Source organism: Pteronotus mesoamericanus, unplaced genomic scaffold (genome assembly GCF_021234165.1).
Source record: "Pteronotus mesoamericanus isolate MK-2021 breed Mesoamerican mustached bat unplaced genomic scaffold, CSHL_Meso_final scaffold_167, whole genome shotgun sequence".
NCBI classification, from domain to species: Eukaryota; Metazoa; Chordata; class Mammalia; order Chiroptera; family Mormoopidae; genus Pteronotus; species Pteronotus mesoamericanus.
In genome coordinates, this window is record NW_026555308.1 from 2,907,233 (window position 1) to 3,195,590 (window position 288,358).

General features: G+C 42.3%; 3 protein-coding genes, 1 non-coding gene and 5 pseudogenes across 5 annotated transcripts; 5 read left to right on the forward strand and 4 right to left on the reverse strand.

The window, feature by feature from the left end:
* The first annotated feature begins 10,554 nt into the window (after positions 1-10,554).
* LOC129083384 (tubulin beta chain-like) lies at positions 10,555-11,551 on the forward strand (annotated as a pseudogene).
* A 14,616-nt stretch (positions 11,552-26,167) lies between these two features.
* On the reverse strand, positions 26,168-27,301 carry LOC129083385 (cell division cycle-associated protein 7-like). The gene is given in 1 exon segment (XM_054589220.1): positions 26,168-27,301. A coding segment is annotated over 1 exon segment (1,119 nt). The 3' UTR covers positions 26,168-26,182.
* Positions 27,302-34,074: 6,773 nt separating this feature from the next.
* On the reverse strand, positions 34,075-34,189 carry LOC129083963 (uncharacterized; annotated as a pseudogene).
* A 7,540-nt stretch (positions 34,190-41,729) lies between these two features.
* Positions 41,730-191,340, reverse strand: ADCY9 (adenylate cyclase 9). Its single transcript, XM_054589513.1, has 10 exons — positions 189,607-191,340; positions 83,798-83,988; positions 70,826-70,930; positions 69,610-69,827; positions 65,435-65,537; positions 64,374-64,582; positions 60,448-60,607; positions 59,392-59,540; positions 50,802-50,843; positions 41,730-45,524 (listed from the first exon to the last, which is right to left on the reverse strand). The coding sequence occupies exons 1-10, from the start codon at positions 191,297-191,299 to the stop codon at positions 44,333-44,335; spliced, it is 4,062 nt and encodes a 1,353-aa protein (XP_054445488.1). The 5' UTR covers positions 191,300-191,340; the 3' UTR covers positions 41,730-44,332.
* LOC129083255 (neo-calmodulin-like) lies at positions 93,065-94,748 on the forward strand (annotated as a pseudogene).
* A 6,992-nt stretch (positions 191,341-198,332) lies between the features above and the next one.
* On the forward strand, positions 198,333-198,436 carry LOC129083988 (U6 spliceosomal RNA). The gene has a single exon (XR_008530551.1). It is a non-coding gene; the product is annotated as a U6 spliceosomal RNA (small nuclear RNA).
* Positions 198,437-240,086: 41,650 nt separating this feature from the next.
* Positions 240,087-240,648, forward strand: LOC129083288 (ADP-ribosylation factor-like protein 2; annotated as a pseudogene).
* An 816-nt stretch (positions 240,649-241,464) lies between these two features.
* On the reverse strand, positions 241,465-279,927 carry SRL (sarcalumenin). 2 transcript variants are annotated; one of them, XM_054589514.1, is made up of 7 exons: positions 279,664-279,927; positions 253,512-254,480; positions 251,537-251,638; positions 250,424-250,519; positions 247,243-247,359; positions 246,286-246,519; positions 241,465-244,748 (listed from the first exon to the last, which is right to left on the reverse strand). In XM_054589514.1, the coding sequence occupies exons 1-7, from the start codon at positions 279,722-279,724 to the stop codon at positions 243,937-243,939; spliced, it is 2,391 nt and encodes a 796-aa protein (XP_054445489.1). In that variant the 5' UTR covers positions 279,725-279,927; the 3' UTR covers positions 241,465-243,936. The 2 variants fall into 2 exon arrangements, with proteins under 2 accessions (XP_054445489.1, XP_054445490.1); XM_054589515.1 differs by lacking the exon at positions 253,512-254,480 and having other exon boundaries at positions 279,664-279,924.
* A 3,638-nt stretch (positions 279,928-283,565) lies between these two features.
* On the forward strand, positions 283,566-284,150 carry LOC129083289 (transmembrane emp24 domain-containing protein 9-like; annotated as a pseudogene).
* The last annotated feature ends 4,208 nt before the right edge of the window (positions 284,151-288,358 follow it).

Sequence of the window (288,358 nt, forward strand, 5' to 3'; positions counted from 1 at the left end):
GCAAGGGTGATGGAAAGAAGCCAGAACATTCTGAGGTCCCAGAAGTTGGAAGATGGAAAAGAGAAAGTAGCAAGTAGGACCCAGCGTGGGGCTGAGTGGGAGGGGAGCTCAGTCCGAGGGGCAGACTACAGGGCCAGCAGTGAGGGCCAGCAGGTGAAGTGGCCACGGCCTCCAGGGCCCATGGCAGAGGACTCTGCTTTTTTCTGCCTTTGGGACCTGGGAGCTGCACCAAGTGGCTCTTTGCTTTTCTTGGTGCTTGAACATCAACACAGTCATATTTCCTCTGCTTGAGGTCCTCCCCCTCTACAGACCCATCTCTACACTAAAACACAGACCCATCTCTACACTAAATCCCACCTCCTCCAGCCCCAGTCCCTGCTGCTCAGTGCATCACTCTCTTTCCGATCTTGGCCTTCTCTTTGTTCCCTCATCTGTGAGGCTGTTCTTGCCATGTCATCTCCTGAGGGACTGACCATATAGGCCTTCCTGGCCAGTCTAGTCTATCTCTCCCTGTCCTGTGGGGACACAACACCACCACGCTCTCAGTTCTGAAGTGTGTGCTTGATTATTGCCTGTCTCTCTCGCTGCAATGGACTCCCTCGAGAATAGGAACATTGCCTCTTCTACCTACCACTGCACCCAGGGGAGACACCTAGGGGAGTCCCTGACACTCTGCAGATCTCCGGAACATACTTCTGAGTAAAAGTAAGAATAGGAAGCTCTAAGGCTCAGGGTCAATGAGGTATCATTGGAAATACAATGAAAATGATGATTGGAGCTGGATACTTGGGTGAAGGGAACTCAGGCAAGTGTTGGGCTGTCTCTTGATGGGCAGATGTGTGCAGAAAGATGCAAATGGAGCAGGTTGTGTCCAGGTGTGTTCTGCTGGGTGGTGCTATGCATGCACCGGCTGGGGAAGCCAGGGGCTTGGTGCCAGGCTGAGACCCTTCCCCCAACTCCTTATCCTCTCTTCATGCAGACAGTGAGCAGGAAGGGAAGGACACACTTGGATGTGGAAGGAGTAAGAGCAATACAGTGTGGGGGAGTTCATGGCACTTTGATGTCACCCAGCTTAGCCTGGGGGAAGGGAAGAGCTTAGGAGAACTGAGGGAACAAAGGGGTCAGGAGAAAGTACTGTGACTCAGCAGGTGCCCCAGGAAAGTAGATAAATAAAGCTGCTTGGACGACCAGCTTTCTGGTAGCATTTCTTGCGGCTGAGCCCAGGGCATGCTGTGTATCCCGCTTCTGTGTGTAGAGCCCGGGCGGGAGCAGCAGCTTCAGGCTGGGATCACTGTCACAGCAGGGAGAGCTTTGGGGCCAGTCCAAGGAGAGCCAGATGCTTGGGGCCAACAGCACCTTATGCGAGGGAACAGGTGGGACCTAGGAAGGTACAGCATGGGCATAACCAACCAGAAGGAACCCTGCAGCAGTGGAGCAGGGTTTTGGAGGCTCCCTCTGAGCCAGGCAGACCCTTTGCTTGCTGGATTTAGGAAGATCCAAAGGTCCTTCTGGAGGGGTAGGGTGACAGGGAAGCATTCAGGTTTCAATGTTTGGACCAGCAGTACCAGTGCGTGCCAGCTGAAGTCAGCTGCAGTGTCCTACCTGGCCAGCAGCCTTCTATTAATCTCTGGAAAACACTGTGCTTCCTGGGGCTTTTTTTTCCCTTAAATTTTATTTACTGATGAGAGGGAGAGAGAAAGAGATATCAATTTGTTATTCCTCTTATCTATGCATTCATTGGTTGATTCTTATGTGTCCTCATGGGATCAAATGTGCAAACTTAGTGTATAGTGACAACGCTCCAACCACCTGAGCTCCCCTGCCAGGGTTTCCTGGGGCTTTGGTGTCCAGGGAAATTCCCTAGGAGTTCCATGACCCCAAACACCCCTCATCCTTCCAAAGTCAGCTTACTTATGCCATCTTCAGGGGGCTTTCCTTACCGCAAGGCTGGTCCAAGTCCCTTGGTCCCCAGCAAGAACTCATCCTCCTGAGGGCCTGACTTTGCTGCCACATGTCTCAGCTCATAATTGCACAAGGACAAGTTTCCCACTAAACTCAGTCCGAAACTACTATTTTTCCACCACTTTATTATCAACATCTCATTAAATATCTGCTAATGGATGAGCCACGGAATAAGCAGACTAAAAACAACCATCCTGTTATGAATCCCGTGACCTTCTCCTTTTGCTGTGAATTCGGGTAGGGGCACCACTCCTGCAGTCAGGAAAACATGGGCTCTGTGAGAACGCTGGAATGCTAGATAAGTAACAAACAGAGGACACATGGGCTGGCTGTGAGGAACACAAGATCCTGCTAGAGATTATTAAGGGCAAAGTTTTAATTTCTAGGGGCTAGAACTTTGAAGTCTGGGCCTAGCACAGTGGAAAGTGGCCCAGGACGTGCGCTGCTGTGTTGATAGGATTCAGGACAGACATCCTCTCCCATAGTCACTGGCAAAGAGGATTTTCCCCTTCCTCAAGATAAAAATCAAGAGTGGAGGAAAAATAGACTCAAAAGAAGGGGTTTACTGAAAACAAAGTGGAGGGAAAGGAGAACGGGAGAGAGCTTGATGCATCAAGGGAACATACACTAATGAAGAATATGGCTCCCCAAACTACTGCTGGGATCTGGCTTATATAGGGCTCAGTTGTTCATGCAGATGCACAGTAGATTTCTTTGCTTTCCAGGTTCTAGCCTTGAGCTGGTGTTGACCTGTGCCTCTGCAGGGCGGAGCTCTTTGCTTTCATGGGCAGGTGTCAACTAGTGCATTCACAAAGCAGAGCTCTCTGGGGAGTGTCCACAGAGAAATTGTAAACTTATCTAGGAGAGGCTCAAAAAGAAAAATTGAAAAGCATTCTCATCCATTTAAGAGATGCTCTTCCTGTCTCACCATGGCTCACCTCTTAGCCCTTGTCTCATAGCACATGGACAAGATCCATGTTTTTGAAACATTGTTGGCATTGCCAAAGGACTGAAAAACAAACCGCTATTAGATTTCTCTGTCCATTCTCTTTGACTTTTCTATGGGGATATTCCCCTCACCCCCCACTAGAAATATTTAATCTTTCCTGATTGGCTGGAAATGTGGTAAAACAAACAAAATAGGGTGAGAAAAAGAGATTTAATTAAAGGGCATGGGCTAAAATAAAAAGTTTGACATTTCAACCTTTCCTTAGCACCACATAAAGGGTAGATGAGAAGGAGATGAGAGATCTTCCCTTACTCAATTCTTTGGTTGCTTAAACTGGGAAGGTTTCAGCCAGATATTTCCCAGGACAGAAGCTGAAAGCAACTCTGTTGGGGGGGCACAATGCATATGTTCTAGTGTTCCCTCCCCTGAGCTGTTGGCAGTGGGACGATCCTCACCTGCTTGTGATGAGACTGCTGCCATGCACAGCCCTGGGCAGAGCCACCAAGTTCACACACTGTCAATCAGCACACAGGAAGTCAACTTGCTGGCTGGACCCCTGTATACGTGTTCAGGAAGCAGGCCAGAGCCCAGACGTGGAGAGGAAGCCAGCTCACAGAACTAGGAAAACCTGCCCTGGTGCGAGAGGGGCTGTGTGCACAGGGAGCCTAATCAAGGAGGTGAGTCTGCAGGAGATGTCAGTGGAGGACCTACAAGGTGTTTGCTAATCTCCAATGCATCCCTGGCAGGGAGATTTTTTTTTCTTAAATCTTATATAAATCTTAAATCCATTGGGCTTGTTTAATGGAAAAAAGGGGGAAGAGATGAGGTGAGTGACTCTGAGCATTAAAGAACAACTTGTGAAACCTGCCCCTAATGGAAAAGCTGAAATAGAGGGAAAATTCTAACAAAGATGGAATTAAGCATTTGCCAGCCTTGCTGAAAAAGATTTGAAAATGTCTTTCTTTCTGCAGAAGAAGCTCAGAAGTTCACCTCCATCTGGTGAATTAAGGTGATGCAGGGAAGCGAAGAGCAGAACCAGAAGTAAAAGCAAAAGGCAGCATTGCACTTTCAGGCAGGCCAAGATGTGGTGGCTTTATCATACCATCACCAGGAAACTGCAAGTCAAAGCCATACTAACATACCACTTTTACCCACTAGGATGGCCATAATAAAAAACACAAGTAATAGCAAGTGTTGGTGAGGATATGAAGGAATTGGGACCTTTATACACTGCTGGTGGGAATGTAAAATGGCACAGCTGCTTTGAAAAACAATGTGGCAGTTCCTCAAAAGTTTAAACAGAGTTGTCATATGATCCAGCAATTCCACTCCTGGGTGAACAGAATTGAAAACTTGTATTCACACAAAAACTTGTACACAAATGTTTATAGCAGCATTATTCATCATAGCCCAAAGTGGAAAATTCAAATGTCCATACAATGGTGAATGAATAAACAAAATGTGGTCTGTGTCCGTACAAGGGAATAGCATTCAGTCATAAAAAGGGTTGAAAAACTGACACATGCATCAAGATGGATAAACCTTGAAAATATGATGCTCAGTGAAAGAAGCCAGGCAGGCACAAAAGGACAAATATTGTATGACTCTATTTACATGAAATGTCCAGAACTGACAAACCCATAGAGACAGAAAGTAGATTAGTGGTTGCCTAGAGTGGGTATTGAGGGATGGGAGGATTAGAGAAATTATGATTAAGGGGTCTGATGTTTCTTTTTGGGGTGATAAAAATGTCCTAAGTTAATCGTGGTAATGGATGCACAACTTTGTGAATACACTAAAAGCCACTGAACTGTACATTATCAACGTAGGTGAATTGTATGGTACATGAACATATCTTAATAAGCTGTTTAAAGGAAAAGGATTTTGGCAGGCCAACAAGTTTCTTCTCAGCCTGGGGTAGGAGGGATCCCCTATAATCAATCCCACTAGCCACCACTGGATCTGTGAAATGACTGGCCTGAGCCAGGCAGGGCAAACTGTAAAGGATTTTTTTTTATTATTATAACTGCATAGATAAAGGGTTATTATAATAACGGCAAAGATTCCTCTCTGAGCCACTCATAGAATATGAGAATTAGAAAAGAAAAGGCACACTGAAAATTCAGAACTAACAATAATCAACGTGTAATGAATGAGTGCAGCAATCTACAGAAATGTGAGTGCTGGTTTGCTCTCCAAGACTCTATCCAGTGGACTGGGCCTTCCCAGGAGCCCTCTATGTTCTTATGTTCCCCGCATTACAGCATCAATGCATGTCCCAGTCTCTAGCTCGTGGATAAGCTGAATGCCAGGTATCTTCCCAAGGAGGCTCTAAGCTCCTTTAGGACAGAGATCTGTTTATTTCTCTTTGAATATTTGATGTCTCAAAAGTAGTAACTTACTTATAGTAGGCACACACAAAAAATATTGCTTTTTTTTTTAAAGTGAGATGGATACGTCTACTTCCAGTAATGATGGTATAGATAATTAGTACCAACCTAGCCAATGGAACAACTAAAAATTTGGACAAAATATAAAAAACAGCAAAGAGTGACCAAGATCATGAGACCTACTGGGTCAATATCCAAGCAGGGCAGAAATCTCCAGCAGTGAGCTCACATTATGGATGCTTTCTATTCAACAGTATCAGGACTGTGTGCTAATCTGAAGAGAGAGCCAAGAAGCTGAGCTGCATGTTTTGTAAATTCATTGGGCTATGAAAAAAAAATGTTGCTGCATGACTGTAGTCCAGCTACAAATCATCAAGTAGCCCAGACAACACCCAGTCCTGAAATAGGATTAAGGGGGGGTCCCACACAAATAATGTCCCCAGGCACTTCACAAAAGAAAAAAAATTCCGTGGCATAAGACAATATCATCCCAGGCCCCCAGATCATCCTACAAATAATTTTTCTAATACAATGGCCAGCACAGATATAATCAGACTCATGAGGTGACTCAATAGTAACAACAAGAACCAACAGGAAAACAGACCACAAAAATAGCTCCACAGGGCTGCCCGATATTAGAATCAGACACAGACTATAAAAATAATTCTTCTTGCTGTAGTCAAGAAGATAAAAATCAAACTCCAACATTTTGGCAGGAAAGTGGGATATTTTGAAAAGTTATGGAAAAGAAATAGGAATTTTAGAACTAATAGATTATATCATGATCAAAATTAAAAACTCAGTACAAGGGTGTAACAGGAAATTAAACACAGCTAAAGAGAGAATTAGTAAAATTGAAGTTCTGTGTGTTGTGTATCATACAAAAACATGTGAAGGATGTTTTATTTCTCCCCAAAAGTAAACATCTCTTGGTATGTGTTTTCATGTCACTTTGTTAAACTGTAAATACCTTGTCTTACAAAAGGTCATAAACATGTTTATGTAAAACTTATTTTCCAAAATGCTGTTCTTGAGAAAACTCTCTTGTAAAAAAGTAGTTTGCATTTGAGACAAAGCCAAGGAAGGGAAAAAATTATGCTAATACTCCTGGTTAATATAACCTCTAATCCTGGTAGAAATTTTAGCATAAAACCTTAGTCTACTCTAATGCCACTGGGCTCTGAGGAACCAGTTCCCTGCATCTCTCTAGAGAATATTCATTGGGGTATTTTGTAGGCCACAACACAGGGACTCTGAATATACTCTAACCTCATGTCTAGAAGAAGGAAGTATTGCTAGAAGAGGCCACTGATGCACCAGCCAAGAGTCAGTAGTGGCTGAAGGAAAAGACTGAGTCATTCTGATAAGATTGTGTGTGCCTGCCTGTTACCCCCTTATGATCCCCACTGACTTGCTCCCTTCTTTGGTGAAAGTGTGAGTGTGTGGGGGGGTATGTGTATGTATGATCAGTAACTTCCTCTGTATTGTATAACCTTTGACCTACAGAGCTTAAGTTTTATGATTAACCTTGAGTTAATACTCAGAAAAAGCAATTGAGAGTGAAGTATGAAAGGACTAAAGAACAGAAAATGTAGTAAAAGAGCTAAGATAAATTATTTGGGAAGAATATCTAACATATGTTTAATTGGAGTTTCAGGGAAGAGAGGAGAAAAAGAATGAGGTAAAAGCAACATTTGAATAAGCAAGATGAGAATTTTTCAGACTTGATAAGACATCAATCTACAAACTGAAGAAGCCAAATAAATCTCAAACAGGATAAATAAAAAGAAACCCATACCTAGTATTAGGAAATTCCCCATCTGGTTTCAGGAACTGTAGCCTTTCTGACAGGCGAGAGGGCCCCAAGGCTGGAGCTGAGCAAGGAGACCTGGGGAAAACAGGCCACTAAGAGACAAAACCTGTCCTCCCAGCAGGGGCTCAGCCCCTGCCTCCCTCAAATCACCCTGCTTGTCCCTGGAAGATGGCTAGTTAGTCAGTGATGGGTAAGACCCCTCAATGGAAGGGGCAACCTAAGACAGGCACAGCCACATGGGCATCTTGGAAGAACTTGGGGGACACGGAGAAAGGGCAAAAGACACTCACCCCCTGGATTTGATATGGCCAGAGTCCTCATTCTATCTGAAACAGAAATTAGCGGCTCTGCCCCACCCACCTGGCTCAGGCTTGAAACAGTATTAAAGGCGGGTACAGCCCTAAACTGGATCAGGTGGTTCCCGAGAGCAATTAGGCCTAGAAGTAAGTTCCTTGAAGCATGCTTTGTTCTTCCCTCAAAAGCTATGATAACTAGCTCATACTGGGAAGTAAATTTACATTATTCACAGACCCTGACCTGAGGCAGATCTCTTGTGTTCCTTCAATTGTTATCTATGACCTCTATCTGTTTTCTGTAAACATAGCCCTTTGACATTGATTGATGAGCTTTGCTGTATACCCCTGTGCGTATGGTTCTCAATAAAAGCCACTTCAAGAGAAGGGCTTGGAGCCTTCTCCACTAGAGGGAAGAGCCATCCCTCTCATGGCAGACTGAGAGAAAAGTGTCTGGAATGACTCCTTTTATTTCCCCCCATCGGTGATGAACCCAGGACAGGCTCTGCAGGATCAGTCCACACTCCCACTCAACCTAGTAACGAAACCCACAAAACAGGGGTTCCAGCCAAGATGGAGGTGTAGGTAGAAATACTTCACTTCCTTGTGCAACCAAAAGAAGGATAACAACCAATTTTAAAAAAATAAACAAGCAGAAATACCAGAAAATGAAACTGCATGGAACTCTGACAACCAAGGAGTTAAAGAAACATTAACCCAGACCAGTAGGAGGGGTGGAGACGGGCAACCAGGTAGAGAGGACCCAAAGCAAGGCTGCAGATGGCTTGGGCAACGAGGGGTCTAGCTGACCAGGAAACTAAAGACTCAAAAACCTTTGGCTATAAAATCCTGTGGGGGTTGCAGCAGCAGGAGAAACTCTCAGACTCACAGGAGAGTTTGTTGGAAAGACCCATGGGATCCTAGAATGTACACAAACCCACCCACCTTAGAATCAGCACCTGAAAGGGCACAATCCACTTGTGGGAAGCGAGGGTAGTGATAAAATTGAGCAAGAGCTGAGAAAGTGGCATTGTTCCCTCTCTGACCGCTGCCCCACAGACAGTGCTACAGCACCAAAGAGGGTTGCCTCTCCCTAGAGAATACCTAAGGCTCTCACCCCTTACAACACAACAGGTGCACCAAGACAAAGAAATATGGCCCAAATGAAAGAACAGATCAAAACTCCAGAAAAAGAACTAAGCAATGAGGAGATAGACAACCTATTTGATGCAGGGTTCAAAACACTGGTAATCAGGATGCTCGCAGAATTGATTGAGCTCAGTCACAAAATGAAGGAAGAAATGAAGACTATACAAAGTGAAATAAAGGAAAATATACAGGGAACCAACAGTAAAGGGAAGGAAACTGGGACTCAGGTCAATGACTTGGAACAAGGGGTAGAAATAAACATCCCACCAGAACACAATGAAGAAAAAAGAACTAAAAAAAAAAAAAAATGAGGAGAGGCATAGGAACCTCTGGGACAACTTTCCACTTTCCAACATTAGAATCATAGTGGTGCAAGAAGGAGAATACAAAGAGCAAGAAATTGAAAACTTCTTTGAAAAAATAATGAAGGAGAATGCCCCCAATCTGGCAAAGGAAATAGACTTCCAGGAAGTCCAGGAAGCTCAGGGAGTCCCAAAGAAGTTGGACCCAAGGAAGAACACACCAGAGCATATCATAATTACATTACCCAAGATTAAAGATAAAGAGAATCTTCAAAGCAGAAAGAGAAAAGGAGACAGTTACCTACAAAGGAGTTCCCATAAGACTATCAGCTAATTTCTCAAAAGAAACCTTACAGACAAGAAGGGGCTGGAAAGAAGTATTCAAAATCATGAAAAGCAAGGACCTACATCCAAGATTACTTTATCAGCAAAGCTCTCATTTAGAATGGAAGGGCAGATAAAGTGCTTCCCAGTTAAGATAAAGTTAAAGGAGTTCATCATTACCAAGCCTTTATTATAGGAAATGTTAAAGGGACTTATCTAAGAAAAAAAAAAGAAGATCAAAAACTATGAACAGTAAAATGACAACAAACTCACAACTGTCAACAAATGAACCTTAAAAACAAAAACAAAAACTATGCAAACAACTAGAACAGGAACAGAATCACAGAAATGGAGATCACATGTAAGGTTATCAGTGGGGAAGGGGAGGGGGAGAATGGGGAGAAGGGAATACAGGGAATAAGAAGCATAATTGGTAAGCATAAAATAAACAGGGAGAGGTTAAGAATAGTATAGGAAATAGAGAAACCAAAGAAATTAGATGTACAACCCGTGAATATGAACTAAGGGTGTGGGGATGCTGGAGGGTGGGAGGGCGCAGGACAGAGGGGGGATAAAGGGGAGAAAAAATTGAGACAACTGTAATAGCATAATCAATAAAATATATTTAGAAAAAAAGAAACCCACAAAACAAAGAATTTTAAAAGTGGCCAAAGTAAAACAAAATGTGACTTTCAAAACTGCAAGATTTTCTGACTTTCCATCTCCAACAGTTGGAACCAAAAGTAGTAGAGTTATATCTTTGATGCGCTGGAAGAAAAACTAAACATGACAACAGTGAACTTGCCAACCTAGACTTCTATCCAGTGAAAAATTGTGCATTAAAAGGTATTTTAGGATGTTCTTCAAGGAGAAGAAAAATTGTCCCAGAGAGGAGATTGAGGTAGAAGAAGAAATGAAATGTCAAATGCAAGGGTAAATCCAAATGAACATTGACTTTATAAAATAATGGCTTGTTGGGTTTATGATATATAGAGAAAGAAAATTCAAAACAATAAAAGTAACTAATATGGAAGAAATGTAAATATTCTAAATTCTTTGATTTTCCTAGGAGAGGTGTAAGGGTAATAATTCCTATTTAATAACAATAAGTCAAGGTTGCATATTGTAATTTCTAGAATACATTCACTGAAAACAATGGTAAAAGCCTGACTATCAAACTAACAGAGGAACAAAATGAAATACAAGAAACTCAAACTTGAACCTTCCCATTGCCATGTTCAGATCTCATTGCTCCAGCCTCCAGGTCACATCCCATTCTACCAGTCTGAGGGCATCAGCAGAGGGAAAAAAAATTACCTATTTTCTTGCCCTGTACACACTTTGAGGTGAGCAAAAATGTTTAATCTGAACCATGAGGGAAATCATGCACACCCAGGTTGACCAGTGTGGCAACCAGACTGGTGTTAAGTTCTGGGAGGTGATCAGTGATAAACATGGCATTGACCCTACTGGCACTTACCACAGGAACAGCAACCTGCAGCTGGACCTCATCTCCAAGTATTACAATGAAGCCAAAGGTGAAAAATATGTTTCTCATGCTACCTTGTTAGATGTAGAATCCAGGACCATGAACTCTGTTTTCTCAGGTCCTTTGGCCAGATTTTCAGATCAGACAACTTTTTTTTGGTCAGTCAGCAGCAGTCTATAACTGGGCCAAGGACCACTATATAGAGAGGGTTGAGTTGTTTCACTCAGTCATGGATGTGGTGCAGAAGGAGGTTGAGTGCTGTGACTGCCTGCGGGGCTTCCAGCTCACCCATTCGCTGGGCAGGGGGCACAGGCTCTGGAATGAGCACCTTGCTCATTAGCAAGATTCGTAAAGAGTATCCTTACCACATCATGAACACCTTCAGTGTGGTACCTTCACCCAAAGTGTTTGACATTGTGGCTGAACCCTACAAAGCCACCCTTTCTGTCCATTAGTTGGTAGAGCATATTGATGGGACATATTGCTTTGATAACAAGGCCCTTTACTACATTCCACATCCTCAAGCTGATCACACAAACCTACAGGGACCTGAACCACCTCATCACAGCCACCACGAGCAATGTCACCACTTGCTTCTGCTTCCCTAGTCGTTTTAGTGCTGATATCTGCAAGCTGTAAGTCAACAGGGTGCCCTTCGCATGCCTGGCTTTGTCCCCTAACCAGCCATGGAAGCCAGCAGTATCAGGCTCTCACTGTACCTGAATTCACTTAGCATGCATTTAATGCCAAGGACATGATGACTGCCTGGGACCCCCACCATGACTGGTACTTCGCCATGGCTGCTATCTTCCATGGGTGGATGTTCATGAAGCAGGTGGATGAGCAGATGCTCAACATGCAAAATAAGAATCGTGGCTATTTTCTTTCACCACTCTTATTCAACATAGTACTGGAAGTTCTAGCCACAGTGATCAGACAAGAAAAAGAAATGAAGGTCATCTCACATTGGAAAGGAGGAAGTAAACCTTTCATTATTCACAGATGACATGATAATGTACATAGAAAACCCTACAGCCTCCACCAAAAAACTACCTGACCTAATAAGTGAATTTGGCAAAATAATGGGATACAAAGTCAATATTCAGAAATCAATGGCATTTTTGTGCACCAACAATGGCATACTAGAAAGAGGAACTATTAAAAAAATCCCTTTTACTATAGCAATAAGAAAAATAAAGTACCTAAGAATAAATGTAACCAAGGAGGTAAAAGACCTGAACTCAGAAAACTACACAACACTGAAGAAAGAAATTAAGGAAGATACAAATAAATGGAAGCATATGCCATGTTCATGGGCTGGAAGAATTAACATCATTAAAATGTCCATACTACCCAAAGTGATTTATAGATTCAGTGCAATCTATATTGAAATACCAATGACATATTTCACAGATACTGAATAAACATTTCAAAAATTTATAGGGAACCATAAACCACCCCAAATAGAGGCAGCAATTTTGAGAAAGAACAACAAAGTAGGAGGGATCACAATACCTGACATCAAACTATATTACAAGGCCACTGTAATCAAAACAGTCTGGTACTGGCATAAGAACAGACACATAGATCAATGGAACAGAATAGAGAGCCCAGAAATAAACCCATCTCTCTATGGTCAATTAATATTTGACAAAGGGGCATGAGAACACAATGGAGTAAAGAAAGCCTCTTCAATAAATGATGTTGGGAGAAGTGGACTGTTATATGCAAAAAAAAAATTAAGCTAGACCACCAACTTATACCATACACAAAAATAAACTCAAGATGGACAAAAGACTTAAATATAAGTCATGATACCATAAACACTCTCGATGAAAACATAGGCAGGAAAATTTCAGATATCCCACAGAGCAATATTTTTGCCAATGTATCTCCTAGGACAAGGGAAATAAAGGAATAAATAAACAAATGGGACTACATCAAACTAAAAACTTCTGCATGGCTAAGAAACCATCATCAAAATGAAAAGGGAACCAACAGTATGGGAGAACATATTTGCCAATGATACCCCAGACAATGGTTTAATCTCCAAAACATATGAAGAACTAATACAACTCAACACCAGGAAGACAAACAATCCAATTAAAAAATGAGCAAAGGACCTAAACAGACACTTCTCCAAGGAGGACATACACAGGACCCAGAGACATGAAAGGATGCTCAGCATCACTAGCTATCAGAGAAATGCAAATTAAAACCATAATGAGATATCACTTCACACCTGTCAGAATGGCCATCATTAACAGATCAACAAACAGCAAGTGCTGGCGAGGTTGTGGAGAAAAGGGAACCCTAGTGCACTGTTGGTGGGAATGCAGACTGGTGCAGCCACATACTGTGGAAAACAATATGGAATTTCCTCAAAAAACTAAAAATGGAACTGCCTTTTGACCCAGATATTCTACTGCTGGGAATATACCCTAAGAATCCCAAATCACCAATTCAAAAGAACTTATGTACCCCTATGTTCATAGCAGCACTATTTATAATAACTAACTGCTGGAAGCAACCTAAGTGCCCATCAATAAATGAATGGATCAGAAAACTAAGGTACATTTACACAATGGAATACTATACAGCAGAAAGAAAGAGCTACTACCCTTCACAACAGTATGGATGGAACTGGAAAATAATATGCTAAGTGAAATAATCTAGGTGGTGAAAGACAAACACCATATGATCTCACCTGTAAGTGGAACCCTAATCAACAAAACAAATAAGCAAGGAAAAATATACCTGCAACATTGAAAGAAAAAATAAACCAACAGTAACGAGAGGGGAGGAGGAGGGGGAGAAAGAGGAAAAAGAAGGGGAAGTACCAAGTCAAGGAACATGTATAAAGGACCCATGGACAAAGCCAAAGTGAGGAAGGATTGAGGGTGGGGGTGGGGGAGGCAGGGGAAAGTGGTGGCGGGAAAATGGAGATGAATGTATGTGAACAACAAAAGAAAAAGAAAAAAATGCAATTTAGGCTATAAATTTTCCTTCAAGTACTACTTTAGTTTTATTCAATAAATTTTGATGTGTTATATTTTTCATTATATATTATTCAGTTCAAAATAATTTCTAATTTCCATTTTTATTTCTTCTAGGACTATGCATTATTTATTTACTTATTTATTGGCTACATTTCTTATTTCCTTATTATGAATTTTTAAAGCTATTTTTTATTTTTAACTTACAGTTCATGTAGAATATTATATTAGTTTCAGGTGTAATCAAACATTTATACAGGTTGGCTGTAGGTTTTTCATACATGGCCTTTATTATGTTGAGGTGTGCCCCCTTTCTTCCCACTTTGCTGAATGTTTTTGTCTCAAATTGGTGCTGTACCTTATCGAATGCTTTTTCTGCATCTATTGATATGATCATGTGGTTTTTGTCTTTCCTTTTGTTTATGTGATGTATTACGTTTATTGATTTGCAAATATTGAACCATCCCTGTATCCCTGGGATGAATCCCACTTGATCATGGTGTATGATCTTCTTAATGTATTGCTAGATGCGGTTTGCCAATATTTTGTTGAAGATTTTAGCGTCTATGTTCATTGGCGATATTAGCCTGTAGTGTTCTTTCTTTGTTGTGTCTTTATCTGGCTTTGGGATTAGGATGATGCTGGCCTTATATAAAAAGTTTGGAGTCTTCCCTCCTCTTGGATTTTTTGTAATAGTCTGAGAAGAACAGGGTTTAGCTCTTCTTTAAATGTTTTGTAAAATCCTCCTGTGAAACTGTCTGTCCCAGGGCTTTTGTGTGCTGAGAGTTTTTTGATTACTGCTTCAATTTCACCGGCTGTTATCAGTCTGTTCAGGCTTTCTGCTTCTTCATTCAGTGTTGGAAGGTTATAATTTTTCTAGAAATTTGTCCATTTCACTCAGGTTTTCAAATTTCTTGGCATATAATTGTTCATAGTAATTTCTTAGAATCCTTTGTATTTCTGTGGTACCAGTTGCAATTTCTCCTCTTTCATTTCTGATGTTATTTATTTGGGTTCTCTCCCTTTGTTTCTTGATGAATCTGCTTACAGGTTTGTCGATTTTGTTTCTCTCTTCAAAGAATGAGCTCCTGGATTTATTGATCCTTTGAACTGTTCTTTTAGTCTCTGTGCCATTCAGTTCTGCTTTGATCTTGATTATTTCCTTCCTTCTACTTATTCTGGGCTTTGTTTGTTATTCTTTCTCCAGTTCTTGAAGATGTAGGGTTAGGTTGTGTATTTGAAATGTTTCTATCTTTTTTAGGTAGGTCTGCCTTGCTATGATATTCCCTCTCAGAGCTGCCTTCACTGTGTCCCATAGGTTTTGGACTGTTTTATGTTCATTTTCATATGTTTCCAGACACTTTTTGATTTCTTCTTTGATCTCATTATTGACCCATTCATTGTTTAATAGATTGCTATTCAGTATCCATGAGTTTGAATGTTTTTGAGCTTTTTCCTTGAGGTTGGTTTCTAGTTCCAAGCCCTTGTGGTCCAAGAAAATGCTTGTTATGATTTCAATTTTCTTGAATTTGTTGAGGCTTGTTTTGTGTCCTATCACGTGGTCTATCTTTGAAAATATTCTATCTACATTTGAAAAGAATGTGTATTTTGCTTCTCTGGGATGAAAGGTTCTATATATGTTAGTTAAGTCCATTTGATCTGATGAATCATTCAGTTCTACAATATCCTTCTTAGTATTTTGTTTGGAAGACCGGTCCATTGTTGACAGTGGGGTGTTAAAATACCTTACTATGATTGTGTTGCTATCTATAGCTTTCTTGAATTCCTCCAAGATTTTCCTTAAATATTTGAGTGCTCCTATGTTGGGTGCTTGTACGTTTATAATGTTTATGTCTTCTTGATGGATTCTCCCTTGAATATTATTAAGTGTCCTTCTGGGTTTCTTTTTATGGCCTTTGTTATGAAATCTATTTTTGTCTGATATAAGTATTGTTACCTTGGCTTTTGTTTTTCCTGTCCATTTTCTTGGAATATTTTTTTCCCAACACTTCACTTTCAGCCTGTGTAGATCCTTTGTTCTGAGGTGGGTCTCTTGTAGGCAGCATATGTGTGGGTCATGTTTTCTAATTCATTCAGCTACCCTATGTCTTTTTGTTGTTCTTTTTTAATGTTCAAGTACATTACCCTATGTCTTTTGATTGGAGCATTTAATTCATTTATATTTAAAGTTATTATTAATAGGTACTTATTCATTTTTCCCCTTTGTACCTGTGTTCCTCTTTTTCTCACTCTTTTTCTTCATCTTCTTAAAGCAGTCCCTTTAGCATATCTTGCAGTGCTAGTTTGGTGGAGGTGTATTCTTTTAGCCTTCTTTTGTTTGGGAAACTCCTTATTTTGCCTTTCATTTGAATTGAGAGCCTTGCTGGGTAGAGTAATCTTGGTTGCAGGCCTTTGTTTTTCATTACTTGGAATATTTCTTGCTACTCCTTTCTGGCTGGTAGTGTTTCTGTTGAGAAGTTAGCTGCTAGCCATATTGGGGTTCCCTTGTATGTTATGACTTGTTTCTCCCTTGCTGCCTTTAAGATTCTCTGTTTGTCTTTGATATTTGCCATTTTAATGATGATGTGTCTTGGATTGGGCCTCATTGGGTTCCTCTTGAATGGGACCCTCTATGCTTCCTGGACTTATGTGACTTTTTCTCCCCTCAAATTAGATACATTTTCCATCGTTACTTTTTCAAACAGGTTTTTTATCCCTTGCTCCTTTTCTCCTTGTATCCTTATATCCAGATATTATTATATTTCAAGTTGTCCTGCATTTCCCTAAATGCATCTTCATTCTTTTTTAGTCTTTTTTAATTTTCTTGTTATTTCTGGGAGCAAAAACCAGTGGGGATGAATTGGTGGAAAAGCTGCTGGAGCCCCAAGCAGCTCCCCTTAAAGAACCCACGCACAGACTGACCTGATCGGACTTTCTCCCTATAGGCTCCTGAGATGTGTGGTGGCTTGAGGGGTACCAGTGGCATGCAGGAGGCTGAGGTGTCTGGCATCAAAGCAAGCAGAAGCCATTGTCCCTTTTCTCTGCCCTCTTCACACAGAGCTGGTGGACTCGTGCCTACCTAAGATTTAATCAACCTGGCTAACACTGTTTGACTTGCCTAGAAACCCCAGGGACTCTGCCCCATCCAACTTATGGGTCCACCAAAGCTGTTTTTCCATTTGAATGACTGGTCTTGGCTCTTGTTCACAACTCCTTAAATCCTATCAACAAGCAATGGCTGCCCTCAGTGAGCCCCAGGCAGGGAACTAGGAGCCTAGATTCAAAGCTTGGCTTCACCTGGAAATCTCCAAGCTCAGCATAGGTAGCAGCCATCTCAGATTGCTTTATAACTCAGGCAGGGTGGCTTAGGCAAAACACAGTGGCAGGGTGTTGATCTTGGCCTGCACCACCAATGAAACCCCAGGGCCAATGTACGTAGTGGACAGGACAGCTACAGACCATGTTCGAGCACCACCACTGTGCCTCTGCACAGCTGATCCTCCACAGAGGGTGGAGGTTGGTGGTCAGTGGTCACAGCCAGTCCTTGCAGCTGACCAGCTTGGATGATAGGAGAGACTGTGCCGCTGGACCCTACAGGACACCTACTACATTAGACCACATTGCCAAGGCATGGAGTCAAAGAGACAAATACAGGGAGGCTGTCAAAATGAGAAGACAAAGAAGCATGGCTGAAACGAAAGAACAGATTAAAACTCCATAACAAAGGCTAAATGAAATGGAGATAGGCAATCTATCAGACGCAGAGTTTGAAACACTGGTTATAAGGATGCTCAAGGAACTTAGTAAGGATGTCAGCATCATAAAAATGATCCAGTCAGAAAATAAAGATACACTAATTGAAATAAAGAACAATTTACAGGGAAATAACAGTAGTGTGGATGAAGCTGAGAATCAAATCAACAATTTGGAACATAAGTGAGCAAAAAGCAACCAACAGAACAACAACAAGAAGAGAAGAGAATCCAGAAAAATGAGGATAGTGTAAACAGCTTGTGAGACAACTTTAAGCAACCCAAAACTTGCATGATAGGGGTGCCAGAAGGAGAAGAGAAAGAGCAAGAATTTGGAAATCCATTTGAAAAAAATGAAAGAAAACTTCCTAAATTTGGTGAAGGAAATAGACGTGCAAGTCCAGGAAGCACAGAGGGTCCCAAACAAGATAGACGCAAAGAGGTCCAACCCAAGGCACATCATAATTAAAATGCCAAAGATTAAAGATAAAGAGATAGGATGGGAGTGTGGTAGAATGGGTAAGGATTGAGGGGATCAATAAATACAAATAGGTAGTTACAGAACAGCCATGGGGATGTAAAGTACAGTATAGAAAAGGGAGTAGCCAAAGACCTGGTGACATGAACAAGAGTGGGGGGACTGCCTGAGGGAGGATACTGAGTGGAGGGGGGCAAAAGGGAGAATATCAGGACAACTGTAACAGCATAATCAATAAAATATAATTAACAATTACAAAAAAGATAAATTTATCCTGGGAATACACATTAATTTAACATTAGGAAATCAATTAATAGAATTTACTTCATTGATAAATTAAAAGAAAATTCATCATCATCTCAAGTGTTGCAGAAAACTTGTTTGCTAAAACTTGACATTCATATACAATAAAAACTCACAGGAAAGAATGAAACTTTCTGAATCTATTAAGGGATTTCAATAAAAAACCTACAGTAGCTCTGGCTGGTAGGGCTCAGTTGGTTGGAGCGTCATCCTGCAGCCAAAACATTGCAGGTGTCATTCCCAGTCAGGGCACAAGCCTGGGTTGTGGTTGGATCCCCAGTCTGGGTACATGCAATCTGGGGATGTGTCAGAAGCTACCAATCAATGCTTCACTCTTGTATCGATGTTTCTCTCTCCCTCTTCCTCTCTCTAAAAGCCATGAAAAAATGTCCTCAGGTGGGGATAAAAAAAAAAACTACAGTAAATATTATACTGGGTAAAAAGTTTAAAGCTTTCAGCTTGAGACTGTGGATGAGAAGAGGAAGCTCACTACTATCATTTCTATTTAGCACTTAGCCAGCGTAGTAAGTAAGGAAATAATATGAATAGTATAAGGGCTGGAAGAGGGACAAAACCTAAGACAGTCATTATACTTAGATAAGGATTCTATATAAAGACAACCCAAAAGACTCTACTGATAAATGTTAGAATTAATAAAAGATTTTAACAATGTTGCTGGATATAGAATCAATATACAAAAATCAAGAGAGTACCAGTATTGGACCTCCAGTCAAGGTAGAGGTATAGGTAAACAACTTGCACAACCATAAGAAGAATCACAACTAACCTCAACACTAAAAACATCCAAACTGCCAGGAAATTTAATGTATGGAAGTCCTACAACCAAGAATTGAAAGAAACCATATTCATCCAGATGGATAGGAGGGCCAGAGACAGGGAGCTAGGGCAGAAAGGACCTGGTGTGACAGTGGCAGCAGTGGGTGGAAAGGGTGGTCCCACAGTCACATGTGGTGGATAAAAATCAGGACGAATACCTGGGAAGCAAGCAATCCCAGCCCCAGGCCAAAAAGCACAGCCCAGGTTTCCCGCACCAGGAATATAAAGTCTCATAACTTCTGACTGTATAAACCAGTGGGGGTTAGGAAGAAACTGCCAATCTGTTAGGAGAGTATGTTTAAAGGGCACACACAGTCCTAGAATGTGCAAAATCCAGTGACTCTGGGAACCAAACCAGGGTAACAGCTAGAGGGGCGTCAGTCACATACTGGAGTTGGGTGAAGTGACTGGAAGCAGGGTGAGTGCTGAGCAAGCCCCCAGCAGCCAGGCAGTGGCATTGATCCCCTGTCTGGCCCATCCTCCACATACAGAGTCACAAAGCGGTGAAGCAGGTTGCCCTGTCCTGGCGAATACTTAGGACTCCACCCCATACAACTTAACAGGTGCACTAAGCCAGGGAGTCAAAGCAGCTCTACCTAACACACAGAAACAAACACAAGGAGGCTGCTAAATTGAGGAGACAAAGATATATGGCCCAATGAAAGAACACAACAAAACCCCAGAAAAAGAACTAAATGAAATGGAGATAGCCAACCTATCAGAGGCAGAGTTCAAAACACTGGTGATAAGGATGCTCAGAGAACTCACTGAGTACAGCAAAAGCATAGGGGAAGAAATAAAGGCTACAACTAAGTGAAATAAAGAAAAATCCACAGGGAACCAACAATGAAGGGAAGGAAGCTAGGATTCAAATAAACAATTTGGACATAAGGGATAAATAAACAGTCAGCTAGAGCAGAATGAAGAAACAAGAGTTCAAAACAAATGAGGAGAGAATAAAAGGACTCTGGGACATCTCCAAACGTACCAACATCCGAATCATAGGGGTTCCAGAAGGAGAAGAGGAAGATCAAGAAATTGAAAGCTTATTTGAAAAAATAATGAAAGAAAACTTCCCTAATTTGGCAAAGGAAATAGACATACAAGTCCAGGAAGCACAGAGAGTCTCAAACAAGTTGAACCCAAAGAGGACCACACCAAGACACACCATAATTAAAATGCCAAAGGTTAAAGATAAAGAATCTTAAAAGCAGAGAGCTACCTACAAAGGAGTTCCCATAAGACTATCAGCTGATTTCTCAAAAGGAACTTTGTAGGCAGGAAGGGACTGGCAAGAAGTATGCAAAGTGATGAAAAGCAAGGACCTACAACCTAGATTACTCTATCCAGCAAGGCTATCACTTAGAATGGAAGGGCAGATAAAGTACTTCCCAGATGAGGTAAAGCTAAAGGAGTTTGTCACCACCAAGCCCTTAGTATATAAAATGTTAAAGGGACTTATTTAAGAGAAAAAAGATAAAAGAAATAACCTATATCAGTACACAACATCTACACTAGAAAAAAATCAAATTCAAAAGAGTCAACAAAATAACCAATAAAAAAAAGTATAAAAAACATTAAACTCACAACTATCAACAACTGAACCTAAAAAAACAAAAAACAAACTAAGCAAACAACTAGAACAGGAACAGAATCATAGATACGGAGATCATTTAGAGGGTTATCAGCAGGAGGGGGAAGGGGGAAAATGGGGAAAAAGGCACAGGGACTAAGAAGTACAAATTGGTAGGTACAAAATAGACAGGGAGGTGTTAAGAACGGTATAGGAAATGGAGAAGCCAAAGAACTTACATGCATGACCTGAGGACATGACCTAAGGGGGAGGGAAATGCTGCAAGTAATGGGGGTACCAGGTGGACAGGGACAAAGAGGGAAAATTGGGACAATTGTAATAGCAAAATCAATGCAATATATTTTTAAAAAAACACAATCAAAGAAAGATCAGATCAGTTGTATGTTTTGCTATTTTATAGCGGCAGGGCCCTGGGTGTGGCACTAACACTAAATCTGACCACATTAAAAAGGAATATGGTCTTATCTCACAGGAAGGGCACATGGATGGACACTATTAACATGGGATTAACTAGATTAGGCCATGTCTGTGCCATAGAACAACACAGCTGTGGAAATGATGGGTTAATTATTCAAAATAGAAAGTTTAAAAGAATGATAGCAGACCTGTATATCTGTATATAAAGCAGCTCCATGATACATAACTGAATTAGCAAAGCAAACACCAGTACACTATCAGTGGGCCTCAGAATCACTGTGGATTCTCACTAAATTGTTCTAGAGAGAGACCTAGGTGCTGGTATTTAAAAACAAACTAACAACAAACAAAAGTTTTTCTCATCTACATCCCAGGGCTAAGGACAATTGATACTAATAAGAGCTGACTGCAGTATTGTTTTGTCCTTACTGTAGCAGACACTAAGCAGTTTGTATATTAACTCACCGAACCCTCACAACTACCCCATTTCAAAGATGAGAAAAGTGAGTCACAGAAAGGTTAATAAGCTTGTTCATAATCACACAGCCAATGGACAGTGGAGGTGGGATTTGAACCCAAATTGGTTCCAAAAATTTATTAGAATTTTATGGAGTAGGGAAAGGAGAAGAGCAATATTTTAAAAATTTCAATTTAAGTCTGTAGGGGAGGGGACCAGAAATCTAATGATTAGCCAGGTTTGAAAACTTAGAACCACTGTTCCCAACCACATGATAAAAACCTCCCAGGGAACTCTTTAAATGTAGAGATTCCTGAATAACTTACCTGGAGATTCTGATTCCTGGGTCTGGGGCAGGACCCCGGGAATCTATATATTTAGCCAGGCTTCCAGGCAGGGCCAGCACCTTGGGCGTGGCCACGCCTCCGCAGCCACATAGAACCGGAGTTTGTTTCAAAGCTCTGCTGTTGACGGGTTGAAATTCTTCATAACTGTATCCTTGAACCCATGTTTTGTAAGTGATGGGGCACTGTGATGTGTACTGGGGGCTCGGGGGCTCAGAGGCTCAGGACACCTATGGTCTCGCCTCTCACCACTTCTCTGCCTCTCTGAAGCCGTGCGTCTACAGCCAGTGCCCTACTCGCTGGTGCCCTGGGCTACCCCTGCCCCACAAACACTGCTCTTCTCTGCCCTCCACCCTCTAGTCCTGATTCCGCCTGTTGTTTGGTCTGTGCAAATGCAGTAACTGCTTCTCAGGCCTCCCTCCTGCGCTGCCAGAGTCCAAGGTGACAGGAAAGCACAGAAGGGGACACCACCAGAGTTAGACACCAAGTCTATGCTTTTCAGGGTAAGTTAGTTCAAAGAGGTAAAATTTTGGAGAAAGGTGGTAAGTGGTTGTGACACAAAAAGCAACTGAGGTGGTTGCAGGTGCAAATGGGAACTGGGGCTTCCTGGAAGTGCAAGATTGTGCTCTTAACCTGTAGTCCTACCATAGTATTTATAGAATGATCTGGTAAAAGTGGAAAATACTGATTCCCACTCTCCCATCCAATCCCCCCCCCCCCCCCGCCCCCTTCAGTTGGTCTGGAGTGGGACGCACAAATATTTGTCTTTAAGAAATTCCCCTGTGATCTAATCACCCACCAAGGTTAAGGGACTTGCAGGAGCACCCAGGCAGTTTCCACGAGTGGATTAGGGGCTGCAGGTACTCTGTGCTCTGGATTCCGAACTTTCAGAGCTGGAATTCTCTCCATCTCCGCACCCCTTATGTCCTCAGGGCCATTTCTGGCTGCTTTCCGGGATGCCGGAAAAAGAGTTGAGGCGGGACTAGGACCCTGTCCCCGCGACCAGTCCAGCCCTTCCCGCCCCAGGCACCGCGACGCCAGAAACTCCAGAGGAACTGTGCCTCGATGCCTGCAGGACTCCGTGCGAAAGGGGAGCTAGGGCCCCCGGTTGGCAGTGAAATCCAGATGTTCGGCTTTATTTTGTCGAGGGACCCTGATTGCAGAGGATGGGCCCGACTCCGGGCGCAGCCCACGCTAGGTGGCGCCCGAGAGCTGGGCCTGCTGCGCTCCCTGGAGCCCTGGCGGCTGGGGGCATTCTGGGGGTCCTGCTGATCTAGGGAGCAAAGGAACGGCCCTTGTATGGCCCCATTTCCTAGCCTATTTCACAGGACGGTCGGGCGGGTTAGTGCAATAACTTCTCAAGACCTAGGACTTGCTCGGCCCCTAGAAAGTGTGTAATCAAAGGTACTTAACTTTCTTCTTTCCTTCCCTCATTAGGTAAGCCTGTTTTTTAAGATGAGTTGCACTTCTTTGTTAGCAAATGTGACAGATTATTCAAAGATTTCTTGCTCAGTGCGTGTCTCAGAGGACAATCTATTGGCAAGAAAATCACATTTTTTAAAAACAGGGCATTTATCAGAATAGGGTCAAAGAACATTTTCTACAATAATGTGATGGGTAAGGATAGTCGCAATGAGGACCCTGAGTCATTATGAAATCCTGAAGTTAAAAGGATCCAGTTTTGTTTAGCGTTATTTCATGCGGAGTGCTTCAAATATTTTATAACAATTTTAGAACCAGAGATCCATCACTGATGGGTTGCTACCCATATTAGCCCTCCTAATGCACGGAATGTCACAGAAAACCCGATGGCCACATGCATCTTTGAATTAAAGTGTCATCTTGCAGTTTTGAGTACTTAAAATAATTCCCTTTGAGAAACTTGAGTTAGCTTTTGCAAAATAGTCTTTCCCATTGTTACAAATTATTTCTTTTCCTCTCTCTCCATTTTATTTGAAAGATTTTTGTCAACATTTATTTGCCAATCTCTGAGTCAGACCCTAGAAATACAATAATAATAGTAATAATAATAACAACAGCAATAATAACAACAGGAAACTGGCTCCTACCCCTACAAAACTCACCATCTACTGGGGAGAGAGGAAGGTATGTACATAACACCAACCCTGTGTGCTCAGGGATTTTATGAAAACCTGTGTGTCCTTGGGAATCATAAAGGAACAATTCATTAATTTTTTTAAACTTTGCATCATGAAAATTTCAAACATAAACAAGAGTAAAAGATATAGTATAATCAATCTACTCTACCTGTCACCCAACTTACAAAATTATCAACACTTTGCCAATCTTGCTTCATCTATGCCTTACCATCTTGCTGGTTACATTTTTTAGAGTGTTATTAAGGTATAATTATATACCATAAAATTCAACCACTATATATATATATATATGTATAACTCAATGATTTTAGGGGGTTGATAGTTGTGCAACCATCATCGCAATCCAATTTTTGAACATTTCTACTATCCCCCAAATTTTGCCCATGCCTATTTGCAATAAATCCTCATTCTCATCCTTAGCTTTATGCAACCATTGATTTTCTTTCTGTCTCTATTGATTTCTCTTTTCTGGAGTTTTCATATTAATGGAAATTAATAATAAATATGTAGTCTTTTGTGTCTGGTTTCTTTCACTGAGCATGTTTTTCCAGGTTCATCCATGTTGTAACATGTATCAGAACTTTATTCCTTTTTATTGCTAAATAATATTCCACTGTATGAATATACCACATTTGATTTGTTATTAATTGATGACATATGTGGGTTATTTCCACTTTTTGGCTATTATGAATAACATGTCTAAATATTCACTTTCATGTCTCTTTGGTAGTATATCAGAGTGCAATTACTGGATATTTGTGGTAAGTTTATGCTTAACATTTTACAAAACTGCCAATTTCCCCACCCCCCAAAGTAGCCATTCCATTTTAAGGTTCCATCAGTAAAAGGATTCTAATTGCTCCACATCCTTGCCCACATTTATTTCTTTTTTATTATAGTGGCATCTAAATGTAGTTTTATTCTTTTTTAGAACAAAATGTTTTATTATCAAAATAAAAACTTTGTATAAGAGCATTACGGATCAAAAGTTCTATTTACATTTCTTGATCCAAGGTCCCATTATGCATCTAACACTGAATGGAAACAGCAACAGGCTGCACATGCAAAGTAAAATGGACAAACACTTAGATTCCAGCTCTATCATTAACCGTTTTATGATTAATGCAAATGGGGGAGGGGGAGATGACACACGACATCTGCCCAGAAACTGAAGTGGCAGAGATGTCAAGCTAACAAACTGGAAAATCACTCATCTCCAAAGGGCACTTCTCATTGTTCTAAAAGTGCTTAAAACCTGAACATGAACTTTTGCCTAGCTTATTGTTTCTTCAAGAAAGCAAAAACTGCAAATTTTAGGCTAATATTAGCATCAATTTTCCATGGAAAATGATCAAGAACTTATTTTAAATACCTTACATTTATGAATGGAAATGAACTTGGCAAACGGCCATTATACTGAGGTTTTACACCATGAATCCAGACCAGCCTACTTCTGAAGCCTCACCATCCGGGCTCCCTAGGGTGTCTTTTCTACAATGACTTGCCAGGCAGAGCGCTGCCCACAATCCTTTGGGTTGTGACGGTGGGAGCCCAATGCACCACCCAACCTCAGAGTGGAAAAAAATCAACAACTTAATCTCAGCGAGGACAACTTGTGAAATAAACACAATATATAGAATATTCTCATGAGAGGTGTCCAAAGTAACACACCCCACTTTCCAACAATCACCTCATCACTCCACATGGTTTTCAGAACTTTTCACCTTGACTCTGTTAAAAATGCCAACTAGTGTGACAATCATACCCACTGTCTTGTATAGACAAGTTAGAGGGCTGGTATCAAGAGATGTATTTAGTTAATGCCACTACTGTGTTTCTAAGTGCTTGGTTTTATATGTGAATTCCAGGGCTATTTCATCACCAGTTAAATCCAACATGCTTTCACAAGACTGTCACTTAAAAAGAATTCAAAAACTAGATGGAGAGAGAGACCCACTTGTAAAAAGGGGGAGCTAATGTGGAGCGAGGAGCAGGGAAAAGCAGAGGAGAAATGGCAAGAGGGCGAAGCACAGCTAGCAACAGGCCTCTGCGATGCTCGGAAACACTTCTAATGAGAGTAACTTGATCTGTGTTTCCTATAGGGCAGACTGATCATCAGAATTCTTAACTCAGGTTTCCACCACAGGACAAAACTGCAAACTTCAACAAGGAAGACTGGTACAGTGGAAGGCAGGTAGTAGATCTTCCAAATACTATGCTTGCATCTCAAACTCATGCTTCAAACTTTTCAAGTAAGCATGCACATTTCCAAAGCCATGATATTTGGCTAAGTACACAAGGACCCCAGACACACACCGCCCATCTCGCTGACGGCAGAAACTGCAATTGCAGGTCCCTCGACAAGGTGGGCAATGCCAGTTTGGATCCAGTAGAGCATCCTCGACCTCTTCTCCATAACGGTTTCAAAGGCAGGGACCGCAGAACTGGCCTCAGAAGCCCCAGCACTCTGGGTTTCTGCAGTTTGTTTTGGTATCAATGGTTTTCTGGCGGCACTGATGACAAGTAGATCCCAATGAACGGCTATATATCTTCTCTCGAGAATTGTTGCAGATGTTGTCCAACTCCTCCTCTGTAATTTCTTCCACTGGGCAAATTACATGTGGAAGGGTCATGGATCCGGGACGGCGACCCCTGCGCCCATCATCTTCGTTCATGTAGCCGTCCATGGTCTTCCTCTTTCTCACCAACGTATACTTATCCTCCTCTTCTTCCTCCTCCTCCTCTGTGGGTAGAGCGCTAAGGGACCCAAGGATCCGGGACCTTGACCTGGTAAGAGGATGTACTCTCCGGTCAGGGTTTCTCCTAGAAGTAACACCTGGGAAGGTGCGCCTTCGGGGCGTCTTCGATTGGGAACTGCGGCGTGGAAGGGAATGCCGTCCAGGGAACGAGCCCGGAAAACTTTCTAATTCCGACAGGAGCTTTGCAAGCATTGCTTTGTTTTGCTTTATATTTAAAGCCCTTTTCTCCAAAAAATTTATGCCATTTTCATCTTCTGAATCAGAATTGGGATCAGGCACCGCTTTCTCTGCGGGTTCAGTGGCTGCTACTCTTTTGCTGGCTGCACCCCTGGTCCTTCGAGTCGGAAACGCCGTGGCCACCCGGAGCGGCCCAGACTGCCCGCACTGGCTGCGCGTCCTGCAGGCCGCGCGGTCTGACTGTAACCTCGTGTTTGCAAAATTATCAGAAGTGAAGCTGTCACAACTGTCCTCAGAGGATGACGAGGTTTCCATGGAAATCAACTTCACATAGCTGAATTTCTTGAAGTTCTTCTTTACTCTGCGACCCTTCTGCCACACGCAGCGAGTATCCATGCTGGCAGCAGGGCCCAGGCCGAAGGCTGGAGAGGCGAGACCAGAGTAGCCGCGCACACCGTCCCACCAAGCTGCCTAATTGTAGTTTTAATCTACATTTCCCTAATGAATGATAACGTTGAGCATCTTTTCATGTGCTTATTGGCTATTTGTATATCGTTACTGAAATGTCCATTCAAACATTTGTTAATTTTTAAAAATAAGCTTAAATTTTATTATAGCTTTAGATTTACAGAAAAATTGTGAAGAGAATACAGACTCTCCATACCCCTCACACTCAGTTTTCCCTATTATTGACATCTGACAAGAATGTGGTATGTTTGTCACAATGAACTGAAGCCCACACTTTGTTCAGATTTCCTCAGTTTTTACTCAATGCCCTTTTTCTGTTCCAGGATCCCAACTAGAACATCACATTACAGTTAATTGTCATGTCTCCTTAAGCTCCTCTTGGTTGTGAGAGTTTCTCAGACTTCTTTTTCTTTACTCTGACCTTTAAAAACCTTAGCAGCTTCAAGGAGGACTGGTCGTGTATTTTGTAGAATGCCTGTTAGTTGGAATTTGTTAGATGTTTTTCTCATGATTGGAATGGAGTCATGGGTTTCTGAGAGGAAGATCTGAGAGGTGAAGTGCCTATGTTAGTCTGCTTGGGGCTGCCATAACAAATACCACAGACTGGGCAGCTTAAACAACAACAACAATGCTGGAGTTCTGGAGGCTGGAAGTCGAGGATCAAGGCATCAGCAGGGTTGGCCCCTTCTAAGGCCTCTCTCCTTGGTTTGCGGATGCCTGTCTTCTCTCTGTGGCCTCACATGGCTTCCCCTGTGCCTGCCTGTATCTTACTGTCCTCACATAAGGACACCCGTCATATTGGATTAAGACTCACCCCGGTGACCTCATTTACTCGATTACCTCTTTAAATATCCTATCTTCAAATGCAATCACGTTCTGAGGTGTTGAGAGTTAAGACTCAACATAAATCTTGGGGTGTGGTGCCACAATTCAGCCCCTAAGAGCGCCATTCTCATCACATCAAGGGTCCATGCGACCAATGTAGCTTACCCCCAATGATGTTGACCTTGATCATTTGGCTGAGGTTTGTTTGCCATGTTTCTCCATTGCCAAGTTATTCTTGTCTTTCCCTTTTCTATACTGTGCTCTTTGGAGAGAAATCATTATGTGCAACCCATGGTTGAGGAGTAGAGATTACGTACCATAAAACTCTTAGAAGAAATATAGGATAAATCTTCATGACTTTGGTTTTGGCAATAGAATCTTAGATGTGACACTAAAAACATAAGCAACGAAAGTAGATAAGTTGGACTTCATAAAAATGAAAAACTTCTGTTATCAAATGGTATTCTCAAGAAAGTGAAAACACAGCCTACAGAATGGGAGAAAATATTTGTAAATTATGTATCTGAGAAGGGCCTAGTGTCCAGAATATATAAAGATCGCTGACAACTCAACAACAAAATGGCAACATTTTAGCTTTTACAAATAAATGCTGTAAGGAAGAACCCTGCGCAGAAGACATTTTGCATATTTGAGCAGATCTGTATAATAAATTCTCAGAAGGGCATGTGTTTTTCTAACTTTGACACCTATTGCCAAATTGCCCTCCATGGAGGGTATACCAGTTCAGATTCCTGCCAGGATTTATTTCCAGACCTACCCTGAAATGTGCCAGCACGGACCATGCTGCTCATTGCAGCATTAATAGTTCTGAACTAGAAACAACCCAATAATACTCAACAGGAGAATGGATGAATAAATCATGGTCTCATCATACAATGGAATACTACAAAGTAATGAAAAAGAACAAAGTTCTGCTACCCACAACATGGAGGAACCTCGCAGGCATGTGAGTGAGTGAAAGAAGCCAGAACCAAAATGGGATTTACTGTGGGTTTCCAGTCAGATGAATCAATTACGAAGTGACGAGGAAGAAGTGTGTGGTGGCAGAGATCAGAACAGTGGTTAGCCCTGGATGGTGGGCACAAGAGTCCCCTGAAGTTCTCAAAATGTACCTTGATCTAGGTAATAATTGCACAGGTGTATGAGTATGTAAATACTTATCTAGCTGTATGTGCTTCGCTCATGTAAGTTATGGCTCAATAAAAAGAGGAAATGTGCTTTGTTTTGTTTTGTTTTTTTAAGCAAACACTAATGTGCTAACAACATGGCCACGGCAGCAGGCAGTCTCCATAGCTACAAAGGGTCATATGGTGGACCCTGTGTCTCTTTCATCTTCTTAAACCAGTTGTGGGGTTCCAGTTGTAAGAAGGAGGCCCACAGCTCCCTCCAGGGATGTCTAGGGCTCCTCCTGCACACCCAAACGTGCACCAAGTTGGGTGCTCTCTTACTGCATTCCTTCCCTGCCCAGACCATTCTCTGCACCAGCTGTTGAGCAGCTGCCTGGCTATTTATAGACCTGGGGCTCTGCATGAAAGAAGCCTCATTCAGCGCTCTTTCTTCCTGCCATCGACCTTGGTCCTGAGCCCTTCTCTCCCCACCAATCCCAAGCTTTCATGTTTCTGGAACATTCCAGGTCCTACTGCTGGGTTATGTGTTTCTGTGGTGAGGGGCTTGCCCTGCAGAGCTGATTCCTGGGGTTCATCTCTAGCAATCTCCTCCAAGTGACCTCAACTCTCCGAACGGCTTTTGGACCACGCGGGAGAGCTCACTTCTCATCAGACTCAGGCCAGGCTCCAGGGCCTTGGGCACTCAGCCACCATGCCATCTCCCTGGGTGAAGTAACACCCACTCAGAGGCTCAGGAGGAGGGTTGAGTCCCTTCTTGGGAAGCATGACAGTGGCCGTGGCTTCACTTCCTCAGAATCTCCTGGGCCTTCCTAGCGAAAGAGGCCAGCCAGATTGTGCCCATCATGCTCCTCCTATGTCTGGTGCAGACTTCCCAGAGGCTGGGCGCACCCCTGCCTGCCACCTCCCGTGGGAGCTCTGGTTCTGGGGCCAACCCCTTTCAGGACAGTTTAGCAAGGGGCTAAGCTCTCCCCCCTCTCCCCCCTTCCTACCACCTCTTCCAGTGGGGCCTGACGGCAGCATCCCTCGGGAACCTTGAATCTTTTCTTTAAGCTCCCTTTGGCACAAAGTTAGTCTTGTCTCTCATTTCAGAAAACCAGGACACTCCCATCTCTACCCCAAACTGAAAGGGTGGGCTGCTGGCCACCTTGCCAGCCACGGAGGGAATGAGCCAAACTTCGTGTTTTCAGTGGTTCAGCTGAAAACTGAGAAGGCCCACACCCTGGGAATAAGGTATAGAACTTCAGCTTTTCCGTGTTACTAGAGGAAGGGTGCTTCCTGTAGGTGGCATGTTCTGAAAACATGACCCCGAAATGGATTGACAAATCAAATCCATTTAAAAAGTAGTAAAGGCTTTGCTTGCCGGCTTGCTTTTTCCTTCCTTCCTCTCTCCCTTGTTTCCTTTCTATCTTCCTCCTTCCCCTCTTCTCTCCTCTCTTTATCCCTTACTTCTCTCTGCTTCTCTCTTCCCTCCCTGCTCCCTTCCCACCTTCCCTCCCTTCCTTGGTAAAGTGAAGTGTCCCTCTAACAAGGAAGGAAGGTCAGTGAACCAGATTTAAAAGGATTTCATTCCACTGGCATAATGCATAAGGTCCACATTCTCTGTGTAACAGACAAGCTGGGTTGACTGCCCCCGGAACAGTGGGAGCGCCTCATCTCTGTGGGCTGAGAGGTGAGGCTATGAGGCTAAACAACATTCAGGAGCAGAGAAGTTCATTTTGCTACCACCTATCACCTTTCCCATGGGCCAAGGGTTTTCAGCGGCCTGTGTGCAGCTGACCCATCAGGATCCCCCCTGGGGCTGTGGAGTATGGTGGGGGCCAAGGACTTACTGGCAGAAAAACAAGAGCAAAATTAGTTTGCGTCCTTTGAGCCTGTGGCTGCCTGCCAATGTTTCCTTCAAATATGCACATTCTCATTTTCATTCTGGAAGTTTTTGTCAGATTTATTGCAATAAAATGGTGAGCAGACAGAAATAAAATGATATTTGCTGGGCTGGAAAGACTGTTTCTAACTCTATTCTCAAGAGCACACCAATGTTGGTGTGCTTTTCTGGGGGACTTTCTTTCACGGAGATTTAGTTTACCGCCAGTCTTGGGTCTAGATCATTAATTTTCAATTGATGCGCTGCAAGAATTTTTAAAACATGCAATACCTGACTATTTAGTCAGGGGCACTAACCTCTTTTCCCTTCGACTATCAAATTAAAAAATGACAACCGTCAACATGACATTAGCTGTCTGGTGTGAATGAATCAAAATTACCTGTTTTTTGTCATATCAGCAAAAAAAATTGTTTTTGGTGTGCTACGGAATTTTAGTAATTAGTTTTTGTGTGCCACGAGACCAGAAAGGTTGAAAAATCACTGGTCTAGATGCATGCGTGTTTCCATGTGTGCACAGTAAATAGGCATGTGGCCAATATGTGGCAAGGACCATTGTAAGCCAGCACTGGAAACATATGCAAGGTGGGCAGTAAAGCCACAAGACAATGAAGAATTCTAATGAATTTCATTGGCATCAAATTTTTATGTTTCTGTAAAATTATGAAAGCCATGAAATTAAATGGTTGCCTCACAACAGTACCAGAGTGACTAATTTAATTGGGGGAAAAAAGGTCTCTAGAATAACCAACTGGTAAATCAAAACTAAAACTAATGCTCTTTTAAAAATGGAGAATGACATCTCCAAGTTTTAATGTTTGATCCCTTTAGCTGTTAAGAGTATGTTATACAAGATACTTTCTTGTTTTTCAAAAGACCATGATAGCTGGTTCTGTCAATGGGAGTCTCTCCAGATGATAATGAATAACAACTGCCTTGTCTCCAATCACACAGGGCAAGTCCAAGGAGCTACCTGGGATGACTATTTCAATCCCAGGAGAGCCATCAGGTTGCAAAGAGATCCCTTCCAGAGCATGAGTTTATTTAAAGAGATGCTTTCTTATTTCCACACAAGCTTGACTACTGGAAAAAAGAGAAGGTCAACAATGTTCCCTTCATGGACAAAAAAACCTGTGGCCACCAGGCATTTGTTCATATGCACATCTAACAACCTTTCTCCTCCCCAGTCCTGTGCATTGCTCAGTGGCCAGGAGAGCAAAAATCTCTTCTTTCTAGATACTTGGGCTGAATTTAAAAACAAAAACAAAAAGCCCAATCTCCTCCCAAGAGGAGCAGAGCTTCTCTTCATATTGTGTTTGCTAACCAGCTTTGCATATCTGTTTACCTAACACCTGCTAAAAAAAGTCAAACTCAGAGCGAAGAACTACACCCGGAACAGTCCATACAGGAAATCTCACCCAGCCATGTGGAGTGTTCTCTGACCCCTGGTGCTTAAGCTTTTCGGTTCAGTTTCAGCATATTCTCACAGTCCAGAGAACTGGCAGTCACACGTCTATCTTAAAAGATCGGGAAACTGGGCCAGTGAATAAATACTTTGGATCTGTACTATTGGATCCTCCCCTCTCAAAATCTTTGGAAAAAATGAGCCCCTTTTCTTCTGTTTTTGTTCAAAGCAGTCCAAAGAAAACAAGTTTTGGTTTGCTCTTGTCTGTGAACTCAGCTCAGTGTTGAACAAACTCCAGTGAAATCACAGTGAAAGCTGGGACCAGACATGCTGTATAATAATGCAGCCCATACACATTCTTTAATGTAGAGGCTTCGTTATCCCTTTCTACCCTGGGAGAGAGACCCCCAGGGAGAGGGTGCTTCCTTGGTCTCTTTCTATATTTTCCCGTCTGCATACCTTCCTGCTTGAGGAAGTGGGCCACTGAGCCTTCCAATCCCAAGAGTGGCATTCAATGCCCTGAAACTTGCAGCTACAGTATGGGTTCCAGGCATTTGCACTCAAGCTGAGGGGAGCTGATGGTGGCCCAGCAGAAGGCGGGCTAGATTTAGGGCAGCTGCTCCTTCTCCCTGAAGCACCTACATCTGATTAAAATACAATGACCAAGTTTGCTATCCTCTAGCACTGCACAGCGCATATACACGGGATAGGCTCTATGAATTGGTGTTGTGTTAAAAAGAGATTTCTGGGGTCTTGCAGATAAATTAATTTTCTTGTTGATAATTTATATGGAGCACAATTTTTACTTGAGATTGTGCTGAACCCAGAAAAAATAACATTTGAATTAAATATACTGTATTTTGAATTTTTTCCTCAGTTTTTCTTGGTCTATATAACAAAGTTTTTCTTGAAAGAGTAAAACATTTTAATATACAATAGATTACGAGGTCTGTAGAGATGAATGAAAGTTCATGTGCTTTTATCTAGAGAGATATATATTTCACAGATACAATTCTTCCTGTTTTGGGTTGTTAACCAAGCATAAGCAATTTCTTATTTTTTATTTACAATTAGGCTTCTTCCCTTTATTTATTTTTTACCCTCACCTGAGGGTACGTTTATTGATTTTGAGAGAAAGATGAAGGGGCAGGGGGAGAGAAAGAGAAACATCGATCGGTTGCCTTCTATGTATGACCTGACCGGGGATCAAACCTGCAACCTAGGTATGTGCCCTGACCAGTGATCAATCCCACAACCTTTTGATGCACGGAAGGGTGTTCCAACCAACTGAGCGACCTGGCCAGGGCTGGGCTTCTTCCCTTTAACTGCAAGGAAACTATGAGTTCCTCTCTCAGCAATGTTTTTATCTTCTGGAAAAGAGAAGATGGGAAAATGCAGATGAAAAGTTTGGAGGGGAGGAAAGAGAGAACCATAAGCAAGGTCTAGGAACTACCATGATTCAAAAAGAAAACTATCTGTACTTTTGGAGGACGTATCAGATATTAAACTGATAAGAACAGATACTACACTTAATCTTAGCCAAAAGGCCAAGAAGCAATGGAACAGAAAGATTATTAAAATGTTCTGTGATTTCCTTCTATATTTCAAGATAAGCAGGGTTCAATGCCCATGCGAAGGAAGCCTCAGTCAGCCTGTGTGAAGGAATGTCAGTTTTAAGATAAAACATACAACCACCCACAAGACAAAAGGCTGCTTGAACAAACCACATTACCTGTTCAGTTATACAACACCATAAACAAAGAGAACTTGCTCTGGTCACCTGCCAGGACAAGGCTGGGTGGGGCGATGTGATTGTGTCATGTTACACCAGCTCTCATGTTCCTCACAGAGTCAGTTTTGGTATGAGGATAACTGCCTGGACTGAGATAGTGGAAGTTGCTTTTAGTAATTGGACCATCTCAGGGACAGGTAAATCCTAGAATGCCATCTGTCACACATCATGCAACTGACCCAGGATTTCCAAGAGGATGTTAAGGCTCTGGGTTTTTTCCCTAAGTGCTCATTTGTGTGTTATTGGTGCTTCAGTTTAATGCTGTAGTGTGATGGGAGTGCACCCAGAGGCCCTGCTGGCACACCCCATCTGGTGGCTTATGGTGCGCCTGCAGCTGTGGCACTTGAGGGGTGCAGAGGTGGCTGAGGGCTGCTTGGGAGCCAAGCCCTGCTGTGCTGAATGTTGGTGAACTGCACTTCCTTGACATCCACCTTTCCAGGCATTCACAGCTGGTCCTCTGCTCTGTCCCTGCCCTCTCCCAAGCCCAGAGATGGCTTTGGAGGCCCCGGGACCGTTGGTGGGATTGGCTGCGGGTTCCACGCTGGCCTGAGAATTTGGGGTCTCTGCTGCTGGGCCAGCCTAGGAGCGGAGGGGTGAAGATCCTCTTTGTAAGTCTGAACCAGATCCAGAACACCCAACTCACCACTCTTGCAGTGTTTGGGGCTGAAACCAGAAGGGGCTTGCAGAGGATTTTCTGAAGGGGAATGGGTGCCACAGGCTTGCCCAGGACCTGGTGGCAGTTTAGGGTGCGGGGCTTGGAGCACCTCAAACTGGGCCAGTGAATGAAGTGCAGACCAGGAAAAGTGTTACAAGCAGAAGATAAGGGCACCACAGTTCACCAAGCCGCCAGAGAGGTAGAAGCAGGTTGGTGCCCTGTAGTGTCTTAAAGGCTGCTTTCCAGCCCTTTGGAGGAACTGGAGAAAGAGCCAGTCTCCTCTGCACCGCCAGACAGTCTCTGGGCACATTGGACACCCAAGCTGGCACCGGCAGAGCTCCTGCTCCAAGTCATCCATGGGGCTGATGCTATGGCCCAGATACTGGAGGCCTGTGTTCGTGGTGGTGACAGAAGCCACCAGTCAGGAACACAGAAAAACTCTTGGAGTTATGGTAGCTATTGAATGGCTAGTTCACTAGATCACACTAGGTTTTCTCTTAAAGTATGCCGGTCTAAGCCTATTGTAATTCTGCCAACAAAATGGACGATTGAAGGAGATGAGGAAATTTGGAAATAAGATTCTGAAAGGATCAAAGTGGCCCATTGTATTGGCTACATAAGAAAAATGAATCGAAGAATTTGAATCACTACCCATGTGACTCATGCAATAAATTCTTTCAAAAAACTTTGTCCCATTTGAAATATTTTAGAAAAAAGGATGCTTTTACTTTAAATTATCTGGGTAATTGCTTCAAATTTCTTTTTAAAATAGTTTTACCTTATCTTTTAAGCATTATTGTATGTTTTCTGAAAGTTCCTATAAATGACATTCTTCAACATTAAAAAACATACAAATAAACCTGAAAGTTCTCCCAGTATCATGGTAGATTAGGATCTTGAGAAGTGTATGGAAGTCCTTGACTGAAATTTTTGGAAAGTATAACCTGTCATGTGAGTCGGCTAACCAGGAGACCAAGGGCCGCAGTTAGCCACACCCTCCTGGGCTCGCGTTCTAACTGTGGCTGTGGTGCCACAGGGGTCTTTATTTTTGAGGAAGAAGGGATATCACTCTGGCAAACCAAAATTACCAAAGAAAACATTTTGTTATAAAACTTGCTTCTAAAAAGTAAACTCTTGGTTTCCTCAGTCCTCAGTAAATAATCAACAGTCCATTTTTTTTTACCCAAGATCCCAAAATCGATGTGGAAATTGCAAACTATGTTCTATGCTACTTCAAGTTAAATGGTCAAGTGATACTTAGGTTTTTTTCCCCCTCTAATATGCCCCTGAAATACTAGAGATGTGCAGATATATGATAAGGGTATTTTTAAAATGACCTAACATTATATATAATAAAAACTTACTGTGTAATAAATAATTAGAAAAAACCAATTTTGTATTAAAGATATATGATCTATTGATGATAAATTAGTAGGTAGTAAAGGACACCAACATAATCTGTGTTCTTACACTAGTAGTTTTTCTTTTTTTAATCTTCATCCAAAGATACACTATTGATTTTAGAGCAAGAGAAAGAAGAGGGAGGGTGGGAGGGAAACATTAATTGATTGCCTCCCATATATACCCGGATGGGGGATTGAAACTGCAACATAGGTATGTGTCCTGACGAGGAACTGAACAAACCTACAACCTTTTGGTGTATGGGACGATGCTTCAACCAAGTCACCTGGCCAGGGCTTACAGTAATCCTTCTGAAGGCACCAGTGTGTTGCAAACTTTGCCTCTCTTCCCTGATGGTCTTTGTTAGCACATAGAAAGAAATCCATATGTACACTTGAATAATGTAAAAATGTCTCTATTCTAAGCATACACTAGATAATACTTTAAATACCCAACATATAATTCAAGCAGCCAGTCTTACAAAAAGAAAGGGAGAGGGAGAGAAGGGAAAATCTATTTTACCTTGTCAGTCACTTGCTAACTACTGTCTACTCTCACCATTTAAATGCACAATGTCCTCCCATTCCACCATCTAAACTCTTTGTTCTTCCCTGACAAAGCCAAGAAGTTAGATCGTTTTGACTTTTCAGTATGCTCTGTTTTCTGGCTATGTAGCTGGAAATCATGGACAATGAGCAGAACCTGAGCAAACCACTCAGTGGCTCTGAACTGAGCTTTCAAATCTGTTTTCGGAAAAACCACCTCTGTCTACCTATTTAGATGAGGCATCACGAGAACAAAAGGGGTTCCAGGCGTTCTGAGTTCCCTGGTGGAGATGTATCATATAGTGAGAGACTGCTTTACATGTAGAGGCATATTTGCATATGTGAGAGCTGAAGAGTTACTTCATTTAAATAGTGCCTACTAATCATGTTGCTGTAGTTTTATCTATATTCCTGAAGTTAGGGAATGAGGATGGCATGGCACTGAAACCTACTTGAGATGTCAAAGATGATGGTGGAATAGGAGAGGGGACACGTGTCCTTGGAGAAGGATGTCCATCTGTGACACACAGAGACACAGCTGGGTAGGGCTGGTCCTGGGTCAGAAGACTTCCAGAGGCTATTTCTGGAGACCTCAGAGACCAGGAAGCTGGGGAGAATGAGAGATAGTAGTCCTTAGAGGGGAGGGCATGTGGGCCACTGACGTGTGGCTTGGGCATGGGATGTCTACGTCCAAGGGAGTCCAAGCAGAGTATATAAATCTACACTGCTCCCCTTTCCCATACTGCTTCCTTTTCCCAGAATCACATGGACAAGTTTCCAAATAACTCTTTGTGGGTACCATTCCTCACCCTCCCAAGCTAGAAGGCAAGATTTTTGTTTTCTGAGAAAATCAAGGGCAGAGGAAGACAAAGAGCAACTCTTTCAGAAGACTGCTGGAAGAGCAGTCTCACAACCAGGCACAGGGCAGAGGTTGGATTGGCAGAGACTTCCAACCACCGTGTTTCCGCAAGCAGGAACACCCTTTACTAGGTGGTTATTCCTGAAAAGTTCCCACCAGCTGAATCAGTGCTGGCCAGTGTCTTCTTCCATCCAGCTCTGTGACCCTAGTGCTGGGACCCGAATTGCCATCAGGAGAGGATTGTTTTAAAAATAAAATGTATAATCTTATGAGTAACACATGGAGTGGCCCCTCTCTCATTGAGGGTCCAACACAATATTGGTGTAGTTGTTTTCTCTGAATGGTTCTCATCTGTTGCTCTTTCTTGAGACTAAGCAATCCATAATACCATAAACACAAAAATAATTTCTAATGGGTTACAGAAGATAGTAAGGAGCCACTGCTTTAAAATGCCAATATAGAGCTCTGAGCAGATAGCTCAGTCGGTTAGAGCATCGTCCTGATGAGCCAAGGTTGCAGGCTCCATCTCTCTGGTCAGGGCACATACAAGAAGCAACCAATAACTGCATAAATAAGTGGAACAACAAGTCGATATTTCTCTATCTAAAATCAATTTTTTAAAAAAGCCAATAAGGAAAGAGATGTCACTATGTGACTGCAGGTATCTTGAACTTCCCTTTGATTTCCTGGTGGAATTCATAACAGTAGAGCTATCATGACAAGCAGTTTCTACTCATAGCTGTTCCTCAAATATTCTCAAGTATTACAGCAAATTTAACAACCTAAATAAAAGTTTTGGTATTATTTGGCACATGGTAGGTTGTCAGTTACTTATTTGTGGGAAAGAATTTGACTAACTTTATATTTTTACAGGTCCCGGCAGAAGTAAACCTGCTTGAGTGTGGTTGGCAGGGTAATAATATGGATGTAATAATTTAGTTTTAATTTGAACATTTCACCTAAAAAATGTCATATGTTGTGCTTCAGTGTGATATTGTTATGTTACAGGATTACATGCTTATGATTTTGTAATAAAAAAGGGGTATTATTTGTGCTGGATCCTGTATATTGAAAAGCTCTTTGAGTGGCTCTTCAAATATATGTAGGTAACTCAGACATAAAATGCTAAAATACACTTATTAAAAAGATTTTATTTGCTTTTAGAGAGAGGAGAAGGGAGAGAGAAAGAGGGAAACATCAATGTGTGATTGCCTCTCGTGCGCCCTCAGCTGGGGACCTGCCCCACAACCCAGGCATGGGTTGTGTCCTGACTGGGAATCCAACTGGTGATCCTTTGGTTTGCAGGCAGGCGCTCAATCCACTGAGCCACACCAGCCGGGGCTAAAATATAATTTTGATTGAAAATGCATATAGAAATAAGCAGCATTAACACTTTTAATCAAGTTCCCAATGCAGAGTCCAGAAATGCCCGGAAACTGAATCTGCAGATAGTTATAATTTAAAATCAGCATTCCTCTAGTTATAGCAAATCAAGGGTATTTTATTTGGAAACTCCTGAAATTGTATGCGACATTAAGATGGTTTATTATTCTGTGCATTGTTTCCTGGAACTCTTGAAATTGTAGTTAACATTAAGAGGGTTTATTTTTATGTGCATTTTTTTTTCTGGAGAAAGGAGCCACAACTTTCATCAAATTATCAAAGGCTTTGTGAGCCAGAAAAAGGTTAAGAATAGATGCTGTTGATGACAGATTTCAGAAGGCACTCAGATTGCTCAATACATGATTGCTTAATTCACTTCTCCTTCCGACTCTCAGGCCCAGCAGGAATATGAGAATTCCCCAAGCTTAAATTACTCTAATATACAGTAACAATTCTTTGGAGTCATGTTATTAAAAAAGCAATTTTTACTATGGAACTGTATAAAAATAGACACTTGGGGAGATTTTAAATTTACATGTATATGGTGTGCAAGTGTGTACTTTTTCTTAATCACTTCCTCTCATTTATCTCTTTCCCCCCAGTTAACTTCCTTTTCCTGGACTTGGGACCTATTCCAGGTGGCCACAACAGATTCTCACAGCAGAACAAAGCAACCACGTGTGAGATTTCAGATGAAAGAGAAACCACAAATGTTAAGTTCTGAGACTTACTGCAGAAATTAGAGGCTGCCTTTCTGGACTGTTTGAGAAATCCTCCAAGTTCCTGAGTACTCTTTCTAGTAGAGAGATCCACATTCTCCTAAGACCTTCCAAGCAGCAAAGACCATTATTCCCTAACCTCTGGAAAGGTTCCTAGGAATGCCTCTGGTGTAGTGTCAGGAGGAAAGAATTCCTTCAAAGAGTAGTGTCCTCACTGGAACCAGGCTCCAGCAGAGAATCACCTAGAAGCTTGATCCCTGCAAGCTGATGAGCAAGGACAGACAGGCCCATATCTTCACCACCCCCTTCCCCTTCACCAAGTCTACAAGAGGATCGTGTGTGCTGATTGCTCATAAATACTGGACCTACTAGGAAAAATCTTTTAAGAAATGGCCCTAAAACCCAGCAGATTCACAGGTTGGCTTTAGATTTGGAGGTGTTGTGAACCCCTAAGGTATGTATAAATGGCATGTGTGTTTTTCTTGGAAGAGGCTCTGTGACTTCAGATTCTGAAATGGGTTTGTGACTTCCCTGTAATATGGGCATCCCCAGGAACTCTGCAAGGGAAGAGGCTACATGGGTGCATCTTTTCAGAAATCCTACTTCATTTCCTCAGTCGATTCCTTCTCTTAAGATAATGCAGGAAAAACTATTTAGAAGGCCTAATAAAATAGGGATGTCATCCATCACAAGCAAAACTAGCCCTGTAATCTGCTTTTTATTCTTTTAAAATTCCACATAAAACGAAATACTTCTCAACCGAAGTTAACTGTAGCAAATACGTACATTAAAAAAAAACAAACTCATGGGTCCTGATGGGTGTGGCTCAGTTGGTATGGTGCCATCCTGCAGAGAAAAAGGTCGCCGGTTTGATTCCCCGGCACATGCCTGGGTTGCAGGTTTGGTGCCTGGTTGGGGTGTATACAATTGGGGAGGCAGCCAATTGAGATTTCTCTCATATTGGTGTTTCAATCCCTCTCTTTCTACCTCACCTCCCCCTCTCTCTAAAAATAAATAAATAATAAAATCTTTTTAAAAAAATCTCACAGGCCACAGAGTTTTTAGTTGCTTTGTTTTCAAATCATGATGCAAAAGAAAATCAAATCTTCCTATTTCAGCCAAAAATTGCAGGAAACAAGGGGTGCACTCTTAAGTGGTACTGACCTTTATAATGAGGAAATACCACACGCCAAATATTTAGATTTTAGAATATTTTAATGATGTCCATTTCTTCAGTAGATGCATTCTGAAATTATAGAATTAACAATTTATCAAGAGTAGAGCAAAAGAAAGATGGAAAATGCAAACAGTTGGTTCTTGCTAATTTAATTTCAGGTTCTAGGCATAATGTGATTTTCCAAAACAACCAACCAAAAAATGCTTACCACAAAAAATCTAGAAATGCAAATACAGATGAATCTTTGGAAACTACAAATTATTACAGCCCACATAATGGGAAGCACGTGGCCCTTTGGCTCTCGATGTCATGTGCAAATGTGCAGGTGTCTCCACAAGTGAAGTCAGTGTTAATGGAGTCGTGCGCAGGTGTTGCATAATCTGTGCGACTCTTCAAGCTAAAGGGTTTAATAACTGATGCTCTATATTTGTTTGCATTGGATAAAATTATGTGCTTGTTTATACATATATACAGTTTGATCTGACCTGGGGCCAAGAAGAAAAGAGCAATTGCAACTCAAAGCAACTATTTACACACATTCAATTCTGAAGTATTGCTTCCTGTCCTAAGTTCAAAAGAGGTATTGCCACTCTGAAGAATGCATCCGTCCTATCAGTAGCGCTTGAACCTGCTGCTTAGAAACCCATCTGTCTTTAGCAACTATCTGTTCAATGCCAACTGGGTGAGATGCAAGGCATTTCCATTGCAGAGATTCTGTGGTTCCATGTTGACTATGCTTCAGAGTGGGGAACTGAGAAGGACCAGTGAGCACATGCGAACTGGTTATTTAGGAAGGCTCAGGGCATTTTTTAAAGACAATTTGGAACTCTGGGTGAGCTGTCCATCAAAAGCTCCAGTTTGTACAATGCTGAACCAGACCACCAGAAGGTCTGATTCTCTCCCTGCAGTTTGCAGTATCTCAGGTTCCCAGGGTTAGGAATCATAAACACCATTGTAGGAGGGGAAGGCAAAAAAAAAAAAAAAAAAAAAGAGTTTGATAGTGAGGAAGTATGTGCAGAGATGAACTTTGTAGAGCACATTTTGAACGGAACAGTAGAGACACTGGTAACTCATAGGCAACCACCCAGCTCCTTAGGTGCCACCAAAGCTATAGAGCCTGGAGCGAGAAGGCAAAGGAAAAGAGCCACACTCAAACATACACCTTAATACTGATGGAAGAAACCCTGAACACACCCACAATCCTTACAGACAAGGAGAGCATCAGGTAGTGTTTTTTTTTTTTAAATAAAAATTCTGCAATATTTTATAAGAATACATTCTTTAGAAGCAAGAGGTATTGTCACACCATCCTTTCTCCGGCATTGGAAGAACAACAAAGTGACAGTAAAACCTGAAGGAATATCTTAGTTATTTTCAATTCCCAGGGCACTGAGATGCCGGCTACAGCTGTACAGCCAGGTGGTCATCCCATGTCCCCTAGGGAGATGGCTAATAAGAATCAGTATTTCATGATGCCAGAAATGGCAGGTTTTGTATGAATTTGGGGAGGAGGAGTGATAACAGGACTTAACACAGATGTGAAAGTTACACACAGATTTACCAGTGAAAAGCAAACGCACAGGACATGTCGGTGAAGGTCTTAAACAGCAAAGGAGCTAGTCCTCAAATTATCCCATGAGCTGTCAGCCAGTGTCAGTTTAAAAATAACTATGACTATGACAAGGCAACTCTAGCCTGAGTTCAGTTCTACATACTACAGACTTCACATGGCAAAACGTAATTACAAGGAGGATTGGCAACAAAGGGCACAGAAGTGAGTTTCCTAGGTTTTCTACACTGCCCCTGGTTTAATGCCTCATTTGCATCCAGACGATTCTGTCCCAGCATACAGTGGAAGAACTCCATCTAGGGAGGGATGACATTCATTCACCAGGTCCAATCCTGCCACAAATAGGCCCTGCGCAGGTTGAGAATGGGAAGGATGGAGAAACTTCTTGAATGTGCGAACGCCAAGACAGCTCTGGCACTGCCTAATGTCTCTGTGCTTTGCCCAGACCTCCTGCTTCACACCCAGCTGGGTTCTGATCCAATCCCTGCAGCATCATGCAGGGCAGAAGTAGCGGCATTTGGTTTAAAAACCAGTGGTGGAGAGCTTCTCTGACCCAGAGCTCTGGCCATGCCCACTGGGGTCCTGCTTGACTCCCTCAGAGGGCAGGTGGCCCAAAGTGGCTAGAGCAATAACAGGTAACTTCTCGTCCTCTGCTGTGTGCCCTTGAAAGATCCCCAAAGTCTATTTCCCTTCACCAGAATGACTCAGCATCCCCTTTCTGAAAACACGCTTCCTGATAGATAAATAAATAAATAAATAAATGCAACCCTCAGACACTTATTTTCATTTCCCTCTCACGAGTCTGCCTCAAAGACAACCCCCTTTGCTCCCAGCTGGAAGACCCCTTGGCACAAGGGTAGAATAAAAACGGCTTTTAAATACCTGAGGCTTTGTCACTGGTAAGCATTTGGAATCCTGGCAGGCATGTGGAGGACTGGGGAGTGAGGCACCCACAGCCCACAAGGGTCCAGGTGCTCCGAAAGGTGCAGGGAGGGAGGGCCGCCAGGCCGCCCTGGCTGACTGCTGTTCTCAGCCCACGCCCCACTCCCCCTTCACATCCCCTCAGTGAGTTACTGGCACTTAATCTCAGATTCATAAATGCAAATGTGTGCGCATGTAAATGTTTACATAGAAAGATCAGGTCACTGGAAAACACTATTATGTATATAGAAAAAAAACAAACTTCAAAAACATTGTATTAGCCAAAAAAAAAAAAGAATCTCGTGAGGAAAAGCAATAAAAAATGGTATCTTAACTGCAGCTTTTGTCTTAAAAGTCCAACAATACCCAATGCCATGATCTCCACCTGTGGCCTCTTTCCCTAGACTCTGAAGCCACAGCCAGCCCCTGAAGGCACTTGTTCTCCATGCTGCTGAACGATTACACCAAGGGAAGAGGGTTCCAGGGGGGAAGAAAAAGGAAAGAAATGAATGAAAATGAACCCTGAATAACTGTGATCTACACAGAAGTTAGGGCTGTAATGACCACATGACACCACATCTGGGGATGGAAACGGTGGCGCTTGGAACACACAACAGCCAAATACAAACATTATTGTGTTTTGATGAACAGAGCACCGCGGGCAGCATTCAGGTGCTGCGTCACACACTCTTCGAGACATTGAGCTTGGTGAGTTCATTGGCTTCTTCCATCCCCGTATCTTCACAGTCACTTTTTTCTATGGCTTTGCCAAATCGACACCTTTCTTCAGCTTTGACAGGCTCTTTCCAGGGTCTCTTAGAAGACAGGTGAGTGTCCTTGGCCTGTGTGTTGTTCTCAGAACCCAGAGATGTCTTGTCCAAGTTCTGTACAGAAGGCACCAGGTTGGCAATCTCATCTGTGGGAGACCGTCCGATGCTGCCATCCACTTGGACTCGGATGTCTGGGGAAATGGAGAGCTGGTGCTGCGGCACAACGCCATTGTCTGTGCACTTTGGGTAAAGGTATGTCTTCATCTGACCTTTGCCCTTAACATTCACCGTGCCCCTGTAGTCAAAGTCATAGCCCATCTTGCTTAGGACACGGTAGCTTTCTTCACTCACCTGGATGCGGCACTCCACTCCCGTGGTGTCCATCCTGCTGGCGATGTTGACAGTGTCTCCCCAGATGTCATACAGCAGCTTGGTAGTGCCGATGACCCCTGCTGTCAGGGGTCCGTTGTTGAAGCCGACTCTGAGCTTGAAATTGAACCACAGCATGTTGTTGTTGAAGTCATCCACCACGCGCATCATCTCCTTGGCAAACTCAAACAGGATCTGGAGATGCTCCTGTGGGTGGCTGCCATCTTGACACTGTGTGGCATTTAGCCCTGATGCAGCCATATATGTGGCCCCAATGGTCTTAATCTTTTCAATGCTGCTGTAGTCTGGCTTGCTCAGGAGCTCATCAAAGTCCCCGATCAGCTCGTTGAGGACCCGGTAGCACTCCTTGCCTCCCTCGTAGTTCTCCTCATAGAACTCACTAAAGTTGACAATGCTGGCAAAGATGACTCCCCCATTGTCATGGTTCTTGGAGTAGGTCTGGGAAACCTTCAGCTGCTCAGCCACATGGTAGGGGATGATGTTCCTCAGCAGCCAGTCGGCTTGGTCCCTCATGCTCTGGATCTTGGTGCGGTGAAGGTCCGCCTCCACATCCCCATGGTAGTGAAGGCGGTAGCTGACCTCGAATTCTCGATTCAGGAACCAGACCAACAAGAGCAGGAGAAAGAAGACAAGAATCACTTCCTGGCCAATCAGGCTGGCTGGTCTCCTGCTGTCATGCAGCAGTGAACTATTGCATGGATTCCTCTCGGAACTGGAGAGGAAAAAGAAAAGAAAGATGTCCCTTTTTAAATGAACCTTTTAAAGAAAAGGTTACTCTCAGTATTTCCAGGTTCTAAAACAGCCCAGCTCACCAGCAATCTGAATAAAATTTTGTCAAGCTCAAACCTTTGACCACGTGCAGCTGCAAAGCAACCCATTCCTGTTTAGCTGGCTGCCTAAAGATGTGTAGGGATAAAGACTGTTCTGTAGCTAATTTCTTTAATAAGCACTTTGTAATTGCTTTGTTTTTCAGAAGTCTTTAGCTTTTTGGTTTTAAAAAATCTTTTATTTGTTCCTCAACTTTTTATTTTGAAAAATGTCAACCTTATGGAAAAGTTAAGAGACTAGCAAAACAAACCTTCATACATCCTTCTCTTGGATTCAACTGTTAACATTTTGCCACTTTGCCTTTTCCCTCTGTCAACACACACACACACACACACACACACACACACTCACATACGTGCACGCACTTACGCACGCACACATGCTCACACACTCGTTGTTGAACATTTTGAAAACTGCAGACAATCTGACACTTCAGTCATGATTATTTCAGGACATATCTCCTGCAAATAAGAACATTTCCCTACATAACCACATTATTGTCATACCCAAGAAATTTAACATTCTCTGATGTATTCACTTTTTAGACTTCTAATCCAACTTTAGTTTTAAAAGACTTATAATTTAAAAATAAATAAATAAAAGACTTGCAATTTTACAAAGAATTCTTCTAAGTTCTCTATTCTCTGACTTTATAAATATTTGGGAAAGATACCATTCCCCCCACTATAAGTAAGTTTTGTTTTGCCAGTCATTTAAGACAATTTTAACATTTTTTAAAGTATAAAATGTGTACTTTTAAGAGTAACACATTGTTAAGAATCTTAAACAGTATAAGCAATGGAAAAATATGTGTCTTTTCTTCAAGGTAACCAACACTGTCACTTCCTTGAGGCTGTGCACTATTGTAATACATGGATGTAGGCAACAACAGACTCCCTCCTGTTAGCACTAGGTTGTGTCCTTCTTTTACTACTGGGAACAATGTTGCAGTGATATTCCTGCACTGTATCATTGTGCATAAGAATGAGTCTGTTTTTGAAATAAACTCCTGAAAGTAGAATTACTGTCATTTAAAATACCATGCATTTACAATTCCACTAGAAATTTCCAACTTGCTCTTCTAATTTCTATCCCCTCCAATAATTGAGCCCCTGCTTTCAGGGGCTGTCCTCTGGTTCCACAGTGTGGAGGGTGACAGCTGTGACTAAAGGACTGACGATTAACATGAGGAACATACCCTCTTGTGAAGTGTACTTTTTAAATACAGACACACACACACACACACACACACACACACACACACACACACTCCATTTAAAAATACTACCTACAAAATTTAGAGAAGTAGAAAGAAAAAAAGATTAATCTGTCATCCTGCCATTGAGAGGCTATCACTGTTAATGTTCATTTAAGTTCCTTCTAATGTTTCTTTTATTTGTTTATAACACTGTGACTGTTCTGTTCAGATAAATTTTGTACCCTGGTATGTTTCTAAAGTGCAGAGTGGGATACTAGGTTTTATGTAACAAAAGGCTGGGTCACCATATAAATAGAATGATATATGAAATGGATGAGTCCTTAGTTCAGAGACCTCCATGGCACAGAAAGCTGAATTCTTTACTCAAAATGTTTAATGAGTTTTACTGTTACCCGTAACATAAGGATACTAAAAAATAATGGAATTGACCAAATGATCACCAGAGCCTTCTATGAAGCATAGTCTCAAAAGCCCTGGCCTTAGAATGATTACATTTGTGCTCTGTCCTGGCTGGATCACTGCAGAATCATAGAACCTTGCGTAAGTCATGTTATCTTTCCAGGCCTCAATTTCCTCATGTGTAAATTGAAGAAAGGACAGGGCATTGCTAAGTCACTATTGGCCTAAGGCTCGTTACAGAAAGAAGTTAACACAACAGATCAGCAGCTGCCATCTGTAGAAAGGCCTTCTAGCGAAGGTGTCTGAGGCTGGCATCAGAGAAGGTGGGTATGGTGAGGTGCCCACCCCTTCTTGATAAGAGGGGCTCACCAGGCTGTACAAACAACTTGCTTTATACTGAGCACCTGCCTTCCTTCTGAAAGCCTGCAATTCTGGCATATGCTAGGAAGAGGGTGCCTATGTGACCAGCCTCCAATGTAACCCTGGGCACTGAGTCTCAGCAGGGCTTCCCTGGTGGACAACATTTCACATGCATTGTCATAGCTCATTGCTGGAGGAATTAAGCGCGTCCTATACAACTCCACTGGGAGAGGACTCTTCAAAGCTGGCACCTGGCTTCCTTTAATTCCATTTCATGTGCCTTTTTTCTCTGCTGATTTTGCTTTGTGTCCTTTTGCTGTAATAAACCATAGCCATGAGTATGACTATGTGTCAAGTCCCGAGTCTTTCTAGCAAATTATCAGAACTGGGGTAGTTTGGGGGATCTCTGACACAGATTCTATGACTTGATGCCTGTGATCCAAGTACCAAAAAAGGTCTCTATCATAAGACACCACGCTTCACTTATTTATTTTGCCAACTGTCATTTAAACAAATGGCAATACATATTATGAATCTCAACCACTGAACAAAATAACTACTTATTTTAGATGACTAAAACAGATTTGTCTAGCCCCTCAAACATCCAGTTGGCTTTAGAGTAGTGAGAGGAGAAAGTAAGCCGTCTCTCTGTTTGTAAGCCTATCTCCTTGGGTTAGGACCTTTCTGTTTCTCCAAAGTGGTGACATAGAGGAACAGCTCTCTCAACATTAACAAGGCTTAATGTCATCTTAACGGCACAACAAGGCATTGTAAATCCCTCTGGTAGAAATGGGTGATGTGTCTAGCTTTCCTCAATAGTTCTACTGGTTTTGTTGTTTTTCCTGCTGTGCTGTGGCCAAAGTTGGCAGTGTGGCCTAACTCTGGTGACAGGCACAGATCAGTTCCCTTTTGATGGAGGAGGGGGTGCAGTGCAATGTGGGCCAATCTGGAAGGGAAAGAGGAACAGACTGCAATGTTTGCTTTTACCTTTGCTTAAAAGAAAGAGTCTTAATGCACAGATTTACAGTTAGTATCCAAGGGGCTGCCCTGCAACAGAATAGATCTGTAACACACAGATGGGAGAATTACTTCTGATCTATAACCTGTATTTCTTATTTTAGTACAGAAGCACAAAAGTGATGGCCCTATTCCCAAATTCAAACAGCAAAGGCCAGTTCCAAAAGGAGGAATTTTATGAAACTAAATACAAGAGTCAATTTATGACTTAGCAGTTGGACATTAAATCATAATGAAAGAGTAAAATATAGTACAATTCATTATCATGGAGAAGAAGGATTAAAACGTAGAGAAAAATAGAAAACAAAGATCACCCGTGGTTCTAACCAGCTAAACACAGGATTTGTTAACATTTTGGTATATTCCAGTGCCACTTAAAAATCTATGCTTGGAATGCAGTGGTGGGGGGGTCACCAGGACAGGACACAGAGGAGGCTTCTGGGATCCTAGTAACATTCTTTTTGGTATGAGTGGTAGTTAAGGGGGTGCGCTCACTTGTGAAAATTCATTGAGCTATATTCTTACAATCTGGGTACTCTTTTTGGTATGTATTATACGTGAGTAAAAATTTAACTTAAAAAGAACTGCTAGGTGTTTTGCTTTTGAATACTAGACTGTAATCACACATAGATACACATTTGCATTCAGCTTTTGTTCCATAGTTACTTTAATTCTCCATCCAAGGTCTAAATAAAGGTCCACAGGTATTCAATTTTTTAATTGCAGAAAAAGAAAAATATAATCATTAATCATTCATTACTAGAACATAACTATTATACCTTACATTTTCATATATAGTGAATTACTTAGCAGTAGCTATAGAAGATACGTAATTTCACATAATAAATGACAATGAAAACCATAAATATTTCCCATGTTGCTTCACTTTAATAGTTGCAAAATTTGAGCACATATAATTAATTTCTTTTTTATTGACAACTGAAGTTGCTGATGATTTTTCAATATTATTAATCATTGTGATTGACATTTTTGGGCATGCTGAATTATCTCCTCAGCAGATAAGCAAAAACAGAAGTTTTCTTACTTAAAGGCCATTTTTATAGGTTGTCAAATCACTTTCTAAAACAATTGTACCACTCTGAGGAGTAAGAAAGCATGGCAGAAAAAGCATGGTCTGGTCGTGAGAGAGGCCAGGGTTTAACACTGCCAGTGACCAGCTGTGTGACAATGGGCAGGTTCTTAACTTCTCTTATCTTCAGCTTTTTCATCTAGAAAATGGGAAGGAAGTTCCCTAATGTGTCAGTTTTTTAAATAAACATATTTTATAAATGTCTAGTAGCTACACAAAATTGAACACCACCAGCAGTTTATGAATGTGCCATACCTTCACCTGCATTGGGTATTTTCATTAACTTTTTAAAGGTCCAGTTTTAAAGACTAAAAGGAATTCTGTAGTTATTTAAACGTGCAATAACTTCAGTAGTAACATATTTACCTACTACCTACACTTCCTCTTGTGAATCTTTTGGTTATTTTCTGTCTTTTATCTATGTGGGCCTTAATTAGCTTTTTTAAAATTTTATTATTTTTTTTTAACAACAGTCCCACAAAATATTTTTCTCAGTCTGCTTTAATGCCCCCTCCATCAATCTTGTCAGAGAGAAAGTCTTTTCTCTCTCTCTCTCTCTTTTTTTTTTTGCATGTGGTTCTATCATTCTTTATAAAATTGGAAAGTTATATCTGTCTTAGAGGCTTGAAAACGATTTAATTTTATTTTCCCTACCTTTTTTTCCCTAGATAGTTTTATATAATTTTTATTTTGAATCTTCAAATTATGTAAAATTTAGTTTGATGTTTATAGTAAAGGATCTAACATTTAATATTTCATTCTAGTAAGATATTTAAAAATATTTTATGGATAAAATAAGTACTTTTCTTTGGTGAGATCTCCTAAAGTGTTATATAAAATTAAACCAAATCTAACATATATCTTAACTATCATTCCACTTTCCCAATAAGATATCAAAACTATGATCTGATGTTTTAACAAGTAAATAGTTTTCATTTATTCTTTTAAGAATATATATATATATATATATAGTTCCTTTTACTTAATACACAATTATTTTTAGAAAGTTTGGAATAAGCAGTAATAATACAGTTCCTATCATTGATTCAGATATAAGCATAATGTTAAAAGCTTACCTGAAATTCTGTACTGCACTAAGGTGTGAAATTACTATGGAACTGAAATTAAAATAAAGAAAAGTATTATTATAAAAGGCAAAGAAGGCACTATACAAAACAATGAGAAGAGTTTAAATAAACAATTTTCCTTTTTTACATGGAGATCAAGTTAGCTATTTTTTCATTATAATTTTATACTGTGTGTTAAGAATAACATAAGGTAAAGATAATGATATAGCTAAAAAGCCTTTATATCACCTACAGAAAAGACAAAATCACCAAACAACAAAAATAAAACAAAAACACTCTCTAAGGCATACTTTTACTGTTTTAACAGTTTTACTGTTAAGACTTAATCATGATGTCCTATTGAATAGCATGGTCAAACAGCAATGCCTACTGACAAAGGATCAGTTTTGAAAGAACTGCTAGAGGTGCTGGCAGACTACATCTTACTGGAGAAGCCAGACTTTGCTATATTAATGGTGTCCAAAGACATCACATCCCAATTTTAAATACTAAAACCATACATAATTAAAGAACTCTCTCTTGGTGTTAGGGAAGGTACACACATGTAACCCTTATTCTTTCCATATTCGTCATTTAGAGTCATGTTACTTATATCCAGAACTCACCCAGTCCTGCAATAAACTGCAAACTTCCCCACCCAGGGAGCCTCACTCATTGAGAAGGGGTACATGGCACAGCATCTGTGAGCAGCTTTCCTAGGCAGCAAAGGCCAGGTGAGGACTCAAGAGTGGCTTTTATGATCACATGAGATGTTAAATGAGTTCACAGAAAAGTAAAGAAAAACAAGAGCTACAATCACAAAATGTGAATTATAAGACATCATGTCCTCATCTTACCCTGTCCAGACATTATTGTGACATCATTGTAATCCATGTGTCTGTGTTTCCCCAAAGCTGGCCATGGTTCTCAGAGAGTCCCCTCCTGTTTATAGGAGCTAAGTTGTTTTTTTTTCACCACCCCATTTATTCCCTACCCTGGACAGACTTAGCAGTGATGATGGGCTACATGGGCTCAAAGTACCTTGTGTGCACAGAGGAGTACCTGGTCAAGAGGAGATTCAACTGCCAGACCTTGTTATTTGAATTCTGGGCAAGGAGGTGATGATAGGTCCCCCATTACAATGGCTCTCTGGACCCAAGTGGAAAGACCACACACTATGACTGAATGACACTGTGAATAGCTGATGAGGTATTTCTGACAGATCTAAAAGGTTAAAAGGTAGAATGCTGAATTTCAGGCTCTTGGGGAAAGACCTTTATAATGACCGAGGTTCTGGACGGCTGCACCTTCAGAAAGGAAAAAGTTTCCTTTAAAGTTTAAAAGTTTACTCATTAAAGTTTCTTTTCAAATACTGAATCTACTTTATATTCCCCTTTATACCTTAATTTGCATAGAACTTGAATGTCTTTCATGTCCTTATTATTTTATTTTTTTTTAAATTCTGAATGTATTTGGGTATTTTTGTTTTTTTTAATTTAATTTTATTTTTTCAAATACATTTGTCTCTGCCTCCCCCCCACCACTTTCCCTTGCCCCCCTCCCTCCTTCCCTCCCTCAGCTCTTCCCCTTTGGTTTTGTCCATGAGTCCTTGCTATATGTTCCTTGACTTTCCCCTTCCCTTCCTTTTCCCCACCACCCCTCCCTCCTTCCCTCTTGTCTCTGTTGATTTCTTTTCCTTTCAGTGTTGCTGGTCTTATTTTCCTTGCATCTTTGTACTGTTGGTTAGGTTCCGCTTATAGGTGAGATCATATGGTATTTGTCTTTTGCCCCCTGGCTTATTTCACTTGGCATAATGCTCTCCAGTTCCATCCATGCTGTCGCGAAGTTTAGTAGTTCTTTTTTTCTTTCTGCTGCGTAGTATTCCATTGTGTATATGTACCATCACTTTTTGATCCAGTCATCTACTGATGGGCATTTAGGTTGCTTCCAACACTTGGCTATTGTAAATTGTGCTGCTATGAACATTGGGGTGCATAGGTTCTTTTGTATTGGCGTTTTGGTGTTCTTAGGGTATAGTCCCAGCAGGGGAATCACTGGATCCAAAGGCAGTTCCATTTTCAGCTTTTTGAGGAAATTCCACACTGCTTTCCACAGTGGCTGCACCCAGTGTGCATTCCCACCAACAGTGTACCAGGGTTCCCTTTTCTCCACAGCCTCGCCAGCACCTGTTGTTTGCGGATCTGTTTATGATGGCCATTCTGAACGGTGTGAGGTGGTACCTCATGGTGATTTTGATCTGCATTTCTCTGATGGCTAGTGATGCTGAGCATCCTTTCAAATGCCTCTGGGCCCTCTGTATCTCCTCCTTGGAAAAGCGTCTGCCCAGGTCCTTTGCCCATTTTTTGATGGGATCGTTTGTCTTCTTGGAGTAAAGTCGAGTGACTTCTTTATATATCTTGGAGATCAAACCTCTATCTGATGTATCATTAGCGAATATATTTTCCCATAGGGTTGGCTCCCTTTTCATTTTGCTGATGTTTTCTTTTGCCGTGCAGAAGCTTCTTATTTTGATGAGGTCCCACGTGTTTATTCTTTCCTTTATGTCCCTTGCTTTAGGAGACATATCAGTGAAAAAATTGCTGCGTGGGATATCTGAGAGTTTCCTGCCAATGTTCTCCTCTAGGACTTTGATGGTCTTGCGATTTATATTTAAGTCTTTTATCCATCTTGAGTTTATTTTTGTGTATGGTGTCAGCTGATGATCCAATTTCAATTTTTTGCATGTAGCCGTCCAGCTCTCCCAACACCATTTGTTGAAGAGGCTATTGTTGCTCCATTTTATGCTTCTGCCCCCTTTGTCAAATAGTAGATGCCCATAGAGACCTGGGCTTATTTCTGGGCTTTCTATTCTGTTCCACTGGTCTATGGGTCTGTTCTTGTGCCAGTACCAGATCGTTTTGAGTGTAGTGGCTTTGTAGTAGAGTTTGATGTCCGGTATTGTGATCCCTCCTACTTTGTGTTTCTTTCTCAAAATTGTTGAGGCTATTCGGGGTCGTTTATGGTTCCATATAAACTTTTGAAATGTCTGTTCTATTTCTGTGAAATACATCATTGGTATCTTAATAGGGATTGCGTTGAATCTATAAATTGCTTTGGGTAGTATGGCATGTCCTTATTATTTTATTAAGCAAATTAAGAAAGGATACCTACTCGGTCCATTGTGAACCAAAGCTTTGGTTATACCCAAAGATACATTGGCAATTTCATTTGATATCATGACAAATTGGATTTACTACTTTTGAATTTCCTAAGGGAAATTCAGGCCAAGGACACCTGAAATGCCCCCAAGGAATGGTTCTCAGCAATGGTAATACCATTCCTTGGGGGCATTTTGGAAATTTCTGGTGATCCCACTGGTTACATAATAACCTGAGGAGGTACAAATGTTAGATACCCTACAAAGCACAGTGAAGAAATGTCCCATGTAACTCTGAAATATCCTGCTAACCTAAACTCAGTACGATTACAAATAGGTGGTTCTTCAATACATGCTGATGGCAAAATGTTATTACTAGTTACACAGAAAATATTTAGGAGAAGTGTGTTACATAAATGGAAGCTTCACAGGTTCAAGACCTTATCATGAAAATTTTTTAAATTGTATTTTATAGATGATGTTACTACAGTTGTTCCGATTTTCTCCCTTAGCCCCTCTCCACACAGCACCGCCCCCCCTCTCTCAGGCAATCCCCATACCATTGTTCATGTCCATGGGTCATGCGTAGGTTCTTTGGCTACTCCAAACCCTATACTGTACTTTATATCCCCATTGCTACTCTGCAACTACTTTTTTGTACTTCTTAATCCCCTCACCTCTTCACCCATTTCCCCTACACTCCTCTCTCATCCAGCAACCATCAAAACACTGTGTCCATGATTCTGTCTCTGTTCTTCTTTGCTTAGTTTGTTTTTTAGATTCAATTTTTTGAGAGATAGGTATTTGTTGCCATTTTACAGTTCATAGTTTTGATCTTCTTTCTTTTAAACAAGTCCCTTTAACATTTCATATAATAATGGTTTGATGATGATGAACTCCTTTAGTTTTTTCTTGTCTGGGAAGCTCTTTATCTGCCCTTTGATTCTAAATTATATCTTTGCTGGGTTGAACAGTCTTGGCTAGAGGTCCTTGTTTTTCATGACTTTGAGAATTTCTTGCCAATCCCTTCTAGCCTGCAAAGTTTCTTTTGAGGAATTAGCAGAGAGTCTTATGGGTACTTCCTGGTAGGTAACTAACTTCTTTTCTCTTGCTGCTTTTATGATTCTCTCTTTATCTTTAACCTTTGGCATTTTAACTATGATGTGTCTTGGAGTGGGCCTCTTTGCATCCATCCTGTTTGGGATTTTATGTGCTTCCTGGGCTTGCATGTCTGTTACCTTCACCAAATTAGGGAAGTTTTCTTTTACTCTTTGTTCAAGTAGATTTCCAATTTCTTGCTCTTTCTCTTTTCCTTCTGGCACCCCTATGATGGAAATGTTGAAATTCTTCAAGTTGTCCCAGAGACTGCTTACACTGTCCTCGGGGCTTTGTTTTGTTTGTTTGGTTTTTTTTACTCTTTTTCTTCTTTTGTTCTGATTGGTTGCTTTTTGCTTCCTTATGTTCCAAATCATTGATCTGATTCTCAGCTTCATTCACCTTACTGTTGTTTCCCTGTAAATTGTTCTTTATTTCAATTAGTGAATCCTTCATTTCTGACTGGATCTTTTTTATGCTGTTGAGGTCCTCACTAAGTTCCTTGAGCATCCTTATAACAAGTGTTTTGAGCTTTGCATCTGATAGATTGCTTATCTCTACTTTGTTTAGTTCTTTTTCTGGAGTTGTAATGTTTTTTCATTTGGGCCATGTTTCCCCATCTCCTCCATTTGTAGCCTCCCTGTGTTTGTTTCTATGTTATTAGGTAGAACTGCTATGACTCCTGTCTTGGTAGTATGGCCTAATGTAATAGGTGTCCTGTAGGGTCCAGTGACACTGCCTCCTCTATCATCCAGGCTGGGTGCTTGAGGCGCACCTTTTGTGTGGGCTGAGTACACCCATCTTTTATAATTGAGTCTTGATTGCTGTTGGCAGGTCAATGGGACAGATTTACCTAGGCCAGTCAGCTGCAAGGACTGGCTGTGACCACAGACCACCCTCTGCCCTCCACGGTGGATCAGCTGCAGGGTGGTGGCACTCTGATGTGGTCTGTAGCTGTCCACTGGGTGTGCAGGCACTGGGGTTTCCCAGGTGGTACAGGCCATATTCAGACCCCACCTATGTCTTGCCTGGGGCCACTCTGTATGGACTATAAAGCAATCTAAGATGGCTGCTACTTGTGCTGGGAGATTCCCAGGTGAAGCCAAGCTGTGAATGCTGCTAGTGCCATGCCTGGGGCCACTTAGCAAGGGGTACAGGGGCTGAGGACTTGCGGAGGCTGGCTGTTGCTTGCTTGTGAGGATTTAGGAAGTTGTGAATCATGAGCCAAGACCAGCCATTCATATGGAAAGTCATGGTTAACAGCTTGGGTGGGCCTCTAAGTTGGGTGGGACAGAGCCTCAAGGGATCTCCAGGGCAGCACCAACAGGGTTAGTCAGGTTGATGGAGTCTCAGATATGGCACCAGCCTGCCAGCTCTGTGGCCCTGTGGTCTGTGAAGGGAGGGCTCAGAAAAGGGACAATAGCTTCTGCCTGCCCTTCTGTCTGGGAGAAAGCTGCCCCCCAGCTCTTGCTTTGATGTCAGATACTTCATGTCCTTCCTATATGCCACTGGTGCCTTTCAAGCTGCTATCCAGGTGCTGGAGCTCAGAGGGAGTGAGTGTGAGTAAGTTCATGTGTGGGTTAAGAGGAACTGCTTGGGACTCCAGAGGTTTCATATACCAATTCAATCCCTTCTGGTTTTTGCGGCCAGAAATTATGGAGACTTATCTTCCTGGCACTGGAAACCTGGGCTGGAGGGTCTGATGTGGGGCTGGAACTCCTCAATCCTGAGATAGCCCTCCGGAATTTTTATCTATCACACATGGATGTGGGACTAGCCTGTTCTGCATGTCCACCCCTCCTACCAGTCTGAATGGATGTAGTTTCTTTAATTCCATAGTTGTCAGACTTCCATTCAACTTGACTTCTGACAGTCTGAATGATGGTCATTATTGTTTAGGTGTAATTTTGATGTGGTTGTGTCAGGAGGCGAGCTCTGTTTATCTATGCCACCATCTTGACCAGAAGTGAAATTTTTTAATAAATTCCTTCCTCTCCATCATGTTATCCAAAGTAGCACTGTATTTCCAACTATAAATTTAGCTGAAAAAGGTTAAAAGCCACAAAACTGTTTGCAAATATGCAACAGGCAATTTGTGACTCACTCTAACAAAGAACCAAACACTGTTCAATTATTAGAACACCTGAAAGGGATATTACTGGATTTCATTAATATAGGATATTTTAAATACAGCACATATATTGCCATCCTATATATTTTTATTTTTGCAGCACAGAGGTAAAAGCTGATCCTGTCCCCAGGAGTCTCTCACACACCTGTTTCTTTTTCCACCCCATCTACTTGATCGTCAGCTCTTATCACTGATATGGTTTTAAAGGTCATTTGAGTACCAGGGACTGAATGTATTCTTTGATATGTGGGGGGATATCGCAAGATAAGAATATACAAGGTCTGTTCAGAAAGTATCCAGTCATGTACTATAAAAAAGACATTTATTGAAGAAGATACAAGAAACAAGAAACATTGTACATAGGACAATGATGCTTCAGTTCCCTTCAAAGTAGGCACGTTGAGACCTTACACAGTTCTCCCGGCATCTCTTCCACTGCTCACAACACTGTGCAACACCCTTTGTTGGAATCACCATCAGCTGCCCTGTTGTATTTTCCTGAATCTCATCAATGGTCTGAAATCTCTTCCCTTTCAAAAGTGATTTTAGTTTTGGGAAAAGCCAGAAGATGTACGGCACCATTTCTAGGCTGAAGGGGGATTGAGTCACCTGGGTGATTTGATGTTTTGACAAAAAACTCTGCACGAGACATGATGCATAAGCGGGTGCATTGTTGTGGTAAGCTGCCAGTCACCAGTTGTCCATATCTGCAGCTGTTTTCATCATATTGCATCTCTCAACTGACAAAGAACAGTGAAGAAGTACTCCTTATTAATTGTTTGGCCTGGAGGGATGTACTCGTGATGGACGACAGCTTCCCAACCAAAAATCACAGTTAACATGGTTGTGATAATGACTTTGCCATGCATTCTTTGGGCATGGAGAACCAGGCAACTTTCACTGGGATGACTGGGCCTTCGTTTCCAGATCACAGCCCTAAGAGGCATGATTCATCTCTGGTTATGACCTTCTCGAGGAAACTTGGTTCATTGGTAGCAGTTTGAATCAAGTCTGCAGCATGTTGTTCCTTCTGCTCTGGTAACAGAAGCTGTGGAACAAAGTTTGCCACAACACGTTTCATGCCAAGGTCCTGCATCAAAATCTCGGGCATAGCAGTTTTTGGAATCCCCAGAACAGCTTCTAGTTCTCACACTGTCAGTCACTGATCTTTGTTGATTGCAGCCCGTACACATTCAGCCTTCTCAGGTGTTCTGTTTGCTGTAGGCCTTCCAGAACATGGATCGCTCTCAAAAGATTCTTGACAATCTTTGAAGTGTTTGTGCCACACTTTTATTTGCACTCATTGCATTGTCCAGGAAAGCCTTCTAAATCATCGGAATAGTTTCCAGGGAGGAATGTAAAGACAAACACAAAATCTGATGCAGTTTTGTTGCTCTAGTCATTCAGTGATTTTGAATGCAACGGCCACACAGTACATATGCTCACTCCACAGCATCTACCACCCCTACTGACTGTACAGTGAAATTGTCATTGTTCGCACATGCATATGCCAGTCCACTCTCCTTGGCTGCCAGGTTACACTGATGTCACACAAACCTTTCTTGTTATATTAACCATGGCTGGACTTTTTCCAGGCAGACCTCATATTTCCAGTGATTCATTATTATTCTAATGTTTCATGCATAACATGGGGCGCTGTTTTGACACAATATTTATGAGTAACGCCCAAGTCACTTGCAAGATTGTCATACCTCTTCATGTCCTCTAATTCAACAGTCTGCAATCTGTCTTGGTACACAAACCCTACTTCAAGCCGGCTAAAACCTGCTTCCTCTTTTCATTTTTTGTGTCCAACTCTACCTTTACTCCTTTGTTTTCTTGGTCATCTTATATGAAAGAGCATATGTTCCTACCTTCCTAAATTCAAACTTCATTATAAGTAAGTTCAAGTATGTGACTACTGTATAAAGTCTCCCAGGGGTAGTCACCAAAGAGTGTCTAAATTCAAGTACATGGTATGTTATTAAAATTATTTTCTTTTTCTTTCTTTTGTACACAACTCTTCAGGCCCTTCACCAAGTTGTTGACATTACGTGTGTTGAAAGCTATCTCACGTTGTGACAGTGAATATCTGTTAGAGTAGAGGGTATTAATGTTGAAGTGAAACTGAGGTAAATAAGAAAGACATAAGTGATGTTGGAAAAGGTGGCCCTGCCGTCGAGTGTACCAGACACGAACTGCAGTGGCATACATACCTGTCTGGGCACAGGGAGATATAGAGCAGAAGCAGGGGTCCAGCCCCAACGACGGTGGCTAAGGAGGACCGCATCCAGGAGCTGAGCTGGCAGAAGTTACAGTAGTGTACAACGGCGATGAGGACGGCTGAGCCCATGAACACAGTGAACTGCAACAAGGGACAAGCACTCAGTTAGGATCCCATCCCACCTCTTCAACTCATGGCCCACTCACCATCTGCCACCTGAGCACCATGGGATCAAATGATTTGCTCATTTTTCTGTGTTTCTGTGTCCTATTAAAATATCACAGACATCATAATATATTTGGCAGTGTCAAGGACAGATCATGGACATTAAGTTAATTACAGAGAGCTTCAGGGAATAAGTTCATGGAGGACCTAACATTCTTCTCCAAATGTGTGGAATCGCATTTTGGAGGAAAAGGAAGGCAGGCCACACCATTTGAGAACTATCATTGTGTCATCAGTTACATTTAAAAAGTGTTTCCTTCAGGTACCTTCAGGTACCAAATGTAATTTGGTGTTAAAGTATCAAACACAGTCAGCCCTCCCTGGCAGTTCATGTTACAGTACTTTCACCCAAAATACAATCTTCCACAAAAACACTAATTCATTCTTGATGGGGTTTAACTCAGAAGCTCCTTCTCTGATCACCAGCAGCTGATCGAACTGTGAGTCAATTTCCTGTGCTCTACAGACCAGAACATTATCTTGTATTGTTTACAATGTTTCTTTATATTGTAAAACATGGAAGAAAACAATTGAATTGGACCTTGATGGACACCAAGAGAGGTAGGATAAGACACATGTACACTGGGAACTCTCCCCAGAGCAGGGTGGCATCTTATCCAGCATTTGTGGAAACCTCCATGCCTGCTCCTCTATCAGAGGCAAGTCTTTTCAAAAGACAAATTCACAGGGCTGACAAAGAGATTGTACTTCTTTAAGGGCCTATATTAAATTGGTGTCCCAAGTCATTGGGCTTTTTTTTCCTTTTTCAAGTGATGAGGGAGTCCAGAGAACAAAGGAATAAAATGGCCAAACCTTAACTTACGTGTATGTTTGTCTCAAATTCGGAAGTGATGTGTGAATAGACTGCAAGAGCGGGAAGTGACACCAGGATGGCCCCAATGAAATGGCGTGGGAGCCAGCCAGCTATCCACTCCAGCAGGCGTTTGGTACAAGCCATCACATCCTCCAGAAAAAACACCATCCTGTAACAGGGAGGGAGAGAAAGGAGAAATGGGGTGTCTGTAGGTGGGTCAGCCTGCCAGAGAAGATGGGATGGGGAGGGTCCATAGCCAGGCTCGCTCCCCACTCTTGCCCATGCTGCTGCTGCTGGCATGAACAACAGGCAAAGCCCCCACATCCCTCACTTTTGGTAGATGGCAAGTACACTGGACTTGCTCAGCTCATCATACCTTACTTGTTGCAAACTGATAAGATATACTTGTAAAAAGCCAAGCATAAGCCTCTGTGGGTCTATATGGAACAGGTAAGATATGAGCACACAGATATTAACAGGCTGCATGAAAGATGGCCACCTTACTGTCATCTGCTTATGGGCCAGGAGGTCTCAAGTGGGCAGTTAAGGGGGTGTTTTAGAATGTTGGGGAGCCTTCTGGGTTGCCACAATGACTGAGGGGAACAACTGACATCTAGAGAGGCACTTTGCAATGTACAGTGAAGCTCTGCCCCACACAACTGCCACATGCCCCCTGGACACACATGGAGCTGAAATCCTGCAGACAATGACCTCGGCCTACAGCTTAATTGCGTTTACTTTACAAACAGTAAGTGGTTTCTGCGTGTTGTTAACATACCATTTCCGGGAATAAACAATTGTGTAAACCAAGCAAGATTACCCTTTGTTTGGTTTGGGACATCCCCAAAAGTTGTTCAGCATTTCAGAAACCACAGGCTGTAATCCAGCCCATGGTGCTTGTGCCACCAAACCTGCACACCTCTGATGGTCCCTGTTTGGAGCTGTCACATTTGCAGTGTTTGTGCACATGAGGGCAGATATCTAACAACTCTGTTATAACTCCAGATGGTGGTGCCCTAGCATATTTGAGATGAAGCACTACATATTTTATTTTAAATGGCTTTCTTGTTTCTCCTTCGTACTAAAGTGACAACATTTCATTGATTCTTTTAGAAGTTGTGTGTATAGGTGGGCTATATTTGAGGTGAACATCATAAAATATCCTTCATAAAGAAGGGAGGTGAGTGTGTGGGGTGAGGAACTGTGATCCTGAAGGCACAGCAGCTTTCACTAAGTCAGGGATCCCAGAGTCAGGAGTGGCCTAGACTCCAGCAATGGGAACAGAAAAACGGGTAGCAGGGGTCTACCTCAGGAGGGGGACCCATACACACAGTCCCTCTGTAAAGCCAGCCCCTGGGGAAGGTGGAGGGGAGCCAGCCCCATTGTCCTCACTTCTGGAGGGGCCAGGAGCCCCCATCGAGGCCTCTCAAACACACCCAGGCATCTGCCCTTTCAGGCCTGAACACCTGTAGTACAGCGAGTGCTCTGCCTGTGTTCAACCTCCATGAGGAAACCCCACATCTCAGCCATCTGCTATGTGGAGCCTGGCCCACCTGACCCTTTTAAGTTCTGGACTATTCTGGCCTCCTGATACTTAAAGGATAATGGAGTTGTTGGAATATTTCCAAGAATAGCCATAAATATGCTCAAAGGCAAAATACATAAGCCCTACAAGGAGACAGAGGGAGCTGAGCCCCAGCCAGGAAGAGGCAGGCCTGGGAGGCCCTCCACAAAGGTCCCCAGAACTGCAGCATTCCTAGGACAAGAACCCTGTTCTCGCACCTGTCTAGGGCACAGCACAAATGGCTGGAGAGGCAGATCAAGAGCCCAAGCTGAGATTGGGAAGCCTTCCAGAAGAGGGGCCAGGCCCAGGGCCGGCCACTGAAGCAGCCAAGAACCGACCTCCCTGGGGCACCTACCTATTTGTGTAGGTTCTTGATAGTCTGGAATCCTAAGTATAAACATGTCCTCAGGGGACTGAGAAGAAATCCTTGAGGGTCTCAACCTATCCCAGGTAATGTGAACTTCTAAAGTCACACCAGAGGTCTCTCAGGAGCACAGTGTCTACCTCATTCACCACCTGGCCAAGGACCTCAGCATTCAGCCACAGCCAGGCCTGGCGTCTGCGTGGCCTGTAGCTCTGCAGTCTCTAAATGTGGGTTAGCCCAGACTCTGTAAAATTGAGTCCAAATGAACAGGAAACCATAGTATAAAGTTTTCTTTAAAAGTCTAGGGAGACAATGCTAGCCTCAGAGAGATCAAGGGCCTTATCTAGCTGTAGAACCTGAGCCAGACAGAAACCTGGAGCTGGGGAAGTGAGGAAAGTGGAGTAACTGCAAATGTGTACTGTTTTCTTTGGGGTGATATGAATGTTCTGAAATTATATGATGTTTGACCAACTCTAAGTTTACTAAAGATAATTGAATCATAGGCTTAAATGAATGAATTTATTACAAATGAATTTTATGACAAAACTAAATTTAAAAAGGAAAAAAAAATCTAGGGGCCTGATGATGACACTTAGTCTGGGTCCCCCAGAACTAAGTGACTTGGGAGTGGGTCCAAGGCAGCTCAGTGATGGGTGCAGAGCCAGGACACATAGGGGCGGGCTCACAGGAAAGGCTGTGTTGTGGAGGAGCCACTTGTGGGCAACACAGCTCTACCCAGCTATAGGGGAATTTGGGGAGACAGCAAGGATGCACCTCAGAGTGATCTCAGTCAGGGACAGGAGATGAGGGTGTGGCCTCTGGCAGCCCTCAGCAAAGAGCCTCCTCACAGGGGCCTCATTAGGGAGCAAAGGAACAGTGAGTGTGGAAGGGAGGTGGCAGGTATCCGGCCTCAGGGCCAGACCTGAAGCTATTTCTTCCTGTCCTGGGATGCTGGGGAGGAAGAGCAGAAACTTATGGTCAGGGTCCTTCTCCCTGTCTCTGTTTTACCCTCAGCTTTTGGGAGCAGTTACCAGTGGGACGCTACTAGGCTCACAGGCTCCCCTGTTGGGAGTGACAGGGCTCAACAGAGAAGGTGCTTGTGGGGCAAAGACCCCGTGTCCTAGTGCCCAGGAGGCAGATGGCGCAGGTGGTCTGTGTGCTTGTGAATAGAGTACCCTGTGTATTCACACCTAGTCAGAAATGTCAGAACAGCTGGAAGCTTTCTTGGTGCTAAATTGAATCCGACATCACAGGCAGGTCCTGAGGGCCCAGCTTCCTGCGGGGTGACCGCTTTCTATTCAGACTCTGTCCATTTTTAAATGACTTATCTTTTTATTATTGAGTTTACATTCTAGATATCAGACTCTAGTCATAGCTAATATATGCAAATATTCTCTCCCATTCTGCAGATTCTCTTTAACTTTCTTGATGGTATTCGTTCAACATAAAATTTTTTAATTTTGATGAAGTCCAACTATCTATTTTTTTGTTGGTTGCTTGCACTTTTTGTGTTATATCTAACAAACAATTGCTCACAGACATTTACACCTATGATTTCTCCTAAGGGCTTTATAGTTTTCGCTCTTACACCTAGGAGAGGCACCTACTCATCTGCTGGCAGCCCCCTATCATTTGCATCCTATACACTTCTTTCCTTTTTCTCTTCTCTTTCTTATTGCCTACCTTCCCAACTTTTCTTTTTTTAATATCTCTGATTTAGGAGATCCAGGGACTACCCGGTAGCATTGGGGCTGCAAAGGACGCTGACCCTCTGGTAAGGAGAGTGCCCACCTGTGCCAAGGGCCAGGGTCTTCAAGGGAGGAACCTGTGAAATAGAGCTGGGGGAGGGAAGGAAAGAGGACCCGTCACCTGAAATGAACTTGCAGAGACAGCCCGCTTCAGACCGCTGGTCAGTTGTGCTGCAGACTGTTCAGTCATAAACTGTTGAGCCAGCAGAGGGAGCCAGAAGCTAAAAGCTGGAGAACCGCCCTGCAGGTGAGCCTTTACCTGACGGAGACCACGAGGGACAGCACCTCCAGTAGTAGGGCCGCCCCGAAGACCACCAGGGTGGCTGTGGGGGGAGGCGTGGTGGCAGCCCCATACTTTAGGAAGCAGGTGATGGAAAGAATCAGAAACACTGTTGTTGACAGAAACACATCCAGGAGGGAGCTGAAGGTGGCACTGGCAAAAGTCTTCACAGGAGAATTCTTTATAACCTGTTTGGGGTAGAAGAAAGGTGGGGGCACGTGAACAGATGCGGTGACAGATGGTCATGAAGTATAGTTTAGGTGGGAAACCCAAACATTTATTGAACACTTGCCTACCCCCAACCAGGTACAGAGTGCTCTATGTGGGCCACCTCCCTACTATTTCTCCATTTAACAATGAGGAAACTAAGGCACAGAGAAGTTAAGGAACTTGCCCAAGGTCACAGAGCAACTGATTACACACCACTAAGTTCACACAGAAGTGTTACACGCTGAACCTGAAAGGGTGAGTTTTTGACTGGTAAAGTTAACAATTCTGTGTCTGTAAAGTCAGTAGCACAAAAGCCATGTGCTGGAAGCTTCCTCTGAATGGCTGGGTCCCAGGTTCAGGGTGTGTGAAAACTGGGTTCATAACATAAGTAACAGGCAGGGATTGAAGGAGTAGCAGATGAAAACACAGGCCTGTCAACTGACAGTAAGAGATGCTCACACCTTCACTCAGGATCCTGTTCTGGGCCTGGCTCTATACGAGGAGCTAGGGGTAGACATGAAACAAGGCCCTAGGGGAACACACAGGTTAATGGATGCACCAACTAACTGTAGAAGAAAGGGACTGGTAAATGACAAGCCTGGGTTGTTAGACTGAAGAGTGCAGAAAGATTAGGTGTCTTCTCCCTTGTGTAGATAAATTCACATACAGATGCAGTTTGGGGCTTACAGATTGTGGGAAATCAATATTAACCTTCATTTTCTGTCATTCAGAAAAACAAAAAAAGTTTCCAAAGCACAAAATTGGGAACTTAAACATGATATCCACTTAAACATGATATATTTCTTAGTAAAATTATAAGGAACACGCACCTCTTCTTGATAGCTGGTCCTGTAGGCTTGCTCTAGCTCCTGATCCAGAAAGTTCAAGCTGAACTGATTAATGGGTGGCTTAAAAAAATAATCTTTCATCAGGCTAGAAGAGATGAAAAATTCAATCTATCAATATGATGTTCAATCATATGTACTTTATCAGAAGACTGCAACTAGTTATTGAAATGCCATTCTGGAAGCATGTCACAAAAACTGTATCTGAAAGTCACCATGGCTTTTCAACATGGCTCGACCACCCCTTTTAGAACATACCTCTGCAAAGTGTTTGCAAACATAATCACATTTTATGTTTCCCCTCCACTAAAGAACAACCATTCACCATAATTACAACACATATCATTAGAACCCTGCTTTTGAAAACATCTTCCTGTTATCCAGGGTTAGAAGAAGGCAGATCTTTTGTTCTATGAAAACATCCTTCTAAAGGACCGGCAAAGCCCTGTACTGAGAGAGTACTTATGTAGATTTGAAGGCTTCCAGTGAAAATGTAATTCAGAGCCAGCTGTTCTGTCATTCAGAGTATTGACAATAATCACCACCATCAAAGAAAACTAAGAGACTGTTATCACAAAATTGTATTTACAGTTAGTGTAATTTTGGTGCTACTGTCACAAATGCAGATTACATGTGAAACCTGAAAGATAACAATGTTCAATGACTTTAATAGCAGAGAAATCAAACCTGCTTTATGTGACTCATTCTTTTATGAATTGCCAGCAAATAGAAAACTGGTATACATTTAAGAGAATGTTAATATAGTTTCAGAAGGCAAATACAGCTGTGGGGTGTCGTCTCTCTGCCTCATACAATACTAGAATTAAATCAGATGAAATAGGTAAAGTGCCTAGCATATGTCTGACACACAATAGGGTTCATTGTACATATGCTTTCTCCTTCCCTTGCAGCAAAGTGGACTCTCTTTTTGTGTTAAGTGTGCAATACCTTATTACAATTTCAGACTCAGAAAAGAGGAAATTCTGTCCCCTAATATTGATCTACCATCACAACATCCTATGAATGCTATCATTTTTTCCAACTGCAAGGGTATGTCCACCAAAAACGATGACATGTGAGGCCATAAAACAAGTGTCAATAAATGTAAAAGGACTGCAATCACATAGAGTATGTCTTTGACCATGATGATATTGAGTTAGACATCAATAACTATATTCTTCACTAAAAGGAGTGAGGGCTGTTGAGAGAAATGTCTGATTACTGAGCTGGGGCAGGGAAGATACAAAATGAGCCTGGACTATCCTGTTGTGCCAGCATTGTCAACCTTTTTCATCTCACAGCACACATAAATTAATTACTAAAATTCTGCAGCACACCAAAAAATGTATTATTTGCTGATCTGACCAAAAGAAATATAGGCATAATTTTGATTCATTCACACTGAAAGGCTATTGTTGAGTTGGCTGTTGTCATTTTTTTTTATTTGACAATTTAAGGCAAAAGAGGTCAGTGTCGTGACTGAATAGTCAGGTACTGCATGTTTTAAAAATTCTCAAAGCACGCCGTTGAAAATTACTGTGTTAGAATGTAAGAAATTGCTCATAATAAATGACAGAGTCACGTCAAAAGGACACAGGAGCCAGCCTGAAGGGGGGCTCCCAGTGGCCCAATTTGGTTCAACTAGAGCATCAAACAAGAGTAAGGACAAAGATGGACTATATCCTTTTAAGTAGAACAGGACTCCATGGGTCCAGGTTGATAACATAGGGTAGACAAAGGAATAAATGGGGAGGGACTATTCTTTACAGTGGAATGCTGAGTGTCAAGTGGTAACTGTGTAGCTGGTACTGGAGTAAGAAAATCACCATTCTAAACCATCATAGTAAAGGCTGTTATAGGCAAGAACCATCTGTGGAGATAAAATCTAGCAGTTGAAGAGGAATGGAATATTTACATGAACATAAAGTATCTTTCCACAGACTGCTTATTAGTCACAAGAAGAAAATTATAAATGTAGATTGGAGAAGTCTGCAGCACTTGCCTGATTGGCCAAAATTACTATGCAGATGTACAACAAATAAGCACCAGGTGCCTCTATATATGATACCTGAGAAGGACACACCCCTTCTCTAGTATTTGCAGACTGGTGCAGCCACTGTGGAAAACAGTATGGAATTTCCTCGAAAAGCTTATTATGGAATTGCCTTTTGACGCAGCAATTCCACTGCTAGGATTATACCCCAAGAATCCCGAAACACCAATTCAAAAGAACCTACGCATGCCAATGTTCATAACAGCACAATTTACAATAGCCAAGTATTGGAAGCAACTTAAGTGCCCAACAGTAAATGAGTGGATCAAAAAAAAAAACTATGGTACAATTACACAATGGAATACTACGCAGCAGAAAGAAAGCAAGAACTACTACCCTTCACGACAGCACAGGCAGAACTAGAGAGCATTATGCTAAGCAAAATAAGCCAGGCAGTGAAAGACAAATACCATATGATCTCACTGATAAGTGGAACCTAATCAACAAAACAACAAGCAAACAAAATATATCCAGCAACATATTTTTGAAATAAAAAACAGACAATAACCAGAAGGGAGGCGGGAAGAGGGTTATGGGGAAAGAGAAGGGAAAAGGTCAAGCCAAGGAACATGTATAAAGGACCCATGGACAAAGCCTAAGTGGGGAAGGATTGAAGGAGAGGGGGAGGGGGGGAGGGGTGGGGAGCAGGGGAAAGTGGTGGCAGGAAAATGGAGACAAATGTACTTGAACAACAATTAAAAAATAAATTAAAAAAAAGAAAGAAAATATGACCCGCACATATGATGTCTATAAGAGACCTACCTCGGAACAAAAAACCTACACAGACTGAAAGTGAAGGGTTGGACAAAAATATTCCAAGCAAATAGACAGGAAAAATAAGCTGTGGTAGCAATTCTTACATCAGACAAAAATAGAGTTTAAAACAAAGGCCATAGAAAGAGACACAGGTCACTTAATATTACTCAAAAGAAGAATCCATCAAGAACACATAAACATTTTAAACATATATGCACCCAACATAGGAGCACCCAAATATATAAGGAAAATGTTGGAAGGACTTCAAGAAAGAGACAGATAGCAACACACTTATACTAGGTGATTTTAACACCCCACTGTCAACAATGGATAGATCTTCCAAACAAAATATCAGTAAGGATATTGCAGCATTGAACTATGCCCTACATCAAATGGACTTAACTGATATATATAGAACCTTTCATCCCAAAGAAGCAAAATACACATTCTTTTCAAAGAAAGAAGGACATACCCCTTCTGTAGTATTTGTTCAGCCTAAATGTAATCATGAGGAAACACACAAATCCAATTTCAGGAATATTTTATAAAAGAACCAAACCTGCATTTTTCAAAAACACTGACATCATGAAAGACACAGAATGGCTAAGGAACTGTCGTAGATTTTAAAAGACTGAAGAGGAATAACACTGTATAATGCTATCTGTAATCCTGGATTGGCTCCCATAGAAGAGGTAAAGGAAGTGCTATCAAGGACAAATTGGACCAACCGACAAAACTGGAATATGGACAGCAGATTAGATAAAATATCCCATCGATGCTAAGTTCCCTGAATTTGATTAACTATGATTATGTAAAAGAACATCTTTGTATTTAGTAAACATAGTATTAAGAGGTAAAGGGAATGATGTATCCAACTTAGTTAAATGGTTCAGGAAAAATAATAAATTTCATAGAGAAAGAAGGGGAGAGAGAGGAGAACAAAACAGAGAATAAAATGTTAAGTTTAAATACCAGGCAAAGAATATAAAGCAGGGGTGTTCAACCTTTTGGAGTCTCTGGGCCACACTGGAAGAAGAAGAGTTGTCTTGAGCCACACTAAATATACAAACAGTAATGAAAACCGATGAGCAAAAAAAAGGTTTTAAGTAAATTTCCAATTTTGTGTTGGGCTGCATTCACAGCCATCCTGGGCCATATGTGGCCTGCAGGCCGTAGGTATACCCCTGGTATAAAGGGAATTCTTTGTATTATTCATGCAACATTTCTATACATTTTAATTTACTTCAAAGTAAAGAGACACATTGACAACACATGAGGATAAGGTAATTCAGAAAAAGGGAAAGGCTTCTACCTACAAACTTTACTTCAGTGCCCATGGCTCTGCTCTTACCTGTCTTCTTTGATAACATCAACAAAGTGGGCGTCTGTTTTCTCCCGGATGTTCTTGAATCTCAGTGGAAGGAGAGCAGACTGGTCCAAGCTGACACCTGCCCACCTTCCCTTTTCCTGTAAGATCTCACACAGGGAGGTCTGGCTATTGGTGAGCTTCTCTTCTTGGGGAGGGCTGAGAAGTCCGTTTTGGGTTTTAGAATTATGTCCTCCAGAAGCCTGCCTCAAGAGAGAGAGAGACAGACATAAAAGTGACCCATGGGTGTGTAACAGTGCTATTCCACCCAACTCCTCTGCTATGCTGGGGTCCCACTGGACTGTACACTGCACCTTCAAATCTCTGTTCCAATCCAAACTCTCAACCTCTTTGCCCACCTGCTTTTCCCTATCCTCTTTGTTTGTCAAATTGCACCTCCAGGCGTTCAGGCAACCAGGGAAGTTGAGGTTCTCAGAGTTTGCTGACCGCAGAACTAGGGTTCCAGAGGGCTGTGGGTAAGGTTTGAGTGACTTGGGAGAAGTACAAGGGTGGATCCTGAGAAAGGAAACCCATATGGGCAGTAGCTTAAGAAAGGGTGACTGCCTATGTGCAGCACAGACTGATCCAGTGTCGCACAAGTCCGTGGGCAGATGACACGGAGGTGGAGGATGGCAGATGTAGGCCTCCTGGAAGGTCAGCCTTCAGAGCTGCTTGAAAGGCTCTCAGGTTTGGTCTTTGTTCTGGTTTCCACTCTAGTCCTAGCTCTGGTTCCAAATGAGATTTTCCTGGCATTTTCTCACTGTTGTCTCTAAACCTTCATGATATCTCTGATCCAGAAGTCCCCTACTCTTTTAACTAATCCACATTCCACCATATTTTGAGTCCAACCTCCAGCCCCACAAACTTTCCCTAATTACTCTAATGCACATGTCTTTGAAATCTTATTGCCCATTAGGGATCCTATCCAGTTCAGTGTGCGATTACATCTCATGGATTAATTCTGACTCTCCATCCTATTCTTTACCGGCCTGTTCAAAACCCAAAGGACTAAACAAATAAAAATAAAAAATTTTTAAAAACAAAAACAAAACAAACAAAACTCAAAGGACTAGAAAATGTAGAACCATGTCACCGAAGAGGAGTTATTCTCAGAAATGAGAAGCTGACAAGCCAGGAGTACCATTTCTGGTAGATGTGCCAGGAGAGGGACTGACAGGAATGACAGCCAGGAGCTTGCTACCTTGGTGTTATTTTTATGCTCCTCCTGACAGCCATTTTGCACTGTTCCTCCTTCTGCACCAGCTTCTGATTTGGGAGCAAACGTGATTCTGCACGAAGGGCAAGTCTGAAAGAAAAACACAGATCATAGGAACTCACCCAGAAAACATGACCACAATAAGTAATTCAAACAGGTCCTCTATTGTTGCCATCTGCTGTCATGTAGAGTGGTTGTAACCAACCAGAAGGCTTACTGAACCACTCCAGGATGAGTTAAAGACAAATTGGCAAAGTGAAAATGGAAACACATCCACCTAAGACCTATACATGAATGTTCCATAAGAGACAAAAAGTACAACTCAAACATCCATTAACAGATGAATGGATCAACGAAATGTGGTCTAACCATACAATGGAACATTATTCACCCGTCAAAGGGGATGAAGTGCTGATTTAGGCTACAATGAACCTTGAAAACATTACGCTCAGTGAAAAAAGACAGACACAAAAGACCACACATTGAACAATTCCATCCATATAAAATGTCCAGAAAAGGCTAGTCCATAGAGATGGAAAGGAGACTGGATGTTGCCCGGGGGAGAGAGAGGTAAGGGAATGGGGAGTGATCTAATGCATCGGTCCCCAGCCTTTTTGGCACCAGGGACCAGTTTCATGGAAGACAATTTTCCCACAGACCTGGGTGGGGGCGATGGTTTTGGGATGATTCAAGTGCATTACATTCAAGCTCACTTCCTGCTGTGAGGCCTGTTTCCTAACAGGCCTGGACCGGTACCAGCCCATGGACTGGAGGTTGGGGACCCCTGACCTAATGGACACAGGGTTTCTTTTGGGGGCTAATGAAAATGTCCTAAACTTGATTGTGGCGATAGTTGCACAACTTTGCAGATATACAAAAAATTATCACATTGTACACTTTAAAAGGGTAAGTTTCTTGGTATGTGAATCACATCTCAATAAGGCTGCTATTACTGAACAAAACACCTGCTGTTACCCTACCTGAGAGCACTAAGCCAAGGTCTACAAGCTCTAAGTGAGAGCTCTTCCCATAAAATAGGCTGAATAATCAGAGGGACCCGTTAATAGACCTAGGAATTCTTAAAAGCTTGCAGAAATTAGCTGATCTAGAAAAGAAAAGGCAAAACTTAATACTGACAGGTAGAGTAGGAAGGGAAGCAAGGCCTTCATTTTTCATAAACCAGGGTTCAAACCCCACCTCGAATGCTTACTCATTTTGGAGGATCCTGCTCAAGCCAGTCACCTCAATTCTCTCACCTGTAAAAAGAGACTGATAACACTTTTTCTGAAAATATGTAGTAAGGATTAGATGAATATGTATGTAGATGGCCTAGCATAGTTCCTGGCTCTCTTACTAAACTTACTATTATTATTAATGTAATCCATTAAACCAGGAATTGTCATTGAGATAGCAACTAACCGCTTCCAGTGGAGAAGACAAACTATAGCAGCAAAAATTTATTTGGACTCAAAACATTTCCTTACATAGCATTGCTGAACATTGGAATACATTAAGGGAAGCTAAATATTACTTCAGAAATTTAAAATAAGTGTCATTTAATGCCAAAAGGCAAGGATTGACTCAGATCACATCCCAACTTAGGTTTCAGGCCCACATTGTACTAAATGCAAGATACAAAGAACTTAAAGAGGTGTGTAACTGGGGAATCTAATGCAATGCACAAGCTAAGTTTGAACATTTGTATTCACCAAAAAATGAAAACAAACATGACAACAGAGCTGGCCAAACCATTCACTAACATACCAGAGCAAAAAGTAATATCTAGTTCTTTAAAAACTGACATTATTAATGGGCGAAATGTTCTAATTATCAATACATACAATAAAATTATTTTAAAGTACATCTTGGTATTGACTGAGTTAAACTTCAAAATATTTTACCAATGGAGCCACTGATCTTCTCAGAACAGACAAACAAACAAACAAAAACAAAAACAAAAATTCCAATACCACACAAATGGGAGTGCCCTTCCTAGCCCCCATGGGAGAAATAAAACAAATGTGCTCAATAAATGCCCAGCAAGGGCCTAAGGGTGCCCCCTAGTGGGGATAGAATTAAATGACTTTGGTGGTGGCTGTGGCAACAGCAACAGGCTTTGCTTCACGAGGGAAACAGTGTCCTTTTCAGAGGCCAAATAGTGTCCTGGGGGTAGAGTGGTTACAACTTGGAGTGTGGGAACAATTTGAGAGACTCTGAGTCAAACCCTTAAGGTCCAGGGACTTTCACCGATCTCGTAAAGACATGATGAAAGAGTAAACAGCTACTGCTCTGACCACTTTTTAAATATAAGACTACAGAAGTAATAGAACAGTGATTAAAGGCAATGGCTTTGAAATCAAAATGTCAGTGGACTGGTTCTACTACTTAATAGGGACTCTCTTGAGTCTCATTTTCTTCCTTGGTAAAAAGGAATTGTATCTACCTTGAATTATTATAAAGGCAAAATGAGTTAATACAAGTAAAGCACATCAGAGATATTTTAAATCAGCTTTGTTTTGTGCACCAACTCTAATCCCATGATAGTGACCTTCTAGAATAATGAACTGAAGATGATGAGGCCACATCCTGGCCCAACAGGAGGAGAACTGTGATTGACTCGTAATGTCTGCCATGGGTGAGGGGTGGACAAGTGGAGGTGTGCATGCATTTATCACAGCTTGGCTCTGCACAATGTCTGAAGTGTCTGTGAGTACTTAATAAACGTTGGTACTTAATATTAAAACTTCTGGTCGCTATTCTCTCTGGTTATAAAGATAGTTCATCTGGTAATTTAATGTCCTTGATCACAGACAGGACAGCCATCTTTGGTATCTGCTCTTCCATAGCCATTTCTTTTTTAGTTATCTCGGCATCAGCTATCTCTGACTATTTTTCTCTCCTCAAGTACACTTGATGCTCTTTAAAACAGGCCATCTGCTTCTTAGGAATTCCCATTGCAGACTGGTTTTACACATATAAGATGTTTTATGCATTTAGAGCCACAAATAAATAACAGTGACTATCAAACCAATCCAACAGCAGAGGGCACACACTCTCCACAAAGGATCCCCTTGAGAGAAAAAGACCACACAACTCAGATTCTGCGTTCTCTCTGTGAAGGTCTTGGCTGCGAAGGGGTTGAAAGGTCAGTGGAATGCCCATTGGGATCAGTTAATCTTCAGGGAGCCTGAGGCAGGGGTCTTCACAGATGGGCAAGTCAAAATTACATCCCTTTGACAAAGAGAGGCTACATGGTCATGTACCCTGCTGTGATAAAATGTTCTAATACGGAGGTAAGATCTTGTAGAGAAGCCCACAAAAGAACCTCAGAGAACAAAGACACAGACATACACTCTCAAGAGTCCAAATGATCATAAGTGGTCTAAGAGTCTGCACTCAGGGAGGTTCGGCGGCTCATCGGAGTCACATGTGAAGCAATAGAGAGTAGGAACTATGGCCTGAACAGTGCTCACTCCCCATTCTGCATTCCCGCAGCAGCTTTGCCCTCAGTGGGGATATGGGGTTGGGTGGGAGAACAAGCTGTGGAGTTGCTTTGAAAATGTTGCTCTTTGTCATTCTATTTCTTCAGCTACTGTCCTTTGGGGGAGTGGGGGATTTTTTAATTAAAATTTTAAAACAAATGAAACAAAAAATCTCTAAGAAATACACCTGCCCTGATGGAGGCATTCTCATATCTCAACATCCCATTCTGCTCTACAGTGAGGGCCCGTTGTGCATGAGAAGGGCCCCACCATGCAATGCTTAGGTGGATTTACTTCCCCTCTCCACCTGTGACAGCCATTTTCCTTTAACTATTACATATTACAGCTTCATTTTAATTGGGTTAAAACATCTCACAAACCGCTTTCTGCTAAGCATGCAAGCACCTCTGTGAAATGTTTGCCAGCTCACTAAATGTCCACCTCTCCCCCTGCACTGTTGCCAGTAACTCCATCCCTGAGAAGCCCTCACCAGGAAGCATTTCAGACTTTAGGGAACTACCAGGGATATCGTGCTGCCTTGAGAGACATCCCTGAGCAACTGACTCACAGGGAAGCAACAGTGGCAGCATATTAGATAAAGATGGCTGTTGTAATGATGGCAGCTGCTATGATTAAGAAATACCAATGTACAAAGGGCACGCCAATGAATGATAATCAGGCCCTTAATCAGGCAATGTTTTCAGTCTCATGTACTTGATCTCAATTAATTCTCATAATACCATGAGGCAAAAGTGATTGCTCTGGTGACACAAATGTTCTTCAACAGTGGGGCCAAAACTGCAGTGCTTTGGCTCCTGACCACCATGCAGCTTCTCTCTGGCCTCCTTTCCTAGTACAAGGAGGACCCAGGAATAATCCTGGCACTCTAATCTGCCTCATTCCATGAAGTGACCAAGGCAGTGAGGACCACATCCCAGTTCTTTAAATGGCACCAAGGGAAGCTTTATCAAAAGCAGTTAAGGTTGCCCAAACAGAGCACTTCATGGGCCAGAGAGTATGCTGGCTATTGCCTGGGAAACCCGAGGTCCCTTTGGAGACCACCCAAGGGTAAGTTCTGCATTTTCCCTGATTATCTGTGCTCCTTCACCCAATGTGAACATGAACTCAGAGGGAAGACTATAACCATTTCTCTAACACACTTGGGGGCATTTACATTTGTTTTTTAATGGAGTTTGATATATGCACACTACATTCTGTTCAGAATATATGGCACAGAGCTATAAAATAGTTCTCTTCAAGGCTATTTCTCTCCACGAGATAAATCATTTCTAAGCTAACAGCTGTCCTTGTTCATAACTGTCAAGGGAGTGAGAAGGGAAGGCTCGTTTCTGAGAAATGAGGAGGAAACATCAGAAAAGCGCTGGCTTTCCTTGTTTAGTCTGCTGAATATGGCTATTACACAAGCTGTTGTGTGACCAGAAGCACCCCTTGTGTCCCTAACTCAAAACTCAGGTTGAATATGGCATATAGGAACACGCAACAGTAACAGCAAATAAAGCTTACTGAGGCCCATTCCAAGTTGTAGGCTCTTTGCCTATACCACTTTATTTAGTCCTCATAACACCTATGAAGCTGAAACTATGATTAATCCCATTTTATTTTTTTTAGAAGAGTTTATTTATTTATTTTTAGACAGAGCAGAAGGGAGAGAGAAGGAGAGGGAAAGAAACATCAATATGGGGTTGCCTCTTGGGTGCTCCCCATCAGGGAACTGGCCCACAACTCAGGCATGTGCCCCGACTGGGAATCGAACTGGCGACCTTTCAGTTCACAGGCTGGCACTCAATCCACTAGCCACACCAGCCAGGGCTCATTAGCCCTATTTTATAGAGGAGGAAACTGAGGCAGAGTAGAGAAGGGACTTGCTCAGAGTCACAGTTAGAAAATGACAGCAGGGGTTTAAGGCCAGGTAGCAGTGCCCTCAACCCCAGCCATGCATGTATGACATCTCCAAGTGATCAGGAATCACCTGCAATGTGAGCAAAGTTCATCCTGGCTACTACACACTACTGGGGGGCTGGCACATAGATGATTTCTGCTAACAAAATATCAGAGAAAAATAGACGCAAAATATTAGAGGAAAATAAAGCAGTAATTGTTACAGAAAAAGAAAGGCAACCTAAACCTTCAAAAACAGGAAATAAACAGCTTGAGAATTCTGGAAGCAAAACCATAAACAAAACAAAAACCTGTGAAAATCAGGCACAGGTTCACAAAGTCATGCAATGGAGAATCACAGAACCCTGCTCAGACTCCTGAGTCCTACATGGCTACTGCACTTAGTAACTGAAGCTGAGAAGGCAAGAATTCTGTGACTATGTTGTGGAAGTATTCCATCAAAAAGTCAGAAGAAGAAAGTATTTCATATTTTGAGAAATTTCATTTATGTCTAATATCTCATATTCAGAGTTCTCAGTTTCCCCCCTAATATCCTGTTTCTGACCTGGGATGCCATGTTGCACTTAGTTGTTCTTTCTCCATAGTCTCCTCTGGTCTGTGGCAGGTCCTCAGTCATTCTTGTCTTCAATGACCATGTCACTTTTGAAGTGTCTTGGTCAAGTATTTTGTAGACTGCCCTTGAATTTGGATTTTTCTGATGCCTTCATAGAAGTTGACTAAGGGGAGAAGTCCATAGGGTTGATATGCCCTTTTCAGCACCTCACTTCACAGTATATAAGATACCACTAGTCTTACTAACCATAATTCTGTCTTCATCATCCAGTAAAGATGGAGGCCTCCAAATTTTCTACTGCCAGTTACTATTCTTCCTTTTTAATGAATAAATATCTGCAGGAAAGGGGAGATGCTTAGAAGATATGCAAATATCCTGTTTCTCCTTAAACTTAAAACCACTAATTTTAGAGTTCATTGATGGATCTTGCCTGCAACAACTATTACTGTTATGTTCTAATGGGGATTCTCTTTTGCTCATTCCTTCTACATCTATTACATGAAATCCTTCTGTAAGAAAGAGCTGTCAATTTATGTGATCTACTTTTTCCTAATTGAAGGACATGTACACAAACAACTAAAAATATAGATAAATCTTGAAAAGTCCTTTTAAAAAAATTACTTTATATCCATATCTCAGAGTCAGCAGTCAAACTACTATTTATTCATTTTTATAACAGCTCTACTGAGATATAATTAACATATAATTCACCTATCTAATTTAATGGTTTTAAGTATAGTCACCATTTATAATAAATATTTAATTTCTAAACTATAACCCTGGCTGGTGTGGTTCAGTGGATTGAGTGCTGGCCTGCAAACTGAAGGGTCACTGGTTCGATTCCCAGTCAGGGCACATGCCTGGGTTGCTGGTCAGGTCCCCAGCAGGTGGTGCACAAGAAACAAACACACACTGATGTTTCTCTCTCTCTCTCTTTCTCCCTCCTTTCTGTGCTCTACAAAAATAAATAATAAAATCTTTAAAAAAATAAAAGAAAAAATAAACTATATATATAGTGTATATGTATGTATAGAGATATATAGATATAGATAGAAAGAGATCTACTACCTTTTCCATTTCTATAATGAATTAAAATTAAAAGTAGAGGCCTTCTGCCTCCTAAGACTGAGCCAGCTGAGCCTATTCATAATGATTTTATATACAAATAATAGAAAAAACAAGGAGATACAAGAAGTGATCATTTACTTAGAGTCTTGGACAAGGGTTTGATATCCAAAAAAAATAAAGAACTCATACAACTCAACACAAGAAAGACAAAAAATCCAATTAAAAAATGGGCAAAGGACCTGAATAGACACTTCTCTAAGGAGGACACGCAGAGGGCTCATAGGCATATGGAAGGACGATCAACATCACTAGCCACCAGGGAGATGTAAATCAAAACTGTAATGAGATACCACCTCACATAGATCAGAATGGCCATCATTAACAAATCAACCAACAACAAGTGCTGGTGAGGATGTGGAGAAAAGGGAACCCGGGTGCACTGTTTGTGGGAATGGAGACTGGTGCAGCCACTGTGGAAAACAGTATGGATTTTTCTCAAGAAACTAAAAATGGAACTGCCTTTTGATCCAGCAATTACACTGCTGGGACTTTACCCTAAGAATCCCAAAACACCAATTCAAAAGAACCTATGCACCCCAATGTTCATAGCAGCATTATTTACAATAGCCAAGTGCTGGAAACAGCCTAAGTGTCCATCAGTAAATGAGTGGATCGAAAAACTGGTACATTTACAAAATGAAATACTACACAGCAGAAAGAAAGAAGGAACTCCTACCTTTCATGACAGCATGGATGGAACTAGAGAATATTATGTTAAGTGAAATAAGCCAGGAGGCAAAAGACAAATACCATATGATCTCACCTATAAGAGGAACCTGATGAACAAAATAAACAAACAAGCAAAACAGAACCAGAGGCATGGAAAAAGGAAGCAACTGGCAGAAACCAGAGTGGGGGGGAGGATAAGGGTGGAAAGAAGGGGAAGGGACTAGTCAAGGAACATGTATGAATGGACACAGACAACACAGTGAGGATTGCCTGTGGAAGCAGGGGTGGGCTGGGCAGAGGAGGGCAAAGCGGGGGAAATTGGGACAACTGTAACAGAACAACAATAAAATATTTATTTAAAAAAATAAAGCTTCTTGTAGGGGAAAAAATGTCATGGCAACTGTCACAGAAGAATGGTCCCTGGGGCTAGTAACCTCAAAGGAAAAGGGCAGGTCCTCTCCGAATTGCCCCAAGTGGACAAATCCACACCATCAGCCTCATTACTGACTATAAACATGTAGAAACTTTCACCCCATGAGCACACAGTCCTGGGGTTCTGAATAATAGATTTAGGTAAATTCACAATGATAGCCAAGCAGGAGCATTTCCAGTGAGATCTTTCAGAGATGAGCTTAAGATGCTGTCACATCTCACATAGTTCACTTACTAGAACTGATATAATGAGAGAAAGAAAAAGAAAGAAAAAACACCCACCCACATCTTTGGTTTTCATTTCTTGGTTCTTCACAAAGGCATTAGAGCAGCTAGTGTTATTGGTATGTGAGTTTCGATCTATCATGTACAGCTTTATAACAAATAAGTAGCAGACCTCCTCTGCAGAGCTGAGGTGACATTAAATAGGCCAAGTGCCCATACTCTGATTATATATTTGTGACATGGTTACAATCCCCCACACCAAGGACCAAGAAGAAAAATGGGAGAACCTCTCTCAAGTCAGAACAAGTGGAGAAGGCGAGACCTTCCCAATAATAGTCAATGACTCACTGTGGGCAAATCAACACAGTATCTATGTCTCCTCCTGTCCTTCTTCACTCCTACAGTGGTCACTGTCCACGTCTCCACACAGAGTGAATAATTACTTGTCCTGGAGTTAACTGAGCATCTGCTACAAACAGCATTCATGGGCATTACTTCAGTTAATCTTCACAACAACCCTAAGAGACTGCGTCATCATCACCGTTTTACTTAAATAATGCCGCTAATAATGCGTGACTTAAATAAGTTAAGCGACTTGCTCACAAGTCCTAAAGCCAAAGCTTTTAGAACAATCCTCAATTTTCACTTTTGGCCCTTCCTACATCACTAAAGCTGTCTTCTGTGACTATGACGTGTAAAGCTCGTCTCCTTCCTGGGCTCCCTTCTTAACTCCTCTTTCCCTTATCCCAAACCCTAGCGCTATTTTTGGAAGCTCCGGCTCAGAGAGCTGAGTGCCACAGTGCTAGCAGTGTCTCCTCCTCACAGCCCCTCATTGTGCAGTGCCAGGGCTTCTTGATGAAAAACTCTCACCGTCACTCAACTAGTGTGGTTCAGTGGATTGAGTGCTGGCATGAGAACCAATGGGTCACCAGTTAGATTTCCAGTCAGGGCACATGCCTGGGTTGCAGGCCAGATGCCCAGTTGGGGACGCGGGAGGCAACTGCACATTGATGTTTCTCTCCCTTTCTCTCTCCCTCCCTTCCCCTCTCTCTATAAATAAATACATAAAATCTTTAAAAAGAAAAAAGAAACACTACTCACTGTCACTCACTCAAGAAATCAATGCTTGAGTGTGAGCGAGTTCTCTCTTACCTGAGGATCAAAACCCTTGTCCTTTGACACGACTACAGTTTCTTGGTAGGTCATCATAGTACTCAAGACTATTTTACGAAATATTAGGTAAGACTTCTTCAGCCACGAACTGAGAAATAACTTACAGACACATAGGACACATGCACTAGGAAAGAAGACAAATGCTCCCTAGACATTACTTTGATTCTATTTAGTTCTGCTCAGGCTTCTCAGTTCGGTCCTTTTAGGCTACCTCTGCAGAGTTCTATCTTCCTGTGTATAATTTAAGAATGAAAAATTTAAGCCGTAAGATAGTTGTAATTATCTGCCATATGCCAGGCATTGTGCTGGATACTTGAGGAAAACATTCTTTTTTTTTTTTTTTTTTTTTTTTTTTTTAAACATGGGCCCTGCCTGCATTCCAAGAGCTCACAGTAAGGCACATAAGAAACATGAGGAAAATATTGAAGATTGTATATGTTATAGCTATAATATTAGAGCTTTATTAAGTAGAAGAGTCATAGAAAGCAGCAATGAAGGTGAACTGCAAAAGGAAAAGAGGAGTTTTTAGGGAAGAAGGGCAGCAATGAGTATTGCAGGTAAAAGGAACAGCAGGACCAAGATATGCATTCATTTGACGAACATGTACTGAACAACTTTACTCTAATTTCTTGGTTCATGTATGAAACCCCTTCCACTAGACAAGCATTTTCCCAAAGCAGCAGCTTGAAAAAAGAAATTTGTGGTCAAAGAGGCCTGAGAATGCTGCATACAACAACCCTCTCTGGAGATCTAAGTATGCATATTACCATACTAAAGGCTCTGAGAAGTCCTGCAGTAAAGGAACCTTTTCAGTGTAGTTTAGCCCAGAGCGTCCCAAATGTACCTGACCACAGAACCCTTTTTCTGGGCTTGACACCTATGTCCATCCAGAGAAAGTATTGCTCAAGGGAACACAGAGGAAGCACTGCCTTACACCAGACTAGGAAGGAAATGTGAGGCCTGTGACAAATCTACATGGGCGCTAACTCTCGCTAGATGAGGTGACAACAGCAACAAAGGAGATTAAAGTCGGTAGACAGAAAGAGTCAACAGGCTCTGGTGAAAGATAGGAGGATTCCAGCTAATGAGAAGAGCTAACCATAGTGCAGACAATATAAGGCAACAAGTCAATGACACACGTATAAGGCACTGACAAGCTCAGAGGAAAAACCCACCCAAAAAATTATGAGCAAGCAATTGATATTTTATATTTCTATTGTTCAAAAACTGTTACTTGAGGGAAGGCCTTATATGTCAGATTATAATCTATATAATCTTTAAGGCAGACCTCAGTTTTCTGCCTTTCAAGTTTAGGTTTCTAGTTCTTAACGATTCACTCAGTTACCCAGTGCTTATATTTTATAAAATGTTCATAGATGCCTTCTCTCACCTGATCCTTACCACAGGCACTAGAAACAGAGAAGACAAGAGTGTGGCAAGGACCTCCCAAAGTGGCAAAGTCTGGAGAGGAGACCAAGTCTTTCATCTACTCCTGCCCCTTCCACTCCAACTGTAATTCTAACTTTCTGGCACAGCCCTAGTCTCAGATGTCTTACAATACCCCACAGCACCATCAAAATACCAGAAATTATACTTCAAGATCCAATTTATCTAACCCACAAAGATTCTTTCTTTGCTCAAATTCCTTTTGGTAAACTCAGTCAACTTAATAATACATCACAAAATTTTCAGGAAACTTTCAATGTTTATTTGGAAAATTTATACAAGGTAACAGAATACACTAAATAGATTTTGTCTATCCAAATTTCTTTTAAAAAAGTGAAGTCAGCAACTATACTCCCTAATGGATAGAAACTCACATACACAAAATCTAAAATGGCAACAGACAACAAATCATTTATTTCTGGCTTTGAGCTCTATTTCTCTACTTAGATACAGCTCAGTTTGAAGCCTGGAGAAAATTGTTTCTCCCTAAATAATGAAATTTTGTGCTCCTTCCTGACATGATTCTTCCCTGCCATGCTCAGTGACAGTCAATGCATCCAGAGCTCCTTTCTGACTGCTGCAAAACATCAGTCCAGCAAAGAAGCTGTCTCGAAAGTGCACAGGCATCAAGGAAATTTCATATATATTAGCTGTTACTCATGTGCCAGAGAGTACATGGAAGACAAGACCCAATATCTACCCCACTGATTCTAAACCTGAGGTGATTTTACCCTCCACCCACCCAGGGGACATTGGGCAATGCTGGAAACAGTCTTGGTTGTTACAATAGTAGCAGGGGAGCTCCTGGCACCTAGTGGGTAGAAGCCAAGGATGCTACTCAATATCTCACTGTGCACAGGATGGCTTCCTCCAGTTACCTGGCCCAAAATGTTGATGGTGTCAGGGCTGAGAAACTCTGCACTAAGTTAACAAAGCACACAATGAAAATGATATATGAGTGCTGTCAATAAACCTGAATGCAATGATTACACAAAGTAACTGGTGATTGGTCCTATGGATCCTGATGCAGTGAATAATCCCAGCTGATTGCCACATTATGATGCCTATTAAGCTTAAATACCAACATAGCTAGTTTTCAAATCTGTTAATGAATGTAGATAAGAAGGAACACATTGGATTAAAACCCTAAGAATGGATTATCCTGACCAATATATCATTGAGGTATTTGAAAGCACAAAAGTGAAGTGGATATATATTTTAACTGTCTTTAAAAAAATGGAAAAGGCAAATATTTAAATTGTTAAAATAAAGAAGAGGTACAAATGGGGGAACTATATCAAATGTGAAAATTGAGGGACAACTCATAAACTAGACTGATTTAGTATGCCCAACGTCCATCATATTAATTCCTTATTAGTTCACTATGACAGAAATAGGTACTTCTCGACAGCCACCAGGACACCTCTGTTCCAATAATGGAATACCATAATGTTCTTGGCAAGCCTTCATTCCTTCAGTTAGCTACGGCATAAGATTCACCACACCAACAGAATTTAAAATAATCATAAAACATTGGATTTTAGGAGACATAGAAATACTTGAGAAAGTGGTCTCTGAAATAAGAGACCAACTAGCTCTCCAGCAAGATGTGAGAATCACCTTCACTATCATTTATTAGCTTTTAGAAATCCTAAAAGATATCATAGGTTGCAGAAAAAGAAAATAACAACTCAAGTGAGAAGCGTCTTTATGCAGTGTAGAAAGAAAATGGAGGTGCAGAACATGTCAAAAAAAGAAAAGATATTCAAAATGCAAAATGCTGTATCTTTTATACCACATGAAAAAAATCACAAAACCAAAGTGAAGGACATTCCAGTCGTCTGCAACAGCCCCAAAAGCTGTTTATTATTTCATATGTTCTACTGCAGAATTAATATAAAGTTTTAGAAGTAGGAAAAAAAAACTAACCTTAAGGTTATCAAAGGTTTTGACAGTCTGCGCCAAGTCACTGACACTCCCTGGTGATGCTGTCCCCTGTCCCCTAGGGCCTGAGGACACCCGTGAGCCATCAATGACCTCAAAGCCAGAAAGCAAGGCCTCTGAACAGCTGCAATGAGACTCCTTCGCTCTCTGACCCGCTATCAGGTATGTCTTCAAACCTATGGATAAAAATTACAGTCAGCACAGGTTGAAACCACCGTTGGTTGAATGCAGCTCCATCTTGCTCTCCATGCAGGACCTGCTCCTGAAAAGTTGAAAGTAAAGTGAAAATGTGAATATGTCATATTTTACTACTGACTTCGATCTTTCCAGATGCACAGCCTCAGGGGAACATTTGCCTCCAAGACACACCATTTACTCACATTATGTTTTCTCTAAATGATGGATGCACATTTTACCTTTGTGGGCTGAAATGAACATTAAAAAATTCCTCCTAGAAAGGGTCTGCTGACCTCTTTGTGACAGCAGCAGAGCAAAATAGTAGAACCTCTACATTTTGGGGGTTTATTTTCATCTCTAATACTAGTCACTGACACATATAATGATAGATCTAGTTGTAAGGCTGAGAGTAGAGTATAGACCCTTTTACCTATGTCAGGGGCTGCAAAACTACATGAAAAATGAGACCATAGTATGCACCCACAGGGGTAATTAAAACCTCCATTGATTCAAATTTATGAAGTATCTATTTTCTGTTGGAGCCAAACACTCATAGCAAGAACATTCTGCTTTTGTTCAGCTGCAGTCTACATGAATTTTATCCTCTCACAAAATCCTCATTTAAAAAAAGTGGATTAAATGGACAATTAACTTACATCTTTACAATTCTCAGTAAAGGCTGAAATCACATACTAATGAATGCTACACTATTAAGCAGCTGTAACAGGTGTGTAGGTCTCTGCTCTGGGTATTCACACTATCTGCTGGGGAAATAATGAGGAATTCAATGAATTTCTGAAAAAGAAGAAAACCCGATTTAAAGAAATCTATTGAGAATTTAACCAGACTGCAAATATATTGAAAGGGGTGATGACGCAATTTATTCAATAAATGTTTATTTTAGGCCTGGTATATGTTATACAGGGTGGGGTGACTGTAGGTTTACAGTTTTAAGTATGCAAAACAGATTATTCTTGTATTACTACTTATTAATTATTGTATTATTTTCCATATGAACAACTGTAAACCTACTTCTGCCCCACCCTGTACATGGAGGACAAAATCAGTAACAAAATAGGGGTCTGTCTTGGAGAATTTAAGCTCCAGCAGAAGGTGGTAATGAAAAGCCATTCATGGAAAGACTCAATCAAAAGGTGATGTGTCTACACTGCTGAAACTGCACATCTTCTTACACTTAGTACAGATTTAATGAATCTTTAAAATTAATTAGTCAAACCACCTAGGGACTACTTAATCAATAATCCTTAATCATTTTATAATTACACCACCATTTCATCACATAATCTTTGTTCATCTCCTCTCTCCTCATAAAAATACTATATGGTGTATGTTTTTAAGTCAACCTTCTGAGAATTTGGCAAGTTCCTTAAAACATCTAGAGATATCCTTGAGTATAGCCAAATCCCTGGTGGGACACAGAAGACTTCTTAGATAAATAATTTTAGATGCTAAATGACTGCAAAGGAGATAGTTACATGCTCACTCTAAACTACAGTCCTGAACTTCCTTTTTTTCCCTCCAACAAAAACATACATCCCAATTTATGAATAAGATCAATCACAGTTATAACTAATTACATGCATAACCTTGAATTTGAAACATGAACTAGAATACAATGGAAGAGTAAAAGCAACTTTATAGGAATTTCTGCGGCTCCTGTCACAGACAACATGGAATTGATTTAGTTGCTTTTCCTTGGGAGAGTTGAAACACACAACCTTTGTGGGCTAACCAGAGAAAAGTCCTATTTCTGGCCTTAGATTCTCTGGGGCAGAAGGGCTTATTCCTGGTTCAACAGAGGGCACAAAAAGACTGTCCCTGGAGCTGCTCTAATGGTCTCTCCCCCGACTCCCAAGCATGGCAGGTTATGTCATCCAGCAGTGGGTGGTAAGAGGTGCCTGAGGGAGCGCATGCTGCCACTGCAGAGACCCACTTGGGAGACCAGAAAGAGGAAGGCCATTTTTTGACTTCAGGGGGTTAAAAGCTGCCACTGAAGGGAGAGCTTTTCCATTATGCCTGCAGCCTGTCTTGATCCCAGAAGAGTGTTCCTTATGAGATGCCACTGGCTTGGGGGCCCCCTGGTTGAAGCTGCTGTTCCCTGTGGGTGAGGACTGTCCTGAAGCATGAAGCCGGGGAAACCAGAGAGGCACTGCTCTCAGCATTCAAACCCAGGAAGTATCTTTGGTCAGGTAATTGCCTATCTTATCCACCCTAGCCCCCAACTACCACCACCCTCTGTGCCACTCCCAACCTGCAAGAGCCAGTGAAAGAGGCCTTTCCTGGAGGCGTAACAGCTAAAGCAGAGAAAAAACTGAGCCAGCAGACCTAAAGGGCAGCAGCCTGAGTCCCGCAGAGACACACAGGATACTGAAGCCAGCATTTCAAAGCACGAGCATGCCCACCACCAGCGAGGGTAAAGCAATAGTGCCCAACTCTGTAGCCGCAAGCTCTGATGCTGCCTTGGGGTGCACATCCCTGAGGTTTGTTGTTACTGCTATGAATTGTGACTACCACGTTGCTCCTCATTCATTACTTATTAAGTATCTCCATGCACTGTGGTAGGTGCTGGCAGAACAAGCCAGAACATATCCACCACAGTCCTGAGCTGTATGGGGCTGTCACCTGAAGAGGGATCTAGACAGCAGTCAGGATGAGGGAGTGATGATGCTCTGGAAATCATAGGAGGGCAGCACCTTGCAAAGACTTGGAGGTCAGGGAAGTGCTGGACGAAGTCCCCTCAAGTTAAGAACTGAAAGACGAAAGGAGGTGAGCCCAATGAAAGCCAGCAGGGCCAGGGGCTGGGGCAACTGTCATCAGGCCATGGGTCCTACAACAATAGCCCATGGTGAGGCCCTCCAGAAAGGGAGCTTTTGGCAGGCAGAGCTGAGGGATGGAAATAAGTTTAGTGTGGTTGTAACAGAGAATGTGTGAGGGGGAATGGCCAGAGGTGACCTGGGGCCATGTATGTGACATGTAGACCAGCTCAAGAGTCTTCATGCTGAGGAAAATGGGGATGGTGGGAAGGGTGGTGAGCAGGCTCAAGGCTTAGGAAATGCCAGGGAGCTGTGGCTTCTAGCCAAAGTGGGAGGAAAGGAGTTAGGGAACATGGGAGTCAGGAAGTTAATGGTGGGAATACAAGCCTATTCTCCCCTGGAGAGATGGGTAAGGACATGGCTTCTGCAGAGCAATCTCAGATTTAGACTCAACCACCTCCTTACTACATGACCTGGAGTAACATACCCCAGTGCTCTGCAACTCTGTTTCCTCATCGTGAGGTGAGGCTAAGGACAAGACTGACCCCACATGGCTCATATGAGGATTAAACAATTAACACACATGTAGGCTTCACAACAATGTCTGGAACAGTAGAAACTTAGTAACATTAGCTATTATTATCAGTGTGGATGTTTGACCTGTTTATCACTGGAGTCTTTTTGTCACTCCTTTTATGTACAAAAGCATATGTGAAATGATTAAATCAATAATTGCTCCAGATTTGTTTCTAACTTGAATTTCTCTTTAGGAAGCCCCTAGTGACCAATTTGTACTGATGATACACTACTGCTGATGTTCCCAAGGTTGAACGTACATATGTGTCCATGGCAAGCAAAACTGGTGAACAAATTAAGAATCTTTTTATTTATGCTTCAATATAAAGCTAAATTTTAAATGAAACCTTTTGCCAAAATTGGAGGGACATCAGCATGATAAAGTAAGGCAGAGCTTAACTGCCTGATGTGAAATACCTGGGAAGTGTATGAGGTCTGAGTAACTAAGTTCCAGCTTTGTCAAGTCTAAGTCAAGAGAGTTTGTAAGAGGTGAAGATTTAATGAGTAGCCACACATGTGGATCCTGAGGTCCAAGTTCATAAGAATGGTTATTTACAAGCAGGAGGTCAAAATAAGGCAGATAAATTCTTTATTTTGTTAAGCATAATGTAAACAGGAGCACAATAAGGTTTCTTATATTCCTTCCTAGTAATTGATTTTAAACCTCACCAGCATTTATGGCTTTTAATCAGCTTAATTTTACAGGGGCTGAAGGGTGGAATTACACAGTTCTTACAGGGCTCCTGTCCGACAGAGGAGCTTGTCTCTGGCTGCTTGTTTCAAGGAGAGTAATGTGGTTAACATTCTTAAGTCTTCTTAAGTATATCATCAATTCTTTCAAGAAAAAAACTGTGCCTTGCATAGAACTGGTGCTTAGTTTTAGTGAACTGAGTGTAATTTGAGTGAATGCCATAGTCCAGTTTAAAAAAGAAAGACTATTCTGGATTCCTTTCTGTATCACAGTCTTTTTCTGTGGGATGCTTGCTTTGGAATGAGATATCCTCAATCTCCAAGAATTAAGGACCTGAATGTCAACTCAACAGAAAGAAGAGAATAATCAGGAAGAATAATCAGGAGACACAGCCTTGGGAACTAGCAGTGTAACATAACAAATGCCTAGAAGCTTGCATCACCAGTGATTTGAAACAATAAACATAAGAGAAGAAATCAGACTGGGCTAGTACATATTCTAAAAAGTTGTTTCAGTTTGTATTGCAGTTTTTCTCATAACTAGGTCTGTAATGGCTGAGTAGCATGAGGATTATTTAAAGTCCAAGGGTGTCCAAACCGCAGCCTGCAGGCCTCATGTGGCCCAGCATGGCTATGAATGTGGCCCAAAACAAAATCACAAATTTGCTTAAAACTTTTTTTTTTCTGGCTTATCAGTTTCCATTAGTGTTTGTGTATTTAATGTGTGGCCCAAGGCAACTCTTCTTCTTTCAGTGTGGCCCAGAGACACCGAAAGGTTGGACACCCCTGTTGGTCAATAAGAAAAACAAAGATTAAAATTCTCTTAATCTTAACCTACCAAATGACCCAGGCCTACCAAATTATATATAGGGTATTTCTATTGCTCCTGCTTAAGAAGATCAAAAGTTTTGGTGAAAATAAAAAAACAAAACATTTTTCACCTGTTGACATTAAAACATTCTGGATGAGTCTCAGTCCTTTCTACTCCTACATAAAACTAAAAAAAAAAAAAAAAAAAAAAAAAAAAAAAAAAAAAAAAAAGATTCATCTTGGTTGTCCCAACACTTCACAATAAATCACAAGTTCCTATAGTAAATGGCTGGTGGTGAAACTTAATCTCTTTCTAAAAAATGTAATCTCAAGCAATAAAATATGAGACAGATTTACTCAATCAGGTGAAAGAGACAAAGGTGCGTACCATGCCTGTTTATCCTGCTCTTGATTCAAACCTTAGCTGAACAAAACAAACTTTTAGAACATACTTCCTCTCCCTCTCTTTCCACCCTGCTACTGAAACAGGTGCTTTCTGTACTCAGCTCCCTCTCTCTACCATTAATGGATAAATATGCTGCCATCGTGTTCAAATACAAGTGGCCAATACACATTTAGTGACCATGTTCCCATGCACTGTCTTTTTAAAAAAAATTTAATTAAAAAAATTTTTTTATTGCCTTGAGAGAAGAAGAAGAGAGAGAGAGAGAAACACTGACCCCTTGTTCCACCCATCCACACATTCACCAGCTGACCCCTGCATTCTCCCTGAACGGGGATCAAACTCATAACCCTGGCACAACAGGACAATGCTACAACCCACTGATGAGCCACCTACCAGGGCCACTGTCTTCTTCTTACCTTCCATACTTGGCATTAATAAACACTACCCTGCTAAATGCTATGTTGCTGAGGATTAACACCATAAAATCTGGTGGTAACAAACTTCAGAGACCTGTTCCTCCCACCTCTAAAATAGTCCTAAACTATGATTAATACCACGGTCCTTCACAGAAACAGAATCTTAAAAAGATAACATGCGGCATATCCATGAACAGCCTACCAGGTAGTATATCATTCATTCATTTGCTCATTCACTTATCCAACATATTAAATATTTATTGAGTACTTACTGAGGGTTAGGACCTGGGCTAAGTGTTGAAAGAAATTGATAAGAAAAAGAATATTCCAATTTCAGAAACTGAGTGCCCACGAAAACTGTGACTTAAATATGCAACTTTGGTTCCCTCATCTATAAAATGAAAATACTGGTAACAATAATATCATCTCTTGAGAAATTGTGAGGATAGCATGAGTTCATGCACATAAAAGGGGAAATGCAAAAGGGAAAGACAGTGCTTTTCCTCAGAGAGTCTTCAGGAATACTCAGGAGTAACTCAAAAGTAAATGGATGATGGGCATGAAGTAATGCTCATAAAAATTAAATCGGAAAGTGAAAAGATGGCAAGTAAATGTGAGGACAATAAGTAGGTGATGACACACATCTACAAGAGAGAATTACGTGAATTCAATAATATGTGCTGACAGAATGTTCAGAAGTGACCAAAGGCATTTTATGGTGTTCGAAAACAAAACAAACAAAGGTCTATGATAACTATCATGGAATAATGTAATATAACAGAGTTTATAGAATCAGGAAAGGCTATAAAACAAGAGAGCTAGAAGGAAAGGTGTTGGGAACTAAAACAGACTTACAACTAATAAATTGTTATTCACCAAGTGATAACATGGAATGCCAACAGACAAAAAAGAGTATGTCAGGTTACATCTAAAACAGGTACAAGGGGAGTCACAGACTGTATTCTCTTCCCTAAAGAACTAAGAAATAAGAGTTAATTTTAAGATTTCAGTAATTAATAGTTTAAAAATTACTACGTAAGAGATTTTATTTATTTTTAGAGAGGGGAAGGGAGGGAGAAAGAAAGGGAGAGAAACACTGATTGGCTGCCTACTGCACATGCCCCAATGAGAGACTGAACCTTCAACCCAGGTTCGTGCCCTGACTGGGAACTGAACTGGCAACTTTTCACTTTGGCTCAGTGTTGATACCCAACCAACTGAGCCACACCAGTCAGGGCTAAAAATTACTACTTAATTTTAAGAGTTGAAAATTTAAGTACAAAACACAGGCAATGGAAAACAGATACTAGAAAAAAGATAAATAAAAGAAAAATTCAGATCTGAGAAGAGGTAGCAGCTAAATAATTAAAAAATAAAACCAAAAAGGGGAATACATAGAAAATAGAAATAAAGCTATATGATGCTGAGTAAAAGGAGCCAGTCACAAAAGGCCACATACCGTATGATTCTATTTTCATGAAATGTCCAGAATAGGCAAATTCATAGAAACAGAAAGTGGGCTAGTAGTTGCTAGAAGTTTGGAAGGTAGGCGGGTGGGAAGCAACAGTTAATGGGTACAGGGTTTCTTTTGGGGGTGATGAAAGTGTTCTAAAATTAGACTGTGGTGATAGCTGCACAACTCTGTGAATATACTAAACACCACTGAATTGTATAATTTAGAGGGATGAATTATATATAATAGTATGTGAATTATACCTCAATCAAGCTGTTTTTTTGAAAAAGAGAAAAAATAGCCCTGACTGGTGTGGCTCCGTCGTTTGGGCGTTGTCCCTCAAAACAAAAAGTTTCCAGTTCAATTCCCAGTCAGGGCTGGGTTGAGGGTTCAGTCCCCAGTCCTGGTGCATATCAAAGGCAACCAGTTGATGCTTCTGTTACATCAACATTTCACTCTCTCTCCCTTTCTCCCTCCCTTCCCCTTTCTCTAAAGAGTAACTAAATATAAATTTTTAAAAAGAGAAAAAATAAAGCTATATGCAATCATAGTTCTCAGACTCAGAAAAGAAATAAAATAAAGCCAGTAAGAAATATGCTATCCTTGGGAATTCAAGCTAAGAAATGAGCAGAGCCAGGTAAAAGAAAAATATTAAAAATCAAAGCTTGGAAATAGATAAAGTGGTAGAGCTTGAATGGAAAAACATATAAGAAATTAAGGTTAAATAACCTTGAAAAACTAAAAATTCAACATGGCCAGAGTTCAGAAGTCTGGGAGAAATTAAACAAAAGTTTGACCTTCATAAGATATCTCCAGGAATCATCAAATTTGCAGCTCTCACTGCTAGTCCAAAAGAGCTGGGCTGATGCCCAAGCTGTCTTCTTTGATTGCCACCTTGACGCCTCATGACAGCAAGAGTTCACCACACAGTATAGCAAGACTGCCTGAGCTTCATGCTTGCCTCTTTATCTCCACAAAGCAGACGGCTCAGGCTTTCCCTGGTGCCTTGAACACTGACTGCTGTTTCCTATTCATCCACAGGGCATTTATTTGCAAAGGAATCTTCTTCTAATACAGAGGAAGTGCTACCCACATTGATACTTCTTGTGAACATCTTCTGCCAACCTCACCCTCCCTCACCTGGAAATGTCATCTTTTGCAAGGCAAAATACAAAATTCTTATAATTCCTGACTGGCCTTTCCTGGGAGTAGCCACACCAGCACCTTCGCTACCTTTTACTTCGTGGAAATGTTTATCCCAGCTTCTGGCTTCCTCCCAAATCACATTTCCAGTACAGTCACATGCTTGCTGTGAATTTCACTTTTCAAGTCAATCAGTTTTCAGAAGAGAAAAATCCTTCTCTCTTTTGATGAGTGTATTACACACTTGCTGGAGCATTAACTGAAACAGTTCCTTAAACTGCATTTTCTTGTTCTTATAGAGCACATGGCAGACTTGCTCAAGCCAGTAACTGAGAAACCAAAAATGCCTATTTTCTGATCAAGAAACAGTATCTTCTTAGATATCTCCTATTTCTCTAATTTTATTTCGGCACTGGAGGCAGTCTTTCTATTTTAGACCTTTCTCAGAAAAATCAAAGTTGTGTTTATGTGGTTATGATGTTTTTGTAAAAACGATTTTTTTGTAAATCCTCACCCAAGAATATGCTCACTGATTTCAGAAAGACAGGGAGAGTGAGAGAAGCATCAATTTGTTGTTTTACTTATTTATGCATTTATTAGTTGATACCTAATTGGGTATCGAACACATAAGCATGGCATATGCTCTAACTAACTGAGCTACCTGGCCAGGGCCTGTGTGATATGCTTTTAATAACCTTTAAAATGTTGCCTGGTATTTGACAAGGAGTCTAGAGAGGGGTCACTCTGCCACTCTGGAAGTCACTGGCTGGGTGATTCACTCTCTCATGCTAGCCTCACATGTATGGCATGGGGCTGCAATTTATGCTTCAAGAAAATCACAACTATGTCATAGACCCTCACATAAACAAAGCTAAGAGCAAAACCAAGGCAGTGAGTAGTGAGTGCCTATATATGAGAGGAGGACAAGAGATGTAGGTGTGGGGGTCAACATGCAGAGGTGTGACTTAAAGAATAATGTGACCTGGAGCTACAGTCAACAGCCTCTCACAGAAAGAGGGGATGAGCTCTGGCTGGGTGGCTCAGCTGGTTGGAGCATTGTCCCCATACAACAAAGGGTTGCAGGTTCAGTCCCCTAGGGCACATACAGGAGGCAGCCAATCAATGCTTCTCTCTCACACCGATGTTTCTCTTTCCCCTCCTTTCTCTCCAAAATAATAAATTTATCCTCAGGAGAAAAGATTAAAAAAATGGCGGGGTGGGGGTATGAGTCTTCAGAAGCTCCCTTGTCTTAGAATGGAAAGTGGGAGTCTGCTACAGACACTAAAGGACAGCTGGAAGTGGACAGAAGGCCCATGCATTCAAACCCCCTGGGAAGAAAAGTTCCAAATCCTTCAGCAAGGAGGTCCCTGCTCAGTAGAGGTACTGTCCTCAAACAGGGTAGAGGAGTACTTGGAGAAAAGAAGACACGAAGAGTGCTAAGATACGGGAAAGAAACAAAGGGTTATTCTGAACAATACTAGACTACTTTAAGAACACAGAAATACATGGTCTGTGAATCTAATGTAAAAGATGATGACTACAGTTGATAACATTGTATTATATAATTGAAATATGCTAAGAGAATAGAGCTTCAATGTTCTCACACACACGCACACAAAAAGAGGTGTGATGTGAGGTGATGGATGCGAATGTCCTCACTTTTCAAGTCAGTCAGTTTTCAACTCACATCAAGATTTTCTCTTTTGATGAGTGGTTTGCCTAAGTGTTAACTAGATGGGGGAATCTTTTCATGATGTCTACATATATCAAAACACAAAGTAATACTTTAAATATCTTATACTTTTATTTGTCAATTATACCTCAGTAAAGTTGAAAAATTAATGAAAAAAAAGAAACATACAAAAATACACCATGGCAGGTGTGCTGGAGCCTTGAAGACTGCGGCGCAGTTGGGCAGCTGCTGTGCAGGCGGGTAGTGGCACAGCACTCAAGGCACTCTGAGCCACAGCAGCAGAGGCACCCCCGTCACAGCCACTGTGCGAGTGCAGCCACCCTCGATCCCTCTGATACTCCCTTCACGGGCACCATGGCGATCAGCTGGCAGAATAATAGACTGTTGAATTCAAGGAAGCTATCTCCCTATTTGACAAAGATGGTAATGGTACCATCACAACAAAGGAACTTGGCATTGTCATGAGGTCACTGGGTCAGAACCCAAGAGAGGCTGAATTGCAGAATATGATCAATTAAGTGCATGTTGATGGTAACAGCATCATTGACTTCCCCAAATTTTTTACTATGATGGCTGGAAAAATGAAAGATACAGACAGTGAAGAAGAAATCTCTGAGGCATTCTGAGTCTTTGACAAGGGTGGCAATGGTTATATCAGTGTGACAGAACTAGATCATGCCATGACAAATTTAGGAGAAAAACTATGAAAAAGTAGATGAAATGATCAGAGAAGCAGATACTGATGGAAATGGACAAATCAACTATGAAGAATTCATACAAATTATGACTACAAAATGAAGACCTACTTTCAAATTCTTCCCCTCCCCAGAATACTCAAACTGAATATTTTACTTACTTCTTGCAAAATTAAAAAAAAAATTCATTTACTTTCTGTTGCTATAGAGCAAAACTGAATGTCAAAAGTACCTCTGTCCATACACAAAAAGTCTGTATGTATTGGTCGGTGGCTGTATCCCCTAACGATCAAGCTGCACATCGGTTTTACAGTACAAATACTTGTACCACCTTAATGATAAAGGAGCATTTAGTGGACTCCTTGAAGTTCCATTTGCTAATGATTAATATACTCTTTGGGCTGGCCAGTTTTTCATCCATGCAGCTTGACAATTGAGCCCAGTCAGGGATTTGTATTAAAAATGAAAAATGAAAAAATAAATTCAAAACGTATTCAAGTGGGTTCTAGTTCAGTTTGTTAGTATAAATGGTAATAGCTGGTTTGCTGAAAGCAAACACATTTAAAATTTAAAATTGGTTTACCTCAGGAAGTGTGTAAAAAAACGGGTGAAGGATAAACTCTGTATATGTAGCCCTACTGGCAGGATGGCCTTATTGCGCTTCCATGTGCCCCAACCATGTGACACACCCTGGTGGCAGGCTCCTGTTGGTTTAGTATTATCTGTATTGTACTAGAGTGAAATGGGTGTCAGGCTGTCAACATTCACACAAATTTTTAAAAAGAAACTTTTACCAGGGGAGCAGCATTTTTGGACTCTGTTTTTAAAACCTTCTGAACCATGGCTTGAAGCCAGCAGAGATAGGGTGTGGCTGGGGATTCCACACAACTATCAACATTGTTGTTCAAGAAATTACAATTTATATCCATTCCAGGTTGTAAATGCTTCTCTTTTTATTTTTTCCAATAAAAAGACCATTCGCGTAAAAAATATACCAAAATATTAACAGAATAATAGTATTATGAAAACATTCACTTTCTATATTAGAAATGTTCTCATTTATTTTCACTTTCTATATTAGATATTATTATTTACTTTATGTTCAGATTAAGAATAAACTTTTTAACTGATTATAAAATTTTAAACCTCGAATTATGTGAGGATAAAAACGCAGAAGACTCATGGTCCCACCTAAGAAACAAAATGTCACCTGCAGTGTTCAGGTGTGCTGTGGCTCTTCCCCCATTGCAAACCCTTCCCCCTCACAGAAAGGGTGACTATTCTGAATGCCACTGCCACACTGCTTCTCCCTATACATTGCTTTAGGTTTTTACTACATATATGTGTAACGCTTAACAATATACAGCATTAGTATGCTTTTTAAAATTTATATACATGACATCATTTTACAAGTATTCTTCTGAAAGTTGCTTTTTTTGCCTAGCAATATGTTTGAAATTAATCCATATTCACCATATGTGTGATTTTCAGTCATTAAAAAAACTATTAATTTTTCCACAATTATACAATTCAAAAAAGAAAACTAAAAGTTTAAGTTAATTACCACCAACTATGTATTCTGTGTTCTATTAAAAATAAGAAAGAAATATGAGAAATAAATAGGGTAAAGATATACTTACTACAAAAATATCACTGATTCCAAGAATATGTCATAAATATAAGTTTAAGAAAGAAATGGAATCTGTGGAAACCAGTAAAAAAAAAAGAAAAATTAGTAGAGGAGCTCAAGGATGAAAGAAAAGTTGCTGAAAAAAAAGACAAAGAAAACAGCCCTGACAGGTGTGGCTCAGTTGAGCATCGTCCCACAAAGTGAAAGGTCAACCAGTTCAATTCCTGGTCAGGGCACATGCCTAGGTTGAGGGGGGCAGGGAGGTTCAGTTCCCAAATGGGGTATGTACAGGAGGCACCCAATCGATATTTCTCTCCCTCTCTTTCTCCCTCCCTTCCCCTCTCTCTAAAAATAAGTAAATAAATACGTTTTTTTAAAAAGTTCAAGAAATCACACTGAGGGAAGGCGGCAGGCAAGGCACCACCAAATCACATTAAAATGGAAAAAACCGAAACACAGAAATAAAATAAAAGCCATACTTTTCCCAGGGCTGAGTCCTCAGCAGAAATATAGAAAGTGAATGTTTTCCATTATCCTATTGTCCTGTTAATATTTTCCTGTATTTCTGTATGTTTCTTTTTTTAATTAATTTTTTCAGTTTTATTGAGGTGTAATTGACAAGTAAAATTGTAAGATAGTCAAAGAATACATAAAAGAAAAGGAGGACCTCAAATAATAAGTTAACAAGGCTGAGAGGTAACAACTCCATTATCCCTTGTTAAGGAAATCCTCATGATGGCTGTAGATTTAGGGCAACATTCCTGCCATTAACTGCAAATAAAAAATGGAGAGAGGGTCCCAAGGAATAGTTTAGGACCAGGCTGACTCATGGCCAGGGAGGAGCAGATATCATCCTAATCGACCCATTCAGCAATAGGGCTTGGCCCCAGTATTTTAGCCATACACAGCTAGGCTTAGAGGAGTGTGAGAGATGGAACCAAAGGAGAAAGTTTCAAATGGTTCCAGAAAACTGGAGAGGTTTTCATCGAACCTCTAAAAGCAACTGCAAGTGATGAGATGATACAGGAAATGTGTTATTGGAGTGTATAAAGATTCTAGACCTGGGCTGTTCGAGAGAAATTTCTGTGAAAATGGAAATGTTGTGCAATAATGTTTGCTATTAGTTCAATAGCCACTGGCCATGTGTGGCTACTGAGCACTTGAAATGTGGCTATATGAGTGAAGGTACAAACTTCTAATGTTATTCATTGTAACTTAAATTTTAAAGAGCTACCCATGGCTAACTCCAATCATATTGAACAATGCTGATCAAGATCCTTCCTTATTGGAGGAAAGGAATGAATTAGCAACAGAAACTTCTTTCTCTAGTAAATAGAAAGAGGTATAAGAACTACTAAAAAAAATTGTGTGGGATAAAGAGGAAAACTAAATGTGAAGCCAGTAAGTATTAACTTTCATTTATTATAGATGACATGTAGTAGCAAATACAAGGGCAAAATTGCTGTGTATGTTAATAGAAGGAACAGCTGATTGGAAAATAGGACAGAAAACAATCCAATTATAAAATGGGCAGAGTGGGGAGGACATGCAGCAAGGCAGCAGCTGGCAGACCCAGCGGTCCCACATGTGCGTGCATATAAACCTTGAGGAACAGCTGGGGAGCGAGACAGACCGAGCAATCCAGGGTTCCAGTGTGGGGAAAAGAAAGCCTCAAAACCTCTGGAGGTAAAAACCTGTGGGGGTTGAGGTGGCAGGAGAAACTCCCATCTCACAGGAGAGTCTGCTGGAGAGACCCACAAGGTCTTACAATGTACACAAACCCAGCCTCCTGAGAATCGGCACTGGAAGGGCCCAACTTGCTTGTGGGTAGCTGGGGAAGTGATTGAAAGCCAGCAGAGAGCCAAGCAAGCAACATCATTCCCTGTCAGACCCCTCCTCCACATACAGCTTCACAACGCAGTGACCTGGGTTGCCCTGCCCTGGCGAATACCTAAGGCTCTGCCCCTCCCAACGAAACAGGCATGCTGAGACAAAGAAATATGGCCCAAATGAAAGAACAGACGAAAGCTCCAAAAATAGAACTAAGTGATGAAGAGACAGCTAACCTATCAGGTGTACAGTTCAGAACACTGGTAATCAGGATGCTCACAGATATGGTTGAGTATGGTTGCAAAATGGAGGAAAAAGTGAAGGCTATGCAAAATGAAATAAAGAAAAATATACAGGGAACCAACAGTAAAGGGAAGGAAACTGGGACTCAAATGAACGACTAGGAGCAGAATGAAGAAACAAGAATCCAGAAAAATAAAGAGAGGCTTAGGAACCTTTGGGACAACTTGAAACGTTCCAACATCCAAATCATAGGGGTGCCAGAAGGAGAAAAGGGAAAACAAGAAATTGAAAACTTATTTGAAAAAATAATGGAGGAGGACTTCCTCAATCTTGCCAAGGAAATAGACTTCCAGGAGATCCAGGAAGCTCAGAGAGTCCCAAAGAAGTTGGACCCAAGGAAGCACATACTAAGGCACATCACAATTACATTACCCAAGAGTAAAGAGAAGGAGAGAATCTTCAAAGCAGCAAGAGAAAAAGAGACAGTTACCTAAAAAGGAGTGCCCGTAAGACTATCAAGCTGATTTCTCAAAAGAAACCTTGCAGGCAAGAAGGGGCTGGAAAGAAGTGTTCAAAGTCAGGAAAGGCAAGGACCTACATCCAAGATTACTCTATCCAGCAAAGCTCTCATTTAGAATGGAAGGGCAGATAAAGTGCTTCCCAGATAAGGTCAAGTTAAAGGAGTTCATCATCACTAAGCCCTTATTATATGAAATGTTAAAAGGACTTATCTAAGAGAAAGAAGATCAAAAACTATGAACAGTAAAATGACAACAAACTCACAGTTATCAACAACTAAACCTAAAATAAATAAATAAATAAATAAATAAATAAATAAATAAGCAAACAACTAGAACAGGAACAGAATCACAGAAATGGAGATCAGAGGGGAAGGGTCAGAGGGAGAATGGGGGAAAAGGTACAAGGAATAAGAAGCATAAATAGTAGGTACAAAATAAGGGGAGGTTAAGAATAGTACAGGAAATGGAGAAGCCAAAGAACATATATGTATGACCCATGAACAAGAACTAGAGCGGGGCGGGGGGGCGGGGTTTGGAGGGAGGGGCAGTACAGGGAGGAGGGGAATAAGGGAAGAAAAAAAAATGGGACAACTGTAATAGCATAATCAATAAAATATATTTTAAAAAATGGGCAGAGGACCTGAATAGACACTTCTCCAAAAAGGGCATACAGATGGCCAATACACATATGAAAAGATGCACAATGTCACTAATTGTCAAAGAAATACAAATCAAAACAACAATAAGATATCACCTCACCCTGTCAGAATGGTTACCATCAATAAATCCACAAATGACAAGTGCTCGTGACAATGTGGACAAAAGGGAACCCTCACGCACTGTTGGTGAGAATGCAGATTGGTGCAGCCACTGTAGAAAACAATATGGTCTTTCCTCAAAAAATTAAAACTGGATCAACCTTATTGACCCAGTGATTCCACTTTTGAGGGTTTATTCAAAGAAACACAAACACTAATTTTAAAAAAATATATGCACCCCTATGTTCACTGCAGTGTTTTTGGGTTGTTTTTTTTTTTTAGTGTAATCGTACTGAGATTAGGTTAGCAGGATATTTCAGAGTTACATGGGACATTTCTTCACTGTGCTTTGTAGGGTATCTAACATTTGTACCTCCTCAGGTTATTATGTAACCAGTGGGATCACCAGAAATTTCCAAAATGCTCCCAAGGAATGGTATTACCATTGCTGAGAACCATTCCTTGGGGGCATTTCAGGTGTCCTTGGCCTGAATTTCCCTTAGGAAATTCAAAAGTAGTAAATCCAATTTGTCATGATATCAAATGAAATTGCCAATGTATCTTTGGGTATAACCAAAGCTTTGGTTCACAATGGACCGAGTAGGTATCCTTTCTTAATTTGCTTAATAAAATAATAAGGACATGCCATACTACCCAAAGCAATTTATAGATTCAACGCAATCCCTATTAAGATACCAATGATGTATTTCACAGAAATAGAACAGACATTTCAAAAGTTTATATGGAACCATAAACGACCCCGAATAGCCTCAACAATTTTGAGAAAGAAACACAAAGTAGGAGGGATCACAATACCGGACATCAAACTCTACTACAAAGCCACTATACTCAAAACGATCTGGTACTGGCACAAGAACAGACCCATAGACCAGTGGAACAGAATAGAAAGCCCAGAAATAAGCCCAGGTCTCTATGGGCATCTACTATTTGACAAAGGGGGCAGAAGCATAAAATGGAGCAACAATAGCCTCTTCAACAAATGGTGTTGGGAGAGCTGGACGGCTACATGCAAAAAATTGAAATTGGATCATCAGCTGACACCATACACAAAAATAAACTCAAGATGGATAAAAGACTTAAATATAAGTCGCAACACCATCAAAGTCCTAGAGGAGAACATTGGCAGGAAACTCTCAGACATCCCACGCAGCAATTTTTTCACTGATATATCTCCTAAAGCAAGGGATATAAAGGAAAGAATAAACACGTGGGACCTCATCAAAATAAGAAGCTTCTGCACGGCTAAAGAAAACATCAGCAAAATGAAAAGGGTGCAGTGTTATTTACAATATCCAAGCTATAGAAGCAACCCAAGTGAATAAACTAATGAATAAAAAAAGCTGTGATTCACACACACACAAGAATGTTATTCGGCCATAAAAAACAAAGAAATCTAACCATTGCGACAGCATGTATGGACCTACAGGGCATTATGCTCAATGAAATAAGTCACTTACAGAAAGCCAAGTACTATAGGATTTCACTTATATGTGGACTCTATAGAAAAGAAACAAATAAAGTTGAAACAGATTCATAGACAGAGAGAGTGAATTGGTCTCAAATAAGTGCTTCCCAGATAAGGTCAAGTTAAGGCCAGAGGGTCAGAGCACTGGGTGGAGAAGGTGAAGGGACTAAGAAGTACAAATTGGTAGTTACAAAATATTCAATAGGGATGTGAAGTACAGCATAGGGAATACAGTCGATAATATTGCAATAACTATATATGGTGTCATGTGGGTATTAAAAATATCAGGTGGAACACTTTTAAAGTATATGATTTCTTAACCACTATCCTGTACAGTCCAGGGGTGCCAAACCTGTGGCCTGCGTGTCACATGTGGCTCAGGATGGCAATGAATGCAGCCCAACACAAAATCGTAAATTTACCTAAAACAGTATGAGAATTTTTTTTTTTTTGTAATTATGTGTTGCAATGTATTTAATGTGTGGCCAAGACAAGTCTTCTTCCGGCATGGTCCAGAGACATCAAAAGGTTGGATACCGCTGCAAAAACAATACAAAATAATACTGAAAGTAAACTATACTTAAAAATAAAACAATAGACACTCCATCAAACAATAAGAAAGATAATCTCTAAAAACAAGAAAACATGAGAGCTTGGAAACATTGAATATTTTCAAAAAATACTTAAAATGGGTTGAAAATTGGTTCAAAAGTTTAATTCAAGAATTCTGGTCAAGATAAAAACATAGCTAAACATGCCTCAACTCCTCACACAGCTACATCAAAAATCACAACCAGACTACAAAACAAACATCCACTCAGTATTGTCAGAAAATTGATCTGTATGGAAGTCCAACAACCAAGTATTTAAAGAAACCCTAGTCATCAAGATGGGTAGGTGTGGCAGAGACAAAAACACACAGAGAGACACAGAGTGGTTTGGAGACACAAATGGGCGGTCCCCCATACACATATGGTGAATAAAAATTGGGAGGGATACCTCAGGAGCAAGGGATCACAGCCCCAGACCAGACAACGCAGCCCAGGGTTCCAGAGCCAGGAAGATAAGTCCCCATAACTTCTGGCTATTAAAATCAGTGAAGGTTGGGGTGGCAGAGAAACTGTGGGATTCTCAGAAGACTCCTCTTAAAGGGCCCACAATGGATGCTTACGCATATTCAACCCCTCTGGGATTCAGCACCAGGGCAACAGCTGAAAGGGCATCAGGAAGAAATTGAAGTGACTGGCAACAGGTCAATGCTGAGAAACAGCTTCCTCCTGGGAAAAACTCCAGAGGCCAGGCAGCAGCCACCATCCCCTCTCTAAGCCCTCCCCCACACACAGCCACAGAGCAGTGATGGGCTGCGCTAACCTGGCCATTACCTAAGGCTCCACCCTATGTAATTTACAGGTGTACTTTTTGATATAGGCCACGCTACTAAGACAGGGAGTTAAAGCAGCTCTATCTAATACACAGGAACAAACACAAAGAGGCTGCCAAATGAGGAGACAAAGAAATGTGGCCCAAATGAAAGAACAGAACAAAACTGCAGGAAAAAAAACGAAATGGAAACAAGCAACCTATCACATGCAGAGTTCAAAACACTGGTTATCAGGATGCTCCAGAAGTCATTGAGTACTTCAACAGCATAAAAAAGACCCAGGCAGATATAAAGATTACATTAAGTGAAATAAAGAAAACTCTACAGGGAATCAACAGTGGAGGAGATGAAGCCGAGAATCAAATCAATGATTTGGAACATCAGAAAGAAAAAAAAGCATTCAATCACAACAGCAAGAAGAAAAAAAGAATTTAAAAAAAAACTGAGGATAAACTAAGGAGCCCCTGTGACATCTTCAAACGTACCAACATCTGAATCATAAGGGTGCCAGAAGGGGAAGAGGAAGAGCAAGAAACTGAAAACTTAAAAAATAATGAAAGAAAACTTCCCTAATTTGGTGAAGGAAATACAAGTCATACAAGTCCAGGAAGCACAGAGAGTCCCAAACAAGACGGATGCAAAGAGGTCCACACCAAGAAGCATCATAATGCCAAAGGTTAAAGATAAAAAGAGAATCTTAAAAGCAGCAAGAGAAAAGCAGAGAGTTACCTACAAAGGAGTTCCAATAAGACTGTGAGCTGATTTCTCAAAAGGTACTTTGCAGGCTAGAAGTATTCGAAGTGATGAAATGCAAGGACCTGCAACCAGGGTTACTCTATCCTGCAAAGCCTATCATTTAGAATTGAAGAGAAGATAAAGGGCTTTCTAGACAGGGTAAAACTAAAGGAGTTCATCATCACTAAGCCATTATTATATGAAATATTAAAGGGAATTATTTAAGGGAAAAAATATCAAAACAATGAACAGTAAAATGGCAATAAATTCACAACTATCAAAAATTGAATCTAAAAAACCGAACTAAGCAAACAAGCAGAACAGGAACAGAATCACAGATATGAAGATCATCTGGAGGGTTATCAGTTGGGAGAGAAAAGGGGGAAAATGCGGGAAAAGGTACAGCAATTAAGAAGTACAAATTAGTAGGTACAGAATAGACATGGGGATGTTAAGAACAGTACAGGAAATGGAGTAGCTAAAGAATTTATATGCATGACCCATGGACATGAAGTAAGGGGAGAACTGCTGTAGGAAATGGGGGTCCAGGTAGAGGGGGGCAAAAGGGGAAAATTGGGACAACTGCAATAGCACAATCAATAAAATATTTTTTTAAAAGTCTAATTCAGAGCTGATCTGTGCAAAGCTCAACGCTGCTTGACATATATTATTCCTAAAAATGTTTTAAATGTGAATATTTATAAGATATGTCATATTCTCCACTTTTTAATCCCTTAAATTTTACAATATGATACCTAAAAGCAGTTTGTAAACTGAACAGCAAACTCTCTGATCTTTCACACCCATTAAAAGCAACACATGTAGTAAAACACACGACTGAACAAATTACCATTTCGTAGGAGGCTCACTCTAACTCCATGAAGCCTGAATGTTTAACTAGGCACACAGCCACAATGCTAATAGGATTTGGCACAAACTCACAAGGCCAGGGCAGGAGAAGGTATTTCAGGAGCAGTGTTACTATACTGCACCTTTTGCTGAGGCCTCAGACACAGACAAAACTGAAAAGCAGGTAAACTCACTCTAGCCACCTCAGTCAACTTCTCTCCTTCTGTCCCTCAAGGATCCCACTGCCTCCAGTGTCCCCTCTCTGCTGCCAACTTACTGTCAGAACGTCCACAGCAGTCCATGTGACCTCAGGTCTTATGAGCACTGTGAAATCACATGTGCTGTGGTACTGAGAGCAGCAGGGTCCAGACCCTGCCCACTACTTCTACAAGCTACCAGTGGTCAAGGAATTTACACCCACAGCTGACTGATATAAATTGTGCCTTCCTAAAGTAAATACAGGTGACAATATCTGGTCCCCCAGTGACCCCAGAAATTCCTGTATCACCAACACCCAAAGTTTCTGCCAAGCACTGCACGATGGTGCCTCCACACCAAAGCGGCAGATCCCGGTGGTAAACTGCCTGATCTGGGGATCATCATGAATCATAACATTCCTGTTGGTTCTTTTTGAGTCCTTTAAATCTCCTGAGGACCCATAACAACACCTTCTGGAAACCAGTGGATGAACCATGGGTTCTCTCAGCCTGATGAGATCCAATGACTCCTTTTTTTACATTTTTATTATATACATAATTTGTAATGTTCTCTTTGCCATTTTGAGTAAAATTAAATTCATAGGCAATATATAACATTTAATCACTGAGACCATCAAAAACACCTGAATTTCCTAAACACTTCTCCATGTAGCCTTTCATTAAAATGTCTTATGAGGGGGAGAATCAAGATGGCAGAGGAGTGAGTAGAAGTCACACTGACCTCCTCCCAGGACCAACCTGGAATTACAACTAAATTGTGGAGAAATCACCTGGAACAAACAACTGAAAAATAGCAAGAGACGAGCCTTGTAACCCTGGAGACAGAAGAATCAGCTTTAGCGCAATCTAACTGGTACGGAGTGCAGTACAGACCTGAGAAGGTGGCTGGGGCGCACACGGGTGGCAGCACCAGAAGGATATTAAAACAGCCAGTTGGATCCCCCTGAGAAGAGCGGGGTCTAAACCAAAAGCGGGGATCTCTAGCCCACAGCACCAGAGCCCAAAAAGTACACAGAAAACAGCCAGCTGCGGAAAGTGGCAGGGTTGCACTCTGCCAGAGATAGGCAGCTGGAGACGCCAAGAGCCTTCAATAGGGCCAACGCAAAATTTTTATTTGCAGCCACTTACCCTGGTCTCTGGCAAAGGCAGGGGCAGAGTGGGCTAGAGACACCTGAGGAGAGACTGGAGAAGGAGGCTTTGGGGAGAGAACTGAGAGAGTAGCCTGCGGGATCTTGGTGCTGACTCATCCCCCATGCAGCAGCAGCCATTTTGCTCAGGAAAAGACCACTCCCCCTGAGCAGCACCAGCATCAAAGGACCCAATAGCCCTGCCCCCAGGTGGGATTCCACACCGCCCTGTGCTGACTAAGCTGCCTGCTGAGTGCACAGTGGCAGCCACAGACAGTAGATCCCTGGCTAAAGGGGATGCAGAGAGGTCTGGCGACACATGAGAAGAGACGGGGTGGAGGGAGGCTTTGGGGAGAGAACAGAGAGAGTAGCCAGCAGGATCCCAGTGAGGACTCCTCTCCCATACACAGCAGGGTGAAAGGACCCAAAAAACTGCCTCCAGGAGAGATTCCACCCCGCCCTGAGATGTCTAGGGCACCCTGCTGAGTACAGAGTGAGTAGATTAACAGCTGAAGGAGACAGCCACAAAGAGTAGATTACTTGAAGTCTCGAACAGACTGCCTAAAGTCAGACAGGGGCAACATCTGACAGCATCAGAGGCAGATCCAGAAAGAAAAAACAGTGGTCTCCTACCATAGAAGTTCACACCACAAAGTCAGGAAATCAAGACAGATCAATTTAAGAGGGAGAAGCAGAAAAGAAGAGTCTCACAAATAATGGAAAGACACAGAAACACCCCCCACCCCCATCAAAGGGAAAGGAGGACTCTCCACAAAGAGAACTAAATGGAACAGAGGCAAGTAAACTATCAGATATTGAGTTCAAAACAATGGTTCTAAGGAAGCTCAATGAGCTCAGGGAGCTCAGAGAGAATTTTAAAAAACCACAGGGGAAACTACGAGGAACTGTTACTGCAAACTGTATCAGCATGAAAAAGGAGAGAGAAACTATCAATAAGAGACAAGAGGAAATGAAGAATACAACTTATGAATAGAAGAACACAGTAGAAGGTATCAAAAGCAGGCTAGATGGAGCTGAGGATCGAATCAGCAAGCTGGAGGAGAAGGTAGAAAAAAGCTCCTAGAAAGAACAAGAAAATGAAAAAAGACTAAAAAAGAATGAAGAGGCATTTAGGGAAATGCAGGACAAACCTCAAACGTAATAATATCCGTATAACAGGGATACCAGAAGGAGAAGTAGAGGAGCAAGGGTAAGACAACCTGTTTGAAAAAGTCACGATGGAAAACTTCCCTAATTGGAGGAGAGAAAAAGTCACACAAGTCCAGGAAGCACAGAGGGTCCCATTCAAGAGGAACCCAATGAGGCCCACTCCAAAGACACATCATCATTAAAAGGGCAAATAACAAAGACAGAGAATCCTAAAGGAAGCAAGGGAGAAACAGGTAGTAACATATAAGGGAGCTCCAGTACGGAAGCAGCTGACTTCTCAACAGAAACACTGCAAGCCAGAAGGGAATGGCAAGAAATATCCAAGTCATGAAAAGCAAAGGTCTGCAACCAAGACTGCCCTACCTAGCAAGGCTCTCAATTAAAATGGAAGGTGAAATAAGGAGTTTCTCAGACAAAAGAAGGCTAAAAGAATACACCTCCGCCAAACCAGTACTGCAAAATATGCTAAAGGGACTGCTTTAAGATGAAGAAAAAGCTTCTATGAATACCCAGTTCCTTTCAGAGTTGTCAATACTTGAGATTACCAATATTTTTAATACTCATTAATCTGATTGTGACAATCATGTGTTATTTTAATTGTTCCTTTACTACTTGTTGAAACTAAACCTGTTTTTGTATATTTCTTGCCTATTTCTATTTTTTTTTTTTTTAAAAAAAACTTTTAATGACCCTTTGGTATTCTTTACCCATGTATTGATTAAAGCTTTGTAGAACATTCCCCGCCCCCAAAAGAAAAACAAGAAACAAAAAACCTATTAACCATGTTTTAGATCTGTTGCTAATACTTTTCTATTCCTTGTCCTTTAACTTTTTTTATATGTATATTACTATATAGTTACATGTTTAATACAGTCATATTGTCAATATTTTATTTTATAGCTTCTGGGGTTGAATATTTTACCTCAGGTCATGAAAAATATTAGTTCTATTTTCTTCTAAAACTCCTTAGAGTCTACATACTGATTTTTAACTTACCTGAATATTTCTTGTATAATGTGTTAAATAGGTCTCTGTATTTGTTTTATTTCAAGCAATAGTGGTCCATGCACCTCATTTGTTGAATAAGCCTTATTTTCCCCATTGATTTGAAATATCAACTTAATCATACATATATTAATCAGATATATACATTTATCTCTAGAATGTTCATTATATTTCATTGATCTACTTGATTATTTCTGTGCTAGTGTAATGTTGGTTTATTTGCTGAGACTTTATAATGGTTTTAAATTTTTTTTAATATTTTATAATTAACTTTGACATTTAAAAAAATAAAATCAATCTACGTTTAAGAAATAAAGAAGGAGAGATGGAACTCCTACCTTTTGTGATAACATGGATGAGAGTGGAGAATAATAAGCTAAATGAAGTAAGCCAGTGATGAGAGACAATTACCATATGATCTCACCTATAACTGGACTCTATTCAACAAAATAAACTAATGAACAAAATGAACCACAGGCACGGAAACATGGAGCAGACTGAAAGTGACCAGAGGGGAGGAGGAAAAAGGACAATGGTGGAAAGAAGGGGAAGGGACTAGACAAAGAACATGTATGAATGACCCACGGACATGGACGACAGAGTGGAAGCAGACTATGGGCGTGGGGGGTAGGGGTGGGATGGGTGGAGGGGGGTAAAAGGGGAAAAATTGAGACAACTGTAATAAACATGATTTATAAATTTAAAAAAAGATTTTTTTTTTAAAGAAGGATGCCTTATGATATAGCAGGAAGTATCTGGCAAAGGTGGGGCAGTGACAGAGCCCCCATACTCTAGGAGTGGCTGTAAGTCCCCATAGTCCTCTACCCATCTTTTTCCCTCCCAAGAAACAATTTGAAGGTTATTTGAAAGACTAAAGATTCCACGATGCTGTATCTGTGTATCTATGATGTAATTGTATATATAATATATGAGTTTGTGTGTATATACCTGCAGCATTTTAAAAGAAAAAGATTTCTTGAGGACTTTCAGGCAAGATGGCAGCATAGCAGACATGGTTTACCTCTTCACACAACCACATCAAAATTACAACTAAAATATAAAACCACCATCATTCAGAACCATCAGAAATCTGGTTGAATGGAAGTCTAACAATTACGAAATACAGTTGGATATAAGCCTGACAACTGCGGAATTAAAGAAACCACATCCATCCAGACTGATAGGAGGGGAAAAGATGCGAAAACAGGCTGCCTATATCCATGTGCGGTAGATAAAAATTTGGGAGGGATATCTAAGGAGTGAAGAACCCCAGTACCACACCAGCCCCCCATCCCAGGGTTCCAGTGCCAGGAAGGTAATTCCCCACAACTTCTGACTGCAAAAAATCAGTGGGGATTGAGCCGGTGGAAGAAACTTCTGGAGCCCCAAGCAGTTCCTTTTAAAGAAAACACATACAGACTTACCTACTCAGACTCACTCCCTCTGAGCTCCAGCACCAGGGCAGCAGTTTGAAAGGCATTAGTGGCATACAGGGAAAAACTGAAGCATCTGGCATCAAGGTGAGCAGAGACCATTGTTCCTTTTTTAAACCCTCCCCCTACTGAGCCAGTAAGCTGGTGCCATATTAGAGACTCTATCAACGTGGCTAACACTGTTTGACCTGCCTTGGAGATCCCCAGGGACTCTGCCCCACCCAATTTATGTGCCCACCCAAGCTGCTTTTCTTTATGAATGGCTGGTCTAGGCTCATGTTCACAACTTCCTAAATCCTATCAGCAAGCAATAGCTGGCTTCAGTGAGGTCCAAGCTCCACACTAGCAGCATCCAGCTTAGACTCACAGCTTGGGTTCACCTGGGAATCTCCAAGCCCAGCACAAGTAGCGGTCATCTCAGATTGCTTTAAAGCTCAGGCAGGGTGCCTGGAGCATAACACAAGTGAGGACTGACCTTGGTCTGCACCACCCAGTAAACCCCAGGGCCAGCCCACCCAGTGGACAGCTACACACCATGTCAGAACACCCACCCTGGCACTACACAGCTGATTCTCCAAGGAGGGTGGAGACTGGTGTGATAAGTGGTCACACCCAGTCCTTGCAGATGACTGGCCTGGGTAAATCCCTCCCATTGACCAGCCAACAGCAACGAAGGCTCAACTACAAGTATACTCAGTCGACACAAAGGACACACCCTGAATACCCAGCTAGGGTGATAGGGAAGGCTATATGCCACTGGACCCTACAGAACACATACTACATTAGGCCACATTACTAAATCATGGAGTCAAAGAAGCTCTACCTAGTACACAAAAACAACAAAACAAGGAGACAAAGAAACATGGCCCAAGTAAAAGAACAGATCAAAACTCCAGAGAAACAGCTAAATGAAATGGAAATAAGCAATTTGTAAGATGCAGAGTTCAAAACGCTGGTTATAAGGATGCTCAAGGAGCTTAGTGAGGACCTTAACATAAAAAAGATCCAGTCAGAAATGAAAGCTACACTAATTGAAATAAAGAACAATTTACAGGAAAATGATGGTAGAGTGGATAAAGCTGAGAATCAGATCAATGATTTGGAACATAAGGAAGCAAAAAACAATCATGCAGAAGAAAAAAGAATCCAAAAAATGAGGATAGTGTAAACAGCCTCTGGGACAACTTCAAGACATACAACATTCACATCATAGGGGTGCCAGAAGGAGAAGAGAAAGAGCAAGAAATTAGAAATCTATTTGGAAAAAGAGTGAAAGAAAACTTCCCTAATTTGGTGAAGAAAACAGACATGCAAACCCAGGAAGCACAGAGAGTCCCAAACAAGAGGGATGTAAAGAGGCCCACTCCAAGGCACACCATAATTAAAATGCCAAAGATAAAGAATCTTAAAACCAGCAAGAGAAAAGAAGTTAGTTATCTACTTGGGAGTTCCCATTAGACTGTCTGCTGATTTCTCAAAAGAAATTTTGCAGGCTAGAAGGAATTGGCAAGAAATATTTGAAGTCATGAAAAGCAAGGACCTATGGCAAAGATTGCTCAATCCAGCAAAGATATTTAGAATCGAAGGGCAAATGAAGAGCTTCCCAGACAAGAAAAAAACTAGAGTTCATCATCACCAAACCATTATTATATGAAATGTTAAAAGGACTTATTTAAGAAAAAGATCAAAACTGTGAACAATAAAATGGCAACAAATATATATCTATCAATAATTGAATCTAAAAAACAAACTAAGCAAAGAAGATCAGAGACGGAATCATGGATATGGAGAACACTTTGATGCTTGCCTGATTTGGGGCAGGAGGTGGTGGTGGAGAATGGATGAAGAGGTGAGGGGATTAAGAAGTACAAATAGGGCTCTGGCTGGTGTGGTTCAGTGGATCGAGTACCAGACTGCAAACCAAAAGGTTGCCAGTTCGATTCCGAGTCACAGCACATGACAAGGCTGCAGACCAGGTCTCCAGTGGGGGCACCGCACAAGAGGCAACCACACACTGATGCTGTCTACTTCCCCTTCTCCCTCCCTCCCCCTCTCATTAAAAAAATAAATAAATAAAATGTTAAAAAAACAGAAGTACAAATAAGTAGTTACAGAATAGCCATGGGATGTAAAGTACAGTATAGGAAATGGAGTAGCCAAAGAACTTATACACAAGACCCATGGACATGAACAATGGGGGAGTGATTGCCTGAGGGAGTGTGAGGGGTGCTGCGTGGAAGGGGACATAGAGGGAAAAATCAGGACAACTATAATAGCATAATCAATACAATTTTTAAAAAGAAATATTTAAAATTAAGTTCTTCCAAAATGCATTTTCAAAAATATATGTAAATGAATTGACTATCTCTTAAAAAAATAAAAGAAAAAGACTTTTTAGCTTATTATATTCATTCTTTCGACAGATAATAAGCTCCTAAAATCTGCCGAGATTGAGGGTAGGCCTATTATAAATGCTGAAAATACCTAATATTTTACTATGTCTTACTAATCTTAATACCTACAGTACTTACATAAGACCTAGCACAAAAGGCATTCAAATATGTGAGGAACCAAATCACATCTCTGCAGCAGTCAACCGTTTGCAAGCAGCATGAACATCAAGGAAAGGCAGAATGAAGCTCTGCATGAGCTAGAACTTCTCTGGAGACTGAATTATATAGTTAACTTTCTTTATGCAATGAGGAACAAGGAATTATTTGTTACTGATTCTATCTGAGCACCAGTTATATGCCAGACTAGACTCTAAGATGAAACTATAAGCATTATATTCACTGTCCCTGACTCCATGAAACTAGAGTAATCAATTGCACTAATCACCAGCTGTGAATAAGGCCCATAAAGAGGACTAAAGCCTGCAACAGAGAACAGTAGTTATTGGGGGGCTAGTTTGGATATAGCAGCCAGGGAAGGCCTCGAAGAAGAATTGGTGTTAAAATAGAGACCTCAGTGGTAAGAAAGAGCAGATCATGCTGTCGGCCTGAGGAGGACAATACTGGATGGACGATTGGTGTGTGTGGAAAAGATGGTCATGTCTTCACCTGGCTGAAAGAAGGCCACTGTTTTTGAAGCAAAATGAGGGAGTAAGTGTGGCGTTCTACATCAAGAACATTCTGAGTTCTGTGGAAGGCCTCAGCAGAGCGTTAAGTGTGGGAGCACACACAATCCTATTTCCTTTAACTTTTTTTCTTTTGCATTTTAATTTTTAAGAACTTTTTAAATTTGAACTAATTTGAGACATACAGAAAAGTTACAAATATTGTGCAAGAAATTCCTATATATTCCTCACCCCATTTGCCCTAATGTTAACGTCTTAATTCTACTATGCCAAGCAAAGAAAAATAATCAAGAACAGGAAATTCACATCAGTAAAATATTATTACTCAACTACAGACTTCATTAAAATTTTCACTTTTTTTTGGGGGGGGGGGCGTCTGATTTCAGTTCCAAGATCCTGTCTAGGTTCCCACATGGATGGCTTGCTTTAAAAAAACAAACAAACAAAAAACCCACTTAGCTGTAGGCGACGAATACCTTCGGAGGCTTCAAGGGTAATAATAGGTCCTCATTCTAAGGTTGTTGCTATGGTTCAAAACAAGGGTAAGAGAGTACCAGCCTAGGGTGACAGCAGGATAGAAGCAGACAGATTTAGGATAAAACGTCCCAGCAATATTGACAGGATGTGCCCACAGATCTGATGTGGAAGTGAGACAAGGGAGCAAGGGTAACTCCCCAGTTCTGCCTTCAGTGAACAAATGGACAATGATACATCTACTGGGTGAGTAAGACCAGGGGAGGTAAAGGTTTTGGGGTCAAGATGGGAAGCTCAGTTTTGGACCCATTAGGTGAAGATGCCAGTAAAATTCGTAAGTGAAGATGTCAGTGAGGCAGCCACATCATCCCAGTGAGAGAGGAAAGCTAGGCTAGAGATGAGATGTCACTACCACCTACGGAGAGGATGACAACAAGAGAGAGGGCCAGGAAATAAATATGAGGATCTTCACTGTCATGAAACAGTGGCAGCAAAGACATCTGAGGACAAGAAGGGTCAGAGGACAGTCATAAAAAACAGGATGAAGATTGTCAGTACCATGCAAGTAGTGATGCACTGGGGAGGTGGCATTACAGGCCAGCCTGAATGAGTTGACATGTGAATGGAGAAGTCAAGAAAGCATGTGTGGTCAATTCTTTAGTTTTTCTGGCCATGAAGTATGGCAGAGAAATGGGGTATTATGGCACCTGGGAAGATTTGTGCAGGGAAGAGATGCTAGAAAATGTTGTGGGCAGACAGAATAGTCCATGGGAAGGGAAGGATTAAAGATGAGGTAAAAGAAAGGTAGCTAAATGAGCAAAGTTGCTGAAGAGAGAAGAGAGAACCCATAACTCAAGTGAAGGGACTAGACATTACCAAAAGAAAGCAAACTTCTGTAAAGAAAAGAGAAAAAATAGACACGCCTATTTGTAGACTTTGGGAGAAGAGGGAGTTCCATTTGCTTTGGTGGGAGTGAGAGTAGGAAAACAGGACTCTTGAGGTATGGCTGTCACTGACAGGACATCATATCAGGTGATGTGAGTTTCAGGCTGGTATAGATGCTCTCCAGAGAAACTATCTACCTTTGAAGAAGATGGTGCTAACAGCCAGACAAATGACAGTGGGAGCTAGCTTTTCCAGAATAGCACTAAAAAGGCAAAGAAATAGCAAAGGCACCACTAAGCCACTCAAATAGCTGTTGAATAAATATATAAGTAAATGAATGAATGGATGAGTTGATGCACCAATTAATCAATTCACAAATTAAAGCCTATAATGAAAGTAAAGCAAGAGGAGACAGGAGAGTAGAGTAATGTGATATGCTCTAAATGCCTAGAGATGAAGTACTGTATATAGAGAACTCTTACGGTAAACAATAAAACATCAAATAACCCAATTTTTTAAAAAAGGTAAATGGTATGAACAGACATTTCTCCAAAGAAGATATACAAATGGTCAATAAACCACATGAAAAAGACACTCAACATCCGTAGCCATAAAGGAAACGAAAATCAAAACCACAATGAGATATTACTTCACACCCACTAAGATGGCCATAATTAAAAAGACAGACAGTAACAAGTGTGAGCAGGGATAAAGAGAAATGCAATCTTCACACACCACTGGTGAGATGTAAAATGGTACAGCCACTGTAGAACACACTCTGGCCATTCTTCAAAATGTTAAACACAGAGTTACCATGTGAGTTACCAATGATTCTCCTCCTAGGTGTATATCCAGTAGAAATAAAAACATATGTCCACACAAAAATTTGTACACTGATATTCACAACAGCATTATTTGCAACAGCCCAAAAGTAGAAACACTCAAAAGTCCATCAACTGATAGTCAATCCATACAATGAAATATTATCCAGCCATAAAAACAAATGAAGTCTTTTTGAAGGTCTAATAAGGTTTATTCAATGATTCATGAATTGGGCAGCATCCCATCTGGCAAACAGAAAGAAGCTCTGGGGAGTTGTACAAAATGAAAGCTTTTAATAGACAGACCGAGGCAGGGCAAGGAAGTTATTCTAGCAAAGAGTGAATTGCTTTAGGCAAGGTCACCTTCCTTTGGAGGAACGCAAGGTCTATCAGGCAGATTACCTCACTGGTGATGACCAGATAATTCCAGACTGATTAAGATTACATTCCTGGGAGAGATTGAAACTACAGTTAGGTAGGCATTATGTCTTGGTTTGGTGATGTGGACTTAGCACAAATGACTCCATTTTGGGTCTATTTCTTTTTAACAATGGTGTGAGCAATCAGACATTTAATTTGGTGGGGGGGGGGTCCTATGGAAATAAATTAAGTTGTGATTCATGCTAAAACATGGATAAACCTTGACCCTTATGCTAAATGAAAAAAGCCAGTCACAAAGGTCACATATTGTATCATTCCATTTCTATGGAAAGTCCTGAGGGGGAAAAAAAAAGGCAGGATGACTTGTGTTACAAGATTCCAATACTCTTAGAAAGCTATGGTGGTTAAGACAGTAGAATACTGACATAAGGAAGAGCAGACAAATGAAGAGCGAAGAGTTCAGAAATAGACTCATACAGATGGACAAAATTTATGACAAAAGCGACACTATAGAGCATAGGGAAAAGAAGGCCTTTTCAAAAATTGTGTTCAGCTCAGAGTGGATATCTTATGCTTCCTTTGCAGCCACCCCCAAGGTCCTGGGCTGGTAAATATGTACACTAGAAAATATTCTACATCATTAGCTATTTAGAAAATGCAAATTAAAACCATAAGATGTCACTACACACTTAGCAGTATGACTAAAATGAAAAATACTAACAATATCAAGTGTTAATAAGGGTGAAGAGCAATTGGAATGTTGATATATTACTGATGGCAATTAAAAATGGAATAAACCGCTCTGAAAAAATCTTCAACAAATTACTTATAAAGTTAAACATACCCTGACTATATGCCCCAGCAACTCCAATCCTGGATATTTACCTTAGAGTAATTAAGCCTTGTGTTCACACAAAACACCATACACAAATATTTGCAGCAATCCTAATTCGTAACTGCCAAAACCTGGAAACAATCTAAATATCCTTAAGTGGGTGAATAAATGCACAGCAGTGCATCCACAGGATGGAAAACTGCTCAGCATTACAAGGAATGAACTGCAGATACACAACAACTAGGATGAATTCCAATCTTCACTTATACTAAATGAAAGAAACCAGTCTACAGACGGTGCGTCTACAAAGGGACCAACACATGGAAAACATCTGGGGGAAGAGGGCAGAGATGGATCTGTTCTGTATCCTGATAGTACTAGTGGGTACGAAATCTACATATTTGTTTAAAAAGTCACGGAACTATACATCGAAGGAATAAAGTCAATTTACAAACAGAAATTTGAAAAATTAAATTATACAAAAAGCTATTACCATACAACCTTGCAATTCCAATCCAAGTCTCTACTCAGGAGAAATGAAAACACCTATCAACACCAAGATTTGTATACAAGTGTCCAGAGCAGCTTTCTTTGTTATAGCCAAGATGTGGAAATAATCCAAATGGGCATCAGCTGGTGAATGGAGAAACAAATTGTGGTCTAGCTATACAACACAATTTGACTCATCATTAGAAAGGAACCAAATACTGATCCATGCTACAGCATGTATGAACCTCAAAAACAACATGTGAAGTGAAAGAAGCCAGATACAAAAGTCCACATATTGTATAAGTCTAACTATATGAAATGTCTAGAAAAGGCAAATACATAAGGACAGAAAGTAGGTTTCCGGTTGCTGGTTTGGGAGCAGGTATTGCCAAGGAAGTGAGCACGATGGGCCTTGGGGGGTGATGGAAATGTTCTAAAGCCAGATTACAGTGATGCTTATATGGCTCTGTAAATTTTCTAAAAATAAGTGAATTGTACACTTTTAAGAAGTGATTTCATGGTGTGTGAATTATACCTTAATAAAATGGTTTTTTAAAAAAACAGTGCTTAGACAATTCGATATCCACATTTTTAAATGAAAACTTGACACCTACCTCACAGAATACACAAAAAGATATTAATGCAACATGGATTATAAACATAAATTTGAAAAGCATACAATAATTTATTTAGGATATAATACAGAATAATTTTATGATCTCAGAGGTAGAGGAAAGTGTCCTAAATAGGACACAAAAAGCATTAACCTAACAAAAGAAAAAACTATTGCACACACACTAGGTCGAACCATATGAAATTGCCAATATTTGACCATTCTTATCTATAAAAATGGCAATTTCATAGTTAGAAAGGAAGACCAGAGAGGGAAAAAGCATTTGCCTCACATATAACACACAGGGCTGGTAGCAAGATTATAAAGAGCTCCTAAAAATCTCCTAAAAGGCTCCTAAAAGAAAGCAAAACAAAACAAAAACAGACCACTCAGTAGAAGAACATACAAGAACTTGAACAGACTCTTCACAAAAGAACAAATCCAGATGGCCAACAGACTAAGAAAAGGCACTCAACCAGGGAAATGCAAATAAAATTAGGGAGTCAAATATTAAAGCTACCAAAAGGACCTCCACCATATTGGCTAAATTGACAAGTGCTGGTGAGGATGTGGAGCAAGAAGGACTCATTCATATATTGCTGGTAGGAGGAAAAACTGGTAAAGCCATTGGTAAACAGTTTGGTATTTACCTATTAATGTTGAAGATACTCATACTCGATGACTCAACAAGTCCATTCCTAACCATTTATTCACCCATCTGAATTGCATGTAAGTATGCACCAGGATACAGTACATACATAGTCACAGGAATTCTGTAGAAGCCAAGACTGGAGCAAGCCACATGTCCATCAGCAGCAGGGTGGATAAAAAGGCTGCCATGTAGTCATACAAAGAATATGTTACAGTAATGAAAACAAACTCCAACTGTAAGTAACAGGGATGAATTTCACAAGCACAATGCTAAGTGACAGAAGCAGTACCAAATAAATACACATTGCAGATTCCATTGATATGAAATCCCAACATAGGCAAAACTAACTGATGGGACCAGAAGTCAGGGTGTGGCTACCTGCAGGAGAAGGGTGTAAGAGGGTAGCATTGAGAGGTGCCCAAAGGGGAGCTTCTGGGATGCTGACAATGCTGTTTCATCAGGGAGCTAGTCATGTAGATGTGTTCATTCTGTGACACATATTCAAATGTACACTTATACAGTAATTCAAGCATTTTTGTTTATGTGTGCTATAATTCAACACAAAAGCTTATTTTTAAAATCAGGCATCCAAATTCTTCAAAAATGCCAACAGCATTAAAGACAAAAAAGGCTGGGAAACAGTTGTAGATCAAAGGAGACAGAGATGTGATAACTAAATTCAATAAATGCCTGATTATATCCTAGATGATAAGAAGAAAAACTCTAAAGGATATATTGGACAATGGGGTAAATCTGAATATGAACTATATATTTCATGAGTATTTTGTTCATGTTAAATTGCTTGAGTGTGATAATTTATTTTGTCTATACAAGAGAATGTCCTTGTTCTTAGGAAAAACATGTTGAAGAATTTGAGGGTACAAGGCCATGATGCTTGGTTCAATGGCTCAGGAAAGAAAAGAGACATACACACACACAACATATTCATGCTCATTACACTAAGCTTTCAACTTTTCTATAGGTCTGAAAAAATTCAAAATAAAACGTTGCGGGGGGGGGGAAGCAAAAGCAAACCAAACATCTATCAAAACCAAACAATCTGAGCCAAGTGTTTAAAGATACAAACTTAGGTGAGAAAATAGTAAGAAAAGAAGGATGTGACCTCAGGTCAAGACAAGACCAAGGGATAGGACAGGAGAGAGGCGTCTAAGTGGCTGACAGTCTTTTTTAACGCGGCTAGCAGATACAAGGAGGTACACTTTATAATAATCAGGTTGCACATTTGTTTATGTGGCCTTCTGTGTCTGTATTGTATTTCATAATTTTAACAGAATTGTGCTTTTACAAAAGAACAGACTGTGCAAAATACAGTTTTGTGTGCAGTGTTGCAGGAGGAAGAAAGCAGCCCAGCCACTGAGCTCCAGGCTACCACAGGTTTGCTACCACATTCTGCCAGCCTCACTTGCGTAGCTTCTGGTGTGGTTACACAATCATGACAGGGTTGCTGCCTCTTAGCTGCCAAATATTCTCACAATTTGGTTGCTACAAAAACACACCTAACTTATGCTGTAGTCTGATTTATTAAAGGTATTGCAAGATCGTTGTTTTTTTTAATGAAACAAAGTTGTTTTCCAGGAAGTTATTTTCTCATAAGTCACACATAGGCACTTTCCAAAAAATATTTAAAACTCCCATGGGTTTTGGACCTTATTTGTTTTCTCCTGCTATTGCTACAAAGATAATAGAAACAAAATATTTTTGTTTACAGCTCCTTGGAATTTAATTCCAAAGGACTTGGTCAGTATACTCATTTATTGCAGAACTAAATATGCAAAATTCCACGTTGAGAACAAATTCTTTCCATATACAGGACGGAGGATCCCCTGACAGCCTCTCATTAAGGCTATTCTTGACAAACTAACAACAGTCAGCTCATGGACTTCAGAGCCAAACTGCTTGTGTTCAGACCCCAATTCTTCTACATATAACCTGTGTAACCTTGAGAAAATTACTTACTCTTGTTGTGACTCAGTTTCTTAATCTGAAAGGACATGATTAACATCACCTACCTTATAGGGTTGTTACCAGGATTAAAAGAGTAAATATTCATAAAGTGCTTGGAACTGTGCCTAGCACATATAAGCATTATAATAAGTATTTCTTACAAATCAATATTCAAACCAATGAGGGAAGTGGTGGTGCATGGAAATAATTTGGCTGAACAACCACACTCAGATAATTTGTTTGAAAGGATCAAAGACTACTTGAAAGGAATGAGCTCTAGAGAGAAACAAACTGCTCTAGAATTTAAGAACATAGATTCTAGTGTTTCTGTCTGGCTTTAGGAACCAATTTTACCCTTAAAACTATTACTTAACACTCTCTCTGCCCTAGTTTACTTATTTGTAAAATTGGATCAATGGAAGTTCCTAGCTTATAGGGTTGTTGTGAGAATTAAATAATACAGGAAAAATGCCTCCCACATAGGAAGCTCTCAATAAATGTTTACAACTATACCAGTATATTTGCAGTATGCTGTCCTATAAAATAAATAGGGCTGTGTACCTGAACAAAATCACATCTGACACAGCATCTGCAACAGGAGCCACCATCTAGTTAAGTTTATGATAACTCACTGTCATTCTCCAAGATCCATCCGTCTTCTACACAGGCCAGTTGGGTGGGTTTAATGGAGATGAGAGCCTATTCAAATATGTCATCATTTCGTCAATAGTTTAGATGAAGACATAGAAAAGCTGTTTGTCATATATGAAGCAAAGGTATGAAAGGAGCTGCAGGCCTGACAGTTACCCCATGCCAACAAGGTAAGCCAGCAGACCAGAGACAATGGGCTTGAGCTACAGTAGTTCCTGATGCCCCTGTACTGGCTTTCTCAGTGTGAAAAGGAAGTGGCTGCTGCTTCACTTCTGCCTCCTACATTTTGTGTAAATTGTCTCTTGTGGCTCAAGCTACGCAGAGTTCCCATTTAGTCAAGTTGACAAAATATGAACCCACCACAGTCCACCCCTGTCAACTTGGCACATAAATACACATCTTTTTAGCTATACTTAACTTCCAAGGAAAGTCAATCATAAAATCAGGCTCCCACCTAAAATAATGCAACTAGCCTTCTTACAACCAAAAACACGCAAACCCTCTCTCCAAAAGAGGATCCAAAGTCCTTGTATGCTCCTTTGTCTTCTAGCTGAGCTGTTTCCCCTTTTGATATCCTGTGGAATGAAGAGTATAATCAGTGTTTTGCCATAAGGCTGGAAAGCTGATAGAACCCTCAGATATATTTGTAAAGGCATACTGCTGACCCTGCCAGGTACAGAAGAAAAAAGTATTCATCAGCATACCAAGTGACAGGGAGTATGTTGATTTGTTTCAGCAACAAAATCAACATCTGGCGCAGCATCTGCAACAGGAGCTACCATCTAGTTAAGTTTATGATAACTCACTGTTGTTCTCCAAGATCCATCCGTCTTCTACACAGGCCAGTTGGGTGGGTTTAATGGAGATGAGAGGAATCACCGCCCTTGCCTCTTTCAGGCCCTAGATGGTGGCACTAATCTCTGCCATCCTTCCAGGAATATGATATTGCTTTTAGTGTACCATCTTGATAGGGAGAGGCAGTTCTAGTGGCTCCACTTGGCCTTCCATCACTACAGGGAACCAATTTCAGAATTCTGCTATTTGCTATCTATGTGCATTTCAGCTATGCATTCTAGAACTTTACAAAGAACCACAGGATAGGTGACAATGTCTTAATAATTACTCAATATATAATATGCAATAATGTGTGGGTATTAGATATTATACATTAGTAATTATTCTGAAACTGATGACAGGTTGATATTAATTGTAACATTAAATGATTATGCATACTCACTCAAAAAGTTGGCCATACTCATTAATTACACACAATAACACAAAACACACACACACATACATTCTCAAATTACCCTGCAAAGCCTGTGTGCATAAGAAGCCAGTGACACATGAGGAAAGGAAGGAATAACTGAGCAGCTTCATTCTCTCATGGAATCCTCATTTCTTCCTTCCTTCTCAGGGAAACTCACTTCTCCTGGCTTTCTTCTGACTTCATTTCACTATTGCCTCACTATATCTCCAACTTCCCAGGTCTTGGTCTTACAGGGGACCCAGCCCCCTCTGTCATCACCAAATACAAGTCAGCTCTTCATAATCCATGATGTCAGGATTAATGCTTTGACCTCCTCTCAGTACACAGGATAAGAACCCTGTATCTTCCACATCTCCCAGTAGGTTAATAATCATCCTCAGATGAACAGACAACCTTGGAAAACAACCCAGGAGATGGTGTTTCTCACAATCATGTCAAAGTAAACTCTGGTCCTCTCCAATTTCTTTGAGAACTCACGAACATGCCACTTGTCTATACAAGTTTTGTGCATAATGCTTTTAACTAACCTAGGCCACACATATCTACTGTATTCAAGCAGAGACCTGTATACAGGGGGTGCCACACAATATTGAAGAGAAGTATGTGTTAGAATGCAAGAGAACAGACATCAGCACTATCAACTGGTGCTGGAAAGGAAACGATCGGTTTAATGCTTTACTTCATTTTAAAAACCTATGTAACTATATAATCTTTATAGTATGAAGTCTCCATAGAATCATTTTGGAAAGGATGAACAGAATAGTTAGGTGTTTTTCTAATGTCTAAATGTCACTGTTCTCTAGGACATTTCTCAATCATCCAAACCGGAGGACCTGTGTAACTTTATTCTCTTTTTTCCTCCCTTCCCATCAAGCCCTATCAAGTCTCCCTGCTAAATCCATCACCTTAGCTCCACCCACTGCCTAAACTTTCATTTCTCTTGGATATTGGCAAATAGCTTCCTAACTAGTCTTACTGCCTTACAATTTCTCCTCTCCCAAGTTACCTTTTATACTGTCACCCAACAAATCATGCTCTAAAATGCCCTATAATTGTCCTTTTATAAAATAGTAATAGAACTTCAAACCAAGATGGAGAAGTAGGTAGATACACTTTGCCTCCTCAAACAACCAAAAGGAAGACAACAACAAATTTAAAAACAAAAAATAACCAGAACTGCCAGAAAACAGAATTGTATGGAAGTCTGACAACTAAGGAGTTAAAGAACAAACATTCATCCAGCCAGTAGGAGGGGCGAAAACGGGCAGCCAGGGCGGAGAGAACGCGCAGCAAGGCGGAGGCTGGAGGACCCGGTGGGCTAGACAGCACCTGGCAGTCCCACATTTGTGTGCAGATAAACTGTGAGGAACAGCTGGGGAGCGAGACAAACTGAGTAATCCAGGATTCCAGTGTGGGAAAAAGAAAGCCTCAAAACCTTTGGATGTAAAAACCTGTGGGGATGCAGCAGTGGGAGAAACTCCCAGCCTCACAGGAGAGTCCGCTGGAGAGACCCAAAGGGTCCCAGAATGTACATAAACCCAACCTCCCAGGAATCAGCACCAGGAGGTACCAATTTGCTTGTGGGTACCAAGGGAAGTGACATTAAGCCAGCCGAGAGCTGAGGAAGTGGCACTGGTCCCTCTCAGACCCCTCCCTCACAAACAGTGTCACAACGCAGCGACCTGGGTTGCCCTGCCCTTGCAAATACCTAAGGCTCTTTCTAATGTAACACACATGCTGAGACGAAGAAATATGGCCCAAATGAAAGAACAGATGAAAGCTCCAAAAATAGAACTAAGTGATGAAGAGATAGCTAACCCATCAGGTGCACAGTTCAAAACACTGGTAATCAGGATGCTCACAGATATGGTTGAGTATGGTCACAAAATGGAGGAAAAAGTGAAGGCTATGCAAAGTAAAATAAAGAAAACTATACAGGAAACCAACTGTAAAGGGAAGGAAATTGGGACTCAAATGAACGACTGGGAGCAGAAGGAAGAGAGAAACATTCAACCAGAACAGAATGAAGAAACAAGAATTCAGAAAACTGAGGACAGGCTTAGGAACCTCTGGGACAACTTGAAATGTTCCAACATCCGAACTATAGGGGTGCCAAAAGGAGAGGAGAAATAGCAAGAAATTGAAAACTTATTTGAAAAAATAATGACGAAGGAAATCTGACGAAGGAAACAGACTTCCAAACAAGTTAGACCCAAGGAAGCACATACCAAGGCACATCATAATTACATAACCCAAGATTAAAGATAAGAAGAGAATCTTAAAAGTAGCATGAGAAAAGGAGACAGCTACCTACAAATCGGTTACCTCAGATGAATTTCTCAAAAGAAACCTTACAGGCAAGAAGGGGCTAGAAAGAGCGTTCAAAGTCAGGAAAGGCAAGGACCTGCATCCAAAATTACTCTTTCCAGCATAGCTCTCATTTAGAATGGAATGGCAGATAAAGTGCTTCCCAAATAAGGTTAGGTTAAAGGAGTTCGGGATCACCAAGCCCTTATTATATGAAATGTTAAAGGGACTTATCTAAGTCCCTTTTCCTTATCTAAGAAAAAGAAGATCAATAACTATTAACAGTAAAATGACAACAAACTCACAACTGTCAACAGAACCTAAAATAAATAAATAAGTAAGCAAACAACTAGAACAGGAACAGAATCATAGAAATGGAGATCAGAGGGGAAGGGTCAGGGGGAGAATGGGGGAAAAGGTATAGGGAATAAGCAGCATAAATAGTAGGTACAAAATAAACAGGAGAAAGTTAAGAATAATATAGGAAATGGAGAAGGTGAAGAACTTATATGTATGGCCCATGGACATGAACTAAGTGGAGTGGCGGGGGAGAATCGGGGGGGTGCAGAGTGGAGGGGACTAAATGGGACAACTGTAATAGCATAATCAATAAAATACACATTTGAAAAAATGAAAAATATAATAGCAACAACTACTACAACTAACATTTAGAGAACACTTGAGTGTCAAATACTGCACTAAGCACTTTACATACATTATCACATGTAATCCACACCAGCCCTATGAAGTTGGTACTAATACAAGTTATGGTAACAATAAAGCATACACTGCAATGTAGTACATACTGCTGTTCCAACCCTATCTCCCACGTCCACCCTCTTCTCTTTCTTTACTTACAGCGCAATTTCCCAAACATCCCACACACTGTCACATTTACATGCTCTCATATTGTCTCCTTGCCTTTCTAGGTGTTCTAATATTCTAATTCTTGCCTTTTTAAGTGTTCCAATTAAACTTAAAAATAATTTGCAGGATTTCATGCTTGAAAATTAAAATTTTACTTTTATTAAATGAAACAACTGAACTTAATATGTTCTTTCATAGAAATAACTCCAATTAAGTAGATTCCTGGAAGTCTCAAACAGACTGCCTAAGGTCAGACAGGGGCAACATCTGACAGCATCAGAGGCAGATCCAGAAAGAAAAAACAGTGGTCTCCTACCATAGAAGTTCACACCACAAAGTCAGGAAATCAAGACAGATCAATTTAAGAGGGAGAAGCAGAAGAGTCTCACAAATAATGGAAAGACACAGAAACACCCCCCCACCCCCATCAAAGGGAAAGGAGGACTCTCCACAAAGAGAACTAAATGGAATAGAGGCAAGTAAACTATCAGATATTGAGTTCAAAACAATGGTTCTAAGGAAGCTCAATGAGCTCAGGGAGCTCAGAGAGAATTTTAAAAAACCACAGGGGAAACTACGAGGAACTGTTACTGCAAACTGTATCAGCATGAAAAAGGAGAGAGAAACTATCAATAAGAGACAAGAGGAAATGAAGAATACAACTTATGAATAGAAGAACACAGTAGAAGGTATCAAAAGCAGGCTAGATGGAGCTGAGGATCGAATCAGCAAGCTGGAGGAGAAGGTATAAAAAAGCTCCTAGGAAGAACAAGAAAATGAAAAAAGACTAAAAAAGAATGAAGAGGCATTTAGGGAAATGCAGGACAAACCTCAAACGTAATAATATCCGTATAATAGGGATACCAGAAGGAGAAGAAGAGGAGCAAGGGTAAGACAACCTGTTTGAAAAAGTCACGATGGAAAACTTCCCTAATTGGAGGAGAGAAAAAGTCACACAAGTCCAGGAAGCACAGAGGGTCCCATTCAAGAGGAACCCAATGAGGCCCACTCCAAAGACACATCATCATTAAAATGGCAAATAACAAAGACAGAGAATCCTAAAGGAAGCAAGGGAGAAACAGGTAGTAACATATAAGGGAGCCCCAGTACGGAAGCAGCTGACTTCTCAACAGAAACACTGCAAGCCAGAAGGGAATGGCAAGAAATATTCCAAGTCATGAAAAGCAAAGGTCTGCAACCAAGACTGCCCTACCCAGCAAGGTTCTCAATTAAAATGGAAGGCGAAATAAGGAGGTTCCCAGACAAAAGAAGGCTGAAAGAATACACCTCCGCCAAACCAGCACTGCAAAATATGCTAAAGGGACTGCTTTAAGAAGATGAAGAGAAAGAGTCTATGAATACCCAGGTCCTTTCATAGTCACCACTACTTGATATTACCAATATTTTTAATACTTAGTAATCTGATTGTGACAAGCATGTGTTATTTTAATTGTTACTTTATTATTTGTTGAAACTAAACCTGTTTTTGTATATTTCTGGCCTATTTCTATTATTTTTTTAAAAAGCTTAAATGACTTTTTGGTATTCTTTATCCATTTTTTGACCTAATGTTTGTAGAATTTTTTCCCTAAAAAAGAAATAAAAACTATTAACCCTTTTTTAGATGTGTTGCAAGTATCTTTGCTACTCTATTACTTGTCCTTTAACTTTTGTATGTTACTGTATAGCTTTAAATGTTTAATATAGTCATATTGTCAATATTTTACTTTATAGCTTCTGGGTTTGAATACTTTACTTCAGGGTAAGAAAAATATTATTTTGTGTTTTCTCCCTAAAACTCCTTAGATTTTACATATTGATTTTTAACTCACCTAAACATTTTTTGTATAATGTGTTAAATAGGTCTCTGTATTTGTTTTATTTCAAGTAATAGCGTTCCATGCACTTTATTTGTTTAACAAGACTTATTTTCCCCATTGATTTGAAATATCAATTTAATCATATATTAATTACATTGTTAGACAAATATATACCTTTGTTTCTAGAATCATTTCATTTCATTGATCTACTTGATTATTTCTGTGCTGGTGCTGTGTTCGTCAAAATAAGAAGCTTCTGCACGGCTAAACAAAACATCAGCAAAATGAAAAGGGAACCAACCATATGGGAAAATATATTTGCCAATGAAACCTCGGACAAGGGTTCGATCTCCAAAATATATAAAGAACTCACACAACTCCACTCCAGGAAGACAAACAATCCAATTAAAAAATGGGCAAAGGACCTGGGCAGACACTTCTCCAAGGAGGACATACACAGGGCCCAGGGACATATGAAAGGATGCTCAGCATCACGAGCCATCAAAGAGATGCCAATTAAAACCACAATGAGATACCATCTCACACTGGTCAGAATGGCCATCATGGACATACCAGCAAACAGCAGGTGCTGGTGAGGCTGTGGAGAAAAGGGAACCCTAATACACTGTTGGTGGGAATGCAGACTGGTGCAGCCACTGTGGAAAGCAGTGTGGAATTTCCTCAGAAAGCTAAAAATGGAACTGCCTTTTGACTCAGCAATTCCACTGTTGGGATTATACCCTACGAATCCCAAAACACCAATTCAAAAGAATCTATGCACCCCAATGTTCATAACAGTGCAATTTACGGTAGCTAAGTGCTGGAAACAACCTAGGTGCCTCTAAATAAATGAGTGGATCAAAAAACTATGGTACATTTACACAATGGAATACTACACAGCATAAAGAAGAAAAGAGCTATTACCCTTTGCGACAGCATGGATGGAACTAGAGAGCATTATGCTAAGCGAAATAAGCCAGGGGGTGAGAGACAAATACCATATGATCTCACCTATAAGTGGAATCTAATAACAAAACAAACAAGCAAGAAAAATATAACAGCAATATTGAAAGAAAAACCTAACTGCCAGTAATGAGAGGGAAGGAGGGAGGGAGGTAAAGGGGAAAAGAAGAGGAAGAGTCAAATCAAGGAACATGTATAAAGAACCCATGGACAAAGCCAAAGTAGGAAAGGATTGAGGGTGGGAGGTGGGGGTAGTTAGGGCAGGGGAAAGTGGTAGCAGGAAAATGGAGACTTATGTAACTGAACAATAAATAAATGAATTAATTAAATAAATACAGTAAAGTTTCAAGTTATAAAATCAATGTACAAAAAATCCACTGCTTTACTGTATAAAAACAATGACATTTCAGAAATAGAAACTTAAAAAAAATTTCTTTAAAAAACAAAACAAGTACAACATTACATCATTAGTGTAAAATTTTGATTTCTATTAACACAACATTTCACTAATAATTAAATGGTCTTTTATGCTCAAAGGCAGATAGAGCTTCTGAAACTGAAAGTGTTTGGGGGAAAAAAATCTATGTTTTAGGACACTAAGCTATGAAATTAACTCAAACTATGGTGGTTTGTTGTGCATTGTTGAGGCTTTTTTTCTTTCTTTTTTTATTTTTCCTTACTCAAGAAAGCCTCTGTAGAAGCAAGGAAGTTGCAAAGTAAAATTCTCTGGAACTCTTAGGTTCTGTGTATTGCTGCTTTTAAGACAAACACTTGGAGATATTACTGAACACTATCATATTTCCTGATTGCATCCTTATTTTAAAAAGGAATTGCTCATTAAAATGACACTCAATTAAACATTTAAGGAGTGTCTACTGAGTAATAAGATATTGATTCCAGGTTAAATAAGTACTAAAAGAAGGCTTTTAACCTGCTGGTGGAACGATCTTTAATAATTTTACTTGTGTAGTACTTTCTATTTCCATTACCTCATCTGATTTTCTGGTGAGACAGGGGAAATAATTCTGCCTCCAATAGAGATGGGTACATGAAAGTGGCAAGGGCAGTACTTAAACACAAGATTCAGTTTTAGGTTGGAGGTAAATATCCATCCCAAATTTCAAGATGAAAAAGATCACACAAGGCAGAAAACCAAAGCTCAGAAAGGAAAATCATATATGGACATTAAAAGCCAGCAGTGTCACAAGGCTTCCCAAGAAGCAGTAGATTCTAGAACAAAGTTAAGATGGGGTAGGAGCTTACTCTCAGTAGAGGGGCTACCAAGACTCATAATTCTGTTTTTCTGTCCTTACTTTTTCCTTCTAGAAAGCTAGACCCCTTTCTAAATTTTTAGATTTATTGACAAATCCAAGAAACACCTGATTGCTATTGCATAGCAATTTTCAAACTTTTTCATCTCATGGCACACATAAACTAATCACTAAAATTCTGCAACACACATAAAAATATATTTTTTGTCAATCTGACAAAAAATATGTATAATTTTTATTTACTCACACCAATGGCTATTGTTGTGTTGGCTGTTGTCTTTTTTTATTTGACAACCTATTGGGGGAAAGAGGTCAATGTCACCGACAAAGTAGTCAGGTACTGCATGTTTTAAAATATTTTGTGCCCCTCCAGTTGAAAATTGCTGAGACAGCATATAACTCGGAAATCACAAAGTACTAGTAAATTCCACCTTTACATACTACCATTTTAATGCCATGGTAGTACCAAAAAAAGAAATCTGTGAAAAAAATGATGATTCGTGTGTTTAAATTTAAAGTTTATTTTTGTTTTTATTTACCTATCTATATTCATTTAAAAAAGAGAAAGGAAAAGTATATGTGGCAAGATGGCTCACCTCTTTACACAACCACAACAAAATTACAACTAAGATACATAACAACCATTGTTCACAACCAACAGAAATCGAGTTGAATGGAAGTCTGACAATATGAAATCAAAGAAACCACATCCATCCAGACTGGTAGGAGGGGAAAAGGTGAGGAACGGGCTGGGCTGGTCCCACATCTACATGTGGTGGATAAAAATCAGGACTGATATCTCAGGCGTGAGGAGTCCCAGCACCACACCAGGCCCCCCAGCCCAGTGTTCCAGTGCCAGGAAGTTAGGTCTCCATAACTTCTGGCTGCAAAAACCTGCGGGGACTGAGTCTGTGTAAGAAACTTCTGGAGCCCCAAGCAGTTCCTCTTAAAGAACCCATGCATGGACTTGCCTACTCAGACTCACTCCCTCTGGGCTCCAGCGATGGGGTTGCAGCTTGAGGGGCACCAGTGGCGTGCAGGGGGAGGCTGAGGAGTTTGGCATCAAGGTAAGCAGAGGCCATTGTCCCTATTCTGGGCCCTTACCCCACAGAGAGAGCAGACTGATGCCTATCTAAGATTCCATCAACCTGGCTAACACTGTTTGACCCACCTCGAGATCCCCAGGGACTCCACCCCCACTACTTACCAGCCCATTCAAACTGCTTTTCCATATGAATGGTCTTGGCTCCTGCTTTACAACTTCCTAAATCCTCTCAAACAAGCAGCAGCTGGCCTCGGTGAGCCCCAGGCCCCAAAATAGCAGCCTAGATTCATAGCTTGGCTTCGCCTGGGAATCTCAAAGCCCAGCACAAGTAGCAGCCATCTCAGATTCCTTTATAACTCAGACAGGGTGGCCCCAGGCAAAACACAGGTGGGAGCTGATCTTGGCCTGTATCACCCAGGAAACCCCAGCACCAGTCCACCCAGTGGACAGCTACAGACCGCACTGGAGCACCACCACCTGGCCCCTGCACAGCTGATCCTCCATAGAGGGTGGAGATTGGTGATAAGTGGTCACAGCCAGTCCTTGCAGCTGACTGGCCTGGGTAAATCCCTCCCATTGATCTGCCAACAGCAACAAAGGCTCAACGACAAGAGGAGGCTGTACTGAGCCTACATGAAAGGCACATCTCAAGTACCGAGCTTGGGAGATAGGGGAGACTATGCCACTGGACCGTGCAGAACACCTACTACATTAGGCCACAATACCAAGACACAGAGTCAAAGAAGCTCTACCTAATACATAGAAAGAAACACAGGGAGGCTGCCAAAACAAGGAGACAAAGAAACATGGCCCAAATGAAAGAACAGATCAAAACTCCAGAGAAAGAGCCATATGAAATGGAAATAAACAATCTATCAGAGGCAGAGTTCAAAATACTGGTTATAAGGATGCTTGAGGAACTTAGTGAGGACATTAACAGCATAAAAAAGATCCAGTCAGAAATGAAGGCTACACTAATTCAAATAAAGAACAATTTACAGGAAAACAACAGTAATGTGGGTGAAGCTGAGAATCAAATCAATGATTTGGAACATAAGGAAGCAAAAAAAAACAACCAATCAGAACAAGAGAAAAGAATTCGCCCCCCCCGCCCCCAAAAAACAAGGATACTGTAAGGAGAGCCTGTGGGACAACTTCAAGCATTCCAACATTTGCATCATAGCGGTGCCAAAAGGAGAGAAGAAAGCACAAGAAGTTGGAAATGTATTTGAAAAAATATTGAACGAAAACTTCCCTGATTTGGTGAAGGAAATAGATGTGCAAGTCCAGGAAGCAAAGAGAGTCCCAAACAAGATGGATGCAAAGAGGCCCACTCCAAGACATATCATAATTAAAATGCCTAAGGTTAAAGATAAAGAGATGGGAGGGTGGGTATGGGAGAATGGGTGAGAGATAAGGGGATTAGAAAGTACAAATAGGTAGTTACAGAATAGCCATGGGGATGTTAAGTACAGTATAGGAAAGGGAGTAGCCAAAGAACTTATATGCATGATCTGTGAACATGAACAATGGTGGGGGGCTTCCTGAGGGAGTGGGGGGGGTGCTGAGTGGAGCGGGGCAAAGGGGGAAAAATCAAGACAACTGTAATAGCATAATCAATAAAATATAATTAAAAAATAAAAATAAATAAAAGCTGTCAAAAAAGGGAAGTATATATGACTCATCATCATTATTATTTGATTTGACTATTTTATAATCTGAATTATTGGGATACTTTGCCTATTTATTTCTTTCTAAAAAACCCATTTTTACACAAGGACCTTAATCTAGCTGATTCTGTTAAAATAAAATTTAATTTTAGATAAGTAACCAGAAGACTTATGCATTTAACGGTTGGTTTAACTGAATTTCCCAGTTACTAGGATCTATAAATATAAATTTTCTGAAAGAGTGGGAATGATTATTATTATTATTGTTATTTTAGAGAATAATGAGATACCCAAAGAAACCCGGAAACCTTGCCTGGACCAAGTGCTGAGACAAAAGCCATACCTACCTAGCAAGCTAACGCTATGCTACAAAGGTTTTTTTTTATAGTATAGGATGTGACTTCTTCACCTAGAATACATGCTTTTTCTGGGTTTTCTGGACACCACACAATTTGCATAAATTATTTTGGACAAATCTAATTTTGGTCTGCTAATTTATCAACCATAGGACTTCAGCAAATTATTTAATGTCTCTGCACTGCATTTCTTCTATAAAATAGACTGAGAATAACCCTCTTGAAATAATTTTCAAGACAATGTTAAACATGTAAACTTCAAGGAAAAGTATTGAAGTTAACTGTTTCACTGCCTTTTTCATTTAAATTTGGAAGAGCTCTAAAGAAAATAAGATTCCCTAAAAATTCTAGGCTTTTGCCCTGGCTGGTGTGGCTCTGTGGATTGAGTGCTGGCCTGCAAACTGAAAGGTCACTAGTTGGATTCCCAGTCAGGACACATGCCTGGGTTGTGGGCCAGGTCCTAGTTGGGGACGTGTGAGAGGCAACCAACTGATGCATCTCTCACACATCGATGTTTCTCTACCACTCTTTCTTTCTCCCTTCCCCTCTCTGTAATAACAAATAAATACATACTTTTTAAAAAAATTCTAGGCTTTTGTCATCAATGTAGATAATCATTTTATTAGATGTAAATTTTATATTTTTTAAACAATTTATTTTTTTTAATATTTTACTTATTTATTTTTAGAGACAGGGGAAGGGAAGGAGAAGGAGAGTGAGAGAAACATAGATAGGTTGCCTCTCACGCACATCCCAAATGGGGATCTGGCCTGCAACCCAGGCATGTTCCCTGACTGGGAATTGAACTTTCCAGTTCGCAGGCTAGCACTCAATCCACAGAGCCACACCAGCCAAGGCCAAAATGTTTATTTAAATATATAAACATGGTATAAATCTATGCTAATAAATTTTAATATATTTTTTTAACTTTTTAAAAAATTTTTTAAAAAAACTAAAAAAATTTCAGTTTACATTCAATATTATTTTGTATTAGTTTCAGGTGTATAGCATAGTGGATAGACAATCATATACTTTCAAATCATTCTCTATATTTCAGTACCCCACTGGTATCATACATAACCACTATAATATTATTGACTATTTCTCTATGTTAATTTATATCCCCATGACTATTTTGAAACTACCAAACTATACTTCTCAATCCGTTGACCTTTTCCACCCAGCACATTAACCCCCTTCCTCCTGCCAACCATTAGTCTATTCTGTTTATGAATGTTTCTGTTTCTTCCTTTATGTTGTTCTTTACATTCCACATGTAAGTGAAATCCTATTGTATTTCTCTTTCTCTGACTGACTAATTTCACTTAGCATAATATCCTTTAGGATTATCCCTGCTGTTACAAAAGGTAAGATTTTGTTCTTCTTTATGGCTGTATATTATCTATATTTTTTATCTTTTTTTCTTCTTCTTAAAGAAAACCCTTTAACATTTCATGTAATACTGATTGTTGCTGATGAACTCCTTTAGCTTTTTGTCTAGGAAGCTCTTTATCTGTCCTTGGATTCTAAGTGACAGCTTTGGTAGGTATAGTAATCTTGATTGTAGATCCTTGTTTTCCACCACTTTTAATATTTCTTGCCAATCACTTCTGGCCCTCAAAGTTTCTATTGAGAAATCAGCTGACAGTCTTATAGGAACACCCTTGTAGGAAACTAACTGCTTTTCTCTTGCTGCTTTTAAGATCCTCTTTGTCTTTAACATTTTGCATGTTAATTAGGATGTGTCCTGGTGTGGCCCTCTTTGGGTTCATCTTGTTTGGGATTCTCTGCATTTCCTGTACTTGTTTGTCTCTTGCATCAGGTTAGGGCACTTTGTCATTTTTTTCATATAGGCTTTCAATTTCTTGCTCTTTCTCTTCATACCCCATGAGGCGAATGTGGATATGCTTAAAGTTGTCCCAGAGGTCCCTTACACTATCCTCATTTTTTTTTTAAATTCTTTTTTATTTTAGCTTTTCTAAGTTGGTGTTTTCTGCTTACTTATATTCCAAATCACTGATTTGATCCTCTTCTTCACCTACTCTACTCTTGATTCCCTGTAATTTCTTTATTTCAGTTAGTGTATCCTTCATTTGTGATTGGTTCTTTTTTGTGGTTTCCCTGTCCTTTTTTATGCTGTTGAAGTTCTAAGTTCCTTGAGCATCCTTATAACCGTTGTTTTGAACTTTGTATCTGGTAGTTTGCTTGCCTCTATTTCTTTCTTTTTTTTTTCCGAAAATATCATTTTTTTTTAATTTTTATTTTTTGTTCAAATACATTTGTCTCCACCTTCCCACCACCACTTTCCCCTATCCCCCTCCCCCACCTCCCTCCCTCAATCCTTCCCCACTTTGGCTTTGTCCATGGGTCCTTTATACATGTTCCTTGACTTGACCTTTCCCTCCCCCCTCCCTCTTCACTCTGTTGGTTTCTTTTTTCTTTTAATGTTGCTGGCTATATTTTCCTTGCTTGCTTGTTTTGTTGGCTAGGTTCCGCTTATAGGTGAGATCATACGGTATTTGTCTTTTGCCCCCTGGCTTATTTCACTTAGCATAATACTCTCTAGTTCCATCCATACTGTGGCGAAGGGTAGTAGTTCTCTTTTTTCTTTCTGCTGCGTAGTATTCCATTGTGTAAACATACCATAGTTTTTTGATCCACTCATCTACTGCTGGGCATTTAGGTTGCTTCCAACACTTGGCTATTGTTAATTGTGCTGCTATGAACACTGGGGTGCATAGGTTCTTTTGAACCTATGCCTCTATTTCATTTAGTTCTTTTGCTGGAGATTCCTCCTATTCTTTCCTTTGAGACCTGTTTCTTTGTCTCATTTTGGCTGATTCCTTGTATTTGTTTCTATGTTTTAGGTAGAGCTGCTACATCTCCCAGACTTGGTAGAGTGGCCTTGTATAGTAGGTGTCCTACAGGGCATAGTGGCACAGCCTTCCCATTCACCCAAGCTGCGCACTCCAGGTACAACCCCTCTCTAGGCCGTGTGCATTGTCTTGTTGTAGTTGAACTTTGATTACTGTTGGCACGTCACTGGGAGAGATTGATCCCCAGGCCAATCAACTGTAAGGACCCACTGCAACTACAGAGGAGGACTTGCTGTGCAGGGGCCAATGCTATGGAGCAGGACTTGTTTCAGTGGGGCTCTGGTGCCTGCCAAATGTGCCCCTTGAGTGTAGCTCATCGAGGCGGTAGGATGGTGATCTGGCGTGGTCTATAGCTTTCCACTACGTGTACTGGCTCTGGGGCCTCCCAGAGGATTGAAGGTCAGCCACTGCTTGTGCCCAACATGAGCAATCTGCAGATGGCTGCTACTTGTGCTGGGCTTGGAGGTGCCCAGGAGAAGCCATACTATTAACCAAGGCCAGGTGCTACTAGTGCCAAGCCTGGGACCAATTAGTCAGAGGCACAGGGTACTGGGGTACACAGAAACCAGATCTGCTTATTTGAGGCATTTTAGGAAAGTCCAAAGCCTGAGGCAAGATAGGCCATTTGTATAGAAAAGCCACTGGAAACAGCTTGGGTAGGTCCACAAGTTAGATGGGTTGGGGTCTCAGGGAATCACCAGGGTAGGACTAATGGTGTTAGTGAGGTTGATAGTCTTAGAATGATACCCTCCTGCTGGTTCTACAGGGATAGGCTCAGCAAAGGAACAATAACCTCTGCCAGCACTCCTATCTGGAGGAAAGCTGCCCCTCGAGCCTTCACCCTGAAGCCAGATAATTCAGTTCCTCCCCTTATGTCTCTGGCACCTTCGAGCTGCTGCCCCAGTGCTGGAGCTCAGAGTAGCTCTGAGTAAGCTGGTGCGCAATTCTTTTAAGAGGAATGCCTGGAACTCCAGAAGCTTTCACTCAGCCACAATCCCCACTGGTTTTCACAGGGGAATTCTGTGAGGGGACTTCTCATCCCAGCACTGGAACCCTGCGCTGGGGGTTCTGATATGGGCCTGGGACTCCTCACTCCTTAGTGGGGACCTCCACAGCTGAGATATCTCTCCCAATTTTTAATTGCCACACATGGGTGTGGGACTAGTTCATTCCTTGTCTCTGCCACTCCTACCAGTCTCAATATGACTCTTCATATCCTTAGTTTTAGGACCTCTGTTCAGCTAGATTTCAGGCAGTTATGAATGATGGTTGTTGTATAATTTACTTGTAATTTTGATGTGATTGTGGGAGGCTCTGAGTACTATGTTTAACCTGTACTGCCATCATGACTATAACCTCAATGTAGATAATCTTAAAACTAACATTTCTCCCTTATCAAGGTAACATTTCTCTCCAGTTAATGACTGGGAATTACGTAATTGTTTTGAAGGCATGTTAAAAAAAAAAAACCAAACCTTCAGTTCTTTTGGGTGAGGGGTGTTGAATTGACAAAGAGGCTTTCTTTGCAACCAGTTCATTTATGTGTGGACTCTAAGACACATGCTGGTGTTCACTCAGAATGGAAAGCAAGATGAAATGGATGCCTACAAAGATAGTCTTTAACATTCTGCCTATGTGCCACCAGGAATCTGTTTCTTGTTAAAGTGTTTCACTGTGATGGCCACTAAATGATGACACTTCTACCCACTCCAACATACACTTTTTTTTTTTAAAGTAGAATTTTGGATATCTTTCATTCTTTGCTTCCAATACTGCACATACAACTGGTTCAAAGACTGGCAAACAGAATGTTTTCCTGAACAGTAAGCTGCATGACCAGTCCAAGGTTACCCACAGAAAATTGCAGTGTATTCCAAGAACACAAGAGGAATGATCTTTGTTTTGGGATGAACTCACACCCCCTCAAATGTCTGCTATTGTTTATTAAATTACAGATATCTCTTTACCTTCCCGTGAATCTGTCTTACCCAGGGAGCAACAAGGCCTTTTAATGAGAGTGGCTCTCAAACTGCACTTCTGTTCTTGCCCGGGCCCCACCCTGACCCACTTGGACTTGTAATGCCATCCTTCCTTCAGCCCCAGGAGAGGACCCGGTTCTCCACTGCTCTCATCCTGGGCGGAAAGAGGTCTGAGGCCTGGAAGGGCTCCAAGAAAGATCTTTTCATTGGTTTCTGTTCCCTGTCATTTTGTGAGGAAAAATCACAAATTGCTAGACAGACGTAAAAGAGATCCAATTAATCATGAATACTATTTTGAAGCTGTATTTGCACAGCCATTCTGAAAGTGGATAACACTAATAATATGTTTTTTCCTTTAGCCTTGTTTTAAGTATGTTTTATTGATTAGGCTATTACAGTTGTACTCATTTTTCCCCTTTGCCCCTGTCCACTCGGTTCCCCCCTTCCCCTCAGCGATCCCCGCCCTTAGTTCATGTCCATGGGTTGTGCATGTAAGTTCTTTGGCATCTCCATTGCCTAACTGTTCTTAACATCTTCCTGTCTATTTTGTACCCACCCAATTGTGCTTCTAAATCCCTATACCTTTTCCATCATTCTCCCCCTTTCCCTTCCCAGCTGATAATCCTCCATGTGCTCTCCATACCTATGATTCTATTGCTGTTCTAGTTGTTTGCTTAGTTTGTGTTTGTTTTTGTTTTTTAGATTCAGTTGCTGACGGACATAAGTTTGTTGTCATTTTAATGTTCATAGTTTTGATCTTCTTTTTCCTAAGTAAGTTCCTTTAACATTTCATATAAGGGCTTGGTGATGATGAACTCCTTTAGCTTTACCTTTATCTGTCCTTCCATTCTAAATGACAGCTTTGCTGGACAGAGTAATCTTGGTTGTAGGTTCCTGCTTTTCAACACTTTGTATAGTTCTTGACATTCCCTTCTTGCCTGCAGAGTTTCTTTTGAGAAATCAGCAGATAGTCTTATGGGAAAGCCTTTGAAGGTAACTCTCTTCTTTTCTCTTATTGTTTTGAAGATTCTCTCTTATCTTTAACCTTTGGCATTTTAATTATGATGTGTCTTGGTGTGGACCTCTTTGGGTCCAACTTGTTTGGGACTCTCTGTGCTTCCTGGACTTGTATGTCTATTCCCTTTGCCAAATTAGGGAAGTTTTCTTTCATTATTTTTTCAAGTAAGTTTTCAATTTCTTGCTCTTCTTCTCCTTCTGGTATCCCTATGATTCAGATGTTGGCCCTCTGGAGGTGTCCCAGAGTCTTCTTAAACTCTCCTCGTTTTTTTTAAATTCTTGTTTCTTCTCTTTGTTCTAGTTGCATGTTCTTCCTTATATTCCAAGTCATTGATTTGAAGCCAAGCTTCCTTCCATTTACTGTTGGTTTCCTGTGGATTTTTCTTTATTTCCCTTAGTAGAACCTTCTTTTCTTCCCTATGCTTTTGCCATATTCAATGAGATCTTTGAGCATTCTGACCGCCAGTGTTTTGAACTCTGTGTCTGATAGGATAGCTACCTCTGCAACGCTTAGTTCTTTTTCTGGAGTTCTGTTCTGCTCCTTCATTTGGGCCATATTTCTTTGTCTCCTGATTTTGAAGCCTCCTTGTGTCTGTGTATAAGGTAGAGATGCTTTGATCCCGTTTTGGCACACCTATTAAGTCATATGGCACAGAGCCTTGGTTATTCACCAGTGCAGGGCAACTGTGGCTCCATGTTGGAGGGGACAGGTTGAAAAGGGAACAATGCCACTGCTGGCTGACTGCTAAGGGCTTGCCTGGCTCTCGCCCCATTTCTAGTCACTTCACCCATGTCCTGTATGCAATTAGTGCCCCTCCAGCTGCTGTCCTGGTTGTGGCTCCCAGGTTAGGTGGACTTGCCTATGTACCAGCAGTTTCTTCCACCACCCCAACCCCCACTGGATTTATAACCAGAAGTTATACAACTTTATTTTTCCTGATGCTGGAGACCTGGGCTTTATTGTCTGGCCTGGGGCTGGGCTCGCTTTCTCATAAGGTGTCCCCTGATTTTTATCCACCACACATGAATGTGGGGCTGTCCATTTTCCTGACTCACCGCAACCACACTGAGTCCTCTCCACCCCAACTCCCTGTTTCCGCCCATCCTACCCAACAAGATGAACACAGCTTCTTTAAATCCTTGGTTGTCAGACTTCCATATAGTTCTGGGCATTCTTCTGGGTGATTTTCTGGCAGTTCTGGATGGTTTTTGTTTTTAAGTTAGTTCTGTTCCTTCTTATGGTTGTGCAATGAGGAAAGGCATGTCTATTTATACCTCCATCTTGACCAGAAGCCTCAATAACACTAATAATATTAAGATGAAGTCTCTGTTAAAATAAAGGGACTATATATTGTTCAAGTTTTGATTACTTCTTTGTTCGACAGTTAAAAATCATCCTCAGTTAGTTACACACACTTACTGTAAAACAGCAGGTCATCCCTTTGTCACATTTTCTCCCTTCTGTTTATATAATGTCCTTCTGTTCAACAAATGGCAGTTCAATGTCAAGATGGAGTTTATTAAGAAAATGGATCTACTAAAGCCTACCTAAAAATAAGACTCTACAACTCTGCTTTTTGAAAAAGGCATAGGTGAGGTAAAAAGAAACATCAGTACACCCTCAAGAACTACTTAGAATGGTACTTCAGTCCACCTCTAGAGGACGATCAACACAGTAACGACAAAGAACACAACCACCTCCAACTCCCTACTTTCCTAAGGGTTGCCCATTTCTACTTTTTCTAGATTAAGTGGAAATTTCTTAAAGTTAGGAACATGTGTCATTATTCATTCCTCTCCTCCACATAGCCTGACTTAGTGTCTTGTACAGAGCTGGTGTTCAGTAATGTCAACATTACTGAGTGTTCCCACTGATGACCCTCTACAAAGGACACTCCAGTTCCCAGAACACTAGGAATCCTCAGGCTCTCAAGGAGTCACCCAGGAAGGGCCTCCGGTCATTCACTAGAGGAAACCCAATAATGTCCCCATCAAATGAAACCCCCAGTCTCCAGATCATGACTCAAAGCCCAAGCAAGTGACCAGAAAGTTTCTGGGGTCTGCAGGACTTGCAATGACCAAGGGTCCTGTACCAGCCATAACTCCAATAAAGAAATAGTAATTCCAGATCAAAAAGGTTTTAAAAACATGGAAGCAGAAGGCTGGGGAAGCAGAGGTCAGAAGACCATGATAGAAGCACATAACTCAAGAGTGTGTTACAATAGGAACTCAAAAGGTGTTACAATAGGAACTTCCAGGCCCTGGCTGGTGTGGCTCAGTGGACCGAGTGCCAGCCTGCGAACCAAAGGGTCACTGGTTCAATTCCCAGTTAGGGCACATGACTGGGTTGCAGGCCAGGTCCCCAGTAGGGGGTGCAAAAGAGACAACCACAAATTGATGTTTCTCTCCCTCTCTTTCTCCCTCCTTTCCCCACCCCCTCTAAAAATAAATAAATAAAATCTTTAAAAAAAAAATGAGGACTTCCAGGAGAGCCACTGCCAAGTACCTGTGGTATGTCTGCCTCAAAAGGTGTGGACAATACAACTTGTCCCTGCCTTGCACAGCTGGGCAGAACCTAACCTGAGGCCACACAGGAATAACTGGGGAAATACATATGCAGGCTTTCCCTGTGATGAAGGGACAGTCCAAAGAAGGAAAGGTCCAGCTAGCCCTACACAACCACTGGCATAGTCACCTTGCTGATGCTGAACACAACTCCCCTTACCCCCACCCCTGGTGTTCCTGGACCCCCTTCAGACCCAGGCCAAAACAAAGGTTATATGCTAACAAAACAGTGAACACTTTCTGCCTGGATATGTTGTTCCATTTAGGCTGTTACTGTAAAAAACTACCCCTACACTAACTAAATACCTTTGTAAGGCAAAAGCATAGATTTACAAGTATATGTACTGCCACCCTGTACAGACTAATAGGAGTCTGACCAACACTGGGGCACTGGTAGGAGTCGGGGATGCTCCTGTGGTCAAGGAAAGTGGCAAGGCCTAAAGGGTCTGTAGGTGGGAAGACTGGTTACATACAAGGGGACTGACCAGATAAATATACCACAGATGACCGAGTCATGTCAGTCTTATTGTTGAAAAGAGGTACAGCCAAGAATAGGGGGAAAACAAATATGAACCATGTAACCTGACTATAATTGGACACACCACGGCTTTTGCAGCTCTCTGGATGAACAGAGAATATAAATGTGTGTGTGCATAGCTGCATATATGTATATCCTTGTATATGCATGCACATGTGTGTAAAAGAATACACATATATTTAGTTTCTTAACTACATGCACTGAGAAGGCCTAAGAGCTAAGATGTCCCAAAAAAAATGGAGATGCCTAGCACTCAGATCTTAGTTTCTAAAAGCCATTCTTCACTAAGAGCAATCAGGACTTACTGGAGAAATGGCTGATTCCAGGGTTTGGGGCAAGGAATGCTCACGATAATCCTGAATGTGTTGTGCCAAAAAGTAAGGAAGTGCTCAAAGATGATATAAACATGTCAAATAGACATAAGAGCCAGCCTGAAGTGGCTCCTGGTAGCCAAATCTGGGACCGAATGACTAAAATAGGAATCTATGAGTCTATCGCTAGGAAAAGAAGGAGGGGAAAGAGAAAGTACTGCCTTATAGTAGGATATCAACTAATAAATGGAAAATAAATGATGCATTTAGAAAACCACTATCTGGCAACCATCATATGAATTAATCGGATAAGAATCATCAAAGGATGCTAAAACTAGTAGTTGAAAGTTGGGGTTTTTAAAAAATATTTTACTTATTTTTAGGGAGGGAAAGGGAGGAAGAAAGAGGGGGGGGAGAAACATCGATGTGTGAGAGAAACATCAGTCGGTTGCCTCTCACACGCACCCCAACCAGAGACCAAGTCTGCAACACAGGCATGTGCCCTGACCTGTAATCAAACCAGTGACCTCTCGCTTTGCATGATTACACTCATCCAACTGAGCCACACTAGTCAGGGCTAGTAGATGAAAGTTTAATGAGAAATAGGATATTTATACAGTCTCAAAATAGTTAATTAGAAAATGCCAACTAATTTTACAGTGAAGAAACCTGGTGGACACTTTCACAGCCAGTGATAAAAGTTAACACCTCTGGAAATGTGTCAAAACAAAACCATGCGCCTTCCTGTACAATGCACCTGGAAGGGCACAGCCCCACTTCTTCAGTCCTCCTGCCAAAAATGTAAACCTGAATCTAATCATGATGGAACATCAACAAAGCCAAACTGATGAACATACTACAAAGTAACTGACCTGTTCTCTTCAAAAATGCCAAGGTCATGAAACACAAAGACTAAGGAACTGTTACTGCTTAAAGGAGACTAAATAGCCATGACGACCAATGCAAAGTGTGATCCTGGATTGGCTCCTGGGCCTGTAAAGGACATTACCAGGACTATTGGCAAAATGTAAAGGTGGCCTATGGATTAGAAGACGTATGGTGACAATGTTGATATCCAGATTTGGGTGAGTATATGGTGGCTACACAGAAACGTGTCCTTGTTTTTAAGAAATATACACAGAAGTTTTCAGGGATATTGTCTACAATCTATTCTTGAATGGTTCAGAAAAAAAAAGTAAGTGTGTATGTATAGTGTAAAGACAAAGAGAGAGACAAATGTGATTGAATGTTAACAATTTAGGGAAACGGGGTGAAGGATTGGCACAGGATTAGTTGAGTACCCCACACACCCCAACTATACAGTCTGGTCACATCCACAAGGGGACACCTCCTAAGACAACATGCTTTTGATCTGGATGACTAGATAGAAAGGCATGCTGGTGGTGCCTTACTTTAAATATTAAATGTTGTTTAATCATCAATACTGAGTAAAGAAGAGGATACCATAAACTCCTTGAGGTAAAGGCTATGTCATTTATCTCTGAATAGCCACCTTCACACCACATTTTGTGCCTTATAAGTACTCAAATAGGACTCAATAAATACATGTTGAATGCAAGCTACTTATAGTGGGTCAAATAGTGTCCCCCCCCCAAAATTCACGTGCACCAGAACCTCAGAATGTGGTTTTATTTGGAAACAGGGTCTTTGAAGATGTAATTAGTTAGAGACTGAGATGAAATCAACTGGATTAGGGTGGGTTCTAATTCCAACAAAAATGTCCTTACAAGAGACAGAAGAAGACATACAGAGACACAGAGAAGGCAATGCAAAAGATGTAGGTATAGAATGGAGTGATGCGTGTACAAGACAAGAAATGTTAAGGATTGCCAGCAGCCACCAAAAGCTGGAAGAGAGGCATAGGATGGATTCTCATTCAGAGCCTCCAGAAGGAACAACCCCACACACACCTTGATTTCGGACTTCTAGACTCCAAAACTATGAGACAATTAATTCCTATTGTTTAAAGTCAGCCAGTTTGTGGCGCTTTATTACAGTAGTCCTAGAAAATAAATACACTACTCAAAGAATATTTAAAATGGTTTTTCAACACTAAAATCTCACTTAACATGTTAATTAAGGTAAATCACTTTAACATATTCATATTTCAGCTAAATGAGTATGACTACATCTTAAGCCACATATATGTAAGCATAGTTTATGACATTAAGCTGCTCTTATTCTGCATGGGAACAATGGAGACTGTCAGAAACTAACATGAAGTGCTCACTATATTTTATTTCCTTAAAAAGCAAACTAATTTTTAAATTACTGACAACCTACTATATGACTGGCACAGTTGTAGATGTTCTGACATATGTCACAAATAAACTACAATAAAAATTTCTTGGAATAGGGGCTAAAAATATGGAAATGAATAGTATATTAAATAGGCATGTCTTTCCAGCCATGAATCATACCACATACACAGCACAGTTATACATAAACCTTTCACTTAAAATAGGGCCATATGAAAGTTTTAAATGCAATGAAGTGGGCCACCAAGCAATCACTGCTAAATAAGCACAGGAAGTATTTATGATTAATAGCAAAAAGAGAAAATACTTTTGGATTAGAGTATTGGAAATAGTTAAATTATGCAGAGCCTCTGCAGAAAACAAAGTTGATTTTAATTTAGTCAATGAAACATAAAATAATGTTGATGTCTAAGAAGGGCTTTCGATAGGAACAGCAGAGCTCATTCATCAAGAAGGCACTTGCCCTTCCTCTGGAGTGTTTCACGTTCAAGCCTTGTGTCTATTTATAATGGTTGGGCACATGTCACTACAATGGTTGATTGTATTGTGCAGCTGTTTGTGTGTATCGAGAAGGGCAGCCATGGATAGTCTGCACTTTGATGTTTCCCTTTCGGAGAGATTTAAAATAACATTTAAAAACTGCCAACGAGCAAGGTCACAAAATATTTTTGGATGACAAGGGGAATGATTGCAAACTTGTGGTTCACTTCAGATGCGGGGGTCTGAAACTCAGCCAGCAAGCCTGATTGCACAACATCCTGCCAATGCCAACTTCAAAAGTTATTTGCTTTGGAGAGCTCACAAACTACTTCCCGGTAATAAAACCAAGTTTTATAAATTTGCAGAGGGTCTTCCTCATAGGGAATATCCAAGGAAACAAGGATTTCCCTGCCCACCTTATTTACATTTGTAAGTACCACCACCAGGCCTCTCCACTGCCTTCACCCCACAGCATACCCAAACCCCTGCCCTTTCATGCTGTACTTTTCTTAAAGTACTTAGCACAGACATACTTTCTATATACTTTTCTAATAAATGTGTTAATTTCTGACTCCTCCACTTTATTAGATATGGTCCACAAAAGCAGGGCTTTATGCCTGCTTTGTTCACTGGTGTATCCACAGAACCAAGACTCTTGCCTGGCACACAGAATTTACTGAGCACATACTTGTGGAATTACTTAATTTAAATAGCAGAAACAATAGTTGCAGGAAACACATGGGAATACTGATGACCAGTAACAGATTCCAGAACTCTGTCACCCTTTCCCCTATCACACACAAAGATTTGAGTTTTATTCACATATTTATGGCATGTAAAAATAGAAATAGACTTGATAAAATACCTAGCTTTGTCAACCTCTGGTGGAATGCAAGGACTAAGATCTCACAGTACTCAATTCTGAAATAATATTCATTCAAATTGTATCTCTGATACTCTTCTGGTCACTGCTTGTCCACCCAACAAACCTTGCTAGAGATTAGATGGGGAAACACTTGTGCTAATGAAAAGTATAGCCCTAACTAAGTGAGGATTAAAAATCAGCCCTAGCTGGTGTGGCTCAGTGGACTGAGTACCAGGCTGTGAACCAAAGGGTTGCCAGTTCTATTCCCAGTCTAGGGCACATGCCTGGGTTGCAGGCCAGGTCCCCAAGAGGGGACATGCAAGAGGCAACCACACACTGAAGTTTCCCTCTCTCTCTCTCTTCCTTCCCCTCTCAATTAATTAAAAATTAATTAATTAAAAAAACCACCCAGTTACTCAAAAAATACTGGACTGTCTATAACAATTCTTGAGATTTTAGAGGGGTTTTTTTTTTCAGGGTTTTACAGTATATCATGAAAACCTAACTAATTATTTTAGGTAAACAAAATTCAATGATACACCCACCATTTAGAAATTCTAGAATGTCAGAAAGATACAGATAGCAGGATCCCAATAAAAGGGAAAGAGGCATAGAACAGAGAGAGGCAGGAGAGCAAGTGGGGATGAGGTGAGGGGCTGTCCAGGTGAACTCTGCGAAACCTTTCTTATACATAGTAAGGAGATCACCAGGCTCAGAAAGCTGGATCCATTCAGCAGAATTCACAAGTGAAGAAGCCTTACAAATGCTTTATTGGAACAATTCACTAACAGAATAAAGGTGTTGCTTCTTAAATGTGAGTAACTCCTTATCAAAGGTGCCTGAGAGAGCAATAAAGACCCTGCACGTACAACAGTGAGATGACTGGTTTATTAAGGACCTCTGGGAAATGGTTTTGAAGTCACTTTCTTAAATCCCCACTGGCAAGCAGTTTTTGAAATACATGAGTCTGGAGGCTCTCAGCCAGGGCTTCAGAATATGAAAAGTCTGCAACTAAGAGGGAGCAGGTTAAGTTCCCCGACAGACTCTTTTCCTCCCCTCACAGGTTCTTGAGTAAAATATGTGACTTCCTAGATTCTTGAATAATTACCTCATTATCAGATCTCAAAACATTTAAAGGATATTTGATTTGTGCACAGGTTTTTCATACCTATACAGAAATTCTGAGGCTTCAAAGCAAATTTAAAAGGGGCATCAACCCTGGCCTGTGTGGCTCAGTTGGTTGGGCTCCATCGCACAAAGTGAAAGGTCGCTGGTTTGATTCCCATACAGGGCACATGGCTGGGTTGCAGGTTAGGTGCCTGGGCTGCAGGTTAGGTCCCTGGGCTGGGTGCACTTGAGAAGCAACCAATCAATATTTCTCTCTCACATCAATGTTCCTCTCCTTCTCTTTCTCCTACCCTTTCTCTCTCTCTCTAAAAATAATAAAGAAAATCTTTATAAATAAATAAATAGGCATTAATCCTCCCAAGAGTCAGAACCAGCCCTCACCGTAAAAAAAGCAGAATTCTGACCTCAAAATGTTCTCCTGGGAACACTGGGAGCCAACATATGATTTTTGGGGGCTGACCAACAGACATTCCAACTCACCTCTGCATCAACAGCACACAGCACCAGGCCTGGCACAGGGTAGGTCCTCAAGAAATATGCTTCATTGTTATATCTGAGCATGATAAAGGCCAGAAACATGCAGGATTCTGTATGTGCATTTTTATTTTCAGCTCCTACTGACAAGATGGCCACACACAGCGTGCCAATTCCCTACGCTGTGATTTCTGACGCTGCCTCTCCACAGCAACACCACCTACTCTAGACCTTGGGGTCTGGCGAGTGCAAAGCACTGAAGATCTCCAAGAGACAAGCCTGGTGTTGACACGGGGCTGGTCCCAGCAGAGGTCTACCTAAGAACCCAGTTCTTTCAGGCAACCTGCACTGATGGAACCAATCTCAATTTCATTCTGCTACTATTTTACATCTAAAATGGGTTTTGGCAGATACAATACTGTGCTCTTTTTTAGCTTATGTTTGTTTTCTCATCTTAAAAGCAGTAAATATTTTTTGCTGGAAATATATAAAAGAGCCAAAAGTATAGTGTAATGAAAAAATAAAGATGAGCAATAACCCCAACTGGAGAGACTAACTGTTCATTAACTTCTTTATTTCCTTTCTACCACTTTTTAATAACAGCTTCATTGAAAGAGAATTCACATCCCATACAATATACCCAAAGAGTACAATTCAGTGGTTTTTAGTATATTCACAGAGTTGTACCAACATTAGTACAATCAATTTAGAACATTTCCTCACCCTAAAAAGAAACTCCACACCCATTAGCAGTCTCCGTCTCAGCTTGTGTTCTCCTGTGCCAGTCTAGTCATTTACTGCTCTGTTTTCTTCCCAACACTAGCCTCTCTTCTCAACCTACCGTCTCCCAATCAGCACCACATCTCGCACCCTACAGGAGAGTTCTGACTCTTCTTAGTGATTTAACTAATATCAAAGCTTCTGTTAGCAGAGAAGATGTTCCACTCAAAATGTTCTCTCATACCTAAAATGTCACCGTTAAGGGGACGAGTCCTTGTTAATAATGATGAGGACAGTGATGACAGGAGAAGGAATATAGAAAGCATTTATTGTGTGCTCCCTATGTACTAAGCACTATTCTAAAGCACATTACATAGAGTGTCCTGTTACATCATTATCACTACCCAATTCAGCAAGGACTATTATTGGCCCTCCTATAGAGATGAGAAAACCAAGGTCCAAAGAAACCAAGGCCACAAAGGTTTAAAAGGAGGAGAGCTGAAATTGAACCCCAAGCAATGTGACATCAGAGCTCAGGACATTAATCCTATACTACACTGCCTCTTCCTTCAGAGAACTCTCTAAATGCCAGAATGACATCACAGGAGAAATGACTGAGCAGGCACTTTCCCAAAGAACCTGGAAGGGATCTATGCTATCAGTAGCATAAAGGGAAGGGGACTAAGAAAACTGTAGCGGAGACTACACAAGAGTGATGCTGTGAGAAGTGTGAGCAGAACCAAGTCTACTTAAAGCATATAAATCATACCAGTCTTAGTATTTTATCCCTGTCTCCTGTTAGTCAAACTAATTATTGCTAACTGTGTGTATCTCCTTGAATCAAGGAACTGAGAGAAGTCTGAATTAGAAACCATGGGGTAAAGGGTAAGGGAATTGTGTGGTAAGGAATACAATTAAAAATACAGTAATTAAAGTAAAGCCTTGACTGGTATGGCTCAGTGGGCTGAGCACCAGCCTGGGAACTGAAAGGTCGCCTGTTCGATTCCTAGTCAGGGTACATGCCTGGGCTGCGGCCAAGGTCCCTGGTTGGGAATCGACCGATCAATGTTTCTCTCGATGTAGTTGTTTTTCTCCCTCCCTTGCCCCTCTCTCTAAAAAATAAAAATTTAAAATATAATTAAAGTAAGACTTTAGACTGAAAAGCAATTCACTGGCATATCGGCAGTGGCTGTCTCTAAGGGATAGGGGTAATAGACACTTTTCATTTCCATTTTATACATTTCTATACTGTTAAAATTTTCAACAAGCTTATACTACTTAGAATGTGGGAAAAACACATAGATAATTCTCAAAAAGCAACAGTATTATAAAGTTGGACAAATCTATCAAAAACAACCACTTCAGGGCTGGAAGTCAAACAAAGGCATATGACAAATTGAAAAGTATTTATTCAAGAGAACTATAGAACTTCAAGTTAGAGTAGTGGCAGTCTGCAGCATTTTCACCTGGGGTCCTCTCACCCTTCACCCCAGCTCCATCACGGTGATAGAGCCACCAAGGACAAACTGTGAAAACTAGTGGCTACACTGCTGGAGGGGTTGACTTGATGTGGAGTAGGGCACATTTCTAAGGATGTTGTCATATATAACAATGCTAATAAAAAAAATTATAGACAGCCAACATCTCACATAGCCTTACATTGTCTAATACTAACTGAGGAAAGCAACAGACCAGCAGACTAGCAAAAAAAATTACCAGGCAGATGCAAAGAATAAGAAAGCCACAGTGATAGGCTCCCACTTGTCCCTGGTGTCCTGAAAGGATGCACACATACAGGAGAGGCTAGAGAAGGCCCAAGTTACCTACATATTCCTGGTTGAGGTGAGGCCTAGCAAACTCACAAAGGCAGCAGAAGAAGGCCTGGCAGAAAGTAAAAGCCAAGGTAAGACCTGTAAGTAACTTGAACTTTAAATGTGTTCCTCAAGCTCTTACCAGTGTGGCTCAGTTGGCTGAGCAACAATTGGTTTGCTTGCAAAGCAAAAGGTCACTAGTTTGATTCCCAGTCAGGGCACATGCCTGGGTTGCAGATCAGGGCATGTATGAGGGGCAGCTGATCGTTGTTTCTCTCCCTCTCTCCCTCCTTTCCCCTCTCTCTCTAAATATAAATAAATAAAATCTTTAAATGTGTTCCTCAACCCACACACACATCCACTGGAAAGAGTAGAGGTGTTTAAGCACACCTCTGAACAATCACTGGCTAACAACTAAGCTATGGCGACCCAGGAATGATCCTTAGAACACTAGGCTTAAATATAAAAGCGACAAAAAAAAATGAGCAGGATCATCAGCAGCTACACACTGGAGGGGAGACAGACCCTAAAAATTAATCCAGGCAAGTGATAAACAAAAAGCAACAATTAAAAAAAACACAATTTTGTCAAAGGTGATCAGAATCCAGAGTTGTTATAATATACAAACTAAAATACCAGTTTAAAAAAATAAAATATGAGAAATGCAAAGAAACATGGAAGTACTATGAACCATCCTCAGAAAACTATACTTAGGAAAAAGTGCCATCAACTGGAACTCTATGGGGGTCCAGAGAGTGACTTTAACAAAGACTCAAAGTAGCTTTTATAAATACTGTTCAGCTCTGGTCAGGTGGCTCAATTGTTTGGAGCACCATCCTGTACACCAAAAGCCTGTGGGTTCGTTTCCCAATCAGGGCACATACCTGGGTTGTGGGTTCAATACCTAGTTAGAGTATGTACAGGAGGCAACTGATCAATATTTCTCTCTCACATCAATGTTCTCTCTCTCTCTCTCTCTCTCTCTCTCTCTCTCACTTTCTCTCTCAAATCAATAAACATCCTCAGGTGAGGATTAAAAATAAATAAATATTGTTCAAAGAACTGAAGGAATCCATGTTTAAAGAATAAAAAGAAAGTATGGTGACAATGAGTTATCAGACGGAGAATATCCATCACAAGATAGAAATCATAAAAAGAAACTAAATGGAAATTCTGGAGTCCCAAAACACAATAACTGCAATGAAGATTCACCAGTAGGCTCAACAGCAGATCTGAGATGGGAGAAGAAAGAATTAACAAATGTGAAATTATCCAATCTGATCAATAAATAAAAAAAAATAGTGAGATGAACAAGGCATAGAGCCTCAGAGATACAAAAAATATCAAGAATACCAACATACTTTTAAAGAAGTCCCAAAAAAGAAAAGACAGAGAGAAAGAAGAAAAAAATATTTGAAAAACTATGGACAAAACTTCCCAAATTAGGTTTTAAAAAATTAATCTTCACATTCAACAAACTCAAAGTAAGTTCAACAAAATCCAAGTAAGATAAACACAAAGAGACCCACTGTAACACAGCCTAGTCAAAATGCTGAAAGCCAAACACAAAGGGAAAATCTTGAATGCATCAAGAGAAAACTGCCTCACACAGGGGAACCAAAGTAAGTTAACAGCTGACTTCACATTAGAAATGATGAAATCCAGAAGGCAGTCATGGGACATGTTCAAAATGCTTTAAAAAAACTGTTAACTAAAAATTCTATATCCCACAAAACTATATGTCAAATACTAAGTAAAAATAAAGACACCCTAGATAAACAAAGACTGAAAATTTGTTGCTGGCAAACCTGCCTTACTAGAAATACTAAAAAGTAAAAGGATGGAAAAAGATATACTATGCAAGCAGAACCATAAGAAAACAGCAGCCAGCTATACTAATATCAAACAAAATAAACTTTAAGACAAAAACTACTACTAGAAAAAAAGAAATTTTTATAATGATAAAAGGGACAATTTATCAGGAACATAAAACTATTACATACATCTAAGCACTTAACAACAGAACCCCTAAATAAATGAAACAAAAACTGACAGAACTGAAGGGGGAAATAGGTAACTCAAAAAAACTGATAACTTTCGATAACTGATATAACAGAAAATCATCAATAATACACAAGGCTTGAACAACCTGACCCAACTGACATCTATAAAACACTTCCAGCCAAGGAGAGCCAACTACATATTCTTTGTGAGCACACATGCTAACACTGTCCACGATAGACAATAAACTAAGCCAAAATCAAACATAATAAATTTTTAAAGATTAAAATCATATAAAGTATGTTCTCAATCACAATGTTATCAAACTGGAATTCAAGAACAGAAAAAACAAGTGGGAATCCCCAAATTTTTGGTGATTAGTAAACATGTCTAAATAATTTAAGAATTGCCCTGGCTGGTATTGCTCAGTTGGTCATCGTCCTGTAAACCGAAAGGTTGTAGGCTGGTTCCATTTCCAGTCAAGGCACATGCCCAGGTTGCGGGCCAGGTCCCTGGCTGGGGACCTGTGAGAAGCAACCTATCAATGTTTCTCTCCCTCTCTCCCCCTCCCTTCCCCTTCCTCTGAAAATAAATAAATGAAATCTTTTTAAAAATAAAATAAATAATTCAATAGTCAAAGTAGAAATCACAAGGAAAGCTGGAAAAATACTTCAAACTTAATGAAAATAAACATACCAGATCAAAATTATGGGATATAGCTATGAAAAGTGCTAGAGGAAAATTTATAACTTAAAAAGTTCTGTAGGAAAAAAAGAAAAATCTCAAGTCAATAAACCTAAACTTCTACCTTAGGAAACTAGAAAAAGTAAACCAACCCCAAAACAAACAGAAGAAAAGTAATAATACCAGAGTAGAAATCAATGAATTAGGAAAAAATAAAGGAAATAAATAAAACCAAAAGTTCGTTCTCTGATCAGAGTGAAGGCAAAGATGTCCAATCTCACCACTGTGAAGGAAAGACTGTTCTATGATGTGACTGCTATCTGACCGGTGAGCTGGAACTGGGCCAGAAGGGGAAGATTTTTTCCACAAACCTCGCTTAGAGACTGTCTGATAGTAATTGATGGTCATTTAGACATAAACCAGCACCCCTCCCCTATGTCCCACTGCCTGCTGGCTCCTGGAACAGGTCATTGTTCTGACCTGGTCAAGCATGTAAAGTAACTTCCCGTACCTGGTAGCAAAACCATACTAGTATTTTTGTCTATCCCCTACCTCCCTTTTACTCTAGATAATTCTTTGGTGCCTGTCAAGCAGAGCAGAGAATATCCACTTCATTTTGCAGCCACCCAGGACATGCCATTAATAAACTCTATTGATTACCAAACTGCAGTGGCCAGCCTTTATTCTGTCCTTCCCTGCCCTTCACTTACAAAGGTAGCTTTTTAGTCTCAAGACCTTTCCCTCGCTCTATGTGTACAAACACCAGTTATAGTCAACATTCTTACGGAGGTTCTAGCCAGTGCAGTGTGGCAGGAAATGAAAATTTTAAATATACAGATTGGAAAGGAAGAAGTAAAATGGTCCTTATTCCCAGAAGACATGATCCTGTATACAGAAAAATCCTAATCAGTCTACAGACAAAAACAAAACAAAACAAAACAAAAAAAAAAAAACCTACTAGAATAAGTGAGTTTAGCAAGTTGACAAAAGATCAATATGCCAAAATCAACTTTATTTCTTTTTTAAGATTTATTTGTTTAGTTTTAGAGAGGGGGAGGGAGAGAGAAAGAGAGGGAGAAAAACAGCAATTGGTTGCCTCTCACTTGCACCCGACAAAGGACCTGGGCTGCAACCCAGACATATACCCTGACTGGGAATCAAACCAACAACCTTTTGGTTAGCAGGATAAAACCCAACTCACTGAGCCAGACCAGTGAGGGCTCAACTTTATTTCTATGTAACAGCAATGAATAATCCAATATGAAACTAAAAAAAAAATTCCATTTACACAATATCAAAATTAATACATACTTAGAAATAAATTTAACAAATAAAGTGCAAATGGCAGTAGCCTGAAAAATATCTAACATTGTTGAAATATTAAATAATATCTAAATAACTGGAAGGAGGTATGTTTTTAAATTAGAGGACTCAATATTGTTAGGATGGCATTTTCCCCCTAATATAGGATAGAATCAACACAATCCAGTGAGTTTTTTTAATAGAAGTTGACAAGAATGGCCATGAATAGATAATTATTTGAAGCTGGGTTACGGGCACCTGACAATTCATTCTAATATTCTCTAATTTTTGAATGTTTGAAATTATCCAGAATAAAGTATTTTTTGTTTGTTTTTTTAAAAAAGTACTGGATGGACTTCTGGTCAAGGTGGCAGCATAAGTAAACAGAGTTCACCTCCTCACGCTACCACATAAAAATTACATGTAAACAATAGAACAACCATCACTCACAACCGCCAGAAATCAAATTGAATGGAAGTCTGACAATTACGGAATTAAAGAAACCACATCCATTCTGACTGGTGGGAGAGGAAAAGACAAGGAATAGGCTGGTCCCTCATCCATGTGTGGTGGATAAAAATCTGGGAGGGATATCTTGAGAGTGAGGAGTCCCAGCCCCACACCAGATCTCCAGCCCAAGGTTCCAGTGCAGGAAAGTAAGTCTCCACAACTTCTGGCTGCAAAAATCTGTGGGAACTGAGTTGGTATAAGAAACTGCTGGAACCCCAAGCAGCTCCTCTTAAAGAACCCACACATGGACTCACCTACTCAGACTCACTCTCTCTGGGCTCCAGCTACAGGGTGGCGGCTTGAAAGGCCCCAGTTGTATACAAGGATAAATTGAAGTGTCTGGCATCAAGGAGATAGAGGCCATTGTCCCTTTTCTGAACCCTCCTCCCACAGAGCCACAGAACCACAAAGCCAGCAAGTAGATGCCATATTTGAGACTTCATCAACCTTGCTAACACTGTTTGCACTGCTCTGGAGATCCCTTGAGGCTCCATCCCACCCAACTTACTGGCCCACCCAAGCTGTTAACAATGACTTTTCATATATATGGTTGGTCTTGGCTCTGCTTCAAAACTTCCTAAATCCTTTCAAAAAAGTAACAGTAGGCCTCAGCAAGCCACCATGCCCTGTAACTCTTGCTAAGTGATGCCAGCAGTAGCGGCAGCCAGCTTAAGTTAACAGCTTGGCTTCACTTAGGAATCTCCCAGAACAAGAAGCAGCCATCTCAGGTTGCTTTATATCTCATGCAGGGTGGCCCCAGGCAGAAAACAGGTGGGGGTTGTCCTTGGCCTGGACCACCTGAGAAATGTCAGAGCCTGCATGCCCAGTGGACAGCTACAGATCACGGGAGCACCACCATCCTGCCCCTGCACAGCTGATCCTCCACGGAGGGCAGAGGTTAGTGGTCGGTGGTCAGTGGTCACAGCCAGTCTTGGAACTGACTGGCCTGGGTAAATCTCTCCTATTGACCTGCCAACAGCAATCAAGGCTCAACTTGACTGAGGAGAAATGTGTACTCAGCCCACACAAAGAGCACACCTCACGTGTCCCGCTTGGGTGATAGTGGAGGTTGTGCCACTGGACCCTACATGACACCTACTACATTAGGCCATGATACCAAGATACAGATTAACAGCAGCTCTACCTAAGGCACAAACAAACACAGGGAGGCTGCCAAAATGAGGAGATGAAAAAACAGGACCCAAATGAAAGAACAGATCAAAACTCCAGAGAAAGAACTAAAAAAAGTGGAGATAAGCAATCTATCAGATGCAGAGTTCAAAACACTGGTTATAAGTATGATCGAGGAACTTAGAGGGGGCCTCGGCAACATAAAAAAGATCCAGTCAGAAATGAAGAATACACTAATTGAAGTAAAGAACAATTTACAGGGAAATAACAGTAGCGTGGATAAAGCTGAGAGTCAATGATTTGGAACATGAGGAACCAAAAATAACCAATCAGAACAAGAAAAAGAGGTCAAAAGAAAAGAATCAAGATGACGGAAGAGTGAGTGGAAGTCACATTGACCTCCTCCCAGGACCAAGCTGGAATTACAACTATTTTGTGGAGAACAAACAACTGAACAATAGCAAGAGAGGAGTTAGGGGGGAATAGCAAGAGGGAAGAGTTGAGACAACTATAATAGAATGAACATGATTTAAAAATTTAAAAAAAAAAACAGAACAACAAAAAGGGAAAAGCATCTAAAAAAATGAAGATAGTGTAAGCAACCCCTGGGACAACCTCATGCATTCCAACATTCACATCATAGGGGGTGCCTGAAGAAGAGAAAGAGCAACAAATTGGAAATCTATTTGAAAAAATGATGAAAGAAAACTTCCCTAATTTGGTGAGGGGAATAGACATGCAAGTCCAGGAAGTAGAGAGTCCCAAACAAGATGGATGCAAAGAAGCCCACTTTACAACATATCATAATTAAAATGCCAAAGGTTAAAAGATAGAATCTTAAAAGCAGCAAGAGAAAAGTATTTAGTTACCTACAGGGGAATTCCCATGAGACTGTCAGCTGATTTCTCAAAAGAAACTTTGCAGGCAAGAAGGAACTGGCAAGAAATATTCAAAATCATGAAAAGCAGGGACCTATAGCCAAGAGTGCTCAACTCTGCAAAGATATCATTTAGAATTGAAGAGCATATAAAGAGCTTTCCAGACAAGAAAAAACTAATGGAGTTCATCATCAACAAACCATTATTATATGAAATATTAAAGGGATTTGTTTAAAAGAAAGAAGATCAAAACTATGAACTACAAAATGGCAACAAATACATATCTATCAACAATTGAATCTAAAAAACAAACTAAGCAAAGAAGAAAGAACAGAAACAGAATCATGGATACAGAGAATGTTTTGATGGTTGCCAGATGGGAGGAGTGTATGGGGGAATGAGTGAAGAGGTAAAGGGATTAAGAAGTACAAATAGGTAGTTACAGAACAGCCATGAGGATGTAAAGTACAGTATGGGAAACAGAGTAGCCAAAGAACCTACACATGACCCATGGACATGAACAATGGTATGGGGATTGCCAGAAGAGAGGAGGGTGCTAGGTTGAAGTGGGCAAAGGAGGAAAAATTAGGACAACAATAATAGCATAATCTATAAATTGTAATTTTTTTAAAAAAGCCAAAATGGCCACATTTCTAAATGAATGAATGAATGAATGAAATTACTCGATGAAAAGAAAAATATTAAAAACTATTTCAAGGTCTGCCTTGATACTCCTCACTCTTCATCCTCTACATCATTCACCTACAGGTTCATTCTTGCTCAGAGTCCACTCTTAGTACTCACGGCTACTGAATGAGTGATAAAGGAAGAATAGTTCATGAGCATTAGCCACAGCCTTCCCTGTAGTCTAATCCAACATCAGGCCTAAAATTTTGGCAGTTTATAGCAATTTGACAAGTACATGTGTCAATCTCTAATGACGCACTGTCAGAATGGAAGCTACCAGAATACTGTTAGAAAATACTCCTCTATTATTATGTGAGTTGCATAATAATTTACTGGCAATGAGCAAAATACAAATTAGTTGTACTCTAAGATCAAAGCATCCAGGTCTTTAAAGTTACCATCCTCGCTGCCCCACCCCATCCCATTCAGACTGGAACACCTTCACAATCCTTTCACTTTCTATTTCCAAATGCACATTATAAAGCCCTAATAGAAAAAGTAAACCCTTGTATGGTTTCCTTCCAAATATTTGGTGCTTTCCAGTTTTATTCCTTTCTTCCCTCATGGAATGCTTTACATTTGTAAAGCACTGTTCATCTCTTAAGATCTTTACAATAACACCAAGACCAAAGGAGGGCAGGTGTTCAATCTGAAATAACTGCAGAAGTCCAATGTCACATAGCCACATCCAGCCTCTCATCTAGGCCCATGACTTTAAGTGGGCTGTATTTTCCACTTCCTGCTGTTGCCTCTCAAGGCACAGAGGCGCTTTCCTAGCACCACATAAGGGACCCTATTCTAGGAATGGGTAAGAATTTGCCTGAAAAGTCTATGATGGGCAATTGGGAAGTTCCATCTACATATCATCATGGAAGTCCCCAAAAACATATAAAAACATACACTCCTGGAGTTTTAAGAAGTATTAAATTGTTCGAATATATAATATCGCATAACATTTTTGTCTAGAAAAAATACGGACTTGGTTTTCTCATATTGATCTACCACTACAAACTCCCTCCTTCTACTCCTTGACTATATTTAATTTCTCTCTTCTCTCCATATTCTAGAGCAATAGTTTTACTTTTTAATGAGGAAGATCATATATCCAATACCATTCCCATAAGACCCATGAGAAAGCTGAATATAACTCTTTAGAATAACAAATAGTTCATATTAAAACACTTAGCTTTAAAAGATTCCCTTTGTGGAAACAACCAAAATTTTGAAATGCCTGGTTAAATATAAAATTGTTCATCCCAATTTCCTTATTTACATACAGTTCAAAGAAAAGACTTACCTTTGGAAAGATTCTTTATTACAACAAAGCAAATGCAACTTTACTATTCAATTTCCTTGTTTTTGTGTTGGCCAAGAAAGTCACTTCCTTTCTCCAGGCTTCTAACAATGAACATTATCTGACAGCATTATGCACACCACAACTCTACTGCAAACCAAGATGGTTCTGGATCAAACTCACAACCTCTGGTTCAAATTAGGACAGTTATCAACTTTAGATAATTCTGGTTCAACTGAGTCACCCTGCAAGGGCAGCTTAGTCAATTTCAAGGCTACATGCCTTCTTTAGGGTAAACCTGTACATCCCAGATGGCTGTATTTTACTGTCTGTCCTAAACTGAAATGGACCTCCTGAGCAGTTCCAAAACCAACAATCCCTCCAAGTAGCCCCGGGGAGCAGGATAAGTCAGGTCTGAGCTGACCAAGAGGACAGGCTCTCCATCACCATGGGGTACAACATATTCCTAGGCACACTCTCCCACTATGAGCTAATGTATGCAAACTGTTATTTTGTGAATTTCTTCACTAGGTCAAAAGAAATCAAATCTCTGAATTTTTTTCCACAACTGAACTAACTCTACAGATGCATTTTTGGTGAAAATCTGGTTCCTTTTTTAATTAAATAGGCAAGGAGGAAAAAGTTAACAGAAACATTTTCTTCTTCTTTTGGGATTTGAAGGTCTTTAAATGAGTTTTTCTATTTGTGGGTAAAACAAAGTGTTTTAATATTATTTATAGTTTAAGCTTAATAAGTGAAACACATGTAGAATGTGATACTCTCCTAGCAAGCTAAGTCCACATCCAATCTTTACCCAGTGTACAGCGAGGGTCTGTTAGGTGTTCACTCATTTAAGAGACATCAACATGCATGTCTGTAGACTAGGATAACTCATGTAGGCTTCTTTAAATTTTTTAATAGTTTTTTTGCTATTAAAAGTAATACATGTCTGTTGAGTTAACAGGGGGAAAAAAAGAACCTGAAACAAAAAGTATTAAATATAAAATTAGAAGGCCTGGCTGTTGTGGCTCAGTGGTACTCAGATGAGCGCCAGCCTGCACCCAAGGGGTCACCAGTTCAATTCCCAGGCAGGGCACATGCCTGGGTTGCAGGCCAGGTCCCCAGTGGCTGGGGGTGGCGGGGTGCTCAAGAGGCAACCACACACTGATGTTTCTTTCTCTATCTTTCTCCATCCTCTCCCCTCTCTCTAAAAATAAATAAAATCTTTAAAAAAATAAAAATAAAATCAGAAGTTCCTCTCGTCCCACCCTAATGGCAAACACTATTTATAGATCTGTGTATACCCTTTAATGCCTATACTATCATCTCTATGTACACATACTCTCAAATACATCTGGAAAATGAAATCATGTTTCACCTACCACATAGTCACTTGTCTTTTTCAATTAACAATAAAATGATGACTTTTTTCCCTGAGTTGGTACACACAGATTTATCTCTTTCTTACAAATATTGACAAGTATTCCACTATATGGATAGACCAACTGTAAATTACACATGATAGATATTCAAGCAATTCCCAGTTTTCTGTTATCATAAGGAAAATGATTAACAAGGCTTTCTTAAATACATCTTTGCACATTTATATATTTCCATAGTGTAAATTCCCAAGAATAGGATGGCTTGGTCAAGTGGTGCAACATGTAAAAATTTTGACAGACATTGCCAAAAGCGCTCCAAAAAGGTTTCCTCAATTTCTATTCCAAAACATCAATAGCCCCCCTCACCAATAACTGTAACCAATCTCTTTCATCTTTGCAAATGAAAAAGATTAAAACATTTTTTATCATTCTCATTTTAATCTCCTCTTTTGCTTATCAGGGAGGTTGTGCTTAGCCCTCCATCTTACCAGTTGTGTGACACTGAGAAGGTAATTAATCTCGCCATGCCTTCCTTTCCTCGTTTATAATATGGGAATAAGAGTGATGTCTACCTCATGGGGGAATTGTGAAGATCTAATGAGGTAAGGACTCTAGGGCACTTAGCACAGAGCCTGGCACATAGTACAAACTCAACAAAAGTTTGTGGAACAATGAATAAATATAACTTTTTATCAGGTAGGCTTACCAGAGTTAAAGCAGAAATCACCATTGCTGGGAATTTAAATGCTGTTCAATTTTTGCTATCATCAATTGCCCTGCTATCTTTGAGTAAATTGCTCTTTTGTTCCTTTAGGATAATCTTCTAAGGTTATTCTTCCAGAATTTGAAGAGTATAATAGTTTTTGCTTCTATTCTTTAGAAAAACTGAACTAACAACAATATGCCATCCATCAAGCTTGATGGTATTTGTTATTTAAGAAGCAAATAATGCTACTTGAAAGCATTGTTGTTTGTACAGGTTTTAATTTTTTTCCCCTCACCCGAGGACATTTTTTTCATTGCTTTCAGAGAGTGAGGAAGGGAGGGAGAAAAAGAGAGAGGGGGAAAGAGGGAAAAAACACTGATGCAAGAAAGACATCAACTAGCTGCCTCTCACATGCACCATGACCAGGACTCAAACCCACAACCCAAATACATGCCCTGGCGAGGAACTGAACCCATGACCCTTTGGTCTAAAGGACAACACTCCAGCCAACTGAGCCACACCAGCCAGACACTCTCATTTGTCCTTTTTAAACTGCTGGTAAGGATTTACATTTCACACATTTTTCATTATCTGTCGTTGGAAAATAAGTGCCGTCAGAGGTTTCTGGTCAAGATGGCGTCAGTGCGTAAGTACTTGTATCCTCCCACAACCACATCAAAATTACAACTAGCCCTGACCCTGTGGATCAGCTGGTTGGGCATGATCCTGCAAATCCAAAAGTCACCAGTTCGATTTCTGGTTATGGGTTAAGTCCCTAGGCAGGGTGCATGCAAGAGGCAACTGATTGATGTTCCTCTCTCTCACATCAATGTTTTTCTCCCTCTCTTCTTCTCTCTCTAAACATAAATAAAATCTTTTAGAAAAAATTACAACTAAACTACAGAATAACCATCATTCAGAATCGCCTGAAATCTAGCTGAACATAAGACCTATGACAAAGGATATAAATAAGAAGCCACCTTGAGACTGGAAAAAGGGGCAGAGATCCAGAACAAGCTGGCCCCACACCCACCTGTGGCAGTTAAAAATCAGGAGGGGTATCTCAGATAAGAGATTTCCCCCCCTGAGGAGCAAGCTGTCCCACACCAGGCCCCCCCAGCTAAGGGTTTCAGTGCTAGGAAAAGAAGTCCCACTAACATCTGGCTATGGAAAGCAGTGTGTATTGTGGCTGAGTGAGATGGATGGCCATTGGAGTCCCAAGCATTCCTTTTAGAAGGTCTGTGCACTGACTTATTCAAATTAACTCACTCAGAACTCCAGTGCTGGGGTGGCAGCTCAAAAGGTGCTAAGGACATACAAGAGGAACTAAATTGTCTGGTTTGGGGGAAAGAATTGGAGGGGCAGCTTCTCCCAGACAAAAGAGCAGGCAGAGGCCAGCCACTGTTCCTGCACTAAGCCTTCCCCTCAGAGCTGGCAGATAGACACCATATCTGAGTTTCCATCAATCTAGCTAACACTGTTAACCACATCCTGATGAATGCCTGATACCTACCCACCTTTCAGGCCCACCCAAGCCCCTTCCAGTGGCATATCCATATAAAAGCCATCTCTTGGCTCATGTGGCAAACTTTCTTAAAGTCTCTCAAAGGTTCACAAATCCCAAACAAATAGCATCTGGCCTTGGTGTACCCTGGACCTCTTACTAAGTGGCCCCAGGCCCAGCACTAGTGGCAGCTGGCCTTAATTCACAGCTTAGCCTCTCCCAGGCCCCTCAAAGCCCTCCACAAATAGCAGCCATTTGCAGACCACCCTAGCTCATGCCAGGTGGCCAGAGTAGGGCACAGGCAGCTGCTGATCGTGGCCTGTACTTCCCAGGAGGCCCCAGGACAAAAGCACCCAATGGACAGTTTCAGACCACACCAGAGCACCACACAACCACTTCCACACGCAATACACTACTCCACAGGTATCCTCAGTGGGAACCAAAGCCCTGCTGAAGCAGTATCTGCTCCACTGGGTCATCCCCTGCACAGCAGATTCTCCGCTCTGATTGTAGCCAATCCTCACAAGGCAATCAGCCTGGGGATAAATTGCTCCCATTGACATGCCAACAGCAATCAAGACTCAACAACAATAGGAAGGTGTACACAGGGGGCACAGCTGAAGCAACCAGCTTGGGTGAGTGGGGAGGCTGCACCACTGGGCCCTACAGGACACCTATTACATAAGGCCACTCTACCAAACCCAGGAGACACACCATCTCTAGCTAGAAATAAACAGAGGGAGGCAGCCAAAATGAAGAGACCAAAAACATGTCCCAAGGGAAAGAAAAGAACAAAACTCAACAAACAGAAGTAAACAAAACAAGAAATCTACCAGATGCAGAGTTCAAAACACTTGTTATGCCCTGACTAGTGTGGCTCAGTGGGTTGGGCATAGTACTGCAAACGAAAGGGTCACCAATTCGATTCTCAGTCATGGGACATGCCTGGATTGCAGGCCAGGTTCCTGAGTGGGGGCATGTGAGAAGCAACCAATCGATGTTTCTCTCACACATCAATGCTTTTCTCCCTTTTTCTCTCCCCTTTCCCCTTTCTCTAACAACAAATAAATAAAATCTTTTTTAAAAAATACTGGATATAAGGATGATTGAAGAACTTAAGGGAAGAGTTGATGAAGTTAGGGAGAACTTCAACAAAGAGATAGGACACATAAAAATGGAGATAGAAAACATTAAAAAAAACAGTCAATAACTGAGAACACATTAGAGAGAATCAACAGTAGAGTATATTAAGCAAAAGATCAAATCAGTATTTGGAAGCAAATGAAGCAGAGAACTGCCAATCAGAACAGCAAAAGAGAAAAAAAGAATCCAAAAAAATGAGAATCAAAAAAAAGTAGAAGGAGGCTCTGGGACAACTTCAAGCACACAAACATTCGCATCATAGGGGTGCCAGAAAGAGAAGAGAGGGAGCAAGGAATTCAAAAACTGTGTGAAAGAATAATGATTAAAAACTTCCCTAACCTGGTAAAGAAGATAAACATACAAGACCAAGAAGCACAGAGTCCAAAGTAAGATGAACTCAAAGAGGCCCACACCAAGAATCATCATAATTAAAATGCCAAAGGTTAGAGACAAAGAGAGAATCTTAAAAGCAGCAAGAAAAAAGAAGTTAGTTACCCACAAAGAAGCTCCCATAAGACTGTCAGTTGATTTTTCAACAGAAACTTTGCAGGCCAGAAGGGACTGGCACAAAATATTCAAAGAGTTGAAAAGCAAGGACCTACAACCAAGATTACTCTATCCTGCAAAGCTATCATTTAGAATGGAAAGACCTAGAAAGAGCTTTCTAGACAAAGAAAGCTAAAGGAGTTCATTACTACCAAACCAGTATTATGTGAAATGTTAAAGATTCTTCTTTAAGAAGAAGGAAAAAAAAAGATCAAAAATATGAATTAAATGGCAATAAATACATATTAAATCTAAAAAACAAAGTAAACAAACAAGCAGAACAGAAACAGACTCATAGATACAGAGAATATTTTGACAGTTGCCAGATGGGAAGGGGTTTGGGGGGATGGGTAAAAAAAGGTGAAGGGATTAAGAAGTGTGAATTGGTAGGTACAGAATAGTCATGAAAATGTAAAGAACGGCAGAGGGAATGTAGTCAATACTGTGTCAACTACGTATGGTATCAGATGATGTGAGATTTATAGGGATGATCACTTCATAAGTTATATAATGTCTATTCACTGGGTTGTATACCTGAAACTAAAATAATATTGTATGTCAACTGAAATTGAAAAATAAAAATTATTTAAAGTAAAAAATTATGCCCTGGCTAGTGTCGATCAGTGGACTGAGCACTGGCCTGTGAACCAAAGGGTCGCCAATTCGATCCTAGTCAGGGCACACGCCTAGGTTGCAGGCTTGGGGCAACCCATCAATGTTTCTCTCACAAATTGATGTTTCTCTACCTCTCTTTCTTTCTCTCTTCCACTCTCTCAGAAAATGAATAAATAAAATCTTTTTTAAAAGTTAAAATAAAACAAAATAACAACAATGTATTTTGGAGTTTATAACATGTAAAATACAGTAGTATGACACTAATAACATTGAGTATTCTTACAACATTCTTACACAATAGATCAAGTATTATAATATTAGAAGGTATACTCTGTTAAAGATCTATGTTGTAAACTTTTGGAAATCACTAAAATAGGTTAGGAAAAAAGATACAACCAGTAAGTTAATAGAGACAAAAATGAATTCATAAAATAATATTCAATTCAAAAGTAGGGAGAAAAAGTGGAAAAAAGAGCTAAGAACTCACAGTCAGGCATTAATACCTATTACCAACAGCCAGACCATACACCTAAAAAGACAGAACTTCAGTGTATATAAATTATGCCTTGCTAAACCTGACTTTATTCTTTTTAATGAGAGAAAAAGTAATAGAGTATTTGTCTTGATAAAGTAAATTTGTCCCCACAGCAAAGGTATAAGACTCAATACTTATTTTTCTATACATCCAGAATCATTTTATATTTGAGTGCTGGGCTGCTTACTGACTGCAAAATTCCCATGACGTGGGCCAATACAGGTGCAAATACAGGTTATCACACAGCTTATAAGCTCAAAGCTAAATTTAAGTCTGGATTCATCTAACCTTAACATTCATCTTTATAGTCACTACAGTAAATAGAACACAATTCTGATTTTGAAGAGTTTACTAATTGAGTCACAAAAGCATTTAAGAGCCAGTTCTTGCTAATGCTGGGCAGGGATCTTACACAATGCTTTGCCTTGATACTGGCAGTGGGAATGCCTATGTGATCAGCACCTTGCCAAATGTTCTGGTACTGGTCATCCTAATGAGGTACCCAGCTGTCAGTTGAACAAATGAGACATGAGATTGGGAACAGACCAGTTAACACAGGCACACTTAGATGATCGCTATCAGATGTTCCCTGGTTGCTAAAGAATTTATCTCCCAGACAGAGAGGGAGGCACCCTCCCCACCAGGAGTGGACACTGATCCCCAGACTCCTATGCCCTCCCTCTTGTCCAAGGATATGAGAAGAAAACATACTGGCAGATTGTCTACAAAGAGAAAGGTTAAGAAATGACAGAGGAAAAAAGAGAAGTTACACATTTCTTCGTATAGAGTACCCAAAAGGTTATTTTAAAAGGAACAAAAATCTAGTAAAACCATTTAACTCTTAAGACCTGCTTTATGTAGAATATTGACAAAGTGAGCCAAAAGACTGCACCTCCAATGTTGAGAAGCATGTAACGCAGTCACTTATTTTTATTATTATTTATGCAGTTTAAAGAAAACAAAAAAATGATACTTTGAATACTGTTAATGCTTGATTTTAATCCCTTGTTTTAATGCCTAAATTAAAATTTTTAAGCCCCAGAGAATTACTAATTTATGGCAGAAGTGATGAAGGGAAACTGGATATATTTGCTGTTATTTCTTTAAATGACAAGAGTCAGTGAGGTAAAAAGAAAAGCACAAAAGCACTAAGTGATGACAAATGAAAAGCAAAACAGAAGTCCCTTGGGTTTATGCTTACTTGTTCATCTATGATGTCTCTGCTGGAAAAAGCTAATCAGAGCTAAAAAGAGAAATGCACAAGTCAAACCCAGGATTTAAGGTAGTAAATCTATAAACCTTTCCAATGAAAAATTCAACAGAACAAGAGATTTAGATTTTGCATCTTTTCTGTCCAAATGACAAGAGTTGCACTTTTCTACGTCCCATTCCACTGGTTTATATCAGCAATTTTCAACCTTTTTCATCTCATGGTACATATAAACTAATTACTAAAATTCTGCAGCACACCAAAAAATATATTTTTTGCCACTCCGACCAAAAAAATAGGTGTAATTTTGATTCATTCACACTGGATTACTATTGTTATGTTGGCTGTTGTCAATTTTTAATTGACAATCTAAGGGAAAGAGGTCAGTGCACTTAAATAAATAGTAATGTACTCTGTTTTAAAAACTGTTGCAGCACACCAGTTGGAAATTGCGGGTTTATATCATCTGCCAAGTCACACAGAAGGATGAGTAATTGACTTGTGCAGATGAGAAATGTTCAAGTTTCATCTCCATGGTCTACTGAGTATCACCAAAAGGTATAGCATACTGGGGATTTGAGGAGAACATACAAGGGGGACCCAAAAAAACCCAGAATTTATTTATAAAAAATTGTGTATTTATTCTTCCATGTTTAAGCTTCAGTCACCTTCAAAGTGCTCTCCATTTGATGCAACACACCTATTGAGATGTTTTTTCCACTGCTCAAAAAAGTTTTTGAACTCATCAATTTTGATGCCTTTTAGTGCTTCTGCTGTTTTCTTTTTTACAGATTTTACTTATTTATTTTTAGAGAGAGCAGAAGGCGGGGAGACACAGAGGAAGAGAAACATTGATGTGTGAGATACATCGACTGGTTGCCTCCTGCACACCCCCAACAGGGGAACTGGGAACCTGGCCTACAACCCAGGCATGTGCTCTGACCAGGAATCAAACTGATGACCTTTCGCAGGCCAACACTCAATCCACTGGGCAACACCAGCCAGAGGCTCTGCTGTTTTTTGTTTCACCTCTTCCACATAGGCATAACATTTCCCTTTGAGGAATTTTTTCACGGTGTTGGGGGCGTTGCTTAGGGTGATATCAGGTGAATAGGGAGAGTGGGGCATGAGGGTCACACCATTTTTGGTCAAAAACTGCTGAACACTCAGCTTAGTGTGGGCAGATGCACTCATAATTCACCCACCATGAAATGGGCAAACGTGCTGACAGTCTTTTAAAAAAAATCACTGAAGACAAACGCAGCCTCTCACAACAACCACCAGTACACTGATACAGATGGGTTCCTAGAATACTCACCTAACAGGGGCTGCCTGTACTACAAAGGACCCGCCCTCCAGAAGATAATTCTGGTTTTTTGGTGTGTCCCCCTCAGATCTTAAACGGTTACAAGAAAATGAAAAGTGCACCCAATCAGCAGCTGCAATTGCCAGGGACCCTCAATGCGTTTCACCTAAGTCGCATTAACAAATTGAGGAATCATCTATCAGTAACATTACAAAGGGCTCCAACCAACAGAGGTAATTAAGAATCACTCTCCCAACCCTGGATGGGTGGCTCAGTTGATTGGAGCATCATCCTGCGCACCAAAAGGTTGCTGGTTCAATCCCTGGTCAGGGCACATATGTAGGCTGTGGGTTCAATCCCCGGTGGGGTGCATATGGGAAGCTACCAGTGTTTCTCTTTCTTTTTCTCTCCACCCACCCTCCACAACTTCCTCTCTCTCTAAAGCCAATAAACATATCCTCCAGTGAAGATTGAACAAAAAAAAAAGAATCTCCTTTCTGTATAGGCTTTCCACAGCTAGCATGTGGAAAAGCTATCTCAATCGATTAGATTATTGGGTATGAAATAGGGCCAAAACTTCAGGGACTTTAAGGGAGTAATAGTTTTGTTCAAAATTCACACAGGAATCAGCCCAAGATCAGGACTGAATGGAGTAGCAGAGCCTCATTCTGATCTACAAAAACGGCACTGAGTCCAATTCCTAGTGCCACCTGAGTACAAGGGAGAATATTCAGAAGGTCAGTTTTTATTTCTGGTCTGCTTATGAGGTCTTTTTGGCTGTGGAGACATCAAACAGCCTTCATCAAAGTCCTTTAGGACTTAAATGACCAGTTTAGTGGCAATGAACACTTAAAAAATAGGCCGGCATTTCCTTTATTATGATTATTTCCTGTACTTTACATCACCCTTTCTTTTCTTAAGAAGGGAAAACACAAACTATAGTCATTTGTTACTGTAATTCTAAATTTTTGACCTTTATATTTCAGCTCAATAAAAAGAAATGACATAAAAGACTGAAAAGGGATTTTATTTTATTATTATTTTTTAAATTCTCACCCCAGAGTATATTCATTGACCTTAGAGAACAAGGGAGAGAGGAAACATCAATCAACCACCTCCCATATATACCCCAATCAGGGACTGAACCCATAACCCAGGTATGTGCCCTGAATGGGAATAGAACTTGCAAACTTTTGGTGTAAGGAACAATGATCCAACCAGCTGAGCCACCCAGCCAGGACAAGAAAGGGATTTTAAATTTACATGATTTTCCATCAAAACAATCTAAGACTATCTGATTTTTTTAAAATATGCATTCAATTAAGTATCTGGTTACACAGAAAAATAGCATTTTCAGCTTTATAGTTTTGCATAAAGTTAAACACACACTCACCATACAACACAATAATTCTACTCCTATGTATTTAACCAAGAGAAATGAAAACTTATGTCCATGAAAGACTTGTGAGTATTCACAGCAGCTTTATTCATCATAGATAAGAACCCAAACATCAATCAACTGGTAAGTAGATTTGTAAAAATTGTAGTGTAGCCACACAAAGGAAAACTATTCAGCAATAAAAAAGAATAAACTACTGATACATGGAACAACATGGATGGACCTCAAAAGCATTATTTTAAGTCAAAGAAACTAGTCATCAAAGATTTCATTCACACTGTGTAATTCCACTTCTGTAACATTCTGCAAAAGGCAAAACTATACTGACAGAAAGTGGTCACCATGATTTGGGAACAGGAGAGAGACTGACTGCAGTGGGGTTCAAAGGAATTTTTAGGGGTTATGGAAATGCACTATATCAAGTGTGGTAATGGTTACACAACTGTAAACATTTGTTAAAACTCAATGAACTGTGTACTTAAAATGAGTGGGTTTTACTATTATGCAAATTATAAAAATTCACAGCTTTCCTACATAACAGAGTAACTAGCTAGAAAATATAAACAAAAAAGATCCCATTCACAGTAGCAATGAAAAATAGCAAAACTTAAGAATAAATTTTAAAAATATGTACCAGCTAATGAAAAAACTGTAAAACTTTACTGAATGACATAAAAGGGACTGGTATAAATGGAGACAGAGATACATAACAGCTTGCTGGATGAGAAGACTCAAAATTGCAAACATCAAATTAATCTGTAACCTGAAGGAACTTGAATCAAAATGCCAAAGGGAGTCTGTGAGGAAACAACTTAAGTCTAACTTTGATCTGGAAGAATTAAAGACCTGCAAGAATAGACTCACATATAAATCATAATTCTATATACTACTTATAAATGGTATATATCAATGTTATATAAACTGTACATACCAATAAGTGGTAGAAAATAACTGCCTAACCACTTGGACCACCCATATCCCATACTAAAATGTTAGATGGATTAAAGATATTGGTAAAAACATATATAAATATATATTTATATGTATGTATATAAATATATATTTATATTAAAAAATATATAACAGCATTAGAGAAAAATATAGGTTCATATTTAACATAATCACGTAGTGGGGAACGCTTTTCTAAGCATGTATCAAAGATGACACCCTAAAAGAAAACTGTGATAGATATGTGCAATATAAATTTTAAGTTTCCACATATCACCTCACACTGGTCAGAATGCCTATTATCAATAAATCAATAAACAACAAGTGCTGGCAAGGATGTGGAGAAAGAGGAACCTTTCTGCACTGTTAGTGGGAATGCAGACTGGTGCAGCCACTGTGGAAAGCAGAATGGAGATACCTCAAAAAATTAAAAATGAAACTGCCTTATGACCTAGAGATTCCAGTTCTGGGAATTTATCTGAAGAATTCCAAAACACTAACTGAAAAAATTATATGCACCTCCATGTGAACTGCAGCATTATTTACAATAGCCAAGATCTGGAAGCAGCCCAAGTGTCCAACAGTAAATTAGTGGATAAAGCAGCTATGGTATATTTACACAATAGAATATTATTTGTAAAAAAGAAGAAAATTTTATCCTGTATGACAACATGGACGAACCTGGAGAACATTATGCTAAGTGAAATAAGCCAGTCAAAGAAAGATAAATACCATATGATTTCACTCATATGTTGGAATCTAAGGAACAAACAGAACTAACTAGCAAAACAGAGAGAGACACATAAATAGAGAGCAGGCTGACATCCCTAGGGTGCGGTAGTTGGGGAGTGGAGGGACAGAGCAAAAAAGAAACAGAACTCATGGACACCGACAACAGTGTGGTGACTGCTGGGGTGGGGTTGGTGGAGGTGGAATAGGGATGAATGGTAATGGAAAAAAATACAATAAAAGATAAACTATTAAAAATATACTGATATAAAAATAAATAAAAGCTTTAGAGAAAATATAGATTCATATTTCACATAATCACATAGTGGGGAATACTTTTCTAAGCATGTCACCAAGGTTAGAAACCATGAAAGTAAACTATGATATATATGCCCAATATAAATTTTAAATTTCCACATGTCAAAAAAACCATGATTAAAAGGCAAATTACATACTGAGGGAAATTTTACATGGAAGAAAAAGATCAAAGATACTTATATAAAGTTTACAAATTAATAAGAAAAAGACAAACACCTCAATTCACAGGCTACTCATAAAAGAAGAAATGCAAGAGAACAATCAATACACATGTGAAAAAAAGAGTCAGACCTCACTAGTAATTTATGGAGGCAAATACAATTACCAGCAAGGTTATTTGCCCATCATTATTAAAAAACCAAGATGCCAGTGACTGTAAGATGTATCATTATTTTTTGTTCTATTATGAAATAAAGTTCTACAACAAAACTATTACATACTGTATGATGCATCTTGATTTAAAAGATGGATGTCTAGAAAATGTACATCTTAGTATCATGATACACAGTCATACAAAACTGGAAATTATCTGAATTTCCAACAAGAGATATTTCCCAAATAAATTATACTGTATCTTTATAATAAAATATTATAGTCACTTAAAATAATGGAAGGATGTTCATGATCTATTAGTAGGAAAAGGAGTTTATAAAACAGTATGTTTAACATTGACAACATTTTTGTTAAAAGATAATTATATCTGTATTGAAAAAGCCAAAAAATCTTATATCAAAAAACTTGAAGCTACTTAAAAGCTGAGACAGAAAAGTTAACAAATTGTAGCATGTTAACTCAAAGGAATATTATATTCTCCTTACAAATAAAAATACATAAATTATGTAGATGCAAAGAAAGATCTATATAAAATAGCATCAGAAAATGAAAATACAAATTGGTTGGTATCAATTTTAACCAAGAAAAAAATTACCGTTTGTATCTAAGACTACATAGAAGTTACAAAGTGTTTCATAAATAGAGGTCAGGTATGATAATAGATTTCATGTAGTTATTTGTTTTTAGCATTTCACTTATTTTTCATATAAAATTAGTTCAGTAGAGATGGTAAAAAAAAATTATACACTTTCAGAACTATAGAGTTCTATAGGGTCTCTAATATTACTCTCCAAAAATATTCCACAGAGCAACAAATGGCCAGTAAAAAGCACTCTGTTCTGCTTGTACCATTTCTAAATTTCTGTCTTCACAATTTTGTTTTTCAATAACCTACTTGACAAAAAAGAAAACCTCATGTAGAAATGTCTGTGCTACAGGGAAATGTAGCAAGAAGTTTCCTCCATCTCTGTGTGCACTTATTTCTATTTTCTGGTTAAGGAAAACATTTCCAAGTTCATAAAAACAAGGAACTAAAATTAGACAAGAACTGAACCTTGACTCACGGTAGAGAAAACACTATTTTTAAACTGAGAAATATTTATAAGCCTGTGCTTTATGGAAAAGGAAGACAGATGTACTAATGTATGTCGATGGAACAGCCTCGGGCAGGGACAGGAGACTAGGGAGAGAAAATACTTTCACTGTATGTTTATATTCCAGGAACTGCTGGAACTTCACATATTTTCTCTCATGAAAAACAAATGAGAACCAATAATTATCAGGTATTTAAGAACTCCATTCACTTAACATTAAAGAAAATGCTATAAATAGCTCACACCAGACCATGAGACCATCTCCACCTCTTCTATCGCCAGCCTTATGACCAGAATGCTCCCCAAACTCTGGAACAAGTGGGTATGCTCTAGACACTTCATCATTCCTACAAGACAACCAGTACTTCCCAGAGCTCCAGATGAAAGCTTAAGAAATATGATTGTTAATAAGGTTTTTTTTAAAGGCACAGCAGGGAAATCTAAGACACTTAACAGATGATTATTAAGAAATAAATCTCTTAAACATGTTAAAACTACACTCATCTTGACATTCATAGCATCGCTCAAAAACTTTCACAGGTGCTTTACCTCCCACATTATGTCTAAATATCTTCCTTTCATGTGTACACACCCATGCAGTCACCATCAGAGCACCCAGTCCAGTGGGCCAGGTTGGGCACGGGGCAGTTAGAGCTAATAGAAGTGGCCAGGAAGACAGGGGGAAGGTGCAAGTCGGTCCACTATGGAGCGCGAGGAGAAAGGAGGGCTGCAGAGAGGTGCTGTTCTTTGAGCAAATTCAGCTGGTTGGGGTATGTGTTCTAGGGGGAAAGAGCACCCATGTAAGGTGTAAGGGACTGGAACCATATTAAAGAAATGGAGAAGAGAAATGCAAAAGCTGGGTGGTTATATAATCCTAGTTCACAACTTTCTCCGAAGAACAAGTACCTAAATTTTCATTTTAAAAACACTGCATGTTTTAATTAGTCATAGTCTTAATGCTTTGCATCCCTCAAGGCCATTTTCTCTCTTCATGCCAACCTTCCTCAATAGCAGAAGCTTGATTCTCTTTGGGGGATCTCCCTTCCATCTGCTCAGAAAAAGAGACCCCACCCTACCCAGCCCCAATGGGGGCCTCCCCGCTTTTGCCAGTGATTGATGAGGGCATGGCACATGGTCCTACCTGGCTAAAGGGACCTGAAGAAGGTGTGTTCAAGAAAAGGTCCTCTTCACTGGAAGTCATCATGTTACTGGAATGGCTGCAGCCACCTTGTGCCACAAGGGAAGACATCTACATAGCCAGGATGGCAGAAAGCAAAGAGAAAACACCTGGGTCCTTGAAAATGTCATTAAACTTCTGACTTAATCAACCTTGGTAATGCCACACTTCTTGTTATGTCAGGTAATAAATTCCCTTTTTAAGGCAAAAAGCCTACATTAAGTCACACACTATTAATTTGAAATTATCTTGGCTTTATCTGTAAGCATTTCTACATATGTTTACATCTCTTATGAAGTAGGACATTTTCTACTTTAAAGTGAAGTTTTGTTTTGTTTGTATACTTATTTGTTTTGTGACATCTTCTCTAAGGAAAGGATAGGTAAGAGCTTTGGCAGTGTTTACATAGTTCGGAGAAGGCACTCAATCTTTGCTCCAGTCCCTGGTAAAATGTAGTCACTGTGATTTCCTCCTGGTTAAATATGTCACATGCTTTAAGATCCTTTGCTTGAATACCATACTCCCTAAACAATCTTGTTACTATTAATTAGGCCCCCCCAGGAATGAGTACTCTAACCACTGAAAAAGCACACCATATTCCCCAAGGTAAACTAAACACTGGCACCTAGTTTACACATCAGTCTCATGATTAGTATGAATCAGTCCTCAAACTTATACATCTCTCAACACTGATGGTAGTGAAGATTCAGAATCTCCAAAATTGCGAACCAAATCCTCATATCTCACTAATTACTCAACAACTTCCCTCTCTCCCAAAGAGGCTGCAACTCAGTCCTTCCCATCCCCCTCTGCTCTACAGAGATACACTATACAAAATCTCTATCTCTAATTTAATTATCTTCTTCTGCAATATACTGTAATTAATTGTTAATGTTAGTTAATGTTAGTCTGGGAGGCTTATTTGTTGTCTATAATAGGTTTTTTGAGATATAATTCACATACCATACAATCCATCCATTTATAGTAGACAACTCAGTGATTTTTAGTATATTCACAAAGTTGTGCAACTATCACCACAATCAATTTCAGAACATTTTAATTGCCCCAAGATGAAACCCTGTACCTATTAGCAGTCACTCTCTTACTTCCCCTCAATTCCCCCAGCCCTAGGCAGCCACTAATTTACCTTCTGTTTTTATGGATTTACCTGCTCTGAACACTTGAAATGGAATCATTTAATATGTGGCTTTCTGTGACTGGCTTCTTTCACCGAGTGTAAGTTTTCAAAGTTCATCCAGGTTGTAGCATGTATAAGTACTTCATTCCTTTCATGGCTCAATAATATTCCATCATGTGGATAGACCACATTTTGTTTATCTGCTAAGCATTAGATGGACATTTGGGTTGTTTCCACCTTTTGGCTATTACAAATAATGCTGCTGTGAACACTCACCTACAAGTTTTTGTATGAACATACATTTTCCATTCTTTTGAGTGTACACCTAGGAGTGGAACTGCTCGGTCACATGGTAACTCCATGTTTAACCTTTTGAGGAACAGTCAGGCTTTTTCCCACAGCCGAAGAATGTTCCACTTCACATTCCCACCAGCATGATGTGGGTAGTTGAGAAATTTTTGAGACAAAAACTACAATTTATATTCATCCTGGTGTGCTCAAAAACTTTGTTCAATAAATGGATGCCAGCAAAGGTCGCTTTAAAAAGAGACAGCAAAATGTAGCCCAATAGCTGAGTAACAGGGCGCTTTCGAGGAATGGTTTCCTCCTTGACAGTATCCTGACATACATAGTTATGTTCCTTTTGTTCCCTGGAGAAGCTACCACACTCTTCTTGAATAGTTTTACCTACCCACCTACCAGCTTGAAAAACATCCTAACACAAGGCGAACAGCAAGTGCTGGGACTCCGTAGGCCCAAGGGCTGCCTAACAGTTTGGGTGGCCATCCACTTGTGCCCGTTGTAATCCTGCTGCCCCACAAGGGCAACTTTTTGGGAGGATAGATAAACAAAGTGGGGAGTGACACTGCTTACAGGAGGGGGAGGGCTGAGGCTGGCCCTGGAGCATACCCCTCATATCCATGAACATTTCCTACCCACTCACCTTCTCAGCAAACAGCAGCCTGAGACTGGCCGACCTCCAACCTCCCCCATGTGGCCACAGAGAGACCACTGTCTTCCTTTGCCCTGAAGGACAAACAGTGTTTTTTCTTTTTTTTTTTTCTTTTCTTTTTTAGAAACTGTTTTCTGCTCCTCTAAGCAATACTGATCCTTGGTAACACTGACAAGTTTACATACTTTTTCTTGCTTTAACTACATAAAAACAAATAAAAATGAACTCTGAACTGATGACCATTTTTGGGAGTGGAACTCTTTCAGTAGCCAATGTTTTTTTTGAAAAACATTCTATATTAAGACAGCGTTGTGGGAACACTGTTCTCTGTGGACAGTATCCCACATTCTCGTACTCTAAGGACAGTTAAGAAGCAGAGAGTGTCCCAGACAGGCACAAGGGGCCCATAGGCTCATGCAGCCCCATGGAAACCGAAGGGGAAGCCTAATTTTACCTTGCTGTACTTAGACAGTTTGAACTCATCTGAACAAGAAAGTTCCTGGAGTTGTTTTGCATTTTTTTCCTTGTCAATATTTAAATAGTACTTTTTTTAAAGCTTGCCCTAGATACTATTTATCTAACACATGATTCCAAAGTTGCCAAATCCAATGCCAGCCTGATGTTTATCAAAAAGAAAAGGTCTCTAAACATATCATATCTACCTTATAATTTTATCCTGATCACAACACCATTTCAGTATACAGTGAACAAAGTCAAAACAAGACATGTAATTCACAGTATTACCTATTACCAACTTGATTCTCAGCTTTGGAGGGTGTTTTCTGAAATATCTGACTGCCTAGTGTAACTTCTTATAAATCTCTCATTTTAAAAAATGGCAAGAAACCCAGGCTGGTGTGTCTCAGTGGACTGGGCACCAGCCTGAGAACCAAAAGGTCAGCAGTTCAATTCCCAGTCAGGCCTGGGTTGTGGGCCAGGTCCCCAGTAGAATATTATGCAACCATACAAAAGGATGAGGTAATGACACATGCTCCAATGTGGATGAACCTTGAAAACAATATGGTAAGTGAAAGAAGCCAGTCACAACAGACTGCATATTGTGTGATTCTATTTATATAAAAAGTATAGAACAGATTAACCTATAAAGACATAAATTAAATTAGTGGTTGCCAGGGGATGAGAGGTTGAGGGAAAAATGAGGAATGACTGTTTTGTTTTGCTTTTAAGATGATAAAAATGTTCTAAAATTGATTGTGGTGATGTTTGCAAATATCAGCAAATATACTGAAAATCACTGAATTGCATACTTTGAACATGAGCTATATGAATTATAGCTCAAAAAAGCTGTTATTTAAAAGTAAAAGCTTAAAACTATGTACTCTAAGAACCTTGTTCATATTACATGTTCATGAAAGTTCCACACACCATAAGCAATGCTGCTGAAAGGAACAGAAACCTTAGTGCAAACTGGAACATTGCCAGAGGAGTATATGAAATTGGTAATTTAATAGGTACTAAATAAAGTAACATCATGACTAGAGGTATGAAAGCAAACGTTTCCATCTGAACTTCAAATGGCAGAGGGACCAAGTTGATATCTTAGAATCGGCAGCTCTAAAAGTATTCATAATCACAATTTCTTTCAGGAGCCAGAAAGAACAGAGTTAATTAACTTATTTCAGCTGAGAAATTCTCTATAAAATGTGTGTTAGAGATGAGAAAAATTCTGTGAATTTTTTTTTTTATTGTAGTTCTAAAAGTTTTTAACCTTCTACAATTACTTAGAATTAGGCACTTTAGTCCTTAGAAAACATATGACTCCAACAGACTGTGAATCACAGTTTCTTTAAGGGAAGCTACAGTTTTACAAATTAGGTCTTTTTTGAGGTGAAATTCTCTCAGGTCAGATGACATATGTACCCAATGACGGCACTGTCTTTCAGAACAAAATAGAGTGTTTTTCCTTTTCTACTTTGTTTTACCAGCCATGCATATCACAGCAAATGTTATATTACTTTCCATAAGCTGCTTTACTATTCATAACAAAGGATAAGAAAACCTTTCAAATCTTTTATAAGTCCTTTATAATTAAATTCAAGGGTTTCTGTTTATCATTGGTGACCTCTAATTTCTAATTACAAGGTCTAAAGTAGACACTTTCCATGTGCATTAGTTTTTTAACTACTAGAGTCACATTGAATATAAGGTAATTATTGATATATAGGACCCTGGCACACTAAATATATAGTCAGCAGATCCAAGAACCCACCATCAGGAGCAAGTGAGTCTTTTATTAATGGAATAATCAGTAAGAACATTATGAATCTAATATTTGCTCTGTTATACTACTGAAATTTGCCAACATAGTAAAATTCATTTTATTTGCAATTAACCTTCCAATCACTCTCTCCAAAATAATGTTCAAACAAGAATTGAAGCACATTTTTCTTTTAAATTTAATCACTTTGTCCTGGCCAGGTGGTTCAGTTGGTTAAAGTGTTGTCCTAGTATACCAAAGGTTGCAGGTTCGATCCCCAGTTAGGGCGCATGCAGGAGGTGGCCAATTGATGTTTCTCTCTCACATTCGTGTTCCTTTCTCTCCCCTCCCCACTGCCCTCTCTCTCTAAAATCAATGAAGCGTATCCTCGGGTGAGAGTTTAAAAATATATATATATTTAATCACTTTGCATTTTCTCTAAGCCATTTCTAAAGTGATTCTCAAACTTTCCAAATCAAGTGGAGTTCCTCTAATGATATCCTGCTTTATACAACAAATGTAATTTTTAAAAAATCACATGTAAATTATACTCCTTTAACTCAATCTTATTTATATTTAAAAGAAGTAAAAATCCTTTGGCAATTTAAGAATCTCACACATGCCCTGCAATAGCAGCTCTGTAGATTTGAGTCTCCATATGCTAAATTCAACTAAATGAGGGTTCATAGTTTAAACAAATGGACAAAGAAAAAAAAAACACTTCATATTGACAATGTGTACTGTTTCCCAATCATCTGAGAAGCTCAGCTATTCTTAGAGAATGATGGGAAATTTAAAGCACACCATAATTCAAACTTTATATTTTACAAATGTGAAGAAACTAAGAACCGGAGAGATTAAATATCTCCCAAAAGTGCTTAATAAGTTAGTAAAGAAAATATCTTAAGGTCCAAGTTAATCTGAAGAAATTAATTTTTATAAATAATAAGATAAGATAGCCCTGGTTGGTGTGGCTCAGTGGACTGAATGCCGGCCTGCGAATCAAAAGGCCATGGGTCCAGTTCCCGGTAGGGGCTCATGCCTGGGTTGCAGGCCAGGTCCCCAGTGAGGGGTGTGTGAGAGGCAACCACACATTTGATGTTTCTCTCCCTCTCTTTCTCCCTCCCTTCCCCTCTCTCTACAAATACGTAAAAGATAAAAAATAAATTAGGTAGTTCTATGAAAGTGCTTTCCTTTCAGAAACATCCTCTAACCACCACACCATCTGGTTTTTAGGCAGCTCATTCACAAAACAAAAATTAACATTAATAACCATAAGAATCATTTTCTCAAGGGGAAAAGAACTCATTTATGAAGTTATAGAATGCAATGTAACCCACACTTTGAATATTAATCACTTAATAGGGCAAAACTAACTAAATCAATGTGTAATAGACTTCTACTTAAAATGTCCAAGACTTAGTGGCATACTGTATTTTAATATCCATATACAAGAAAATAAGTCATATGCATGTGGGTTTTTTTCCTCTCTGCAAAATAGATGGTAAAAACCTAATTTAATATTTCCAAACAAGTCAAACACAAATATAAATGATTCAAAAGCTGCTTTCATTAGCACATTTTTCTTTGGAAGGAAAAACATGAACAGAATTTAATAGCATTACATAAAAATCCTGGAAATTATGCACAAAGACCATCCAGGAGCTTTGTTCCAAAAAGAGGGTGTGCTGGGTTTTCATGTGCATAAATGAATATCAAGTAAGAATTATAAGGATCTACAGTATTATTAAAGATAAATACACTTCTTGAAATCTCTACTTTAAAAAAAACTTAAAAATGGTTGCCTAAACTAAGCCATTCAAACTGTATTTCCTAGGCCCTAAACGAACACTTCAGTTTTCGATCATCTGAGTTCCAGCACTATCTCATAGCCTTCACTGCAGTGCCCTAGAAACCCTTGGTCCCGAGACTATCCATTCTCCCACACCCATGGGCCTATATTTTACATCTCCAGACAGTGTGAATTTGCAGCTTTCTCTGTCTCCTTCCCCAGATCTTTTCAAGGCCCAATCCATGGACTCTATTTAATAAACAACTCAACCATTCCTAGAAAACTAGTTTTTCTGATCTCCACCTTCCAGTTTGTTCTGTGTAGATGTCTGGGGTGAGGTTTCACACATAACAGACTGCCCACATGTAGAGTTCAAGAAGTTACAATATTCATTCATTCATTCGTTCATTCATGCATTCATCCATCCCACAAACACTATTAAGCACCTACTATATGCGAGGCCATGTTCCCAATGTTAGGAATACAGCTGTAAACAAAATATGCAAAAATTCCTGCTCTCAAGACACACTCTAGTGTAGTGGAGACAGATCATAAGCAAAAAACTAAGTCAAATATATATTATCCAAGTTAGGAAGGAGAGAGGCAGGACAATCATTCCAGGAAGCACTATTCAGAGAAAGGTTCCTATGAAGGAAATTCCTAAAGTTAGGCCTTCTAAAACGTTCCACAGCTGTCCTAGGAGATGAGGCTTGCTGGGCTGAGGCTACTGTTAGTCTGCAAACAGGGAATCTACATTTTGGTTTAGGATTTTTTTTCATTTTATTCTTCTTTATCCTTAGTTACCAACATTCACAGGCACTGTCCCTCAAAGGGTGTTGGTGGGAAGATTTTGTATTAAAAAAAAAAATGCTGCATTGATCTATAACTGTCAATTATAAAAATGCAAATTAAATCTTCCAAAGAGCTTAAGAAGCACAAACCATTTCTTCCGTGGCACTATTTCTTCATATAAATATGCACAGGCTATTTTCTTTTCAAAAAAGGGTAAACTTTAGCTCAGTCTCTGAATAAATATGTCAAACAGAATTAGTGAAAATTGCCCCGGCTGGAGTGACTCAGTGAATTGAGTGCTGGCCTGCAAACCAATAAGGGCACATGCCTGGGTTGCAGGCCAGGTCCCCAGTACGGGGTGCCCAACAGGCAACCACACATTGATGTTTCTCTCTCTCTCTTTCTCCCTCCCATCCCCTCTCTCTAAAAATAAATAAATAAAATTGTTAAAGAAAAAGAAAAGAATTAGTGAAATTTTTTTGAAGATTGTTTTGTACTTTATTTACAACAGAATGTAAGAAAATGTAAGTTATTAACAATAATAAAGGACTGGGGGGAAAAAAACACAAAACAGCCATAAAATGACACAGAAGAATGGCATATGTGAGGGTCACCTTTTGTTTGCTTGCTTACAATCTATAACACTATACATTCCAAAACTTGGCCCAGCAGCAATGGCAGAGGTATATGGACTCTTTTAACTAACCAAGATCCCACCTTGAAATGTAAACACTAAAAATTACACTTGAAGCTACACAGCATTGGCATAGGGACTTGCAATTTAACCGACATGCTTTCAATTTTAAGCAAAAACATTGAGAGATTGGACAACCGTAATAATAAAATCAAAAAATATACTAAAAAAAAAAGTGAGAGGCTTATCCTAAAGCATGTTAACAAAATTACAATTAATGACATTTGAAAAGTTATCAACATATTAACATATTCACATTCTCTTATAGTACTAACTCCTAAAAAGCTTAAACACTTACATTTCAAATGCAAACACTGTTTTGAAGGTAGAACACAGAAGAACCTAATGTTGCCTCCACAAGCCAACGATGTGCAATTGTGTAATACCTCAATTTCACAAGAATGAATTGTTTGGTGTTTTTTTAATCCTCACTAGAGGACATTTTTTCATTGCTTTTTAAAGAGAGGACGAGAGAGAGAGAGAAATATTAATCTGGCAAGATTGGCTGCCTCCTATACAAGCCTGGAACAGCGATCATATGCACCCAGACAGGGGACAGAACCTGCAACCCAGGCATGTGCTCTGACTAGGAACCAAACCTGTGACCTTTCAGTTACAGGACAACACTCCAACCAAGCTACACCAAGAATGAGTTGTTTTAAATCGTCTATCCATTACCAGTTACAGTCACCAGATAGATTTTTTCTTTAATTTCAAGAATTACAGCTCAGATGGCAGACTGTCACCTAGCCTACTGAGTCAGATGATCAGAAATGGTCTAAAATTATGTAGACAAAATGTCTATTAGATTAAGAATTAATGAGATTTTAACACCCATAATTTCTCAGCTCCTTAAAAATGTTATTAAATGAGTAAGAAAGTTATCAAAGACTACCAAACTGTATGAAAAGGATTCAGGAACCAATCCGAAGGGCCTCTCATAGGTTCAAGATGGAACAATTTGATTGTGTGTGTGTATGTGTGTGTGTGTGTGCGCGCGTGTGAGTGTGTGTGTGTGTGTGTGGTTTGTCCATATATAGGAGGTCTGTCCTGAAAAAGTCCAGCCATTGTTAATAGAACAGTGAGACTGGAATGCGCATGCATGAACAATCACTACTTCATGGTACCAATCAGCAGGGGCAGTAGACACTGTTGAGTGAGCATGTGTATCATTAGCTGTCACATTCAAAATGACTGAGCAAATAGAGTAACAATTCTGCTTCAAATTCTGTATTAAGCTTGAACATTCCTCCATAGAAACTATTCGGGTGATTCAGAAGGCCGTAATGGGCAACTGGTGATTGGCAGCTTCATCATGACAACGCACCAGCTAGTGCTTCACCTTTCCAGTGCAGAGTCTTTTGGTGAAACATCAAATCACCCAGGTAACTCAGTCCCTCTACAGCCCAGAGTTGGTGCCCTGCAACTTCTGGCTTTTCCCAAAGCTAAAACCACCTTCGAAAGGGAAGAGATCAGACCATCAGTGAGATTCAGAAAAATACAATGGGACAGCTGATGGCGATTGGGAGAACTGTGTGAGGTTTCCAAAGTGCCTACCTTGAAGGGGACTGAAGAATCATTGTCCTGTATACAGTTTCTTGTATCTTCTTCAATAAATGTCTCTATTTTTCATATTACATGGCATGATACCTTCTCGACAGACTAATATATATATATCCACTAGTATATATGTATATGTACACTAATATACTAGTGTATACATATATAAATATATACTACTATACATATATACTAGTGTGTATATATAATATACACATATATGTAGTATATACTACATATATGTGTATATATTACTACTGTGTATATAATATATATACTAGTATATGTATTATATATACATTACAGATACATATACATATATATTACAGATACATATATCTGTAATATACATTACAGATACATGTATCTGTAATGGAGTGAAAAACATCAAAAAGCTAAAAATCCAAAAGTTTATATTAAATATAGTCTTGAAAAAATTCATTGGTCTCCTTCAGAGGATGTTAAACCAACTCAGCCTGACAACTGGTATATATAACAGGAAAGAATCAAGCAAATAAAATATAAATTTCTAAACAGACACAGTTCCCATGATCCTAAAATTTCAAAATGGCTGAAATTACAATGCGCATGAAAACACTCTGAACTGGGAAAAGCTAAACAAAGGGACAGTTGTTTCTGCTGTTGCTGCTGCTAAGAAAATTGTCCTCACTTTCAATAACACTAGCTCATGAATCTAATCTCAAGAGTGACTATGTGCCAAGTACTCTTCTAAGTACTTAACATCATTTTCTCCTTTCATCCTTACAACAATTCTATGTACTGGGAAATAGTGTTTCCTGACACTCCTTTGAGTTTAAATACAGCAGTTGTCCCTTATCCTCAGGAAATACATTCCACTTCCCCAGTGGATGCCTGAAATCTAGAGTAGTACCAAACCTTATGAACAGTTGACCCTTGAACAACAAGGGTTTGAACTGCATGGGTCCACTTATATGCTGATCCTTTTCAATTGATCCCTGAAGTTCAAACCCATGTTCAAAGGTCAACTTTACAATTGGGAATCCACACAGGCAGAGGGCCACCTACAGTTATTCATGGATTTTTGACTGGAAGGATGAATATCAGTGCCCCTAACCCCCAAGTTGTTCCTGAGTCAACTATATATAATAAGTTGTCATTTAACATCACGGATAAATTCTGGGACTTTAGGCAAAATGACATATGTTGAAACCAATTTTATCACAGGCTAATTAATACCAACAAGTTAAGTTTCTATGGCATAAAAGAGTTGAACAAAATGACATTACTCAAGGAACTACTGTACTATATGTTCTTTTCCTATACATCTTACAACTACAATAAAGTTTAATTTATAAATTAGACTCAGTAAGCAAGTAACAATAACTAATAATAAAATGGAGCAATTCCAATAATATACTATAATAAAAATTATGTGAATATATTGGGGGTCATTAGCAAGTAAAATAAGGGTTACTGGAACATAAGCACTGTGATACAGTGACAGCTGATAACCAAGACAACTACTAAGTAACTAACGTGTGGATAGTTATATAGCATGGATACAGTGGGCAAAGTGATGATTCACATCCCAAGTAAGATGGTGAGAGATTTCATCATGCTATTCAGAAGGGCATACAGTTTAAAAATTATCAATTGTTTATCTCTGGAATTTTCCATTTAATATTTTTGGACTGTAGGTGACCACAGATAACAGAAACCATAGAAAGCAAAACCATGGATAACAGGGGACTACTGTACTGGCTCCACCACTTGGCAGCTATTTCTAGTATGTGACTCTCCCAAATTACTTAACATCTCTGTGCTTCAGTGCCTAGTGTGTAAAATAGAGGTGATAAGTTCCCTTACCTCCCAGCTCTATTTGCAATATGATAAGTGAGTCTAGTGCATATTTGTTTAGGTGATTATTTGATTAATGCTTACATCCCCTTCTAGGCTGTATGCTCCAAGAGGCCAGAGGACTCTATCTCCAGAACCTTGTCTAAGCCTAGCAAATAGTAAAAACTTATTTGATATTTGTTGAATAAGTGAATTTACAGTATAATACAGTAGAGCTGGGCAAATGTTCTAGTTCAAAACTCAGCCAAAATCTCCAGAATTTCAAAGCTGAAGATTTCCCCAATAATTCCTCAGCTATCAAGAGGGCACACCATGTTAAGTACCTCTAAGCCCTGGGACCAGAAGCTGCCCAAGAACAATACTGCCTGAACTCTCTGAGGTTTTCAGTAAAGAAGCTGCCAAATTTGGCAGCTACAGTTTATCTAGGGCAAGCTATCACTGCTTTGTATTTTGGACACTTGCCCTTTTTAATTAGAGAAACTGACACAATCACAGTCCCTGGTGTGTTCTGAGTTTCAGTCCCAAATCATACAAGATGTGTACCAAATACAGTGTAGGAAAAAAGAAACACCCTTGAGAGCAGTACAAAATGTGACTCACCAGCTAGAAGAGTTGGTTATTATTTATTGAACAGCTGTTGTAATCGAGTCACTATGCTAATATGAGTGCTTTACTTGAATCATCATCTCATTTGATTCTCCCAATAACCTCTAACAGAGGTGCTATCATTCTGATAAATTGGAGAGTCCCTATGTAGTTTGTCCAAGGTTCTCACAGAACTGAGAATTAAAACCAAATGTATCAGAAACCAAATTCCATGCACCCAACCACTAAACTATACTGCTAAAGGGTAAGACTGGAAAATTTAAATTAAAAGAACAAAGTTGATGGTCTTCATCATGAACCCTAACACCAGCAACAAAGACTTGGCAGAATGACAAAGGATTTTTTTTTTTTGAGAAAATGTAAATGTATGAACTAAAGTCACTTGTTACTTCCACAGTGTGACAGTCTATCCTAATTCCAGTTTGAGTTGTTTCATCTACATGAGAATGTGTGCTTGGAAAGCAGTTCTCAAAGTATGGTCTGTAGACCCCAGGGGTTCCTGAGACCTCTGCAGGGCTTCTATGAGGTTAAAACTTTTTCCATAATGACTCTAGACATTATTTTCTTTTTGCAGTGTTAACATTGGCATTGATCATGCAAAACTAATCAAGGGCAAAACTGCTGGTGCCTGAATCAAAGCAGTGACATCAAAATGTACTGGCCATCGACATGTTCTTTACCACTACACACTTGCAGAATTTAAAAAAAAAAAAAAAAACAGTTTTATTTAAGAATCTTCTTTGAGGAAGCAGTAAAAATGAATAGTGTTAAATCTCAACCTTGAGTGCATGTCTCTTTAATATTCTGTGTGACAAAGGGAAACTTACTTACAGCACTTCCACTGCACGCCAAAGTACTGTGGTTGTCAAGAAAGGCATTCATGTAACTATCTGGGCTGCAAACTAAACTAGCTGCTTTTTTGATAGAATATCATTTACACTTGACCTACAGACAAACGATGGTCATTTAGACTTGATTATTTGGCAAACTATTCCTGAAAAATGAACAAAATGAGCCTGTCACTTCAAGGAAGACAGCTGACAGTATTTGTTGTCAATGACAAAATTCAAACTTTCAAGTGAAAACCAGAATTCTGGAAAATTCTTAAAATTCTGCCACTGTAAAGTTGACATCTTCCCAATATCAAAGATTTTGCTTAGGTTGGCATTTGGAAGATATGCATAACTCAAAGTACCTATGTTTTCCAAATGCATGATGTTACATAATCACACCTAGGTAAAGATTCATTCAAAAATCCAATGTGGGGTGGTAGGTGGGGGTGGGTGGGGCAGGGGAAAGTGGTGGTGGGAAAATGGAGACAACTCTACTTGAACAATAAAAAAAATAAATTTAAAAAATAAAGACATTGAATTTTTTTTAAAAAATCCAATGTGGTTTTAATAGCATACAAAGAAACTGATTAATAGGATTTCAGATGCATATTTCAAGTAATCCTTAAGAAACTACCATTTGTTTGTTGGGTGTTAGTTTGGTAGCAAAGAAAAATATCCACAAATATCCTAAAAGGTTATTAAAGTGCTCCTGCATTTTCCAACTACCTCTACATCAAAATCAAGCCAAACTTTCTACACACTCTTCAACATCCTGCATGCCAAAGTAGTTAAGAAAATCTAGCTGACACACTTTAAAATGGCTAAAATGGCTAACATGATAAATAAATTTTTATGTGTATTTTACAATATTTTTAAAAATCCAGACTTTGAATAATCCAGACATTAAAGAGATGTGCAGAAATGTAAAATAATGTCACTCTTCTCACCAAATTTCTTTGTTTATGCAAATATTTTAATGTGGTTATTTTTAATAAAAATGTTATTTATATTAAGATGCACGGGTACTATGTGCTTATTATTTTGAAATGAATCAAGGAAAGATTTTTGAAACTTCTCAGCCTGTTTCAATTTCTAATAAGGTAAATATCAATTGATAACTTATATGAACCCAAGTTCTTTAGCATCCATAGTAATTGTTAGAAGTATAAAAGGATCCTGAGACTAAAAAAGTCTGAGAACCACTGGCTTGTGGAAAAAGGCTCATAAGCCAATCAGGACTATTCCTGATCATCCCAGACCCAGAATTCCAACACCTTTTTAAATCTGTCCTGTCCCAGCTTCCACCTTCTGGTTCTGCTATTGCCACTACCACCATCAGAGGACTTGACCTTCTAGCTTATTCCAAGGGAATGAGCCTCTCTTACCTCAGCAGAGTATGCCAGGCAGTTCCCTTCTTTTACTTCTTCTATAAAAACATGATTGTGGGTGGAATGACTGAGAACCTTTGTTTTATCTTCCTATTATTTAAGAGGGGGAAATAAGATGTCTGTGGGTATTCTCTGGTTTTACCTTCTGTCTTTGCGACCTATAATAGGAAAAACCAACAGTTCTGGACAATACACCTCATCTTTTTGCTTGTGACCAAGGCAGAACAGAACAGCCAGTACTCTCTTGGGTGCAGCAGTTCGTCCTTCATGGTGCAGAAGGATTCTTCAACCCATCACTCAAATCAGACTATTTCTCCCAATTTTAATAATACTTACCTCTCATTTTTTGGATCATTTCCAAAATGCTGTCCTATGCTGAAAATTCTTTCAACCTCTCTCAGTAACTGGCCACCCTATCTGAAATAATACATACAAAGTCCATATCCTCCTTCCTGTTTTATGTTTTCTCCTTATAACTTGACACAAAACAAACTTTATATTTTACTTATTTGTTTACTGTCTGACTGTGGTATTAGAACAGAAGCAGCAAAAAGCAGAAATTTTTGTCTGTTTTGTTCACTGCTATATCCCCAGCACCTAAAACTGTGCCCAACACAAAAATAAATTATTTCATGAATGAATGAATGAAGAACAAGCCATGGGGTCCTGGCCCGTCACACTCTGCAAGTCCATCTTGCATTCTCTATCCATACCATAGAAATTGCAGAGGCCTCTCACCCATTCCTGACTCCAAACTGTCCCCATATCAATTCCAGAAACTTGAAAGGCCATTCCCCATTCAAACCATCAGGCCCCTTGTCTCCCTCAGTCATGTTTAAATCTGGCCCTACCTGATCTTACTACTCTCACATCTGTTCCATTGTCTCCATAGCCACTGTTGTTACCTTGGTTCAAGCTACCATCATTCCTGCCTGGGATTTACTGAAACAGCTCATTAGTTTCCAGTCTCACACCCTTCCAACACGGTCCCTAGAACTAAAAGAGTGAGCTTTCTAAAACTGCATATCAGATCGCCTAAGTCTCCTGTATTAAGCCTATCAGTGGCTCCCCATTACCTACAGGATTGAATCCAAACTCCTTCTCGTGTGACCCACAACCTTCCATGTCCTAATGAACTATTTACAATTGCCCAACCCACCAAGAAACAACCTCAAGCCTTTGCCCATGCTAGTCCCACTGTACCAAATGTTCTGCTTCCATCTACCTGGAAAGTCATTGCCCAGTCTCAAGACCCACCCGAAGTACAATACACGCACCTCCCTAAAGCATTCCTGACGCTGAGTACTCTATGATATTTATAACTGAGCTCGCAGAGGTCAGAAACTGTCTTGACTCCATCTGTGCATCCTCAGTGCTAGGCGCATTGCAAAAGCATAATACTTTCAAGGAGTAAGTCAATGTGCATAAATAATGAAAGTCCCCCCTTCCAAAAGCCTTTTCAAGTAAATTAGAGGTGTAGCTTCCTTTCACATTGCCAGGCTAGTTCTGGAATCCCCAGTTTACTCTACCCATGTTCATTTCTACAGAGCCCTCTACTGGGTATTTTTAACCCCATCATCAGAAAAAGGGATGAAGGGGAAAAGGCTAATGCCCAACAATGTATAGAGCAAATATCTACCAAAAACCCAAAAACAGGCTAAAAGAAATCTTACACAGATAATCTTAACCTCATGTATGAAAAGGGTTTCCTACATACAATATGATCATCCCAATTTAGCAGATCTATACTATGTCTGGTGAATCGACCTGGGCAATTTCAAAAGGGGGCAGGAAGTTATGTAGACATTCTCTATCAGTGGAGTCCTGTCCAAAAAGGTTTTCAAAATAAGCTGAATACAGCAAATATCATGGTCTCAGAGAAACAGTTAAAGGAGGGAATACCATATTAAGAAATCACTGGTTTAGTTGAACCTTGACTTTCCACAGCTTCCATCCAGTACTAAAACTTTTTCTCATAAATATACAGTGTACACAATCTAGAGAACAAGTAAATTTATCAAGTTTACACTATTTGAGGTTAAAAAAATCAACAAACCCATTCTAACATTTTTTCACCTGCAATCTTTAGACCTTTGACCTGTACATTGAAAATAAAATTACTTATAAATTAACAAAAATGGGTATTGCCAAAGAGTCAAAGACTTGGCAATTTCCAGACATAGTTAATGATTACATCTGTTTTTATTTTTGAAATTCAAGTAATACCCTGTTCAAAGTACCACTTGGGAGAACTGCTATCATTGCCATATTTAATTTAACATAGCACAGCACAACTCCATTCTCTGGAATCTGTCCCACTGTCCCTGAGGACAAAGCCTGCAACTCTTGGACCCTAAAGATGTCAATATGTCTAGCAGGATTACATCTGCACTCCACTTCACTGGCACCTTCAGAATCGAGAGTAAGAACCACTATCCTCCAAGGAAAGACATCTGTCATGGCAGAATTTCTCAAGTAAACTGCAAAGTGTAGTTTCTGGCCTCATCAATGTAGCATTTAAAACTCTCTTAAGTGGAGGTAATTATCAGGTGAAAATATTTTTCTACTACACCTACATTAGTCAACTAATAGCAGAATTAACATAATAAAGAAAAATCAGGAGAATAGAGCACCCTTGCCAGATAGCCAGTAAGTAAATGACATGGGGAACTCCAATCACAAGCAAAGAAAATAGCAGTTAACCTATACAGGTCCTCAAATTCAACCATGCACTGTACTGTCTCTGATTTGAGCTGTTACTTCTCCGTCTGAGGATTCCCTTTCCTGGGGCTTTTCACTGTATAATTATGCAATGCGTAGGCACCACAAAACATATAATATAGCTTTACAAATTTAGGCTTTTAAAAATCAATGTGAGTTTCTCTACATACTTCCTAAACTGATGTTCTCCTCAATCCAGAAAATTTTCATAAACCACAAGGACTGTTTTTTAAAAGTGTTAGTTATTTAGAATCCTTACTTTTGATCCCACTTACTTAAACATCACTTCTAGACCTCAAAGATTTTTGTCCTACATGAAAACAAGAAAAATAAAATAAAAGAAGCCCAGTGAAAATATCAAGAATTGCAGTAAGGAGCTTAAGACTGGGACAAGGGACCAGATACTAATCTGAGGGGAAGGGGCAGGGGGGTCTAAACATTGCTGCAGGTACATTGCTCACTTGCAAATTAACTGGCGCCTTGAGAAGTTCAACATTCTAAAATGCTACAGCCTATATGATAATACAAATACCATAAGGAAGCATCGTTAAGTAAAATTAGAAGCTAAAAAACGCAAACTTTTTTTATAAAGAGACCTAGGCAAAGGCGAAGTGCACTTAGGGGTATATGATTCCCTCTAATTCTCAGAGTGCTACAAGGCTGAGCCAACTTCCTTGTCCTAGCAAAATGAGGCCTAGACAGGACAAAGGTTTTAGTCTCCACATTGTTAGAAAAGGGCAAAGAGAAAGGTTTTGATGGTACTTAAGGGCGACCAAATGATATGCAAAGACAATTTCTGAAAGTGTTTCAAAGTTTGACTGTAGCACTTCTGTACCCTGACATTCATCAAACCTTCCCCCAGAATTTCAGAAACATTAACAGCCAACTTGCAAGGAGATGCATTTTCAAAGGTCTCCTTCCTCTAAAGGTCTAATCTAGGTCAGCACTGCCACGGTATGAACAGATAAGTGATATCTGACTCATTGGAGGAAAAGTCCCACTGGCCCCAAGAGGCCCCCCACAGTAAGGTATCCCAAGACAAAACCTGATCTGTCTCTAGATACTGACACTGGAAAGATTGTTTTTGGTGTTTTTTTTTTTCTTTAACACAAACAGGATTGGGAAGGGAGGTGACTAGGCAAAGAAATGCACATACCTTTCAACTGGTCAACAACAACGCTCTGACCAAGGCGTTCAGTAACTCTCCCATCCTCCATTTCATACCGATCATCTAGGTATTTTGCAGTGGCCTCGGAAATGTGAACCTTGCCAGCCACTCCCAGCTGCTCCATGAGATTGGCCAGGTTCACGTCATTGGACCACACATCGAATTTAAACCTCCTCATACCTAAGATGCCACACAAGACAGTCCCCGTGTGAACCCCGACACGCATGTTCACCATCTCTTTCTTCTCCTGGCAGAAGTGCTCGATGGCTCTTATCATGCCCAAGCCCATTTCAATGCAGCAGTAGGCATGGTCAGCCCGGGGCTCGGGGCACCCTGCCACACAGTAGTAGCAGTCTCCCAGGGTGCTGATTTTCTCACATTTGGTCTCTTCACACAACCGGTCGAAGCGACCAAACAGATCATTGAGGAGACCCACCAGGGCGTGAGCAGACTTGTTGGCACTCATCTTGGTGAAGCCCACGATGTCTGCAAATAAAATACTGACCTCTTCGATCTGCTGCATCTTAAATGGGCGGAATGCTATAGGGGCTTTCTGTATGGAAGACTTTTTCTTCCTGTTCTTGGGGCTGGAGGTGGCATGCCTTTTCACAGAATTCTCACTCTCCTCATCTCCCTGTTTCATCAAGTCATCAGCTATGATTCTTGGCATCACAGAATGAATCATTCTCTCTTTCAGGGCTTTTTCCACTTCCAGATCCTTGCCGTGCATAATTGACTGTCCCACCTTGAGGAAGGTGCTCCTGGATCTCACCTGGGACATGATAAATAGGTGGATCCCAATGGCGTGAATGCAGACGTGGAGCAGGGCTCGGCTCAGCAGCTCCCAGTGTGGGGGCCCTGCTCCAGGCGAGGGGAAGCAGTCTTCATCTCGGAAATGATAGCCAAAGGTCTCAAAAAGAACAGAATAGGCCACTCCCAAAAACAAGCTCAAGTACAAAGGTAAGTGCATGACGGTGTAGAGCAAAAAGAGCACTTCAATGCACATGGAAAAGCTCCCCACTTGAGATAAGCAAGTGTCCGTGGGCTTAGCTGCGGGGGTATGATTGGAGCTGTCAACACGTCCTGAGAGAGGTGTCAGAACCTGAAACTGGGCAGCCAAGGTCAAGGCGAACACCAGGATGGTGAAAACCAGCGAGGTCCACACATAATGTCGGGCATACAGCTTGGTGAAGGTAAACAAAAAAAAGCCCCCGCACACCACGAGGAAGCACAGAGCTGGGGCTGCCATAACAATCAGTTTGGATCTCATGTGGACCCCAAAATAGATGCTCCAGAGCAGGCAGGCAAAGCCGATATAGAAGAGCGCGTACCGGAAGCGGCGCTGGGTTTGCGGGAAGCAGCGCTCCAGGCAAGCCTCCTCCAGGTTCACCGAGTCGAACTTGGGGTCCCACCACCGGCTGGAGGCCCTCTCGAACAGCTGGGGCAGCTTCTTCTGCCTGCGAAGACGGCCTCTGGCGCCCACTCTCCGAGGGACGCCCCCTGAGTCCCCAGAGCTGCTACAACTGGAGGAGATGCTGTACTTGCAGTGTTTGGGGTGGCTGTTGGACGACAGCTGCTTCGGGTTGATTTTGACCCTCACACTGTTGCTGTCTCCGCTGGAGTCACAACTCACCTCGGTGCTGTGGTGCTGCAACAGCTGCTGGTGGGGCGGGGAAGCCATGTTGCGGCGGGCCCGGAGCCACCCCAGACCAGGATCACCGCTACCTGTCGGCGAAACAATCCGAGTTAGGTTGGTGTTTATTCACACCCAGGTACGCGCACCTGAAGGCCACTAGCTCTAGCCATTTCCTAAGTGGCAGACCCAGTGGTCGTCTTGCAAAGGCACCATTTGCTTACAAAACTGCTGTAATGTCTAGTCAGCGCTTCCAATGTCCCACCTCGAGGCCGACCCCAGCCACTCGAGGCGGGCCCGCAGTGCCCAAGGTCCGCGAGGCGGCAGCCACCGAGTCCGCGGCGCCGCCCGAGCCCGCGGCGCGTCCCTTCACACACTCGCCTGCTGCGCCCGCCGCGGCGGCGGTGGAGGGGAGTCCTCCCCGAGCACTCTCACGCCGCCGACCGCTCTGGCAAACGCAGCTCTCCCGGCAGTTGCGGCGGGCCCCTCATGCTGCGCAGAGCGCGGCGCCTCCACTGCGTCAGGCCGCCGGCCGGACCCCTCTGTCCCGCCCCGCGGGAGGCGGGCAGCGAGTTTGCGGAGCCCGCGGCGCTGCGGCCGCCGCCGTCGGCGCGACCCGTCTAGAGGGGCCTGCTCCCAGCCCCGCCCGCCCGCTCCTGGTCGCCAGCGACGACCCAACGGGCGGGGATGCCCAGGGCCGGGGAGCCGCCCGGCACTTAGCTCAGGGCACGGGCCCCTCGGCCGGCGGCCCGTGCGCGGCACTGCCGCAGAGCCCGCTCCCGCGACGCCGGCTCGGGACGCCCGCCCGGGGCAGCCTCCCAAGCTAGAGAAGCCGCCGCGGCCACGGCCGCGGCCACCTCCGAGCCCCACGGGGCCGCTGCCTCATGTCGGAAGAGCCTCCGCCTCGGCCACCATCCCCGGCCCCCTCCCCCGCCCGCTGTCACTGACAGACTCGCGCCCGCGCCGCCCCTCGCCCCGCCGCAGCGCGCACGCGCGGCCCGCGCACACCGCCCCCTCCAGCCTCGAATACGCGCACGGTGCGCGCGCCGGGCTGACGGGGCTGCTGGTGCTACGGGCAGTAGGCGGGCGCGCGCTGCGGCTCCGCCCTCCGCCCCGGGGCAGCGCCGCGCCCGGGCAGCCTGCCTCGAACACTACCTTGCCGCAGCAGACAGCCCGGGCTGCGGAACTGGCTGGGAAACCACCTCTCCTCGCGGTTCGTTCCTGACATCCGCTCCGGGAAACCTAAGGAAGACTGCTAGTTAAGGAGCAGTTGGGGTGCGACGTTGAACATTGTTTGCCCTCCCCCTCGGCACACCTTTTTTATAAATAAAAGTTTGCTACTATTGTATTTGCCTAAGGGGAGGGACCCCTTTCTCTATAAGCAATGAGCACGTGTCCCCCGGACCACTAGCCCTTTCCTGAGCATGCTCCCCTGGCGACCATCACGGTCCTAGCCCCAGCCTCCAGTGGCTAGGTGGACAGGCCTCTAGAAGCTGCGGATGCTCCTGGAAAGCTGGTGCCACTGAGAATCAACTGCTCCAGCTCCAGAGAGTTTCCCTTCCCATACTTGGGTCATCCCCCACTCTTCATGAACAACTGTTTTTCCTTTTCCCCAAATGAAACTTTCAAAGCAATCTGCTACCTAGTCAACATTCCTGCGGTGGCCTCCATGAGCATTGCCTGCACCGTGCAAATACAGTCCCCAGTGTGCCAATCCTGGCCCTTCTCCGGTACCTTACAGTACCTACTGCCAGTCACAGGAGCCTCGTCCCTCCTTCTCTCAACACCACCCCCCGCCCCCCGCCGCCTCCAGGAGGAGCCCACCCCAGGTTTCACTGCTGAATTAGAAAATAAGGTAAAATGTGGTCTGTCCACATAATAGAGTATTATTCACACAAAAAAATTAATAAGTACTGATTCGTGCTACAACCCAGGAGAACCTTGAAAACAATGCTTAGTGAAAAAAGCCAGTCAGGAAAGACTACATATTGTATGATTCCATTTATATGAAATGTTCAGAACTGGCAAATCCAGAGACAAAGCAGATTAGTGATTGCAAGTGGCTGCGGAATGGACACGGGGAGTGCTAATGAATAAGGGACTTCTTAGAGGGGTGATGGAAATGTTCTAGAACTAGATGGAAGTGGTAGATGTAAAACACTGTGAATGTAATAAATGCCACTGCATCATACATTTTAAAGTGGTCTAAAAGATAAATATTATATTATGTGTAATTAACCACAATAAAGGAAAAAGAAAAAAAAACAAAAAATAACACAACATCATTGCTGTGGTATTTCTACCTAAAGTGCATAACCTCAATCGAATTGTAAGAAAACATCAGACAAACCCAAACTGAGAAATATTTCTTCCAAGTAATTGACCAGTATTCATCAAGAATGTCAAGGTCAAGAAAGACAGAAACTGAGGAACTGTCACAAACTGGAGAAAATTATTAAGGGATACCACAACTAAATAGAACACAAGATCCTGATTTGGAACCTGAAACAGAAAAGGACAAAGAAATAAGGTCTGCAGTTTAGTTAATAGTATCACCTTGTACCAATGTTAATTTCCATGTTTTGATCTTTGTACTATGATTATGCACGATGTCAACATTAGGGGAAGTTTGGGTGTAAGATATAGTGGAACTCTAGTGTTTTTACAGCTTTAAGTCTAAAGTTGTTTCAAAATAAAAGAAAAAGGTTAAAAATAAAAACAAACCATAACTTAGCATCAACTGTGTGCCAGGCACCCTCACGCATTCCATTTTTACTAATGAAACTGAGAGGTTCAGAAAAGTACATTGTCCAAGCCAGTATGTGAGAAAATAATGGTAAACTTACACTGACTGAACGTGTTGTGTTAGAAACCACTGGACACTTTCACTTGTGATCTGGTTGGTCCTTACCACAACCCTCTGAGGTAGATATTATTGTCCCTATTTTAGAGATGTGAAACTGGAGGTTGAGGAGTGGCATTCCCAAAGTCACATAAAAGCTAGAGACAGAGTTTAGATTCAAAACCAGATCAAGATCTGGCTGGTGTGGCTCAGTGGATTGAGTGCCAACCTGCAAACTGAAAAGTTGCATGTTCAATTCCCAGTCAGGGCACGTGCCTGGGTTGCAGGCCAGGTCCCCAGGCGTGGGCATGCAAGAGGCAGCTAATCAAAACCAGATCAGATTCCAATGGCCACAACACTCTCAACGGCCCTGGCACCACTCTTTGTAAACCTTATGGTGGCCCTTTATGTACCCCATCATCTTCTACATCCTGACGCAGCTGGACAGGAAGCCCTTGGACACAGCTCTCACTGTTTATAATGCAACCTTGCATGCCCTTACTTCCTAGTTTCCCTCAACAATCTGAGAGATGGACTGTCTGTGCTTTTCCTTCCTTCCCCTAATCATTTCATTCCCCCCGCCCATTTGTGGTGGTTTAGCATTTACATATTAGTTAGTCGCCAGATTTTTAGACACAGATAATGATATACCCTGTCCCATTCCCTCTTGTATGTCTTCTGGAAGCAGTTGGGCTGTGGTTCCAGCTATTGAAACCTGTAAACTGCCAGAGCCTCCCTCATCTCCAGGTTAGAGCATGAGTCATTTCAAAGACCCTTGAGATTGAGGACGATGTGCTTGGCACTGTGTGTTAGGCCATGGGTGCACAATTCAGTGGCATTTAATACATTTACAGTGTTGTACTTCTCTGTCTTTAAGAGGTGTGTAGTAGCTGGGAAAGATGCAGTGTGAAAGTGATGGGTAGAGAAGATAGAATCAATCAGGCTTCATGACAGTCCTACAAAAAAGGATAACTTCATTTGCATAATGCCAAGACCCAGAGGACAGTCGTTAAAGAGTCCTGGATCCCTTCTCCTCTACCCCTAGGAAGCATAAACATGCCAGATACAAGATAGATTTAACAAATTTCTCCAATTATCCAACCCAAGCTGCTATCAGATCTCCAGGGCTTTTGCTTCATCTGTTGTGTGCACACAACTTCCACTAGACGCAGGACAAATCAGAATGTATGCATACAAAGTCAGCAAAAGTTCTCAGAAAGCCTCAGTGGCCTCATCATCTCTTCCTTGCCCTCCTTTACATGAAGGTTCACCTCATCAATCCATCCATCAATGAGGGCCTTGACTTCGAGCTACCAGAAGTCACACAGGTTGACAACCATGACTCACTTTGGGATAAGTACCTTGGAAACCCCCCACCCCCACCCCTCCTTGAGTTACATAAAGGCACATTCAAATGGACTGAAGTATATAAATGCATTAGGACACCAATAATCATCGTATAAATCATAATACAAATATCTTGGATTTACGAAATACTTTACAGCCCCAGCTGAGTGGCTCGGTTCTCTCAGTGAGCATAGTTCTGATGTGCCAAGGTTGCAGGATCAATTTCAGGTCAAGGCACATACAGGAAGCAACCAATGAGTGCATGAATAGGTGGAACAGCAGATCGATGTTCCTCCCTCTCTCGCTCTCTCGCTCTCTCCCATCAATAAATTTTTAAAATTTTTTAACTTTAAAAAGAAATACTTTACAGTTTACAAGAGACTCACACCTATACTCCTTCCCTTGATTCTCACAACAGTACTATGGAGTGCAAGGATAGGACGCATTGGCCCCCTCGCACAGAGGCAGGCACTGGAGGTCACAGAGCTGGTCCATGATAGAAGTGCTCAAGGATCCCCAACTTCCCAGCCTGCTTTCCCCTGTGTTCTACCCTGAAAGTAATAATGACCCTGTGGTTGCTATCTTCTGAGGAAACAAAGGTTTAGCCAACAAATATTACAGGGAGGATTTGAACTCAGGTGAGTCTCTGAATACCACCTTTTAACTCAGCTACACTCAATTTACTCCTGTTTCATCCAGTCCTTCCTGTTCATTCCTACTGGGTTCCTGGTACATACAAGGTGCTGAACGGCCAGGCCACAGGCTGGCCAGAGTCAGGCTCTCAGTCCAGGGCTGGGTGGTCTTGCACCCTGGATCCCACACCCATAATTAGGGAATGTGTTAGTTTGCTACTGCTGCTGAAAAAATTACCACAAATTTGGTGCTTTAAGACAACAAAGATTTATTTTCTCACAGTTCTAGAGGCCCATGGTCCAAGATTAACATGTCAGCAGGGCTGTGTTCTCTCTAGAGGCTCTAGGGGAGGATCCTTCCTTGTCTCTTCTAGATTCTGGGGGCTCCTGGCAGTCCCTGGCCAGTGGGCTGCATGGCTCCAATCTGTGCCTCCAGCTACATATGGCCTCTTCTGTCTCAAGATCTGAGATCTCTCTCTCTGCCTTGTTCTTATAAGGACAGCTGTCATTGGATTTAGGACCCACCCAGGCAATCCAGGATGATCTCATCTCAAGATCCTTATGTTAATGAGGTCTACAAAGACCCTTTTTCCACAGAAAGTCATATTCACAGGTACCAGGGATCAGGAGTTGGAGTATCTTTTGAGAGGGCACTATTCAATCCACCATAGGAAGAAGGCAGGTTTAGGTTTACAGTGTCACCGTGTTCTTTGGTGGGGACAGGGGTGTGGTGGTCGCTGCTCCTGCAGCTACCCTAGAACAGGACAGGCCTTGAGCAGACAAGTGGCAGGGCCAACGCTAGGTAGCTGGTCATCCAGGAATCAGCCTGTTGGTTCCCAGGGCAGTGAGTGAGCACAGCACTGGGCCAGGCAGACAGAATCAGTGGTTTCTGAGATTCAGGGAGGTTGGCAAAGACACTAATTTTAAAGGGCTAAAGGCAGTGTTGCCAGGATATCCTAAAATCACATTCCTAAGCCACTCAAGTATCCCAAGAAGGCGGAAGTCGTGTTAATTGCCTCTGCTACAGTCAGGCTACCATGAGCTACAAGGGACTAACCTCCTTTGATTCCAGAGCCCAGAGCTGGGCTTCCTCCTGACTGCTTATCAGCAGAGCCTATGATCACAGTGCCATTTGCAGCAGGTGTGACTCCGCCAGTGCCCAGGCAGGAAAGGTGGCCATGCAGGAGTACCCTGGCTGCTGGGACAGGAGCAAGGTAGGGAGCTGGCTGCTCTCCTTCGGCACTAGCTCAAGGTGTAGGTTAGAGATGCTGGGCCACATGCAATTCTGGACTCCAGTTATTCAACAAACCCTTTACCTGCTCCCAAGAAGCAGGGACAACAATAAGACATGGGCAGAGGAGAGAAAATGCTTTGGAGACCTGCAAGTCCTAGTAGGGTCCAGGGAAGGGGAAAGAGTCTCCTGAGGATTCTGGAAGAGGCAGCAGGATCGTGTCAGACTAAATCAGTGGGCTCTGTGGTAGGACTTCCTGGCTTCAAGTCCCAGTTCCACAGCTTGCTGTGCAACCTTGGACTAGTTACTTAACCTCTCTCAACCTTAGCTCTCTTCTCTATAAACTAAGAATCAAAATAAAAACTACTTCATGTGGTAGTTACGAGAATTAAATCAAACAAGCTAAAGAAAGCACTTAGCACAGTATCTGGTCTGTAGTAAATACCTAGCTAATGCTAGACATTATAACCATCAACATCAGAGGTGAACCTTGACAGCAGGTGTCAAGTTTCACATTATGTGTCCACTTGGCCAGGCTATGGTGCTCAGTTGTTTGGTGTCGCTAGCATCAGTCTGGGTGTCGCTATGAACGTATTTTTAGATGTGATTAACATTTAAATCAATGGACTTAAGTAAAACACACTACCCTTCATCATGCGGTGAGCTTCATCCAATAAGTCCAAGAGAAAAGTCTGAGGTTCCACAAGGAGGAAGGAATTCTGCCTTAGACTGCCTTCAGACTTGACTGCCACATCGACTCTTGCTGAAGGTTCCAGTCTGCCGGCTTCTCCTGTGGACTTCAGACTTTCCAGACCCCACCTCTCTCTATAAATACATATCTTTTTGGTCCTGTTTCTCAGGAGAATCCTAACTAACACACCAACATTGAGTTTTCCAAACCATGTTCATGGCTGCGGAGAGGGGCCAACGTGAAGGGATGAGACAGCACCTGGTCATGGAGAGAAAAGGAAGTAAATGAAGCGTCCACTCTGTACCAGATACTTCACCTGTGACAAGAGGTGGGCACATGTGCTCACTTCGGCAGTACATACACTAAAATTGGAACAATATAAAGAATTAGACTGGGTCTGCACAAGGATTGCATGCAAATTTGTGACACATTCCATATTTTTTAGAAGGTAAAGGGATAAATGTGACATAAGGAGACTTAACTTTGGGTGGTGAACACACAATACAATATACAGATGATGTATTATAGAACTGTACACTTAAAACCCATATAAATTTAGTAACCAGTGTCACCCCAATAAATTTAATTAAAATTTTAAAAAAGAGGTGGGCACACAACAACATTTCACAAAGAGAAGACTGCAGTTTAGAGAGCTTAAGTGAACTATTCAACACCACCACCAAGGAAAGGAGTTGTCTACATTAGAACCCAGATCTGACTCACATGCCCATGACTCTTCCCATCAATCCAAGTGAATGCCATCAGGGGAAGAGAAGAATCAGCATGTCAGGGAGAAGGGTGGAGGGCTGTGTGGGAGGCATGGGGACAGAGAAAGGGCACAGGCTGAAGGGTCAGAGAAAACCACAGAACCCTAACCCAGGCAGGAAGGGAAAGGGTGAGCTCAGCATTGTTTAAAACATTAACTGCATTTTATTGAAAGATATCTTTTGGACTCAACATCCCTTCTTCCTTGGATCTTTAACCTTCTACCTGCCCTGCGGACTTCAGACTTGTCAGCCCCCATGATTATGTGTGCCAATTCCTTAAAATAAACCTCTCTGTAGATAAATAATAGGTAGATAGATAGATAGATAGATAGATAGATAGATAGATAGATAGATAGATATAAATAGGTTGATTGACTAGGTCTATCTATCCATCTGTCTATCTAAGATATACACATCCTATTTATTCTGTTTCTCTAGAGAACTCTAACACAGGGGGGAATTAGACTGTGACCAGGACCCAAAAGGACAAACATCCCAAACAGAGGCCCTGAGGGGTAGGTTGTGCTGGGGAGGTCAAGCAGGCCAGCTGGGCTTCAATGCAGAGGGAATATGAGGCAATTAAGCAGGCCAGGCAACTTAAGCCAGGTGGGAAGAGACTCAGAGGCTTTGAAAGATTCGTGAGCTAAAGTGTGGGTGCCTGGCGCTGCCCTTGCAGAAGAGGCCTGCACAGAGCACACTGACAGATTGTATCTACGAATGTATCCACCATTGTATCTACTGTCAAAAGGCCAGCAGAAATGTACTTGGCATAGAGAAGAAACCTACCTCTGGTATTGGACCAATGAAGTTACACACAAATGTGGACACGCAGCTCAGTCACAAGGCAAAAACACTTGAAAAGGTGTGGAGGGTGCAGAAGGAGCTGGGTCAGCTGAGGCTCTCTTGTGGAATCTAGGTGTGGCCTCCCTACACAGGGATCTGGAATGTGCGGTGCTGCAAAGTGGATTGTTGGTGCATTTCTGGGGCTCAGGTGATTCTGAAGGCAGGGGCCACCAGGAAAGAATAGCATTCTGCAAATAGAGGCTCTGAACAGCAGGTAATGAGAGCTGGCTTTACCCAGGAGCCCTGCTCACAGACTGGTGCCAAACGATGTCATCCCCACCAGAGGCTCTAAAAGCTGACCTTGGTTGGTAACCCTAAGCATACTTCACTTGCCAGTTCACTTAAGAAAATGGCCAGGGTTTGCTTCCTGGTGGTAAGGTGGAGTCATTTAGTTCTAGGGGCTTCTCTCTTCTTTATTAACAAGCTTCCTGCTGGGAACAGAAGTTATGCCTGCCCTTCCTAATTGCTAATTGCTGTAAAGTCATATATGTCCGCCTTTTCTCTCTTCCAATCATATAAATACCAAAATAGAACAACAACAGAGCAGAAGCCATCAACCTAGATGTTTTAGAATGTCAGAGCCAGCATTCTATTTCTAGCAACATGAAACCCAGTTATACAAAATTCTCCTGCTCTAAAACACCTAAAAAGAAAAAAAAATTGTTGTAGTAAAATATATAAAACCAAATTTACCATTTTGACTATTGTTAAGTATATAGCGTTTAGTGGTATTAAGTACATTCATATTCTTGTGCAACCATCACTACCATCCAACTCCAGAACTTTTTCATCTTCCTAAACTGAAACTCTGTGTCCATTAAACAATAACTCCCAATTTCTTCCCTGCCCCTATTCCTTGGAAATCTCTATTCTACTTTCTGTCTCTGTGATTTTAATCATTCTAGGTTCCTTATATAAGAGGAGCCATACAATATTTATCCTTCTGTCTGGCTTATTTCACTTAGAACGATGTCTTCAAGGTACATGCACGTTTTAGAATGTCTCAGAATTTCCTTTTTCTTTAATATTCCATTGTATGGGGAGTCCACATTCATTCAACAATAGACATCCAAGTTGTTTCAACTTTTCGGCTATTACAAATAAGGCTGTTATGAACATCATCAGTGTACTCAAGTATTTGTCTTGAGCCTGACTTTTTCTTGGCTTAGTTTTGGTGATTATTTTCCCAGAAATGTTTCTTCTGAGTGTTAAAATTATTGCTATAAGTTTTCTCCAAGTCTCTTATTATCTTTGTAATTTTTGCTGTATTTATGGTTATGTCCCTTTATTATTGCTATAAGTTTTCTCCAAGTCTCTTATTATCTTTGTAATTTTTGCTGTATTTATGGTTTATGTCCCTTTTAAATCTTCATATTTTTTGTGTGTCTTTTCTTTTTTTTAGAGCATCTGGTCAGAGATTTACCAACTGCATTACTCTTTCAAACAGCTAACCATATTAGTTAGAACTGTATTCAGCTCTGGGTTGGGGAAAACCTCCAATTATCAGTAGCTTAACAAGATAAATTCTTGTTCTCATTGTAAAATATCCAAGGCTCAATCAGATTTGCTCTGGCAATCCATGGTGTTGGAGAACCAGGCTCCTTCAATCTTTTTGCTCCTTCATTATCCAAGGAAGGAAAAGGTACTCTCCAATATCCAAAGGTCACCCTTTTGTTCAAGATAATTTCTGGAGCTCCAGCCAGAATTCCAAGCAGGAAGAAGGAAGAGAGAGAGAAAAAAGACATCCCTTCTTTCTTTATATCTCCTGAGAATTGCACACACCACTTCTGCTCACGTCACATTGGCCAGAACACAATCATATAGCCAATCAACTTGCAAAAGAGTCAAGAAAATGTTTGGGTTTTTGGTTTTCTCTTCTCCAAACCTTTATGCTGTTGCTGTCCTGCTTTTTACATCTAGATATGTTCTAAACTCCACAACACAAGGTTTATTTTGCTTTTAAACAATTATCTTTTTTTAAAAAATTAGTATGAAAAATTAATTTTTGCCTCCCCTTTCCAGTGGTCTTCATTCCTATGTATACATCCAAGTTTCCATCTGATATCATTTTCCTTCTGCCTGAAGAACATTCTCTAATATTTCTTCATAGTGCATATCTGCAGGAAACAAATTCTCTCAGCTTTAGTGTATTTGAAAATGCTTGAAGAATATTTTCACTAGATATGCAAGTCTAGACTGATGGAGGGGGTTTCTTTAGACTTTAAAGATGTTTTGATGTCTTCTAGCTCATATTGTTTCTGACAAGAAATCTACAATAATTCTAACCTTTTTCCTCTGTATATAATGTATTTTTTTTCTCTGAAATTTTAAACAAGTTTTACATTATCACTGGTTTTTAGCAATTTGGTGATGATGCGTCTGGGTTTGGTTTTCTTTATGTTTATTCTGCTTGTAATTCTTTGAGTGTCTTGGATCTGTGGGTTTACAGTTTCATCAAATTTTAAAGAACTTTGCCCAGTATCTCCTCACTATTTTGCTTCCCTGACTCTCCTCCTTCTGAGACTTTAATCATACAATTACACATACACATATTTACACATACTGCTTAATATCTTCCCACAGTTCAGAGAGGATCTAGTGGGGGGTTTTCTTCTTTCCTTTTGAGTTTTAGTGTGGACTCTATTTATTACTATATTTGGAAGTTTACTGACCTGTTCTTCTGTAGAGTCTAACCTGCTATTAATCCCATCTGGTAAAAGTTTCATTTCACATATTGAATTTTTCAGCTCTACGGGTCCACTTGGTTATTTTTTTCTTACACTTCTAATTACTTAGGTGATTTTCTGTAAGTCTTTGAGCATATTTACAATAGGTGTTTTAAAGCCCTTGTCTTTTAACCATATGATCTCTGTCATTTGTTAGTCTGTTTTTATTGACAGATTTTGCTCCAGATTATGGATCACATTTTACTGCCTGTTCTCATGTCCAATACTTGTTTATTGGATGCTAGACATTGTGGATTCTACATTGTTGAGTGCTAGGTTTTGTTGCCTTCTTTTCAAGGGTATTAGACTTTGTTCTAACAGGCAGGTTACCTACAAATTAGTTACCCCAGCTGATTTCTCAAAAGAAACCTTACAGGCAAGAAGGGGCTGGAAAGAAGTATTCAAAGTCAGGAAAGGCAAGGACCTACATCCAAGATTACTCTACCCAGCAAAGCTTTCATTTAGAACGCAAGGGCAGATAAAGTGCTTTCCAGATAAGGTAAAGTTAAAGGAGTTCATCATCACCAAGTCCTTATTACATGAAAAGTTAAAGGGACTCATCTAAGAAAAAGAAGAAGATCAAAACAAGAAAGAGTAAAATGACAATGAATTCACAATTATCAACAACTGCACCTAAAAAACAAAAATAAAAACTAAGCAAACAACTAGAACAGGAACAGAATCACAGAAGTGGAGATCACATTGAGTGTTATCAGTGGGGAGTGGAAGGGGGGAGTGAGGGAGAAAGGTACAGGGAATAGGAAGCATAATTGTTAGGTACAAAATAAACAGGGGGAGGTTAAGAATAGTATAGGAAAGGAAGAAGCCAAAAAACTTATATGTACAACTCATGGACATGAACTAAAGAAGGAGGAATGCTGGATAGAGGGGCAATGCATGGCAGAGGGAGATAAAGGGGAGAAAAAAATTAGACAACTGTAGTAGCATAACCAATAAAATATACTTAAAATAAATAAATAAATATTAAAAAGTGAAAATAGTGTGTAAGGAGACTCTGGGACAACTTCAGGCATACAGACATTTTTGCATCATGGGAGTGCTGAAAGGAGAGGAGAGGCAGCAAAAAATTGAAAACCTATTTGAAAAAATAATGACAGAATGCTTTCCTAACCTGATGAAGAAAATAGACGTACAAATCCAGGAAGCTCAGCAAGTCCCAAACAAGATAAACCCAAGAGGCCCATACCAAGAATCATCATAGTTAAAATGCCAAAGGTTAGCCCTGGCTGCTCTGGCTCAGTGGATTGAGTGCCAGCCTGCAAACAAAAGGGTTGCTGGTTCCATTCCCAGTTGGGACACATGCCTGGGTTGTGGGCCAGGTCCCCAGTTGGGGGCTCAGGGGAGGCAGCCACACATTGATGTTTCTTTCCCTTTTGTTCTCCCTCCCTTCCCCTCTCTCTAAAAATAAATAAATGAAATATTTTTCAAAAATTTTTTAAATGCCAAAGGTTAAAGACAATCTTAAAAGCAGCAAGAGAAAAGCAGTTAATTACCTACAATGGAGCTCCATAAGACTGTCAGCTGATTTCCAAAAAGAAACTGCAAGCCAATAGGATTGGAAAGAAATATTTAAAGTGATGAAGAGCAAGGACCAACGACCAAGATTACTTTACCTAGAAAAGCTGTCATTTAGAATTGGAGGACAGATAAAGAGCTTCCCAGACAAGAAAAAGCTAAAGGAGTTCATTACCACCAAACCAGTACTATAAGAAATGTTAAAGGGTCTTCTTTAAGAAGACAAAGAATAAAAGATCAAAAATTGAACAATAAAATGGCATTAAATACATATCTATCAACAACTGAATCTAAAAAATAAATAAACAACCAAGGGGAACAGAAATAGAAAAAAAAAAGTAAGTGAATATAACAAAAGAAGTACAAGATTTGTACCATGAAAATTACAAAACATCATAAACCAGGAATTAGATTAGTGGTTACCAGGCCAGGGCCTGGGGTTAGGGGAGTTAAGTTAGGGGGTAGAAGTTTCTTTTGGGGATGATAAAGAAGTTCTGGAATTAGATAGTGGTGATGATTGTACAACTTTGTGAATATACCAAACACCCCTGAATTGTACACTTTCTATGGGTGAATTTCACGAGATGTGAGTTATATCTCAACAAGAATAAATGAAGAGGAGAAAGAATAAAACCAGCAGACAAAAAAGTAAATGAGACTGACTAGTTAATCAGAGTCTTTTTGGACTTCCATATGAGTCCAATAAATTGACCTCTTAGCCTGAAGACACATGGTGAAAATTTCCACCAGTGACAACCTGAATTTTTCTCATATTGCCTCCTCTTTGCAGGAACCCTCAGTGGTTATCTCATAAAGCAATGGATAACAAAAAAATGCCATTTGTATCTTCATATCTTGTGGCACCTCCAGGTTCCATAAAATAGTTTAGATCCTTTAATCAATTTGCAGCGCCAGTCCTCTTTGTTAATATCTGTGATTTCCAAGATGTCAAAGACACAATCCTGATAATAATATTGTGGTCTGTTGCCTGGACTCAAAACTAAAGGAAATGCTAAATATCTATTAGGAATGAATAAAATAAAAACATAATTTTCCCATCCAAAAAAAACCCCCATAAAGATGGATAGATATAAAGTATTTTGTGCAGTTACAGGCATATAGTCGGTGCTCAATAAATGTTACCTATAATTATTACTGGACTGTCAGTGAATGTGTATAGAATTCACAAGCCTTCCATTACTCTCTCTGTGTTGATTTCCTCTCCTTCTCAAGGTCCAAATATTTGGCTTCCCTAGTTAACTTTTCATGGTCCTGAGAGATGACTGTGTAAGAGCTGATAAACTGACACAAGCTGAGATATCAATGACTAATAGAGCCTCATAGTCCTCCCTCCTTTCCCTTCCCTCCACTGTCTGTTCTTGGACAAATCATTTTGGGGGCCTGCATCATAACTAAATCATTCATACTTGCCACCCACGTGGCTGTGTGAGTGCATCATCTTTCATCGATGAAAATGGCCTTATTGTCTCCCAAACTATATCTTTAGGAAGTAAGAGGGTTGGAGCCAAGACATTGTGGTCTCCATGGCAGCAATGCAAACTCGTTCACCCAAGGGACTGGTTTTCTGATTTGGACTCCAATGCAGTAACCGACAAAAGAGCCAGCCTTAGGCTCCCACAGCATCAACAACCAGCCTCACTGACACCCCCAGGCTCCACTAAGATCCTCACACTGGGTCCCACACTCTCAGCCATTCTCTGACAAAGAGACTGGGATAGGAGGCCAAAGGGCCAGATATACCAAGGATGTTCTCATGACTCCCCAGAACAAAAATGTCATGGTTGAAAAGAGAAGTGAAACCTATAAATAATCAAGGCTTGTGTCCAGACATTCAAAGTCCTCCCACCCTGATCTATTTTACTATATGTGTCTATTAAATATAGATGGTATAGATCAATATTATATATAGATGCAGATAAAATGTAGATATATATGTATATAGATATATAGATATCTCAGTTAAACACTCCATACATTTTCTATTTAATTCTGTCAACTTAGAAAGAAGTATTTTATTAATGAGAAAAATGAGATTTACAGAGACCTTTTTCTTTTTTTAAATTAGATTTTAATGATTATGCTATTAAGTTGTCCTAATTTTTCCCCCTCTCCATCCAGCACCCCCAACTCCCTCAGGCAATCCCCACACCAATGTTCATGTCCATGGGTCATGTGTGTAAGTTCTTTGACTACTCCATTTTCCATACTGTATTTTTACATCCCCATGGATATTCTGTAACTACTTATTTGTATTTCTTAATCCTCTCACCTCTTCACCCATTCCTCTAAATCTCCATCCCATCTGGTGAACATCATAACACCCTCCATATCCATGACTCTGTTTCTGTTGTTCTTCTTTGCTTAGTTTGTTTTTCAGATTCAGTTGTTGATAGATATGTATTTATTGTCATTCATTGTTCATATGTTTGATCTTCTTTCTCTTAAATAAATCCCTTTAAAATTTCACATAATAATGGTTTGGTGATGATGAACTCCTTTCATTTTTTTCTTGTCTGGGAAATTCTTCATCTGCCTTTCGATTCTAAATGACATCTTTGCTGGGTAGAGCAATCTTGGCTAGAACTTCCTGTTTTTGTGACTTTGAATATTTCTTGCCAATTCCCTCTAGCCTGCAATGTTTCTTTTGAGAAATAAGATGAAAATCTCATGGGAATTCCCCTACAGGTAACTAACTGTTTTTCCCTTCCTGCATTTAAGATTCTTTCTTTATCTTTAGCCTCTGGCATTTTAATTATGATGTGTCTTGGAGTGGGCCTCTTTGCATCCATCCTGTTTGGGACTTTCTGTGCTCTTGGACTTACATGTCTGTTTCCTTCACCAAATTAGGGAAGTTTTCTTTCACTATTTTTTCAAATAGATTTCTAATTTCTTGCTCTTTCTCTTCACCTTCTGAAACCTCTGTGATGCAAATGTTGGAATACTTAAAGTTGTCCCAGTGGCTCCTTACACTATCCTTATTTTTTTTATTCTTTTTTATTCTTGTTGTTCTCATTGGTTGTGTGTGTGTGTGTGTGTGTGTTTGCTTCCTTATGTTCAAAATCATTGATTTGATTCTCAGCTTCATTCACTCTATTTGTTGTTTCCTGTAAATTATTCTTTATTTCAATTAGTGTATCTTCCATTTATGACTGTATTTTTTTTATGCTGCAGAGGTCCTCACTAAGTTCCTTGAGCATCCTTATAACCAGTGTTTTGAGCTCGGCATCTGATAGATAGATCCCTTTTGTTTAGTTCTTTTTCTGGGGTTTTGATCTGTTCTTTCATTTGGACCATATGTCTTTTCCTTTGTCTCTTTATTTTGGTAGCCTTTCTGTATTTGTTTCTGTGTATTAGGTAGAGCCACTATGTTTCCCTGTCTTGGTAGCATGGCCTAACATAGTAGGTGTCCTGTAAGGTCCAGTGGCACAGCCTCCCCTATCACCCAAGTTGGGCACTTGAGTTGTGTTCTTCATGTGGGCTGAGTAAACCCTACTCTTGCAGTTGAGCCTTGGTTGCTGCTGGCACACCAGTGGGAGAGATTTGCCCAGTCAGTTGCAAGACTGTCTGTGACCATTGACCACCAACCTCCACCCTGTGGAGGATCAGCTATGCTGAGGCATGATAGTGGTGCCCCAACATTGTCTGTAGTTGTTCACTGGGTGCCCAGGCCCTGGGGTTTCCTGCGTGGTGCAGGCCAAGGTCAGCCCCCACTTGCATTTTGGCTGGGGCTACCCTGCATGCGCATATAAAGCAATCTGAGATGGTTGCTACTTGTTCTGGGCCTGGAGATTCCAAGCCTGAAGCCAAGCTATGAATCTAGCCTGGCTGCTAGTGCCATGCCTGGGGCCACCTAGCAAGTATGGGGCTTGGGGCAGGGGCAGCGAGGGGCTTGCTGAAGCTGGCAGGTTTATGAAGTTGTGAAGCATGAGCCAAGACCAGTCATTCACATGGAAAAGCCACTGCTAATGCTGTAAGTTGGGTGGGACCAAGTCTCAGGGGATCTCCAGGGCGGGGCAAACTGTGTTAATCTTGTTGATTAGCCTCAGATCTATCACCTGCCTGCCAGCCCTGTGGCTCTGTGGGGGAAAGGCTCAGAAAAGGGACAATAGTCTCTGTCCGTCTTACTGTCTGGGGAAATGCTGTCCCCCAGCTCCTGCCTTGATGCCGGACACCTCAGTTCCTCCCTATATGCCCTGGTTCCTTTCAAGCTGCTACCCAAGTGCTGAAGCTCAGAGGTAGTGAGTCTGAATAAGTCCATGTGTGGATCTTTTAAGAGGAATTTATGAGAAGTTATAGGGACTTATCTTCCTGGCACTGGAACCTGGGTTGATGGGGATTTGGTGTGCGGCTTGGACTCCTCACTCCCAGGATATCCCTCCTAAATTTTTATCCACCACACATGGATGTAAGACCAGCCTGTTCCACGTCTCTGCCCCTCCTACCAGCGTGAATTGATGTGGTTTCTTTAATTCAATAGTTGTCAGACTTTATTCAACTTGGTTTCTGACAGTTCTGAGTGATGGTTGTTTAGTTTGGTTTAATTTTGATGTGATTGTGTGAGGTGGTAAGCCATGTTTACCTCTGCTGCCATCTTAACTGGAAGTCCCAGGGATTTTTTTTTTTTAACTCAGCCAAAGTTGGTAGCTGAAAGGGGACTGGAGTGGGGCTGGTACAAGATTTAAGGAATCTGAAGTCACTGTGATCCTCTGAGGGCCTCACTTGAGCCCCACTGGTCTTCTTGCCATTTCTCAGACTCACCTGACAACATCATGATTCTATGTCTGTGCCCAGGGTTGTCCCTACCAGCACAAGACACCCTCCCTCTTTCTGAGACTCTCCTTATGAAACAGGCTCCAGCTACACCACTACCATCCCACCCCACAAACCTGCATCCAACACCAGGGGAAATTAATCAGTTCCCCCTCAGTCCCCTCTGACAGAGTACAATCTCCGCTCATTGAATCAGAGGTTCACTGGGCCAGATATTCTGGAAGAGTAAGCCTGGAACTGAATCTTTGATCCTCATGCTGAGCTCATGGGCTTGGATGGAGCTGGACGACAAGGAGTATTGGTTGAATCGGTGAGCCAATCCAGCAATATTTTTACATCTCACAATTGTTAACTCACAATATTATCTTTGAGAAATAATAGATTATAACACAATTTTTTAAATCTATGACACCAATTAGATTACACACACATAATTTTTAATGTGCTAAAATATATATAACACAAATTTTACCATTCTAACCATTTTAAGTGTACAGACCAGCGGCATTGGTTCCCTCATATTGTTGTGCAACAATCACTACCATCCATCTATAGAACTTTTTCATCTTATTAAACTGAAACTCTGCCCCCATTAAACAATTCCATATTTCCCCTTCCTACAGCCCCTGGCATGCACACTTCTATTTTCTGTCTTTGTGAATTTGATGACTCTAGGTACCTCATATAAATGAAATCATACAGTATTTTTTCTTGTAACTGGCTTATTTGACTTAGTATAATGTCCTCAAGGTTAAACCATCTAGAAGCATGTATCAGAATCATATAATTTTTAAAAGACCTTCACTGGATCATCAAAAAATGTTGATGACCTCCTGCTATAGACAGGGCCTGCACTCAAGACCCCAGATTTAAACAATAAAATAAAATAAATGACAGAGTCTCCATTTCAAGTTGTCAACCAACTAAATTCATTTTTATAGGGTCCAATATGTTACTAAATGAGAGACAGACAACAAACCTGGCCTTCCTCTCCATCCTTGAAAATAGATTTCTATACTCCAGCCAAAAACTATACCTCAGTGTGAATCTATTGATTCCAGAAGATGATTAAAAATTGGAAATGACTGATGGGAGGAATTTCAGGCCACTTAAGGGTAGTAAGTAAGCAAATAACAGATGGAGTCTTGTGTCAACTCCTCAGGTCATGCTCAAAATAGCATAAAGCAACCATTTACTCTTTCTATGAATCTCTCTGAAAGTTCTAAAAGACACCAAGATTTTCCATCCAATAAAATAAAACTCCTCCTTCAGCACCAAGGATCACCAGTGTGCCTGCTGGATAGCTGCTAAGAAGGCTTTCAACAGAATGAAGATTAGAGTTCCAGAAAGTGATGAAAAGCAGAGAATGGGAGGTGGCATTCATTGAGCTCTTACTCAAAGCCAAGTACCACACTAGCATCTTCCACACAATAACCAAGTACAAGAGATGTCATCACTCGTGTTTCTAGATGTAGAAACTAATTGTGGCTTAGATGGGTTAATAAAATATCCAAGTCCACACAGCTAATTAGTGTGGGAACTAATTCAAAAAAATTCAGGCTTGTCCAACCTCAAGGCTCTTTTCTTTAGCCTACAATGCCTCTCATTCCTTGATAATGATGTATTTCTCATCTCTACCCTCTCTACTGCTCCCCCACTTAAGACCCCACACATGCATCTCAAGAAGATAAATCAATGGTGGGACCAACTGAAAGCACAAGGGAAAGGTGTTATTCTCCACCTGCAGAAACCATGAAGGGGGTGGGGTTTCCTCCAAAGAGGACCATCTGGAAAGGAAAAGTCTCCTGTGAGACCTTAAGTGAGAAAGAAGTAATTTCCTGTGGCACCAACAGTTTATGCATGGGCAGGACTTCTGACTGAAATAAAGAAAACTCAGGCAGCTTTTCTAATTAATCTGATTTTTATGACTGAGTCAGAAAAAGAAAGAAAAGTTGGCTCCAGGCTGATGCTGACAGAGGGTGCGTTCCATGAAGTGCCTGAGTAGGTGTCTCCTGCAGTAGCATCCCCACTCTCTCCTCCAGCCTTGATGCCACATGTTCCAACACTTTTTCATGCATAGAGGCTGCAAAGAACCAGGAAGCCTAGCCCAGCAGGTTTGGGAGAGCTCGCTTTGGCCAAAACCAGTGATTAACGAGAATATTGATGGGGAAGGCATTTCCATGTAGTGAAATAGAGGATGGCTGGTCTTATTTACCAGCTACAGTCTAATTTGAGGGGCAGTGATGAGTCCCTAACCAAAAAAAAACACCTCTCCACATTGATATCTGTCCCTGAGATTTCACCTTCCAAAATATCTCTTTAGATTCTTGTCCCCAGGAGACATCATCTTGGGAGAACATTCATCAGCTCCTGGTAAAATGTTAGACAGAGAATCAAATGGATCTTGAAGGTCACATTATTCTGCCCAGGGCAGGAATCTCTGACAGCATCTACTAGTTTATTCCAGGGATATGGGAATCACAATCAAGTAAGAAATCCTGTTCCATGGTTGTACAGCTCCTATAAAGTTCTTTACATTAACACAAATTGTTTCTCTTATAGCTTCTTCTATTCTCCATATGGCATTAGGAACAAATACGCTCCTTCTTCCAGGCAGCCTTGCAAGTCTCCGAGAGAACACCAGTTCTCTCAGGTCTTCCCTGTGGCATGCCTTTCAAACTATCCCCAACCCCTGTCCAGGATGCCTCTGATGGGCTCATCCCAAATTATCAATAAGACCTCTACCTTTTCGTGTGGCTAAATGGCAAAGGCGAAGTGTAGAGTCCTAGTTATTTGTGTTTACATGCACACACTTATACCACCTCACAACTGAAAGGAAAACAAAAGGCTCCAAAGCGAGGTAACACAATAGACCCAAAGGGATTCTCAGATATATGTTGGGCACTCCTGGATGCAGGAAGTAGCTATTTCATCATTAATTCATGCAAGTTGACAGGCAATACAGTTAGGATACTTGTGGAAATAAGAAACAGAGGAACCTTAGTCACAGAGCCAGACCTCAAGGATCCCTGAAAAGTCAAACAACTGAGCCTTGAGGGAAAGGCAGAAATCCCAGGAGGGCAAGGACTCCCAGGCACTACAACTGGAAAGCCACTGAAAATCCAAAGCAGGATGGGAAAGCAGACCATCTAATCAACCCTCAAGCACCCATGGCCCCCTACTTTAATGCTCTGCCATTGAAGTCATTCAGCTCCTTCTCATGCCCTGTCTCTTATCTCTTTTTTACTCCTTCTCTACCAAGTACGTGGTTCAGTCTGCTACATTTTCCACCTCACTAAAGCACAACTCCTCAAGCTAGGCCCCTGTAGAGGTCGCTGGCCACCGCTGCTCAGGGAAGAGCTTGAGGAGACTCATCCAGACAGAGCTGGAGGCATTGCAGTTTCTGTCAAGAGGGGACAGGAAGCAGGATCAGCCTGTGCCTGAGCAGCATAGCACACCCAGTGTCCAGAAGAACTATGAAGGTGTTCATTTCAGTGCATGAAGAGAATAAGCAGACACAAGGTTTCTTGGCTATCATGTCCCCAGACAGAGAGTTGGCTTGATTCTCATATCCAGACAGAGGGGACTCAGTGAGAATCACCGTGTGACCAGCAGCCTCCTGTTGGGGTACCTAATAGGGTCCCAACACCAAACTTCATCCCGTAATCCATCTATTTGTCACTTCATCTTTACCCCTCTGTGGCTTCCAGTTTCCTCTATTAAAATAAAAATGCTACTTAGGAATAAATTTAAGACTTCTACAATGAAAGCTATCAAACATTATTGAGAGAAATTAAAGAAAACCTAATTAAATGAAGACATGTACCATATTCACAGATTGGAGGGCTGGGTATTGTTAAGATGTCAGTTCTCCCCGCAAATTAATCTATAGATTCCATGTACTCTCAGTCAAAATTCCATAAGACTTTTTTATAGAAATTGACAGGCAGATTCTAAAATTAAAGTAGAAATGAAAAAAATCATAGAATAGCCAAAATAATAAATAACAAAGCTGGAATAGTTACCCTAGCTGATTTTAAGACTTACTATAAACAACAGTAATCAAGACAGTTTGGTATTAGCAGTAGCATACACAAATAGATCAGTAGAATAGAAAAAGAGTCCAGCCCTGGTCTGTATGGCTCAGTTAGCTGGAGGATCTTTCTGTAATCAAAAGGTTAGAGGTTTGATTCCAGTCAGGGCATACAAAAAGGTCTGTCTGGAAAAAGTCCAGCCATTGTTAATATAATGAGAATGGTTTGTGTGACATCAGTGTAACCTGGCAGCCAAGGAGAGCAGACTGTAACGCACATGTGTGAACAATCACAACTTCACTGTACTAGTCAGCAGCGGGGGAGACACTGCTAAGTGAGCATGTGTACTGTGTGGCCATCACATTCAAAATGACTGAGAGAGTAAAGCAACAAATCTACATCACATTTTGCTTTAAGTTTGAGCATGCCTCCACGGAAAATATTCGGATGGTTCAGAATTCCCCGATGGGCAACTGGTGATTGGCAGCTTCATCACAATGTGCCCACTCATGTATCACCTCTCGTGCAGAGTTTTTTGGCAAAACGTTAAATCACCCAGATAACTCAGCCCCCCTACAGCAGAGATTTTGAACTCTGCAACTTTTGGCTTTTCCCAGAACTAAAATCACCACTGAAAGGGAAGAGATTTCAGACCATCGATGAGATTCAGGAAAATACAACGGGGCAGCTGATGGCGATTAGGAGAACTATGTGAGGTCCCAAGGTGCCTACTTTGAAGGGGACTGTGGAGTTATTGTCCTATGTACGATGTTTCTTGTACTTTGTATCTTCCTCAATAAATGTCTCTATTGTTCATAGTACATAGCTGGATACCTTCTGGACAGACTTCATATTTGTCAAAACTTATTGAACTGTAGATTTAAAATGTGTGCATTTTATTGAAAATAAACTATAATTTTTAGAAGAACCCAGAATAAAAAGAATAAAGACAGAAAGAGAGGCTGAAGGAAGGAAGGAGGGAATGAAAGAAGGAAGGAGGGAGGGAAGGGAAGGGAACAGAAGGGAAGGGAAGGGAGAGAAAGAAGGAGGGAGGAGAAAACATATTCTGGGAGATGATTCTTCCTTGTTTTAGTCATGGGTATCATGGGTTATTTGAAGAGTAGCAAATCACCCAAATCAACCTTACTAGCTCTCCCAACAGGCTGTAGGAAACTGCTCTCAGTGGGGATCAAATTGTGTTCAGGATCACTCATGATCCTGTGACTATCCAAACGTATTCTCCAACCAGTTCTCATCACCTTCACAGGGCACATTATGTCCTGTAGAGAAAACCCGCCTTTTCTGCAGTGAGCTTGTTGGATATGGCACTCAGCTGGGCTGGGGCTGTCTACTTGGGGCTGGCCATTCCATCCTCACACAGGGCCCTGCATCTGAACACGCTCTCTTTGAGATCATCTGAGTCCACTGCCCACCAAGCGACTCTGTAATGCCAAGTTGTCTTTATGGGGAGATACTCCTGCTGCAGCAGGGAGGTGATAGCTGGTTAGCCTGACAGGTCTATCTTTTGATGAAAATCAATAAACTGACATGGGCTTTGATTTTTTTAATTATAATTTATTGATTATGTTATTACAATTGTCCTGACTTTTCCCCCTTTCACCCAGCACCCCAACTTCCTCAGGCAATCCCCATGCCATTGGTCATGTCCATGGGTCATGTGTGTAAGTTCTTTGGCTACTGCATTTCCTATACCATACTTTACATCCCCATGGCTATTCTGTAACTACCTATTTGTAATTCTTAACCCCCTCACTTCTTCATCCATTCCCCAATCCATCTGGCAAACATCAAAACACTCTCCGTATCCATGACTTTGTCTCTGTTCTTCTTTGCTTAGTTTGTTTTTTAGATTCAATTGTTGATAGATATGTATTTGTTGCTATTTAATTGTTCATAGTTTTGATCTTCTTCTTTCTCTTAAATAAGTCCCTTTAACATTTCGTATAATAATGGTTTGGTGATGATGAACTCCTTTCATTTTTTCTTGCCCATGAAGCTCTTTATCTGCCTTTCAAATCTAAAAGGTATCTTTGCTGGGTAGAGCAATCTTGGCTAGAAATTCCTGTTTTTGTGACTTTAAATATTTCTTGCCAGTCCCTTCTAGCTTGCAAAGTTTCTTTTGAGAAATCAGCTGACAGTCTCATGGAAACTCCCCTGCAGGTAACTAACTGCTTTTCTCTTGCTTCTTTTAAGATTCCCTCTTTATCTTTAAACTTTGGCGTTTTAATTATGATGTGTCTCGGAGTGGGCCTCTTTGCATCCATCCTGTTTGGGACTTTCTGTGCTTCCTGGACATTCATACCTGTTTTCTTTACCAGATTAGGGAAGTTTTCCTTCATTATATTTTCAAACAGATTTCCAATTTCATGTTCTGTCTCTTCTCCTTCTGGCACACCTATGATGTAAATGTTGGAAGGCTTGAGGTAAACCCATAGGCTGCTTACACTATCCTCAGTTTTTTCGGAGGGATTATTTTTCCTTCTTTTGTTCTGATTGGTTGTTTGATGCTTCCTTATGTTCCAAAGCATTGATTTGATTCTCAGCTTCATTCGCTCTACTGTTGTTTCCCTGTAAATTGTTCTTTTATTTCAATTAGTGCATCCTTCATTTCTGACTGGATCTTTCTTATGCTGCTGAGGTCCTCACTAAGTTCCTTGAGCATCCTTATAACTAGTGTTTTGAACTTTGCATCTGATTGATTCCTTATCTCCATTATGTTTAGTTCTTTTTCTGGAGTTTTGATCTGTTCTTTCATCTGGGCCATGTTCCTTTGACTCCTTATTTTGGCGGCCTCCCTGTGTTTGTTTCTATGTATTAGGTAAAGCTGCTACAATTCCCTGTCTTGGTAGCATGGCCTAATATAGTAGGTATCCTATAGGGTCCAGTGGCACAGCCTCCCCTATCACCCAAGCTGATTACTCAAGGTGTGCCCTTCGTGTGGGCTGAGTACACCCTCCTTTTGTAGCTGAGTCTTGGTGGCAGAACAATGGGAGGGATTTACCCCAGCCAGTAAGCTGCAAGGACTGGCTGTGACCACTGACCATCAACCTTTGCCTTAGGTGGAGGGTCAACTGTGCAGAGTCGGGGTGGCGGTGCCCCAACATGGTCTGTAGTTGTTCACTGGGTGCCCAGGCCCTGGGGTTTCCTGCGTGGTGCAGGCCAAGGTCAGCCCCCACTTGCATTTTGGCTGGGGCTACCCTACATCAGCTATAAAACAACCTGTTATGGTTGCTACTTGTGCTGAGCTTGGAGATTCCCAGGTGAAACCAAGCTATGAATCTAGGCTGGCTGCTGCTAGTGCCATGCCTGGGGCCACTTATCAAGAGGAATGGGTGTTGTGGGCTCACTGAGGCCCGCTGGATTTATGAAGTTGTGAAGGATGAGCCAAGACCAGCCATTCATATAGAAAAGCTGATATTAACAGCTATAAGTTGGGTGGGATAGAGTCTCAGGGGATCTCCAAGGCATGGCAAACAGTGTTAGTCAGGTTGATGAGTCTCATATTTGGCACCCACCTGCCAGCTCTGTGAATCCGTGGGGGGAGGGCTCAGAAAATGGAAAATAGCCTCTGTCCCCCAGCTCCTGCCTTGATGCCAGGCACGTCAGTTCCTCCCTGTACGCTACTGGTGCCTTTCAAGCTGCTACCCTGGTGCTTGAGCTCAGAGGGAGTAAGTCTGAATAAGTCTGTGTGTGGGTTCTTTAAGAGGAATTATGTAGGGTCTGCAAATCAATAAATAGATCCTCTAGAAGTTTCTTCCACTGCTCAATCCCCACTAGTTTCTGCAGTCAGAAGTTATGGGGACTTATATTCCTGGCACTGGAACCCTGGGCCCTGGGTCTGCTGTGGGGCTAGAACTCTTCACTCCCAAGATATCCCTTCCAAATTTTTATCTGCCACACATGAATGTGGGACCAGCACGTTCCGTGTGTCCACCCCTTCTACCTACCTGAATGGATGTGGTTTCTTCCACAGTCATCAAACTCCCATTCATCTTGATTTCTGATGGTTCTGAGAGATGGTTGTTGTACAATTTAGCTGTAATTTTGATGTGGTTGTGTGAGGAGGCAAGCCAGTTTACCTGTGCTGCCATCTTGACTGGGACAAAGCCAAGTTTTGATATTTTTAAAGTTTCTATTTTTTTCATTGAAGGGAGGCCATATCTAGAGAGAGGAGGGAAAAACCTCCAGCACTGGGAAGGAAGCCTGAGGACTCAGCCATCAATTGTATCAAGATACCCTGGTCAATGAATCCTTTGTCTCTGTTTCAAAAGACACTTAGGCCTAGCTGAGTGGCTTGGTTGGTGGAGTGTTGTCCCACACACCAAAAGGTTGCAGGTTTGATCCCTGGTCAGTGCATGTATGGGAGTCAACTGATTGATGTTTCTCTCTCATATTGATGTTTCTCTTACTCTCCCTCTCAAATCAATAAACATATCCTCAGGGGAGGATTTTTTTTAAAAAAGACACAGTATTCAACAGGTTAAAAACAGTCAAACAGTGGCATTTTCATTTGGCTCAATACTGTTAACCATTTAGTGGTTGTAAGACCCTGTGTGCAGGGCTGGAGATCTCTGTACTCATTGTATTTGAGGGTGGGCTGTGGGCAGCAGGGCACTTGCAGAAAAAAAACCAAACTAATAATAGGAAGCAAGAGGCACCAAGTGCTGTACTGGTGCTGTACTAGTTACACTTCATAAACACCTTGAAAGCTCAGATAGCAGAGAGGCCATTACACCCTTCACGTGCTATGTGCCAATGCAATGTCACAATGGATGCAATGAGTACAGGTGCAGCCACACGTTCCAAATGCTCCCTCCCATGTAGGGATGTAGACTAACCTGTGAACAAAGAATCAGAATACTAGTAAGTGTCATTATAATGAAGGGAGATCTGAGTTCTGCCAATCTAGAACTTCTGCCTGAGAGTGGGTTGGGGGCCAGGTTCAAAGGTAGAAACAAACACAGACATCAGGGTACACAGCTTCCCTGTTACATGCTACATCCAGAGGCAGCAGGATCTTCCCATTGCTTAACTTCTTCAGTGAAATAAGGAGGAAGAGATTCCCACCCTGGGAATATCCTGGCCTCTCAAGCTAGGTTCTGGCCTGAGTCATTTGCAGATGGTTGATATCACAAACAACAATGAGTGAGCCAACTGTATCATCACATCTGCCTGAAAAAAAAAAATAACCACATTGCTGATACAGCATAAGATGGGTAGTAACTGGATAACCTTTGGTCACAAGGTCGAGAAAATCTGGAAATGAAAAGAGGACAAAGAAGAGAAGGAGAGCAGAGTAAAGGAAGGAAAAGAGAGTAAAGGGAGACAGAGTTGGAGAGAAGGAGGAAAGGGCATCTCCTTTTGCACAAGAATGCAGGCCAGACTTTCCAAGATATAAAGAGCTTTCTAGGACTCCTGACCTAGAGAGTAAAGATCTGTGTCACAACAGAGGAGCAGGCCAGGAGCCCAACGGGAGGAAACAGCCTCTCCTGGCTCGGGTATCTCACCTATTTAAGCCACAGACCATTACCATGGTGCAAATCAGAGGAGGAGAGAATGGGGGATTATAGTAAATAGAAGATTTTACAAATCTTTTTTTCATTGTCACTACTTAAGTGCTAAGACTCTGAAGTTTGAGAAGCAACATTCTTCTCCCTAAGAAATCAGAAATAAATAAAATAAGAACACTCTGTACTTGGTAAATCTGCATTAGCGTGGGCCAACATAGCAGAACATGGTGGAGGGCGTGGGCAAAGTTACGGAGCTCCTTAGCACAGTTACAATTCCAGATGGTGCCAGCATGGAGACTGAGGGGGCTGCAGCAGAGAAGGCAAAAGGCAAACCAGGAGAGAAGCCCCCTTCAAAGAAAGCTGCAGAAGCAACACATGGGTAAGAGTGGACATTAGCAGCTCAGTGGGCCCTGTGGAGAGGGCTGCGTCAGTGTCCATTGTCCTGGCTCCTCCTTTGCAATGGAGGATCCGGAACTAGAGACCGTTGGGTGGGCCAGATCAGATGTGTGGAGCTTGAGTGGAACATGCACCAGACAGGAGATCCAGGAGCCCTGGCTCTACAAATTGGCGATGCAGCCCTGGGCCTATCATTTCCTCTCTCTCGATCTGCTTCCTCATCTTAAAAAGGGTGGTGGGTGAAAGGGTGACACTCCTTTCGGGTAATGTGTGAGGCCTATGGAAGTATCACTGTTGGAAGAGGGGGTCTTGACAACCTTCTACTGAATTCTATCCAAACATGTTTCTAGCACCTCCAACCTTAAACTATTTGCCACCTTCCCTCTAGCTTTCTTAGCCACTCATCTTTCTTACAAGGGGGTATCCCTCCCGATTCACCAAGGATAAACCTGCTACAAGGGATACATGCAGAGTAAAGCCTGGGGAAAGCAATTTGTACACATGCAAGTCTGTCACTTAAGCCCAAAGGCTCTCAGCCTGAGAAAGCCCTTGGTCTTAGTGGTGTTTCCTAGCTGTCCAGGGGCCGGCCTCATACCACGGTGACACATCCAGGACTATGGAACTAATGGTGTGACTCAGGCCATCAAATGAGGAGGAATAACTTGGGTGTGGGAACTGGAGGGCACCTTTTAAGGCCCTACATAACACAGCTGAGGTGTTTGCTTTTGCCATCCCTGAAGAGACTCGCCAATCATGATATTCTCTCTCCAGTCAGCTTCTGCAAATCCAGAGGAGGTGAGGCCCAGAGATACCCCAGGCTGACGGACTCATCGTTGTCTAACTTAGTTTTTCTGCCAAAGGACTTTTGCTTGCCCCCTCAGATGAAATAAAGAGGTTTCCTGGGTTAGAAAAACCTAAGGTATATTTATATAAGAGAATCAGACTGAAGGAACAAGAACTGATTTGGGAAAGCAAAGGGAGAAAGAGGGTGACTGAAATTCTGAGTAACAATGTAAATTCACCAAAAACTTGTAAAATTCATTCCTACTCAATAGAGTTGACGAATAACAAATAACATTTGCTATTGTCATTATTACTGTTTTAGTTCTGCTTTCAAAAGGTAACATTTTAAAAAGTTTTATTGCGATACACTTCACAAGCTTAAAATTCACCAGTTTAAATCACACAATTCAGTGACTTCTAATATGTTCACAGAGTTCTGAAACCATCACTATTATCTAATTTTAGAATATTTTGCTACCCCCCCAAAAAGAATCCCGTACCCGTTAGCAGTCACTCACCATTCTGCCCCTCCCCCTCAGCCCTAGGCAATCACTAATCTACCTTTTGTCTCCATAGAATAAAAAAATTGCTGTTTGCCCCTTTAGGTACTTTTCCTACAACTAGGACATGTCATATATCAGATGGCATTGGTATCTTAATCAAGATGTCTAGATATGGCCAAAAAGTACAAGAAAAGACGTTCAACATCGCTGATCATTAGAGAAATAAAAGTCAAAGCCACAGTGAGATATCACCTCACACTCATTAGGTTGGCTGCAATAAAATAAATAAGTAACAAGTGTTGGTGAGGATGTGGAGAAATTGGAAGCTTTGTACACTGTTAATGGAAATGATAATGGTGCAGCCATTGTGAAAAATAGGATGGCAGTTCCTATAAAAAAATAACAGAATTATCAACCATCTCACTTATGGATATAAACCCAAAAGAGTTGAAAGCAGGGTCTTAGAAAAATATTTGCACACCTACATTCATAGCACAATTATTCTCAATAGCAAAAAGATAGAAGCAACCTAAGTGTGCATTGACTGATGAATGGATAAATAAAATGTGGTTTATCCAGGCCCTGGGCAGGTAACTCAGTTGGTTAGAGTGTTGTCCTGATACTCCAAGGTTGCAGGTTTGATCCTTGGTCAGGGCATGTACAAGAAGAAGCAAATGAATGTATAAATAAGTACAACAACAAATCTCTCTCTCTCTCTCTCAAATCAATTTTTTAAAATGCTTTAAATGTGGTCTATCCAATACATAAAGGTTATTATGGTAAGCAAAATAAGTCAGAAAAAGAAAATACTATATCATTTTGCTTATATGTGGAATCTAAAAACTAAACAATAAACAAGCAAACAGACTCATAGATACAGGAAACAAACTGATAGTAGCCAGAGTGCTGGGTGGTGGGGGAATGAGCAAAAAGGTGAGGGGAATTAAGAGGTCCAAATTTCCAGTTATAAAATAAATAATATATAAGGATGCAAAGTACAGCATAGGGGATACAACTAATAATATCACAATAATTTTGTACAGTGACAGATGGTTACTAGATTTCTCATGGTGATCACTTTGTAAGGCATATAAATGTCAAGTCACCTGAAACTAATACAATATTTTATGTCAACTATACTTTAATTAAAAAGAGGTTTACATTTCAAAATGAAAAAATGTGGTTTACCCATACAATGCAATATTATACAGCCTTAAGAAGGAAAGAAATTCTGACACATGCTACAACATGGATGAACCTTGAAGATATTATGCTAAGTGAAATAAGCCAAGCACAAAAAGACAAATACATGATCCCCTTTACATGAGGTGCCTATAGTAGTCAAATTCATAGAGACAGAAAGTAAAATGGTGGTCGCCAGAGGCTGGGGGAGAGGGAACAGGGAGTTGTTAGTTAATGGGTACAGAATTTCACTTTCGCTAGATGAAAAGCGTTCTAGAGGACATTGTGTTGATGGTTGCACAACAATATGAATGTACTTAATACCACTGAACTATACACTTAAAAATGTTTAAGATGGTAAATTTTATGTTATATGCATTTTACCATACAAAAATCTCATGACCCATGCCAAAAGTCTTAGGCCAGGGGTGCCTTTCTTACGATACACAAAAAGCCTACTTTTATTCCTTTTAAAAATAAAATATAACCCTTTATTTCAAGATAAAAAGACTACTTAGCAAATATTTTTAAAATGTTACAGAGTATGCTTTAAAACAAACAAGCATAATTTGTTCTTTTCTTATTAACACTTAACTATTAGGAAACAGGCTTAATCAGTTACTTTTGTGAGATCACATCTAGTGAATGTTTACATGCAAGGAGGGATGCCAAATACACAACATGCATTAATTTATGTAATCTTCCTGGCAATAAGAAGTAAATGCTGTCATGGATCCTATTTCATAGAAGCAGAACTGAGGCTCAGAAATACCAAATAATTTGCCCAGAGATCCCAATCCAGTCTTCTGTACCCAAGACCAGTATTGAGCACTATTTCTATTAGAAAATAATAGTTCTCAAGAAAAATTAAAATGTATTAGTCAATCAGTTTGAGGCCTGTTTCAAAAAATCCACAAAAAAAATTTTTTTTCTTAGCAATTCTCTATCAATAATAGCTCACCAATTGCCTTCCAGAAATCACTTTTTTAAAGCCTGTATCTCTTACAACAAAAACATTCAAATGATTCAGTTAAGTACTTTTTAAAAAATAGAATGTGGTTTGGGAGCAGACACATATGATGAATTTTTAGCCAAGTTCTACTGCCTTCAAGTCCTGTACTATAAAATCGGACAACCCATGAAGAACAGAAGACCAGAAACAAGCCAGATTCAGGTCTTTTACGTAGTTATTCCCATCACTCAATCTCCATTGCCACCACTGTCTCTACACAATGTCTCTTGTTCATTGTGAAACATGACTCACTCCAATTAACAATGAGTTGTTGACCATCTGTCTCGTTTGGCAAAGGGACACTTGGAGTAAGCCCCTTCGGATGAGGTAGGCTCCTCCCACAGGCCAGGCCTCCAACAGCCAGGGTTTGTGTTCTGTGACCCCACCCTGGTCTCTGTTGATTGAACTAAGGGCAGTTTTCCAGAACATATTTGGAATCTGAACGAACAGATCCTCATGTAGTCTTGGCTGGTCTCTTGAATGGAAGGAATTATAATTTGGGCAGATGGGCTTGTCCTTTTCTGCCTCACGTTTGGGCTGGAGGCAGAAGAGCCAATCTGCCACAGCACACGTTGAAACAATTACATCCGGGCAGTGCCTAGACATTGCTTCTTAATGGCTTTCCAGCTCCTACTTCATGTCCCTTCCTGAGCCCCATTGACTTGCCTGTCCTTTGATCTCATGATATATCTCTGAGTCTTTTATTATTTACTGATGTTTTAGAGAGAGAGGAAGGGGGAGAGAGAGAGAAAAACATAATTTGTTGTTCCACCCATTTATGCATTCATTGGTTGATGTTTGCATGTGACCTGACCGGGGATTGAATCTGCAACCTTGGCATAGCGAGATGATGCTCTAACCAACTTAGCTACCCGTCCAGGGCTACCTCTGACTCTTTTAAATTCAGCTCTTTGGCTTAAACTAACTCCAGCTGATTTCTGTGCATGTAATAACAGAATCCTAACTGATACTACAGTAAACTAATTTCCTCATGATTTATATGATCACTGGAGTTATTCATTCCTACTGTAGTCAGATTCAAAGAAGAAAAAGGGATCTCCAATCCAGGATTATCCATCTGCCTGAAAAGGAGAGCTCTCCACACTCTCAGGACTCAAAACAGGCCTCTGTCTTCTTATGCGTCTCTAGAAAATGTACAATAATAAAACATGAAATAGAGTCATGGTTGCCAGAGAGAGGCAAAATAACGTGAGATAAGCTATATAATGACATTTAAAAGCTTTCTACTATAATACTACATTTGTCTGCAAAAATGAAAATGAAGCAAGTAAAGTTCCTTGGTTAAAGAACACATAAGACTTTTTAAAGAAAATAGGGTAGGATCAAGGAAAGGATACTGTCAGGAGGCAGGAGTGAACCTGAAGAGAAAACAGTATTCTACAGACATGCCCTTGAGACTGGCCCAGAAAGAATAGCTCCCTATCAATCCATTCGTACACCTAGGGCAGAGGAGGAAGCTAAAAAGCCCCAAGTCTTAATGAAAGGGGGAAGGAAGAGAGCAGAGAGCACATTTCCTCAGATTGAGGTAGTACTACCTCCCTCGGTTCAGACCACCGGGTTCACATCCCATACACACACCATGCGCGTTCAAACCAGAGGTCTCTGTTTAACTTTCCCCATAGCCTCAAAGACCTTCCCTTCTCCTGCCAACCAATTCACCCATGGTCATCTTTTAATGCCCCAGGAAGGGGGTCTCATCCTTGTCATCAGCCTTGTCAGTGCTAGCTTTTACCAGATGTTCCTCCCCTCTCAAAGAAATTACCAAAGCACAAAGAATCACAGTTGGAATGACCCTTAGAGAAAACATTCAACTTGGTCATACCTCCTTTAAAGCTCTTAATTATGACAATTTCTATGAGTGTGTTAGTATCGTTGAGATTGGAGGTCTTCAAAAACATGGGAAGGACAAAGCCACAGAGAAGTCCCATCCTCTTGTGAGTGGTGAATTCCCACAGTGCAGAGAAACTGAGGGGAAGGAGCAGCTCTGAAGCACACTGACACATGCATTACCTAATCCACCCAGCCTCTTTTGCAGAAAGGTGTCTGATTTTTACAGAGCTCCCACATTATGCATCAAAGTACCTTTGTAATCAGAAAAAGAATGGAGAAATAGAGGCAGAGAAGTGAAATACAAGTTGCCAGTGATCTAATTTGTCAAAAACGGTATGTCCAGAGGAGTATCAGTGGCAGGCGTCATAGTTTCACTGATCAGCATACCACCATCACCATAAGACCCATCTATGCACTCTCAGCATCAGAGTCCAAAAAAGGCAAAGCAGCCCGATACCAAGTGCTGCCCAGACACTTGGCAAAATGGGGGATTTATGTATTCTGCTCTGATGCTGCCAATCACTAGTGATGATCCCAAACTCCTCGCCCTCCCTCTCTTTGAACACAATACCTGCAGGGGTCTCAGCTATGCCAGTCACCGGGCATCAAGACTGGGGCCCTGGCCTCCTCTTGTTGAGAGAACCAGACCCTCTGAAGGGAAAAGGTATGGATTAACAGAACATGGAGATACTGCATATTTGAAATCCACACAGAAACTCAGTGTCCTTCACAAATACTGCTGGGTTAGCCCTTGAGTTTATGTCTATTAATGACACCACCATCCTCCCCTTCCTCTAGACTTAGTGCTTTGGATTATCTTAGATTCCTCCCTTTTCTTTCCTTGCAGCAAATCAGCTGCCAAGAGCTGTGCACTCTCTCTCCCCAATATCTGCCATATCACCCTCTTCCTCTTTTCCAAAATGGTGGAATGGAAGGAGGAGGCTGTGGAATTAGAGCTGCCATTCAGTAGTTGTGCTTTTGTTTTTCTTCGAGATTCAGTGTTCCCACTAATAAAATGAAGATAGTGATAATAATACCTACTTTACAGTTTTGATGTGAGAATGGAGATGACATTTGTGAAAATGCCTGGTACAGTGCTTGCCATATAACAAGTTCTTGCCATATCTTAGCTTCCTTTGTCTCTTCCATTCCTCCTGCCAATGCCTGAGGTTAGCCCCTCATTACTCCCTTTCTATTAATATACCAATGGTAGGCAGGATTTTAACATCACGATCCCCAAGATTTCCCATTTGAATCATCAGGACTGGGACTCTAATTATGTTAGCACATGGCAAAGGGGATTTTGCAGATGCAATTAAGTTACTAATCAGTTGACTTTAAGCTAATCAAAAGGAAATTATCCACATGGGCCTTACCCAATCACAAGAGTCCTTTAAAAGGTTTTTTCCAGCTGATAAGAGAAGAGGAAGACAGAGATTCAAAACACAAGGGGTATTTGAAGCATGACACGAGATTGAAAATGGAAAGGGTAAACATGGAAAAGTGAGGGAGTGGCCTCTAGGAGCTGAGAACAACCACCGGCTGACATCCAGGATGCCCTGCCTGGATATATGACTTACAGAACAGTGTGGTAATGAATGAATTATATTTTAAATTAATTTTACAGAGAGAGAGGAAGGAGGGGAGAGAGAGAGAGAGAGAGAAACATTGATTTGTTGTTCCACTTATTTATGCATTCATTAGTTGATTCTTGTAAGTGCCCTGAATGGGGATCAAACCCACAACCTTGGTGTATTGGGATGATGCTCTGACCAACTGAGCTACCCAGCCAGGACCTGAATGGATGTTTCAAGCTGCTTAACTGGTGGTCGTTTGTTAGGCATTAATAGAAAACTAACATAATCTCTTAATTGGGGCCAGAAAAGGAAATGATTGATTTTGAAGATAGAGATAAACCTCAAAGATTGACTTTGTCTTCACATATTCTCACCTCCTCCAGAAAGCCAAACCCACCTTCTTGAGCTCTTGAGGATCCTCTGCCTCTGCCTCCCTATGTCAGTAATTACCTACCACTCCCTTGGCCCTGCTCTCACACCACCTGCTAGTGGGATCCTCTGCCCCTCCACAGTCAGCTTGTCTTATCAACTCTGGTCTAAGTACTTCCAACACAGAAGCCATAACTTGACATTTTTCATATTCCCCAAAGTATCCAGGACAGGGCCAAGCACACAATAAATACTCACAAGTATTTGTGAGTTAAGCCATTTTCTTTCGACTCTGGTGACCAGCAGGGCCAATGAAGGGATCCAAAATCCATCTGGCCACAGGCACACAGACAACTTTTCCATTTGCCTCTTGTTCCACGGACTCCTGGGATTTACAAAGCACACAGGTGGGGATACCCCATTTCTGAAGCCTGACCTTTCAGTAACACTGGCCAGTCATGTTTTCAAGCATGAGTCAGGCTACCATTTCTCTGAATCATAGTCTGATTTTATTTAATGTTTACAACTGGAATTTGCAATAACAAAGGAAGTGAAAATGATGGCAAGAGATCACACAAAATGCACTACCTGTAGTTTGTTCAACAACAAACTCATTCGGAATGCCTACCATGTCCAGGCTAAGAGCCCCTGGAGACAGCGAACTAAGAGAGGCCCCAACCCTGAGCACAGAAGTCATGGAAGAGTCTTTGACAACTTGGAAACCAGGAGATTGAATGTCTTCAGGTCAGAAAAATGAGTGACAACAAAATCAGGTCTTCTACAGGCAGGCAGTGGGTGGGGTTCCCTACTGAATTCTACCCTGCCCCTGTGACTCTGGGCCTGCTGTCTCTGCTCCACCCTAGACTCCAATAACATGCATATGATGTCAATGTCTAGATGTACAACAGTCTTGGCAAATTTCATCCAGGGCCATCAAGCACAGATTGAAGCATAAATCCTTAGTGTTTGAGCAGAACTTTATAGTTTACAAGGCACTGTCATATTCATTATCTTATTTGATCCTCCCAGGAGTGCTAGGAAATAGATGGGGTAAAGATTATTATCTCCATTTTACAGATGAGGAAATTGAGGCTCACAGAGTTGAAATTATTAACCCAGAGCTCCTGGTTTGAAAGCCAAAATATCATGTTCTTCCCTCTCTGCCACCTTGGAGTTAGTCTTCGTGCCTAAATGAGAACTCAGACAAAGACTGGCTAAGCTTTCCAAGCTGGCCTTAGTGGCTGGTGACTTGAGAGTTTCTTTGTAGAAAGAATAATTTAAAAAGTAGAGATTAGGAATAACAGGAAAATACCAGAATGCTTAATATCCTCATATTTTTCCTCATAGTTAATATCCTCATAGTTTCCCAGGAACTCACATATTTCTTGTTTGGTCCAGAGTAGAATCCTGTAGGGTTAATAAGGCAAGTATATTGTCACCAGAGAGTGGATCAGAAGCCGTCCCCAATTCTTCTGATTCCCTTAAGCTAGGTGAGAGCAACCTTGCCACCTATACTCTATGTTTGTACGTTTCATCCTAAAGGTGAAGACCCAGAGACACTTTGATATCCCTCTCTTGTATGTCCACACAGGTCCAACATACAATGACCTGTCATCCAACTGTGGTTTCCCCTACTGGATATTGGCCCCAATTTCTCAGCAGGTATCTCCCCCTTCTGGTTTTAGGATTACTTTTACAGAACTGGATTTATATAACTGATACCCCATGGAGAACAGAACCTGTTACACCATTTTTCATCCATTTAACAGACATTTTCTGAACAGGGTACCCCTCTAGGCTAGCCACTGGGAGTTAGAGAAATAAATCAGACATATTCCCTGTTAACAAGAAGTTTACAATGTAGTGGAACTGATGGAAACACAAATACATGATAAGATCCACAACATTCACAAATAGCTAAGAGGATGGAATAAATTTCACAACAGAGTTATAAGTAAGGGGTTGAAGAGGATCTGTGACAATTCTGACTGGTGGAAGGGAGAACCTTCATGCAATAAGAGCATTTGGGCTGGACCTTGACAAATGAATGGAGAATATTGACAAATGGGGAGACGCAGACTGAGGCAACAGCATAAGCATCTGGGATCTAGGGAGGTAGCCCCGTATGGGGGCAGTGTAAAGTTGGCTTGGCTCCCAACCTCATATTGACGCTGGTTGGGATCTGGATAAAACCTTCAGCTAGACCTACTCTGAATCTTACTCTCAACATGAGGGAACCTAAGAGACCTAGACCTTCTTTCTCAGGTTCTGTGGTACTTGCAGAACAGCTCTCACCAAATCTTAACTGCCCTCTTAACTATTCATCTTTTCTGTTCCCTAGTTGGTTCTCACAAGTGTTTTGCTTTCCCAGCTAAAGTACAATGCCAGCTCCTGATTCCTTGAGAACATAGCCAAGGGACATCTATATTCTATCCCAGCCAGCATGAGGCTGGGCACACTGTAGATACCAACAACCCACTTATGGACTCGTTGCTGAAGTCTATGGGCCCAAGAATCATAAGATGACAGTTTTACAAACAAGCACAGCAAGAAAGGGCAGTACTTATAACCCGAGCCTGGGATAACAGTGAAGGGATCAGGAAGAGATACATATCATGTTTTGCCATATATAATGCAGACTTTTTGCCCAAATTTTTGAGGGGAAAAATAAGGATGTGCATTATACATGGATAGTACTAATTCTGTACCTACATAGATGTTTTTAATTATTTTATTTATGCATATACATTAAAAGTGTAATTCTGAAAAGCAATAACAACATCCATATGCAATATAATACCCTGAAATACAATAATCAGTTTTGTTTCTAAATATAACTAAATAATTGAATTTAAAAATTAAAATGAAAGATTTTTTTCCTGAAAGTTTGGGCCAAAAATGGGGGTGTGCACTATACACAGGAGTGCATTATACACAGCAAAATATAATCCTTCTGGTTTCAAGATTATATTTCATACAAGTGATCTAAATTTAAATCAAGACTCACACTTGTTGGGTCCCTCTGTGGGACCACCCTGTATTTCACCATCAGGTCTCTCTTACACGAAGATTCCCAGTTCCCTTTAATCCATTTTTCTAGTTCGTGCTTGTCAGCATCTTCCAATAAACATGGTGTCTCATCCTTTCTCTTGGAAAGACTAAGAGGAAGGATAGCATAGTTGCCATTGCCACTTTGGAGACCCAAGGCCCAATGCCAGAGGAGAGAGCAAAGTCAGGGCCAGAGCGGAGAATGGAAAGGATCCCCGAGGCAGCGTATAGCTTCCTACCAGTTGGTCTCCAAGGAGCTGAGGTCTCATCTGAAGCGCTGGGAGGACACAACTGACAAACAGGGAGAATGAATACGGACCAAACCCTAACACGTCTCATCTCCCTCTGATGGAGGGACCATGAGCAAGTGAGAATGGTAATAAACTAGGAGTAGGGTGGGAAGGGACAGGTACAAAAAGTACCAAAGGCTCAGGTCAGGTGCAGATAACGTTAGTTTGTGGGATTATCTAGCCTAACCTTCTCCAATCCTATAGTTGAAATATCCTTGCCTGTGATAGTCTAACCTTTTTCTACCCAGTGTCTCTTCATCTTTAACCCTTCCAATTCATCTTCCATGTTGCTACCAGAGCGATCTTTCTACAACAGAGATTAGCTCAATGTCTCCCCTCTACCTTCAGGATAAGGTTCAAAGTAGCATGGCCCCTCATGCTAGACCCAGATAAACCTTCAGGTCTAATCCCCTCTCTTCACCCTTACCCCTCTCTATGTTCGATTAATGTTATTCCATTGACAAAATACAGCATAATATTCTTCAAAGATGCAATAGACTTACTCTCATCTGATAGGAGGATTCCAATTTCATGGTCCAGCTCGAGTCACCTCTTCAGATAAATCTCCCCTTGCTCACTCATTTCCCCTAGGAAAGATGAGTTAATTTCTCTTCCATGCTCCATAAATACCTCTGTAGAGCATTTATTACTGTGACGTGTATTGATTTACAGAGACAGAATATCTGGAGTAGGAATAGGTTTTGACTTCTCATAGTCCTCCTTGATCTTAGTAGGAGTAGGTTTACTTAAAGAATGAACCCCTTTCTTTCATAGACACACTAGGAACTCCTGGAAGAGCCCAATTAAAGTCCAGGTTGTCTGATGCCCAGATCAGGGTATTTCTTTTGGGGGTCCTCCTCCTCCTCCCTCCTCTGCCTCTCCCCCTCCTCCTCCTTCTCTTCCTCCTCCTTCTCCTCCTCCTTCTTCTTTTTTCTTGTTTTTTGTTTGTTTGTTTGTTTGTTTCTATAGGGTTAGTTTACAAACTAAAAACACATAATATACAAAAACTACACAATTTTGGAAGAGTGGCAGGCTTCGGCCTCAGAGCCTGTTTCCTCTAGAACACCCAGAAAATAGACCTGCCACCCTCAGCCAGGCCAGCCCGATCCTGGGCTGTGCCTGGAGTTCCTTCACATCAAAATACCATTTGTCAGGAAATGCAGGCAGCTGCAGCACAATCATCCAGGCATCATCGAGGAAGAAGAGCCTGAGAGCTGGAACCAGAGCCAGAGCATGAGGCTGAGCCTGAGCTAAAACAACAGCCACAGTCTGAGCCTGAGAGAAGAACCCAGTTGCTTCTTCTACCTGTTTTCAATGACCATGCAATTGGGTGACTCCTCACTAACCTAGACTTTGAAATATTGTGGTAGTGACAGACTTTTGCAGGAGCATGAACCCAAGATGCTATCTTTAAGGACAGCCTTCTGTGCCTCTCCTAGGGAAGTGTTTTGATTCTGAAGGGCTTTGAAGCAAGCTGTAGGCAGTGACAAAGCAGGTGAGTCATCATCATCCCAGCCCACACTCATTCTCTGGTTCCCTGGTTCTTTGCCAAAGGGTCCCAGCATCTGCCTGTCTTGGGTGATATGGGAAATATGTGCTCTTAGCCCACTGAGGTCCCAGGGAAGGAGGGCTGCCATTGTGGCCAAAGTCTCCCCCACCCCTGGTGCTGAAAGCAGGAGTGATAGCCTCTGTGTATCAGAGCAACTATAAAGGGAGCACAGGACATGGCCTCAGAAAAGCTGCAGCCCGATAAAGGTCAAGGGACACAGCCTGCAACTTTTTGTACCCCGTATGGGCAGACAGATATGTAGGGTCTTCCACCTAAGCAGAGTGTTCTCCACTGCCTGCACTCATTGGTGTCTCTTCATTTCTTCAAATTCAAAGCACCTCAAGAAAACCACAAGATGACTTCCACCACCTATCCCCCAGGCTTAACCTGGACATTTATCTCACAGCTGAATCTTGTTTTAAGCAAAGTCAACCTGTGAAGCTGAGGGATAAATCTTCACTTTACAAACTGTTTTCACCACGAAGAACCTCCCTGAAGCATTCATTCACTGGTGGTTTACAGTGTATAAGGTCCTTTGTTAGGAACTGAAGAGATACAAATACTATTGCAATATACCCTGGCTGGTGTGGCTCAGTGGATTGAGTGCCGGCCTGTGAACCAAGAGGTTGCCAGTTCAATTCCCAGTCAGGGCACGCACCTGGGTTGTGGGCCAGGTCCCCTGTTGGGGGCGTGTAAGAGGCAACCTATCGATGTGTCTCTAGTCCCTCTCTTTCTCCCTTACTTCCCCTCTCTCCTTGGATGAAGATAAAGGAGAAAGAGAGAATGGGTTGGATGTGCCCATTCAGAAATAGGTAAAATGGCCTTCCCAGTGGAGGAGATATCATCAGCAAAGGACTGAAGGAGAATACATGGACTATGGACAGAATCAAATGTTAGGCAAATCCACGTGAAAATCCACAAGAGTGCACTGAAACAGTGTTCTTGACATGCCCAAGCCCCAGGGACACAGGCAATTGCACAAGAAAAAGGCTCTGAATAGCAAAAGGACAAGGGAAACGCAAAGTCTAGAGCAGCAAGGTTTATTCTAGGTGAGAAGTGTACCAGGATGGGCCTTGGAGTTAGATCAGATCTTTGTGATTGGGATAATTTACCTAACCGGAAATCTTGGTTTTTTCATCTGCAAGTGTTACTGGACAGGGGACCTGGCCTTGAGTGGGTCTGCCTAGGGTCAAATAGTAGTGTGTGGGTTCTTGACTTGGAGTAGGAAAGATTTCACAGCATAACTCCAGGGAACTATCAGGGTATGTTTATTAAAGCTGGGAACAGTGAAACAAGGAAGGGCTCAGCATAGCAGAAACAGGAGAGCTTAGGCTGGGCTGCCTTAGCTCACTGGGAAAAGGGGGCCTTGGGGACAGGTTTAAGGGATTTGCCTGGGACAAACTGCTGCTGCCCATTGCGGCCTTGGTTTTAAGTCTCATGAGGACTCTTAGAGTCCAGGAGATGCATGCCTGTGGGGAAAGAAGAGAGGGTAAAAGAGAGGCAAGGGAATGGTGCGCGCATTGCTCCCCAGAGGGAGAGAGTGCCCCTGGTTCTTTGTCTTGAGGCTTTTACGGCTCTCTTGCAGGTAGGAATTTCAGTGCAAGTCTCAGGGGAGGGCTTCAGCATACTATTCATCAGTTTTCCAGGTGTTCCCTTTCAGGGTTGTGGTCTCCAGTGATTGGTCAGTGCCAGAGCAGGGGGTCATTAGTCACTGCAGCTGGTCCTGGCATCGCCCACCTGGTTTTGCTGCTTTTGGGGGCTTGGAGCTGAAATACAACTGAGGCCTAGATGTTATTTCTAGGAAGGCGACCTTCTATATCTGGCTGTAAATAGCTTGGCCAGTTTGTTCTGTCTCAGATTCCCTATTCCACTTATCCTAGCTTCCTGGCCTATCTCACAGGTTCCTACCTACTAGGTCACTGTTAAATGAAATAACGGATATGAAGCATCTAGCACACTGTAGGGCACACAGTATGTGATCATTAGGTTTCTTTTCCATGCTTGAGGGCCTTGACCAATAAACAATAAATGAAAGATTTTGTGGGACCCTCTAAGAAGGGGCCCATGAAAGGGGGTTCTGAAGAGAGGAGATAATGAAAGAGAAAGTATGGAGGAAAGAGCCCAGTGCCCTTAAGTTGAGGATTCTGCTGCATAGCAGGTCATTTTAGGAGTGCCAGTCAAACTCTCTACCATACTAGTCATTGGTTCATCCCTGAAGAACGCTGTGTTCTAGGAGCTGCACCAGCGATGCAATTAGCAGAACTGAGCTTGTGGGTAGAGCAGGGAGGTGTTGAACAAGGAAGAGAGGCAACACCCTGGGCCCCTGCCCAGATTGTGCAGGCATCAGAAATCAGGGGGTGGCTTCAGAGAGAAAATTTTTTAATTCTAAAAGCTGTCTTCCACTAGGACAATCAAGAAGTCCAAGGTTTTTAAAAATCACAGCTACATACCCATTCTTTTAACCGGAATAACCTGGCTTATTACAAACAAGCAGAGGAGCTACCAACAGGCATGGGACTCACCTCTGCAGAAAGCCTCCGGGCTGTCCAACTGAGCCTCTCAGTCCATGGAGAAAAGGCACAGCTACAGATGTTCAGAGAGATTTACCATCAAATCATATTTGGATTTGTTCCTCATTCACTCATTCATTCACTCCACAAACATCCACAAAGAAACTACTATGTACAAGATCAGATCCCAGAGAGGCAGGTGGCAGCTTAGTTGTTCGTATCTCCATTTTCAAGTTTGTCTAGTCCATTTCTTTATCTGCCAAATGGAGAAAACCAGCTTATGGGAAGATGCAATGAGATAGTGAACATACCTGGCACATATTAAATACTCAAGAAATGCACACCATTGTTATACTAGCAGAAGTGCGATTGCTTGTTATGCTGGATGTCTTTCATTTGCCCCTCCAAGTACATTCTTCATTTTCCACCCTGTGTTATGCTCTAGAATTGACCTGTATGGGCTAATTAAGACTCCTCTTGCTCTCTGACTTTCCACTGGGTTTGGTCCCTGGGGAGCCTTGACCGATCAGAAGGGCGTAAGTGAAAAGGTTTTTATATCCTCACCTACATTCCTGAGTCCTTTCGTTACAGAACCCCACATATACTGTTCTGGAACAGCAATGGGGTCCAATTGCCCACAACCAAGAAGCATGACTCCCAGTGCGAGAGTTTAGCAAAAAAGGAAAGCGGTTGTTTTTTAAAAGGTTATATGGACTTAGAATAATGACGGATTTCTGCTGTTAAGTCCCACTCCCTTTAAAACACCCAAAAACAGAGAGTCCTGCCTCCCTTTGGCAAACCAGGCCAGTTTCAAAATATGCCCATCAGAGGTACTGTCTTTCTGAAAAGCAGAAGCCTACACATCAGCATTCCCAGTCACAGGTCAGCTCCAAGCATCTCTCACAGATCCGGGTGAGGCAGGTCCCTGCACAGCTCCATCAGCTCTGCCGCCATCTTCTCCAGACCAGCTTCCCAGCAGACCTCTTCTTTCTTACTCCAGACTTCATGGCATGCTCTTACTCCAAACCATGTGGCATCTCTTTCTCCAAGCCACGTGGCATCCCCTTATACACCAAACCTCATGGTGGATTTGACTCCTTCTCTTTCAGCCCACCTTTATTTTAAATGCTCAGCCTGGAACTTCCTATGTGACCTCATATCCAGCCCCTCCTATGATGTGCCACTTTTGCCAGCTCCCCCGTATCTTTTACCTTCTTTCGGCTGCCATCTTTAGTCAGAGCAAGAGTTCCCCGTGACACAGGGGCCCCTGCCTCCCCTGGCTAGGTCACAAGCAGTACACATTTTTTAGAGTTGCTCTTAGAGTCCTGTTCACCCTGGGTGGCAGTCCCTGTCCCTTCAGCCAAGGCACAGCTATTAACTTGCCATTGTTATGCAAAGCACCTTAAACCCCAAGTACCAGCCACTTCTCTCTTCCCACAACCAAGGACTGTGAGGAATATGCTCTATTTTCAGGGAGCCCTTGTTCTGTACCTCGTTACATTTTGACCCAAAGTCCCAACTCTAGAAGGTGACCCTCTATACTGCCACTCTGCCTCCAGGCAGAGAAATAGTAAGATCCCAATGTTACTAGCACCAGAATATTTCATTATCCATATTGTTTCCCTACAGCCTGCTTCAAATTACCCAACTGAAATGTGCCATCTGTTTTTTGCTGGTCCCTAATATACATGGTATAGGAGAATAACAACAGGCCTGGGATTCAGGAGACTTGAATTCAAGTCCCATCTCTGCCACTGGCTGGCTCTGTGACCCTGGGCCAATCTCTTTCCTTTTCTAGGCCTCAGCTGCCTTTTGTGTAAAAAGAATGTGTTGAACCACCTGGCTCTTTTGTGCTACAATTCCCTGCCACTACTAGGTAGGCTGTTAAGTTAAACCCAGGAAAAGGGATGCTTATAAGGGAATAAAGCTTCCTAGTATAGAGGGGAGGTTAGCCAGCTAAGCAGCTTTCACATCATCTCATTCTTTCCCAGGAAGCACCTAACTCCTTTCCAAGGACTTTGCTTTTCCTCAGGCCACCAGGCTACCAGATGCCCAAATGATCTTTCTAATCTAAAGAAACAGCCAAGAAAACCCAGGAGATCAAATTCCCATTAATTTCAATAACCAACTGGTCAACCCTGGTTTGACCACGGAGGCTCATTCCCGAGGTCTAGTATGGGCGGTGGAGGCGGATCCAAGCAGGGAAACAGGTACGTAAGTACTTGATGCCAGTGCTTTTTCCACAGGTTTGCAAAGGGAAATGATGCCATCCCACAGGTGGTGAGTAGAGCAGAGAGGGCCACTGAAACCAGCATCTTGTCAAAGACACCAAACGCCCTGTACTGAGATCCCTGTCACTATATGTTTCAAGTGGAAGCTAAGAACCCCCTGAGCAGATACTACAGAACCTCTGAAGTTCTTTTTAGCACCGAAAATTGGTGACTCAGGGAACTCCAGGAGCCATAAGCACATTCTAATGAGAATATCACCCTTCCTGTCCCCTTCATCTGGCGTTTCAGCTGCCCTGAGTGCTTTCCCACCTACTGGCACCCAGCAGTAGGGGAAAGTGGGCAAGGTAGGACTGGGTTTCTGTCCTGAAGAGCAAGAGAGGAGGACAGTTTGGATTCCAGTTTCTGAAGAGGTAAGAGAGGTAGAGTAACCTCTTAAATTCTCAGTTCCTGTTTTACCTGAGGGCTGGCTGCTGTTGAAAACCACAACATAATAACCGCCTGCCTTTGGCATTCTTCACGTTCCCCAAATGCCTCCAGAGATCTGCGGCCTTATACCACAACAACAGTGAGCAAGTTCAATGCCTTTCGCGGTCCCAAATCGAAACTTCCGACTCGAATACCACTATCCCCACCCTCACCGCACCCCACCCTCGCCCCGGGGGTCCAGAAGCAAACGGCGCGCAGAGTGGGACTGGAGCGGCGGACCCACAACGCTGTCTGCCTTCGCGGCGACCTACACCCAGTCGGGACACGGTGAGGGCCCAAGGGGCGAAGCTCGTGTGCCCCGCGAGAAGGGAACCATCCTGCCCAGTCAAGCCCTGCCCCACCCGCCCCGGCGGTGAGTCACCGCCCACCCTGCTCCCCTAAACCCGCGACTACCTAAGCCCTGCCGCAGGCTCGCGCATGCGTGAGTCCCCGCGCGTGACTCGGGAGGAGCGCGCGGCCCTGGAGGGGGCTGGGGCCGGCCCACGGCCGCGAGTGGAGGCGCACGCGCGTGTTGGGTTCCCGCGGGCCGGACCCTGGGAGAGACCTGTTGAGGCCGCCGCGCTTGTTGTGTCCGGAGGATTGCGCTGATGAGTCCCTCTCAAAACTACTCATTTGGCTATGCGGAGGCGGGGTTGAGGGACGAGTCCAAATTCAGCCACGCTCCCGATTCCCCCAACCCTCACGGTTCTGGCAGAGGACTGCCTTGCACGAAGCCTCAATTTCCTCTCGAAGGCGTGAGAGTTCTTTGGGGAAGGCTGAGGTCCTCCAGCCACAGTGAGGACGCGAGCCAGGGAGACCCGTCCCGCGCTGGTTGCAACCCTCGCCCGCACCGGGAGCCGGAGTGCCCCGGAAGATTGCAGACCTGGGGCTAGAGGGGCCCCCACGTGCTCATCTGGCTGTGGGCACCCAGGCCTGCATGTCCTGGGGTGCTCTGTCTCTGGTCATCCTGGAAATGGAGTGACCGAAATGTCACAAGGGTCCAGAGAAGGGACACAGATTTCGGTCTGCCCAGGACTGGTGGAGATCCAGAGCCCAACAGTGGGGTCAGACTAATAGGGTGGGTTTCTTCCCACCGCCTCCTTAAGTGGCTCAGGCAGTTGGTTCCTAGCTCCTTGGAGTGGGCAGGACAGAAATGCAGTGCCCTCTCTGCCCAGCAGGCTGCAGATCTTGGATCTGAGGCGCACTGCTGAAGGAACACTGAGCGAGGCGAAAATAGGCTCCTTGGTGCCAAGCCCTCACCTCTCCAGGCAGCCCCAGGGCTGCCAGATCTTTTCCTGCTTCTTCATGGCCCCATCCTTTCAGAAATTTGCAGTGGCCTAGACTCCAGACTCCTTGGGCTTCCATTTAAGGGCTGGTTTTCCCCAACTTACCTCATCTCACCTTGATCACTCAACTGCCACACACAGATGTCTTCCTTTCTCCGAGTCTGGGCCCTTGATCTTCCCCCAGCATCCATCCCCTTGGTCTCTGACCTTCTAAACCTGTCCATCTTTCAAAGTGTAGCTAGAATTCTACCCCCTTCCCAAGCTTGGAAACCCTCCAGATGTCGGTATTCTCAGAAGAGTCCTGATATTATGTTAAGTGGATTTTCCTCAACAAAAATAAATTAAATGTTTAAATAAATTTAACAGTCTATATGCATTGGTCAGACTTTTCAGATAACTACATTTGCAAATGAGAAAGAAAACCCTCTGCCAGACCATACATTCCGATTCATGATTTGGAAAATGTGGTCACTTTACCCCTGTGGACTTACCAGACCATTCCAGTTCCATTCCCAATGCCCCTAACTCCACCATTAGCTCCCCTAGGGCAGAGACTATGCCTGAATAAATATGTAAAGATTCCAAACCTTTGGAAGTTGTAGTGGGGAAAAAAATCCAGAAGTTTGGAGAAAATGGAAGTATATCAAAAACATATTGTTGCGCTCTTCACAAATACAAAATCTCTCTTTTTAGTGTGTCAGAAAATGTCCTGGAGGCCTATGCTCCAGATTAACACAAATCAATGTGACTGAATTTAGAAATAATGAGATGGGTAGAAAATTGGCCTTTTAGTTTGATTTATCATGTACCAGCTGAATGAACTTGAACAATTTCTCTAGAGATGTAGTTTCCTCCTGTTCAGTTTGGATTTTGCATTTAAGATTAATATTGTATATATACCTATCTATTTAAATGATTGTAGTGAAGATCAAATGTGAAATGGAGTTATGCTTTATTTTAATAATTTTTTTGTTCAAGAAATAATCCTCAATAACATTTCTAAAGAAAATTACTTCTAAATGGTTTAAATGTTGGTACTAACAAGTTTCAAGGTGCTGAATAACTATAAAATGAGGCAGTTCTGAATTTTTGCCAGTTTGTAAGAGGAGAGAAAGGCTTTGGGATCAAGGAGACCATTGTCACCTAATGTGACCCTAGGTGAGTAACCTAGCATGACCTGTACAAGAGTCAAGCAGCAGCTAGAATTTTGACCCTCCGACTTACACTTGCCATCATCTCAACCACTCTGACCATCAGTCTCCTCATCAGTAAAATATGAATAACAGTAGTAATAACATTTACTGAATGCTTCCTTTGGGCTGTGAACTATTTCAAGCATGTTGCATATATTGTCACTTAATCCTGATAACAACTCCATGAGGGGATTATAAATATCTCTATTTTATGGGTGAGGAAACTGAATCACAGAAATGTTAAGCCACTAAGGCTGCCCAGCAGTGAGTGTTGGAGCCCAGAATGAATCCCAAGCAATGTGACTCCAAGAGTCTGTGCTCTTGTCAGTGCTGGATGGCTCCCTCCCTGTGGGGTTCTTGAGAGGATTAAAAGAAATAGTGCATACAAAGCACTCAGCATCTGGCCTGGGGCACAGCTGTTAGAATTATTCCATTACCTTAAAGTATAGGTGTGGTAATCTCTACATGTCTATAGCCCAATTCCTGGCACAAAGGAGTGTTCTAGAAGTTGGTTCCTTTCCCCACTGACAGTATGCGAAAACAAAGAACATGGTCCACAATGCAGGCAGACACAGAAAATGCTCATTTATATATGTTATTTTATCCTTTGGATGAGAGATGGGCACAGGGAATTTTGGAATCTGTTGAACACACCTTTGCTACAGGCAAACTTGTGTCTCTACTCTCATTTACTTATTTTCTCATACTTCTTTTTTTTAATATTTATCCTCAGAACAGATCTAACCTACCTTCCCTTTCCAGGGAAACTCTCCATATTTCTCCCAGTCATGGGAAAATGCTGGTTGCAAACATGGGTAGGAGAGGTGACCTAGGGCAGGGGTGAGTGGGCAACAGTAGTCTTAGATCAGCTTGTTATGTTGCTCAGACTGTGGACTATGGACCCCCAATCATGAGGGGAGCAAGGGTCAGGGAGGAAATGAACTGCATTGCCTTGCTCATCAAGCCCTAAGATCAGCCCCTTCTGACAGGAAAATCCAGGGCAGGTGGCCATGCCACTGAATCTGGCATCTTCTCTTGCATGGTGGCTCAGTCTCCCACCAACTCCCAGGGCCCAGTTCTTTTTCTTTTCAGAAACCTGCTATCAAGTGTGTGAGGGGTTGGGGGTAATATCTTCAGGAGGACCCCAGAGGTAAAACTTCAAAATTAAGGATCTCTGCTCTGAAGGGCACAGGCTTGGGGAGACGAGGACAAGTTCAGGTTTCTTTAAAGACAAGAATGGGCAGAAGGCACCACTTCCTCCAGAGGCCAAGGGGAGGAACCATCCTTACATTCAGGGCAGACCTTTGGGTCCCCTCTACCGTAAGTGGGCAGCTGCATGGCTGAGGGCGTGAACCACATAGTATGACAGCCTGAGCTGCCTCTGTGAGAGATTTGGGATAGATTTCAATAACTCCTATTAATGGGCAATTGCCACAGAGGCCAGGAAGAAGGGCAAAATCAGGAGAGTGTTTCTTCAAGCTTATCATTCATATACAACGGCTGGCCTTAGTTTCAGAGCCAACTAAGGGAACATGTCATCTTTGACACTGGGAGGCTTGAAAAGAAGGCAGGTCCAGGGACTGGGAAGAAACGGCTGCAGGGAGGGGGCTTCGGGAACCATGGACCTTCTGACCATCCTGAAGATGAAGCAAAGAGAGAGCGAGCTGCGGCTGCTCATGCTCGGCCTGGACAACACTGGATAGTCCAAAACAACTATCCTTAAGAAGTTCAATGGGGAAACCACCAACGCCATTTCCCTGACCCTGGGCTTCAACATCAAGACCCTGGAGCCCCGGGTACTCAAGCCAAACCTCTGGGATGTTGGCGGCCAGAAGTTTCAACCTCCCTGCTGGCGGAACTCCTCTGAGAGCACTGCCAGCCTCACCTGGTTGGTGGACAGCGGCTACCTCCAGCGCATGCAGGACTGATAGGGGGAGCTCCAGAGCCTGTTGGTGGAGGAGTGCCTGGCTGGAGCCACTCTCCTCGCCTTTGTTAATAAGCAGGACCTGTCTGGAGCACTGTCTAATGTTGCCACAAGTGAGGCCCTGGAGCTGGACTCCATCCTCAGCCACCATTGGTGCATCCAGGGCTACAGTTCCGTCACCGAGGATAACCTGCCACCCAGCGTTGACTGGCTGGCTCCTGGATGACATTTCCAGCCACATCTTCACAGCCAGCTGAGCCTCTCCAGATGCTCCCACCTCTCAGTCCAGACCCCGCCAGGCCATCACCGACCACCACCCATTGAGGGACAGGAGTCAGCCATCCCAACTAACACTTCCTGTCCCCCTCCATAATCTGCTGCTGCCACCCACTGTGCTTGCTCATAGCTTCCATGGCGGGTGGTAGGAGGGGTCAGGGACTGCCACCCTTACTGTCACCCTGGCTCCTGACCAGGCGCACCTGCAGCTGCCATACCAAGAGGGGAGAGCTGAGGCTGGGAGGGGGCTGCCTCTGCTGCTATCAGAGGCTCAGCTGTCAGAACAAACTGTTCCTTGTCCTGTAAAAAAAAGAAGGCAGGGACGGGGGCAAAGAGAACCAATTATAAATTTCCAATCTATCCTCAAGAACTTAAAAATTAGTATAAGGAAGTGGCAGCAGACAAGAGGAACAAACAGGTGGAGCACAGTGGATTTTCAGGACAGTGAAACTACTCTGTATGATACCATAATGGTGAATACATGTCATTATACATTTGTTTAAACCCACAGAATGTACATCATCAAGAGTGAACCCTAATGGAAACTATGGACTTTGAGTGACAATGATGAGTCAATGTAGGTTCATTGACTGTAACATGTACTACTTTGTGGGGATATTGATAGTGGGGGAGGCTGTGCATGTGGGGGTAGGGGTATATAGGAAATCTCTGCCATCCTCTCAATTTTGCTGTGAACCTAAAACTCCTCTAAAAACGAGTCAATAAAAGTTAGTACACTCTACTAGATATAAAGGGAGATAAAGAGATTGATTGCTTGGATACAATCAAAGTACAAGGTGTTAAAGAGAGATTGGAACTTTATTGAGACTTTCTCCCTGATGAAATCAGAATGGAAAGAACACTGGAAAGGTTCCACTTTGGAGAGAAACAGCAACTGTTTAGGCACAAATAGTTACAGATACTCCTCTTGAGAGATCTCTGGATCCTAAATTTCTCCCAGCTCTCAACCCACCCATCCACCCACCCCTAAAAAAGTCAGAATTCTGCTTAAAATCCACTTCCACACAGTGGGGCACCAAACAGCTGTTCAAGTCCAAGCTGACTGACGGACAAGCCTGCGGCACTTAGAAAAAGGGTAAGTCAAGGAGTGAGCAGGGGAACAGGAGTAAGAAAAGGAAAATGGGTAGATAAAAGAAAAGGGAGAATCATCGCACTGATAATGTCACCCCCTGAAAATATAAATATTATATGAATGTATTAGTCTCATTCCACCTTCTTCCTCCACAGCAATGGTGAATCGGCAGCTATGACAATGCCCATACAGTTCTGTACATTTTATTTCCCCTGCCGCATTGAGAAACACAGATATGCCAAGAGGAGCTCAAGTCCATTAAGGGGCATCAAGGAGCAAAAGTGGGAGGGCAGACTCTTGAGAGGGTAAATGACAGATGAAGCAAGGGTTGGTTCTTGATGAGACAAAAAGCAGCTCGTCAGGCCTTGTCACGAGGCTCCTTGGACACCCCTAGCAGACTCTTTTTCTTTTCTGGTTTGTTCTGTCCTTAGAAACAATGTCCTGGAGGCTATTGCACCTCTGGCTTTCTTGTGGGAGGTTCCAGGTCCTTCACAAAGCCAAAAGTAGCAGCCTCTTTTGCAGCATGCACCACAGTGCTAATAATTCTGAGAAACAGGAATTCTGAAGTTGCAGTTCTCCGCATGGACCTAATCCGATTGCCAATTTACTTCCACCACCTAATCCTGAGTGCCTCTCCCTCTGCCTTCACCTTGACTTTCCTTCTTCACAGGGATGGTTTCCCGGTGCTGCCGGATCCTGACCCATGCCTCCAGGTAGAGCTCCCGAGAGAGGCTGGCTCAGTAGGCAGGAGCCTTTGAGGGCAGCCCCGGGCCAGGTCTCCAGGATTCGCCCAGACTGTTCACTCAACCACTTTTTGTCAAATGGCTTCTTTCTTCCTTCCAGGGTCCTTCCCCCACCCTCCCTGTCCCTCACTGCCCTCCGGGGTGGCACACCAGCCAGACAGGATTCTCACAAGTTCTTTTGCTATGCCCTCTGGCATTTGTTATCTCCCTAATCTCTCTTGGACAACATAATGCACACATATCCACACTTATTGGTATTTGAAGGCCCAGGCTTTCCTGCGGTGCGTCCAGTGGGTATCAGCATCAAGTTCAGGTAGGAAAGTGAAGGTTAAGCCTTGGTTGCCACTGATACTGAGTGGCTGCTGCTGGTTCTGACTCCTGTGAGTTTTGAGTGTTGGCACATCAGGGAATGGAGAAGAAGGGAAAGGAAAAGCCACATTGATGAAAACCAGGAAGGAAGGACTCTTCTGCTGAATGTCTCCACAGAGAAGCTGTGGAAACAGCCTCCTCTTAAATTTTGTAGAGGTGGGCTGCCCAGAGAAGTCCCCAATGAAAAGGAGCATGGTCTCCATTGTCCCTTCTGAAACCCAATGCCTTTGGGGTCCAAGTTTTCCAAGACATGCAATACACAAAGACACACTGCAAACCAACTAACCCTCTGAGCCCTTCCAGTACTGTCACTGAAGTCAATTCCAGTGAATTACCTGAATACACAGAACACTGACCCTCCTTTTGGGTCAAAAGGGACCCCAGCTTCCCAGCTGGCTTAGAAGACCACATCGGGGAAATGGCATGGGGGAGGCAGATCCTTCTCTTAGCCGTAGAACTCTTATTTTTTCTTAGTGTTCTGGTATCCTAACCCATTCCCCCCACCCCTTGAGGAAACAGGGAAGAGAGCCTGGGGGTAGGCTCAAAACCCAAGTTGATTCAGGCCCAAGAGACTGTCCCCTGTTGAAGTCAACCCAAGTTTAGGAGGCAGCTGAGGGCTGGGGGACCAACAGAAGACAGTGTATGGAAGGCAGCCACAATGGACCTGGGCAGCCCTACGGAACTCAAGTCTTCTCTTTTCTCAGCTTATAGGGGGAAAGACCTTGAGCTGCTTTTAGCTTATTTAATGCTCATTAATTCAGTAGACACTAGAATTTAGCTGCTCTTTGTCCCTCCAAGATAGGACCCAGGAAAAGCAAGTGTAGCCTGACTTGCCTCATACAGGCCCCCTAACTGAAGCAATGAGACAAGCACACTGATTCACAGTTTCCGCTCTCCTCCCTCGACCCACACTTTCCCCCACCACTGGCCTCAATTAACTCCCAAATCTCCAATGTGTAATGACTCTTGCCTTTGTGTGGCTCAAAGGGCTAATAAACCAGGACTTCTCAGACAGGACACAAGCTCATTCACCAACAGGAACCCGAAAATGGCCACACAACAACCTAGTGTTTCCTATAGCGATTCTTTGGGGTTTCACCACACCCTGTTTTGTCACAGTTGAGAGCACCTGGATTCTTCCCCAGCCCCAGGCTTCCCAGGAGGCCTGGGAGCTCATGGGTGATGGCCCGCTCAATCTTCTCCAGAAAGCAGCCCCCCATGTAGGAACACTGCTGGGACAGGAGCTTGAAACTAGAAATGGGGTTGATACCAAAGAAGTCCTTATAGGCCTCACGGTTGGGAAGGTCAAATTTGCTGACGTTGGTCTTTGCCAGGATGGTCTTGAAGATGTAGAATTTATCAGGATCTTCCACAATGTCCTTAAAGACCAGCTCTCCGTCACTGAAGAAGGTCATTTTGTCCTTGTATGTCTGCAGATAGCGATCTACCAAAAGGGCATGGATACGGACGCGGATGGCATGCTGGCGGATGAACGCAATCTTGTTCTCCAACCTGTTCTCAATCACCTGGTTCAGGTCTTCCAGGAGGGAGATCTCTTCCTTGAGAAACAGGTCCCGGTGGGTATCGGGCTTGTAGTCTTGTGGCCAGAAGGAGCTGACATAGACCCTCGGGGGCTCAGTGACATTGATGAGCGGGGCCAAGCTCCAGAAGAGAGCCCCATAGACCCGCATGAGCATCTGTGTGGCCAAGTTGTCAGCCTTGTTCAGGATGATCCTTATCTGGGATTCCCGCCCCTTCAGCTGGCGGAATAGCATCTCCAGCTCCAGACCCACGTCCAGCTTGGTTGGGTCAAAGACGACAAAGATGAGGTCAGCTCGGTCAATGAACCACTGGCACACATCGTTGAAGGGGTAACCTTGGGAAGAGGGAAATGAGAAGTCAGGCTGAGCAAGCGTCTGCCCAAGCCCCCTGTGCCTCTTGCCAGAACCAAACCACTCCACAGTTTGAAGAAAATAATGGCATAAAGATTTTCTGGTCTTCTAAACACTTTTAAAGAATTAATTGCATATCTCCTGGCCATTGTCAGCCTTCAACCAAGAACAGCCTGATCCCTGCTTGAGTCTAAATGGAATCCAAGGCTCCAGGGAAACAAAATGCTTTTTTGAAATGGAGATTTTCTTACCATCTAAAAGGACCTGGGGCAGTGGCAAAGATGTTGAAGGAAAAAAGTCAGGGAATTAGAAGGATGTGAAAGAGAGGATCCATTAGTACTAGACTGAGTGGGGTGATCACTTCATTGGTTATGTAAATATCTAATCACTATTTTATATACCTAAAATTAGTATAATATTGTATGTCAACTGTAACTGAAAAAAAAAATTTTTATTTTAACAAAAATTTTTTTTTAAAAGAGAGGATCCATCATTTAGGGGAAAGAAATGTCTGGGCATTAGACCCAGACTAGAATTGAGGTTTTGTCACTGGCCAACTGAATATTAAATGCTTCTAAGCCTTAGCATTTCAGCTACAAAATAACAAGAAGAACTATGAAGTCTAAGTTGATATAAAGATCACTGTGTTGCTACAAATATAGAAAAGCACCAATTAAAACAGCCACATAGTAGGTGTTCAGTATGTTTTCATTTCTTCAACTCATTTCCAAAATAAGGAGAGTAGGAATACCTGTTTTGGAAATTTTTTACAAGATTAACCAATAATTCCTAACATTATCTGACATATACTTGAGTATAATAAAGGTTAATTTACTATTATAATTATTAGTGATAATATTATTACTAGCCATAAAACAGGGTCTGGTTATAACCAAAATGGGAGTAATAGCTATTAACTGAGATCTGTCATCTCTGGTCATATATCCTACAAATGCCATTATGACTCATTCTCTGCAGATAACCCTGAGTCATGGTGATGGTCAGTGGCCTATGTTATAGCCTAGTGCCTGCTGGGCCCAAAGTGGCACTCCCCTGCCACTTGAAGGCAAGTAGGGCTTTTGCTACAAGCTTTTGTTGAAGCAGGCCTGGTAGAACAGGAAGAATTATAGGCCAGGCCCAGGTTAGTCAGAGGTCAAGTATACCTGGACTGGAGTCCAATTAGTCCAGGCTCTTGATTAGTCAGGACAACCTGGGCCTCCCAAAGACAGCTCAGCACAAGCACGGACCTTGAGGAGCTACTTACAGAGAACATCAGCTTCCTCTTGGGAAAAAATGATCACCTCCAAACCAGATCAGTCCTTGGGGAGGTAAAAGGACAAGGTACTCCACACCTAAGTGACACCACAGTGACAACAAGAAGGGGCTGGAAGCAGAGACCACATCCCCTGGTGTTGGACAAGGCTGGCCACATTTCCTCTCCCCTGCCTGCCTACCACCCACAGTTGAAAACAGTTTTCTAAAATGAAGCTCACCCTGTATCAGTTAAGAGTGCTAAATTACCTCTTTCTTGCTGCTTGCGGTTCTCAATGATGCCTGGTGTATCCACAAAAGTGACCCGCTCTAGAAGTTTATGGGGAACCTCGATGCCAATCAACTTTTCCAGGAAATTCTGGCCAAACTTCTCAAGGGGTGAGAAGGACCGGGCACTGTCAGCAGCCATGACAATACCCTCGATGGTTTTTAGCTTGGGCCCATGCATGAGGACCGTGAACTCAGAGGTGGTGGGCTCTGCGCCTGCACACATAGGCATAAGGTTAGTAGGAACACAGTAGGCTCTGGGGAAGAGAACTACTGCAAAGTGAGTAAGCAAGGTATTTCAAGAAGGGTTTGCCACAAGAATCGGATACTATGTTTGCTAAGCTAGTGACTTTTTTAACTGTGATAATATATATGACATGAAATTTACCACTTTAACCATTTTATATGTACAGTCAGTAGCACTAAGTACATTCACATTCATCCATGACCATCATCCATCTCCAGAATATCTTTTTCATCACCCCAAATTGACCTGTGTCCATTAAACACTAACTCCCCATTATTACCTTCCCAAGCCCCTGGCAATAACCACCATTCTACTTTCTGTCTCTATGAATTTGAAGACGCTAGGGACCTCATATAAATAGAATCATATGACAAATTGGTTTATTTCACTGATCATAATGTCTCCAAGTTTCACCCATGTTGTAGCATGTATCAAAACCTTGTAATTTGTTAAGGCTGAATAATATTTCACTATCTGGATGAACCACATTTTGTTTACTCATTCATCCATCGATGGATATTTAGGTTGTCCACTTCCTATGTATTACGAATAATACTGCTATCAACATGAGTGTAGCTTCCGGTGATTTTCATTATTATATTGAAGACACATATAAATGTTTTGATGTTTTCATAGTGATTCTACACATGACATGAAATACCAAGAATCACACAGGAAAATATTGCTCTTACCTGTATAAAGCTGGTAGCGAGTGTTTTCCAACCCAAGGAGGTAGTTTATCATGGTGGATTTGCCAACGCTCCACGGTCCCAGAAACAGCACCATTGGCTTAGAAGTGATTTCCCCATCTGTGGGCAACAGGAGTTAGAGATGGAAGTGAACTAACAAAGTTTCTCACTACAGGAGTTACACAAGTTCTTCACGCTGCATCCCAGACAGTCTACTAATCAGGTTGTGGAATTCTACGTTGGACCAGACAGCATGTAGCAATCAGTGGCACAGCTCTTGCTACACAGGTGCAATCACTCAGTTAAAAAAAAACACTGGAAGACACCATTTGGGCCTTGCACAGATCCTTAGCGCACTAGCACCAGAAGGAGGCATCAAATGAAGTCAACAGACACTGATGCAAAGCTCACTCTAAATGAGCCCTCCTGGTTTAGATCTGGGAAAGAAGCGTTCATAAAAGGAGAACAGACAACCGCCACATGGGGAAGGGTGAAGTCACTGCTATCTTGATTGGTAACAAAAGAAAGGGTTTGAGACAGGCTTACACAATCTTGGGCGGCCTGAACTCTGATGCTGCCTGTCACCAGTCTCGGTTCCCTTAGCTGGGCCTCTTGAAATCCCACCTCAGGCTCAGCCCGACCCTGCGCTCTGGGGCCAGTCTCAAATACTAGCCTTGAAAGTCCATGACATATTTGTCAGATCCCATGACCAAGCACTGACTAGGCGGTTCATGGGTTCTTAGGCTCTGTGTCCAATGTTGAAGAGAGCACTCTGTATATACTACTCCAGTTGGGGTCCCAGTACTTTCAAAACCAACAGGCCGGAGGAAGAAGGGGAGAGGCTTTCATGGGAAGCAACCATCCTTGTACTGGCTTTCAGGCCCCAGCTCTTTCAACCCTTCCCTGAACCACATAGGGTCAGTCCTATAATTTTGCACCTAAAATTTTCCATACTTCTTTGCCTCCCTGAGCCTGGCAGATAGGCCTCAAAACAGCAGGCACTCCATTTTTTTTTTGTTTTGTTTTAATTTATTTAATTTCTTGGGTCAAAAATCAAAATATAAAAAGGCACACAGTGAGAAGTCTCACATCTCTGTCCCCAATCTGCCTAGGCCATAACTCCCCCTACATATTCTTTCAGATACTTCCATGCATTTATAAGCAATATTATCAAAGAGCATGCTTGCCATCTTTTTTCTAGAAGGAAGAGTATGGTATTCTTTTTCTGCACCTTGCTTATTGATGTGCTGGCTTTCTTTCTCTAAGATGAAACCAAGTCCTGGAAAACCAAGATGGTATCTTGTAAGTGGCAGGCATGTATTTATTGCCTGAAAGCAACACCATGGCCCTGACCCATGAGTCACTGGCATCTCTGTGGGTAACAACCCCTGGCTCAGGGACAGGAAGAAATAGGCAGGCTAAGGGGGTGGCAGAATTCCCAGTGGTAACACTACAATCCTACAAAAATAAAAATCTGTTTTACCCTACCCAGGCAGGGGACGCCAAAGGGAACTGGGTCTTCAGCTATCGTTGAGACTAACTACCGCGGGGGCTTTCCTGGGCTGCTATTTCAGCCCTCTGCAGCAGGGGGCGTTACTGGCACATGCAGGAGGCTGCCGGTGAGAAACGGAGGAGAGAGGAGCCGAGGTCATGCAGGAGACTGCCCAAGGGCACAGTGGAGTCTCAGCACTGGTGGGAGAGAAGAGGGGAGGAGCCAAGCCTGAAAAGTGAGGTCAGGAGTCAGGATGCCCTCCAACCGAGCACTGTTCCTGGGGCAGCCCACAGCCTCGGGGCCAAGCTGCAAGTTCTGAGGGCTGCAGGAGCAGACAAGAGGGGAGGACAGGAAAGCAGCTGGAAGACTGTGACCTCACAACAACACCTGCACTTTCTCTGTGGAGCCAAAGAGGACTGCTGGCTCTTAGACTTGCAAGAAACAATAGAGATAATTGTGAAACAGGGTGTTTTCTTGAAGAAGGAGAGAGTTACAGTCCCTATTTCCAGCTATATGATCCTGGGTAGCCCAGCATATCTTTGGGCATCTGGTCCTTCTGGAAAGCAGGAATAAGATATACCCTATCATATCCTATCTGTTTTACAACCATCAAGAGCATCACAGGAGATAATATAGAAGTAGCCAATTAACACAAAAAGATGTGTTAATACCACTCACCATTCAAACAACAAGTAGATACCATGATTAAAGTTTTCAAAGATGAATAACACTTTAAAAAGATATCAATGTGGAGGAATAAAAGATCTCATATCCTGTCATTGCATGTGCAAATTGCTACAGCCTAAGGCAATTTGGCAATGACTATCAAAATGTTTAATTTCCAGTGTTCCACTTCTAAAAATTTATCATACAAATATACTTGCATGAAATATGTAACAATCAGAGTAATGCTTGTAATATTCTTAAAAAGAGAAAATGGCAAACACTTGAGTTTTCCATCAGTGAGTGGCGGCTTTCCAGTGCAACGCATTCACACAAGGATCAGAATGGGCAAGAGGAACTACACATACACACAGGGTTTTGTGATGTGATCCCATCTTTGTAAAACAAACAGGAAAAGATATGCTTATATATGCTCTCATGTGCAGAGGAAATTTATTCATGAGGGACTATAACAGTGGGAGTCTTGGGGAGTGAAATGAGAGGAATTGGAAATCAAGAAAGGGGCTTTCATTTTTCAATGTTTACTATTTTACACTATTTGAATTTGGGGGATTTTTTGGCAACAAGTATACCATATTTTATTATTTTGAAAATCCATTTTTAAAGGAATCCAGACCTGCAGGAAGCTGACCAAGAGGAGTTAACAGGAGGAGGTTAGGATTCCAGGCCAATCAGGGCACTTAAGACATGATCAGTACCTTAGTAGGAGCTATGTGGGCCTTTGAGCACAGGAAGGATAGAAACAGGCATCACTGCCCTCGGAAACCAAAACTGCATTACTGAAGCATGAGCGCTTGCAAATAAAATGCTCCCTGGAAAACCCTGTGCAAGTCACAGGGCACTCCTGCAGTGAAAGGATGGTTCTGGTGACTGAGGTCTCCAAGAACTTAGGAAAGTTCAGCTCCCATGTCCCTCAGCCCACCACGCATGCAGCTCAGGGACCTCATGGACATGGGGGAGTGTGGACAGGTTGGAGGTATAGCCCCAACCTTGGGACACGAGCTATACCTGTGATCTCATGCTGCCGAAGCTCGTTGTATTTGTATGACTGCTCCAGGGGTTTGATAGATGAATGGTAGATCTTTCGAAGCCGCTGCAGCACCGCTGTGGAGAGAGAGGGATGTAGAGGGGGCATCAGGTAAGGTGTACTACAGACTACTGACCGCTGTGGACCAGGCCACTGCCCAGGGCAGCTCCAGTCCACCCTAGAGGGGAGCTGAGAACATCTGCAGCCTGGCAACTGTCCACATCCCAACCCTCAGAAATCTTTAAATCCAAGGCATCCCCTCCCCATCCCCTAAAGCCCCCTGGGCTATTTCTTTTTAATCTAACCCTCTCCTCCTCTTCAGTAGTGTGCCCTGAAGCACCATGTCCGCCTTTCTCCGGCAGAGAAGAACACCATCTCCTTCTCTCTGTCCTCCTCTCTACTTCTGTTGGCCTTAGGCTCAGAGAACAGGGAGGCATGGCACTGAGCAAGCCGCAGGATGGCCACTCTAACCCCTAGCCACATTCCCTGGTGCCCCAGGAAGGATGCGGACATCCCAAACATCTTCTTGGGAAGAGGATGACTCCAGGGAGAAGTGACTCATGGGGTGGGGCTGGGAGCTCAAAGGGTGTGAAGCAGGACACGAGGTACAAAATGGGGAACAGGGCCTGCAGGTCGGAGCCCACACCTTGTGCAGCCTCTCTAGCTGTGAGCTATAGCAAGGTCTGCCTTGCTTTGAGCTTTCACTAACTCATCTAAGAGGCAATAGTAAACTCTGCTGAAAGCCTTGGATTATCATGAGGCTGAATGAAAGGGCTTTATAAACTGTAAAATATCAAAGCCAATGCCATTAACTCTATTAATGCCCCTCCCCAGCCACAGTGTGGAGGCTGCCACCATCCTCAGACACAGCACTGAGATTTGTCCTCTTACCCCTTCCCTGGTCCCTCTGGTTGGATTGCCTTTCCTCCGCCCTGCCAATCCGGAGCCCCCAGGCCTTGGACGCTGCTTGCCGGGCCTCCTCCGTGAGGCCGCTTCCCTCCAGGGTTTCCCTCTCTGGGGTGTCCACTAGCCTCAGAGCCCCAGCCCCCAAGGCTCTCCCAGCCCCAGCCCCAGCTCCTTCTTCCTCTGGTTACCAGAGTAATCGTCAGCTGGCTTGTCCTCGTCCAGCATCAGAGTTTTCTCAATGTGGGAGCGGTCCCTCAGTGGGGCTTCTTCACTCACATCCTCCACCTCTTCTGGAGAGGGAAGCAGAAAGCAGGGTTAGAGCAAAGCTCAAAGCCAGCTGGACTCTAAGACCCCCTTGACAGGGACAAGGGTAGGGCCTTGAAGAAGTGCTGAATGAGGGCTTGCCAAGTTCAACTGAATGGAGTTCTGTCTCTAGGAACAACTATGAAAACCCAAACTCAACTTCTGTGAAGCTCCACGATCCATTTTATGTATTCAACAAATATTGATTAAGCACTTGTGATGTGCCAAGCACCAAGCATTTGCTAGGAATACAGTGGTGCCCAAAAGAGACACAGCTCCTGACCTTGTGGTGTTTTCCTACAGTATAGTGGGGTGAGGGGAGAAATAATCTTAAAAGTAATGCAATAATTACAAATAGTGATGGGGCCATGGACGGGAAGATTCCAGAAGCTATGAGGGTCTAAGAAGTGTGCCTACGAAGCCTTACTGGGGGGGGGGGGGCATCAGAAAACTTCCCAGAGGGGCCACCTGTGAGCTGAGATCCACTGTGTGAGAAGTTAACTAGGTGAGAAGATAGGGAGAGGAGACAGGAGTGGCATAGCAGGAAGAGCGGCTGGGTCTCAAGGGGTGAAGGGTGCATGCCGTGGGGCAGGAGAGCCCCACAGGAGCTAACATGCATGGTCTTAGAGGACCAGAGAAGTCTGCACTTTATCCTAGTGGCACTGAGAACCAGGGAGGGATTCTAAGCAAACTGACCTGATCAAATGAGCATGTGATCAGATTAACAAGGCTGCCATGAAGCACATGCAAGACGAGCTGCTGGGGAAAGAGGGCTTCAACTGTTGCTTCTGACCAAGCAAGAGATGCCCGGGACTGCCTGCAGGAAGGTCCCCAGGGAGACCGTTTCTACCTAACTGGCTGCACAAAGGATTTCAAGTAATTAGAAATGGGCTGGCCTTGGGCCTGTGAGTAAAAGGGAGACTAGTTCCACCGGGGATGGAAAAAGAAAAGAATCAATATGTCTTGGGGAGCATCTCATGTCCCACTCCAGACACAGGATAGGAAAGATGGGGAGAGGGGAGGGCTGGCTAACCACAGGCCCTCCCCCTATGGAGGGTGCAAGTGGCTGATGAGAGGTATGGAAACTGAATTCTGCAGGGAAACTGGGGGGAAGTCACATTGGAGGGCGAAGGTTGATCTCAGTTTCTCCATCCTAAAAGCCCAGCTCTTGGTCCATGCTCTGTGGATGTGGCCACGGGCATCCTGGCCACACCTGGGATTCAGTGCATCCCCAAAGCCATCATTGCCCAGTGCTTTGGCCCACCCTCTCCCTTCCCTATCCTCCAGTCCTGGCTCAGCAGCTGCTGCTGTTCCAGGTAAACATCTGTGGGATATCAATGTCACAGCCAGAGAAGTTTCTTATTGCAATCCTGACCCTAGTCCAGTTCACCCCACCTGACATGGCTTAGTCTTCAAGGGGAGTCCCCATGTGTCAGCCCAATAATGTGATCCCAGGGGAGGGCTCCCAACCTACGCCCCCACCCGTACATCTCCCCACCAGCCTGCACCGGGCCTCAAACCACCATGTCCTTTGTCCTCCGGGCTAAGGCACTGGTTGGTGTTAAACTGTATCATGGATCCAAAACAGCAGGCCCTTGAGGGCCTAACTCAGAAGTGACCAGGATCCTCTGGGCCCTCCATGGTGTGACCTCTCACTGAGTGGCCAAGTTGGGAAGACATGGCTCATGAGCAGTCTGAAGTCACCCTCTGGGCTGGATACCCTGGACTGGGCCTCCACCCTGCAACCCAGGCTAGCTGGGGCTCTCCCACTCCACCCTGTCCCTGCCTGTCCCACTACATACAAGTCTTCCAGGAAGAATGCAGCTGCCCAAGTGCCGAAGCAATTCTGGGGCCCCCTACCCTGAGGCCCCTCCACGGGCTCCTCTGCCTCAGCCTCTGGGGCCTCGTCCCTCTCAGGCCCTGGATTCGGTTCCTCGAAGCTCAGTTGGACCCCCTCTTCCCCATGGCTTGGGGTTCCTGCTGCCTCCTGGGGTTCCCCCGCTTCCTCGGAGGTGTTCCCTGCTTCCTCTGAACTAGCCCCGTGGCTGTTGTCCTCTTCCGATTCTTCTTGGGATGGCTCTCCTCCTTCCTTGCCTCTGCTGAGGCCACCACCCTCTTCCTCAGAAGATGCAGCTTTCAGATCCTCCTCCAATGTCCCTGGCACCTGGCCCTCCGAGGGCTGGTCCTCCTGGGTGTCCCCTGTCTCCACAGCTGGGCTGGGTTCCCCCTGGTCCTTGGGCCCCTCCCTGGCCTTTGTGTCCATGTCCATGACTCCAACTGGCTTTTCTGGCCCCTGATCAGGCCCTGGGATGCCCTCGCCTGCTGTCTCTACTTCCACAGGAAAGGCCCCTGTGCCTTCAGGCTCCGCAGCTGCTCCCTGTGCAGGGTTGTCCCCTAGGACCTCCTTGGCTTCCTCAGGGACCACACCACTCCCAGCCTGTCCTTCCGCCTCCCCTGCTGGGCCCTCTCTCAAACTGAGCTCTGGCCTCCCTTCTTCCCCAGTTCCCCGCTCCCCTTCCGGAAGGAGGGAGTTTGCTCCTGGTAGCTCCATGGGGTCCCCCGGGGGAGCTGAGGCTGAGGCATTGGAGAGGCTGGCTTCAGGGTCAGAGCCTGGGCTGGGGGCAGCGGTGGAGGCCCCTGTGGCAGTCTTTTCCGAGCTCTCAGCCTCCCTGCCATCTGGGGAGTGAAGGAGCAGGTTCTTCTCTTGAGGGGCCGCCTCTGCATAAAGCGCCCTTTCCTTCTCCTCTAGACTTGCATCTCCAGCAGAGAAATGATTCTCCAACAAATTGCCAACATCTTCTGTGCCACCCGAAGCAGAAACTTGCAGTTCTAAATGATTAGAACACGATTGGTCAGTTTCACAGGGTTGGCACTCACTTTGCTTCTCAAAGAGTCTAACAACCTAGCTCCTGTCTTCCAGCAGTGAGGTGTGAACCTGGTATCAGTGGCACCTCCCTCCCTGGTCTTAATAACTGCCCTGTGCCACAAACAGGGGGTGGGGTGTCACTCTGCCCGCCTCCTCAGACACAGAGGCCAGTGGCTGGGGGAGTTACAGACCACTGTCTGTCACTGCAGAGGATTGAGCAGCTGACCCCTACCCCTCAGCTCCTCCCCTGACCCTGGCCGAGCCCCCCCGCTGTGTCCCAGTGACTGTGTAGGGATTGAAACTGGATGAGCCCTTCCACTCCTTCCTCAACCTTGTCGTAGCCACGCAGGCTCACGCAGCCTGGCTGGCTAGGAGATTTTTCCAAGATAGGACAGATGCCCTGTCAGTTCCTAGAGTCATTAACCAGTCTGCTTTTTATACTGCTATCAGTAAAGGAGCGCAAACAGGTGTGTGCAGGCCAGATAATCTTAGGTTACACAGCAGAGTACTTAGGGGATTACTTGTGGCTCTCAGCCTTATTAAGTCACACATCCAACTCTGTCCCCTTAAGGGCAGGCATTTGCTGGCCTTGCTACCTTAGATTAGGGGGGACATGGCCTGACAAGAAAAAGATATCCAAAAGTAGAAGGGCCAGGGCTTCCCAGTGGCCTTAGGCAACCTCTTCTGAGGGGATCCCCTTCTAAAGCCTAGGAAGGTGAGGCACATGGAGAACAAAGCAGGAAAGATCAAGGTAGGGGCTTAGTCTGTGTGAAGACCTCTGTCAAGGGACAAGTTTAATTTATTTGGAAAATGGGGCCAGAAGAGAGGGTTGAGCCTATCCCTTGGCCGCTTACAACCACACTGGGACCTGTTTCAGGAGAAGGCTAGAGGTGGGGAAACACTACTGGCTCCTGGCGGTAAGAGACCACAGGGCTGTCTGCCCTGCGGCAGCCAAGACAATCCCCAGGTTCCCTCTACTCACAAGGATTCTTTTGAGGAAGCAGTGGCCCTCCTCTCTGCTGAGTCAGATACCCCCTCTCTTGGGCCACAGCCTGATCTTCCCGGCTCTGCTTCAACAAGGAAAAGCCACTTCTTGGGGTACCCCCTCTGCCTCAGGATACACCTACATCTTGCGCCCTGAAAGCTGGGGTAGCCTCCAGGCACCAGGAACAAATATATTCTCAATAGTCCCCATAGATAACCTATCAATTCAGAAGAATGGGGAGTTTGGGCACCTTTTATTATAAAGGAGCCCCATAGATTGATATAACACTTCCCCAAGCACTTTCATGTATGTGACTGCATCGAAACCTCCTTCACTGCTGTCAGCCACATTTAAGAACTGAAGGTCCAGAGAAAGTCTTTGACTTGACCAAGACACCGGCTATCTGGCTAGTGGGCGATGGCAACCCAGAACTGCCTAATCCTTGTCCAGGCCTTCTGGCCACGGTGTGTGTAGAGAAGCACAGGAGTACTCCTTCCTGTGGGTATCTCGCCCCTCCATGCACGCGCCTTCTCTCCAGGCTCACACTCCAGACCCTCCTGGCTCCTGGATGGCAGGAACCGAGGTTTACTCCTCCCTGTGTTCCCAGGGCTGGGACTCTGCCAGACCCATGGAAAATGCGATGCAGAGGCAAGATTTGAGTACAATAAGAATTCATGGTCCCTTAGAGAGGGAGCTGAAGGTTACTCATTAAAATTTTCTTTGGTTACCACCTGAACACCTATGTGTCCTGAATCCTTTACCTACATAGCTATCACCCCCGTACCACCACCCTCTGGGGAAAAAAAAAACTATGGCAGGACTTGGTTTAACCCAGGGAGACTGAAAGCATTCTGAGCAGCAAGATACATATACATCAAATGAGAGACATTTATTTGTACAATGCTTAAGCACTTTATACGTAAAACATTAAATTACTTTATCTTACTGAATTTTACTTGCTTCTGTAGAACAAGTTTTACTCTTCTCCCCATTTACAGATGAGAGGACTGGAATCAGACACTCAATGCCTTGCCCAACATTATGCAGCAACTGGCTGAGGCCGTTTAACTGCAGAGTTGCAGAGGAGCTTGCCTGATCCTGGAGGGGGTTCTACCCCTGCCTGCACAGAGAGTAGCACTCAAGGCATCGGCACCCTGGGGGGAGTCTGGTAGAGATGCTGACTCTCAGGCTCCAGCTGAGATCCACTGAACCAGAATCTGCATTTTAACAACCTGTTTTCACATTACACTTTGAGCTCTATAAAACCTGATAAAACTGCCCTAAACCAATGTTCTCAGCACTGAAATCCTCAGGTTCTTGGACTCATCCCTCTTCCCCTCCTCAAAGGTTTTGAATGAATTAGAGTATATCCCCAGCATCAGAACTTTAACAAAAAAATTATTGGGTAATTCTAATATGGAGCCAAAGCCGCAAACCGCTGCTCAGCCAAATAATCCTGACCCTGAGGCTTCTGTTCCCAGCTTCTCTCTGCACATGTGAGCACTGAGGGCTCCCAAGTTGGATGGATAAACCGAAGCTTGGCATGCGACCAATAGCGGTAGTCAAAGCTTCTCCTCTGGGGAATACAGCCCTTTCCACAGGTTCCTGTTGGCCCCTACTGATGATGGTGGTGATAATGATGATGGTGGTGATGGTGACAGTGATGGCAATGGTGATGATACTGGGTCTGACTGCTTGTGGTATTTCTAATATTCTCAAAACACCTTCTAATCCTGAGCGGGGTGAGAGGGCTGCATAGTCCCAAAGGAGATAAGGACCCCAGGCTGTGAGGATTTACCATGACCTTCACACTGCTGTATATTTCAATTCCGACGTAGAAATAGAAGTCAAGTGTGTGCATGTATGTATACATATTTACATCCTTCCTCTTCCCTGGTTTTTATGACTTAGTGCCAAGCTGCCCCTGAACTTCTGCTAAGCCATTTGGACTGAAAAAGACTGAAGGTGATTGCTTCACACCCTATGACCTTCCTTTTTGGGCTAAAAATAATTTCTCTGATGCAAAATCTCTCAGTGAAACAATCTGTGCCATTGGGCCCCTGAGCTCAATCCCCAGGAAGCAGCTGTGCCATTGGGCCCAGTCTCTCCTCTGAAAGGCCCAGTCAGAGGCTTCGAGAGCCTCTGACTAAACTCAGTTCAATTCTGTAAAATCACACACAGTGTCTCCCCCGCCTCCATGACCTCCCTAGCATCTCACTGAAGTCCCACAGTGGTTCTTGGAGGAGGATATGGACAAGAGCACAGAAGACCCAGGATACCCTGGACAGGTTAAGAGTCTGGTAAGATGATTCCTGGTCTATCCCAGGGCATGTGGTACCACACCGTATGTGCTGCTGCCAAGACCACCGCCCCAGCCCCACACAGGCCTGGGTGCTTACATCAGGGTGCACGAACTGCAAGCCGCCAGCTCAGCTCTGGAGACCATGGGAAGACCCATGTGCCTGAGAATCTGGTACTCCGGACACAGCACAGCATACACCAGTTCTTCTTTCTCTCCCAACACCCCTTTGTCATCAGCCTTTCTTTAGGGGTCAGTCTCAGCTGCTCCCCCATCCATAGCCTCAGCAGTAGTCCCAGGCTCAGTTCTTCTCCACCAACCAAATACCTAATTATTTTCCCAGCTTCTAACTCTTTCCAAAGCACTTCTCAAGTGGACTCAGATATCTTTGGAGTTGCCAAAGGCCATGGTGGATCCAACTGTAGAGGGGGAAGCTCTGGCCAGGGAGCTTTAAAGGCTTGTCCAAGGTCAGGGGTTGGTTTGAGACAGAGCCCAATTTCATGGCTCTCAGTCTTGAGTTCATTCTGCTCCCAAGTAGTTTGCAACCATGTCCCATGAAGGGAGAGGGGTCCATGGAAGCAAGGGGGTGAGGGACAATGAAGGTGCTGGGGTTCAATCACTACTTTGTACTTCCTGCCCAGCAGCTCTCTTTGGGTGTGTCTGTCTTACCACTTAAGGAAAAGGTAGGTGGTTAACAACCACTGAGACTGCCTCCCCTACCTAGTCCCTAAAAATTCCTCTAGGCTTCTCTTGATCACTTTCTCCAACATCCCAAGGAACCCCTCTTAGTATCTTTTCACTTTAATCAATATGTGCCAGGCACTGAGCTAGATGATGTATTGCCTTCACATAGAACTTCATGCTTTCCAAAGTTGTTTCATATTCTCCTTTCACCTTCCTAGTGGTCTTCTGAGGCAGAGAAAGCAAGGATTTTTTTAACCTCTCTCGAAATGAGGAAGCAGACATAGAAGGGTCAAGTTGTCTGTTCAACAAGCCCTTCCAGGAATGGGATAGAACACAGGCCAAAAAACAAAACAAAAAGCTCTGGCCCACATGGAGGTGGCATCTGAGACCAGAGAGCTTTCCTAGCACAGTTGCCCTGTCTCCAGGGGTGGGTCAGTGTGAGTCTGGTGTTTCACAAGATGATTCTAATGAATGCCAACATTTGAGAACCACAGCTCTGAGCACCCTCAGTACCAAGTGTCAGAGAGTTTGTCTTGAGATTGAGAGAAGAGAGGCCTACTTAGAATAAATTTTGTTGACCTGTTTTGAGTCCACCTCTAAGTGCTGAATTGATTCCACCTTGGAGGAACGGAATATAAACTCAATTCCAACCTGTCCGAGCCTCTTTAGCATAAACTTTTAAGGATCTTCCAAGGTTATTCCTCCACATGACTTCTCACCCATTTGAACTGAAACTATCAAGTCCAAAGTCAAACACATGTAAAATATCTTTGACTGTTACTCATCTACAATTATGCAAATGAGTCACCAGTAATAAAGTCCCAGAGGGACAATCACTTTCCAATTCTATGTGGGAGGACACATCTATCCCAGGGAGTTAGTCTGGGTGTCCAGGGAGTCCCACATCTGTCACTGGACTATCCTCCTCCCACACTTAGACATCTTATCAGCTGTGCCTCAAGTGCAGCTGACAGTACTTCAGAAACAGTGTTCACAGAGCAGGAGCAAGCAGACCAACCCTTGCATGTTCTAGATCTTATCTCTGAACACTCCTGGACTGGAAAATTGGTCAGTGGCCTCTTCTGGCATCATACTGTTTCTTGACCTTAATTATAGAGTAAATGCTCACCTCACGGTCCCTTTCTATTTCACTACTTAAGTGAGCCTTCAGACAGCTTTGCAGATGCTAGGGCCAAAAAAGATGTTAGAAGGGAAGTACTTTCAAGAGGCAAGGGTTGCCCACAACTTCCCAGCACCCTTGAGACCTTCTCTCTCACCGTTCTGTTAGCCTTTACCTTTTCTCCTCCTGACAAGAGGAGAACGGTGCAGCGAACAAGGCAACCACTTTCAGAAGGTTTTTTGGCCTCCTGGCCAAGCTCCTAAAGTCAAGGCTAATACCACCAGAACAGCTTGTCCCTGGCTGGACTTGAGCCCAAAAATGATTCATCCAGGGACAGGATACAATGACAAAGGCACCAATAAGAGAGAATCAGGGGATTCGGGGTCAAAGGGGACTACCTCACAGACCAACTAGTTTGGTTTCACTGATGAGAATCCTAAAGCCCTGATAAGTGATTGTCCCAAAGCCACAGGGGTAATTAAGTTAGTAGTAGGCTGGTTCTAGAACCTACCTCAACCACCAACTCTAAGCCATGTGAGCTTCCCTGACAACAGGACACTTCCCCCAGAAACAAGAGGGCATGCATCAGCCTCAGAAGGACAGTGACTTCTTAGTCTACCCTCTCCTTCCCCACTTTAAAAAGGATTGCTTAAGACTTCAAGACAATTGTTTTTAACCCACAAAGTCCAGAGAATTGACAGATCTCTCTGTATTCCACTTCTAATTTCTGGGAATTCTTGGTTTGAGAGGTACAGAGAAAGTGCCCACAATCCCACAACCATTGGGTATACACAGGCTTGTCACAGATGCCCGGGGGATTCATGACTCAGTGAACGTGCTTTCAAAAGGCAAATACCTTTGGAAGGAGCAAAACATGAAGCCCTAACCCCTCGGTGAGACTCAGTTATTAAAAGAACAACCAATGGAGCACCCAGTGTTCCTGGACATAAGCCTGAAGGAACAGAAATCCCTGCAGGAGTCGGTAGGCAATGCTTCCTACACTCAGAAAAGCTGAGTTGGGCAGGAGAGGAAAGGAAGGAGAGAGAGAGATACAGGCTAGATTCTGAGACAAACTGAGGCAGGTGGCTGGCTTCCTCCCACCTCCCACCCAAAGAAACAGAATCTCCCTGGGATTTGCTAGGATGACCTCTGGGTGGTTGATGGTTTAACTGTGGCACCAGGCGGGGAGAGGCCCAACGGAGAGGCAAATAAGTCTGGTCCCTAACATCCCAGTCAAACTTGGGCTCAGGTCAGAAGTGTCATGGGCTTAGCAGGTTGAGGGAACAATGAGACCATATCCACCTCATCCAAACCCAGGAAAGCTGAAGGAAGCCTGCTTAATTCTCAAGCTTGGAAATGGATCTGACACCTTCCCAGCTGGGCCAGAACATCTCAGGGCTTTCCTATGCCATGCGTCACAGAGCCAAACCAGTGTCTCTGGATGCAGGTGAAAGTCAGGAGAGCTGGGACCTGCGCATTTACTGTCTCACTAATCAGCAGTATGACCTTGAGTTGCTCCTCATTCTGCCTATATCCAACTCCACTCACCCATACAAAATGCAGATGATAGCACCTGCTTTGACAATCCTTTTGGAGTATTTTAAATAGCAAGTGATGTTTAAAAGCATTCTACAGATGTCGGGTATTATAATAATTACTTCCTAGAAGAGCAAAGATGCCAGGCCAAATCCCATGGTCACTGAGCGGGCCAAAACAGAACCAACTTTGGACAGAAGCTGAGCTGGCTCACCTTCTCTCTGCTCCCTTTGGCCCTCTGCTTCTGGGGGGTCAGTTAGTAGGCCAAGAGAGGCCTTTCTCCCTGGGGCGGTCTCCCATTCTCCTAGCCAAAAGCAGCTCAGACAGAGAGCTGTGGGAACCATGAGGGTAGCCCTGTCCTCTGCACGAGGTTCCAGCTGGCCTGGGACAGGAATGAACTTTAGCCGTCAACACTCCCAGGCCCAGATCTTGTTCTGCTGAGCCCCAAGTTAACTCCTGCAGTCACTGACTCCTGGTTTCAGGCATCCCTTACTCACCCAGAAACTTCTAATTCCTCACAGGTTTCCACTCTCCCCTCTACCTCCTAGACTCCTTCCATCCGGTCACTGAAGCAAGGTGACCCTGTACTTCATCCAAACGCAAATGCATACTCAGGGGGTCAACTAAACAGACCCACTTATCAGGTCAAGTCTGAGAGAACAGATAAGAGGCCCTGGCTGGAGGAAGAGCCACTGAGGGCCCTTTACAACTCTCAGAAGTGTCAACACAACCAGAGAGAGGCCATTCGTGGTGCCAGCGTGATCTCATACCCTTATGATAAGTGAGCACAAGGTGCAGAACTGACTTGGGCCTCAAGAATAGAGGTTTGACTGTGCCACAAAGATGGAGTGAGGGTGCCTCTAGCTCCCATTCAAGTGGCGCTCTGCTCCACTGAAATCAGACCTAATGTTTTCATGGCTTTGAATGGCCTAACACACAGGTCTGCACAACCACAGGCGCCTCTTCACCACACTTAGCAGCACCAAGCCTCCCCTACATCCTCTCAGCAGCGTGGCGTCCTTAGCAAATCTCACCTCCAACTGCCCAGAAGACCAGAGATGCCACCCATCCCCAAGTCTGCTCAGAGAAGGTCAAGTTAAGGACAGAGGCTGGGGCAACAAGAGCAAACAGTCCATCCTGTGTGCTCCCATCCATAGACCCTTTCAGAAAAACTGCTGTCCAGGCACCAAGATGCCAAGTCATCCCACCTTCTCTCCCAGAGGGTTTTGCCAAATTTGCAACATATGGGTTCCACTTCTGGGTCCAGACACTCTGATCCCAAACCTCATTTTGTTATTCAGTCATATAGTTATTTTTTTGGTAGAGACTCCTAGAGCTGGAATAAAACCTTAAGAATTAACTAGCTCAAGTCTTTCATTTCACAAATGAGACCAAGGCCCAAAGAGGGACAAGAATCTGCTAGAAGTCACCTAGAAAGTTGGGGTAAAAAAACAGACAAAAACACAAGGTCTCCAGATCCCTCACCCTGGTCTGTTATGCAGTGTTTCAAACAGCCATGACTTCCTTCTCTTTCTGGCATTTCTAATCCTTTATGCCCACATCTCGCCTTATTCCTGGGACCTAGCATTCCTGGGGTTACCCATCCATTCCCCAAGTTGTTCCTATGAAGTATGTTCCTATAAAGTATGCCCACCAAGGGCCTTGACATCAGGCTGGGTTTCTGAAGAGAGCCCTGTACAGAGGTTTGAAGAAGGACCAGAGTGGAGTTTAAGTTCCTAGAGGTCACCTGCATCAAGCCACATATTCGCTGTTAGTGTGCAATACTCCTAGTATCACCAGAAGAATGCAAGGGGAGATTCATTGTCTCCATAACCAGGAGACAAAGGAGAGGTGGTTCCCAATCACTGCACGAGATCAGCTCTTAGTTATCTGAATTGAGGATGGCAGAAGCCACAGGAAGAATGGACCAGAAGAGCCTTCCAGAGTCTGGGTCATGAGAAAAAATAAAGACGACCACCTCCCTCTCTGCTGCTCCATAAATGGGACAAATTCTCAAAGCCTCCCAACAAATCCATCCATTACCCTCAGTTATCACTCCAGGACTTGGAAAATGCCACAGGCAAAAACGTCTAGAATACCCAGGCCACTCTATAGTGGAACATTCTAGAAATCCCATATCTCCCTTAGAAGTACTCTTGCTCCCAGTTTCTATTTCCAAGTGGCCTAGACCCTTGAACCTCAGGCATGTGATCAACCCTTCCTGGGTGAGCAGTGGGCCCTATCCTTTCCAAGGGCTCCGTCTCTGGACATCCCCTCCCCTAGGGAGAATCATTGCAGGAAATTAAACTGAAAGTAGCTTCCTTCTCGGGTGGACTTAGTGTCACCTAGGGTCTGGGTTGTCTGCCTTGTCTCTTCAATAGTGGAACTAGCTGAGGCTCTCGGCACTCAGGAACTTTCCTTTCCTTTGGCAGCCTTGTGGCCATGCAGAAGGCCAGGGCAGGCATCTACTCCTTGGTTCCCACGGTGCTCCCCTGGGGAGAGGAAGGATAGAGCCAAGCGCTGGCCAGAGGGTGGGGCCAAAGCAGGTGTACATTCTGCACTTGCTGTCCCTAGGGTGACCCTCCCTGGTCAGTGCCGGGGGCCCTGTGAGGCCACTGCCAAGTTGTATCCGAGGTGCTCCAGCAAGCTGCATGTCCAAAACGTCCCCCACCTCCAAACCAGACGTGAGCCCCAAACCCATGTGCAAAGTCTGAGCCTGGCCATGTATTAGTTTCCTGTGGCTGCTGTAACAAAGCACCAAAAGCTGATAGCTTAAAGCAATAAAAAATATTTTCTCTCACAGTTCTGAGTGCCACAAATCCACAATCAAGGTGTCAGTGGAGCCAAGTTCCCCCAAAAGGCTCTAGGGGAGACTCCCTCCTGCCTCTCCAAGTTTCTGGTCATTCCCAGCAATCCTTGGCTTGTCGATGCATGTCTCCTCCAATCTCTGCCTCCATCACTCATGGCCTTCTCCGTATGCTTCTAATCTATATCTCTTCTTTTCTTGCAAGAACACCAGCAGATTAACTCACTATATCTGTGATGATGCTATTTCCAATAAGGTAACATGTGGAGGTTCTGCGGGTTACGACTTCAACATATCTTTTTTCTACTTTTTTTTAGTATATTTTATTTATTATGCTATTACAGTTGTCCCATTTTTTTTCTCCCCTTTTTTCCTCTCCACTTTGCACCCTCCCTCCATCCAGCATTCCCCTCCTTAGTTCATGTCCATGGATCATACATATAACTTATTTAGCTTTTCCCTTTCCTATACTATTATTAACCTCCCCTGTCTATTTTGTACCTACCAACTATGCTTCTTATTCCCTGTATCTGTTTCCCCATTCTCTCCCTCCCCCTCCCACTGATAATCCTCCATGTGATCTCCATTTCTGTGATTCTGTTCCTGTTCTAGTTGTTTGCTTAGTTTGTTTTTGTTTTTAGGTTCAGTTGCTGATAGATGAGTTTGTCGTCATTTTACTGTTCATAGTTTTTATTTTTCTTTTCTTAGATAAGCCCCTTTAACGTTTCATATAATAACGGCTTGGTGATGATGAACTCCTTTAACTTTACCTTATCTGGAAAGTACTTTATCTGCCCTTGCATTCTAAATGATAGCTTTGCTGGATAGAGTAATCTGGGATGTAGGTGCTTGCCTTTCATGGCCTTAAATACTTCTTTTCAGCCCCTTTTTGCCTGTAAGGTTACTTTTGAGAAATCAGCTGATAGTCTTATGGGAAATCCTTAGTAGACAACTCTCTCCTTTTCTCTTGCTGCTTTTAAGATTCTCTCCTTATCTCTACTCTTGGGTAATTTAATTATGCTGTATTTTGGTGTGTTCCTCCTTGGGTCCAACTTCTTTGGGACTCTCTGAGCTTCCTGGAGTTGCATGTCTACTTCCTTCTCCAGATTGGGGAAGTTTTCTTTCATTATTTTTTCAAAGAAGTTTTCAATTCCTCGCTCCTCCTCTTCTCCTCTGGCACTCCTATGATTTGGATGTTGAAACATTTAAAGTTGTCCCAGAGGTTGCTAAGCCTCTCTTCATTTTTTTTGAACTCTTGTTTCTTCATTCTGTTCTGGTAGGATGTTTATTTCTCCCTTCAGCTCCAAATCTTTGATCTACCTCCTGGTTTCCTTTCCTTCACTGTTGGTTCTCTGTATATTTTTCTTTATTTTGCTTTGTATAATCTTCACTTTTTCCTTATTTTGTGACTGTACTCAATCATTTCTGTGAGCATCCTGATTACCAGTGTTTTGAACTCAGCATCTGATAGGTTGGCTATCTCTTCATCGTTTAGTTCTTTTTCTGGAGTTTTCATCTGTTTTTTCATTTGGGCCATGTTTCTTTGACTCAGTGCACCTGTTATGTTGTAAGAGGCGGAGCCTTAGGTATTCGCCAGGGCCAGGCAACCCACTTCGCTGTGTTGTGGCATTGCATGTGGGGGAGGGGTCAGAGAAGGAACAATGCTGCCTGCTTGGCTCTCACCCTGCTTTCAATCACTTCCCTTGCTACCCACAAGTAAATTGAATCCTTTGAGATGCTTCCCTGGTGCTGATTCCCGGGCGGGTGGCTTGTGTGCATTCTAAGACCCCACGGACCACTCCACCAGGTTCTCCTGTGAGAATGGGAGTTTCTCCCGCTGCCACAACCACCACAGGTTTTTACAGCCAGAGGTTTTGAAACTTTCTTTTCCAGGGCTGGAACCCTGGATTGTTCGGTCTGTCTCACTCCCCAGTTGTTCTCTCAGTTTATCCGCACATGAATATGGGACCACCAGACCTGCCAGCCACTGCCTCACCTGCGCATCCACCAACTGCTGCCTTGCCATGCGTCCTCTTCACCCCAGCTGCCTGTCTCTACCTCTCCTACCAGTCTGAATGAATGTTTCTTCTTTGACCCCTTGGTTGTCAGACTTCCCTCAATGTATCTTTTAGACAGGCACAATCCAGTCCACAAAAGGTCTTCTGATGGCCCACACCACCACCTGCATTGAGACGCCCTCCTGCTTCTCCAGCCTTACCTGTTCCCTCTCACCTTTTGTGATGCCTTCTTGTTCTCATCCCTCCAGGTCACACGGGTTCCCTTGCTGACCTCAACTGACTGTGTCTGTGACCATCCACACTCAGCCAAATGACACAGCCCCTGCCTTGTGTGTCTGTGACCTTCAGGGGATGTGCTTGTGTACTAGCTTCCCTTCTAGGCTGTCATCTCCTCCCAGAAAAGAGGTTGAAGAAATGCCTCTTTATGTTCCCACAGGGCCTGAAAAAGTACTGAGCATCAAGATTCACATGACAACCACCTGCAGAATTCTTTAAGAAATCCTTTTTAGCCCTGGCCAAGTGGTCCAGTTGATTGAGCATCATTCCATACACCAAAACGTTACAGGTTTGATTCTTATTCAGGACACGTACCTAGGTTTCAGGCTTGGTCCCCCTTTCAGGGCACATGCGGCAGGCAGCCAATTGATGTTTCCCTCTCACACTGAAGTTTCTCTCGTTCTCCCTTCCTTTCCCTCTCTCTAAAATCAATGAGCATATCCTCAAGTGAGGAGGAAGGAAGGACGGGAGGGAGGGAGGGAGGGGGGTCCTTTTAGTATGTGGATTTCTAATCAGCCTCCTTGAGTGCCAACACCAATCTGTTCTTTCTTCCCCCACATCATTGGCCTGGCTAATTCTGGCTCATACTTCAGATCTCAGCTTTGAGGCCCATCCCCTGTGAGGCCTCCCCTGACCCCTCAGTTCTGAGGTGCTTCTGTTCTGTGTTTCCACAGCACTTGTCATTCTGTATGACAGCCTTTCTTTCAACCTCTGCCCCCCATGAATAATAAAGTCTCTGAAGCTAGTATCTGTGGCGTGTCCCCAGTGGGATAGCTGGTGTCCAGCATGGGCCTGATAAATATCCCTATACAAGAAATATCTTGCCCTGAGAGCACCCAGCAGTAATGAGCCTCCTGCCCTGGGTCATCTCTTCTCAAGGTATGGCTCAAGGCATAGCTCAAAGTCATTTGCAAAAAGATTGCAGAGGAGCATAGTTTAAAACATTCTGCCTTGGCTCTGGTTGGCGTGGCTCAGCTGGTTGGAGTGTCATCCCATAAACTGAAAGATCACAGGTTTGATTCCTGGTCGGGGCATATGCCTGGGTTGTGGGTTCAGTTTCCCTGTCAGGGCACATGTAGAGGCAACTAAGATATTTCTCTCTTGCATTGATGTCTCTCTCCTCCACCCTTTCTCCTCTCTCTAAAATCAGTAAGCATGTCCTTGGGTGAGGGTAAAAAACAATAATGACAAAGTAAAATACATAAAAGGCTCTGCCCTGGCCAGGTAGCTCAGTGGGTTGGAGCATTGTCCAGATATGCCGAGGTTGCGGGTTTGATCTCTGGTTAGGGCACATACAAGAAGCAACCAATGAATGCGTAAGTAAGTGGAACAACAAGTTGATATTTCTCTTCTCTCTTTCTCTCCCCCCCTTCCTCTACATGATGGATATGCGGGGGAGGGGGGATCAGATGACATGTGATGGAATTCTGAAGACTGCACAGTACTAGAAAAGTATAGGGTATTTTTAATGTTGAGATAAAATCTCCCAAAACATCTCCACATAAGAACATGTATACTGATATTCATAGCAGCACCATTCACATAGCCAAAGATGGAAGTAATATGAATGTCCATTAAAAGGATGAATGGATAAACAAAATGTGGTCTATATATACAATGGAGTATTATTCAACCATAAAAAGGAATGAAGCACTGATACATATATAACGTGAATGAACCTTTAAGGCATTATGCTAAGTGAAAGAAGCCAGTCACAAAAGGCCACATATTGATGATTCCATTTGCATGAAACATTCAAAATAGGCAAATCTATAGAAATCTATAGAAAATCCAGGGGCTAGGGGGTAGAAGTGGGGATAGGCAATGAGCAGTGACTGCTAAGCGGGTACAGGGTACAGCTTTTTGAGATGATTAAAATGTTCTAAAATTGCGTGATTGATGTAGCTCAGTGGGTTGGGTATCATCCTGTAAACCAAAAGGTCACCAGTTCGATTCCCAGTCAGGAAACATGACTCGGTTGCAGGCCAGGTTCCCAGCTAGGAGCATGTGAGAGGCAACTGATATTTCTCATATACATCAATGTTTCTTTCCTTCTTTTTCTCCTTCCCTTCCCCTCTCTCTTTAAAATAATAAAATATTTTTTAAATGTTCTAAAACTGATTTTGCTGATGGTTGCATATATTTGTGAATACAATAAAATTATTGAATTGTACAAAATTCCATATTATAAATATTATTTAATTTAAAAGGGTGAATAATATGGTATGTGAATTATATCTTGATGAAGCTGTCTTTTTAAAAAAGTGTCTTTAATTCTTGTTTTTCTCCAAAACCTTCTCTGCCAAGCTTTCCCCGACCACCTGGTGATGCTGTCTTCCAACCAGCCTTACTCATATCCCTTCCCTAGTCTCCTTTTCTCCATTGCACCCATAAATATCTAACAAATTATACAACTTACTTATTTAGTTTCCTGTCTATCAAGGATTTTGTATCCAAGCATCTAGAACAACCACTGGGTAGATGGATGGATGGATGATGATGCAAAATATGAGGCCAACTCTCAACTTAGTGGCAGAGTTCCTTCCAGGAGAAAGGAGATTCGGGACCAGGATTCAGAACCATGGACGTACCCATGGGTCAAGTCACCTAACCTGCTCAGGCTTATTTCTTTGTAATGTGACCAAAGGGTTACAAGTAGCTATCTCACCAGCTCCAAAGGTTGCTGAGATAACCATGAACTGGATTACTGAATTTAAGATCCTCCCCTTTCAGTCCTGACTGGTGTGGCTCAGATGGTTGGAGCATCTTCCCATAACTGAAAGGTTGTGTGTTCGATTCCTGGTCAGGGCACACACCTAGGCTGTGGGCTCAATCCTCAGTCCAGACATGTATCAGAGGCAGCAGATCAATGCTTCTCTCTCACATCAATGCTTCTCTCACACATCAATGTTTTTCTCTCTCCCTTCCTCTCTCTCTAAAAATGCAATGAAAAAATGTCCTCTGGTGAGGATTTTTCTTTTTAATCTTCCCTTTAAAGACATTAGCATTTAATTGGAGGGGAGGTGGGCAGCATGAAGACAGTACTCCTGGCACTCCTGGCAGCAGAGAGCAGAACTTCAACTCTGTATAGGGATGTGGACCCAGGGTCTCATCATAGAAGCTCCTGATGGGAAGGGGTGGGGTAGGGCATGTGGGGTCAGTGGCTGCAGGAAGCCAAGCCAAGCATGTGCAGGAAACAGTGGTTAGGAGGGTGGTACATGCCAGACAGAGGAGAATGGTACACCAGATTAAGGAGCATAGACTGGATTCATTGATGAGCATTTTTGGAAAGGCAAGAAGCCTGTGGACACCTGTCCCCTCACCCCTGTTCTCCAGAACTGAGACAAACCACAGAGAGGGCAACAGAGCCACAGCCACCAGCTTCCACAGGTGCCCCAACACCCAGACTCCAGGTTGGGGACCTCCAATTCTGCGATGAGGAGATTCAGATACCCGCCATTCCATTTGGCGGCTCCTGCTACTGGATAGGAGAGCACAGAAAGGCAGGCGTGCCAAGGTGCAAATCTCTCACGGACTCAGCAGAGGATTCACTTGGAAATTCTTTTTCCAAGTGGCTTCTGCAGAGCATTAGGAAGTACCTGTGTACTGCTGACCCTCCCACTGTGCGCTGTGCCTGGGGCAGGAGACTATGAGGGTCTTGGTATGGGGGCACTCGTGGAAGAGTTGGGCCTAAGGTAGCACAGCATACCAGGCTTGAGTTTCTGGGTTCTCAGTCCACTGCACTCTCCATCACACAACCAGCCAGGAACCAAATACCCCAGCCCTCAGGATGTGCCAACTCCAACTCGATCTGTACCTGAGCACACCCAAAAAGGAGCTGGTAAGTTCTCCCCACTGTCCTCCCCAGCATCACCACTAAGTTAGGCAGCTGCTCCTGAAATTCCCTGCCCCCAGCCAGCTGTCTGTCCATTCATTCAACACACTTGCCCTGGGTATATCAGCAGAGCTCCAGATTAGCTGCTGGGGCAATTGCGTGGGCCATGGGGCAAGAGACGACCAAGCGAACAGGTGCCATTTGTGCCCAGTTGAAGACTACTACCACCCAGGAGAGAGATGAGAATTAAATATTCAGAGCCAGCAACTGCTCAACAGTCTAGGTCCAAGTCTAAGGAACTGTGATCGATGGACAGTTTCCCCCAAAATTCATGGACACCCAAACCTCAGAATGTGACCTTATTTGGAAATCAGGTCTGAGCAGATGTAGTTACTTAAGGTGAAGTCATACTGAATTAGGGTGGGTCCTGTCCAATGACTGGTGTCCTTATAAGAAGGGGAGAGGACAGAAACACACAGGGAAGAGACCACATGAGGACAGAGATTGTAGAGACACATCTACAAGCCAAGGACTGCCAGAATCTGCCAGAAGCTGGAAAAGGCAAGAGGCATCCTCCCCTGAAGCCTTCAGAGGGAGTGTGACCCTTCCAACACCATTCCAGACTTCCAGCCTCCCAACTATAAGAGAATCAATTTCTGTTGTTTTAAGTCCCTGGCTTGTGTGATTTGTTATGGCAGCTCCAAGAAAATAATGCAGGAACTAGCACCTAAGCCTGGTCCTACGAAATCTTCCCAACCCACCGCACACTAAGTAGGTGGTGCTTTCACCAGCCTGAGGCCCCATCCCGCCCCACCTGCTCCCCGTTTCTCTGCACTCTTAGGCTACTTATTTTTAGCCCCTGATTACACCTGCCTTATATGGTTCCCTCCTCATATCATGAGCGGGGACTGTCTCTCCTCCTGGTTTGTAAGCTCCTTGAGGACAGAGAATCCCGAGGATTTAACAGTTCTGAGAAGCAGCAGCTATGTAGATGGATTCCCCCAGTTGTTCATATTTCATGATATTTGAGGAAACCGGTGGCAGATCTTAAGCCACAGCAATACTGACAGCAGTGATAGCCTATAATTACAGTCATGGTCCTTTTAACCTTAAAAAGTATCTGATATCAAAAAACATTTTAAGCATCTCATAGCCATTTGCTTATCTTAGTCACATAACAACTCCACGCTGTAAATAGGGCAAAGTATTATTATCCTGTTTTACAGGCGAACAAGCAGGTGCAAAGATGGTAAGGGGCTTGGTAGCGAGTATGTGACAAAGTCAGCACTTGTTCTGTTCTTGAGTCCCAGTATGTCTGCCACACCCCACCCCTGGCTGACTGCTCTGCTTCTGTGTGGACAGCCTTGCGTGAGGGGGTCTGAGTGGAGAGGCCTCCAGCCTAACCACCAATTCAGTAAGGAAATTGAGGGAGGAAAAGACAGGAGAAAGTTGTAGATTCACCGTCTGTCAGAGCTTGCATCTAAGCTCACTTTCCTGGGCCCCTGAGGCAAGGACGGGCTCCCCCAGGCTGCAGTGAGCACTACAGCCCTTTCCTAATTTTTCCACATGCCTACCCAGATCCCAGACAGCACTCCTGGTGTCCCAACCTTCTGGGATAAGCTAGAGGAATAATGAACAACCTAACGCTTGGAATAGATGGTAGGAGGAAATGCAAGGGGGGAAAAAAACCACCACCAACTCTGATGGCTACAGGTGCCCAGGGGAAGCAGCTGTGGTATCAGATGCATATCAGAGATAGTTTTCAAGGCAACAGCTTTGTCAAATCTTTACCTATTGCCATCTAGGGAAAATTCTATGGGAGAAAACAGAGCTGGCTGAGGGCCTAACAGAATGGCCACTTGGAGGAGGACCAGGGGCTGCAGTTTTGGCAGCAACCAAGTGGCAGCGGGGAGGGGGCTCCCAAACCCCAGGGCTCTCCCCTGGCCTGGTTCTGGGCTGAGCTCCCAGCGCAATCCACATCCTGCGGGCCCAGAACTCCAGGCCAGACTTTGTCTGCACCTGTTTCAGCTCAGAATATAGTCCCTGCTCTAGAAGGATCCAAAAATATCTGGGAGGAAAGAGAAGGGGGAGGGACTAGCCACAAAGGGAACAGGCTTGGTATGCTGAGGTCCTGGGGAGAGAGTCACTTGGCTCGGCACTCTAGGCTCTTTGCAAAGGGCCCCAACCCATCAGGGTAGTGTGATAGCCCCAAACAGGAGCCTCATATTCTAACCAGAGCAGGCTTCATCCTGTCCATTCCAGTGCCATGCACTGAGCTTCCCTACTCTTGGCTTCAATCACCATTTCAGATGCTCTTACAGCTCTGCCTGCACAATCATCTACTCATTCATTTACATTGTTAAGAGTCTTCAATGAGCCAAGTGTGTGTTAAGTGCTGGTGATGCAGTGGTGAGTAAATTAAACACACACACAGCTTCTGTCCTCTTGGGGCTGACAGTCCAGTGACCACCTCTTCCCACCCAGGCCAGTGGGAACCCTGCCCCTCCAAGAAGCCAACCTTCTAGCCCTCCTCTGAACTCCAACCAGAGCTGATGAGGTGTTAGTTGCATTTTTTTCAGTGCATGTCATCTCCCCAGATAGGTCAGCTCCTGGGGGCAGAGACATCGCCTGTTCCTCCCGGCACAGCGTGGCTGGCCAGGACCTCACAAGGGGAATAGTGTGGCCTCCAGCTGAAGAGCTGGGCCTTTCAGAGAGGGACCCTCATCTCCTCACCTTTCCTGCCTCTCTTTCAAGCACCCACCTTGTGTAATTAATCAATGCCACTCTTCTTCCTCTAAGATCCTGCAATCTGTGTTGCCCCCTGCTGATCATATACTGCTCCCCACCCCAATCATGACTCCATCTTGGTTCAACACAAGGTGGACTCCCAAAGGATGGCTACATCTCCCACTTCTCCAGGACTTGGCACTGAGCCCTCCTTCCAGCCCACACTCATTCTGTGCCCTTTGGCACTCTTAGTTGTCAGAGGGCTAGAGGACTAATGCTCTCAAGGTTGTGAAGGACAAACACCTAGGCAGGGGCAGGGTAGGAGGTTGTCCACCCAAGAATCAGAAGAGAAATCCTCTTGTCATCCCTACACACCCTTTCAGTGAGCCTGGGGAGCCTGCCCCAGCTGGGCCAGCATCCTGCCTGAAATCCTTCCAGGCCCCAGGATTTGGAATTGGATGAAGCCATGGAGACTCCGATTTCCTGTGGTCCCAATGGCATGATCCCAGGGGAACAGGCTTCTGGGGGTGGCCAAGCAGGAGCTGACACCGGCACCAGAATCTCATGGTCTTCTTCAGAATCAGGCCTGTGGGCACATTCACCACCTGGTCAGCTTGTGGCACCTCCCCTTTCTTTTGCCTCAATGTTGTGATTAGAAACTTTGGGTAAGACTTTGCCCACCAAAGCAATGGGAAATTCCCTGCTAGGTATGCATTCTTGAGCTAAAATCTTCTGACTCCTTTAAAACAAAAAGTAATTTGGGAAAGTAACAGTCTAAATGCTGAGCCATGGTCCTTCATTAGAATGAGTTTCAGGGCTTTTGCTGATGGCATGTCTTAGGAAGAGGACAGAGCAGGGCCAGTATTGGGGGAGAAAAGGGAACCATCAAGGGGGAGAAAAGGGCCCTACAGGGCTGATGCAGGAGTCTGAAGACAGGCTTCTAGCTTTCAAGTCTCAGAAAACCCTTGAGAAAGCAGGTGAGCAGTCTTTAAGGGTCCTGAATCCCTAGAGCAGGTGGTGAGAGAATCCACTGACTCCACTGGCTCCTCTCACTCAATCCCCTCATCCCAAAATGAGCCATGCCAATGGGCCTTGTGGGCTGGGGAAGGTAGAGGCCTCACAGCCAGGAAAAGACCTAGGAGGAAACCGGAGCCTGAACAGTTTCCATTCGGCAAGGAAGAATGAGAACGGAGGTCATTACCCGGGAAACTCAGGCCATGTGCCTCTGCGCCAACTTCCACCAAAGTCACTAATCCTGATGGAGTCCAAACCCAGTGCTTTACCCATTGTAGACCCAGTGGACATTTGCTGAATGAATGTCTTAGGTGGTAGAGCCTGGATTTTGTCTTCTTCTCTACAGCACCTGGCTTGAGGGGCAGGCTCACCAACAGCAGGACTAACATTCACTGTGACTAAACTGCTGACTCACTGACTTCATCTCCAGACCTCAGGTCTTTCAGGCTCTTCCCAGTGCTTCTCCAGTACTGGGAACCAGGCTCTGATCCTGGCCCTGCATCCAATACCTTACAACTCAGAGCAACCAGCTCCCTTTCCACCCCGCAGGGTTCTTGGGAAGATAGGCATGGTTCTTTCCCCTCCATGACCCTCCAGGTCATCTGTAGCAATCCCTAGTAGAGACCAGGATCCCTACTAGTTCAGCTCCCTGGCTGATACCAGGGCTACAGAGGTATCCCTCTGAGGGCTCGACAGTGCTGTGACATGGGTCCCGTAAGATCTACTTCAGACCTCGTCCACCTTCCTCAAACATCTGGTGTTTCAGTCACTTCCTCACCCTCTCCCCACTGACCCAGAAACATGCTTAGTCTTCTCTAGTTTTAAAAAGAAAATTCTCTCCCTGGCTGGTGTGGCTCAGCGGACTGAGTGCTGGCCTGCGAACCAAAGGGTCTTTGGTTCAATTCCCAGTCAGGGCATATGCCTGGGTTGGGGGGCCAGGTCCCCAGTAGGGGGTGCATGAAGGTAACCACACGCTAATGTTTCTCTCCCTTTCTTCCCCTCTCTCTAAAAATAAATAAAACCTCTTTTAGAAAGAAAGAAAGAAGAGAAAGAAAATTCTCAACCACCCCCATACACTCTTACTACTGTCCTCTGTCCCTCCCAAGCTCAATGTTAAAAGTCTCACCTTCTGAACATGCTGCCTACTCCATGTCTTTACTAAATACACACGGCCCCTCATAATCTGTTAGTGACTTCTTCTTCCTCAGCATCTCTGGTATCAAATCCTGCTGGCCACCCCTTCTAGGAAGCATCCTTTCCCTTGGCTGCCAGGTCACTGTCTTCTTGGGAGTCCATTTATCTTCCTTCTTTTCTCACTCCCCAAATCTAGAGCCCCCTCAGCAGTTTCACAGCCTCACCCTCATCTTTACCCAAATGAATCTCATTTCTGGACCCCTAGGCTTGATTTCCATCCTCAGCTCCAATCCCAGTTTTCTACCTATGTATCTCCAACTGACACCTGAAATTCAAAATGACCCTAAATGAACTTTTAAAAAATCTGTTCTTTTCTCTTACATTCCTGGTTTCCTTGCCTGGCAGGATCACGTAACATGCACTAACCCCACAAGTGCCCCTTCCTACCCAGTTCCCACACTGACGAGTGATCCTGCCCCAGCTGTTAAATCTGCCCCTCCTCTCCACTCCCGCTTCCTCGCCCAAGCTCACACTTGCATTTCTGACATGGTTGTCCAATCAATCATCCCGTGTTCTACTCCTCCCTATCTGGCAGAGGACAAACAATTGCCAGATAGATTCTTCCAGAGCCCTCAGTGTTTACCCACCACCCACAGAGCAAAGCTCTTGTCCTCAGCCCAACACACCAGGCCCTTGACACTTTGGTCCCAACTTAGCCTTCCAGAGAGACTCCCCACGACCCCCACTTCTCTCTCCCTGCCCTGTGCCATTGCAGGTGGAACAACATGTTCTCTCCTGTTCTCCCCAAGGCTCTACTTCTTCCTGACTCCAGGAGTTGGCTCACTCTGTTCCCTTACATGAAATTCTCTTCCTTCCATCTTTTCATGTCAGAATCTACTTTCTTCAAGATCCAGCTCAAATGTTCCCTCATCTATAAAACATTTCCTGATCCACTCAGTTGAAAAGAACCTCCCGACTCCCCTGCATGTCACCTCAATTCACCTGTTCCTCCCTGCGACACCTCCGTGTGTCTGATTTTCTCATGTACAGCCCTAAGGCAGAAGACATCTTGTTTCCACTACTGAACTGTAAGCTTGCCAAAGACAAGATGCTTATTTGAATTCTCCCCCTCCCCCCGTACCACACTTCAAAAATAGTAGGCACATAATAAATCTGGGATAAATGAGTGAATGGTGAAATGTGGCAAGGTGTTTGAACGAAAGGGCTTTGCATACTCTAGCCAATATTTAAATGAAGGGGTTTTGCAATGAGTGGGTCTGGATTTGGATTTGGATTTGGAGCAGGGAAGGTGCTCTGGAGAAAGGGTTAAGCCCAGCATTCCGCAGTGGCAGACCTCACCCCTTCCCAGGCCCCCAGCTACCACTCTTATTCCAGGCCAAGAGGCAGAGCACCGAGACCCTGTCCTCAGCCCCTCAGGCTGGGTCAGAGGAGGGACAGCCATCTTCCTCCTGTGTCCATAGGGACTAGGCTCTGTCCCAACCCGCCACACCTAAGTAAGCACCAAACAGCCAGCTGGATGCAACTAGTCCCCATGGGGACCTCTTTCTGAGATTATAAGTGGCCAAAAGCACTGGATGAAAAGTGGAGAACCTAAATTCCAGCTCTGGCCATGCCATGAACTAGCTGTGTGACCTTCCCTGTCACACCCAGACATGGAGCAAAATCAGCATTTCTAAAATGGCCATTTCACAGGCCACCCAGCAAGGCATCCATGTCTGGGAAGGTGCATCCATTAGCAAACCCCAGATGAGCACTTCACAGACTTAGTGAGGGAAATGGTGAACTAGATGCTCCCTAAAGATTCATCCAGCTGCATTGAGCTAGGAACTAGGAGCCCACTGGGGACCCAGCTTGCAGGGGGCTGGAAAGTCTTTGGGGTCTGCTCTTTCCTCAAGACCCTGGAGCTCATGACTTTTTCTCAGCAGCCCTCCCCATGGTGGATTATAGCCTCTGCTACATGGCCGTGTTGAGGAAATGTGAATGGGCCTCTTTCCCAAAATAACCAGCCTGAGCTGGGTGAGGAGAGGGTCTTGGGAAGGCACACTTCGTGGTGGTCACCATGTAGTGTTGTCTCTCAGGGAAGAGTGGGTCAGCTTCTACATGCACTAACCTCTCACCATGTGGGATCTTAGGGTGGGAGCCAGAGCAGACTTGCACATCTGCAACTGGGACTCGGCTGGAGGACAGGTGATGCACAAACTCAGAACCACCACCCCCATCTGTCTCCGATCTCTCTCTGCATCCAGCAGTCAACAGGGAGCAAAGATGGCCCAAATTCAGCCTAACAAATGCCGATGGATTAAATCCAAAGAAAGGTTTTATCAGCACCCCCATCCCACCCTGTCCTCCAAGTAGTCAAAGGACCAATGGCATCATTCTTGGCCTCCATCCTGAGGGAAGAAGCTACCCTTGGGCAGCCTCTCGACCACGCTTCACATGCCCCAACAGGCAGAATAGTTTGGGGAGGCCTAGGAAGGACAGGAACTCCCAGGGAGGGTGAGACTAGCCCTAGGCTATGTCTCTATGTCACTATGAACACATCTCTTCATTTTTCTGGCTTTTGTTCCTTTACCTAGACAACGAGGGGACAGACTCAAGGTTGCTTTACCCTGTCCTTGAGGAGGCTTGTCCCTAGGCCAGGTCGGCAATACAAAGAGGAGGACCTCAGTCCATTTACAAAAGACTGGGGTCAGAAGGTCGGGAGGTATCTGGGGGCTCCATCTGTCCGGGCAAAAGGAGGAGCACTTAGTTCCTCATTTGGGCATGAGAAGAGGGGGCTGTGGAGCCCAGCAACCCTGTCCAGAGGGCCATGGGAGCAACATAAAGACAAAAAGAGGAAGGACTCTGTACGGTTCCCCCGCCAACAGGAAGCAGGAATGGCAGGGTAGAAAGAACACCTGCCACCCAGTGAAAGGCAGGCTACATGGGCATGGAAATGAGGACCCAGTGGTAAGGTGGGAAGTCCAGGAGCAAAGCTGCTGCCTGTGGGTAGAGTGGCATTTATCAGGTGGCACAATTCCGGAAAAAATCAACCAGTAGTAGAGACTGTCATTCTGGGAGTGGAGGAAAACCACTGTTATGGTTGGAACCTCCCAGTGGGTGCAGGAGGAAGTCATCTTTTGGGGAATACAACCTACAGCTGAAGTAGTAATCAAATCCACATGGGTAAGAACCCACAGCCCAAGTGAGAGCAGGGTGAGGAGGGAAGGAACCTTGCACATTGGTGGACAACGCCTCCCTGGAAGCTAGGCCAAGGTACACCTCAGAGTCCAGGAAGGAAAGAGCATGCAGAGAGAGGATCTTTGCACAAAGCGCCTGACTCCCTCCTATCCTCATTGTAAGATTCCTCTGTTAAGGCCTGTGGAACATTCCACATGTCCAGTTCCCCTTGTTGGGAGGAAAGATAAAGGATGTCCCTAAAAGGCTAAAAGTTCCTTGGCCTGTTGTGTGGAAGCAGAGAGGTGGCAGCTGGGGCTGGGCGGAGCAGGGGAGGGGCTGCAAAGGGGAGAGGCTGTGAAGGGGAGAGGGTAGCAGTGGCTCGGGGCTCAGGATCCAATTACATGGCTGTTTCCATACTTAGCCACCTGACAGCCGCTTGGAATCCTCTACACTCCAGCCACTGCAGCCCCATGGAGCCCAAATTAACTCAAGGGCAGACAAGGGCAGGGCCCGGCAGCACATTTGAAGCTGGAGCCCCCCATCTTGGTCTCTAACTCCTGAGATAATGGCTTCTGCTGCCCCCGCCACCTGCTCTCCTGGCTGAAACTAGGACCTCAAAAACAGAACCTCAAAGATCAGAAAGGCTAGGCCTTTGGCCACCAAGGTTCCCTGTGCAGATAAAAACTGCACAGCTATTGAAAGACAAAGCAGAGTCCCAGATTCCTGCAGGGGGGTCCCCAGAGCACCCCTGAAGCATCCCCAAGGGGAACCCAGCCCCAGGAATCTTGGGAACAGAGAGGTGGCAAAATGCTCTGGTGTTCCCTCTACACCTATAAATAACCCCCATGTTGTAACCAGAGCTGCTTCTGCCACACAGTGCTGAGATGTCAAAGGAAAGCCATGGCACACAGGCCCCCAGCCACTTCTAACAAAACCCCAAACAAGCCCAGAACAGCCTGGTTCCTCTCATGAACACTGTTCAATTCAGTTTCCAAGCTAATCCTCAACTCTTTGCAATCCCATCCCAAAATGACCCTAACTCTATCCCACTGCTCCCCAGACGACCCCCAACTCTGTCCCCTGTCCTCAATCATGCAAAGCCAGGCCCCCTGCCAGATTTCCACCAGGAGAGAGGGTCAACTCAGTGACTTCCAGGGGCCTCTGCTGCTCCAAGATTGGGTCTTTTGTCTGGCTAGGAGGCTCCTCTAATCTTGACTTTTGGGGTCTTCTTGCCCAGCACCTACTGGCCAGACCTTCTCTCTGGCCCCTGGCTCAGGCCTCACCCCTTTCTGTACCTCTCAGTTCACTGTTTTTGCTTCCCCTGGCCTCCCTGAGAGCCCCCTGAATGCTCTCAGTTTCTCTCCACATCCAGTTCTTTCTCCTGGGCCCCGGGGGAGAAGAGAATGGGAATGACATGAGGTCGGCCATCAGCCCCAGGAATCACGGAGGCCTCATTCTCCAACTACCACTCAAGCCCACCACACCACAGACAGTAGCAAAGTCTGGCCTGGACCGCAGGGGTGGGGTCATACCTGCTTGTCCTGGGAGCAGGAACGACGCAACAAAGCAGCAGAGCAGAACCAGCGCCCTCATGGTGACTGCCAAGAGAGCCCAGCTGCTCCTTGCCTCTATTTATAGGGCTGGTGGCAGCACGGGGCGGGGGAGAAGGGTCACACAGTCACTAGGGCAACTGGGCGAGCGTGATGGGGAAGCAGCGCTGGCCCTGCGGGGCTGAGAGGAGGCTTGCTCGGCCACTGCTGTGCCAGCCGCCAGGCTCCGGAAGGCAGGGCCCTGGCTGGAGTCTCTCCCACAGCAGCCCTGAGGTCACATGATATGGGTCACAGGGTGGAAGTAGCAGGGGGAAAAGGGGGATGTCCCTTGAGTTAGGTCTGGGATCTGAGTCTTTCCAGTATTTGCACTGACTTAATCCACAATCTGCAGCAAATCAATGACCTTGACATGTCTCAGTTTTCTGAAGGAATGTGTAGGGCCAACCAACAAGGACCCTGTTTGAACACCACGGACGTCTGTTTCAGCCCCTCCCTGAAGGTCAGGATAGTAAAGCCTTAATGGTTAATTAAGGAAAACCCTCAACATCTGGTCTTTGAGATCAATGGATAGGAGCTTAACCTTCCCAGGCCTCTGGAAGAGACAGAACGTTGATGAAGGGGGAGGGGGGAGGAGCTAAGAGACACATCTGACAAAGTGATGTGAGTCAGAGGGTGGAAGGACAGAGATCCATTTTCAGTGGCGCAGGGGTTCCAGAACCTTCTGTCACCTCCTTGATGTGCTATTTGATGCAATTTTCCTAAGGGCATGTGACAGCCCCTGAGAGCCAGTTCTAAAAAGCCAAGGGAAAGCAGACACTGGCTTGTCTGGCTTGGGGAAGGTGTCATTGTGAGGGTAACAACGTCCTTGAAAAGGAACAAGAATCAATTAGGTATCTTGTGTGTGCTTTACCTCTAAAACAACTTTATTGATGTCTAATTGGATACAGTCAAAAACAAGATTCCTCTCTCCCAAATTTTCCTTTTGTTCCTTCACAGGCCTTCCCTTTACCCCTTCCCAGGCAACCACTGGTCTGAGATTACCACGCATTAGTTTGCATTTACTAGATTTTCATATAGATGGAATCATGCCCACATGATTCCTTTTTATCTGGCTTCTTTCACTCAGCATAATTGTTTTTAGCTTTATTCATGTTGTAGTGTGTATCAGTAGTTCATTTCTTTTTATTCTGAGTAGTATTCCGTTGTGTCACTATACAACAGGTCCTTGAATAATGTCTTTTCCTTCAGTGTTGTTTCCTTATAACATTGATGAGATGCCATAGTAACTTAACTCTTGTTTATATCAATTAGCCTATGGTACTCTAATTTGATCAATTCTCGTGGTAAAAGATGTACTGAATGGGAACTCTGGCTTTACCATATCACAAGCAGGGCCTCAGCAGGGGAAAAGTGTTATATATGTCAAACCAGAGAGGGTTTTCCTTCAATATCCCAGCCCAAATCAGATCCTGAGCATGCGAGAAATTGCTGCCCATGGTTTCCAGCTGGCTCCCCACCATGGCCAGGGCTTCTCATTAATTTCTTAGTATAATAAAATATCCAGCCCTAGCTGGTGTGGCTCAGTGGACTGAGTGCCAGCCTGTGAACCAGGAGGTCGCCGTTTCAATTCCCGGTCAGGGCACTTGCCTGGTTGCAGACCAGGTCCCCAGTGAGAGGTGCGCAGAAGGCAACCACACATTGATGTTTCTCTCCCTCTCCTACCCTCTCCCTTCCCCTCTAAAAATAAATATGTAAAATCTTTTTTAAAAATAAAATAAAATATCCAGTCAGTGTTCACCAAAAAAAGTTAGCCTACAGTAAAACTGGTTTCATTATGTTGTTTCACTTAAAGTCACAGAACCTATTGATGTCATTAAGTGAGGACTTACTGTACCACAATTTGTTATCAGTTTACCTGTTGGAAGACATTATATCTGAGTTTTGCCTATTACCAATCAGCTGCTATAAACATTCATATACAATTAAATATATGGACATATGCCTTCATTCCTCATGGGTAAATACCTAGGAGTCGAATGGTTGGGTCACATCATAGGTGTCTATTTAACTTTTTTCTAAGATGATTGTACCATTTTATGTTTCCCAACACCAGTTCCTCCACATCCTTACCAACACTTGGTATGGTCAGTCTTTTAAATTTTAGTCATTCTTATAAGTGTATAAGTGATATCTCACTGTAGTTTTAATTTGCACCTTCCTATTGACTAATGTTTCTATGTTCATATTTGTCATCCACATTTTTGGTGTTGCCTGTCGAAAGCTTTTGCCCATTTTTCCCTAGATTTTCTTTTATTGAATTTTCAGAGCTCTTTATATATGCTGGATATAAGCCCTTTTTCAGCTGTATCTTTGTAAGTACTTTCTCTCAGTCTGTGGCTTATCTTTTCATTTACTTAAGTGTCTTTCAAAGAGCAAAAGTTAATTTTCATCACATCTTTTATGAATTATGCTTCCAAAGTCATACCTAAGAATTCCTTTCCTAGCTTAAGGTCACAAGATTTCTTCCTGCATTCTTCAAAAAGAGTAATAGTTTTAAGTTTACATTTAGATCTATGATCCATTTTGTGCTATTTTTAAAAATATTTTGCAAAATACAGAACAAATTTAGATATTTGCATATGGATGTCCGGTTGTCCCATCAGCATCTGTTGAAAAGACTATCCTTCCTCCATTGCATTGCTTTTGCACCTCTTTTTGAAAATCAATTGACCAATTGTGTGTGAATCAATTTCTAGACCACATTGTGTTCCATTGATCTGTGTCTATCCTTTTACTAATACCACGCTTCCTTGATCACCATGGCTTCTTAGTAAGTCTTGAAATCAGCTAGTATGAATCTTTCAACTTTGATCTTTTTCAAAGTTGTTTTGACTATCCTAATTACTTTGCCCTACCATATGAACTTCGGAATCAGCCTGCCAATTGCTTTTTTTCATAGCCTTCTTGGATTTTAATTAGGATTACAATGAACCTATAGATCAGTTTGAAGAGAACTGACAAGTCACCAATTGCAATGGTTAATTTTCTATGTCAGCTTGACTAGGCTATGGTGCCCCACTGTTTGGTCAAACATTAGTCTGCATGTTGCTATGAAGGCATTTTTAGATATGATTAGCATTTAAAATAGTTGACCCTCCACTGGGCAGGTGGGCTTCATCCAATCAGTTGAAGAGAAAAGACTGAGGTTCCATGAGGAGAAAGGAACTGACTGCCACATTGACTTTTGCTGAAATTTCCAGTCTGTCAGCTTCCCCTGTGGGTTTGAGACTTCCCAGGCCCACAACCTCTTTCTGTAAATACACATCCTATTGGTTCTGCCTCTTGGGAGAATCCTGACTAACACACCAATACTGAGTCTCCCAATCCATGTTCACATCTGGGGAGATGGACCAACATGGGGGGAGGAGATAGCAGCACCTGGTCATGGAGAGAAAAGGAAGTAAATGATGTGTCCACTCTGTGCTGGGTACTTCACATGTGACAAGAGGTGGGCACACATTACCATTTCATAAGAAGATGACCAAGGTTCAGAGAGCTGAAGTGACCTGTTCAACATCACCAACAAGGAATAGAGTTGCCTGCATTGGAACCTGGATCTATCTGACTCATAAACCCATGACTTTTCCCATCAGTCCAAATGAACACCATTAAGGGAAGAGAAGAATCAGCGTGTCAGAGAGAGGGGTGGAAGGCTGTGGGGGGGGACAGAGAAAGGACACAGACTGAAGGGCCAGAGAAAACCACAGAACCCTAATCCAGGCAGGAAGGGAAAGGGTGAGCCCAGCACTGTTTAAAGAGTTCACTGAATTTGCTTTAAAGATACCTTGTTTGGTTCCCCTTGAGGTCTGGCGACCCATGGAGCCATGCTCTACTTCCACATCAAAGAGACAGAGAAGAAGTGTTTAAAGAGAAGATACCAGACAACACCATGGTTATAGGAAACTACCAGATGCAACTGTATGACAAGCAGCGGGAGAAGTAACAGTCAGCCACCCCTGGGCTTGTTCATGGAGATGAAGGACCGAAAAGACAAGGTCATTCTGCCCTGTCAGTACGGTTCCGAAGGCAGGTTCATTTTCACATCCTATACCCCTGGCAAGCCTCAGATCTATCTTTACTCTAATTCCACCAAGTTCTCCCTTTTTACTGGAGGTGTGTTGAGAGTTCATCTGAACATTCAGGTGGGTGAACACACCAATGACTATGCAGAAATTGCTGCTAAAGACAAGTTGAGTGAGTTGCAGCTACGAATGTGACAGCTGGTGGAGCAAGTGCAGCAGATCTAGAACAACCAGCGGTAGTGAGAGGAGGGCTTCCAGCAGACCAGCGAAAGCATCAACCAGCAGGTGCTGTGGTGGTCAGTTACGCAGACTTTCACCCTTGTAGCCATCAGCATCTAGCAGGTATGAAAATTTAAGAGCTTCTCTGAAGCCAAGAAGCTGGCATAGCCATCCTTCCTCCCAGGCTGCGGGAAAAGGAGCCTCCTGGAACTGATTTTTCTCTGACAGGAGGACTGGTTCCCAGCCATGGATGTTCTGGAGGGGAGAGGGGTCCCATGCACCCCAGGCATAAGCTGAGGGGAGCAGCTTGGCTGGTTAATACTGAGCAGGTGGTGGGGCAAATGCCTGCCCCCTACCCTGGGCTCTGGGCCCTTTACAGCAATCTCCTGGAGGGCGTTGAAGCCATGGGGAGCCCCACTGGCACCTCAGGATCACAGTGTCACTGATCAGGGATGTGAGGCTATTGTCTGGGGTGGCTAGGGGAAGGGAGTAGGTGGGCAAGCCAGTTTTCCTTTTGTCTTCTTTTGCTAACCTGGGATTTTGAGCAGGTTGGGGTGTACCTGTGATCCCCTGCTATCCTGAGAACCTTACTGTACCCTCCTTGGGCCTAAACCCAGCCTGCTGATCCAGGAAGTATGTGTCAATTGAGGGTGGGATGAAGGGGGCTGCAACTGTGGGAAAATAGCATGAGTTGACCCCTGGTTCTTCACATGGTTGTCCTTTTGAGGCTTCAGGAACTGGGGTCAGGGTAAACAGAGCTCTTGGTGCTGGCTGGGGATGGGACCTGAAGTCTAAGCTATTGATTTAATGTTCGATAAGCCTGAATTTGTTACATTGGTTTTCCAGTGCGGGGGAAAAAACAGATTTCTAAAATAACCAACTAACTGAAAATACTTTGTTTGGGTTCAAACAGATCCTTGTATACCAATGGTCAATGAAGCACTATTCACAATACCTAAAAGTTGGAAACAACCCAAGTATCCATCAGCAATTGAATGGATAAACTGAATGTGATCTACCCATATAGTGTGATATTATTCAGCCATTTAAAAAAAACCAAATTCTGGAGAATCAAGTTGGTGGATGAGTGAGTGGAAGTCACACGGACCTCCTCCCAGGACCAACCTGGAATTACAACTAAATTGTGGAGAAATCACCTGGAACAAACAACTGAACAATAGCGAGAGAGGAGCCTTGTCACCTTGGAAACAGAAGAATCCGTCTTAGTGCAATCTAACTGGTAAGGAGTGCGGTACAGACCTGAGAAGGCAGGCGGGGCATCCACGGGCAGCAGCACCAGAAGGATACTGAAACGGCCAGTTGGATCCCCCCTGAGAAGAGAGGGGTCTAAACCATAAGTGGGGATCTCTAGCCCACAGCACCAGAGCCCAAAAGGTACACAGAAAACAGCCAGCTGCGAAAAGCAGCAGGGTTGCTCTCTGCCAGAGACAGGCAGCTGGAGACGCAAAGAACTGTTTAAAGGGCCAATACACTAACTTTTATTTGTAGTCACTTACCCTGGTCTCCGGCAAAGGCAGAGGAGAGTGGGCTAGAGACGCCTGAGGAGAGACTGGGGAAGGAGGCTTTGGGGAGAGAACTGAGAGAGTAGCCGGTGGGATCTCGGTGCTGACTCATCCTCCATGCGGCAGCAGCCATCCTGCTCAGGCAGAGACCACTCCCCTGAGCAACACCAGAATCAAAGGACCTGATAGCCCCGCCCCTAGGTGGGATTCCACCCAGCCCTGCGCTGTCTAAGCTGCCTGCTGAGTGCAGAGTGGCAGCCACAGACAGTAGATCCCTGGCTAAAGGGGGCACAGAGACACCTGGCGACACTTGAGGAGAGACTGGGGATGGAGGCTTTGGGGAGAGAACGGAGAGAGTAGCCAGCAGGATCCCAGTGTGGACTCCTCCCCCATATGGCAACAGCGTGAGTGGACCCAATAACCTCGCCCTCAGGAGGGACTCTGCCCCACCCTGAGCTGTCTAAGGCGGCCTGCTGAGTGCAGAGTGAATAGATTAACAGCTGAAGGAGCCAGCCACAAACAGTAGATTACTGAAAGTCTCAAAACAGACTGTCTAAGGTCAGACAGGGTCAACATCTGACATCATCAGAGGCAGATCCAGAAAGCAATAACAGCAGTCTCCAACCATAGAAGTTCACACCACAAAGTCAGAAAATCAAGACAGATCAATTTAAGAAGCAGAAGCAAAAGAGAAGAGTCTCACAAATAATGGGAAGACAAAGAAATATGCCCCACTTGAAGGGAAAAGAGCAATCCCCAGAAAGAGAACTAAATGAAATAGAGGCAAGTCACCAATCAGATATTGAGTTCCAAACAACGGTTCTAAGGAAGCTCAATGAGCTCAGTGAGCTCAGAGAGAATTACTAAAAACTACAGGGAAACTATGATGAACTAACTGGAAACTATATCAACATGAAAAAGGACATAGAAACTATCAATAAGAGACAAGAGGAAATGAAGAATACAATTTCTGAATTGAAGAACACAGAAGGAATCAAAAGCAGGCTTGATGAAGCTGAGGACCGAATCAGCGAGCTGGAGGATAAGGTAGAAAAAAGCTCCCAGAAAGAGCAAGAAAACAAAAAAAGATTCAAAAAGAATGAAGAGGCATTTAGGGAAATGCAGGATATGTATATTACCATATAATTAAATGTTTAATATAGTCATATTGTCAATATTTATAACTTCTGGGTTTGAATATTTTACTTCGGGTCATGAAAAATATTAGTTCTATTTTCTTCTAAAACTCCTTAGAGTCTACATATTGATTTTTAACTCACCTCAATATTTTTTGTATAATGTGTGAAATAGGGCTCTATATTTGTTTTATTTCAAGTAATAGTGGCCCATGCACCTTATTTGTTGAATAAGCCTTATTTTTACCCATTGACTTCAAGTATCAACTTAATCATATATTATATTGTTAGACAGATATATAGGTTTGTCTCTAGAATGCTCATTATATTTCATTGATCTACTTGATTATTTCTGTGCTGATGTCATGTTGGTTTAATTGTTGAGACTTTATAATGGTTTTAAATTTTTTAAATATTTTATAATTAACTTTGACATTTAAAGAAATAAAATCAATGTGCATTTAAGAAAGAAAGAAAGAAAGAAAGAAAGAAAGAAAGAAAGAAAGAAGAAAGAAAGAAAGAAAGAAAGAAAGAAAGAAAGAAAGAGAGAGAGATGGAACTCCTACCTTTTGCAACAACATGGATGGAACTGGAGAATATTAAGTTAAGTGAAATAAGCCAGTTGATGAAAGACAAACACCATATGATCTTACCTATAAGTGGACTCTATTCAACAAAATAAACTAACGAACAAAATAAACCACAGGCGCGGAAACATGGAGTAGACTGAGAGTGACCAGAGGGGATGGGGAAAGAGGACAATGGTGGAAAGAAGGGGAAGGAACTAGACAAAGAACATGTATGAATGACCCACGGACATGGACAACAGAGTGGGAACTGACTGTGGGAACTGACAAAAATATGAGGCTAAGGATTGTATGGCCAGCCAGCTCCAAGAAGCAGCTGGAGGATTAACTAAAACGTGGGAAACTCCGCTGCATAGTTTGTGGTTACGGGGGACTGAATTCACAAACAAACAAACAAACAAACAAAGAGAAGCTGCTAGAGTCCTCAGCCTAAGGGTCCTTATCCTCAGATAGTTTCTATATTTTGATCCCTCTTTTGGCAACTGACTTGCTAGATTAATCCATGCCTCAAACAGTTCCTCAAGGGGCTGGGGAAACCAGGCGGAACTCTGACAATGCAGACCTCTGTATGGATGTGCTCTACACTCAACACCAATGCAGTACAACAAGTAACCCTCATAGACAGTATTTTCTCATTTATCTTAGCAGTTATAGGTCACCTACCTAAGAAGGACCCAAATTCCCAACCACAGCAGGAATATCCTCCAAGGTAACTCTGACAGATATGTATCCAGCCTCTGCTTGATATCTTCAATGACAGGGAATTCACTACTGGAAAGCACCAACTCCACTGTTTTTAATATGACATAAAGTCTAGAACAAGACATAGTGCTCCAGATATCCTCCCCACCTGCCACCTCAACTTTCCACTCACAGCCAGGGACACACACCATGAAGTTCTCATGGGGAATGGAAACTGTCTCTCCCTTAATCTCAGATAAGCAGCCCCTCCTCAACGCCCAGTGCCTGGCCAGACTGACTGACGTTTCCATCTACTTACAAGGGAACAGGAGATTTTCATCAATTCTCTTTGCAACCAGAATTTTCAGAGCATGTTCTCACAGGGCAAGAGGCAAGGTGAGAAAGACAAGTATCAACAAACTAATCACTGGTACATGCGCAGTACCTGG

What these genes read in the sequence shown, in the direction of transcription:
- ADCY9 (XM_054589513.1), bottom strand. Translation starts at nt 191,299, where the DNA reads ATGGCTTCCCCGCCCCACCAGCAGCTGTTGCAGCACCACAGCACCGAG. An exon ending in TGTTGTTGACCAGTTGAAAG is followed by an intron (nt 83,989 to 189,606) that starts GTATGTGCATTT and finishes TTTTATCCATAG; the next exon opens with GTTTGAAGACATACCTGATA. An exon ending in AGTGCAGTACAGAATTTCAG is followed by an intron (nt 45,525 to 50,801) that starts GTAAGCTTTTAA and finishes TTTCCTCTCCAG; the next exon opens with TTCCGAGAGGAATCCATGCA.
- SRL (XM_054589514.1), bottom strand. Translation starts at nt 279,724, where the DNA reads ATGAGGGCGCTGGTTCTGCTCTGCTGCTTTGTTGCGTCGTTCCTGCTC. An exon ending in GCCAGCTGACGATTACTCTG is followed by an intron (nt 250,520 to 251,536) that starts GTAACCAGAGGA and finishes CTCTCTCCACAG; the next exon opens with CGGTGCTGCAGCGGCTTCGA. An exon ending in CCGCAAGCAGCAAGAAAGAG is followed by an intron (nt 244,749 to 246,285) that starts GTAATTTAGCAC and finishes CCTCTTCCCAAG; the next exon opens with GTTACCCCTTCAACGATGTG.